Below are 258,781 nucleotides of genomic sequence, written 5' to 3'. Positions count from 1 at the left end.
GTTGGTGCCGGAAAGGGAGGAACGAGTCTCTGGGGGAGGGAGAGGTCGCCTCCGTGAGAGGGTTTCTAGAAGTTTCCTCTGAGAAGTTCCATGTATGCTGAGAGCCCTTGGGGAACCAGGAAGGGCGTGTGCAAAGGCCCTGAGATAGCAGTGTGCAGAGCAGAAGCGAGTGGGGTGAGGGGGCAGAAAGCCAGAGGGTGGGCCCAGGGGTGTGGAAAGCTAGGTTGTGATTCAGGGTTCAGATGCTGAGGGAACCCACTAGAGGGGCAGGGAGCCTTGGTGAGGCAGGCATGGATGGGGAGGGGTCCCAAGGAGACAGGCCTGACCTGAGGAGGGGGTGGTGCCCCGGGCTGGGGTGGGGCAGATCTGGGGCGTATTTGGGGGCCCAGAGCTGGGACATGGAGGTGCTGAGAGGGTCCCTGGGAGGAAGGAGCCCTTCAGCTGGGAGGAAAGCACAGGTCTGGCTCAGGTGTCCCCTCAGAGGACCCAGGGAATGCCCTAGAAGAGGCCGGGACTCCCTGCTGGGCTGCAGAGAGTGAGGCCTGCCCTGCCCTGCTCTCTGGTGCCCTCCTCCCGCCAGGCCTGCCCATGGGAGGCAGAGGGTCAGGCTCAGGGTGCTGGTGGGTGAGCTGGGAAGGGCTCCAACTCAGGGTCCAGTCAGGGCTCTGAGCAGTGTCCCAGCCCTCCCGCCCTCCTGCCCGCTTGCCCAGCTCTCTGCAGGCCACACACGGCACTGGGGCAGGACGGGGGCAGGATGGGGGCAGGTCGGGGGCAGGACTGGGGCCGGGGGCAGGCGGTTCCCCCCACTCTGGCTCTTTCCTCTGCGCCCCGCCTCCCTGCCCGGCCCCGACCTGCCCTTTGCAGCCTGGCCTTGTGTGGGGTTTGTCACTCTCCACCCCGCTCTTTTCCTGCACTCGGGGCTGTGGGGTTCAGGGACGCAGAACTGCCCGTCAGTGTTGGCTGGGGACATGGAGGAGTGGGTGGCCTTGGGGCCGGGGCCTGCCAGCAGCGCAGTGCAGACTCGGCCACCAGGGGGCACTGTGGGCCCAGCCTTGTGGGCCGGTGGGTGCGGGGCAGGGGGCCTGGGCGCAGCCTCTCTGGCAGGCGCAGGGCTGAGCGTGGTGACTTTTAAAAAAATATTTATTTTTTGGTTTTTTTGTTGGACACAACATCTTTTTTTTAATTTTTAATGTGGTGCTGAAGGTTGAACCCAGCACCCCGCGTGTGCCAGGCAGCGCGCTACCCCTGAGCCCCAGCCCCAGCCCCAGCCTGAGCGCGGTGACTTTTGAGGCTCCGGATGAATTAAACATAAAAACTGGGAACCGCCAACCCTCCCGCGGCCGGGGGTCCCCGCTCTGGGCTGTTTCCGCACCAGGATGGCCGCACAGGGACTGGATGCCACCGGGGTCCACGACATTCTGTCGGGGACACTCAGCGTGCCCGTTGGGGAGGGCGGGGCTGGTCACAGGGAGCGAGGTGGCCAGGTGCTGGGACAGGACACATAGGACAGTGAGGCCGGGCCATGTGCAGAGGCCTCGGAGCTGCCCGCCGACCTGCACCTGGGGTGGCTGCCAGTCAGCACTGCCCGCTGCCCCCGCCTGCGTCAGGAGTCTGCTGCTCATCCAGGTGCCACCTTCGTCCTCACTGTACGGTCAGGAGCGGGGACAGCAGGTCACCCTCCGCGGTCTTGCCTGGTGGTGAGCGCAGATGGCAGCTTGTGGCCTGTCCTGGCTGCGTCCGGCTGCTGCCGCACATGGTGGCCCAGCGCCTGGCCACGGGGACCCCTGCGTCCTCTTTGCCTCTCCGAAGTGGCACTGGGGACCCAGCTTCCAGACCAGCACCCCGGCACGGCCAGCAGCTCAGGCAGAGCCCAGCGCCACCCGGGAGGAGGCCGCAGGAGTCCCCGGGGACTCCGGGCTCTTCCCAGGGTCCAGGGGGACAGAAGCAGGGGTCAGCACATCTGAAACAGTGCTGGGTTCCGCAGCCCGGGACGTAGGGGGACCAAGGGAGGAGGGGGACAGGGGACGCGCAGGGAGCCTAGGGGCCGCGGCCGGCTGGCCTCTGGTTCCTCCCAGGCTCAGGGGCAAGACGCTTACCCCTACTGGACACAGCCCTGCAGGTGGCGTGGACACAGGGGGTCCTGGTGGTGGCTCCCTGGTGGCCTGGAGATGTCTCTGCCATTTGGGATCGCCCCTCCGCTCCCATGGCCACTCATCTGCCCGGCCCTGCCCAGCCCTGGATGGTAGGAGGGCCTTCCTCCGGGGACGGGGACTCTGATGTGACACTAGCCTCCCTGGCCCTGCTTGGGGCCTCTGGCCCTGGGGCAGCAGCAGCTGTTTGAGGGCCGGACATGGTTTCCCCGTGACATCAGTGCAGGCCACGGGCAGCGGCAGGGGGGCCAGTGCTGGGACTGAGGCTGCCCAGTGCCCTGTGCCCCTCAGGCAAGTGGCCTTGCCCTGCTGTGCCACCTCTGCCCAGCAGGAAGACCCACTCCTGCCGCCTGCCCCACCACAGGCCCTCACGAGGAGGGACGGTTTCTGCATGTTCACCTGGAAACAGTGGGCAGTGGCCGTCACGCGCGGGCCAGCTGTCCCTGACGCCCAGGGCCACTCATGGTCCTTGTGCCGTCCAGTGGGGCTGAGCTGCCGTGCCAACGGCATGTGGGTGTGTCCTGTGGAGGGAACCATGTGGCTTCGCAGAGGGTCATTGACATGCCCGTGGAGGTGACCAGGAGCTTGCTGGGTGAGTGGCGGCTGCTGGTGTCCAGGCGGAGGGCAGGTCGTGACCCGCCCAAAGCTGGCAGCCCCGCCTCCCAGGACAGCGCTCTGACCCTCTTTTGGTTTGTTTAAGTGCCAGGGATTGAGCCCAGGGGTGCTCGGCCACTGAGCCACGTCCCTAGCCCTTTGTAATGTCTCATTTAGAGATTGGGTCTCCTCGCTGAGCTGCTGAGGCTGGCCTTGACCAGATTCTCCTGCCTCGGCCTCCTGAGTCTCTGGGATCGCAGCCGTGTTCACCGCGCTTGGCAACCTTCACGACCCTTGAGGGGGTGCTGCCGACACCCTTTCCATCAAGACCGTGTGACTGGGTACTGGGTGCGAGAGCCAGGCCCACGGGCCACATGGGCCTTCAGTGGGCGGAGGCGGTTCTGGGCACACAGTCCCTGGCCACTTGGTGAAGGGCAGCCCGGCTTTGCCCCTGCACACCCACCACCGCCTTCTAGAAAGCAGGCCACGGTCACCAGATCCTCCTTTTAGACAATTTATTTCACATGAGGAAATGGATTTTAAAAATGTGACATCCCCTGAGTTCAATTATTGGCACCGAATTCCGGTTAAGAAACTCCTGTGCGGCCGGCAAAACGGACACAGTGCCGACGGCGCTTGCACTCGCTCGGGGGTTGTGGGCCATGTGTACATGGGCTGCACTGCCCTTCGGGCGTCCAGTGGGCGTCCTTCACCAGCCCAGGCCACTGAGCATGCTCACAAGGTAAAATGGATCCAGTGGCCAAAACACTGACCTCAGGTCTCTGAGGTCACCACCACGAGGGTCATGCCAGCTGACTCATGGTCCCCAAGGTGCCCAGTCCCGATTCTGGGGCCTGTGAACGCACTGCTCTCCGTGGCCCGGGGCTCTGCTGACATGGGGAGGTCAAGGTCCTGCGGCGGGAGATGACCCTGGGCCACTTGGGTCCTGGTCAGAGGGAGGCAGGGCCGTGAGGGAAGCATGCCCCTCGGGGACAGTGGCCTCCTCGGGGACAGTGACTGGGAGAGGTGGGCAAGGGCCTCCCAGAGCCACTGCAGGAGCAGCCAGCACCCCCCAGGACGGCAGAGCCCCGAGAGGATGCTCCACTGCTCTCAGCTGCTGGGTTGAGGAGCCTGTCACAGCCATCCCAGGAAGCCGAGGACGATGGCACCGACGGCTAGCACACACAGGGCCTGTCTGCCGAGGCCTCGTTCACGGGACTCTCTGTGTGAGGCCGCGAGCCTCTACAGACGAGGAAACTGAGGCACAGAGAGGGTGGGACACAGTCCCAGGTCACACAGCCAGGGGCTCAGTGTAGACTGGGACGAGAAGCCACCATTCCCATTGTGTCCTGTGACAGGAAGGCAGAGGCCGCCGTCCCCCGGGGGCTTTGTGGGCCCCTCTCTGCCGGGTCCCTGACCCTCCCTGGAGGCTTCGGAACTTGGGGACCCCTCCTCACTCTCGCGGAGCCAGGGACGCTGCCCAGGCCCCTGCAGGACCCCTCCTCACAGGGCTGACTTCCCGGGGTCTGTGCCTATCCCTTGGCGCCACTGTCACAGTGTGTGCAGACCCGGGGTTGGCAGGCTCTTTCCTGCTGGGGGTACCCTGCCCCTGACTGGGGACGTGGGACATCAGAAGTCCACCTGGTGTCTGCCACCCCTGCCACCCCCTGCCGCCGCGCGCAGCTTTGTCATTGAGGAGGCAGGACACACAAGGCCCCCGGTGCCCATTTGTCTCCCTCGTTGGCAGGCGCTGAGTGACCCGGTCAGCGGCAGGACGGGCCTCTCCAGATCAGCTATCTGCGGCCACTTTTGCAGCATTACCTGCAGATTGTAATTAAGAGATAATGTCACTGGGAGGACATCGTCACCGGGTAATGGTCTCCCGCGGCTTCCGAAATGTCAAGGCAAAGTCACGGCATTAACCAGGAATGAACATTGGCGGGAGGCGCCTTGGTTTCCGCAGTGGGGACCTCAGTCCTGCGGCAGCCATGGCGCAGGGTCCTCTAGGGATGACGGAGGTCAGCTGACGAGGTGGCCCGAGGACGAGGGCTCTTGGCGGTGTGGGAGCCCGGCTGCCCGCGGGTGGCGGTGCCTGATGGGCTCGAGGAGGGTCCGGCTGCCCTCCCTGCCCAGGACCACGGCCCTGCTCTGTGTGGCCGAGGTGCCGGTGGCCCGGGTCCCAGGTCCCGATCGGGCAGGGCCTTCTCTGCAGCTGGCTGCTGATGGGCGTGGAGAGGGCCGTTCTCTGATAGGTCCTCTTCCTGCCCCCGTGGGCTCCCGGGGACCGGCTGGTGACGCAGTGGCCACCCCTGGACAACCTCAGTTTCCGCATCGCCACCCAAGAAGCAGGCAACGGGGAGGCGCCGGCCACTGCAGTGGCCGGCGGGGCATGGAGAGGGGCCTCGCTGTCCAGGCGGCACACACAGCTGGCTTGGTGGCTGGCGTGGCCGAGGCCTCTGCTGCCCGCTGCTCGGGGTCTTCCTTGGGTGCAGATCTGCTCTGGCAGCTGCCCAGCTCCGTCCTGCTCTGAGCGAAGGCTCAGGTGCCCAGGGACCGGGCTCCAGCTGCTGCCCAGGGCTCTGTCCTACTGTTGGCCACCATCCAGGGCCTCCAGCCTGCCCCTTCCCCTTGGGACGCCTCCCGGCTCCTGTTTGCCCTCGACCCGGCCGGGCGTCTGCCCCAGGAAGTCCCCGGGGGGCCCTCGCCACAGTCCTCAGCCCCTGGGTCCCCGTCTCCCTGAGCTGCGCGTTTCCACCGGGGCCTGTTGGGTGGCGTCCCCTGCTGTCACCTGCCGGCGGATCACACACACCACCAGCCAGTGACTCCGACAGTGAGCATCCACTGGGCTCCTGTGTCCGCAGGCCAGCGATGGAGGCCAGGCTGCCCCACGGTGGTGCTGGCTGTCGGCTGCTCCCGGGGGGACGTCAGCAGGGACAGTGTGTCAGCCCGTGTCACTGTGACCTGGTATCAGAAAGCCACTTGGCGGACAGAGTATGACTGCGACTCTCAGTCCAGAGGCCCCACTACGCGGGCCTTAGGTGGGGTAACACCGTGGTGGACAGAGCTGTCCGCCCGTGGTGGCCGGGGAGCAGAGAGGGAGAGAGAACGGGACCTGGACAAGGCACAGTCCCCAGGGACACGCTCCTGAGGTTCCACCCGTCCTGCAGGCCGTTAGCCCGAGTCACGGTGGGTTGATCCCTGCTGTCAGGGCCCCGCGGTCCTTGCTTCGCCCCAGCATTGCCACCAGGAGACGCAGCCTTCAGCACACGGGCCCGGGGGATGCGTCCCTCCAAGCCACGGCGGCCAGCAGCTCCCTGTGCCCGGGCGAGCCTGCAGAGGGGGCAGTGGGCACAGGCCGGGGCCACCTCAGCCAGGACTGGCCTGTGCCGCTGCTGTCCCGGACGGCTGAGAACAATGAAAACGGAACACAGCCCCCGGTGCCACTCAGACGTCCCAGGCCTCCGACACCGCTGGGCGCCCGCAGTCGTGTCCTTGTCCAGGTGGCCAGGGGCGCACAGCTCTTCTGCCAAAACCCACCGGAGCTCGTCTCCAACCCCAGGACAGGAGGCTAGTGTCCCCGGCTGACAGGCGCTGACACCGTGTCCTCTCCTGGGGCTGGCCATCTCAGGCGGGGAGGACCCTCGGCTGTGGGCATCTCCCTGGGCAGGCCCTGGTGGGGCCTGGGCTCCTCCCTGTGGGGCAGCCCGTGGGTCTGGACGGGTGGTCCCTGGGGATGGTGGACAGCAGGGTGACTTGCTGTGTCTCAGAGACGAAAGGAAGACACAGACGGGGACACTGTGGGGCAGGCTGAGAACAGGCCATCGTGGTCTGTCCGTCTCTCCTGGGCCCCTGGGCCACCCCGGGGGCCTCTGCAGTCAGCTGTGCCTGCTCCAGGTTGGGGACGCGAGTCCCCAGGTGTGACGACGCCTGCCTACCTGGACCTCAGCTCTGCTGGTTACCAGGGAACAGAGGAGGGACGCTGTCCTACACTGGAGGTGCGAGGGCCAGAGCGCGTCCAGCCATGACAGCAGAAGGGCTGCGGAGGCCCCACCGTGGTGTTGTCACCGTGGCTGGCCACGTCCTCACGACGGCGTGGGAGCTTAGGGACGGCTCCTCATCTGCCGATCAGGGCTGCCCCAGGCCCGCTGCTGGGGATGAGGCCGGGAGATGCAGGTCCAGGCACGAGATCCTGTCCTGGTGCAGACAGCCTTGGGTCGTGTCCTCCTGTGTCACACACCGCGGTGTCACGAGCTGAGGACGCTCCCAGTCTTTGCAGTCAGGAGGCCCCGTGGAGACGTGGCGGGAAGGGCCGGGCTGAGCTGCGAGGCCTGGGTTCACCCCAGCCCCTCTGCCCAGGGGAGGCCGGTCCTTGTCCTGCCTGCCTCTGTCCCCGAAGGGGGACCTGCTTTGACCTAAGGAGCGTGGGTGGGTGGGCCCTGGGCTGCTGCCTACCCCAAGAGCCCTGGCGCCGTCCTGCGGGCTGTCCAGCCCAGCTTTCCCTCGGATCCGAGGGGGACGAGAAATGGCAGGACCACCAAGCCCAGCTCACAGGGAGGCCCCGCTGGGCGGCAGCCATGAAAGTCATGATGGAGGTCAGGGTGCTGGGTCTTCGTCCAGCAGCATGGGGCGGGGGGATGGACGGTAGTTAGCAGACACAGCTCCTGGTGCCTCCTTCCACAGGCAAGAAGCCAAAGTCCAAGTGGACGGGGACCTTCTTGAGCTGCCCTGGGGCTGAGCCCCGTGAGCCCCAGCCCTGCTGGCTGCCCTTGCAGTTTTCCTGAGCACCTACTATGTGCCTGGGCTGGAAGCTGGAGCTGCCCAGTGGACACGACCCTCCGCCTGTGAGCTGCCCCTGTGAAGGCACCTCTGTCCTAGAGGGTCAGTGCAGGTCCACCATGAGGCCAGTGGGCCGTGCGGTCACCTGCCTGCCGAGCCTCATGGCAGTGGTGGCTGGGGGGCGAGCCAAGGGTCCCCCCGGAGCTGAGCAGGGAGCCCCCCCCGAGCACAAGGACGGTGGGGCAGAGAGATGGTTTCTGAAGAGGGAGCGCTGGTGAGGGGGTCGGTGCTGGCCACAGGAGGACCAGCAGTGCCCATGGACCCCTGGCCCAGTGGAGCCCCAGCAGTCCTCAGCCTCTGTGCAGCCCCCGGCCCCCACAGCTTCCCTGCCCCCCCACCTCCCCCAGCCTCCCTCAGCCTGCCCCCCCCCCCGCACCCCTCCACCTCCCCGCCCGTGTCCCTCCGGGAGCTCTGGGCGGCTCTGGGAGACCAGCTGTGATTTATTCCTGGGCTGCGCTGCCACTTGCCGTAAGGTGCTGCATCCCGGACAGTAAGTCACAGGCCATTTGTCTTTTTGGCGGCTCCGACAAGATGGGCAGCCGAGCAGACGGGGCCTCTGGTGGACACGACCAGGGACGCACGGGAAACCAGGGGACCTTGAAATTGGCTTTAATTGAAGGGGGAGCAGCCAGGCCTGGCGGGCTCGCGGGGGAGGGGCTCACCTCCCGAAGGCTGCAGGAGGGCACCACTGTCCCAGGGGGAGGGGTGTCCACTGTGCCCTGGGGGAGGGGTGTCCTCTGTCCCCTGGGGGAGGGCACCACTGTCCCCTGGGGGAGGGGTGTCCACTGTGCCATTGGGGAGGGCACCACTGTCCCCAGGGGAGGGCACCACTGTGCCCTGGGGGAGGGGTGTTCTTTGTCCCATGTGGGAGGGGTGTCCTCTGTCCCCAGGGGGAGGGTGTCCTCTGTCCCCAGTGTCCCCTCTGTGCTTGCCCTGACCGTCTCCCCGCCTGTGCAGTGGAGACGCAGTGGGCTCGGACACAGCCCTGCTGCTGCAACAAACAGCTCCACAACCTCACGGCCTCAGACTGCAGGGTTGGCGTCTCACGTGTGCGGTGTGCGCAAGGGTCAGCCGGGGCTCTGCACCTGCCCCTCATCCTGGGACCTGGACGGATGGAGCGTCAGGGACCTGGAGGCCACCAGGCAGGGCAAGCAGTGTGGAGTGCAGGAGGGGCCTGGCCGGTCTCCTGCCCGCTGTCCCCACGGCCCCAGGTCTGGGTTCTGCTCACATCTCAGGTCCGGCAGATCACGAGGCCACGCCTGACTTTGGCCAGAGGCGCGTGCTAAGCCCGTCCCGCGGCTGCCAGCGGGAGAGCCGGGAGCAGGGTCACCTCTCAGAGCGAGCGGCTCTGCTTGGCATGGGGTGCGGCTCTCCTCTGCCCTGGGGTGCTGACCGTGCCCTGATCCACGCTGTTTCCCCGGCCACAGTGATCGGCCACAGCGATCGTCCCCAGCCCTGGCCACGTCAGTGCATGTGCCGCAGACTCTAGGCTGCTAAGAGAGGGACTGGCCAGCCTGGTGTGCAGAGAACTCTAGGCCAGCACCTCGCAGGAGAGCCAGGCCAGTTCGGAGGGCCTGGGCCAGCGCTTCCTACCCCCACTCTCCCGGCCTCCAGAACAGCGCCCGGCATACAGTAAGTGCCCAATAATTTCATAATTCCTCTGAAATGGCTTGGCATCCTCACACGCCCTGGAGGACCTCAGAGGCAGAGTCTGAGCAGGCCTCACACAAAGCGCTGCCCTGGTCATGGCCTTGACCGCCCACCAGGTGCCCTGCCTCTCAGTCATCTGCTTTGGAGGCATCATCCCTCGTCCTTCGAGCTGCTGCCCCTGGAGACATCCTGGGGACAGGCTGCTGGACTTCTCTTTTTGCAACAGAAATTTAGAAGCTTCTAGAAGACAGCCCATCTGCATCTGCCACTTGGAGACCTGAGTGTCTGTTAGGGTCTGTGCTCCACAGCGGTGACAGGGATGCCCCGATGTGCACGGGTTAAGCAGACGCAGGTGGGTTTGACGGAGGAGCCCGGGCAGGCGGCTGTGCCAGGGACCCCGAGCTCCACGCCACCGTTGTTTGAGGACTGGGTCCTTTCCTCTTGTCCCTGTCACCCGAGGCCCAGCAGAAGTGGAGTCGGAACTTGATCCACACTGGGGGTCTCGGGAAGGGGAGGGGTCCCTGGGGTCCTCCCTGGTGTGCACAGAGGTGGGAGGTGGCGTCCGACCTGCAGGGCCCTGTGTCCAGCTCCAGCTGTGTTCCTGCCCCAGGAGGCCCTCCGGCTGTTGCCTTGCACACCTGGGCTCCGATACCTGCGTCATGAAGTGAGGAGACGGGCTCAGGAAGGTCAGGTCACTGCCCAGGTCACACAGCAAGGCCATTACAGAACCAGGGCCTGGAGCCAGGCTGCCTCTGGGGCCCGGGAGGGCTGCTGCTCTCCGTGCTGCCTGGCCTGCGCTCCCCCCTGGAGCCTGTGCACAGGGCAGCAAGGAGGACCTGGCGGGAGGCTGGGTGTGAGGAGGAGAGGCCGTGCTGTGTGTGTAGGCGTCCAGACAGCCTGGAGCTCAGCTGCCCCGTCACAGGACATTCTGGGGCCATGGGAGGCCTCTCGGAGGCTGGTGCCCAAGGTCAACTCAGAAGCACGGCGTGTCTCCCAGGCAGCTGGGCTGGGGTCTCCCGTGGGCTGGGGTCTCCCATGGGCTGGGGTCTCCCTGTGGGCTGGGGTTTCCCCGTGGGCTGGGGTCTCCTGTGGGCTGGCAGCCCTGGTGGGCTCGTGGCCTCCCCAGCGCCCCTCCTTCCTGCCTGCAGGCCTCCGGGGCCTCTGAGCTTCAGTGTCCTCTCCGCTGAGACGGGCTGAAGGCAACTCCCACGAGGGGTGGGGAGGGGGCTGTGGACGGCCAGCGGCCCTGGGCTGTGTCTGGGTTTCTCCAGGGAGGGGCAGGCAGCTCTGACCCCCGCTCAGCCCAGGCCCAGGAATGTCACCGTGTGGCTCCCGCGGAGGGCAGAGGCTGGGCAGGGAGCCCCTCCTCGCGGCCCTGACAAATAGAGAACAGATTGGGCCTGCACTGCAGGGCGGGCGGCCCAGACCCGGTCAGCCCCCAACAAAGCAGGCTCTCTTGTGGAGTGGACACAGGCCAGGGCCGTAGAGCAGGCAGCCCGGCCGCCTGGGGCACAGTGTCCCTGGCACTGCTCGCCTGGCCGGACCTGACCTGGCTTCCTGCTCTGCCCAAACCCCGCCCCTCCCGGCTGGGCTGGGCCTCAAGCCAACTGACCGCTCCCTGCCCAGGTGTCCCTCAGGACTGCGGTCCTCCTCAGAGGCTCCTCCAGGGAAGTTCTGCCTTCCATCCCTCCATCCCTCCTTCATCCCCCTCCCAACGGCTACCCCTTCAGCTCCTCCATGACCTGCAAGTGTCCCACAGCTGGCCACTCCCCCGGCTGGCCACTCCCCCAGTTGAATTCATCTGTTCATCAGATATTTGTGGAGCAAATTCATTCATTTACCACATATTTGGGGACCCACTGTGGGCCAAGGGACATTCACTGGCTTGCCAAGTGTCTGGGGACCCACTGTGCGCCGAGGGACATTCACTGGTTACCAAGCATCTGGGGGAACCCCTGGGCCTCAGGTGCTGGGGACCCTGCAGGAGCAAGACACCTTCTCTGCCCTCAAGCCCCTCAGGGTCCAGCAGGCGACAGAAGTTTGACAATCCTGTGTTGCGGGCACTCACTGGGTGCCAGCCATGGGCAGGGCTGGGGGCCTGGGGGTGGCCAGGGAGGGCAGTGGAGCCCAGGCCAGGCTGGGAAGGCCCCCCCGCTGGGTGTGGCTGGGGCTGTGTCCTGCAGGGCCGCAGGCCAGCAGCTGTGGACGGCGCGGCGAGGCCTGGCGGGGAGCCCAGACTCCAGTTCCCTTCTGTGGGCAGCTGCTGATCTCGAGGACTCAGGTCCTTCCTGCTGACCCCCCTGGGCTTGCTGGGGGATGGTTCTCTTCTCTCAGCATCTGCAGGTCCCGGGTGGATGGCCCCGCCCACTCCAGGAGCACGTGACAAGGTTGGCCAATCAGACCATCCCATCCCCTGGTCTCAGCCTTTAGTTCAGAGGAAGGTCACATGATCCAGGCAGGGCTCAGTGACGTTCAGTCTGGGACCGACTGAAGGAGACAACTGTTTCTAACGGGGTTGGGGTTGGCCAGCGGATGGGATGCACGCCTAGGTTTCCTGAGAGTAAAACCAACCCAGAAGAAATGGAAAGATTGAGTCCTGGTGGTATCATATTGAGCCTCTGGATCAGGCTCTGCCTGAAGCTCATCCAACTCCTAGACTTTTCAGTGACATGAGCCAATAAATACTTTTGTTGCTTCAGCCACTTTGACTTGGGATTTTTGTCACCTGCAGTCAAGGGCTCTGACTGGTAAATAGACCTTCCCTTCCCTCCATTTCGTAAAACAGAAACCCCACCATCACGGCTGTGGAATAGCAAAATTAATCTCCCTGCTTTCTAAAAGCTGATGCCAGAGGAAGCAAGTCTGGGCCGTGCCCCCCCCCCCCCCCCCAGGGGAGGACGTCTGTCCTCCTGCTGGCCTGACCTGGCCTTAGTTGCAGCAGGACCGCCTGACCCCCAGCCCAGCTCCCAAGGGCTTCTGGTGGCTGGTGCTGGGCGGCCCGGGGCACAGGGGGAGCTGTGTCTGGCCTGGCCGCCTTTCTGGGCTTCACAGCTGGCCCAGGCTGGGGGGTTGGTGACCCAAAGCCAGCAGCACCCAGGACGGCGAGGTTCTGAAAGCAAACAGAGCCGAGCAAGGCCTCGGCACGGGGCATGGGGGCACAGGGGGCTCCATGGGGCATGGGGAGCTCTGGGAGGCAGGGGGCATGGGGGGCTCTGGGGGGCAGGGGGGCAGGGGGGGTTCCGGGACTGAGAGGTCCGTGGTGGGTGCCGCTGTTTCCTGTGCTTGGCTTTTGATTTTTACATCTTTTTAAAAACGTAAGAATCATCCTTAGTTTGCAGGCTGCACAGAAATAGGCCACAAGATGGCCCCGCAGGCTCCATGACCCCCCCTCCTCCCTGTCCCCCCTCCTCCCTGCCTCCCCTCCTTGTCTTCTCCCCTCCTCCCTGTGCCCCTCCCTCCTTCCTGTCCCCCTCCCTCCTCCCTGGCCCCCTCCCTCCTCCCTGGCCCCCTCCCTCCTCCCTGGCGCCCTCCCCTCCTCCCTGTCCCCTCCCCTCCTCCCTGTCCCCTCCTCCCTGTCCCCTCCCTCCTCCCTGGCCCCCTCCCTCCTCCCTGGCCCCTCCTCCCTGTCCCCTCCTCCCTGTCTTCTCCCCTCCTCCCTGTCCCCCTCCCTCCTCCCTGTACCCTCCTCCCTGTACCCTCACTCCTCCCTGTTCCCCTCCCTCCTCCCTGTTCCCCTCCCTCCTCCCTGTCCCCCTCCCTCCTCCCTGGCCCCCTCCCTCCTCCCTGGCCCCCTCCCCTCCTCCCTGTCCCCTCCTCCCTGTCCCCTCCCCTCCTCCCTGTGCCCCTCCCTCCTTCCTGTCCCCCTCCCTCCTCCCTGGCCCCCTCCCTCCTCCCTGGCCCCCTCCCCTCCTCCCTGTCCCCTCCCTCCTCCCTGGCCCCCTCCCTCCTCCCTGGCCCCTCCTCCCTGTCCCCTCCCTCCTCCCTGTCCCCTCCCTCCTCCCTGGCCCCTCCTCCCTGTCCCCTCCCTCCTCCCTGGCCCCTCCCTCCTCCCTGGCCCCTCCTCCCTGGCCCCTCCCTCCTCCCTGGCCCCTCCCCTCCTCCCTGTCCCCCTCCCTCCTCCCTGGCCCCTCCTCCCTGGCCCCTCCCTCCTCCCTGTCCCCTCCCTCCTCCCTGGCCCCCTCCCTCCTCCCTGGCCCCTCCTCCCTGTCCCCTCCCTCCTCCCTGGCCCCTCCCTCCTCCCTGGCCCCTCCTCCCTGTCCCCTCCCTCCTCCCTGGCCCCTCCCTCCTCCCTGGCCCCTCCTCCCTGGCCCCTCCCCTCCTCCCTGGCCCCCTCCCTCCTCCATGGCCCCTCCTCCCTGGCCCCTCCCTCCTCCCTGGCCCCTCCCCTCCTCCCTGGCCCCCTCCTTCTCTTTATTTCCTGGGGCAGGACTGCCCTGGGAAGGTTCTGGGGTCAAGAGTCCCGGCTGGATGTCGCCCACTCGCTGTCCCCGTGGGACTCGTGCTGGGGTCCCTCCTGGGTACCCTCTGGGTGCTGGACGACATCTCCATGGGGGAGGAGGCTGGGGCTTCCCATCTCAGCAGGCGCGGCCGTCCCCCTGGGGCCTGTGACAGTCCCAGCGACCTACGCCACGGTCCCCTTGCCTGGCCCCCTCCTCTCCTGGAGTACAGCCCCTGAGGCGCTACTGACCGCAGGGTCCGCCCTGCCTGGGTGGCAACAGGGACAGCTGTGACCCTCGTTTACCAGCTGCTTCCTGACCAGCAAGAAATGGCTCCAGGACACTTGCTGGTGGAGGGCTGTGGCCGTCACCCTGGGATTGGCTGGGAAGCGCCGGCTGAGGACGCGGAGCCCCTGGCTGCCCAGGAAGGTCAGGCCTCTCCAGGACTCCAGTCCGGGCCTCTCCTGGCCTCTTTCTGAGGAGGCTGCCACCCCAGAGGGCCTGTGATTCCCGCCCCGTCCCACCCCTGGGACTCTGCTGAGGCTCACTCTGCCCTCTTGTTCCAGTGAAGGCACCATATCAATTGTACTGGGTGGGGGGAGACGATCCCCGCCAGACATGGGCCCAGCAGACCTGAGTGGAGCCGTTTCTGGTCCTGAGCTGTGTGACTTTGGGTGGGTGGTGCAACCTCTCTGGCCCTCCATTTCCTCACCTACGAGATGGGGCTGAGAGGCATAGCCTTGAGTCTTGCGGTGGGGCTCCTCCTCAGCATGGCCTGGCCTTGAGCTAGCCAGCTCCTGGCCCCCAGGACCCTGGACGCTGCGCCCTGCGCTCAGCAACCCTGGGGCTCTGTGCCGGGTGGCACGTTGCTTCCTCGGTGCTTGGGAATCTCTGTCTGGTGACTGGACGTTGGAGGAGGCACATAGCCTTCTGGCCAGGCTTCCTCACAGTGTCCAACCAGGTCACCCAACTGGCCTGAGGCCCCCGGAGACCTCTGCTTCGCCTCCCTCCAGCCCGGGCTCCGCTCCCTGGACGCCCAGCCTGCTCCGGGCCTCCGTCCCCTGGTCCCCTGGGTATGTCTTGGTGGTGACGTGCCCTTGGCCAGGCACAGTGCCCGCCCTGGACCAGAGGAAGAAACAGATGCTCCACCAGGGACCCAGCAGAGGCCCCTCGGCGCCGTCCTTCCAAACGAAACGGCTCCGTTTCCACGCGTCCTCCCCGGCTGCCCTGGGCCCGTGCTGACCCGGGCTGGAGCCGCGCATGGCCGGAGCCCAGGGGCCGCATCTTACTGACTCGATGGGGACCGACCTGGACTCGATTAGCAGCCAGGGCAGTGCTGACCGCAGGCGGGATGTCCAGGGAAGGGCCTGAGACTCACCCGGGGCTGCGGCAGGCCCAGGGCAGCTTGTGGCCACCTGCCCTCCTCGTCACCAGGCCCGGCTCCCTGGCCCGAGGGCTCGGCCCGCCCAGTAGAGAAACGTCCACACTGCGCGAGTGGCCGGGGCTCTCTGTCCCCTGGTCTGAGCTGGCGGGAGGCCGGGCTGCGCTCAAGGCCTCTCCTGAGGGGCAGGTGAGGCCTGGAACAGTCTCCAGACACCAGGGGACATCGTGTTGCTGCGGAGATGACGTGGCCGTGGAGAGGGCTCCCAGTGGACCCCAGAAATCCCAACGTGAAAAGGACGTGAGTATCTCAGGGACCGTTTTTAACGTGGATTACAGTGATGACGTTTTGGATCAACTGGGGCCAATGAGAATCGAGAACCAGCTTCACCTGTTTTTTTCTTTAGTTTCTAATGTGGCCGCTAAACCCCGGGTGAGGCCTGCGGATCCTCTGCCCAGACAGGGGCCCAGTGCGGCTCCTGGGGATGGGGATGCAGCCCCTCCTCCCGCGATCTCAGGTCCTCCATGTGTAGAGCATGGCACTGGCCTCACCCGGCGTCCCCGGTGCAGGAGGCTGGCAGCTGCCCGATGACTCAGTTCCTGAGCAGGAAGGGGGAGTGGGCGTCCTCCACTCTGCCTGGCGTCCCTGTGCCCGGCTCCCCGCCCTCCCTGCCCCCAGCCCGGTTACCAGCTGCATCGTCAGCGCCCGAGGCCTGGGGGCATCTGAGGTTTGCCCCGTCCCTGTGCCGTCCTGAGTACTCCTGAGTACACATTGATCTGGGCCAGGGGACCAGACCCAGACCCTGCTGGGACACAGTGCCTTTGAGATTTATGTAAACCCTGAGACACCCTGGTTGGCCCCAGGCCTGACACCAGGAGGTTCACCTCCGTAGCTGGGTTTTTGGTTTTTTATTTATTTTTTTTTTGGAGGGAGGGTTCCAGGGATTGAGCTCAGGGCCACTGGGCCACTGAGCCACGTCCCCAGCCCTATTCTGTATTTTATTTAGAGACAGGGTCTCACCGAGTTGCTTAGGGCCTCACCGTTGCTGAGGCTGGCTTTGAACTCGGGATCCTCCTGCCTCAGCCTCCCCAGCCCCTGGGGTTACAGGCATGGGCCATGGTGCCCGGCTCGCTGTAGGTGCTCTTTAAGCGCGCAGTTCAGGGCCTGGAGGGGCCCACAGGGTCGCGTACTGTGCAGTGGCCCCAGCCTCCCACCTGCGCCAAGGCCAGGAGGGCCGTCCAGCCTGGTAGACCCCTGTAGGGGCGGGGCAGGGTCACCCTGAGAAGCCAGCACCTGCTCCAGGGCCTGGGCAGCTCCTGGCCTCCCGCCCTTGGTCTCCACAGGGCCCACTGCCAAGACCAGAAGGCAGGGCAGCTTGCCACCCAGGGGCGGCCTAGGGACAGAGGGGGGAAGGGGTGGATCTGGGCAGAAGGATGGGCACCAGTGGAGCTGACTCTTGTTGCCCCTCGTGGGCACCAGCCTGGTCCTCACTGGGGACTGGCCTCTGCTCGCGCTCCGCAGACAGGGCCCGACTCCAGGCTGGGAGGGGCGGGCGCAGCTGGCCTTCCGACCCGCTATGGGCCTAGGAGAGCCGATCCAGCCTGCGCTGCGGCCTTTGCCAGGGACGTGGATAGGGGCAGCTCCTTCTGCTGTCTCGGATCACAGGGACGATCGTAGGACTCCTGGCAGCCAGCAGGCCACCTCGGGGAGAATGTGAATGGAGGAGTGGACAGGCCAAGGAGAGAGTGTGACCAAGGTCTGGTGACATGACTCAAGTCCCTGGATCCGGCTGTGCCTGAAGCTGACTCTATTCCTGGAATTCTGCTTCCTGGGGCCAGGACTCTCCCTTTCCGCTTGCACAGGCCTGACTTTCGCTGGCCGGCAGGAAAGGTCCCTCTCGTTGTCAGTTTACTCATTTCTCTTTGTCACTGTGGGCCACAGCCCGGTTATGCCGGTCTCAGGGATTTTCAGCGGCTCAGGATCGCTGAGCAAGCGGCAGACGTGGGGCCTTCTGCCTCCGACTCCGGCAGCGTTTCCTCTGCACCTGCGTCGGCCGGGCCCAGGGGGGAGGAGAGGTTGCGTGGCCGCGATGCCCGGCTGGCATGCGGTGCCCTGGCGCCCCTCCAGGGGTCTTGCTTCCTGCCTTCTTCTTGCCCAGTGTCCCCTGTCACTGAGCCTCATTCCCACATCTGCCACCCGGGCTCCTCCTTCCCCGCCTGCTCCCCGGGTCCCAGGAGAGCCCCTGGCCAGGCTGGGCAGGGTGTGCTCTGGCCCAGCACCTACGGGGCAGTACCCACGCACCGCCGTTGGCCCCAGTTCCCCGGGGAGGCTGGGGGCCACTCTGGGATGGAGCCGGGCAGCGCCTTCCCTGTGCTGGGGTCTCAGGGAGCCAGGTCCCCGCCGCAGACGGAGGGAGAGGGCTGGAATTTTACCCAGGGGACATTTTCAGCTGAAAAACATCACCCCGGCCCTCCCAGCAGTCCCACCATGTTCCAGAAACTTCTCAGCTTAACCAGTCCCTTGAGATGCGCCGGGGCCCCATTCTCTGCCCTGCCTGGCTGCGGGGGGTCACACGAGGCCACCACGGGACGGGCCTTGGTGTTCCCAGCCTGCTCTACCAGCCTGGCACGGCAGCGAGGGCACCTTGGGAAAGCTCTGGGACGTGGGAGCCTCTGTGGTCCCCTCGGGAACGTGGGGACATTTCCACATCCTGGTCAGCGTCATGGCCAGCGTCGGAGCATCGTGCCTCGGAGGGCAGCGTGGCCACTCCTCCCGCCCTGGGGGACAGGGCAGCTCTCCGTGGCCTCCTCCCGTCCCTATGGTTTGGTGACTCCGCTGCAGGGCATCCTGGGTTAGTGACGCTGACTGTGAAGGTGGCCGAGTCCACTGTAATGGTTACATCAGCTCTCTGCCCTCCACGCCCCAGCTGCAGGGGGACAGGAGCCACTACTGCTCAGGCTGCAAAGAAGATGGCAGCTGCCCAGCAGCTGACCAAAGCCCCACGGGCAGGCAGCAGGCTCGGGGACTCTCCTGGGGCAGCACCCTGACACCAGGTCCTCACCCCTAAGGGTCCCGGACCCCAGTAGCAGAGGCCCCGGGGCAGCACAGCCTGCGAGTCTTCCCTGGACACGTGTCTGCCTGGCCCCGGGCGTTCTCTGCTCGGTGTCGGGGGTCGGGGGCTCCCTGGGGCTCCTGGGGGTCTGCTTCCCGCTCACCTGGCCGTGGGCAGGACCCGGGCCTGGCCATGGAGCTGGCTGGCCGCTCTCCCCAGGGTTCCCAAGCTGAGGCCCCGACCCCAGGACCTCAGAATGCGACCGCATGGAGACAGGGTCTTTGAAGGGGTGACTAAGCTACCAGGGGCCCCTGGGGTGGCCCTGACGCAGCCTGACTGGTGTCCACGTGAGGACATTGGGCAAGCTGGCCCCCAGCCAGTCAGGGAGACGTCAGAGGCCGCAGCCTGCCACACCCTGCCCTTGGACGTCAGCCCAGAGCCAGGTGGGAGAAGCGGCCGCGGTGGCCCTGCAGTCCGTCCGTGCCCTGGGCCTCCCAGCACGGCTCCTCACTTCTCCAAGGCCAGCAGAGGACTCTTCCCATGGGACAGACACAGAGTCACTCACAGCATGAGCGACAATGCCGCGGCCTGGCTCACGTTCAGCAGGAGGGAGGAGCTCACGCTGCAGATTCCAGGAGGGGGACTGTGGGGCCTCCTCAGAGTCCATCCACCCCACTCAGCGTCCTGACCTGCTCATCTGCTCTGGGAGGTTGTTCAAGTAAGAGTAAGGCTGACTGTGGCCCCCGCGGCGCGCCTGGACTTCACGTGTTCTCGCGCCCACGGTACACCAGTCAGGGGAGGTTAGGTTTTGCTGCAGTAACGAATGACTCCAAATCCCAGCTAAACAAACAACCGCGGTTTCTCCCTTTTCCTCTGTGGGTCACGCAGACCTCAGTGCTCTTGGTAAACAGAATGGCCACCACGGGACGGCAGCCAGTTGCTCACAGGCTCTTGAAATGAGTCACATACCAGTGTGGTGGCCACGCCTGCAATCCCCGCGACTTGGGAGGCTGAGGGAGGAGGATCACAAGCTCTAGGCCAACCTCAGCAACTTGACAAGGCTCCGAACAATTTAGGGAGGCCTTGTCTCAAAAAAAGAAAAGAAAAAGGAAAAAGTTTAGAGGGGCCAGAGACGCTGCTCGGGGGTAACGTGCCCACGGCGTGTGGCCTCAGGACTCAGAGGTAAGATGCATGTGACCCGCGCTGAAGCTTCATCACCTAGAGAACCCAGTCACTGCCCCCACCCGCTGTGTGACAAGATGGGCACAGTGATACCTGCATTTTCAGAGGAGAAAGCCGAGGCTCAGAGAGGTTAGGAGTCTTGCTCAAGAACCCACAGCTTCAAGCAGCTAAGCAGAGGCATCCCCCATGTGCTCAGGACACCCCCATCCTCCTCCCCAGGGCTGGTTTATGGTCCGACCTGGGTCACATATGCGTGTGAACACACTCACGCTCACATGCGTGCACTGCCCCGAGCGTGGCAGGGGTGGCGTGGAACGTGGGCTGAGCCCCCCCACCCTGGGCTCGTGACACAGTGATGACCAAAGACGGGTCCAGGGAGCCGCGCTGCAGGGACCTCTGTGTCTGAGCCTCGTTCCAGGAGACGTCCTGGAGGCCCTGGGGTCGTCCTGGTGATCTATGGCACCGGGCAGCCTGCCATCAGTTCCCGCGGGAGGGTATGTCTGGCTCGCTGTGTCCCCAGGACCAGGTGGGCGCCGGGCAGGGCCTCGAGGGCTCTGCAGACAGCGGGCTCCCTCTTCTGCTGCTGGGGACAGACGGCTCCCAGCCCACTGGACCTGCCCCATGTGGACGGTGGACTGGACTTCTTCTCTGTCCCCCAGGACAGGGCCACCTGCTGTGGTGGCCCCAGAGCCCCCGGCGTCCCTGCTGCTCTTTGTCCTGTGTGTGTGTCCAGCCCCCTGGTGGCCCCTGCCTCAGCTTCCAGTCACCCCCAGCCTCACCAGGCTCTGGCCATGGTGGCACACCTGGACGCTGCAGCGGTCCAGCCCCCGGGCTCCTGGCGGCCACGTGGCCCCCTAAGTCCCTGGGTCACCGTCAGACAGGGGGATCCTGTCAGAGCACCAGGCCCGCGGCAGGGAGGCTCTGCCCGAGGGTCCCTGCGGCTCCCACCCCAGAAAAAGCCAGAGTGTGACGTGACAAGCCCCCTGCAGCCGGTCCCCTCCCCGTCTGTCCTCATCTCCCACCTGTGGCCCTGTCACTCACCCAGCACCAGCCCCTTGGTGGCCCCTCACAGTTGCCAGCCCCCCACACTGGGTCACGGGTACAGCCTCCCATCCCCTCCCTGACTATGGGCCCCGGGGGTGGGCAGTGGCCTGTCTGGTTCTGTGACCTGGGGCAGGGGTCCCACAGGGCTGGGAGGGGCCCCCGCCTGCTGCAGAGTGTGCCGCGGTTGGCCCTGGTGGTCACAGAGACCAGGGCCCCTGAGCAGCCTCCCCATCGTGGAACCCGCTGCCCCCCAACCCCCGGCTTTGGCTTCGGCCAGGAGCGCGAGGCCATCGTGAGGGAGCGTGTGGGGGGCAGGGGGCTCTCGAGACCCTGGAGTGAGTTCCTCTATGCTCTGGAACAGCCTCGGGCCTGGAGGGAGCGGGAGGCATGTGGAGGGGCCGAGGCTGGACCGGCAGGGCTGAGGCTGGACCAGCTGACCTTTGGCTGCAGGGGCGTGTCCAGGGGCAGCCAGCAGAGCCCAGCAGATGAGTGGCCAGGACAGCCCAGTGCCACCAGCCTGCTGCCCACCATGAGCCAAACAGAGCTGGTGATTTGTGCTCTGGGGCCCTGGGGTCCAGGGGTCATCGCCATGCGGCGTGTAAGTGCTCAGTAAATCTCTCCGCTGTGCACCAAGCATGTGGGCCTGGTGGCTCCTGGGGCGGGGCCAACCAGACACCAGCCAGGTGGCGTGCTGTCACCCTGTGGGAGTGGCACTCACAGCCGGGTTCACTGGGCCGAGCTGGCGGGGGGGCAGATCTGGGGGCAGGGCTTCCTGGGCCTGCGGCTCCGGCCCTGGCCCCCAGCCAGATCTTCCACGGCTGCGGCAGGACTCCTGGCAGGACAGAGCTGGGTCCCAGTCTGTCCACGGCCCCTTGCCTCCGACCGTATGGCCTCAATCCTGGCCCGGCTGCCCGGCACCTGGGCCTCTGGATGGTGATCTCGCCGACCCACAGGGCCACCCACGGTTCCTGCTGGCTCTCCCCTCAGCCGGTCCCCTCCTCCCCGGCACAGACAGTCCCTGGAGCAGAGCCCTGGACAGCAGTTCTCACAGGACAGGCTGGCTGGGAGCAGGGACAGAGCCATCTGGAGGGTCTCTGGACCCTGAACTGTACCAGGGAGGGTTCTGTCTCTGAAAGGCGTCCCTGAGGCCCCTACTTAAGTCAGGGCTCAGCAAGAGGAAGGGCTGGTTAGAAAGTGAAAGGTGGCGGCTGCATCCTCAGAGCAGAGTGCAGGCTGCTCCGTCCTACAGAGGGCTTCTGGGACCTCAGGCTCTTCCTCTAAAGGAAACCTGGTGTGGGGTGGCCACGGGAAGGATGTGGGAACGGCATCAGCTGGGCGCTGGTGGCGCTGGTGGAGGCCTGGCCTCTGGGATCTTCAGGATGTCACTTGTCTCCTTGATCTGATCAACAGGTACGCGCCCGGATCATAGGTTTCTTAAAATATACTGCTGCGTTATCTAATCTGAAAGTCCATGCCAGAGCCGACCAGCTCTCGTAAGCAGGCGAACCGGGTGATTTTCATAGACCAGCGGGGCTTCATAGCACGAGGATTTACAGATTTCTCAGGAAGCTGGGAGTGACCGTCAGGAGGGACAGGCCAGGGGCCGGGGTGGCTGCTCAGGTCTGGGCTCCGTCCTGGTCCCTTTGTCCTTCCTCGGATTCCTTCTGTCCTTTCTTCCTTTTCTGCTCCACCTCATCTTCATCAGGAGCCAGGCCGGCTGGGGGGTGGGGGGGGGGTGTTACAGACACAGCTTTTCTTCATTTTTATTGTGGTAAAATATCTATTGCATAAAAACCACTGCATTAGCCACTGTGAGGTCCAAGGTCTGGTGTTAGTGACACTCGCCACGAGACAGTTCCTGGGGCTCCTGTCACCCTGAACAGTGGCCCTGTCCCTGGCCCTGTGAAGCAGTAACCGCCACTCCCCTGGCCTGGCCATGGCGCCCTAACTTTCCTCTCCTCTAAGCTGGGTCTCCTCATGGGCACCCCTGGCTGCCAGCTTCTTGCCCTTGGCATAACACCCTCAAGGCTTATCCACACAGTGGCCAGGGCCAGAAGTCCCTCGCTTCCTGCCCTTTCCATGATGTAAATGGGCTTCCATTTTGAGCACTGGGCATGCGCAGTAGAGAAGGCACCCTGGCCCGGGAGGCAGGGCTGGCCCAGCAGGAGCTCCAGGGTCCCTGGGGATGCACTGCTGCTGGAGGGGGAAGCAAAGCATTCTGGGCCACCAGCTCAGCAGGTGCAAAGGCCCCGTAGGGGAGGCCGGCTGTGTCTTCCGATGCATGGGTTACAGATTAAATGTTTGTGTCTCCCCCACATTTGCAGGTTGAGGTCCTGACCCTGTGTGTGATGGTGTCGGGAGGCAGAGCCTGTGGGAGGGGACAAGGTCGTGACGTGGGCCCCCAGGGGGGGTGGTAACTTCAAGCAGGGACCCTAGAGAACTCCCTGGCCAGTTTCCGCCCCGTGAGGACATCTGGGGAGCAGCAGCCCTCACCAGAGTGGAACCTCTGGGGCCTCCACCTTGGGCCTCAGCCTCCAGAGCCGTGAGCACCACATTTCCTGCTCCTTGGCCACCAACGGGACCCCTTGGGACAGTGTGGCCTCAGAGCTGCGTTCAGCCCACGGCGGGAGCTCTCTGTGCAGTGACGGAGGGCAGGGCAACGGCCAGGCCTGTCCTGGGCTGCCAGAGGGGCCCGGGCTGCTCTCACAGCAGGTCTGGCCCTGCAGACAGTAAGTGCTTGCTGTTTACCTTCCTTCCTCCAGACCTGGGCGGAGGTGGTGAACTTGGTGCTGTCCGTGCGTTGGGCCAGTAGCCTTAGGATGAGGGCATCGGAGTTAACTGGAGTGACCCTGAGGACAGGGACGAGTGGCTAAGACACCTCTGCAGAGGGCAGGCAGGTGACGTGGGATTCTGGCCACAAGCTCAGGCGGGAAGAAGATGGCGCACGGCAGGTGCAAACTCACAGGCCCAGCCGTGCCCTGACCTCGTCTGGCGCCCCACATGCCCACTCACCATGGCAGCACAGAGCAGAAGTGTCCGGAACCTTCTGTCTTGGCGACCTGCAGAGGAAGGCCAGGGACTGGGCACAACTGGGTCTGCAGCAGGGAGTTGGTGTTGGGCACTGCACAAAGCACCCCTGGAGGGGAGACGGGCCTACTCGCGCCCAGCGCACAGCCTGCAGGCCACCTGGGGTTTCTGGTCTGTCTGGGTCAGGGTGGGGTCAGATGGCAGGAGATGGGCTGCGTGTGAGCCACCACATCCCCACCTTGCAGGGACAGGGTATGACCTGCTCTGGGGTCAGACTGAGCTATCACAGCACTTGAGCAGGTTGGAGGGGGAAGGTCCCTGGCTGGAGAGCACCCCTCCCGGCCACCCACCCCCTCTCTCCAGCTCAGGCCAGTGAGAGCTGCATCTGGCCCATGAGAGGGGCCCTGACCCTAGCCATCCAAGGGACATTTACCTGGGACCTTTACCTGGCAGGTCCTGGGAGGGGAGCGGGCAGAATGAACATGGCCAATGGCCATCCTGCCTCAAGAGTAAAGTCCCTCTACAAGAACATGAATAACCAAAAGCCGGTTCCTGTTGACCTTGAGCGCCTGGATCCAGCTGTACTTGAAGGAGGAATGAATGAGACTTTCAGATATGAGATATGGAGCTCCTGGCTCCCGCCCTGGGGTGGAGCCTGCGGTGCCCAGGCTTTTCCTGGGCCTCCCTCCCTCTCCAGCTCCGGCACTGCCCAGAACCCCAGCGTGGACCCCTCGCGCAGGCCCCGAGGGAGGTCAGGACAGCCTCCCCCGCCCTCCCCCCTGCCCGCTGGGCTCCTGGGCAATACATCCTAATGTATATTTAACAGTGGTTCAAAATCGAATTAATTTAGCTGGTTAATAAACTGTAACATCCGTTTCTAAATCGGGCACATTTTCCCGAGCCTGTGGGTCTAATTTGTTGCTGTTGTGATCCTTCAGCGCTGATGGGATCGCGGAAAGGTTTCCAGTGAAATCATCCAGATTTGATTAGGCTCCAGCATGTTGATATCCTTCTTTCCCGAGTCCTTGGGGAGCCCCGCCGAGGCCCCACAGGCCGTCTCAGAGCCCGGCTCACCCCGGCCCTCTTTAGAGACACCCTTTGTGGGTGTGCATTTATGGAGCGCTGACTGTATGCACAGCCCTGATGTGAACATTCTCAATGGAGAAGAGGGGGGTTCCCAGGTGACAGTCACTGCAGAGAGGTCACGTCCAGTTTTGCCTCCCAAGGGATCCCGGGCCCGGTGCAGAAAGGTGCCCATAGACAAACAGGCTCGACCTTGAACTTGCCCTGACTCCCCAGCGCTGGGTGCTGGGACGGGTGCGGCAAGAGAGGGCAGGAGTGGGACCGGACCGCACGCAGGAGGCTGGAGCAGGCAGGGGTCTCTGGGACCCTCTGCTCTCACCCCACCCCCGACTCCACTTCTTCAGGGATGTGCCAGGCCTCCCCATGTGTTGAGAGTCACAGCGGCCCCAGCAACTTCTAGCTGATTGGCTCCTCTGCGGTGATGCTCATTGGGCTGTTTCCCCACCCTTTCAGACCATGGAGCTGCTCATTGGGGGACTTTTTTTGGCTCCGCCCACGTGACCCAGCCAATCGGCCTCAAGAGCAGGAGGAGTGGGGGAGGTGGAGAGGCTTGTGGGAAGCCCCTGGTGGCAGTTGGGCTCTGAGGGTTTTTCCTGGGGAGCTGTTTTGTTTGGCGTGTGTAGTTCTAAAAATAAAGTTAGTTTCTTTTGACAAGTGGCTCCTGAATTGTGCCCAGCCAGACTGCGGCACCCATGGTCACAGAGGGACGTCCAGTGACCTTCCAGGGACCCTCCTTCAGGGAAGGGTGGGCAGGGCCAGACTGGCAGCAGAGTCCCGGGAGCTCCCCACAGTCGGTCCTCCAGCCAGCACGCCAGTCCGTCCGTGGGGACAGGGTCTTGGTGGCCCGGTGTGCCCCTCTGCCTCTGGTGTGCTGGCTGGTGGCCCCTGAGCTTGGCACCGCCCTTCGCTCCCATCCGAGTGAGCACCAGAGCAGCAGCAGTGTCCATGCCACGCTGGACCTTTCAGACCCGCAGAGGACAGTGCCCCTCCCCCGCCCGCAGCCCCCACCGCCTGGTCATCCTGGGGCACTGCCCCTCCATTCCCCGTCCCTCGTCCTGTGCCTCCCACCTCATGTGTGGATCCCAGCCTGAGCAGCAGTGTCCTCAGGCCCTGGCCCCTGGACAGCAGGAGCCCCCGCCGACCCACGATGGCCCTCAGATATGCCCGCTGGCCCCTGCACGGTGCGTTGCTGCTCCTCAACAACTGACTGGCGTCTGAGGCCAGGAGGTGGCAGGTGTCAACTCTGGCTTCTGTAACTCGGTCCCTGCTGTCACATGTGAGGACACCAGTTGGAGGGAACTGGGCTTCCCGTGGATGGGTCACTCTTGTCCCCTGGCCCCTCCCACGCCCCAGCCCGGGTGCCCCAGGGGCCCACTGGGTTAGGGGCCCATCTGGTGCCCACAGGTGTGGAGGGGTCCCGAGCCCCCCTCTGTTTCTCTGTGGCCTTGCCCTGGCCATGTCCAAGTGACGTCCTCAGGGCTGCGAGGACACCATGCCCGTCCCTACTTCCCAGAGGGGCTGAGCACACGTCAAAGTTGCTGGGCCTGGGGTGGAGCCAGGACTGGAGCCGCGGGTCTTGGTCTCCCAAGCCCGGCTGCCTCCTGCTGCCCGTGCCTGCCCAGCCGGGTGGACAACGGCCCCTTCCCTCACGTACCCCACATCCTTCCCGAGCCTGGCCTGTTCCACTTAAACCAGGGACAGAAGCATGTCCCACAGGGGCCACCTGGCACCTCGTGGAGGGCAGAGCTGAGGGGCAAAGAGGCCCAGGCGGGAACGCTGCCCCTGTCCTGGTGGACGCTGAGTCTCGAGGAAGCCAGCCCCAGCCTGGTGTCCACCCCACTGTCCGCACACCTGTCTGCCTGCATCGGCCTGTTCGCTGCGTGGCCGAGCCGTGCCCTGGACTTCCACACGCCAGTGTCTCTGCTGGCTGCAGGTCAGGCTGCACCGGGAAGCCTGGCCACAGGCTCACTGTTCTCAGGGTGGGCGGTTAGCACCCAGGGGACCGAGGGGCCTTTCTGGGGCCTGTCAGCACTGGTGCCTGGAAGCCTAGGACGTCACCTCTGCTACCCAGGGACTGTCCCTTCCCTGCCCACACTGTCTCTGGGCCTTCCCTCCAGGCGCCAGGTCCTCACTGCCCATTAAAAACAGAAAAGGGCCAGTGGTTTACTGGGCATCAAGCACTGCAGAGCCTGGGCAGCTTCCAGAGTAAGTCAGAAAGGGCTCCCGGAGCCTCGAGGAGGAGCTCGCCTGTCTTCTGGAACATCCGCTGCCTGCATGTCCTTGCCACCTCCTAAGTGCCCAGAACAGATCCTGGCATGCAGTCAGTGCCCAGCCAAGGTTTGTTGAATGACTCACGGACAGTAGAGTACAAATATCTTCCCCCATGGCCGCTAATGGGCATCGCCCAGGCTCCTGTTGTTACTCTGCCTTTAGGGGGAGGGTCTGAGACCCCCAAGAGGTGCAGGAACCAGCCACACTGCCCAGCTGTGCAGGGCGGACCAGGAGCACAATGGGGGCCTCTGTGGCACCCGCCAAGGAGCAAGCACCCCCTCTGCTTGTCCTTCCCAGCCCGCAGCAGGAGCCGCCGTCATGGTGGATGCCCGGTGTGTGGTGGCATCCAGGGACTAAGCAGGTAGGTCTGGGCGTCGGCCCAGCCGTCAGGCCACACAGGGAGACACCCGCTCCCCTCAGTGAGAGCCTCGCTCTACGGCCAGGGCAGCCAGAGGTGCCTGCAGCTGGACAGGTGCTTTGACCTTCACCAGGTGCAATGTTGTCCACAAGCAAAATATTGGGACAGAGCTTCCAGGAATCCAGCAAAAGAAGAGGAGTTTGAGGGAAAACGCTCCCGTTCCTGCCTCCCTGTGTGAGCTAGAGGGCTCTGCCCAGCTCTCCGAGGGAGGCCAGAGGGCCACAGGGATGCTGGGTGGGCTTCGGGCCCTCGGGGGTGGGGATCCTACCCCGGGAGCGAGACAGAGAAGTGCTTCTGGGTGCTGCTGGCTTTGGCTCCAGAGGGACAAACAGTGTTCTTCTGAGGACTCCTGGGCCACGTCTCACCCTGGCAGAGACCAGGTCTGCAACGTCATCTGTCCACCAGGGACTCCCAGGGGACACGGGCAGAGCTGGCCCCAGAGGATCTCACCTGGCTTCGAGTTGCTGGCCCCAGGCGTCCCCGAGCCTTAGCGAGCTGAGAAAGGTGTGGGCATGAGCCGGCGGCACTGGGAGCCCTAGGGTGGCCAGGCCTCTTGGTCAGTGGCAGACAGGGTGTTCAATTTTCCACTGTCAACCCATGGAAGGGGGCCCGAGTGCTGTCCAGAACGCAGCAGCCCTGGCCAGCTGCCCTGGGCTCTCAGTGAGGATCCTATAGGTGGAAAGAGCAAACCGCGGGGCAGATGCTGCGCTCCTCCCTGCTGGGCTGTCTTGGCTCTGCTGCGGTCTCTCTTGGGAAGGTGACTGTTTCTAACAAGAAATGAAACTTCCAGAGCCCAAACTTGGGGCTCAGGGAGAGCAGGTGGGAAGTTTTGTGGTCATTTATTGCAGTAGCCACTGGAAACGCGCATCGCCCAGTGTCCCCGCCCACAGGACCCAGTTGGCACTTTCCAGTGCAACAAAGACGGACAAAGGGAATAGTGGCTTCACATTGGACGGGGCTCAGCGGCACATACCACTGAGAACATGGCGGAGATAGGCCAGCCGCACGTGTCGTGACAGTGACCAGAGATCTACCCAGGAGCTGGGTGTGGCTCAGTGGATGGGAATGACTCCTGGGGCATGGCTCAGTGGGTGTGGCTAACAGGGGCGTGGTTAAGAGGGGCATGGCTAGGGGCGTGGCTAAGAGGGGCGTGGCTTTGTGGTATAAAGTCGTTTGGAGGGGCGTGGCTCAGTGGGTGTGGCTTAATAGCGGGCAGTGCTTCATAGGGGTGTGGCTCTGTGGGTATAGCTCAGTGAGGTGTGGCTCATTGGGGGCGTGGCCCTGATGGGCGTGGCTTGGTGGTAGGAAGTGGCTCAGAGAGGCGTGAGTCAGTGGGCGTGGCTTAGTAGGGGGAGAGCCTCAGAGGGGCGTGGCTTGGTGGAGGTGTCTCCATGGGGCATGGCTCTGTGGGTATGGCTCAGAGGGGTGGGGCTCAGTGGTGGAGCGTCTACCCATCCCGCAGGAGCCCCAAATCTCCACCCCCAGAGCCTCAAAATACATAAACACGAATTCAGGCATGGAGAGTGGATCTAGTACACTAATGAGCATTCATTAAGCACCTACAGTATGCCTGGCCCAGAAATGGGTGCCAGGCTCACATGGCACGGACCCCAGCCTTGGAGAACTCAAGGGCACTGTGTGGTCCTGAGCTCGGTTACCTCATGTGAAAACCAGGGATAAGAGTTCTGACCTCATAGCGGTGAAGTGACTGATCTGTTGAGGGCCACATGCTCAGCTGGGACCAGTTGTGTTAGTGGGGGGGTAAACCAGGTCACAGGAAGCAGCAGGCAGAGAGGCGGGAGGGACACGAGGCCCCAGCGGAGGAGCAGAGCAGGTGACGGGGTGTGACGGAGTGGGGGTGCAGGTGAGGCCTGGCAGGGCTGCCCCTGGGGAGTTGGGGCCCCTGAGGAGCCTGCGGAGCTCTCTCAGCCACTCAGCCTCCTGGGTGCCCTGCCCCAGCCTGATGTCCTGAGCGTTCCTGGGAGGAGCGAGGAAGAGCTCAGGATCCGAGCCACTCCCTGACCACGGGGGGGCTTGGACACGGCCACGCAGCTCACAGTCCTGGGGCAGAAGCCGTGTCAGGGTGCTGGCCAGCCAAGCTTCTCGCGAGACCCTGGAGGACCCCTGTCTCTTCAGTTCCTGGGGCTGCAGGGACACTGTCACTCCTTGGCTTGCAACTACTTTCCTGGCTACCTTCCCGCCATGTGTCACCTCGTCATCCCATAAGGACACCAGTCACTGGACGTGGGGCCTGCACTACTTCAGCATGACCTCATCTTAATTCCATCTGCAAAGACGCAACTTCCAGATGAGATCAGTCCCTGGCTCTGGGTGGACCTGAGCTGGGGGCCTCCTCAGATCCTGTGCCTCCCAAGGGCTGAGGCAGCCCAAATGCCCGCTGCAGGGCGAGAAGGCCAGGCTCACGGTGGCTGACCCCAGGGCCAGCTCCCAGGGACGCACGCTGCTGGCTGCCAAGCATGGTTCGGGTGAGGTGGACGCGGGGCCTGGGCCATCTCCTCTCAGCTCTGCTCTGAAATGGTGACGACTTTGTCACGTGATTCCCCAGGGTTTCCACTTGTGTACCGTGGGCATCCTGTCCTGGGGGACCTCTCTTGGACATCTGTGCCTGCACACAGCAGAACGACACAATGTGGCCAATATCATTCTTTCCACGAACTTTACTTGAAGGTTTTGTGGTGTGTTTGGGTTTTGTCTTGAACCTTTCCTCTCTCAACTCCACTGCTGGAGTCAAGTTCTGGTCGTTAGTGGCCCCAGGGTCACCGCTGTGGTGACAGCCATTGTGAACACAGAAGCTTTTCCCAGAAGGTGGGAATTGATGCTAAGGGACTCCCTCCATCTCTGAGCATGGACGAGGGTACTCGGTGGCCAGCTGCCATCTTAAAAAGCAGAGGAAAGGGGACCCGGGATGGGCCAGTGTTCGCTCACTTCGTCGGGGGAAAGTGAAGTCCACGGGGAGGACAGACATTCAAGTTCATCTGCGTTTCCCGCTTCCCAAGCCCCGGCCAGCCCGCGCCAGGAGGCCCGGGCCGCCATGGCCACCAGCCCCACGCCTGCGCGCTGCGTGTCTGCCAAGGGCCGAGACAGCGGTAGCTCAATTTTATTGATCTTGTCAACAGCAGTCATTCAAGTCAGCCATTTAAATTCTCAGGAGGGAGCCGGAGCCGTGACCACCTCTGCGCCAAACTCCTCCCGCTCATCATTGGCCACCAAGCCCAGGGACAGCCGCTGCTCTGAGGAAGACGTGGCAGGAAGAGGGGCCGGAGGGCTGAGGGTCTGTTGGCCACCTGGAAGAAGAAAGACCATAAGGGACAGTTCCTGTCCAGGTGCAAGTGCAGGAAGGGTCACTGGGGTCACCAGGAGGGCATGAGCACCCAGTGGTGTCAATTCATTTTGTCCCTAATCCCAGCCAAATCCCCTCCGTCCCCCCAGCCCCCCCCTTTTTTTTAAGAGAGAGAGAGGGAGAGAGAGAGAGAGAGAGAGAGAATTTTTTAATATTTATTTTTTAGTTCTCGGGGGACACAACATCTTTGTTGGTATGTGGTGCTGAGGATCGAACCCGGGCCGCACACATGCCAGGCGAGCGCGCTACCGCTTGAGCCACATCCCCAGCCCCCCCAGCCCCCCTTTAGCACCTGTGGTTTGAGGTGGAGCAGAAGACGTCCCCAGCACCCCCCTCCAGAGTGACTTTAATGAAAGCTGAGCTCTCAACCCAGCCCCAGTGACGGCCACACAGCGAGGCGGCTGGGTGGGCTGCGGCCAGAGCACGTGTGTGTGATGCCCTCTCTGGTGTCCTGGTTGCTGACACACATTGTCCTGTCTGCCGGGGTCACAGTGACATCAGCTCTAAATCCCTGCCACCTGGAACCCAGCCAGACCCAGGGACGCGCTGCCTGTTCCCGGTGGCCGGTGGCTCCCTGCCCCAGTAGTGGGGTCCTGGCTTCCCGCTGGGAGGGGGCATCCCGGCTGGCCTTGTCCCCTCTGTAGCCCTCCACTCTGCACGGTCCAGAATGACCTGCAGGGCTGGGCCTCTTGGTGGTGTCCTCTAACAAGGGACGGTCCCTGTGCAGCAGGCTCTCTGCGCTCCTACCTCTTTGCGACTGTCCCCAGGGACCCTCTCCTGCTCCCTGGTGGGGAAGCCCCCATGGACGGTGATTGGCACTTCTCAGGACCCGCCCCTGTGTTCCTGGGGCCCCTGGGGGGTACCACAGGTCAGTGCTGGGCTCCGACTCTTTCAAAGTCAATTCAGCTCCGGCCTTGTCCCAGGCCAGCGCCTCAGAGCCCCGCAGGAGCTGGCTAGGAAAGCAGACCCTCAGCCCCCACCTCCTGCGACAGACCCTCGAGGGTGTCCCTGCCACATGCATCTCCACAGCTCGCCCAGGGACATTGTCTCGAGCATGAGGTCCCCTGGGCCAAGAGATGATGGCCGCCCAGCCTCGGGCCTAGTGTGTGGTCTACACTGCCGGCTGCAGTCCCAGCCTCCGTGCTCCTCCTTCCTTCGGAACAGAGCCTGGATTTACTCAGGACAGGAGCATTCCCAGTACAAGCCCCACCTTTCCCAACTTCCTCTACAGAGGAACAGGGGCCGCCCCCTGACACAGGCTGGCCAGTAAGATAGAAGTGGACGTCACTGCGGAGGACTTCTGTGAAAGCTCTTCAAAAGTGAGGAGGGGGAGAGCAGAAGTTCGTGCAGGCCTCTTGCCCTGTGCTCCTTCCCCTCTTCATGCCGGGAACATAGATGCAATGCTAGAGGTGCAGCAGCCATCTTGTGACCATAGATGACTATGAGATTCGAATGGGCAGATAAACCCTGAGTTTCGATGTCACAGGGCAGCTGCCGTCCCGGACCAGGACAGGCCGTCTCCAGAGAGCGTGTTAGGAAACAGAGGCCTCTCATTGGGTAAGCCATTGCTATTTGGGTTTTCTGACATATGCAGCTAAATGCAATTCCTAGTTGTAATAAGTACACAAGCTGCTGTGGGTGCTCCTCTGAATGGCCTGCCAATCATCTCACGTCCAGGAGGCCCTGCTCTAAGGAGCCTTTCACGGAAGGCCAGGGGCCAAGGAGCTGGAAGAAGGGCTTGCCCGGTTGAGCTGGGCCCAGAGCCTTGTCTCCATCTGCCTCCCTGAGAAAGGTCACTTCAGGAAGACTGTGGGTCACATTAGGCCAGTGGAGAGAAGGATCACGGAGCCCAGGAGGCCCCCAGGGATGTTTCTGCCGTCAGCGTCATCACAGTGGCCACCCAGGGTCCTTAGAATACTGTCTCTGTGCGCAAGGGACGGGGACTCCAGAGACACACGGGGCCTCGCCTGAACTTCCGAGGATCTGGCTGTGCAGGGGGGCGCAGCCCCAGGGGTTGCTGCTTGGAGGGGTGTGACTCCTGCCGGGGACAGGGGTGCCGCTGGCTGCAGACCTGCCTCTCCCCGGAGCTGCCCCAGGCTCCTGCCCGGCTCAAGCCTGCTCTGAGAGGAGACTGAGGCCCAGAAAGGCAGAGTGACTTGCCCAATGTCACACAGCCTGTTGGGGTAGCTTGTGGGCTCGGCTCTGAACTGTGGGCGCCTGACCTGAGCCTGCAGACGGAGTCCCCAAGACTCCTGAAGTTGCCAAGGAAGGGAGACCACAGCTCGGGACTCACTAGTTCCTGTCCAGGTGTCTCGAAGTGGTGATACTTTTCAGAAGAGCAGCTAGCCCCCGGGGGAAGCCATCAGGGCCTGGGAGGGTCGGAGCGCTCCGGGAATCCAGGAGGCTCCAAGAGGAGGAGGCTGGTGAGGCCGAGGAGGCGCAGAGGGGAGGCCAGGCTGAGCAGTGGTAGTGGGGCCACGCGGGGTCTGCGCCAACAGCAGGAACCCACGGTCCGCTGCATCTTTGGCCCGTGCTGGCCTGAGCTGGCACCGCGAGCCACTCCTTCCCCGTCCCGCGTGGGTCCTGCTCCTCCCCAGTCTGCGTGGCTAGTTCACAGAACCGGGACCTGAGGCTCTCATTGGCCTCTCTGCGCCCACTCTGCAGGCAGCTCCAGGGCCGGCCCAGCACAGCCGCTAGGGGGCTCTGAGCTCTGGCCTGCAGCCGCCCAGTCTCATGGTGCGTTCTGTCCCCTCTCCCTCCCCAGCCCCTGCAGTGGACATCTGTGCCCACCTCCTGTGTCCCCTGGAATGCCTTCCTCCCTTGTTCCTCACCCTGTACCTGGTGTGATTGATTCCACCACAGTGATTGGTTCAGGGATGGTCATGTGACCCAGATTGGGCCAATGAGCATCTTCCCTGGGACTTTGGCTGAAAGCACCTGGGACAGCTGCCAGCTGCTGGGACACAGTTGGGTGGCCTGAGAGAGGCCAGCCTGGTGGAGTGGCCCAGGAACTAGGAAAGATCTCAGCGTGCCTGAAGCCCTCTGGACCTCGAGGGTTCATGAAACGCCGTGTCCTGTCTCCTGGGGAAAGGTCACTGTCCTGCCCTGGCCTCACTGAGGAACCAGCCTCGGCCGCTGCTCGCCTGCCTTTGCCCTCCCCTCCACAAGGCCACTTGGTCACCAGAGGTCTGGGCTCAAATTGCAGCTCCTCCTTTGCTGGCTGTGTGACCTTGGGCAGGTCACCCTCTCTGGGCCTCTGTCACCGGGTTTGTAAATGAGGAATGCAGGTGACGCCTTTTCCTTAGGGGTGAAAACAGAAAACAGAACGTGCCCAGGGGCTGCACCCGTCCCGCACCTGCTGTTATTAAGAGGGAGGCAACAGGATTCCTGCACCCGCTGAGGCGGAGCCGCAGCCTCGCTTGGAGGCAGAAGCAGCCCGGCCTGTTGTGAAGTGACCATTCCCTGTGTCCAGCTCGTCTGGAGGACTCGGGGACAACGTCCCTCATGAAATAGAAGAAGCACCAGGAGGAAAGGGGACTTCAGCATGGAGGGGAGGGGCGCCTGCTGAGTCCTGGGGGTGTCCAGGCCTGGCCTCCAGGAGGGCGGGAGTGGTTGCTGCCTGGGATGGTATGCAGTGGGGCCACATTCTTGCTGTTAATTCAGGACTCGCCAAGCCCAGGCCAGCCAGGGACAACCGAGCAGCAGTTCCCGCCTCCAGGGAGCTGGGCCTCCACAGCTGAGGCCCCTCCTGGCTCGCAGCTCCAGCCAGAAGCAGCTGTGGGCCCTGTGGGCAGCAGGCAGGCGGGTCCCCGGGCAGCCCAGAGGCCCAGCCCTTCCCCCATGACGGGCTTCCCATGAGTGCTGGGCTCCCTCGGCCGAGGTATGGATGAGGAGACCCAGGCTCCTGACCAGGAGGGGACTCACCCCGTCCCACATCGGGGAAGTACCCGTGTGACCAGTGTGCCCAACTCCCCGTCCCGCGTGGGTCCTGCTCCTCCCCGTCCCGCGTGGGTCCTGCTCCTCGATGGTGGGAAGATCATGGGCTGGAGTGGGACAGGGAGAAGGCGATGTGGGAAGCGGGGCAGGGGTGGCCAGGATCAGGGCTGGGACAGCGAGGAGACCAGATGCAGGCAGGGTGGGGGGACAAGAGGGTGGGGGGACAAGAGGGGAGCAGGAGAGAGGGAGGAGTGGGGACAGAGAGAGAGGGAGAGACACGGGGGGCAGAACCTAGTCCCCTCCTGGGTCTGCAGTGTCCCCGAGGTACTCGAGCGCCTGCAGGGCTGGACACTCCCCACAGTGCCCGAAGTCCTTCACACAGATGCCTGTTTGACTGAGCGCCCACTGCTCCCGGGGCCTTGCCAACTGTGGGACCCGGCAGAGGACAAGGTGGATGAAAACTGGACTCATGGGGTCTGTGCTCCTGGGGCTGCCGTCCCAACACTGCAAGTGAGAGAGGAAAGGAGGGACAGGCCTGGGGCTCCCGCGGCCAGGGCGGCCATGGCTCTGCAGGATCAGGGCAGTGAGGCCCCGCAAGCCCAGGCAGGGCAGGTACAGGGCCTCCTCCTGCCCTGTGGGACCCCAGCTGGCCCCTGGACGTCCCCAGCCACCAGTGCACCTGGACTCACTGAGTCCCTGAGGACGCTGGGAAGCAGGTTCTGTTTTCCTATTTTTTCCAGTGGGGAATTGGAAGCCCAGAGAGGTCAAGCAAAATGTCTAGGTCACACAGCGCATGGGACCCTCAACCTTGCTCATTACTGTCCCGGATGCTGGACACGCGGTTTTGCCTTTTAGGTCTCCGTCTTTTCTATCAAATGGGTCGTCAGGAGGATTAAGTGACTGACATCTGTGAAGGTGACGTCCTCAAACACCTCTGCTGGTGCTGGCTGCTGGGCGGGCGTCTGGCTGGTCAGCCCTGCTGGGTGGCAGATGAGCTGGGGCACCTGGGGACCCCAGGACGCCTGGCAGAGGGGGCAGCGCGACACAGCCCATTCTGTGCCTGGCAGAGGCAGGATGCGGCCCACGCAGAGGGAGGGCAGCTGGCACCGTTGCCACGGCAACAGCCCGCAGCGGCCGGCTGTCTGTCTGCCCGCCTCCCGGCTAGGCGTCCACAGGGGCCGGGCCTCGGTGCCCCCCACAGCCTCCTGATTGACAGCGGGGGCGGTTTCTGGTTCAGAGCACACACGGGCCTCGTGGGGATCAGGGTGGCCGTGCCCTGGAGGCCGGGCCTCTGCAGGGCCTGGGTCGGGCTCCCCCTCCTACCAGGAGCCGGGTCCTCCTTCCCCAGCCGTTGCTGTCCAGCAGGGCCCTGGGGTGGGCTTGGGTCCAGCTCAGCCCCTCTCTGGCTGTGTGTCCTTGGGCTTGGCCCCTCACCTCTCTGGGCTCAGTTTAGCATCTAAATACAGAACGGCCCCATGGGACCTGCCCCTCAGGTGGCCGAGAACGTCACAGGCCGCAGGGCTCTGCCCAGCACTGGACCTTGGTGGCAGGTGCGGGTGGGTTTCGAGCACTCTGGGGACGAGCCCTGGTGTCCCCACCCATCTCTGTGGCTCTGTGCCTTTGCTCTCAGGTTCCAGGTGGGGAGACCGAGGCAGCCTCTCCCCTTCTCCCATCATCCTGCCTCACTCCACGGAGGCCTTCCGTGACATCCCGGTCCCCTGGGCAGGTACTTATTGTGCACCTGCTGAATGCCTGTGGTCTGGACCCGGGGCTATGGGGGTGGACGGAGGCAGAGGTGGGGCCGGGGCAGGAAGAAGCGGGGAGCCCAGGACTGCGCTGCCCACCTCCGCCCAGCCGGCCAGCTTCTCCCTGGGCAGGACGCTGGGTCCTGGGCTGCTGGCCTCCACTGCCCTCCCAGCAGGATGGGGCTCCCCTGGCAAAGGCTGCGTGGAGGGAGGTGTGTCCCCTGCCCGTGCCCAGCCGTCATGGCCCGCCGTCACCTCCTCTGTCACTCCCTCCCTCCTGCCCCTCCCTGGCCCCCTCCTCTCCTCCACTCCCTCACCCCTGTCCCCACGGCAGTCCTGTCCCCCCACCGTCCCCGCAGGCAGCTGACAGCCCCGTCCCCATGGGCGGCACCAGAGCAGCTCCCCAGGCTGCCGGGTCCTCCCGGCGCTGCGCGTTCACAGTGCTTCCTCGGCGCTAAATAATTAATTCCTGCCACGCTCCCTGTGAGGGAATAAATAAATGTCACTTGTGTGGGGTGACAAAGCCCCGCTGGGAGCAGAGCTAACAGCTCCAGGCGCCAGCAGAGGGGTCGCCTGGGGACACTGGCCTCAGCCCTCGGCCAAGGCAGAGGGGACACGGGGATGGCGCCCTGGGCCCAAGGTGGCTCTGGGGCTCTGCTGGGTCACAGAGGTCAGGACAGCGGCTGGCCAGGCCCCGGGCGGCCCCCAGCCTCGCTCTGCCCATCCACGACCAGTGAGCCGCCTGGACTCAGTCCTGAAGTCCCCGATGGGGACACGCAGGACATGGTCGCACCACGTGCCCTCTGCTCCCCCGCCAGCCCCCCGGGCCTCCCAGGCCCGTGTCCCCAGACCCCTCACCAGGGACGCTCCTGGGGCCCAGACCTGGTCCTGTGCACCCTGCACCTCCCGAGCCTTCCCCCAGGTGGCCCCTCTGCCCAGAGTGTCCTGGCCCGGCCATCCGCAGGGGCTTCCCCTGTCCAGGTCCCCACACCCCCTGGCAGGAAGCCCTCCCTGACGCCCCTCTGAGCCGACGGCGGGACCCCCCACCCAGTTTGCTTCAGGGGACAGCATCCTCTGTCACCGGCCCCCACCCCCTGAAGCCTGTGAGCACACTGTGGGCAAGGACCATGTCTTCCTTGGTCACTGCTCTGTCCCTGCCCCCGGCATACAGTAGGTGCTCAATACTTCTCTGGCTTCAGTTCTATCTCCTGCACCTGGAAAGCCGTGTATGCCGTAGGTGCTCAGCACATGCTTCGTTCCCTGCTCTATTCCCCGAGCCCAGAGCAGCTCTGGCACGCAGTAAGCGCTCTGAGCCCTTGTGGTCACTTGTCACTAGCCTTGGCCAGCAGGCGTGCCACCCAGGTCTGCCCAGCCTGGCTGTCCTCAGCCCCGGGAGGTGCTCGGCAAAACACGTGCCGTGTTCGAGGCTTCGCCCCAACCGGCACTCAGGAGGCACCTGCTGTTTACCAAGGACGATGGGTGGGGAAGGCGGCTCTCACCCCAGAGCCCCAGGTCCCCAGAGCAGGGCTGCCACTCACCAGGACAGTGGGGGACGGCCCGAGACCTGGCTGTGTGCAGATGCCCCCTCAAGATGGCCTCCAGGCAGCCTGCCGGGCATGACCGGCCACCAGCACTCAGCCCCCACATGGCCAGCACCAGGCCTGGCCGTGCAGGAGGCGGCGAGGGAGGGCTGCAGATGGCTGGCCACTTGGCTGCCCGGGAGGCTGGATGAAGCCCCCAGCAGCCCGTGCAGGCCGTCTTCTTCCTCCCTGCTCACTAGGCCAGGCAGGGCTTGGGGTGAACAAGGCCCTGGGACCTATGGTGATGTCCAGGAGTCACTGGGCACCCCAGATGTGTCAGGTCTGCCTCTGGCCTTGGTGCCCAGCATGGCATTCAGGCATCAGGAAGAGTGTGATCAGGGCGTCAAAGGCCTGCTCAGGTGGGGCCCGAGGACAGGCCTGGGACTGGATTCTCCTGCTCTCAGAGGCCCCCTCAGGATGCCCACTCCCTCCTCCCTGCCAGGCGGCTGTCCTGTCCCTCGTCCTCAAGGTCATCCGACCAGAGGACACTGGTGTCCGCCAGGCCTCACGGAGGTGCTGGAGCCCACGGGGTGGGGGTAGGAACAGGTGCATGCTGGGTGCACGAGGCTGTGCGGCTCCACAGGCGTGGCTAGGTGGACTCCCTGGACTCCCCAGATCCACACAGCTGAGCTACGCGGTTTGCGGCCCATGACTGAGCACTCGGGCAGTGTGAGCGTGCGAGTGAGCGTGTGAGTGAGCGTGCGAGTGTGCCTGTGGCCGTGGTGGCCTGCTCCTCAGCCCTCCCGAGGGCTGTGCGCCTCCACAGGGGGCTTCTTCCCCCGCCCTCTTTGGATGAGGAAGCTGATGCTCAGAGAGGCACAGAGGGTTGCCTGAAGTCAACACAGCCAGCTGGGAACAGTGCTGCTGCCCAGGGCCTGCGGCGGGTCCTGCTGGAGGCCGCACAGCAAAATCTCCATTCTGCCAGGTTCAGCCCAGACCTGGAATCTGGGCCCAGCCTGTGACGTTCCACCCACAGAGGCCTCGACTGCCCCCCACACACCCCCCACCCCCGTGCCTGGCCGTGACACCCAGGGGCAGAGGTCGGATCTGTGCTGTGCCTCAGGAGCCACCTACCCCTGGGAGAAGCCACCCCCTGAGCCGCCCCTGTGACCGTGGGGTGTAGGTGGCCACGGGGACTTTATAGATGTGACTCAGTTGAGGAGTGAGACGGGGTGGCCCTGGGCCCTCCAGGGGCCTAGGTGGTCAGAGGACACGCAGGGGCATGGAGGAGTGACGGGCAGCGGGCTGGACTGCGGGGCCTGAGCGGCTGAAGGCAAGAGGCGGAGGCCCTGGAGCGTCCAGGAAGGGGCTCGGCCGGCCCAGCCTCAGCCCCGGAGGCCATGTAGGCTCTGGCCTCGGGGACTGGGAGGCCACGGTGCTGTTTCCAGGACCCCAGCCCTGGTGGCACCGTGGTGCGTCTGTCATCATGGGGAGCCTGTGGCCAGCTCTGCTCCAGGCAGCTGGACCGGGCACATCGTCGGCAAGGGCTTCAGGAGGCAGCCGCAGGAGAGGGGCGCTCCAGGAGCCCCACCTCGGCCCAGATGCCCAGGGTCTGCGGAGCTGCCCCCAGGGACAGAGCCCGAGGGCTCCTTGCTGGCCAAGTTCACAGGACCCAGAGGCACAGAGAGGTGAAGACACCTGCCTCACCTCACACAGGGTGGTCGGGAGGCCAGGGGGAAGCAGGCTTCGCCGTCCCTGGGCGGGAGGGCAGGGGCTCCGCCTGCAGACTCGGGCCCTGCCTGGGCAGCTCCTGCCCTCTGGAGACACGGCCCCACACGCAGGCCAAGGTGACAGTCCCGCTCACCAGGTCACCTCAAAGGGGCTGGACAGCAGGGGTCTGGTCCTTCCTGTTGTGGAGGCTGAAGGTCAGAAGGTGTCAGAGGCCACACACCCGTGGAAGGTTCTAGAAGGGTCCATCCAAGCCTTTTCCGGCTTCTGGTGGTGGCCACAGTCCTCGGCGTCCCTGGCTTGAGGTAGTATCACCCACCCTTCTGCCTCTGTCCTGGGGACCTCCTCGCCTGGGTGCCCACGTCCAGGTCCCCAGGGCACCCTGGTCCACTCCGACCTCATCCTGAGTCCACCACACCTGCAAAGGTGGAGGTAGGTGGCAACCACAGGTACCGGGGGGGACGAGAGCTTTGGGGGACACCACGCACTTGGGGGCTGAGACCCTGGACCCTGGTGTGACCTGTCCTCCCAGACGGCAGCCTGACAGGTGGCAAGGGGCACAGGCTCTGGTGAGGGGCTGGTTCAAATCCAGGCTTCACCGCTCACTGGCTGTGTGACCTTAGGCAAGTTACTTCGCCTCTCTGTGCCTCTGGGAGGGAGACTCCAGCGACCACCTGCAGGGCTGTCGGGGACATTAAATGAGACCCTGCAGGTGAAGCTCTCGGGCCCAGCCCCCAGCAGGCCCTGGGCAGACACTGCTGTCATCTTAACTGGTGACTATCCCCAAAGAGTTGGGAAGACCTGGGGGACCGCAGACCCTGCCGCGGAGGGACCCTCGCCTCCCCCTTTCTCTCCACTCCCGGGGCTTCGAGGACAGAGGCCTGACCGCTGGGCTGCCTCCACTCCGGCCTCCGCCTGCCAAGGCTGGGCAGCCTCTGCAGAGAGGAGCAGGCTCAGGTGACAGCCTTTGTTTCCCTCCACAGTCACCTTCTGTTTACAGCAGGTGACGTCAGCCTCCTGATTAGAGGCTGCCCGGGCCTCCCTCCTCACCTGCTGAAGGTGGTCGGTTGGCGGGGCCCGGAAGGGTCTGTGTCCACAGTGGAAGGGGGTGAGGGGACTTGGGGACATGGGGATTATTTCCCCACCTGTGCAGATGCCACCAGGCGCAATTCACGATGTGACCCTCCTGCCTCAGCCTCCCGCGGCGGGGGGACAACAGGCATAGACCAGGCGCCCCACATCTCCAGAGGCCTGGCTGTCCTCCACGAGGGCCGAGTCCTGCCCTGCTCCGCGGGAGCCCTGCTGGGCCTGCACTTCTGGGAGGACCAGGCCCTAGCTGTCCCACCCCGTGAGCCGCCACGTCCCCTGGAGGGACACACAGGCCCCGGGGCGCAGGGTCGGCTCTGGGCTGCCTGGCGCTGCGGCCACCCAGGGCTGGGGCAGGGCCAGCGGCCACCCTTCCTGTCTTGGCGGTGACGAGGCAGCTCTGCAGACAGACCCTGCTGGCCACGGGCCACTCCAGCCTGCGCCCCTCCTCCCTTCCAGTCCCCGTTGCCACAAAAGCTTGGTCTCCTGCCAGGACCCCATGACAGGGCCAGATGGCAGCTCTCTCGTGGGGCGTAGTCACGTGGCCACCAGGGCCGGTCACCTTGCCTCTCACACCTGACGGTTGATCTGGCCATGGGCTGCACCCGGCTGTGGCCTGAGCCTCCTCAGAGCAGAGCGGAGCCCAAAAGAGTGTGGCCTTGGGAGCTACGGGAAAGCCTGCTGGCAGAAGAGGACACCAGGAGGAGGGACACGCTGGGCAGCGGCTGTGGCCAGCGCACCCTGGGACAGGTAGCAAGGGGCACAGGCTCTGGTGAGGGACTGGTTCAAATCCAGGCTTCACTGCTCACTGGCTGTGTGACCTTAGGCAAGTTACTTTGCCTCTCTGTGCCCCTGTGAGGGGCTCAGAAGATGCAGGACGAGGAGAATGAGGCTGGGGAGGTAGAGGTCTGCCTCCCAGGTAATGGGGAGCCACTGCAGGTGCTTGAGCAGCAGGGTCTCCCCAGAGCAGCTGAACCGCGTGCGGCCTGGGGAGGGGCCTGGAGTGGCCAGAGGCAGGCTAGAGACCCAGAGGGAAGCCAGGTCATGTCAACCAGAGTTAGAGCATCGAGATGCGCCAGGACTGGGCAGGGACGTCCTTGGGGACCTCTGGCCTGACTCAGAGACAGGGTAGCCGGAGGGGGCAGCCTCTACACCTGTGGCCAACAGAGGCCCCTGCTCGGCTGCTCCCTCCCTAGGGACGGCGTCTCTCCTCGGCCCCACACGCGGCTGCGGCCACACGGTGCGGGGCGCGTCTGCCTGCCCATGCCCTGCCGGTGGACGCGCAGCAGGGGTCCCAGTAGCCCTTTGAAGGTCTCAGCAGGTGTGACCTTGATCTGAGGGTGCCCTCTGAGGACTGATGGGCAGGGCTGCGGGTTGCCCAGCAACCTGGGGACAACTCAGTGTCACATCGTGGGTTAGTCCAGGACCTCCCCATGCATGGGGCTCCCAGGCCAGGGCCACGCCACTCTGTCCTCGCCCTCGCAGCCATGGGACTGGGGGGTGGGGCTGGTGATGGGCACTGGCCCTGGACAGGAGGAAGCCTGCCCTGGCCTGGCCCTGCTGGCCCTGGCTGGACACTGAACGTAGGCACTGAGCTGCATTCACTGTCCCCCAGGCAATGGAGAGGCCCCAGGAACCGCCGGCCACACCCTTGCCCAGGACGCACACTAGGCCCTTGTGCAGGCCATGGCCACCTGCCAGAGGACAGCCAGCTGCAGGCAGGACCCCAGCTCTGCCACAGGATGCTTCCAGGGCTGCTCTGCCCCTGCCCAGGCCATGGCCAGACACAGTTGCCCAAGAGGAGGGCCACCCCAGGTCCCCTGTGGAGGCCTGCAGCTGCCACCCTCGCCCTGGGCTGGACTCGCTCCTGTCCACCCCACGGTGCAGCCCCGTTTCCTCTCCGCCTCTTGGACCCGGAGGGGCTCATCCCAGCCAGGCCCTCCCTGCTGGCCGAGAACCCGGGTGCCCTCACTCACAGAGGACCGCCTCATCCTGACGTCACGGGTCCCAGAGAGTCCCCCGCCCCTGCCCAGCGGGTGTGTGAAGCCCTCACCCCAGGACCTGAGTGTGACTGTCTGGAAACGAGGTCCTCGCAGATGTGACTGGTTAAGTTTCCATGAGGCCAGGCTGCAGGGGGCGGGTCCAACCACGGGACGGGCGGCTTCTGAAAATCAGAGCCCAGATACGCACGTGCACACGCACAGTCACACACATGCACGCACACGCCCAGGTGTGCACACAGGTGGGACCACTCCTGGGAACTTGAAGGTGGAGATGAGGGCGGCCCAGCTGAAGCCAAGGGACACCATGATGGCCAGCCACCTCCAGGGGAGACAATGGGGATGGATTTTCCCAGAAAGGACCAGCCCTGTGGACACCCCAACTGCACACTTTGGGCTTCAGACCATGAGAGAGGACGTCGTGCGGTTTCAGCTGGACTGTGGCGCAGTGTTACGGTACCTGCAGGAAACAAGTCCACCCAAATCTCAGGGATAGGGACACCTATGGAAGTGCAGCTGAGACCCCAGCTCTCCACTTCTTCGTCTCCCATCACACCTCATGTCAGCTGGGGAAGCTGGTTGGCTGAGAGTTGCAGAGAGCAGGACAATCCAGGGCTTGGACAGACAGGGTTTGCTTTTCTCCTCCAAAGAGAGAGTTGGCTAAAAACCATATGGGCATATCCACAGCTGCAGAAAAAGCACTTGACAGACTCCACCGTATGCAGGACAGGAGATTCCACAAGGCGGGGAGAGCGGCACTTCCTTGACTCAGTCCTGTGGTTAGCACCTCATTGAACAGGGAGAAACCAGATCCTCTTCCTCAAGATCAGGAGCAAGGCAGGGCCGTGTCCCTCGCTACAGAGTCCTTTCAGCCTCATACTTGAAACACTAGCTAATGCAATAAGACAAGAAAGGGAATAAAAGTTACACAGACTGTCTTTCCTCATAGACGACATGACTGTTCATGGAGAAAACCCCAAGGAGCAAGCAGTTCAAACACCAACAGCAACCTCAAAACCCTCTTAAAGTGAGGTTGCAAGATACAAGGTAAAGGGCTGGGACTGTGGCTCAAGCGGTAGCACGCTTGTCTGGCATGCGTGCGGCCCGGGTTCGATCCTCAGCACCACATACCAACAGAGATGTTGTGTCCGCCGAGAACTAAAAAATAAATATTAAAAAATTCTCTCTCTCTCTCTCCCTCTACCACTCTCTCTTTAAAAAAAAAAAAAAAAAAAAAAGATACAAGGTAAACATACAAATATCCAGGAGGAACGAGCGGCGTGGGATGTTCAGAGAGGCCAGGCAGCGCCAGCAGCTGCTGGTGTATGTTAGCAGCCGTCACCGCCTCTGCTGTTTTCTTAACTGTCTCTTGTGGTGGCTACAGAGTCGGAAAGTTCTGGAACATCTGAGACAGGGATGTGCAGGGGGCAGACGAGTGCCCATTGAGCCTGCTGGGGAGCTTGATCCCCTCACCAGTGACGAGGGGAACTGGGTGGATCGTCCACACTGCCTCTCGGGGTCCCCCAGAAGAGCCGGCTCTGGTTGGCAGCCACAGTGACGTGCTCGATGACTTGCCCTTTCGTGACTTCCTGCCCCTTGCACATGCTCCTTTGGATGAGGGGCTGGATCTTGAGGGACCCCACCCAGGACAACTAGCACCAGCAACATCTGTCCCACTTGTCGGGTCAGCAGAAGCACCTCGCAGCTGACCCTCAGAATCCACGTCCTGGGACCACTGCCATCTGTCCAGGAGGTGGAAGGCATGCGTGCCTGTGTCTCCATCTCTACCTGAGAGGCGGGTGAAGGGACCAGGGCTGGGCTGGAGGCCAGGAGCCAGCTGCGTGAGTCTGCTGTTGTGGCTCCAGCCTTCACCTTGAATCGGTCTGTCCCTCCTGCCTCAGGGCCTTTGCACACGCCGTTCTTTCACCTGAAACTTTCTCATCTACCTCTGGATCCAGCTGCCTCTGGCCAACCATTAGTCCTCCTCTCGCTGTCACTTCCTCTGACCCTGGTGTCCAGTGTCTTCTCTGTGCTCGGTCAGGGTCTTGTGCTTTCTGTACTGCCCTTCAGTCACTTGGTCTCTCAGTTGCCCGGCTCCGTGTCTTTCCCTCCGACTAGCCTCTGAGCTCCGTCCCTGTCTTTGGTACCACTGTGCCCAAGCTCCTGTCACATTGTGTGTGCTCAATAAACAGTGGGTGAGGGAACTGAGCCAGTTGGAGAAGGTCAGAGCCGCCCTGTCCTCGCAGAACTGCAGTATTCGTGGGCCAGGAGCCAAGGTGGCCACACACCTGCCCGGGCATGTTTGCAGGACAGTTTGGTGTGGCGGGGCACAGGGGTGAGCAGGCTGTCGAGTGCCCCCTGGGGGATTCTCCCCCAGGCAGGCCTAGGACAGTGCCCACAGAAGTCACCCTCCTCCACCCCACAGTGCGGCTGCGGTTCAGGTGGGAACGGCTTTGGACGTGGCTTCGAACGTGGCCTCTGAGACAGCAGCGCTGTAGCAGCTGTGTGGTGGGTGGTCCGTCCAGAGGCTCTGGGTTGGGGGCCTGCCCCTGGGAGGTGCTGGCGAGGGTGGGAATGGGCAGTGGGCAGGGGGAGGCCATGGAGCCCTCTGCTTACAGAGCCGCAGGGCCAAGGAGGCCAGAGCGGGGGCTGGAGGGGCAGCGGGGTTGCCCATGGGGGATTGGAATAGGACCCCCACAGGTGTGTGGCCCAGGCCTGGGCGACACCAGGCCTGGTTGTCTGTGAGCCTGTGCGCCCCGTGAGGGCCTGACCAGTGCGGGTGCTCAGAGGCTTTCTTGGGTGACAAAAGACAGGCAGGCACCTGTGACCCCTTAGACACCCCTGCAGTGCCCGAGCCAGATCCGAGCCACCAGCCGGCCGAGCCGCTGCCTAGCCAACCTCGGGCCACGCATCAACTTCTGTCTGGACAGTGTGGTGCAGAGGACATGGATGGAGTCCAACTGTGGGTCTCGGTTCCACCTCCACCTGAGGCTGTGTGGCCTCAGGCAAGTCTCTGCCCTCTCTGTGCCTCCCTGGGTCCTCATCCTCCTGTCCCCACAGGTTTGGTGCGGAAGCTGCTGCACGTGGGCAGTTTGCCAAGTGCCTGGCATACAGTCAGTGCTAAATAGATGCCTCTGATCCTGACAGTTATTTGGCAAAACAAAATTGCCCACAGCTAATGTGTGGGAAGAGGGCAGGGGCGCCCCTGGGGTGCGTAGCTGGTCTCAGGCTAGAGCCAGAGCTCAGGCCTATGGCCCCCAGGACAGGACCCCCCCCCCCCCCCCCGTGTCCTGGGCCTTGGTAGGTGGCAGCGCTGTTCCCAGGGCAGCCGGGTGCATTGACAGGTGAGCGCCTTCACGATGGCTGGGTCCTGGAGCCGAGGCTCCGTGCGGAGGACTGAGGACCGAGGACTGAGGACCGAGGAGACGGCGGCTGGAGCGGGGGACAGGCCCCTGGCTCCCCAGGCCGGGAAATGGCCTGGCCGAGGGGCAGGGAGATGGGGCTCCCTCCTCGTTTCCACCAGGAGGCAGGACAACCTGCTCTGGGGCCTGCGGCTCCGCCCAGCCGGCATCCCCCCTCCCGGCAGGCAGCCGAGGACAAGGACAAGGACGTGTCCTGCCACCGCACCGCACCGCGAGGGCTCGTTAATTAAAGGGCTGAGCAGATGTCACTGTTGGTGAAGCGCAGCCCCCGCTCCTCTGCAGACGTAGCTGACTCAATGACAACGCGTCCAGTCCCCGGGGAGCGCAGTGCGGGGGCTGGTCCTGTCTCCGGGCGCCAGGCGCGAGGTGATGGAGACTTTTAATTTCCACCCTGCTGTCTGGCGGGGCCCGTCCTAAATCACATTAATGGCAGATTAAAAATATATAGGCTGACGCTGCAGGGCCTCCTCGGCCTCCAGGGCTCCAGGGCTCCCCAGCTCAGGCTCGGCCCCGGGGCTGGCCAGGTGGGCCTGGGAGGGGCAGCGCCCAGCGCCTGGAGGGAGTGCGGGGCTCAGACAGCAGGTCCCACCGTGCCCAGTGCTGACCACGCCCATCTGCAGACCCTGTCCTCGGCCCCCCTGAGCCACAGCCTGGTGGGGAAGGGACGGGGCAGCAGCTCCAGGGCTACAGGCCCCACCCAGGCCTGGGCGCATGTGATGTCCTTTGGTCCCCACACGACCCTGGGGGCAGGTCACTGTCATCAGGTCATTTAGGAGGCCGGTCAAGGTGACACCTCTGCTGGGGACCAGGGTTTGACCCAGGCACGTCTCTGCTCTAACCACTGAGAATCCCTGCCTCTCCCCCAAAGGGGGTGTCAAGAAAGGAAGTTTCCAGAGAGGGATTCAGGCCTCAGGGGGGCCTGGTGTCAAAGGGGACACAGAGGGACCATCCCCGGACCCCTCCAGCCAACTCCACCCACCCCACCTGTCACCTGCCAGCCTTCCTGGGGCAGGACCCTGGCACGCAGGCTGCTGGGGCAGGGGTGGCTCACTGTGCAGCCCCCGGCCCTGCAGGGCCACAGGAGGCCAGGCCAGTCCCCTCTCCTGGTGGACGGTGCCTGCTCTGGCCCAGCCTCCCTGCCTCCCTGTCTGGGAGCTATTTGGATTTGGGGGGAGCCACCCACCCAATTGCAGCCCAGGAGAAAAGCAGGGGTTCCACACCCCAAGCTCCAGGGGTGGCCAGTCACCAGGGCCTGTGGCCCTCTCCCTGGCCTGGTCAGTTCTGAACCTCGTCGTCTAAAGGAATGCCCATCTGCTCTCAGACCCAGAGGCCCTCAAGGTCACAGCCGTGTCCCACTGGTCCCCTGCCTTGCGGTGTGTCCCAGCACCAGGCAGAGGCACTCAAGGGATCCCCCTGGACCGGATGAGTGACCGTGGGCTGGCCACAGCCTCTGTCCTCACCTGTGACCTGGAGTCTTGGTCGAGGCTGGGCAGGCTCATGGGGTCTGCCGAACGCCTGCCTTGGACGCCTTCGACTTCCACCATAATCACGTTGAAAAGTGGGGGTGCCGGACTGGGGAGGGTCTCCCCCACCCACAAAACTCTACGTCCCTCCAAAGGCCACCCAAAGGGGTTCAGCGGGGGTCAGTCCTCCCTCCCACACTGCAGCCCCAGAGGCTTCCTGGAGGGGGCGCTGTCCCCGCCACTCAGCCTGGGGTCTCAAGAGTGGGCGTCTTCATTGCAAAGACCCTCCCTTCCCTCCCCAAAGCCCCTTCGTTCCCCTGTGCAAGCCCTCCCCTGCCCCTCCCCTGCCCCTCCCCTGTCCCCTCCCCTGCCCCTCCCCTGTCCCCTCCCCTATCCCCTCCCCTGCCCCTCCCCTGTGCCCTCCCCTGCCCCTCCCCTGTGCCCTCCCCTGTCCCCTCCCCTGCCCCTCCCCTGTCCCCTCCCCTGCCCCTCCCCTGTCCCCTCCCCTGCCCCTCCCCTGTCCCCTCCCCTATCCCCTCCCCTGCCCCTCCCCTGTCCCCTCCCCTGCCCCTCCCCTGCCCCTCCCCTGCCCCTCCCCTGCCCCTCCCCTGTCCCCTCCCCTATCCCCTCCCCTGCCCCTCCCCTGCCCCTCCCCTGTGCCCTCCCCTGCCCCTCCCTGTCCCCTCCCCTGCCCCTCCCCTGTCCCCTCCCCTATCCCCTCCCCTGCCCCTCCCCTGTCCCCTCCCCTGACCCTCCCCTGTGCCCTCCCCTGTCCCCTCCCCTGCCCCTCCCCTGTCCCCTCCCCTGCCCCTCCCCTGTCCCCTCCCCTATCCCCTCCCCTGCCCCTCCCCTGTGCCCTCCCCTGCCCCTCCCCTGTCCCCTCCCCTGCCCCTCCCCTGTCCCCTCCCCTGCCCCTCCCCTGTCCCCTCCCCTATCCCCTCCCCTGCCCCTCCCCTGCCCCTCCCCTGTCCCCTCCCCTGCCCCTCCCCTGTCCCCTCCCCTGCCCCTCCCCTGTCCCCTCCCCTATCCCCTCCCCTGCCCCTCCCCTATCCCCTCCCCTGCCCCTCCCCTGCCCCTCCCCTGCCCCTCCCCTGCCCCTCCCCTGTCCCCTCCCCTATCCCCTCCCCTGCCCCTCCCCTGCCCCTCCCCTGTGCCCTCCCCTGCCCCTCCCTGTCCCCTCCCCTGCCCCTCCCCTGCTCCTCCCTGTCCCCTCCCCTGCCCCTCCCCTGTGCCCTCCCCTGTCCCCTCCCCTGCCCCTCCCCTGCTCCTCCCTGCCCCCTCCCCTGCCCCCTCCCCTGCCCCCTCCCCTGTCCCCTCCCCTGTCCCCTCCCCTATCCCCTCCCCTGCCCCTCCCCTATCCCCTCCCCTGCCCCTCCCCTGTGCCCTCCCCTGTCCCCTCCCCTGCCCCTCCCCTGTCCCCTCCCCTGCCCCTCCCCTGCCCCTCCCCTATCCCCTCCCCTGCCCCTCCCCTGCCCCTCCCCTGCCCCTCCCCTGCCCCTCCCCTGTCCCCTCCCCTATCCCCTCCCCTGCCCCTCCCCTGCCCCTCCCCTGCCCCTCCCCGTCCCCTCCCCTGCCCCTCCCTGTCCCCTCCCCTGCCCCTCCCCTGCTCCTCCCTGTCCCCTCCCCTGCCCCTCCCCTGTGCCCTCCCCTGTCCCCTCCCCTGCCCCTCCCCTGCTCCTCCCTGTCCCCTCCCCTGCCCCTCCCCTGTGCCCTCCCCTGTCCTCTCCCCTGTCCCCTCCCCTGCCCCTCCCCTGCTCCTCCCTGTCCCCTCCCCTGCCCCCTCCCCTGCCCCCTCCCCTGCCCCTCCCCTGTCCCCTCCCCTGCCCCTCCCCTGCTCCTCCCTGTCCCCTCCCCTGCCCCTCCCCTGTGCCCTCCCCTGTCCTCTCCCCTGTCCTCTCCCCTGTGCCCTCCCCTGTCCCCTCCCCTGCCCCCTCCCCTGCCCCTCCCCTGCCCCCTCCCCTGCCCCTCCCCTGCTCCTCCCTGTCCCCTCCCCTGCCCCTCCCCTGTCCCCTCCCCTGCCCCCTCCCCTGCCCCCTCCCCTGCCCCTCCCCTGCCCCCTCCCCTGCCCCTCCCCTGCTCCTCCCTGTCCCCTCCCCTGCCCCTCCCCTGCTCCTCCCTGCCCCCTCCCCTGCCCCTCCCCTGCTCCTCCCTGTCCCCTCCCCTGCCCCTCCCCTGCTCCTCCCTGTCCCCTCCCCTGCCCCTCCCCTGCTCCTCCCTGTCCCCTCCCCTGCCCCTCCCCTGCTCCTCCCTGTCCCCTCCCCTGCCCCTCCCCTGCTCCTCCCTGTCCCCTCCCCTGCCCCTCCCCTGTTCTCACCCCTGTCCTCTCCCCTGCCCCCTCCCCTGCCCCTCCCTTGCCCCTCCCCTGTCTCCACCCCTGCCCCCTGCCTTGCCCCTCCCGGGCCCCCCTCTCCTGCCCCTCCCCTGCCCCCCCCGCCCCTCCCCTGTCCCCTCCCCTGTCCCCTCCCCTGTCCTCTCCCCTGCCCCCTCCCTTACCCCTCCCCTGTCCCCTTCCCTGTCCCCTCCCCTGCCCCCAGCCCCAGCTGAACAATCTCTTCAAGAATGCCAGTGGTCAAGGTCAAGGCCTTCCCGGGGGTCCCCCTGGCCCCTGGCTGGGGGCTGCACTCGGGGCCAGCCATCTGTCTGAAATCAATCAGCAGTAAACGCCATCACGGGGCTCCGTCACCCGGTCACCGGGGGTGGCCCAGGGGGCTATAAACCCAGAAGGTCCCCAGCTGAATCAGCCTTCATGTCCACGCGCCAAGAAAATCCTCGGGCCACCCAAGAGAGCTTCCTGGCCCTGGCAGGCGGGAGAGGGGCCTCGCGCAGGACCGAGCATCACAAAGCTGGCCTCAGCTGGGGGCGGCCAGTACCATCTGGCCGAGGGAGCAGCGGAGCCAGACGGAGGGCAGCGCTCTGTGCCAAGGACACGGCACCCAGGGCTTGGGCTGGGCCCCGATGGTGGGCAGGACGGAGGGGCCGCCCACCCTGGGGCGCAGGCTCAAGCACCACCTGCCAGCCCCACAGGACTCTGTCCCCTCCCCTGCTTGGCCTGGGCCTCCGTCCACTCCCGGTCCTCCCAGCCTGGCTCGATGCCCTTCCCTTGGCCGGGAAGAGGCCACTTTGCCAAACATGACCGAGCTGGGCAGCACGAGGGCTGCGCTTGGAGACGCTTCTCCTCTTTGTTGACTTGGGTAAGTTGCTACGTGTTCAACAAAGAAAGAAAAACCGAGATTTTGGATAAAAATCTGTGTGCTCAGCTTCCTTTGAAAACCCCAGGTCTAGTGAGACTGGGCAGCCGTCCAGCACGGCCAAGGTCAGCCAGGGCTGGGCACAGAGCTGGGTGGCCGCCCTGCAGCCGGCGCGACCGGGTCTGTCCTCTCTGCTCATTCATCACTGAGTCTGTATCCGGGGACTTGTCACTGTGCCCGGGGCCTTTGCGGGTTTAGATTCCCACAGGGGAGACAGGTGTGGAGTCCCTGAGCCTGAGCAGTGTCCCCAGGAGTGCGTGGGGTGGCAGGGCTCTGCTGTCACACCAGCCCCAGAGATGGCCCAACTGAGAGGAAGGGCCCTGAGGGCAGGAACAGCGTCTCAGCTGGGGAACAGCAAGCCCAGGCCCTGAGGGGACACTCTGCTGTGTCCAGGGACACGGGGAAGGCCACAGGCTGTGTAGCTGGAGGTGCGCGTGACAGGTGGCTGTGCAGGGTTTGGGGTGCCCCAGGGAGCCCAGCCAGTGACCACAGGGAGCCCCACAGGACCCCTATGGGGGCTATCTGGGAGGACCCGGCTGGTTTATCCAAGGTCTCAGACTTTGGTCCCTGTGGGAGCTGCCCAATAGGCAGTGCCTCCCAATGAGTGAGGCTGTGGGTGGCTGGGCCCGTCCCCCACCTCTCTGTCCCCTCCCTCACCCTGCCAGGGACTTCCCCTCTGCCAGGTGAGGTCAGCCAGGACCCGGGGCAGGGGATGGAGCTAGCAAGTGAACATCCACCTTAGACTGTGTGGTGCCACGGGAGAGCGCCCAGGGCCTCCGCTGTCCAACCTAAGGAGCAGAGTCGGGCCACAGCCGAGGCAGCCGTCCCGGGGACGCTCTTAAGTGTCGTTTAGGTTTCCGTTGTCCGTATTCATCGGGTGGCACGTTGAAACTGGCAACCTGCCTGCGTGATCCCTCCAAAACCCACAACGTCCCCTTCAGGGTGACGCCGGCCGCCTGTTCTCCTGGAAAGTCTTACTGTCCTCCCACAACCCAAGCCACCAGGGAGCAGAGCGGCCCGGAGCCCCGGGCTGGGGACAGCTGCAGCTCAGGTCAGCCGCGTCTGCCGCGTGGCTTGGGTGGAAGGACCAGAGGAAAGCCAGCCCTGGGGACAGAGGACCGTGTGGAGCCCTCCTGGGCTCAGACCCCGGGTCCTCGGAACATCCTCTGGCCCAGGAGTGGTGAGTCCCAAGTCTGCAGGTCACAGGAGTCCCTGCAGGAGCTGCCCCTGCGGCCTGGGGGGCCCTGGATGGGGTGAGCACAGGGCAGGCCCTGGACACTCGGTCCTTCCTTCCCCGGGGGACGCTGTTGGCACGGGGCACCGTCAGGGGCCTGCCAGCTACTCCAGACTCAGTTCCTGTCTGGAAGACGGTGGCCGTCCCCATCCTGAAGAGTGGAGAGAGTGGCCCTGGGGCTGGCCCTTTGGGGGACACAACCCCCAGCCCTCGGCCGCCTTCCCTCACCCACCTCTGCCCTCTGCTGCCCATGCTCCCCCCGGGATGGGCACCTACTGTGCGCTGAGCCCTTACACCCCCGATTCCTTCGGGCCTCTGGGCATCGTGGCCGGAGGTGACGTCTTCTCTGCCTTCTACAGAGGACGGACGCAGGGCAGGTGGACGGGTCCACAGGCCTCAAGACAAGCTGTCCCCTGGAGAAGGGGCGTCTCCAGGAGGGAGCAGGAACGGGACTCGTCCAAGTGGGAACAGGGAAGCTGAGCTCCGCAGGCCCCACCACCCCCTGTCCACCGCCCCCCTGCCCACCGCCTTCTGCCCACCGACCCCTGCCCACTGCTCCCTGCCCACCGCCCTCTGTCCACCACCCTCTGCCCCACCCCACAGGGTTCCTGGGGAGCAGGGCCAGGCACTGGACAGGCACAGTCCTGGGCAGACCAGGAGTTGGTGGCCCCCGCCCAGTTTCCACTGTATTTAGGACGGGAGGGGAAAGGGGGTCACTGCCCACGCCACCCTCCCTCCCCAGGCCCCAGGGTCCCCCCAAGGTCGGGGCTGGGGACAGGCAGGTGGGAGCAGGCACTGGCTGGCTTGAGCCCACCAGGATGACCTCATCGGCCGTCCCAGGACTCTAATGAGATGATGTCACTGCAGATGGCGGAGGCAGCCGGGGCCACCAGCCAGTGTGGGCCAAGAGGAAGGGGACACGCCTTGTCCAGACCGATCCCTCCCACGGGCTAGAGTGGGCGGAGGCCCCTCAGCCCCCGGCTGGAGAGAAGTCCTTAGGTGACCAGATGGACATGAGGCCCTGGGCCCAAGACCTCCGCCGAGAGTCGAGAAGCACCCACTGATCCCAACCCCCACCCTGAACCTCCAGTCTCTGCGTTCTTGGCCTCTGATGGCAGCTATGCAGCCAGCCCTGCTGCCTCCTGGCTGTGTGCTGCGAGGCAAGGTGCCTAACCTCTCTGAACCTCCACCTTGACCTATAAACGACCCCTGGGTCAGACAGTGGCTGGTGGGGTCAAAGGAGGGCGGACAGCCCAAGCCATGAGGTCACCTGTGCACGGAGCAGGCGGAGCCGGCGGGCTACAGGACACCCGGCTTGGAGCTCGGGGCGCAGCTCCCAAAGGTGGTCCTCTCTGGAACCTTTCACGGCACCAGGAAGTCTCCGCTGCGACTACATCAGGGATCTTGAGGAGGGGAGGCAGGATATGAACCCTGGACCATCTGAATGGGCCCTCCCTGTGGCCAGCGTCCTTCACGAGGGAGGCAGAGGGGGTGACTGAAGAAGGGGAGGCAGGGGATGTGGCCTCCACGGCTGGAGGCTGGAGGGTTTCAAGACAAGGGAGGCAGGAGGGCCCCGGAAGTTAGAAAGGGCAAAGCCGCAGCCTCCAGGGCCTCCCGTGGCCCAGCGAGGTGGCCTGACATGGGCCTCAGGCCACCGGAGCAGGGCGTCCTGTGTGAGCCACCAGGTTGGCGATGGCTTGTCATGACCTGGAGGCTGAACTGGAGGCTGAGCCCGAGCGTGTCACTGAGGAACCTGCCACAGGACACACTGCCGACCATCGGGCACCGTCCTGGGGTGGAGGCTGCCCACTGCGCCTCTCCTGCCTGATTTTTCCCATTAAAGAAAATGCCAGCTGGGCGCCGTGGCCACGCCTGGGATCCCCGCGGCTCAGGAGGCCGAGGCAGGAGGATCGCGAGTTCAAGCCAGCCTCAGCAACAGCGAGGCCCTGAGCAACTCAGTGAGACCCTGTCTCTAAATAAAAGACAAAACAGGGCTGGGGACGTGGCTCGGTGGTGGGGTGCCCCTGAGCTCAGTCCCCAGTGACCCCCCCAAAAAAAGAAAAAGGAAAACGTGTCTCATCTGCACCCCGGAACACAGGCCCCATGGCCTATTTTTAAAGGTGTTAGAACCTGCCCTGTCCCAGGTAGTCCCCAGGCTCAGGCAGACTGGACACTTGGTCCTGCCCACAGTCTGTGGGCCAGGTGTCACTCAGAGGCCAGGCAGGCGGCCGTGCTGCAGGTGAGTCCTGCTCTTCAGAGACTCAGACACAGTGGCCACGCCCTGGGCCGTGGTCCCCTGGGGGCCTTCCTGCCGGGGAACAAGAGTCCTGCAGAGTTCCCCTCGGGGGTCCCCCAGGCCACCTCAGGCCCAGCAGCCGGCTGGAGGGGCACACAGGAGCTAGTGGGCATTGCATGGACTGTGGGAGGGTCACGGCTCACCACAGAGAAGGGGTGGCCCTGGAGTCGGCCAGGCAGAGGGCACAGGCGGGTCCAGGAGAGGCCAGGCACCTGCTCCCAGCTGCCCTCGCCCCGTGGAGCCTGTGGACGGCGCTCAGCTCTCACACCAGGTGTCCTGCAGCCAATGGGCCCACCCGAGCCCTGGTGCCCAGGCTATCACTGGGGGTCAGTCACATAGCCACAGAGTGTCCCTGTGGCTGGCCTTGGTCACTCAGCCCCCCTTGGCCTCCAGCCCCACCCCACTCCAGAGGCCAGACTGCAACATGTGGCCCAGGGCCCAGGCGGACAGCCACAGGCGTCCACCACAAACCCCAGGGTGGCTGGACTCGCTGGCCTGGCCCTGGGCCCAGGTCCACAGACCCTCCCACCAGGCAGGACGTGCTAGGGGCTCAGAGCTCATGTCCGGGAGCCAGCAGGACGCGTCCCTCCTCCGAGCGGGCAGGGTCTGGACAGGCAGGCCAGGAGTGAGGCCTCCGCGGGTTGTCTTGCCAACGCGGCTCGTGCCGGTTGCCGTGGTCACACTGGAGGGCCAGCCGTGGTGCCCGCAGCACCCACAAGGGCTCCCGTGGGACGGCCAAGGGTTAGGGTGCTCTCCCCTGCTCTGCACCCCTAGGACCCTGCAGTGGCCAGCCCCGGGAGGCTGCCTGAGCACCCAGGGGACAGGAGCCTGGCCCCGGCACTGCCTGAGGCCCCCGGGGCTGTGGCCCTCTCCAGGGCCAGCGCCAGCTCTCCTCCCTCTGCCTCCTGGAGTCTCGTCGGGGATCCATAAACGTTTGTTGAATGAATAATTGATCACAAGTTCCATGCTGGCCGCTGGGCTAGGGGCCGTGAGGACGAGATGGAGCATGTCGGTCCCCCCGATGGGGCCGGCCTCCTGCGGAACAAAGAACAGACAGTGTCTGGAATGGCGGCCGGACGTCTCCTGAGGCCGTGGCGGGCACGTGGCCTCCCGGACTCCCAGGCAAATCCAAGAGGCAGGTGACCCTGACCTGCACCGTCCAGTCCCCGGGGGAAGGGCGTAGCCAAGATGAAGGTCACTGTGGAGACGAGGGGAGGTGGTGACTGGGGGCAGCAGGAGGGCTACACGGCTGTGCCCAGGGCTAGCCATGTGGCCCTCCTGCTCCTGGACCTGAGGGGCAGGACAGAGGACAGAGCCTGGAGCCAGAGAGGGCTGGGCAGAAGGTGGACAGCAGCCTTCCAAGATGTCGGTGTCCTGATCCCTGGACTCTGCAGCAGGTTACAGCGGGGACTGGGCTGCCAGTGGGCAGGGGTGGCCAGGCCTGGACCTCGAGAGGGGGACATGGGCGGGTGGACTCCGTGTGGGCACAGCCTCGTCGGAGGAGGAGGGGTTCAGAGCCAAGGCTTTGGCTTGCTGGGAGGCCCGTGTCCACTGTGCCTGGCCTGTGTCCTGCTCGCAGGGCCCCTGGGGCCTCCTCTCCTTCCTCTGTCCCCAGCAGCAAGTTGCCGACGCAGAGGGAGGGGACAGGGAGAGCAATGTGGTGGCAGCTGACCCGCCCGAGTGTCTGTGGCCTGGGCTGGCTGTGGAGGGGCCACCTCCAGAGCAGGCCGCAGGTTGGGGCGGCCACGGGGCTGGAGGCCAAGGCCGGGCTCCCTGGGCCTGGCCGGGCGGCTGCCCCGGGGACTGGGCGGCTCTAGGCCAGCTTCAGGCAGGACCTGTGTGCAGGGGGTTGCGGCCCAGGTGGGTGGCCTCGCAGTGACGCTGTCCTGGCGATGGCCTCGAGGACACTGTCTGCTCCTGGCCACCTTCACCGTGTTGGCCTTCAGCCCTGTGCCCCCGAGGCCCTCCGGCCGGTGTCCTCACAGGCTGTGTCCCTGGCAAGACCCTCCCACCAGGGCTCAGCCGCGGGACCGGACGGCAGACGGGGGTCTTCTCGGGTCCTGCAGGCTGCAAGCCCGAGACTGGTGCCCACGCTGGGTGCCCGTGAGCCCTCGCCTGGCCTGGGGACGTGTGGTCTCCTGGCCTCTCTGGCGGGCTCTGGGAGGGAGGGGGCGCCGGTGTCTGTCTCTTTAAGAGAACCCTCGTCCCTGCCACCAGAGGCTGAGGCAGGAGGGTCGCGAGTGCCAGGCCAGCCTGGGCAGCTTCGGGGGGTCCTTGAAACCCTGAGATGACGGTAACCCTGGCTGGCATGGAAGTGCTACCCTGCCGGGGATGCTGAAGCGCCCCCTCACGTTGGGTGGCATTTCTGGGGAGCAGGAGACGAGGGTCCACCTGCTGGGCACAGAGCTGCCTGGTGCCCAGACCCTGGGCCTGGGCTCCCCCAGGGCTGTGGAGCCCAGTACTGTGTGGTGGACGGATGGCTCCCCAGAGCTCCTGCCACTAGGGCACAGATCACTCGGAAGCCGTGGATCTTGTCCCCAACTGTAGCCCGTGTGAGGCTGTGGCCACCTCGCCTGTGCCTGTCCCTGTCCCTGGCTCTTTCTGCCCTGAGCCTGTCCTGCTGAGCTCCAGGGGAGCCACCCTTGGGTCTGTCTCCAGGCCACCTGGGCTCACACCGGGAGCTGCCCAGCGGGGCCCAGTGTCTGCTGACCAGAGGTGGCCGCAGGGCGAGAGCCCTCTCTTGTGCCAGACTTTGAACCTTGAGAAGAAAGAAAGAGCCGGAGACGATCGGCCAGACGTGGCGCAGGCACCTTCTGCCTTCCGCGGCCGCCATGAGCGCCCGGTCCTGTGTGCGTCCCTCGCGTCCTCCCCAGCCCCCTCCACGCTGCCCTTGGACTTGGTTTCCGATCTCTGTGTGACAGGGGGACACGCATTCGGACAGTTATTTCTGCTTTTTGATCCCACAGCTGACTTCTGTTAGGCATACAGTTGGCGCTCACCAGCGCTGAGTGACTAACGCCCGCGTTGGCAGACGGTGCTTAATCAGGGCTTTTTTTTCCCTCCAGGGATATTTTTAGAATTCGGCAAAGAAAGACGCGGGGACTCTCCCTTAGCAACTCCCCTGGCGTCTGGCACCCTGAGTCGCCATCCCCAGCCCACGGCCCACTCCCCGCCTCCCTCCCTCTGGCTCCTGCTGCCCAGGCACAAGCGTGTGCTGTGCGACTCCTCGGCCAGTCTCCAGTGGGGACAGAAACCGCCCTGTCCCCTGGCCCTGGAGGTCAAGGAGCTCGGGTTCACTCTTCTGTCCTGGGCCTCGGGTTCCCCACTGTGGACGGGCACCCCAGGGAGTGTTCTCACGTGCCAGCTGGTGACAATTGGGTGTGGCCATCCTGGGAGACTTGCGGTCCACATGGAGCGTCCACTTGGAGATGGCAGGTCTCGTCTACGGCCGAGATCATGGAGGGTTCCGGGCAGGATGGTAGCAGGGGCCAGGGGTCCTGTCCAGCGGGTCCGGGTTCAGGGCTGGCTGTGAGGTGGAGGCCGTGGCCCAGAAGGGGCATGTCCTAGGCCTGGAGGGTGGGGCTGTTCCAGGGCCACTCACTCCACTGCTGCCCGCGACCCAGGAGCACGGGGGCGAGTGGTCAGGGGAGGTGACCAGGGGACCCCTCCTTCCCCCGAGGCCCCAAAGCTTCTCTGGCCTGAGGACTGGCCCCCAGATCTGGATGAACGGATGCGGTGGGCATGGTCCCCTCCTGAGGGCCATGACCACCCCCTGCCCAGGGCCCCTCCTGGCAGTGCCCCTGGGGAGTCCAAGTTTTCACAGGGACTTGGGGACGCCAGCCGGCCCAGCGCCACGTCCTGGGCAGCTGGCCTCGATGGTGGCTTCGCTGTGACGATATTCAGCCTCATCATGCCACCCTCGGACCAGGACGCGGGCCAGGGAGGCCGAGTGCCCACAGGCCCCTGCGGCAGAGGGAGCCAGGCAGGGTGCAGAGCTCCCGGCCTCTCCCGGCCTCTCTGGACCTCTTCTGGCCTCTCCTGGCCTCCCTCGCGGCAGCTGACGGCCCCTCACGCCAGGCCAGACTCCCTGAGGCAGCTGGGAGGGCACAGGGGCTCCACATGCTCCCAAAGACGGTCCCCGGCGCTGTGACCAGTTCCAGGGACCCCTGGGTGGACCCCTGTCTGCCGTGGGTGCAGTGGGCAGGCTGCTGACCCCTGAGGTTTGGCCATGAACCATGCTAGTGCTTCCCCTGGGCCTCTCAGGACCCCCAGCTGTGAACCATGATGGGAGAAGTCCACCTCCCCACAGCCACCATGCTGGTGGGACACAGAGGATGGGGACGGTCACCTGGAGGGTCAGCTGGCAGAGTCTGCCAGGTACAGGTGCGAGGCCGTGCAGGGAGTAGGCGCCAGGTGACACAGAGTCAGCCACCAAGGCCTGCAACCCCGAGCCCCGGTCCCCCAAGAGCCACCTGAAACCACGACCCGCAAGCTGGGAGGTCCTCACGATGACCTCATGATGACCTCACGATGACCGCAGGCCCAGGGGGTCACTTGTGGCTGCCTTTGCCAGCATATGCCCCCGGGAGGTCACAGGCTCCTTGGCAACCAGGCTGGGTCACGGCTCTTTTCTGTGCAAGTGACACCAAGTCCAGACACTTTGCTGACCACGGGGTCTCTGTGGTCACTGCCCCTGAGGCAGTGGATGGGGTGGCCACACGCCAAGGAGACCATTCACCAAGCGGGGCCAGCCCTGGGGTCCGTGGCTGGCCCAGCTCTGACGGCCAGTTTCCAGTTGGGTTTTCTGGCACAGAGCCCAGAGTGTCCTCCTGTTGCAGCTGTGGTCAGAGAGCTCGGCCGGCGCCCAGTGTTGGTGCCCGGGCCTAGGGGCGCCCGGGCCTGGGTGTGCAAGGCGGGTGTGGTTGTGGGTGTGTGTGGAGCCCTGGGCCGGCCTCCCTCCCGCCCTCTTTCCTCCCGAGGCCGGGCTGCTGGCCCTTCCTGGAGGCCTCCGACTCATCTTATCGGCAGGTGACCAGCCTGCCTCGGCTCCCCCGGCTCCGGACCGTCCAGGGCCATCTTGCCGGATGCTCCGCAGGCAGGAGTGTGGGCGCCTCCCCTGGGGCAGGGACCTTGCGCTAAAGCTGGGTGTGGACAGGCCATGAGGAGAGGAAGGAAGGACAAGGCTGTGCCGGACGGGAGTCCCCCTGTCCCTCCCCACCTCGCGGGCCCCCTGGGGGCTGGAAGATTTGCTCATTAATGGCAACAATAATCACTTGCTGAGCACGAGCTCTGTGATAAGGGCCGTGCCCGGCGTGTACAACATGCATCATGGGCATTTTAAGAGCTGGGCATCTCATCGGCCACTTCTCATGGATGAGAAGTGGGGAAACAGAGAGGGGAGGTCACTGCCCCGAGGACACACAGCAGGACCAGGATTCACACCCAGGCTGGCTGCTCCGACCTGGGTTTCTGTAGCCCCTGGGGACCCCTCCATGCAGCCTGCTCAGGTCACCCACACCCCCAGCCTGAGCCCACCAGCTCATCTTGTTTGTTCCAGTGGTGTCCAGTGAGCCATTGTCATTCTGCTTGAGATCAACATTAGTAATTAGCCTGGAGCAGCCGGGAGTGGAGGATGGGGTGGGGACACCCAGCTCGGTCCAAGCTGCTGCCCAGGAGAGGGGCGGCTCCACCCTGGGCTGCTGCGAGCTGCCTTGACCCGTGTCCAGGGGCCTCCTCGGTCCCTCCAGGGCCTGGATCTGGCTCACTAAGTGCCCTCCATTGACTGAGTGGACAGAGGTGGCCTGAGGTGGCCGGAGGGGCCAGCAGCAGCCCCACGTGGTGTGGCCTTGGGAGCTGCTGCTGCCCGAGGCCTCGGCCTCCTCGAGTGGGGACTGTGGCCATGCAGGGCCCATGTGCCCAGGTGGTGGCCGTGGGGCATGGGTGTGGCTTTCTGCTGTCCCTGCTGGTGGCTGCCCCAGCCCCGGGTCTGCTGGGCCATCTGGGCTGGGAAAGGCTCCCGCGGCTGAGCCAGGTCCTGGCTACGGGGTGGATAGTGCCCCCTTCCTTGGTCACCCAGGCCTCAGGTTCTTGCCATCTGGTGTCCCCACTGTGTCCCAGGGTGTAGGGCAGCAGGTCAGGCCTGTGGGCAGCAGAGGGGCGAGTCTGGCTGCTGGGGAGGAGGCCGGCCAGGGGTGCCTATTGCTGCTCCCCGCCCTCTGGGCCCAGGCCACCCTGCACTCGCTGCCCACGTCCCTCTCTCCTGCGTGGACCAGCGGAGGCCACGTGGCTGAGGGAAAGGGACCCCGGGATGGACGGGATGCGGCTGGGAGCGGTGTCCTGCAAACAGTCGGTGCCCCCAGGTCCCCCTAACGTCAGGGCCTCCCGTCTAGGAGGTGAACACTGCCACTGCCCAGCCGTCCCTCCCCAGTGAACAGATAACCGGGCAGTGACCGTGCCACCACACACCCATCCCCAGGACAGGTGGACGACCTGCGGGTCCCTGACAGCACCGAGGGCCCTGGGAATCGCGTCGCTGAGTCCAGGGCGGGGGCTCACCTGGCTCAGGACCTGGGCGTCCAGCCCGGGAGGCTCTGCTCTGGCCGGCCCTGGGCCTGCTCTGAGCGGGCAGCTGGGAGTGGACAGACTTCTGAACAGGTCACCGAGACCTACACCTCAGGTCACGTGCGGGTGTAAGGCGGGGTCCTCCTTTTGTCTCGTTTTTGCATTAAAAATGCAGGAGCGGGCTGGGGATGTGGCTCAAGCGGTAGCGCGCTCGCCTGGCATGCGTGCGGCCCGGGTTCGATCCTCAGCACCACATACAAACAAAGATGTTGTGTCCGCCAATAACTAAAAAATAAATATTAAAAAACATTCTCTCTCTCTCTCTCTCTCTCTCTCTCCTTTCTCACTCTCTCTTTAAAAACAAAAATGCAGGAGCCCAGGGACCTCCATTGTTTCGGGGGGCCAGGAGGGGTCAGCTCCGCAGGGGCCCCTCTGTAGGCCCACGTGGGACCCGCCAATCATACTTCCAGGGGTTCCCGAGCCACATGGAGACCACCTGGGTGAGAAGGTGACCCCCCCCCCCCCGTGCAGGTTCCCCCAGGCAGCAGCCTGAGTGAGAGCCCTTGGCCGAGGCTGGGGGGGACGAGCAGCCGCAGAGCTGCCCGGGCGGCGGATACTGCAGGTTCTGTTCTCTCCTCTGGTACCGGATGGAGCCCAGGGCAGTTAACCACCAGCCCCCCCCCCCCCCGTTTATTTATTATTTTGAGACAGGGTCTCACTGAGTTGCTGAGGCTGGCCTCAAACCTGCAGTCCTCCTGCCTCAGCCTCCCCAGCACTAGGACTACAGGTATGGCCACTGCGCCTGGCTTGTCCCATGCATTTCTTTAAACCCAGGGGACTCCACTACACGGAGACCGATCCCCGAGGGGACCTGTGGCCTGTGGTTGACGATGCCGTTCCAATACCGACTCGAACGGTACGGAGGCCAGCGTCGGGCGAGCGACTCGGGGTCTGGGGTACAGGCAACTCTTGGCCCCGTCTGACTAATTTTTCTGGAAAAGTGAAACCGTACTTTAAAAAAGTCCATTGATTCTTTTAAAATGAAGACACGGAAATAAAAACCACTCTCAGCTCACGGGCTTAGGAAAGCAGGCAGGAGGCCCGGGAGGGCAGCCCGCTGACCGGTGCCCGGGAGCAGCCCTGTGTGTCCCTGGACGGGTGGCCCCTGACACAACCTCCGGAAGCCGCTGAGCCACGGAGGGCCACGCGGACCCAGGAGGGGCAGAGGGGCCACGCGGACCCGGGAGCAGTGCCTGGCTCTCCCAGGTGCAGGCGGAGCCCTGGGGGAATCACGAGTGACCAGGCTTCTGTTAAGGGGAAGGGGACACTAGCCCAGTCAGGGCTGGAGTGACCTCTCTTCCTCTGCAGCCTTGGCCACCACAGCGACCCTGACGGAGCCCGGGGTGCTGTTCTCAGGGCTGACGGCTGTCCTGCTGCCCAAGGAGAGCGCTGACTACCGCCCACAGCGCTCTGAGCTGGCCTGCCACCTTGCAGAGCCACAGCCCTCTCGTGCCCACTTGGCAGCCGGCAAACCTGAGGCCGCGGGCGCACCGCTTCCTCCAGTCGCCAGGCCCTCGAGGTAGAGCCGGGCACAGGGCGGACTCACACCCTTTCTCACCAGCTGCAGAGGCTGAGCGGATGCCCCCAGCAGGATGCCTCTTGGCTACAAGTAACAAAACCCTGCACAGTGGCTGAGCCACTGGGCCACTCGAGGTTCACTTAGGAGGTCACCAGGAAGTGGGCCACACCCAGCCGGGTTCACTAGTTCCTCAATATCATGATGCAAGTTGAAATCTGTAAAGTCTCTTGACCTCTCCGCATGGTGGCAAGGTGGCTGCCACAACCCCAGATATCGCTTCTTCACGCGCCCACCTCCAAAGACAGGGAGCAGGGTGGGGGGTGAGGGGACAGTCCTGGAACCCAGTTTCTCTTCATGTTTCCAACTCGGTTTTCCAGTGAGACCCTTTTCCAACAGACTTCCCTTTGTTTTACCAACCAGAAATGGGTCACAGTCCCTTCCCTGCAGGCCCAGGGGACAGAATTCAATTCCTGGCACAGGGGGTAACCTGGGGACATGAGGCCACCGTCCCAGGAGGGATCGAGTTCATTAGAGTGGAAAATGAAGGGTCCTTGGGTTTGTAACCTGAGGCTGTGCACCCTGGGCCACCTGGTGGGTGCAGTAAGAGTGTTGCGCCCACCCCCAGGACGTCCTTCTGACTTAGAGACACGCACCACCACCCACCCTGGACTGTCCACCCCTCCGCCATTGGACAGTGGTCCCGTTTCTCTTGGCAGCCCTGTCCACTTTGCAGCTGGCCCCTCCCGGGACCTCATTCAGGTGGACAGTGTCCACCCTGCCATGTCCACTCAGCTGGCTTCGTGTGTCTTCAGAAGCCTCCGTGTGGCTGCAGGTGTGAGTGCATCCTTCCTCCTTAAGGCTGAGATCAGCCCCGAGTGTGGACGGAGGACACTGTCGGTCCCCTCGGCCAGGGGGCACCGGGCGGACCCAAGGTGGTGCAGGCAGAGCCACTGGGGGGGCCTGTGGGACTCTTGGTGTTGATCACTGGATGCACAGCAGGCCGTGGTGGCTGGAGGAGACACTTAGGAACTTGCAGAGTGACTGTGGAGACTGTCGCCCCACGTGAGGGCTGAGGTGGCCGAGGCCGTCTCCCCAGGCCCTGGCCTCCCACGCCCCACGGGCTCCAGCCTCCACCTCCACCTCCGCCTCCACCTCTAGCCTCCATCTCCAGCCTCCACCTCTGCCTCCACCTCCACCTCTAGCCTCCATCTCCAGCCTCCGCCTCCACCTCCTCTCCTTCTTCCTGCCGGGGCGCAGTGCAGAGGCCTGGGGGTCCGGGAGGCGGCTGGATCCCTGCAGATCCTGGGCCGCCCCAACCACCCCTTGTTCCTTGTCCAGGGCAAGAGAGAGCGGAACCCGGCACCCTGAGGCCTGTGGGCCCCTGGCCTCTGGGGACAGCCAGCTGCCCACCACCTCCCCAGAGTGCTGTCCAGGGGAGAGTGGAGGCCAGGGCTGCAGTGGAGAGGGCCGGCCATGGTGGGCTTTGGGCCTGGTCCCCTGCATAGCATGACCTGGAGCCCCAGTCCCTTTGTTGACGGACGTCCGTCTGAACACCTTCTTCCCCACCTGGTTTAGACGATCACTTATTCACTCAACCAACGCTCACTCAGCCCCCACTAAATGCAGCCCTGGGGTGGGAGCCGGGAGCAGAGGCAAGCCCCCACCCTGGTCAGCACTGAAGTGGACATGGAATGGTGTTTGTGGCAATAGGGAGAGGGGTCGGTCACGTCGGCCTGGGGAAAGGATGTGGCTAGGGAAGACCTCCCTGAGGCGGCTCTGAGAAGCCCGGGAGGGCGGAGGAGCACGTGCAAGGGCCTGGGGCAGCATGGCTCGGTGTGTTCAAGGGGCAAGAAGGCAGAGGAAGAGGAGGCAGGGAGGCAGCGGGTGAGGTCCCGGCCTCCTGAGCGGCTGGTGTTACAGGTGCACCCCAGCCAGCTCTTGATGAAGAGTTCCTTGACCAGAACTTCCACAGCCTTTGAGAGGTGGAACCCCGAGAGGAGCCAGTGGCCCACTGTGTGGTGCCCACCTTGAAAGCACAGGCAGGGCCCGAGGTCTCCTTCTAACAGAACCGGCAACACAGAACAGCGTTCCTCCACCCGCCGGCGGCGTGTTGACCACAGCGAGGTCCCCGTGGTGGGCCTGCCCTCACCAGGCGAGCCCTTTAAAGACGGCCTCCGGCGAGAGACCAGCACCTGCTTCTCTGGCTCTGAGGAGTGAGCGACCACGACTCCTGCTCACTCTTGGTCAAGGAAATGGATGCTGTGGACAGCTGAGGGGGCTCTGAAGGGGACTCTCCTGCAGTCAGGTCTCCATGTGGGCACAGGGTCTGCCCCACTCTGTGGTAGCAGCCTGGCGAGGCCTGAGCAGAGCAGGACTGGTGGGCCCTTCCGGAGGGTGGACACGGTGGGTGCGGGCAGCCTGGGGGAGCTCAATGGGGCCCCTGGCGTCGGTGAGTGAGCAGGACTCGGGGCTTCCCGTCAAGGTCACCTTGAACTTCACAGTGTCCTGGGCTGGCCCCATGGCCTGACTCCAGATGGGCACACAGGGCCAGGCGCTGGGGCGCCATCCACGGGGTGGCCTGTCACTGCCCTGTCCCCCAGAGGCTCTTGGCTCAGAGGTGGCCTGAGGCTGTACCTCCTTCCTCCCCAGGAGGTGGCTTGCCGGGCCCCAGGTGGGCCTCCTCGGCTGTCCTTTGAAGTCCCAGCCAGCCGCCTGCCGACCTGTCCCCTCTCCCCCCACCCCCCGTGGGCCTCTGGGGGCTGCGAGGGGAGGGGGGGCTCGGGAGGCCCAGCCTTGAGCTTCCTCAGCCTCCTTTGTCCAGCCCCGCCATCCGAGCTCGCTGGCCGCTGGCCCCAGGAGCCTCCTTCCCACCCAGAGGCACCCAGCGGCCAGCTGCTGTGTGTCCTTCAGGAACCAGGGGGACGACTGCGCGCGTCGGGGGACAGCCCTGTGGCTCTCTGGCCGGGAAGCCTTCCGGAGCCCAGCGCCCACGTCCACCCGGAAGGTGGAGCAGCCAGCGGACCCAACGGACGCCCTTGTCACACTGTCCCCACCAGGACGACGAGGAAGGGGGCCGGGCCGGGCCGGGCCGTGGTGACATGGCGGGGTCTGTCGGGAGGCTGCTCCAAAACACATGGCTTTGGCTTTTTAAAGGGAGAGAAGTTTCTAGAACCCGCGGAGCTGGGTGCCGAGGAGCGACCCCCTCCTGCCCTCGCCGTGTGCCTATTGTCCCTCTGCAGGGCAGTAGTGACTGGGAACACAGGTTCCCGACAGCAGGACGGCCTCCCCTCACCCCCACTCAGGTGCCCACCAAAGACCAGCAGGGCTCAGCTGTCTGCGGGGACGTCCTGCCCATGTCCTCGCCCATGGCAGAACAGCTCCCCCCGGAAGGGAGCAGGGGCTGGGGGAGGCCGCTGGGGAGGCCGCTGGGGAGGCGTGGGGCTGTGCGTGAGAGGTCTTCTGCAAGGGGACGGACAGGCCATGCGGGATGCCACGTGGGTGGGGCAGCTCTTTAGGGGGCTCAGGGGAGGCTTCTCTGAGCCAAGACGTGGTGAGGAGAGAGTGGGCACATGGTGCTGGAGGGAGTGGGTGCGGCAGAACTCATGGCCAGGTGCTGGAAGAACAGCGGGTTGGAGCAAAGGAAGTTGGGCCCAGGGGACACCGGGAGACCAGTTGTCATCGAAACAGTTCTCCTGAGCCAGGTGCTCCCCATGTGTCCGGAACTCGGGGGACAGCGTTCTTTTGAATCCACGTGTGACATAGACATGGGCATTTTGTCCCCGGCTGCAAATACCCTCCTGCATAAATCGGGACGCGGGTGGCTCCGACTGTCTGGTCATTGATGAGGGGCAGCGAGTCTCCACCGACCTTGTCACTTGTTAAAGTGACCTTGCGAAGGTCTGTGAACAGCAACATGCCATCTGCGTGGGGCAGAGTCCTTCCTCAGGGTCACAGCCACATCTGGTGGCCTTCCTGGGGCCGAGGTCCCTGGTTCCAGATGTGGCTCTGCAGCCTCCCTCCAGGGGTGCGGGGAGGACCACGTGTCCTGCACAGAACACCCAGGTGACTCCCACATGGGGCCAGGCCACGGCCCCCAGGCGGATCTGGACAGTGCTCCCCCAGCTGGTCCCCGGCCACCACCCTCAGGGGCACCTGGGGACCTGCTGGACAGGCCGGCTGGTAGTCCCGTGGCCCTGGGGGCCAACTCCGTGCTGCGGGGTTGGAGGCTCCAAACCAGCCGGGAGGGGCTCTGCCGGGCCTCGGATGCCCGTCACCTGCCTTTCTGAAGGACACATGAGGGGCACTGAGCTCACCTCCTCTCCATCGGTGTCCTAGGTCACCTCTGTCCCTAGCCTGTGCCAGACCCCAGCCTACTCCTCCACCCGTCCTGAGCTCTGGGGTTTTGCGGCCTTGGCCCAGCGTCCTGGGGACGTCCTCTGGCCTCCCAGGCTTGCCGAGCGGGAAGAAGGGCCAGTCCACACCCAGGTGGGGCAGGGAGGCCGGGGCCACCCTGGGCCTCACAGACGGAGTGGCCTTGGAGGCCTTGTGAATCCGGCCGGACCTCAGTTCTCCAGGAAAACGGTGAGAAAGGAGACGCAGCTCCCGAGCAGCCAGCTGAGGACCCCGAGGTCTAAGTGCCGGGGACGCGGGCAGCTGAGGCCCTGGGGCACCGAGCCCTCAGAGCCGTGGGGCAGTTGTTCATGAAGTTGGGTTCCTCTTCAGGGCCCTGAGGGTCGTCCCCACACTGACCACGTGGCCCTGCTCACCCAAGAGATGAAGCCTGCCACCGCGGGAAGGCGTGGGCACGAGAGTCACAGCGGCATTCGTCCTGGTCACCAATGTCCACCAACGAGGGGACGGACAGCCCCCAAACCACGCAATCCAGCGCGGGCGGGTTGGTGACCGTGGGACCCACGACCCAGCGATCCCAGGCCGAGCTGGACACGGCCCAGGTGGCTGCCTCGAGGGCCTGTGGGGTCTGCAGCGTCACACTGCGCCAGTTGCATGTGACCTGTGGCACTCATGTGACCTACTTAGGGGGACCAACATCATGTGCAGAACCGCAGGGTCCCTGTCCGGGGGCCGCGTTCCACGACCCCAGTGGTCACCCACAGGTGGGCAGTACGGAGCCCCATGGGTGCCCCTTCTCCTCACTGGGCAGACCCAGGGGAGGCCAGGCTGTGACCAGGCTCAGGGAAAAGCAATGACAAGGAATGACAACACAGGCCGTGGTCACCCGCGACCGTGGGAGGCCTGGGGCTGCGCTCTCTTCAAGCGTCCAGAGTTTTCAGACTGCGGTTGGCTGGTGACGTGAGGTCCCAGGAAGGGGGGCTCGGGTCAAGGCCACCTTGCAAAGATCCCCTGTGAGGAGGGCACCAGGCCCCGGAGACCTGGCCACACCTGCCCGAGGGACGCAGGGGACTCCCAGAACAGCCTGGTGGTGACTGGGCAAACCCTACAGGTCCTGCGCGTCCATCCAGTGGGTGGGAGAGGTCAAGTGGCTGTTCAGCTGGGGACACGACTGGATGGCGGGAAGGAGGGGACCCTGTCCATGCCTAGGGTGCGGCACAGAAGACGGACAGGCAGTGCTGGCCGCCCATCAGCTCACACGAGCCTCTGCTACAGACCAGGCGAGGCGTGCGGACACCATGTGGGTGCTCACGCCCAGTTCTCCATCCTTTGGGGACATTTGAAGTCTGCATGGTGGCACGCCTGTCCCCTGGGCACATGGGAGGCTGAGGCAGGAGAATGGCAGGTTGGAGGCCAGCCTCAGCAACTCAGGGAGGCCCTGGGTCAACATCAGGACAGGAAGGTGGGGTGGGCTTGAGGTAGAGCAGCCGAGGTCAGCCCCCAGGGCCACACAGGGGGGAGGGCTGTCATTGGTCAATAAAGGAACAAGGTCCCAGCTCACCCCACGTGGTGACGATGACCAGGCAGAAAACATCCTGCGCAGGCCAGGACGGGGACAGGGCCTGGGGCCCGCTGAGGCCATTCAGCCGGGCAGCTGCTCTGGGCAGGAGAACAGCGTTTCCTCAAAGTGACCATATGGACTGACCCTCCGGCCAGCAGGGCACAGCCAGGCGCTCTCCAGCAGACTGGGAAGGGCATCCTCCAGCCAGCCCCTCGCCCCTTGATGGCGGACGTGACATGGCCGTCCCCCATGGGAGCCAGGGCCTGGGGGCGGGAGGGGGCCACCTGCCACGTGGGGAGAGGTCCAGGCTGGCCGTGTGGACAGACGGGTCCCTTGGCCCCACACCAGGACAGACGTGGTGTCCCTGCCTTGGATGAGGCCCTGGTCACCGAGGACACGTCCTCTCGAATCCCAGGGGAAGATTGTCTGCTCTAGGGACAGAACGGAGACGGCCAACAGGGACCCAGGAGATGGCCGGGAAGTGGGCAGAGCCCGGGAGGTAGGCAAGGGGAAAGGGGAGTAGCCCGGACACCCCGAGGGGTGTGTCGGACAGCCATGCTCCTAGCCGGGTTCTGGAACCAAGCAGGACACAATGGCCGTGGCCACTAGGGAGAAAACATGATCATCACCAGAAGGTCACAGGGGTCCCCTGAACCACCTCTTGTCAACAAGCATCTTCCAGTGAGACCACCCGGGTAGACCAGATGGCCACTCCAGGCCCCACCCTCTGGAAGGATCTAGAAAACAGCAGTTCCCTGACCTTTCTAGGGGGTCACTATCAATTCCTTGACCCTCTGCCTGATGTTTTCTGCATCGGCCTCTCTGGCAAGATTACTGCCACCCCACGTGTTTAGGTAACAAACCCTGATGGTTGTCTGTTGGTCAGCTGCTCAGACTCGTCCTAATAGCCTGTCTCAGGAAAGCGTCTTTGTCAAGGGATAGAAATCCAATTTAAATAGCTTTCAGCAGAAATGTCTGGAAATCATGCTTTCAGGCATGGCTGGATCCAGGAGCTTAAATGTAATCGTTGGGAACCTGTGTCCAGCCGGACCTGCTTTCCAGTGTGTTTGGCTTCATTTTAAGGTTGAATTTCCTCAAAGGAGAAGAGATGGTTCCAGACGCTTCTTATCACTTTGGCAACCTGAGCAGAAAGGGGGCTCCTCTAGACTGAGCGCTCTAGTGTCTGGGTCTGCCCTGATTGGCCCACCTGGGTCATATGCCCACCCCCCAGTCAATCACCAGAGTCGGCCTGGTGGGGCCACATCCAAGCCTCATTTCATTTCCTGAGTCGGGAAGGAGCATCTTCTGAAAGGGAAGTGAGATGCTGTTATCAGGATAAGGAGGGGCGATGGGGACCGCCAGGGAACCACCCAGTCCTACCCAGACTGCCCACACTACGGGGCCAAGGCCAAAGGAGCCGGTCCTACCCCGGGCGCCACTTGCCTCCGGCTGTCCTAACCGGGCTGTCCTGCCCGCTGCGGGTCCTACCCGCTGGGCGCCACGCCTCCATCGATTCAGAAAACAACAGCTGTGACCTCGAGACAGAGCCCTGCCCTGAAAACCAGGTGGTGCTCCTTGGGGTGGCCCTGTGGTGTCCCACCTGGGCCACCAGTGAGGCCCTTCTGTCCCAGGGGAGGGCTGTGTTCTCACCACTCCTTGGTGACTGGGAGGAGGGTGGAGGGAGGAGGGAGGCGGCCCTCAGAGAGGGGCCGTGGCTGGGCGGGGTCTCTCTGGAGAGACTGTCCAGGAGGCACAGTCCGGGCTGCAGTCGGGCCTGGAGCCGTGGGCCTCTGTGTAGCCCAGGGGGACTCTCTTGGTGGGCCCCTGGCAGAGGGGGACCCGGCTTGGCATCCTCACAACTGCAGGCCACTTCCAGACCTGGGAGGTCGAGGGAGCCACTCAGGGGCACCGTGGACAGCAACTGCCTTTGACATTGTGGGGCCGGGAGCCACTGGGGACGGGGTGCTGGATCCATGAGCCATGTGGGCCTCTGGAGAAGAGGTGGACCCAGGTTCCTGCTGCCCGGTGCTGAGCAGGCTGGGCCTCCCAGGGCCTCTATCTCTGCCTGCCCAAGGTTCAGGAGACGGCCAGGCCTCAGCCTGTAGCCCGCAGTGCTCCGAAGCAGGCCGTGTGACCCCAGGAGCTGTGGGACCCCTCCATGCCCTGTGCCCTGTGTCCCTCCATCTGGGTCCTCACTGCAGCTGGGTTTTGCCTGCTGGGCCTCAGGACCCGCAGCCTGAGCTCTTGGGTGGGTCTCGTCTGGCTGCTGTCACAGCCGGGGTCTCTGTTGGCAGCTGGTCAGGGTCCCTGGGCCAGGGTAGGGTGCAATGTCCAACCTTGGGTGGCCTTGCTTATCTGTGTGGGCTCCACGGGTGGGAAGGGCTGGGGACGGGCTGGGGACGGGGTGGGCGTGCTCTGGAGCAGGCAGGCCAGGCTTTCCAAGGTGACTGCAATGACAACCGGGGCCTCCACACATGCCAGGCGGCTGCTCCACTGCTGAGCTCTGGCCCTGGCCCCAGCTCAGGGGTTCCCTTTTCTCTTGGCCTCAACTTACTTACCAGTTATAAAGAGTCAGCACCACTTGCCTCAAATAAGAGGTTACAGTAACTGCGATAAAACTAATGCTAATGATAGCCATTAAAGAGAGTCCTCTAAAACCTACATAAAGGTTCACCATGGAGCCGGCGCGGTAGCACACCGTTGTAATCCCAACGAGGCGGAGGCAGGAGGATCGCAAGTTCAAAGCCAGCCTCAGCAACAGCGAGGCCCTAAGCAACTCAGGGAGACCCTATCTCTAAATAAAATATAAAATAGGGCTGGGGGTGGGGCTCAGTGGTTAAACCTCCCCGGGGTTCCATCCCTGGTACAAAAAAAAGAAAAAATCAGCTCAGGGAGCATCAGCAGCGTGGACCTTCCTTGGGGAAAGTCTGGTGGGGTGATGCCACAGGCTCTCATCCAGTGGAACACCCCGATTTTGTGGGGGTTCCCGCTCGCCCCCAGCAGAGAGCATCAGCTGAGCCCACCCCCAGATCCAGGGAAGACTCTGATTGGTCAGAGCAGTTCAGTCCCTGGCCTGGGACAGGCTCTGGCCTGTGCATGTGACTCTGTTCTGGCGTGTGCTGGGCGGGGCCTCCGGAAAGCCCTCCCTGGAGGCCCGTGGATGGAGGCTGGGCCTCTTTCCTGGATGCTAGGTCTGGAACCAGCCCCAGAGCTGGCCTCCCCGTTGTCCCCAACGCACAGGGATGGCAGAAGCAGGAGATGGAAAGACCCCAGGTCCTCGGGACACCCCTAGGCTGCTCGGTCCACAGCAGCTGGTCTTCTCGCAGTGCCTGTGTCTTGCTGAGGATCCCCCGTGATGCCTCCCGTCGTCACCGCACCTTACCGAGCCAAGGGTCTTGGGCTTCAGAGAGGAACATACATGGTCCTAATCCTGCTATAGCTTGTCCGAGCTGTGTGATCCCAGGCCAGGCCCCTTGCCTCTCTGGGCCTCAGTGTCCTTGTTTCTGAAACAACAGATGAGGTCACCCGCTAGAGAGCCATCAGAGAGGAGAACCGGCCTTCAGTGGCGCTGGGGACTGCACCCGGGGCCACCAGGGAAGGGAACCCGACTCGGGCTGGGCTGGGGCTCAGTAGCAGAGCGCGTGCCTGGCCTGTGTGGGGCCCTGGGTTCCATCCTCAGGAAATAAAGGTGCTGCGTCCACCTCCACCTGAAAAGACTGAAAAATAATAAAGGAAGAGAACACGACTCAGGAGAACTCACAGAGGGGACCCGGAAGCCACCAGCGCCCTGGCCTGGTCATCTCTGGCCCCTCTCAGGGCCTCACCACTGGTCCCTAGGCCCCTGGAGTGACCCACAGGATCCCCAGTGTCCTCCCAGGGTCAGAGCTTGAGTGGCAGGAAGGATGGTGTTGCCATCCCCCAGCCAGGGGAGGGGCAGGAGGGCCGGGGACGCTGGCCCATCCTCTGGCCTGGAGGAGGGGGCGCTGCGGTCGGGGCTCCGGGAAGTGTCCATCCCTGCGGCCACCAGACTCAGGCTCAAGCAGAGGCGTCTCAGCAGCCATGTGCCCAGAGAGGAGGCAGGACCGGGGCCTGAGCCCTGAGGCCACTGTCCCTCAGGTGGGAAGTGCCTGAGAAGCAGCCGGAGAGGCCGAAGGAGGCCAGCGAGGCGGGGGTCAGCAAAGTTCCGCCTCCGTCCGGCCTCGGTCCAGCCCGGCCATTCCGAGTCAGCAGGGCCGGGCCCTCAGCAGGAGGAGTCCCCTCCCCGGCACAGAGCCTGCAGACAGATGGCACCAGGTCGGGGCCTGGTACACGGAGAAGGGGAAGGTCACCGAGACAAAGGCCACCCGCTGCGATGGGCTTTCCAGGTGGCCCTCCTGGCCCCGGCCCTTCGTCCAGAGCTGGTCTTGGGCCAGGAGGCGGCCTGTGCAGCCTCGGCCTCCACGGCCTTCCTCGGCAGGACCCCGGGCCCCACAGCCGCCACCCAGGCCCTCGGCCACCTCCCGCGACCCCCAGGGGACCGTCACTGGCTCCTTCTGTCTTCTGTGGCATCTCTGCCTCCTGCAGAATCCTGAAGGGACAGGAAAGAGGCCTGGCCAGCAGCAAGGGGGGCCAAGGGCCCAGTTCCCGGCCCAGTGGACCCTCCCCCACTAGGGCGGCTCCTCCTCCCCTCACTCTCTGAGCCCCTGAGGCCAGGCGGGTCCTTCCTACCCTGAGCTGTTTGGGGACCTGGGGCAGACTGGCCGGAAGGGACGGGGCTGCAAGTGGCCAGTGGACCAGAGGGGCCCCTCCCCCACTTGGACCTTCATTTGAAATCGTGGTCAACAGACATGACACCAGGTTGACCATTTTTACCGTTTGAAAGTATACAGTCGGTGACATGAGAACACTCAGTGCTGGACAGCCGGTTCGAGAACATTCTCATCCCCTGAAAAACCCTCACCCCAGGGATAGTGGGTCCCGCCCCACCCTCAGCCGGCCACGGCCAGCGGACCAGGTGTGCGGACTTCAGGGGAGGGCGGGTAGAGTTAGCTGTCACTTCTCTAGGCTCCGATCGGCGGTGGCACAGGTCCACCCACCCCCTCGTTCCTTTTGATGGCTGATTAATATTCCATTGCAGGCAAGACCATTCCTCTGGGTTCACCCGTTGAACGTGTTGATGGACATTTGGGTTGTTTCTCTCCTTGGTGACGGTGAATCAAGCCACAGTGGATATGGGTGGAGTCCCTGCTTAGTCCCCGCGTGGTTCTCCAGCGCCTGCCTGGCAGTGGATCCCGGGCACGTGGCAATCCCACCTTACAGTTTTTGACGAGCCTCTGATCCGTTTCTGCTAAGGCTGAATCCTCTGTGCTCCACCAGGAACGCGGCGGGCGCCAGTCTCTGCTCTCTGGTGCACGCTGGTTTCCCGGTCCTGTGGGTGGGTGTCAGGGTGGCTCGTCACCGTGTTTCGATTGCAGCTTCCTCGTGTCCAGTGGTGCTGAGCCACTCGTCCATTCTGGTGAGCTGTCCTCCCCACCTCGCTGGGCCCGAGCCACACTGCTCTATTGCTGAGTTCAGTTTCCCCAGTGGTGGCCGACACAGGAGCACAGGGTTCCCAGAGCCACTTAGCTCAGCACCCAACTCTGAGTGAGCACCTCTCAAGTTGTTCTGCACCTCCTTCGTGGCTGCCCTCAGGGACTGCCACTCACCCAGAAGGCGGCGAGTCCCCGCCTGCTTCTAGGAGTGGGTCTGGAGGTGCTGTCGTCCATTAACTGATCCAAGGGCAGGGGTCCCAGTGCTGGCCAGTGGTCATGGGTGAAGGACTGCAGTGAACTTTGGGGAAATCTCTTGTTCTTCGTGCCTGGGCCGTTGTGTCTGGATGTGGGTTGGCGCAGTGGCAGCTATCTTGTGGTCCTGAGGGGACTGGGGATAAGAACCCAGCTGAGGGTGAAAAATCAGAAAGCTGGAAAGAACCCGGGGTCCTTGAGGGGACATCTGAGGACCCTCCTGGCCTCTTGCTGTGTGAATAGTGACCTCATTGGGCTGGAGCCTCTGTTCCTCCCATCATAATGGACGTGGCCGAGGGCAGAACAGATCCCACTGTTGGAAACACTGCCTGGTGCACACAGTAGGTGCTCAATCAATGTTAAGTGAACTCTGAGGCCGAGTGATTAGCACCCAACAGCAGGTTCCCATAACAAGTGCACCAAAGGCCAGCCTCCCGCCAAGAGGTGACGTCCCGGCACTGTTCCGGGTCAGGGGACATGGGCTCCTCCTCGCCTGGTTTTCTTAGTCGGGTCCAGTGATCAGAGATCAGGCCCTGGATCTGAGGTGCCGCCGTCACGCAGGGGCTTTGCGGCGGGATTGGGCTGAGGATTTCCAGCAAGGGGGGGTGTCTCCGGATTATCTCCTGCGTCTGATGCCACCGAAGGGTTCCCTGGACGGGAGGCCGAGGTCAGAGCCAGAGCGTGGCCTCCACGGCTGGGGGAGGCGGTTCTGCCCCAGGGCCTCTGGGCCTCCGGAGCGGCTGGGTGATGAGTGGCTCTCAGGCCACTGCCTTGTAGTATTTTCCCGATTTAGTTTGATTTTTTATTGGTACGCTGGGCCAGGGTCCCTTATCACCCATCTGTACCTACACAGGCTGGTGGCTTGGGGGGAATCAGTGCCGTGGGGGCTTCTGGGGCTCCAGAGCAGAGAGAGCCAGGGTCTGCAGTGGTGCACCTGTGTCTGCACCGTCCAACGGCGGCTCCTTGGGAGAGGCCAGCCGGCCTTGCCTGCTATAACCACCCTGGTACTAGTCACCTGGTCCTAGTCATCTTGCTACTAGTCATCTAGTACTAGTCCACTCCGGAACAAGCCCTGATGTGTGATGTGGAGGCCTTCGCACAGTGTGATGTGGCCACACACTGTGCGAAGGCCTCCACAGTATCTCATTTAATTCTCTGGACAGGACCACCCAGTGGGGAAGGGGCTTAAGACACCTTCTTACAGGGAGGAAACCGAGGCAGGGCAGGTGAGGTGGACATGGGGTGGGCTGCTCATGGCCCCGGCCCTGGGGCAGGAGGGGCCTTAGCTCAACGTCACGTGCCTTTCCACAAATAGCTTCAATGGGTTGATGGGATGCAGCTGCTGCCAAAGCGAATTGTTTCACAGGTACAGTGGGCCCCAACCTGTCTCCTCGCGGGCCTGCAGGCCTGTCCTCTGTGCCGGACGCCTGGGGATGGGTCTCCCTCTGGCCTCTGAACCTCCACAGCACCCACGTGGAGGTTTTCTCCCGGCAGCGACCTCCTTCACCCTGACCTCCACCACCCTGGCCTCCCTGCCTCCCACCTCCTGCTGCTCAAAGGGATGGCCTTCTGAAACACCCGCAGGCCCCTCCCAGACCTGCTAAAAGCCCTTCAGGGAGGTCAGGACCCCCTTCCGGCCCACCCTTGCTCAGGGCCTTTCCAGGGATGTCCTGGTTCTCCCTCAGGGTTGGCTCTGTGCCTCACTGTCACCTCCCCACGAGCCCTCCCTGACCCCGTGTGTCTGCTCCCCTGGTCAGCAAGCTGTGAGGACGCTTGCCCCGCATCCAGTGCTCTGTGAAGGCATGGCCCCGCCAGGGGGAAGGCTGGGTCCTCTGTCCCTGGCCTCCTGGTGAAGAGTGTCCCTCCCTGGCGGGGAGCAGCCTGGCCCCTCTCTGCTGCCCTGCAGGGCCCAGTGGGGTCCTCTCCTCTTTGCTCCAGGGCCCCGGGCCTCCTGTCAGCGCCTGCCTTGTCCCTTGCTTGTGTGTCCCTGCCACGGTGGGGACAACTCGGGGGCAGAGCAGGGGCGCCTGTCCCCTGAGGGCCTGGACCTCAGGACTGGGCAGGTGCTCGGCAAACACCTGGTCTCAGCTCCAGCCGCACCCTGCCCTCCGGAGTCTCTTTCTGTGTCCCTTGCAGGTGTCTTGGGTCCCGCATGATGCCGTGGGGACACAGGCGGGCCCTGTGCTGTGTCCTCTCGTTCTCCTCCCTCGGCCTGGCCCACCCTTTGGCTATCGAAATGTGTCTCTAAAGGCCCTTCCAGAAAAGTCCACTGAGCTGGATGGTAGATGCCACGTTTCAGGGGCTGACGGAAGGAAACCGCGTCTTGATCCCGGGCCAGTCAGTGGTTTTGTGGAGGTGATGCTGCATAACAAAGAGCCCCTGCTTCTCTGGGACCACAGGGCAGGCCCAGCTCCCTCCTGAGGGAGGACTCACCACCCCAGCCCCACGTCCACAGAGCAGGTGGAGTGGACGCTCGTGATTGGCAGCTGGGACTCCTCCCAGCAGAGCTTTGGGAACCGGGTCCCTGTGTCCCTGGCTCTGCCTGTGCTTGGAGAGGGAGGGTGGAGGAGGGGTGCAGGCGGGAGGAACCTCAAGGTCTGGGCCTCACACATGCAGGTCCGTGGCCCTTGCCCGTGGCAGGACCGTGGTCACGTGGCCACGCCTCTGGAAGCAGAGAGGGCAGTCGAGCCCCAACCCAGACGGGGAGACCGCAGCTGCTCCTTCCGTCCTGAGGTGCTGCCTGCCCAGGGGGAGGCGCAGAGCTCAGCTCTCCCCGCCACGGCCCCTGGGGTCCCCACAGTGTCCCACGGCCCCTGGGGTCCAGCAGAGCTGGCTGGGTGCCCTTGGACTCTGGCTCTCGAGGTCAACTTCCCCCTCTGGGAAGGGCTGAGCCCCTGGGGCCGTGTGTGGATCTGCTCTCAGCTGTGGTGGCCAGGCCTCGGTGACCGCTCCTGGGCCACCAGCTGCCGTGACCAGTGTGCAGACCCAGGTCAGAGCGAGGCCTGCGGGCCCCACGTGCGGCCGAGCTGGGAGTCAGAGGGGCCGTCCCGCTGTGTTGGTGTCTGCTGCCGTGTCACAGTCCACCCCGAAGCCACCTGTCACAAGACAACGCGGGTCTTCTCTCACAGCCTCACTAGTAGGATGAATGGATGCGGCAAGTGCTGTGTCCAAAGGTGGGAGAGTCGTGTCACGTGGCCTTCCCACATGCTGTCCCTTCTCCTGGGACGCTGTTCCCTCCGGCTACCTCCATTGTCAAGGTTGCCTCCTTAGAAAGACCCTCCCTATCCGCAGATCTCCAGCCGTCCCCTCCCTTCCCAGTTCTCTGTCCCTAGGGCTGGCTTCAAGGCAAACACGCCATTTTTGAACCCTGTTCTTTTTTCTTTTCCTTTTCGGGCGTGCTGGGGCTTGAACCCCGGGTGCCCGACCACTGAGCTGCATGCCCCCTCCTGCCGTTTGTTTTTTTTATAAACAGGGTCTCGGTCAGTTGCCACACTGGACCTCGCCACCCTCCCGCCTCAGCCTCCCGAGCTGCGGATTACAGTGTGCACCCCTTGCTGGGCTAGAACTGGGGAGGTCCACCCTGGGCCACTGGAGGGACTCGGGGGAGTGGCCTGAGGTGAATGAAGCTCCGGTTCCAGGCCTGGCACCTGGAGACAGGCTGAGGCCTGGCAGCCACCGGGCAGGAATGAGAAGCCACCGTCGGAATGAGACACTGGGCCCACAGAGGCCAGTTCCAAGCCTGTCCCTGCTGGTCTTGCTCTTCCCCGTGGACTCGGATCCGAATTAGACCGTGGGTGGCAGACGCAGAGGGCACTGGGGCGGATCAGGAGAGGTGGCTGGGAGCAGGACCGGCCAGTACCTCCTTGGCCTGCCAGGGACTAGCTCCTGGGGGTCCCTCCCGTGCTGGGTCCCTGGCCACCTGTTCCCTGTTGGCTGAGTGACAGGAGCTGAATGGGGTCTGCCTGGCTGGCCTGGGTCCTCTTTACTGGCTCCCCTCCTGCTGTGACCCTGGGAGCTGTGCAGCTGTGGCTGCTCGGGGGACACTGGGGGCCCTTCTGAGAGGGGGACCTGGGGCACTTACAATCTTAGAATGACCTTTATTAGTGGCTCTGCAGGCTCAGCCGCAGGAGCCCAGGGGGACAACAGTGCGGTTCCAGGCCTGCAGGTCCTCCGCTGTGGACGGCCCTGGGCTCTGGCCTCACCTCCACCTGGGCCTGAGCCCTGGCCCCGGGCAGGCGGCTCAGGGGTGGCGTGGCCTTGTCCACCAGCCGTGTCTGTGGTGGCTGGCCCGGGGCGGGGAGGCGGGGACTGTCCTGGCTTCCCAGGCCCATGGAGGTCAGGCCACCCAGGGGCTCATTCCTGACATTCTCCGGAGGCTGAGAAACAGCAAATGTGGTGCCAAGATGTCAGAGCGGAGGCCTCCCGGCTCTCCAGAGGTGCAGGCAGGGGTGTCCAAAACCAGATGTCCACGCTGGAAACAAGAAGGAATTTCATTATGCGACTTGAAGCCCTCCCCGGGGGACGCCGTCTGGGCAGGACGCCTCCTCCATCCTAGTTCCCAGGCCCCCACCATCCTGCTGCCAGGCCCCCTGCCATTCCTCCTGTGTCCCCAGGAGAGCCTCAGGGCGTGTCCACCTACACCCTTCCCCACTCTCACGCTGAACGTGTTGTTGTCGGCACATGCCCATCGCTGGGCCTGGACACTGGCTGGGGACCTCTCACCCGTGGAGCCCAGCCTCCCGCCCTCTGCTGGCCCAGGCTGCTGGGGGGGCTCCTCTACCCAGCAGGACTAACAGCAGGATCCTCTCGGTGCCCAGTGTCTTCCGGAAGTGTCCCTGCACAGGCAGCAGGTCCAGCAGTCTTTCCTGCCCGGTTTGCACAGGGACACCGCCCTGCACAGGCTCTGTCCTGCCTGTGCACCGAGCACCAAGTCCCCGCAGGGCTCCCAGGGCACACTCCATCACAGGGACGCCAGGATCCCGGAGCCCCCTCTCTGATGGCCACGGGTTGCGGGTGCCACTCCGCTGGTGGAGGTCCCCCTTGGTGTCCCTCTGTGTCCCCCCAGGGGAAAGATGAAGCAGAGACCCTAGACACTGGAAATGCAGCCCTGGGGGAGCAGAGCGCCTCGGGGTCAGGGAGGGACTGCGTTGTCCTTCTTTGCTCTCTCGGAGATGCAAAGGGTGGAGCTGGCCCAGGGAAAGGTGTGGGTGTCCAGGAGGCCCGGTGACGGTGCCCTTTCTTGCAGTGACAGTGGGGAGACTGGGGGCTCTGTGTGAACTCTTTGGCAATAGTTTGAGGACTGGGAGGTCCTATCCCTCGTCAGTCCCCGCTGGCTAGGCCCAGTCTCCTCTGCTCCAGCACAGTGCGTGGCACACAGTAGGTACCCACTGCGTACTGCACTACAGCGTGTGGCCCACTCACAGCCTCCAGGCTTTCTGGGGAGAGGGCCCCTCCCACTGGGAAGGTCACAAACAGGCAGCCCAGTGCCTTGTCCCTCCCTCCAGGAGGCTGGTGCTGGGTTTGCTGAACTTGTGACTTAAAGATGCCCCAGGCCCTGGAAGGTGGGGTGTGGGGAGCCCCTCAGTCTCTCAGGGCTTTGGTTTCAAGTCTGTTGAAAACACGTGGAAAGCAGGAAAAGTGGATGGGACTTCTCTGCACCCCACAGGTCGGGGTGTGACCTCCCTGCACCCCCACAGGTCGGGGTGCGCCAGGCTCAGCCCCCGACGTGCACTTGGGCATCTTTTGGGTTGTCACCGGCACTGTGACACCGGCCTGCCAGGTGGCGGTGGTCAAGGCCTCTTAGGGTACCTGCCCCAGTGTGGGTGCTGACCTGCTGCTGCTGGTCTCTAGGCCCCTCCTGGGGGCAGAGCCCCTCAGGGGGCTGAGGGGTCATCACACATCATGGCTGCCCACAGGAATACCCTGGGCCTGCAGGGGCTCCTCCCAGGCCTCAGGAGGTGAGACTCCCAGACACAGATGGGCCCATGGGCTAGTACAGAGCCCTGGAGGAGGCCCAAAGACTCAGCATCTACTTAGTTGCTATGCTGAGGACAGACCCCAGGCCAGCGCTCACACAGGCCAGGCCAGCGCTCTCCACTGACCACGTCCCTGCAACACGTTTAACTGAATGTCTACTATGTGGGGCAAGTGGAGTGGTCGGCCAGCAGGTCTCTCTGCCCTCACGGGGCAGACATTCTGGAGACAAAGGACAATACATGTGACCAAGATACGCCCAGGGTGGGGCTGGGGCTGAGGGGTAGAGCGCTTGCCTGGCATGTGTGAGGCCCTGGGTTCAATTCTCAGCACCACATATAAATAAAATAAAGGTCCATCAGCAACCATCACACACACACACACACACACACACACACACACACACATTTAAAAAAATGCCCAGGGCCTGGGGCTGCGGCTCAGTGGTAGAGAGCTCGCCTAGCGTGTGCGAGGCCCTGGGTTCGATCCTCAGCACCACAAAAGTAATAAATTAAAAAATATATATAAATGCCCAGTGCCTGAGGAGCTTCCTTAGAGGGTCAGGAGGGACTGTCTAAGGAGGTGGCATTGAGCTGGAAGACTGATGGCTCAGTCAGAGGGAAGGGCAGATGCAAGGGTCCTGAGGCAGGGATGGGCTTGTCTAGGTTGCCAAGTCCTCAGGATGATTGGAAGGGGGATGAAGGGGACACAGTGTCACTCGGGCCACAGCCACCTGGGTGTATGTCCTTGCTCAGTGTCACTCTGACCTGGGCCATTTGGTACATGCTGCCCAGTACCTTTTCGTAGCTTCCTGAACTCAGTCCCAGTCCTCCCACCTGCAAAATGGACACATTGAAAGTCCCTCACAAAGGCTAATTGGGAGTTTGGGGCCCTGTTCTTTCCTGCAACCCAGGGGTTCCAGTGGGCTCCATTCTCGGAGCTGTGAGGACCCTGGGTGCTGCTCCCTCAGTCCAGGGACACACAGGATACCGCCTGCAGGGTCTGTGGGCAGGCAGGGCCCAGTGGAGGCCCCCAGATCATCTTTCCATAGCCATGGCTGGGGGCACCCATGCAGAATCCCTAGCTGGAAAGTCTAGCACATGAGGGTTTTATCTCCACGGGCCTCAGTTTCCCCGAATGTAATGTGGGATCAACATCAGGGCCCCTCTGGGGGCTTGAGGGGGAGCCAGGAGACCCTGGGAGTATACACTAGGTGCTCATTAGGTGTGCCCCTACGGCTCCCTGCAGCCCCACAACTGACAGCCAGGAAGCAGGAAGGGCAAGGAGGTAAGTCCCCTGTGTGACCTGGGGTCTGCAAAGCATCACAGGGGCACCTGGGTACTGGAGGCCCTGCTGGGCTCCCTGCTCCCTGAGGACTCTCCAGGTGACCCTGGGCGTTATGCAGGGACACCCCCTGCCCCTCCCTGCTGGGGGCAGCCGTGCAAGGCAGAAACTGACTGGGAACCAGGAGAGCCCCCCTCCGCTCCCTCTACAGTGACAAATCCCAGAGCTGCCTCTCATTGAAATGCAAATCCCAGGGTGTTCTCAGGTGACTCCAGGGGGTGGCTCAGGAAGGCTGCCCCGCTGGGCTGTCCCCTTCCTTCCTCCAGGCCCCCGCCTGCCTTCTGTAGGTCTGGCCCTGCACGTGGATCTGGTTGGGCTGGTGAGGCTGAGGAGGGAGGGCTCCTGACCTGTGACCCCTCCGGTTCCCAGCTGCAATCTGCTTCCCCACTTCCTTTTTTCCAGATTTTTGCCAAGCTTCAGATGCCCCAACCGCCCCCCTCTCAAAGCCTGGTGGGGGGTGTGAGGGACCCCGGCCACCCCGCCATCCCGGCAGGAGGTGGAGGCGGCGGGCCCTGGAAACCGCACGGCGGCCTCCCCGACGCAGCCCTTCCCCGTCTCCCCGGGGGTTCTCAGATGTTGGCAGATGGCAGAACTGAATCTGCTGAGACGTCACTCCAAAAAAGGAAAGTTGAACTGAAAAAAAAAAAAAAAAAACCACTCAAACTCTCCAACATCTTAGGGGAGAGCGGCGGAGGGGGGCGGGCCGCCGGCGCCCAGTGCCCACTGCTGCTTGGAAAGACCCGGCAGGGGCCGCAGGGTGCGGGGGGAGGTAAACGAGGACGGGGCCGTTGGCCGGCGGGGACTAGTTCCTGCTGGCGCGGGGCGTGTGCAGAGCGTGCCTGGGGGTGTGCACGTGTGCAAGTCTGTGACGCGTGTTTCCCACTTGGGGCCTGTGTGGCTCCCATGAGCACGATCCGGGGTGAGTGTCCCTGTGGGGACCACCGGCTTGCTGCAAGTCTGCATCTGTGTCCCTGAATGTCCTCAAGTGGGTGTCCACTAAAGGACGTATTGTCGAGTCCTCACTGTCATAGGCTGTGCACAAAGTCGGCAATCTGTCCCCGGAAGCTGACCTTCCGGTGGACAAGGCCCCGCTGTGCCGTGAACTGCCTGGGTCGCCGCTCGGCCCACGTCTCCGGGGGCCTGGGCCACGGCAGCGTCCACCTAGCCTGGATCTCAGTCTGGTGAGGCCCAGCGTGCTCACGCCGGCCGCGGAGGCCTCCCGTCTGCGACAGCCCGGGGTGAGCGCCGCCGTGCACGTCCCTGCGCATCTGTGCGTGTCGCCGCCGGCTCCGTGGGTGGCCCTCCCCGCGCCCTCTCCCGCGCTCCGGCCGCTCCTGAGTTATAATTTCATGGCTGAAACGCGACTCCGTCCGGGCGTCTGCGGCGGGGGCGGCGGCGGCGGGCGCCCCCTCCTTCCTGCTTCGGGGCGCTGCCAAAAAGAAACTCGGCGCCGCGCCCGCGCGTGCGTGCGTGGTGGCGGGTGCGCGCGAGGCCGGGGCGGGCGTCGCGGGCCCTTTAAGGCGCCGGAGGGGCCGGGCCGGGTGCGGCGCGGGGGGCGGCGGCGGAGCCTCCTCCCGGCGGAGCCTCCTCCGGCCGAGCCTCCTCCTCCGCCGCGCCCCGCCCTCCGCCGCCGAGCGCCAGCCGCGGGCCGCCAGCCGCTCGACCCCGCGTCCGCCCGCGCCCTGCGCCCGCCATGCGCGCCGAGTCGCGGGCCGGGGCCCCGGCGCCCTAGAGGCCCGCGCAGGACCGCGCAGGATCGCGCGGCCGGGCCTGGCCGCCGCCGCGAGGTGAGTCGGCGCCGCGGGCGGGGGCGGAACTTGGGGAACTCCGCGCGGCCCGCGGGGTCGGGGGCGCCGGCCGCCCCCGCGTGCGCCCGGCCCGGAGGCCCGCACCGCCGCCTGGTTGCCGGGAGGCCGGGAGGTCGGGCGCAGGGCGCCGGAAGGCCCGGGGAGGCCGCGGGCGTGGGGAGGCCCGGGGAGGCCGCGGGGCCCAGGGCGCGGGGCGCAGGGCGGGACCCCTCCCGGCGGCAGCTGCCTCGGGCCCTCCCCTGTCCCCCGCCGCCCCTGTCCCCGGCCGCCCCTGCCCCCGCCGCCTCTGTTCCCGGCCTCCCCTGCCCCCGCCGCCCCCGTCCCTCCCGGGCAGTGCGGAGACTTGGGTGCCACGAGTTTGGGAAGTTGGACTCCGGAGCGGGTCCCCGTGGGTTGGACCGGGCAGCGCCGGGCCCGGTTCCCTAGGGCCCGTGGGAAGTGGCCGCGCCGCGCCGTCCCCGCCCGGCCCCTGCGGCGGGCGCGCGGTACCTGCAGCCGGCGCCCAGCGTCCTCCCCGGCGCGGTCCTCCGCCCGGCGCGGCGCTCGGGGCGGGTGCAGGCCGCGGGGGCGGCCCGAGCCGCGTCGGCCTCTCCCTGCCTCCCGCCTCCCCCCTGTCGGTGAGAACTGGTTTTATTATGATTATTATTTTTTTCCTCTTTGCAGATTTGGAGGAAGGATGTGAGAGCGGGAGGGAGGCGGAGGGGCCGGCGAGGATCCCTGCGGGCTGGGGGGGCTCTGGCCACGCTGGGATGTGTCGTCGTGGCCTTGACTTTGCCCTTTTACCGCAGCTCCAGGTCCCTGCGGCCGCCGCGGTGGATGGGCCCTTGGGGCCCGCAGCGTGCAGGAGGGCATCTTAGGGCACTGCTGTGTTCTTCGTGGGTGGCCTTCGAGGGGGGCCCCGGGGCTAGCCCGAGGAGGGGAGGAGATGTGAGGAGGGGCAGCCGCAGGGGGCCTGGCTCTCTGCAGCTCTGCTGCTCTCCTTCTGTCTTCCTTTGGCTGCTTGGCTGACAGTGTGACCCGGGGCAAATTACTCAACCTCTCTGTACTTCAGGGCTCTCCTCTGCAGAGGGAGGGTGAAAATGGTACCCAGTCTTGGGGTCTGAGGACCTAGTGGAGTAATGCGCAGGGGCACGGTGTTACTGTGACTACTGATGTTGTTTTCCCGGACTCTCAAACTTGACCTTTCCTCCAAGGGCCTGGAATCCGGGAGCACAGGGCTGCCTCACCTCCCCTGGAGGGGAAGTGGGGACCTGCAGAGGGGGGTCCTTCCTCTTCACCCCCCTCTGCTTGCTCCCAGAGGATGGAGAAAGGCCTGGGCCTTCAGCCCATTGGACACATGCAAAAACTGAGTCTGGCCAGGGGGCCCTGGAGCTCCAGGGAGCAGGACATCTGGCTCCCCACACCCGCGCCAGGGCCGGCTTGGGTGCCCAGACATGGGGGTGGGAGCTGAGTGGGCTCAGCCTTGGCCTCTTCCCACTGAGCTATTTACGCTGGCCCAGATCGATAGTATTGATAAATCCATGTAAATGGTAATGTGCTGTCAGGCCCCACTGAGGGATGGAGACCCTCCTGGGGCTGCGGCCCCTCCCCTGGTGGAAGGTTGGGCTGGCAGGAAGGATTTATTTGGCATAATCCGTTCTTTCCCCCAATTAATACTCACACCACCTCCCCAGATCCCAGGAGCTGCACAGCCTTGAATCTGGCTGCTCCAGAGCCCTGGGAGGCCCGATTGTTCTGGGGCCCGGAGGCTGCCGCCCACCCGCTGGCATTTGGAAGGGGCCCCAGGAGGCCTGGCCCAGCTCCTGCTGCACAGGCTGTATCCTGGCCTGTCCCCCAAGTGCGGGGGAGGGGCTGCTCCTGGGAGTCCCCACCCCCACCAGGGCTGGGGGGGGAGTTGGTGCTGGGCTGGGATGGGGCACCCTACCGGAGGGGCACACGACAGATGCTCCCTGAGCCAGTCCCCACATCCGAGCTGAGAGCTGACGTGGGGGTGCGGCTTTTATTTGTGTGTGTGTCTCCCTTGTGTTCCCTCCTGTCTCCAGCCCCAGACAGCAGCCTCCCAGGTGACGCCTCCAGCCTCTCCCTGTAAGAGGAGCAGCCCAGGGAGTAGCTGCAGGAGCGGGATTCCTGCCTGAGGTGGGGGGGGGGCACCCGCCCTGAGCAGCTGCCGCCGCTCAGAGGGCCCTGGGCCTAGAAGCCTGTGTCCCCAGGGAGGAGAGGCCCCAGAAACCTGGAGGCAGGGACGCCTCCCCGTGATACCACCAGGCCCTGTCCTCCCCTGTCCTCTGCTTACTCTTCGGCACTCTCTGAGTCGGTGCCATTATTGTCCCATTTTATAGACGGTGACTTTGAGGTCCAGGGAGGTTGAGTGACCTGGCACAGGCCACACAGCCTGGGAGTGGGACTAAACGTCAAGACCTGGGTCACTCATGGGGCAGCCAAACTGGCCCGTGTTCTGGAGGGGTGCCAACCCAGGTGATGGCTCCTATTGGAGCAGTGGGGAACAGGGTCCCTGCCCTTGTCCTCCCCAGGGTGTGGGGAGTGGGGGCGTCAGTGCAGCTGGCAGGTCTTTGAAGTCGCATTTCATCTTAAACATTCATGCAGATTTGGCCTCGCCTCTGAGACAGGGCTGTGTTTATTTGAAGCGAAAACATGGTTTTGAATTATTTAGCGCCGTGTGTGTGCGCGAAGGGGGCTCCAGGAAGCGGTGAGCAGTTCGCGTTTGGCCTGCAGGCCACAAGGGCCCCGTGCAGGGACGGGCCTGGGGACTTGGCTGAGGCTGGAATGGGTCCTGGGGCCGCGGCAGCCTTGTCCCGTTTACGGGTGGTATGGAGGGCAGAGGGCGAAGTGGCACTCTGCCTGTGGTGGAGGAATGATTGTCATTGGCACCTCCGTGGCCACGCAAAGTGAGTCCAGGCACTCCGTGCTGCCCCTGTCCTTCATTCGGGGTTCAGATACCTGTTAGGAGTCCCCCACCCTATGCACACCTGTTGTCCTAGCAACCGGGATGCTGAGGCAGGAGCATTGATTCAAGGCAACTCAGCAAGACTCTGTCTCAAAAGGCTGGGGACTTGGCTCAGGAGTGAAGTGCCCGGGTCTCACTCCCTAGGACCAAAACCAAAAGTCACCCAGAGCAGACTAGGCAGTCCCCAAGAGAGCAGCCAGGTCAAGGTCTCAAGTTCCAGCCGGTTCCTCTCCAGCTCAGTCCTTACTTCTCTACAATTGCTGCACGGGCTGGTCCCCTCTCCCGTGGGACTTGGGGTCCCTGGCCTGCCTGTGGGATGGGTTGGGGGGTACTGGAGGGGATTCCGGAGGCGGAGCCTGATGGGACTCTGGGCAAGTTACCTGCCCTTTCTGAGCTGCAGTTTGCTTATCTTGAGAGGGCCTGATGCTGCCAGCAACGGACTAAGGACTCTGCTGTCCTGGGGCTGAGCAGGCAGGGCCACGTCCTTTGGCTTGTACCCTGGGGAGCGGAGACCTCCTGAGGTATGGGGGGGGCCCTTGCTGTCAGACTGTTTGGACATGAGGACCTGTCTCCCTGTTGAGGGGCTGCTGGGAAGGGCCATGAGTGGGTGGTCTCTGCCCGAGCCCAGGGGGACAACCCGTGGTGGGCTCCTGTTCTGACCGGTCCTGCTGGTGACTGGATGTGCCCTGTGGGTTCTCTGCCCCGGGAGGCGGGGACTCTCTGGTTCCCCTTTAACCAGTGGTGTCTGTTGGGCATGGGGGACACCTGGCTTGATTGGAGGTGTGGCAGCTTGGGGGACAGCAGGGGAGGAGGCCCACCTGTGACAGGTCCCCTGTGGTCTGGAAGAGCCCAGGTTTCTTTCCTGCAGAAGGAGCCCTCCGAGGCCAGCCGGAGTCCTATGTTCGAGTCCTGCTTCCTTCAGCTCTGCGTCCACCTCGGCTCTGACCTTCTGGCCCCAGTTTATCTTTAAAAGGGAGGGAAAAAAATAAGGCCACCTTGAGAGGGAGGCTGGCGGGGTATGGCCACTGGTGGGAAAGCCCTGTGCCGGCTGATGCTGTGGCCACTGGCTGGGATTTTATTGAATTTTTATTAGCTTAAGTTTAAGTGGCCTTGGTGGTGGTGGCTGGTGACCTGCAGGTCAAGTGGCACTGTGCCTGGCCCCAGCCTCTCCTTTCCCCCTTTGGACTCAGTTCAGGGCTGTCCAGGGGCCGCCCTGCCGGGGCTTTTCCACAGGAGGGCCCCGCCTCCTCTCCCATCCTCTTCCCTGGTCCCTCTGAGGCCACCAGCTCTGGGGCAGCACTTCTGAGATCCTTCTGCAGGAGTGGGCTTGTCCCTGACCTGCCATCACTGTAGCTGTGACCCTGTCATGCAACTCAGGGGAGGACTTTGAATTTCCCTTCATTTTAACACCATCAAATAGCTGCCTGTGGCTCCTGGGCCCTGCCTCATGGGCAGGTGGCTGTAGGGACTCACCTTCGTGTCTCAGGCCTGGGCTGAGTGTCTCCTGTTCCCATTCTTGGCCCTGCCTGGCCCCGTCCCTGAGAGCCGGGTGCCTCTCTTGGTCTCCCACCTCCTGTCCTTCCCCAGCACGGGCAGGCCCGGCCCAGGCCACCGAGGGCCCAGGCTCAGATGGAGGCCCAGGCTCAGATGGAGGCCGTGGTGCGGCCGCTGACCAGCAGGGCCAGAGGACCCTTGCTCTGCGTGGGGTGGGCCGCGCCTTTTCCCCACTGGAGCTTGTCATGTGCGGGCGCAGCTCAGTGGAAGTTTTGGGGGCTGATGTGGCCTTTTGAATTTCATTTGAAAAGCAGAAAGTAACATGTCCCAATCTGCCCATTGTTTGGGGCTTTACCAAAAATTTACTTTTATTAAGCAAAATGCACAGACCTGTAGGAAGCATTGCAGCTTGGTACAGAGAGCAGGGAGCCCGCTCCAACCTCCCCCTTCAGCCTCCCCCTCCTGCCTCCCCCTGCCTCCCCCTCCTGCCTCCTCCTGCCTCCCCCTCCTGCCTCCCCCTCCTGCCTCCTCCTGCCTCCTCCTCCTTCTGCCTCCTCCCTCCTGCCTCCTCCTCCTGCCTCTTGCCTCCTCCTCCTGCCTCCTCCCTCTTGCCTCCTCCTCCTGCCTCCTCCCTCTTGCCTCCTCCTCCTCCTGCCTCCTCCTGCCTTCTGCCTCCTCCTCCTCCTCTCTCTTCCCTCCTCCTCCTCCTGCCTCCTCCTGCTTCCTGCTTCCTCCCTCCTGCCTCCTCCTCCTGCCTCCTGCCTCCTCCTCCTTCTCCTCTCTCTTCCCTCCTCCTCCTCCTCCTCCTCCTGCTTCCTGCCTCCTGCCTCTTCTTCCTGCCTCCTGCCTCCCCCTCTTGCCTTCTGCCTCCCTCTGCCTCCCCCTGCCTCCTGCTTCCCACTCCTGCCTCCTCCTCCTTCTCTTCCTGCTCCTCCTTCTGCTTCTCCTCCTCCTGCCTGCTCTTCCTCCTCCTGCTCCTCCTGCTGTTCTTCCTCCTGCTCCTCCTCCTCCAGTTCCAGCTCCTCCTCCAGCTCCAGCTCTTCCTCCTGCTCCTCCTCCTCCTGCTCCTCCTCCTCCTGCTCCTCCTCCTCCTCCTTCTCCTCCTGCTCCTGCCTCCTCCTCCTGCTGCTGTTCCTCCTCCTGCTCCTCCTCCTGCACCTCCTTCTCCTCCTCCTCCTTGTCCTCGTCCTCCTCCTTGTCCTCTTCCTCCTCCTCCTCCTCCCCCAGGCAGCTGCACCCTGGATGGGGCTCCTCAGACACTCTGGCTGTGCTCCGGCCCATGCACCGGCTGTGCTCCCATGTTGTTCATTCCTCTTAAACCAGACACACACTTCCTTGAGGCTCACCCCTCCCTCCTCGGTAGTCCCCGTCCAGGGCCATCTTGCATCTGGAGCTTATTCTGGGGTACACAGGGCGGGCTCAGCAAGCCACCCCCGGGGTTTGTAGGGTGCCCCAGCTGAGAAGGGTTCCTGTGCTTTCTTAATGGTCGGAAAAGCACCAGGAGAAGAGTTAGTGTTTCATGACGTGGGGCCTCTGTGAGATGCTTCTCAGTGACCGCAGGTGAAGTCTTGCTGGGGTGCAGCCGCGCCTCCCGCTGTCAAGTGCAGGGCTGCCCTGGAAGCAGGGCTGAGTGGCCACGGGGCTGGAAAGCCAGGGCCTGGGCTCTTTCCTCAGTGGCCTGTTGCAGAAGCATGTGTCGACCTCCACGCCACCATGGCTTTGTGGCCTCCGCACAGCCTTATTGGAAACTGGGGACTAGACAGGCCTGTGAGTTTGAAGGCCACGCCAGGTGGCCCCTGGCACCCCACCCCGGGGCCATCCTTTCCGGCCTGGCCAAGGCTCTTCTGTGGTCGAGTGTGGTGGGAGAGGGCGCCATGTAGGCAGCGGCCCTGGCTGACTCGGCCCTCTGCCTCCTGCCTATTGTGGGAGGCTACCACCACCTTCCTTAGAGGGCCACGTAGCTGGTGGGCACCTCCTGGTGAAGCCACAGCTTTTGCACAGTTTTCTTGAAGTTGCTTACCGTTCATTTCCTTCTTCCCCTTGGCTGCTAGGAAGCTCAGAGCTGAGTTTGTAGCCTGCTTGCAGCTACCACTGGTGTGTGGTGTGGTTTTCCTGCTTCGCCTGAGCTCAGATGAATGCATCTCTGGTTTCCCTCTGCCCTGGCTTTGCTCTCTGATGGCATCTTACCGTGGGAATTCCCGAGAGTCGACTTGGCTCCTGAGAGGTCGAGGCAGCAGGGCTGGAGTAGGGGACAGGAGATGCTTTGCGGTGGGTGCTCCTTCCGGGGGTTCCGGAGGAAGACCTGCCCCATGGAGGGCCTCGGCAGGGCCAGACTGGGCAGAGTCTTTGGATGCCCACCTCCAGTCTGGCTGGGAAAATGACAGGGGGTGACTGGGTGGTGAGTGATGTCCCTTAGCGGCCTGTTGGGGTCCTGCTGGCTTGAGGTAGGTGGCGGTTACTCCTGGGTGCCCCGGGACTGGGGAGTTGCTTCTGAGGCCTGGATCCCCTGCAGACCCACTGCTCAGGCTTCAAGCCTGCTTCTTCTGGACCTGGGGTATCTCTGAGCTGGGAAGGAACGGGGGAGGCAGGAGGCCCGAGGTGCCCGTGGGAGGCGGAGAGGAGCCCAGGGACTGGACGCTGTTGCCGCGTGTGTCTGTGCGCGGGGGGGCGGGGGGGGGCACCTGCCCGGTGGCTCTCAGGGAGGCCTCTCTTGGGCCCAGTGGCTAAGTCACTGCCTCCCGTGTTCTTGGCGGGCGGGTCTCCATGGCCAGCGTGGGCACCTTGAGGAGCCACAGATTGAGTGGCAGCACTCTGGGCTCCGGAGCCCTGGTGTGGGTGGTGGCCTCAGGCAGGTCATTTATCCCACAGCTGCGTCCAGGCCCCCTCATCCTGCTCCTGGGCCCTGGAGCAGACCGTGGGCCGGTGGCCTCCCTGCTCATCTCAGCAGGTTCCACAAGGACCTCCGGTCCCCTTGATCCTGACCCGAGCCCCAGAGTGTGGCCCCCCAGTGCCTGCACTGGCCTCTGGAGCTGTGCTGCCTTCAGGCTTTCACTGCTCGCACTGGGGGGCCCTGGCAGGGGACTGGCCCCACCTGCTGCAGGCCCCCAGCAGGACACCAGCGCCTGGTCCTTTGCAGGCCGTGCCCCGTGTGTGGGGCGACCCGTCCTGGTGGCAGGACGCATTCCTGTGGCCTCTTCCTCTGCCAGGGGCTCTCCTCACAAGTCCTAGAAGCCAGGCCCAGAGCTGCCTCGGGCCCTTTGCCCTCAGTCTGAACCCCGCAGTGCCCGCTGAGACCCCGTGGGAGCCGGCTGGGCGGCTGTGCTGTCTCTTGTGGTCATGGTGACCTGTCTGGCACCAGCCGGCTTGTTAGGCTACGGAGGCAGGCCGGTGGCCTGGGGAGGTGGTGGCCGTGGGCACAGGGCCCAAGGGCATCCTCTCTGGAGCCCACAGGGGTAGCCCCAGAAGGTCAGGATTTTGTGTGATGGTGGCCCCCATGGTCAGCTGGTCCAGTGGAGAGGCCGGGGACACCGCTCTGGCCCGCCACACCCCAACTGTGCTGCCTGCACGGCTCCACCTTGTTCCCTGCACTCTGGTCTCAGCCCCGTGGGGATGGGCTAGCGTCCCCGCTCTGACCCAGATCCATGTCCCTTGGAGGTCCTGTGCATGTGGCCTTGGGAGTGGTGGCCAAGATCACTACGCGGAGGAGGGCGGGCTTCAGTTCCACGTGGTGCTGTCCTGCAGGAGGGGGGATGCCGAGGGGAGCCCACCAGGGGACAGAGAGGGGTCAGAGCCCCCAGGCCTGTGGCCCCCAGAGCTGGACAGAGGCCAGGCCAGGTTGTCCTGCAGAAGGAACCAGCCACGCCTGCTCCCTGATTTCCGACTTGTGGCCCCCAGAGCCGAGGAAAGGCCGTGTGTCCTGGGTACCATGTGTCCCGGCCCCGCGTGGGCTTGGGCTTTCCTGTTGGAGCTGCACCCGGGTCAGAGCTGTGCATACAGCACCCTCTGCAGGGCCTGGCGTCGCCCCACGTGGCCGCTGTGGGTCCTCATGCCCAGAGCCCGCCAGGCCCTGCCCGGATCCTCGCGCTGGCCGTGGCGTCTGTGTGGGCAGTTCCGCCCCTGTGCTATGCTGCCATTTCCTCTGGAATCCGCCTGACGCGCCCTCACCCCAGGGCCTTTGCCCAGGCTCTGCCCAGAACTTTATTCCCTGGCATCTGCAGGACACATCCTGTCCCTCTCACTCTGGCCACCCTAGGGGCCATCTGTGGGCCTGCCCTCTGTGCCCTCCTTCCTTCCTCCCTGGGCTGCTGAGCCGGTTCCTCATCTTGAGGCCGTGGCCCTGCTGGAATGGGCATCTGCAGGGGCAGCGCTTCACCTCTGTTCTTGCTGTGTCTAGGGTCTAGGTTAGTGCTGCGCACACAGTCCATGGGATTCAGCTGTCCACTCTCCCCATGGTGGGGTCCAAAAGGAGTGCCCTTGCAGCAGTCTCCTCCCCCCGGCCCGCCCCGGGCTCTGCGGTGGACGCTGGGCTCAGGTTCTGGTCCGCAGGGCGTGGGGGCCTGGGACGGAGGCAGGTGTGGCTCGCGGGTGTGGACGTGCTGGTGGCAGGCCTGGTGTTGATGCTGGCTCTGGGCACACGACCTGTCACCGCCTTCTTTGGTGGACAGCCGGCATGGACAGGGCTGGTTTGTTCTAGCGTCCCTTCCCTGGGACTTTAGGCCCTCCGGCTTCGCTGGGGATAGTCCTGGGTCTCGTGTGTGCCCAGCCCTGGGCTCTGCAGCCCCTGTCTCTGCCCTGACCAGGCAGTTCCCTCGGGGTCGCCCTGCAGGCTGGTGGGCAGGCGTGCCGGTGGGCAGGCGGGCCAGCGGGCGGGTGCTGACCTGTCTGTCTCTCGGCTCAGCTATAAATAGCAGCTGCAGCCGCTGGCAGGAAGCAGTGTCTCCTGGCACCTGGGCTCTGCTGCTGCCTTCACCGCAGCCTTGCATCCCTGGGACGGGAGGCCAGGGCAGACCAGGTGTGGCCGGCAGGCCTGCTGTGTGGCCTTCTGGCCCTCGCAGCCTCTCTGTGCCGAGCCCCCGGCCCGCCTCTGGGCTGTGCAGGGTGCCTCTGGGTGTTTGGTGGCAGGCCTTGACCTGCAGTGGGAGGCCTGGAGGGGTCGGGAGGGCACCAGGGCCCTGTCAGGCTACCAGACTGGGGGCGTGCTGCCTGTAGTCCTGGACTGGCCCGGGAGCCGCTGCGACTCCTGCACCACCTCCCTGGGACTCAGAAGGGTCACCTCCCACATCTGGCAGGAGAGGGACAGAGGGGCTTGGAAGCCGGGAAGGCGTGTCCTCGGGCCCTGGTCATCTCCGGGGCCTTCGTGGTTACTGTTGCAGTTGTGTTCTGTGATTGTGTCTTTGTCCTTGCTGGACTGCTCTGGGGTCTGGGAGTGCATGGCCATTGGTGGCCACTGGGGAGGATACTGACCCACACGAGGGTGTGGAGTGGCCATGGGTGGCCATAAGTCGCGCACCTGTGAGCAGCCCCGTCCCCCTGCAGATGTCCAGATGGCTGGGGTGACTGCTGGCTGGTCTTCTAGGCGTCTTGCTGTCCTGCACCTCGCAGGCCCTGCCAGTCCCCGGGCGCCTTCCGGCTTCGTGGGAGCCAAAGCGCATGGGGCGTTTTACGGTGGTGTTCTTGGCCCTGGAGGTGTGGACGGGGCCAGGCCCAGCAGGTGGGATGTCCTGGGTCGCCATGGGCCGTCCAGGGGGCAGCTGTGCCTGCCAAGCAAGACCACGTTGCCCTGGAGTCGCCCATCGCCACCCCAGAGCGAGGTCTGCGTGGTGGGCCGCAGGCTCCCTGGAAGGCCAGGCTGCGACCTGTGGCCCAGGTGACAGTCCCAGGTATGCTGACGGTGCTGTGGGGTTGGAAAGGGCCGTGTAGACCTGGAAGTCACCCGCTGGAGACCAGGGCCCAGGGGACGGGGCCTGAGGGCTCAGTGGAGTCCCAGAGGTGTTTTTGTGTTGGAGCCTGTGGCTAAGAGCACAGTGATTGTCCCCGAGGGTGTCCCGGATCCCCAGAAGCTGGGCATGTTGTAATGGACATCACAGGGAGGTGCCCACTGCAGACCTGGCTGTCGGGCTGCTGTGGTCTGGGGTTCTCCAGGTGTGGTCTGCAGATGCCACCTGCTGGCTTTGAGGAGGAGGGTCCCTGAGCTCGGGGAGGCGGGTGGCGTGAGGACCAGGTTCCTCCCTGGGGCCAGCTGCAGGTCTGCCAGGCGCGGGAGCAGCTTGTGCCAGGGCACCGTCTGCGCCTGCTTGTGCCAGTAGCCGCAGCACACCATGCAGAGAGAGCGCTGGGACACCGCTGTGGCAGAGCGCGGGATGCCGCCGTGGCAGAGCATGGGACACCTGCAGAGCTGCCTCTGCCCATGACCTTGAGCCCAGGGTGGGCAGGGTTGTTGGAAGGAGGCTGCAGGCCTGCTGCAGGGACCTTGGAGTCCGCTGGCCTTTCCCTTTCTTGGCCCTGCTGACCAGCATTGGCTGTGCTCTGGGAAGGTGAGGTGCGAGAGACACTCCTGTCCGGGAACAGCAGGGAGGGGATGGGGGGGCGCACCTGTGGGCTCTGCCGTGGGGAGAAGGGCCGTGTGAGGCGGGGACATTTGGCTGCTTTTTTCCTTTTCTTATCTTTTGTTTTTTTTAAAGATCCCTTCATATCTAGCGGGGGTGCCTGGCTGCCCGGCTGGCCAGGAAAACAGTGTGTCCCCCACGTCCTCCACGACCAGCTGCATGTGGCTCTTCTGGGGCGTGATCTCCGGTGCCACAGCCCTGTCCCCAGGGGCAGGTGTTCCAGATTCTCAGGGCGGCTGGCCATGCTTGCTTCCTCCCCAGCTGCTCTGAGAGGAGGAAGGCACTGGGCCTCCTGCCCCCAAGGCCTCTGGGCTCTGGGCCTGCGGCCAGGAGCCTGCAGTTAAATGAAGGGCCTGTGCAGGAGGGGAGCTTCTCTGGCGGCTGCTGGAGGAGGCTCCGGAGACCGGACCCCAGCGCCTGTGGCTGCAGTGTGGCCTGTGTGAGGTCTGGGGGCAAGGAGGACGGGCAGCCTGAGGCTGGCTCAGGGACAGTGATTGTCTTTTGTTAAAAAAAGAAATTTCAGGTGACTTTCAGGTCCCCCAGGCTCCGGCTGCCTTCCAGCTGCATGAAGGTGTCTCTGATTGGGCTGCGCGTGCTCCCTGCTGGCCAGGGCCTGTCTCCTCCGTGGGCCGTGGGGTTCACGTGGCCCTGTCCCCTGCAGTTGGCCATCAGGGAGCTCCTGAATCTGTGGGTCAGCAGTGGTCACCTGTCACAGGCTCTTCTATGCTCCCGCCTGGTGGTCTCCTCCTGTGGTCAGGTGGGCGTATACCTGAGTGGTTCCCAGTGGGGCCCAGTGGCCTGGCCCTCCTGTGCTGCCCTCCCCGGCTGCGGGCCCTGGGCCTGTCATTCCGTCGCCCTGGGCCTCGTTTCCCTGTAGGTAACGTACCTTCTCCAGCCCTTTGCAGAATACGAGGGGTGACAGCATCTGGAGCCCACTGGCTCTTCGCCGAGCCGCGTTGGGGCCATGTGGTGTGATTGAGCTGGTCACCGGTGTGAGCCGCGTGGCTGGGGACTTCTGGAGGCGGCTGTGGTCAGAATGGCCCTAGGGCAGTAGCTGGACGCTGGCCGTCTGGTGCCCACATGCTGTTGCTGGTGGGGTTGAGGCAGGTGCCGGGCTGCAGCAGGCTGTCTCCCCTCTTGGAGGTGCCAGTGCCCTGCGAGTCCTTGCCCCCAAGCTGGACGCAGACAGGCTTTGGTTCTGAGAAGCAGGACAAGGGGCGCCCCGAGTTGGAAAGTCGGGAGAAGGCGCAGGAGGAAGGGAGAGTGGCCTCACCCCAGTGCGAGGGTCTGTACCGTGGGGGCCACGCAGGGCTCGGACGGGGTGCAGCGGGACTGGGTTCCCGGGCTGCCTCCCCCTGCCTCACTGGGGGACTCGGGCAGGAGAGGCTGCCTCCGAGCCCTCTGTCTGCTGTCCCTCCTTGCTCACAGGACTGGCAGCTGCGGCCTGAGGTGTTCCCACTGGCCAGGTCCTCGGTGGGGGCTGTCCTGTGCTCACCATTGGGCCTCAGGGCAGGCCTAAGGCTGGACCCTGCCTGTCTCCTGGTGTGAAGTGGGACAGAGGTTTTCTTGAGGTGTGTAGGTGACCCCGGAAGGAGCCGTCTGTCACCTTGGCTAGATGTTGGCCTTGACTTCACCCTCTGGAGAGCGGGGTACCCTGTGCCACTTCCCTCTGTGCTTGCTGTGGGGGCTCAGCGACCTTTCACCTTTGCTAGGTGTGTGGGGGCGGTGCAGGACCCCCTGGCAGAGGGGCGCTGCTGGCGGGCGGGGCGGGGGGGGTTGTCTCCAAGCCCCCCCCCCCCAGGGCGAGGGCGACTCAGCAGAGATCCCCTGGGGATTAAGTGCCTTCACTGATCCTCATGTGAACCTGAGCCGGCTTATCTCCTCTGAGATAAGGGCCAGGCGTGCAGGCCCAGGCGGCCTGGGGACTCTGTCCTCGCCCCACCGGCTCCTCTGCTGCAGTGGCTGCGTGGAACAGCGCGTGTGCTTGTTGTATCTCCTGGCGGCAGGCATGCGTGTGTGGTGCCTGGACCCCTCTGCAGTCCTGGGGGTCAGCGAGGACCCCTTTCCGCAGGCTCGGGCTCCTGCCTTCTTCCACAGGCTCGGGCTCCTGCCTTCTTCCACTGCCGACCAGCCTCCAGCGGCCCAGACGGCCTGTGTGGCGTCTGCTGGGGCAATGCCCTTCCCCAAGCGGCACAGATCCCTCTAGTAAGTCCCCACCGCCCCAGCGCTCACACTCGGACAGCTCTGGGCACAGGGACCGAGGTTGGGAGCCTTGGCCTGACCACTGACGCCGTCAGGAAGGCTGCGGCAGCTGCCTCTCACTGCGGTGGCCGACAGAGCCTTCCATGGCGGGTGGTGGAATGGCTTTTGGAGTGGCCGGGATGGTGGTGGGGGCACTGCCTGGGGACTGTCCTAACGGCTGTCCGAGCACAGTCCTGGGATACCACGCGGTTCCCGGGGAGACTGCAGTAGCAGCAGCAGCTGCAGTAGTGACACGCAGGGGTACCACTGCCACGGGCCTCTGTCCCACCTCGGTAGTAATGACAACAGGAGTGAGTGGCAGACGGTCGGTGACAGCCCCGCCCACTGCCATCTGGCATGGACGTCGTAGTGGCCTCTTGCTGGCCCTGAACTGCGCTGGTCCCTGCTGTCTGCTCACGGAGGTGCAGCCCGAGCAGCCTAGCGGGGGAGAGGCTGCGCTATCCACCCTTCCCTCCGGAGAGGCGCGCCCAGGCCGGCCCCGGCTCCCCACCTCCGGCCCTTGGCCCTTGCACTTGAGTCCGCGCCCGGGATGCCCCCATGGCTGCCTTCCCGCTGCCCCCCGGGGCTCCACCTGGCACCTGCAGAGACCCAGGAGGATGTCGGGGTTGGGGGAGGAGGCCCAGCAGAGGCTCCCTGTTCCCTCCGCCCGCCCCCTCTGCTGTCCAGCCACCTCACCCCACGGCCGTCTGTGGTTCCGTGTGTTTATCTTTTTCTCACCTGAGGAGAGTGGGCAGGGCCTGCGCCCAGCCAGGAGCCCATTGTGGCCACAGGAGGACCAGAGCGCTGCCCTGGGCTGCAGCGGGGCAGGCCTCAACCCGAGGCTGGGAGGAAGGTTGGCCCAGGAGGGACACTGGGCAGGGGCGCCTAGGGACAAACTTTAATGTCAGTGGGGCACCTCTTGGGGAGGCGCAGACATTTTGGACCTGGATGTGGTGATGGTCGGGCCCTGGGATGTGCGGACACAACCGAGTCGCTCACTGTTGGACTTTGTTTTGGGAATCCCCTCAGTAAAGAGATTGGGGAAGAATGCCTGCTGTTCACTGAGCTTTTAGGACATGCCAGGACCTCGTAGGCATTTGTTGAATGTCTGCGTCACCCAGTGAGGTGAGTTTCTGTCTCCTGGACCAGGAGATGGCTCACAGACGTCAGGCAGTGAACCCAGGGTCACACAGCTCAGAAAGTGGAGGAGGAGCAGGAGCCTGGGCTCAGGCGCCCTGAGGGTTGCGGTGTCCTCCCTGTCCCCACCCACACCCCTGTCCCTGGGGTGCGGCCTGGATAGGAGAGAGGTCTGTGTGTGTCTGGTGTGATTAGGGCATTGGAGCTGGTCATGGAGCAGATACCAGGCCCAGAGGTGTACCCCTGGTCCCCACCTCCACCTGGTCACAGAAGCGGAAATGGCCCCTGCAGGGCTGCTCCTTGAATCATCGTGGTTCCTGTGAAATGCGCTGCGGAATGCGTGGGGCACGGAATGTGTGGGGCACCGGCAGTTTTCAGTTTCCGCTCTGACTTGCTGCTCTCTCCCCAGCCTGGTGACCTTGGCTTCTGAGCACCTGCTGGGCTCACGCCAGGTCACAGGGACACGAACAGGGGACATTAGGAAGAATACTTCAGGCTGCGCCTCCCTGAGGTCCTTGCCCTTGTGTCCGGCAGCGAGGGAGCAGGGGGCGCCTTGGTGCTGGTGCCAGGGGCCCGTGGCTGGGGAGGCCATGGCCGTCTCCCCAGATGGAGCCCCTATCAAAGAGGGTCGTGGGGGCCGCTGGGTGCCTGTGCTTCCGTCTCCACAGCCTGGGCCCCTCCTGCCCGCTGCAGAGCCGGCGACCGGCTGTGCTCCCTCTGGTCCTCCGTCTCTGTGCTCCCTGGGCCCTGATTCTGGTGCCCTCAGTAATGGGGATGAAGCTGCTGCCAGGCTCTGGGTGCGAGGCCCTGCGGAGGCAAGTGGGCTGGGCAGAGTTTCTCCTGGAAGCTGTGTCCCTGCCATCCTCCCGTCTCATGATGGGGACCCTGAGGTGCAGAAGTGCCAAGTGACTTCCTCCCTCTGGCTTTGCCAAGGGGCAGCGCGGGCTCCAGCTGGGCTGGTTTCAGCCGCCTTTATCCTTATTTCCATTTTGCCCCAGAAGAGATGCGGAGACAGATGGGCATAGTTCCCCGGGCAGAGCTGTGGCTGGACTTGGGCTGGTGGTGCCATGTGGTGGCCCTGGGCTGGGCTTCACGTCCCCATCTGTCCCTGACCTCCACTGTCGAGTGAGGTGTGGGGTCTTGCTGGTAGAGGGGGCTCCTGGGGTCAGAGGAAGGGCAAGTGGCCAGCTCCTGGCTGCCCCCAGTGCCCCGGCAGTACATGTCACCCCCCAGTGCTGGACGCTGGACTCTGGATGTGCTAGAGTGTCCCCTGGGTCCCCGGTGACCAATCTCTTTCACCGTCTCCTGACCTGACCTGGACCATTAAATGCTTCTGGCGGTTGATGCCACCCTTCCCTCCTGGCTTCCCCCGCGGCTCGTGGGTCCTGATGGCCCAGTCCCAGCCCCTCCTCCTCATGGGCTCGGGCTCCTGGGCAGAGCAGTCCTCTGTGCAGAGCCCGGCAGTGGACGCGCAGGATACTGGCTGGCCATGGCGGGCCCCAGGGAGTTCCTGGGGGAGGTGGCTGCTGTGCAGGTGGCAGCTGGGCCACCAAGGGCAGCTCCTACCACGTATCCCCACAGAACCCACTCTGGTCTCTGTCCTAGGGCCCCAGGCCTGGGCCGCAGCAGAGGTGGCGTGGCCACGTGGAAGCCGTGCCCGTCTCCGCTGAGGCTCCGGCACCTTCTTGCCCCGCCCCGTCTGCAGTGGGGGGTACGGGTGGCATTAGGCTTGATGGTCCCGGCACTGTGTCTGCCCGGGAAACCTCTGTGGGCTGGCAAGGGCTGGGGTGGGCGGCCAGGTGGATGAGCGGCCAGCCAGGTGGACGGGCAGATGGCGCTCTGTGTTGTGGGCCTGCGGGTCCTGGCCCTGCCCTGCGCTGGCTGGGAGCCATGCTGCTGCCTGAGGGCCCTGCCCTCCTCCCAGAACTGCGGCTCCTTTCTGGCGGCTGATGGCCCCGGGCTGCTGCGTCTGGCTGGCTCTGCACCCTTGAGCCAGGAGAGGGCCCGGAGGTTTCTGAGAGCAGGTTCCAGACCCACTGGCATGCGAGGAAGAGGGTGGGGTGGCCTCAGATGGACGGTCCCATGTCCCTGACCCTGGCTGACAGTGTGGTCCCGGGCAAGTGGTTGGACCTCCTGGGCCTCAGTTTCTCCACCTGTGAAGTGGGCCAGATGACGGCAGCTCACAGGCTGTGGAGACGTGTGGGGTCTGGTGGCCGTGGGCCTGCAGGTGTCCTGCAGGGACTGTGTGATGGGCACTGTTTGGGGGCTGGGCCTGCTGGACCCTGTACCGGGAGGTCTCAAGTGGGGCCTGGGCAGGCGGGCATGGGGCGGGGTGCGCATCGTAGCTGGGGCCTGTGCACTGCATGTTTTCCTGGACAGGTCTTCTGTCCCTGTGGTTGGGTCCCCCTCTCCTGGCCCTCCAGCCCTCCAGCCCTGTCTACCATCTGCCCCCCTCTTGGCCTTGGTCTGGAGGCTGCTGCTTCTCTGGGGGGAGAGGCTCCCCCGCTGCCTGCCCGCCCGCCCGCAGTGGTGGCCGAGACCTTGGCAGGCTTTGAAGGCTTCCCTCAGCTTCAAGGAGAGCGGTGACCACCCAGCTGTCACTTTAGAAGGAAAATTAAATGTCCCTGTTGCTTCTGAATGGAAAGGCAGTGGAGGTGCCCTCCCCCACTGTCAGGGCCGCTGGCTCCATGGTGACAGGGCACAGTGACAGGCCTGCGGGACGGGGGCTGCTCCCGCTCTCCTGGGTGGAGAGGTGGGCTCAGGCGCCAGGTCAGTCCCGGGGGTGGAGGACGCCTTCTCACAGCACTGTCCCCGCTTGGATCTGGCTTGTGCTGCCCCTGGCCAGCCTGCAGAGGTGCCTTCTGGGAGGCCATGCTGGGTCCACAGTGGACCTGGCTGGAGGTTGGGCAGTGGAGTGGGGGACGCCAGCCTGTGTCTCGCAGCCAGCGTTTGGCCACCTGCCCTGGGGCACAGGACCCTGGAGGCAAAGGCCTGCGCCTGGGGCCTGGAGGACCACAGCCTTGGGCCTTCTCCTGGTGGCCCAGCAGCCTGGTGGGAAGGGTCGGGGTGGCACCCTGTGGTGGGTCCCCTGTGGGGGGCGGGCCGTGGCCTCCCTGTCGGAGCTGCCCTGCTGGCTGTCCTACCTGGTGAGTCCAGCAGCCCCCCCGGCCCCCAGCTGCTCTGGCCCCACTCAGGCCTCGCTCTTGCCAGCTGCACCCTGACCTCAGTGCTTGGCCCTGCTGGGGAGGACCCCGACCTTCACGGGGGTGGGGGTCACCTGGTTCCTGTCGCTGTGGCTACTGCTCTTAGAAGCCCCTGCTTGCTGCCTGGTGCACCTGTGGGAGTGTGGGGCGCCTCCAGGACCCACCTCGTGACCTCATGCCTGTGGTGGGGCTCCCACCCTGCGCCTGTGGCTGTAGGCTGCTGGTGGCCTTGGGGTGGAAGCAGGAAGAGCCTGTGGCCTTGGGTCTGTGAGTGGGCGGGGACAGGCCAGCTGGCCTCTGTGGTGTGTGCTTGGGTGGCTTCTTGGGGGTCCTGGGAGGACACAGGCCAGGAGGGGTCTGGGGGCTCCTTTGGGGCTGGTGAGGGCGGGCCTGGGGAGGGGCCCTTGGAGGCCCCGCCCTTCCTGCAGCTGTCTGTGGCCAGGCCCGGTGGCTGTCTTCCCGGCCTCTGGACATGCCCCCCCGGACCCCATGTCCCGTGGACCCCACAACCCCTGGTCCCCACAGCCTGTCTGAGCCAAGTGGGGGTGTGGAGAGCGTGGCGGCAGGGCCCGGGCGTGAACGTGTGTGTGGGTGGTGAGTGCCAGCATCTGGCCCGGCCTCCTGCAGGAGGTGGGCTCAGCTGTGCCCAGGGGCCATGTTGCGCTGTCCCTCTGGGTTCCCAGCAGTTCTGGAGGCCGAGGAGGGTCCCTCCTGCCCTGGCTCCCGTGGGTTCTGGCACCTGGGGTCTGGAGAGCTGGCCTGTGTTTGACTTGGCCAGGGTCCCTTCCCTGCACCGTGCCTGCGTGAGGTGCCTCCACCCTGACCCTCAGCTCCTGGTCTAGGCAGGGGAAGGACACACTAGTGCTTGTGAGGACTAAGAGGGTGACAGGGTGAACAGGGATGCAGAGGGCGGAGGAAGTGGGCACTTGGCCCCTAGCTGTCCAGGGCTGGCTCCCCTGGGCTCTGCCTCTGGCCTACTGTGGACTCCGCTGCACTGTGTCTTTCCTCCCCCCTCCCACCTGGACAGCCCCTTGGGCCTGCCTTGTTGGCTGTCTGGACAGGGGCAGGGCCCTCCCAGGGTTGCCTGTTTCCACTGAACCTGCTGGATTCTCAAACTGGAGGGACCTGCCTGCCCCCTTCCCCTGATCCAGCCAGGGCCCCGGGGCATTTGTCTAGCCAGCCTCCTCCTAGGCCCCTCCCTCCCCGCAGTCCTCCCTGCCTCTGGCCAGCTCTTCCTGAGGTCCCTGCTGGGTCAGTTCCCTAAACCAGGGACCCCGCGTGTGTCTCATACTGGGAGTCACGGAGTCCCCTCCTGGACCGCCTGCCCTGGACCCTACGCTGGGTGTCTGGGGTTGCCGCCGCTCTGGTGCCTGGAGTCAGAGTTGGCATGGGATTCCCAGCTGTGCCCAGGGCGGAGGCTGGAGCCTCCCGTTGCCCAGGGAGAGTGCCTTCTGGGCCTGGCCCTGCGGAGCCATCCCAGGCAGGCTGCAGGTGGCTGGCCACCGAGGCTCTGGGAGCCATGCCCAGGCCCTCCCTGCCTCCAGCCTCCCGCAGGGCCTGTCCCTGGAGCTGCCACAGATGGCGAGACCCATTGCCAGGCTGGGCACCAGTGAGAGCGCCTCCTGGAGAATAAAGAGCAGGAAAGACGCTGCCGGGCTGTCCCCCTTGAGGGTCCCCTGGGGTGTGGGAGGGCTGCCGGGCAGGTGGGGTTGGAGAGGGCAGCTCGCCAGCCACTGGACAGGGCACAGCACTGCTGGCCCTGAAGCTTGCCCAGGGCATGGCCTGGCTCTTGCACTCCACGTCCGGCCACTTGGTGGTTCATCATTTTCTTTCTGGGGACAAGGAAACAGGCTCAGAGGTGAGGCTCCCAGGCTCAGGTTGCACAGTCGGGAGGGGCAGGCCGGTTGAACCCAGGGACCTGGTCACACAGCTGCCCCCGGCCTCTGGACAGCAGGTTTGGTCCTTGGGGTTCGACCTCCACTGGAGAAGCAGCCGCCTGGGTCTGCCTAGGACCAAGGGCTCTGCAGGGCGCGTCCTGAGGCAGCTGCAGCCAGCTCTGTCCGGACGGAAGAGCTGTGCTCAGGTGGGCCTTGCCCAGGGCCACAGTGGGCAGCTGGGGCCCGCCTTGTGGGGACCTCTGCAGTGTCTCTCCAGGACGGTGGATTTTTTTTTTTTTTTTTTTATGCAGAAGTTCTCACATGTCCTGACCGGGTGCGGTCAGGGTCAGGGTGGCAGCGGAGGACAGGCAGTGGGCCTCTGCCTGGGTCGCTTTCCCTAATAGACAGTCGCGGGTGAGCCCTGAGGGCCGCATTCGGGCTGCCTGCGAGCCTGGGTCCCCTGCGAGCCTGAGTCCCTTGTGGTGGCCGCGCACCCCTGGTCCTCTCTGCCTTGTTGCAGAAGAGGCGCCCTGGGCAGGGCACCCCGAGGTGCGCTGGTGGCGGCCAGGGGCTGGTCTTGAGGGTGTGGAGGGGGTCGCCCTGGGTTTTCGCACCAGGTCCTCGCGGGTGGCTTGTTTCTCTGAATTCCGGTGTTCGCGGGTCCTGCGGTGGAGCCTGAGCCCCGCCTGGCGGAGGCCTCACCGACCATCCTCCGTGGTGGCTGCGCCCTTCGGTGTGGGGCCAGCCGTGCACACGGTTGGTTGTTCCAAGTCCTTGTCAGCAATGGGCAGTGCCTGTCTGGAGGGGCCCCTCCTGGTTTAGCTTGCGTCCTGCTGCCAGCCGTCACCACGCACCCTCCCCGTGTCCTCTGGAGAAATATATCTGTCTTTGCCTCGTCCCCCCGTACCTGGCCCTCATTTTTATTTTTTAATATTTATTTTTTAGTTTTTGGTGGACACAACATCTTTATTCATCTTTATTTTATTTGTATGTGGTGCTGAGGATCGAACCCAGCGCCCCGCGCATGCCAGGCAAGTGCGCTACCGCTTGAGCCATATCCGCAGCCCGAGGCCCTCATTTTCTTGTCCCTGTTCCGGGTACTGGTTGTCTCTGCCCTGCGTTCACCTTGGTGAGGGGCCGTGGGTTCTCCAGCTCTCGGGCATGGGCTCCTGGGAGCCGAGGACGCCGAGGGGCAGTGCGTGGGCTGCCCGGGCCCGTCTGTGGAAGCCCGGCCTTGGCACCTCCTCGCCACAGGGCCGGCTGCGAGGCTGTTTCTGAGCCTCAGTGTCCCCCTCTCAGAGGGTGGCAGTGCCTCTGTCACCGGGTCACTGTGGAGAAGTCCTTGGGCTGCTGGTACAAGGCACAGGGCTCAGGCCATGATCACCTCCTTGCAGGTGACATGGTCTCAAGGCCCCACCCTGGGAGCCGGGTTCTCAGTAACCAGTGTGTTCTCCCGCAGGTCTCCCTGGCCTCTGAGGACACAGTCTCACTGGACACAGTCTCGCTGGGGCCAGTTTCTGGTAGGTCACCTCTGTCCCCTCTGTCCCTAAGGCTTATGCTGCTGGGACCCCCTGTGGGAAGAGGGCCTGGAGTTCCTGGGGGGACGGTTCTGCCTGGCAGATGTGGCCAGGGCTCCTCAGGTGCCCAGGAGGGGGGAGCGGTGGGTGGGGGTGCTGGTTTCCGGGACGGGGCGAGGTGTGCCAGGGGGCAAGGGGGCGAGGAGGCGCCTGGCTGGCGCGGCCTGGGGAGGTGTCCTCATCAGGCAGAGGGATTTCTTTGTAAAGCGCCTACTCTGTGCCAGGCCCCAGGGTGAGGCAGAGCCTTGAACCCTCAAGATTTGCATCTTGGGGACGAAGGCTGGGTGAGGGACCATCAGGACAGGGACGAGCGCTGGGCGAGGGACTGCAGGAAGGGTCGCCTGCAGTGTCAAGTGGGGACCAGGAGGGCCTCCCTGGGAGGACGGCATTCGAACAAAGACCTGCGGGGGGGTGGGGTCCTGCAGGCGTGGCCTGTGCCCTGCCTGGTGGCTTGTCCTGGCCTCTGGAGGGCAGCTCAGGGTGAGTGGCCTGGGGTCTCCCTGGAGGCCTCCCCTTGGCCCTGAGCCCTCGCCCCCTGATGGCTGGGCACTGACGAGGGCGGCCTAGATGTGCTCCTCTGCTGCCTGCCCTGTGTTGTCCAGTCCTGCCCCTGGGAGCCTTCCTCGGGCTGAGTTATCTCCTTGTCACGCCAGTGGCCGCCTGAGGACAATAAAAGGGCTTTCTGTCTGCGAGCACTTAGCTTCCCTGCTGGGCATCCATCACGGGGTGGGGGGGGCGGGCAGCCTGCTGCTCCCAGGAGCCCTCTTGGCAGGACCCAGGTGGCCGCTCCGCCCACATGAGGCCTGTCTGGGGGCCATGGCAGGGGCAGTGGGAGTGGGGCCATTCCCAGGTCATCCGCACCTGGGGGCAGATGTCAAGCATGGATGGTGACAGTTGCAGACAGGCAGGCCGTGCGCAGGCTGGAGACCTCTCTGGCCCTCTGCACTGGGCTCTTTTGATCCAGAGCCACCCCAGGAAGTGGGCGAGTCTTCACCTGGAGGCCCCTGTGCCCTGGGAGGGAGGAGGGGACCTGGGCCTTGAGGTGTGGCGCCTGAGTCCTGGGGGTGGTGGGCCTGCTGGGCCCTGCAGCTGGGCGTGCTGAGAGCGGGTTTCGGGGTGTCTGGGTGTCTGGGTGTCTGGGTGTGGTTAATCCAGGTGGGGCTGGAAGGTGAGCCCAGGATGGCCGCTCTCTGCTGCCCGAGGAGGCCCATTGGGACAGTCTGCAGGCAGACAGGGGACCAGGTGTGTGTGGCGGGTCCTTGGCCTGTGGGGTCACAGCTCTGAGACTCATCCTTTCTTGGGCAGTGGGACTGGTTTTGTCCTCAGGGCCAGGAGCCCGTGGGATATCCTCATCTCCCCCCAGCTCAGGACGCTCAGCCCTGCCTCTCCTTCCCCTCCCCACAGGGCCACCCTCAAATGACAGCAATTAATGGTGCCCGCGATGGCCCTGCTGACAGCTGAGCTTGTCTGCCTGCGGCCACCCCGCTAATCGGACCCGGGGGACGCCCCTCCTGCTGCGGCTTCCGCTCCACACAGCCCCTCCCTGTCCCTTGGTCTGGAGCTACCCTGGACAGGCCCCGGGAGCGGGCAGAGTCCCTGTCCCTGCATCCTCCTCCTGGCCCTTCGCCATGGTTGCCTTTTTCCTTTCACAAATGGCTGGGCTCTTGCTCGACCCCTGGCCCAGGGGTTCCGGTGTGCCCCTGTCCTGTGCCCTCACTTTACCAGGAGTCCTGCTGAGGCCTTCCTGAGATGACCCTGCAGGGTACCTTGGTGTGGCCCTCAGGGAGACCCCAGGCCAGGGTTGTCCTTCCCTCTTCTCTTCCTGGGGGCCGGGGTAGCTGGAGCCCTGGAGAGCAGGCACCAGTTAAGTGCCCCATCTTGAAGCTGGGCAGGAGCCTTGGGGATGCAGGTGCTGCTGAACTGAGCCCTGTCTGTGGAGGGTCGTGAGGACCCTGGCCAGTCCTGTCCATGCAGGGCCCTATTGCTCCTATGGCAGCAGCAGTGGTGAGCCCCCGAGGCCCCTGGCATGTGCCTGGACCTGCTGCTCTACTGCCCCTCTGCTCCTGCAGCTGGGGAGGCTGAGGTCCAGAGGCCAAGGGCTTTGCAAGGGGAGGCAGGTCTGAGAGTCAACCCCAACTTATTTTGTTGAGGTTCATAAGTCAGGACCTTTGGGAAACTTGAGGGACGGCTCCGGGACCCACAGACCTGACCTAGAAGTTGGGGGCGTTGCTGCCTGCGTGTGGGTTTGTCTGTGTGTCACACTCTGGCCAACCAGCCTGGAGGTCCAGCCAGCCTGTGGGAAGGCGCAGCTCTCGGGGTTCCCTGGATCTCGCTGGATGCTAACACTGGTACCAGCACAAACTAGGGTATGCCCTGCCCCTCCAGAGGAACTGTCTGCCATAGAAGTTCCGGAACCTTCTAGAGGTGCACAGTGAAATCATCACACAGCACACACGTGCGGTTGCGTGTCTGGCCGCTCTGTCGTTCTGACATTCACGCTGTGTCCTCTGTCGTCAGGGCTCCTCCTGTTTTTTAATATTTGTGTTTCAGTCATAGTTGAACGTGAGGCCTCAGTCCTATGTATTTACTTATATGTGGTGCTGTGGGTCGCACCCAGGGCTTTGCGGCGCTGGGCGAGCGCTGTCCCGCTGAGCCCCAGCCCGGAGCTCGTTCTTCGTGCTGGGGACACCGTTGCACGCCCCTCTCCTGTGAGGGTGGGTTGCCAGGCGTGTGGGGGCTGTGTGGGACTTATAGCTGATTTCTCACCCGGCTCTGCGTCCACCCGCAGACCTGGGAACCCCAGTGGCGCACACCCTCATGGGCACTCCTGTCAGCCGTTCTGGTGGACCCCACTCGTGTTCAAGTACACTGCACTGTGGGCTGCATTTTTTTTTTTTTTTAAATGTCTAAGGTGATTTATTTAAGGGGGTACATCAAAGGCAGGGGTAAGGTTTCAAGGGTGGAGTCTTGCTTCCTGATATTATAATGAAGTTGTGGGCTGCATTTTGGGAAAGGCTGTGGCCACCTGGTGTAGCTCCCCTGGCCTGGGGAAGTGGCCCCTCCCCCCGCGACGCTGGCTCTGCCTTTCTTCCTAGTCTTCATGCCACTTCCTGCTTTTCTTGTCTTATTGCGTTGGCCGGGAGCACAGCGTGGCCCTGGGCAGCAGCCCTCGAGGGGGCCCCCTCTGGGTTTTTCACTCTCCTTCTACAGGTTTGAGGAGACGGGGGCCTTCAGAGGTCAAGTGACTTCTCAGCACAATGAAAATTAAAACTTGTGACCACAAGTTGGTGCTTCTTCCCCTCTGTGCCCGGAAGGACCAGCTCCCTTTGTCACAGGGATCGGAGGTGATGCCAAGCACTGGTGCCAGAGCCCCGCTCCCCCGAGGGTCTTCTGTGCTGGGGAGATGACAGTGGGAGCTTTCCGGGTCTAGCACTGAGCCTGGCTCTGCCAGGTCTGCCCTCCCCAGCAGTCACCTTGGGCATCACCAGACCTGGGGGGAGCTGTTCCGAGGCAGAGCAGGAGCAGGACGGGGGTGGGGCCGGTGAGGGGGGGCCCCTTCCTCCTCCTCCTCCTTCCTCGCCTGAGGGGTGCTGGCTGAGATGACTTTTCAGGGAAGGAGGCTCATAAATTAAATAAGCAATCCCGTAAATAAATAAGTAATGAGGTTAGCGGGTGCCTAATGACATCAGATTCGTAATTATGGATGGGGCCTGCCTGATGATTGCACTTGGTTTTGATCTTGGCTCTGACATGGTCTCCTCCACCTGATGGTGATCTCCGCCCCCTCTGGGGGCTGGAGGGCTGCTGCTTTGGGGGCTCTGGAGAGCCTAGGTGGTGGTGGGGTCCCCCGGGGGGGGTGTACCCAGTTCCCAGCCCCAGGGGTTCAGCTGGGCGGGCTTTCTGCTGTAGGCCTTTTTGAAATTTGAAGTTGTTGCGAATCTCTATGATGAAGCTACAGCAGCAATAAAACTACAGCCGTCATAACAGGGTCTGTGATTGTCCCCTGGTGTTGATGCTGCCCGGCTTACAGACTCTCCAGACCCTCCTGGGGAGTCTGCATGCATCTCGACGCCAAGGCACAGAGAGGCTTAGTGTCTTCCTGAAGTCACACAGCCAGTGAGGTTGGAACCTGGGCTATCTGCACTTTCCTCCCGGTGTCCCGGGCTCCTCAGCCTTCAGGCTGTCCCAGGAGGGATGTCACAGTGCTGTTCTTGCACTGGACGCCATTGGTCATGGACTCCTTCGTGCCAGTGAGGAAGATGCTAATTCAAGGTGGCTCCAGGCTCAGAGGCCTGACTGTGGAGAGCGCTTCACTCCCGTGGGACCTCTGGACACAGCCAGGACGACCCGGGGTCGTAGGGTACGCTGTTGTCCCACTTGGTGACAGAGCGAGCCATTCACTGAGATCCAGGCAGTCCCTGCTCCGTCCTGCTCGGTGGCCTCTGCCCGCTGCTCCTGGTGTAGCTGTGGCCCTGCCCTAGGCGCCTGGCAGCGGCCGAGCGGCTCACAGCTGGGCATGGCAACGGGCTCCTCTCCTGGTGGGGACTGGGGTGGGGGTCTTTTCATGTGACTCCTGGCTGGAGCCGCTCGTGGTGTGGCCGTGTCCCTGGGCCCCGGCTGCCTGGTTCGTGTGGACGCCTACCCCCAGGGTGCACTCGTTCTGGGTGGCCCTGGGTTTCTGGAACGGGCGGGGGGCTTGGGGTGGGGGCGTGTTTGCCCGGTGCTGACTGTGGGCTCCTGGGGCGGGGTTTCCCTGCCCTGTGGGCCCTGGGGAGGCGGGAGCTGAGGATTACCACGGGAAGGGTGCTGGGAGCCACTGCCCCTGGAGTCGGGAGCCCAGGGAGGCCCTGGAAGAGGTGGGATAGGCGGGTAGACGGCACCAAGCCTGCCTTGGGGGACCGCACACAGGTGCCACGTCTACCATGGAAGCCACACAACTGACCTGCCCCCTGCCCAGCCCTCCAGCCCCCAGAGGGGGCGGAGATCACCCCTTGGGGAGAGCGTGGTGTGGTCGTGCCATCTCCTGGGCGGTGGCTCCCGAGCCTTTCTTTGGGTCTGCTGCGACCTCGGCGTGTGTTGGGGCTCCTCCTGGAGCCCACAGGCAGCTGCTACTCTCACCAGCTGTTCATTTTTTTTTTTTAATTTTTAAATTGCTTTTATTTTTTAAATACATGGCAGCGGAACGCATCACGGTTCTCACTACACACCCAGAGCACAGCGTCCCTGACCTCTGGTTGTGTAAAGTGTGTTCACACCAATTCCTATCTCCATGCATGCACTTTGGACAGTGATGTCCATCACATTCCTCCATCATGGCTGACCCCTGCCCCCTCCCACCAGCCTGTTTTATAGGCAGAAAAGCTGAGGGCACAGAGAGGTTCAGAGACTCACCCAAGGTCACACAGCTGGCACTTTACCCAGGCAGTAGAATCACTGGCACCTGTTATTTGTGGAGTTGTGGGGTGCCACCTACAGTGCCCGCGTGGGTGCTCTGCTCTAGCCATAGCCAGCTGGGATCTCCTGGCAGGGCCTCCAGCCGCAGGCAGCCTGCATGCACCACGTAAGGGCTCAGGCATGCAGCAGCTGCTCCGGCTGAGCGGGGTCGTCAGGGCAGGGAGTCCTGCTTCCTGTCTCCAGCAGCCAGCCTGCTGGCCTCATGGCCTCCGGGGGATACAAAATGCAGGGCCCTGACACCGGGGAGAGAGGATGCTGTAGCATAGGATGGGAGGAGGGTGACTGCTTTGCGGGGCTCCTTTTGGTACAGGGCTCAAGGGTCAGCTTGATGAGGTGGCATTTGAGCTGGAGTCTGGACAATGAGCAGGAGGTGACCACAGGAAGGGAAGAGGGAGGAACCTTCCAGGGAAGGGGTCAGTAGGTGCCAAGGCCCTGAGGTCACCACCTTTCAGGGATGCTGCCGAGGCCAGGAGCAGGGCCAGGGGACCAGGATGGGCTGCCTGGGTCAGAGGCTGTTCTGTAGCCCTGGGGGGTCGGCCTCGCCGACATTCAGGGCAGAAATCCAGTTTAATGGTTCTCTCCCCGCTTTGTTCTAGGTTTGGGGATTTGGTTATCAGGCATGGCACTGAAAACTTGGCCCTTGCCTCCAGAGCCAGTCCAGTAACAAGGGCTCCGTTCAGATGGGACAAGTGCAGGCATGGCCGGATCCAGGAGAACAAACAGGCCTCAGGGAGCTGCCTTCTGTGTGGCTTTTCCCAGGCAGATTCCTGCCCCAGCCCAGCCCAGCCTCCAGGGGAGGGCAGGCATCTGAGCCCAGGGTGACAGACACTCCCTTCTCTTCTCCTATAGAGAAGAGGGAGGCCTCCAGCACAGCAGGGCAGGTGGCCCAGGGCAGGTGAGAGGGTGTCACACACTCAGGGAGCGCAGAGGGTGACAGGGAGGGGTGGCCACCAGCCACCATCATGTTCCCAGAAAAGCTGGAAATCTCGAGTTTGTAAGCAAGGCCCTGATTTCTTAAAGAAAAAAACTGTGTGGGACAGAAAGCTGCCGTGGCCCAGCCACCTGTCACATGGCTCCGTGGCTCACTGCCACTCTTATCTCCAGAGCGCCACGTCCCCTGCGACCTGGCATAGTGCCCCGTGGAGCGTCCTGGAAGTCAGCCGGCACCTCTGGAAAGCCTTCCCGAGGAGCTGGGGACGAGCCCTGGATGGGTGGTCTAGTGGTCAGCACTCCCTGGAGGCAACTGGGGTCAGCCTGGACGAGGATGGCCGCTAAATCCAAGGACAGATGTCTTTCCAGGGAAGGTGTAGAGCAGGCGGCCCCGTGGGCAGAGGTGTAGGCCGGGCCCCTGCGGGGGAGACGAAGAGCCTTGGCTGTCCAGTAGCTGGTGCCTGGCGCCATTGGAGGACGTGAATCTGGCAAGTGCAAGTGCCCTCACTGGTCGGGCCCCGTGGAGCATTCTCAACACCTCTTCCCGCCCTTGCCACTACCAGGACGAGGCCTCCCGGTCCCCGAGCAGGTGGCCCTGCCCTGCTCCCGCCGATGCTCTATGCCTGCAGCGCTGCCCCGAAGCTGCTGCAGTTGGGGCCAGTCTGGAGAGAGCGTTGGCTCCGCAGCTGCCCGCCACAGCTTCCCGGGAGGGGGCTGGCCCTGCACCCTAGCAGGCCACAGTCTGCCCCCTCACCGTCCTGCCGGGGCGTGGCCTCCTCTGACTGAGAAGCATGTCTGTGGCCTGCTTCCCCCTCCCCATCAGGGAAGCCTATCCCCAGTGCCTGGGCTCCCGGGGGCCTCCTGGGGAAGGGGATTTGGGTTTCTGTGGTCTGTCTTTAGCTGGCTCAGGGAGGAGAGGGCCAGCTTCTGGACTCGGGCTGTGGGCAGCTCCAGAGCTGCTCAGGGCCTGCCCTGGCTCCAGCCTGCAGTGGATGGGACGGTGGCCAGAGTGGCCAGGGCGGCCAGGGCTGCGATGCCTCACTGAGTGTGGGTGGTGGTGTGGTCAGCACGTGGTCCCCGCTGGAACCTGGGAATATGACCTCTTGGATCAATGGCCTTGGCAGAGGTGATGAAGGCCAGGTCCTTGAGACCAGCCTGGAGTAGGGAGGCCCAAGTCCGACAACCAGTGTCCTTTTGAAGAGGCAGGCGGAGGCCTCGTGAAGGCAGAGCTGGCTGGAATGGAGTGGCCACACGCCAGGGACACTGGGAGCCACGAGGTGAAGGGAGGTGGGTCCTGTGTGTCCCGGGAGGCAAGGAGGCCTGCTGACATCTGATGTCGGGTCTGGCCCTCAGAGTTGTGGGCGGGCCGCTGGCCGTTGTTCTCAGCTGCCCAGGCTGTGGTGCCCTGTCCCTGCAGCCCCTGGAAACCAGGGTAGCGTGGATTTTGTTTTAATCACACTTAACTTTTAAAACTCTGTTGTTTGGGCAGTCCCAGTGCCACGAGTGCACAGTAGGGCTGCGAGCGCACAGTAGGGCTGCAAGCACACAGTAGGGCCGCACACCTTGGCCAAGCACCCAACAGCCCCAGGCCTGACTGGAAGCGGCTCCCAGGCGGGCAGCGCTGGTCTGGAATGGTCCACTCTGCAGCGACTCTTTATCACATGAAGTTGACCATCCTGAATAGGCCACCGGCCACCGTGTGGCTTCACCCTGCTTCCTCCTTCCAGAATGTTCCGGGCACCCGGAAAGATAGCTATACCCAGGGGTCGCACCCGCCGTACCCAGCCCTGGCGACCTGGCCTGCTCTCCACCTCTGGATTCACCGCATGGGGGAGGGCTGGGCACCACCTTGCGCCATCCTAGCTGATGTCCATCCGTCCGTCAGTCCTTGTGGCTGAATCGTGTCCCTCTGAGGCCGTGTGGCCCGAGCCTCTCCACGGAGGCCTCTCGGATGAGGAGGCCGAGGCCTGAGCTCAGTGCCTCCCTCCTCCTCGCTGCCCGGTCCCCCACCTCCCTCACCCCGTCCCTTCTGACCTGACCCCTGCCCCTCCCGCCAGGAAGCTGCAGCCTGGGTGGGGGGTGCAGAGCAGGGTCTCTTCCCGGGTGCAGAGTGCGCCACTGTGGCCTGGCTGTGTCTGGGTCTGGTCCTCTCGAGTGTTGTCCACCTGAAGGGTGCATTCCCTTGACCCTGGGAGAGGCAGAGGCAGGCGCCTGCATGGAACCAACCCCGGGAGGCTGGGGACCCTGCCTGGGCCACCTGGCCCGTCCTCTCTGGAGCCGTTGCCCGGTGCTTGCGTGGCTCTGGTCCCTGGCGGGTGGCATCGCTGACCTTGCCCACCCCAAAGTGCTCCATGCAGGTGGGTCCCTGGAGGGCCGCGTTGGCACACCTTGGCCATGTCTAGTCACTGCAGGGGCTTGGGGACGAGGTGTCTGTGAGTGCTGACCACGGGCCAGTGTGCCCTGGACCCCAGCTCGCTCAGGTTTGATGATGGGCTGTTCAGAAGCAGCTACCTGTGGCTCTCATCAGGAAGCCACTCAATAAGCGCCTGCATCTCACAGGGCAGACGCAGGACGAGGCTGTGAGTGACAAGGGACACACCGGTGGTGGACACTGTGAGGTGGCCGTTGTCTTCCAGGTCCCAGGGCATCTTTGGGAAGGGCTGCAGTGGGTCTCTGTCCAGAACAAGCTGACCAACAGGACCGCGCAGCCCGTGCTCTCTGGCCTGGTGGTGTGAGCTCGGCCGCTGGACCCTCCTCTGCCCTGGGTCCCTGTCCCCTGTAGCTGGGTGAGTCCCCGGCTGCAGACACTCGCCTGGAGCTCCGGGCTGAGAACGGCCTCGCTGCCCACCTAGAAGAGAAGCCCTCAGAGGGATGGGCCCGCGTCTGCCCTGGGCACGGGTCTCGGGAGCCTGGAGATCTCCCTGGGGTGGTCTCTGAGGGCCGAGGGGGCCTGACGACGAAGTCTGGGCTTGGTCACCTGCAGGTCTATGAAAGCCTGGGGCCTCCTTGCCAGCTCTGCCGCGGGCAAGGAGGGCACAAACGGGCCTGCCCAGAGGCGGTCCCAGGCCTGGGCAGGCCGCTTGTCCTTTGGGTGCCTCCTGTCCTGGATATCTGGTTCTTGTGGTGGGTGGGCGGGTATGGCCTGCCAGCCCGTGAGGCGCTTAATGTGACCCAGGGGACCTGTGCGAGCTGCTGGGTGCCGCCCTCCTGTCCCCTGAGTCCAGTCCCCTCGGTCTTGTCCCTGATCTCCCTGCCCGCCTGTGTCAGTGTACCACCCTTGGTCCTGCCTCCCTGCACCCCAGGCCGGTGCCCATGTGGTGCCCAGAGATGTGCCCACTGCTCGTGGGAGTGAACCGAGACAGTGGCGTGAGCTTGGGCAGCTTTCCCTGAGCCCCGCTGCCACCTCTCAGCCCCTGTGGACGGCAGGCCCGCCCGCCCTCCAGCAGGGCAGACTGACACCCAGAGGCGCTCAGACTTGTCTGTGAGTCACATGCGGACCGCGGCCAGGGCTCCGTCGTTTCTGGCCTGGAGGCTGTGTGTTTTTCCCTGTGCCAGTCACCTAGATGACTCGGTGTTCTGTGCCGCGTCTTCTTTTCCTGAGATTCAAAGGATAGGAGTACTTCCCTCGGCCGCCTGACCCTGCAGGACAGGAGGGCGGGCAGGGCCTGTCCACCTGGGCTGGTGCTGGGAGCCTGCGCGGCCAGCTGGGAGGAACGGGTTAAAGGAGGGGACGGGCTGGCTCCTGAGCTAGAGTGGAGAGGCTTCCAGCCGAGCTATAAAAAGGCCTCGTGGTGTTTGAGCGAGTTGCTGGCGGCCCGCCAGGTTTCCATGGCGATGAGGAATTATCCCGGGTGCCAGGGCTGGAGGACGCTCCTACCCTGGCTTCCGACCCAGCGGAGATCACTTATGTAATTCTGTGCTGCAGGCCCTGCGGCCGGAGGCGAGGCCAGCGCGAGGCCCGTCGTCTGGGTCCTGGCCGTGGGGTCAGGGTCCCTGCGGCTTGTCCCTGAGGGTCTCTGCTGCTCCGGTGTCGGGGAGCAGCGTGCAGGAGCCTGGGGGTCCGCCTGGCCCCTGGCCCCTGCAGGGCCGCCGGCTGGGGTGGGAGCCCAAGTCTCGCGGGAAGGGAACGGCCGCCCGGGCCTGGCGGCGGCCCTGCAGGAAGGATGGGCCTGCGGCTGGCCGCTGGAAGCCTGCTGGAGGCCTGTGGCCGCCCCTGTGCGCGCACCACGCTGCTCCCCGGCTGGCACGGCCGCCCCCCGCCCGCTGCCCTGTGAGTGGGGCTCCTGCCAGTGGAGCTCCCAGCCACCAGCAAGACCGGTCATGTGGTCGGTAAGAGGAGTGGCTGGGCCCCAGGTCCAGGGAGGGCGGCCACAGGCTGGGGGGCCATAGCCCATGGGCTGTGGGCTAGGGGTGCCACTCAGGGTTTCTGGAGTCAAGTGGATGGAGCCCCAGCCCTGTCGCCAGGCTCAGGGGCCACCTGGGCAGCGTTCAGCCAGCTGGGAAGATGTGGTCAGGCCCCACGCTTGTGGGACGGTGGACCAGGCTGTCTTATTGGACAGAGTTGCTCAAGTCTAGGGAGCGCGTGGCAAGGTCCCCTGGGAGTGGACGCACGGTGGCCTTGCGCCCCCACTGGACCTCGGTGCACCCCCACTGGACCTCGGTGTGCCCCCACTGGACCTCGGTGTGCCCCCACTGGACCTCGGTGCACCCCGGCATTGTCCAGAGTGTGGTGTGCCTGGCCAGGGTGCACTGGGGTCCTGGGGGCCTGGGACAGGCTTGTGCCTGGCGCGGCCTGGTGTGGCCATGCTGCCTGGCCTCGGTGCCCGGCTCCCCACTGAGGTGGCGCTTGGCTTGGTGCCTGTGTCTGGTTTGAAATCAGTGCCACCGGCCCGGGCTTGCCCAGGACCTTGGCAGCGGGGTAAACACTAGAGAGTGGGGCGGGCCCCACACAGGGCGCCCTCAGGGAGGGAGGCCGAGGGAGGCCTGGGCCTGGAGCTGTGGTGGGCAGCAGCACGTCCCCTGGGGACCCTGAGCCTGGCAGGTGGTGGTCTGCACTTCAGGTGTGCAGGCTGCTTCCGCAGGACCCGTGGAGCCCTGTGGTGGCCCGTCCTGTGCTGTGTGGCCTCAGGCCATCCCCTGGCTGCTGCCGACCTCAGTTTCCTTGTCTGTGATGTGGGACAGTAAAGGGGTCCACACAGGCATGGGCACAAGGGCAGAAGACAGTGGGGTCTGCGTCCGGTTGGACATGACCCTGCCCTGTGGCCCTGGACATGCCGCTTCACGGACTGAGTCTCACCTTTCTCATCTGGCAGGTGGATACTCGGCTGGCCCACCCCACAGGCAGTGTGACCAAGGGGCAGTAAGACAGGCCTCTGGCTCATGGGAGGCCCAGAGGCCTGGCCTCTCGGCTGCTGGTGTTAGGGAAGGGCAGGTCAGCGTCTGGTTCAGGTCCAGCTCCCGGCCTCCAGGAGGCTCAGTCTCCCAGGCCCTGGGACCCGGGGCCTGCTTGTGTGTGGACGCAGGGTCCCTGTCCCCTGTCCTTTCCTGTCCCCTGTAGTCTGTGGTCCTCAGACGAGGCAGAGCGTGGCAGACACCCAGCTCTCCTGGGCTGAGCGAGGCCCCGGGCCCCTGCGAGCCGTTCCGCTCCCTCCCTGGACAGCTCCCACCAGCCCCAGGCCAGGTCCCCTCCATGGTGCCCTGTGGCCTGCGGGCCGGGCCAGGCGGGAGTCTGGCTCGCTGAGGTGGCAGCCGTCCCGTGTCTGTAAAGCACACCGGATGCCAGGCCGGTGGCTGGCGCGGGGCTTCCACTCTGCGGCTAGCAGGAGGCAGCGGGGAGTCCCCTGGGTGGGCGGCAGGGCCGTCCCTGCCAGTGGCCTCTTCTGAGTGTCCTTGGCCCCCCTGGGACTTCAGGAACAGCTCCCGAAGTGGGGGCCCTGCGCATGTCCCCTCCCTAGTCCCAAGGCCTTGCTGTCCCTTGAGAGGGCCATGGAGCTGTGCTGAGGCTGCCCCTGCTGTGACCCCACTATGAAGGACAGGCCACAGGACCCGGGCTGAGGTCCACACAGCTGGTGGCCGTCTCCAGAGTCTTGCGGTGCCACGGAGTGCTCGAACCCAGTGCTCAGACTGCGCTCCCTGGGTGAGGGCCAGCCCTGAGCAAGGGGCAGCGGTGGCGGCGGCTCCTACCTTGTGTCTGCCTTGCCCTTGGCCAAGCAGGGACCGTGGGGGGCAGGGTCCTGGGTCCCGGGGCCTCGCTGTGCTGGCCTGCCTCTGGTCTGCCCGCTCACGGTGGCCGGGCCATCCTGGGTTCATGTCCACCATGGCCCCCGGCCCCAGTGCCCCCTGTGGAGTGGGGAGAACCCTGGGCCTTGCCTGTGCCTGCCTGGGAGGCTGATGCCAGGGTTACGGAAGGGAGGTGCCACGAGACCCCTGGGGAGGCCGAGGCTGACCCACGAGAGGCTAGACCCTGGGCAGGAGCCAGCTGGGCAGCTGCCCCGGGTGGCTGGCCCTCTCTGACCCCAGTCTCCTCTTTCTCCCTGCTCCACCTCTGGGCTGGGGCTGGGCCACAGCCCTGAGGGTCTGGCAGCCTCACTCCTGGGCCACCGAGCTCAGCTTCTCAGCTCACTGAAGTGGGGTTCAGGTGACAGCTGGGGCCTGGGCCTCCCAGGAGGTGGGCAGGGCTTGCTTTATGCCTGTGGCTCCAGAGCGGCCCTGAAGGGCCCTGAGGGGCAGGGAGGGACTTGGTTGGGGACGTCCCTGCCTCCTGGCCTGTGGGCTGTCCCTGGGGGACCTGGGCATGGTCCTGCCCGAGAACCCTTGCACTCTTTCTGGAACATGCTTCTCTGGGACCCTGCCCGGCCCCTGCTTACTTGGCTGACGTCCCTGGTCCCCCCATGTTTGAGTGTGACTGTGCCCCAGGTGGGGGCTTCAGAACCTTGGGCTGGGGTTGTGGGGTGGCTGAGGGCCGCCTCCTGGTTCCCCAAGGGGTGTCTTCCCAGGACCCCTCCCGCTGCTGCCCTGGGGACCTCGTCTCCTCCCAGGACCCGCTTTCTGAGCTGGTCCGGGGATGACCGTTTCTACCTGAGACAGGCGGGCAGTGCAGACCCCAGGGATCGCCCACTGTAGTGTAGGTATCTGCCCTGCCTCAGTGCCTGGGCTGCCCTTGCCAGCCAGTGGGCCTCCTGGGCACCCGGTGCCTGTAGGTGGGTCCTTCCCTGGGGACTCCATGGGGCACAGGCCCCTCTGCCTGGCTGGGGCATTCTGGGCAGCCCTGGGAGGTCTGCAAGGTTCTGTACTGCCAAGTGCCATGTGGGACCCCTGCCCTCCTTCTGGATAAAGCAGAGGGACAGGCAGGGGGCATGCGCAGTGCTGGCTTGTTGGGGAAGGGGCTTCCAGCACACCTAACCCTGGGGCTTGGCATGGAATCACTTTCCCCTGTTGAGGCACAGAGAGGGTAGGTGGCTTGTCCAAAGACACACAGCATTAAAAGACAAATGGCATCATGATGTCCGGTGTTTCTGTGCCTAGAGGGCATCGTCCCAGTCGTCTCCAGGAGGCCCTTGGTTTTCCTCCCGGTTCTGTGTGCTGGGCATCTGGCTGTGACCTGGGAGGGCCCTCTGCCAGGTTAGGGAGAGTGCACCCCGCTTGGCCCAGATCTGGGGCTCCCAGATGCCCAGTCTTCTGGAAGCTCAGGGGTGTGATCTGGCAGCTCTGGAGCTGGGAGTGGGGAGGAGCTGCCCCTCCCACGGTCATCTGCATGACAATGAGCCCTTTGTGGCCCTGGCCTCCTTTCTGGCTAACTGCAGTTCCTGGCCTGTAATGTCATAATGGGCCCTTTCTACAGGGGACAGAGGCTGGGGAGACAGAGGTTGGGTGCGCTGCCAGCTTGCTGGATGGGCCAGGGCTCCTCCGGGGTCCTACTTCATCTCCCTGACAACTGGGGAGACGTCTGCTCCTGCTGGCCCCTTCGCACCCTGGGGCTCGGCGTCCTGGGCCCTCAGGAACCTCGCAGCCGTCTCTAGTCACCGCCTGCAGGGCTCTCAGGTGGCCCCTGTGCCAGGCCTGCTGCGAGGGGCCCTGGGGGAGCCCGCGGTGGCCAGGCAGAGGCTACCCCGTGCCGCATTCGAGTGGGGCAGCAGGAGGAGGTCCCAGCTGGTGTGATGGCGTGGGTGGCCCCCAGAGAGACATGCCTGCGTCCCGGCACCAGGCCCTGCGTGAGACCACTCTGGATTCCTAGGGGACCCTCCACCCGGTGGCCAGTGACCTGTGAGAGACAAGGGCAGTAGAATGGGAACCACTGAGGATGGAGCCGCGCAGGCCCTGGGGTCTCGGGGCCACCAGGGCTGGTCGGTGGCACGGGCCCTGCCAGGTGCCCTGCAGGGGGACGGGCGGCCTCCAGGGCTGCTGGACAACAAGCATGCTGTGAAGGCTGCCCCGTGGTCATTCCCCGGTGGCCTACCAGCCCTGGATGGCCTGGGTGGTGCTGGGCCCTGGCCAAGCCTGAGTGTCCAGCACAAGGTCAGGGTCAGTAAGTCCAGCCCTTCCAGGAAGGAAGGCACCCCTGACCCTGCCTCCCTCACTGCAGGCCTGGTCCCTGCTTGCCCTCCACCTTCCGCAGTCCTGGTCAGGGAGCGAGGGACCCAGCAGGCGGGAGGCTCCCTGGGCCCCCGACACCTTGGCCACAGGCTGGACGTGGGCCAGAATCGGGCTGCAGGGTTCCCCCCGCTGGCCAGGGGCCCCGGAGAACGGAGGAACCTAGCCGGAGAGGGCAGGCCACCGGGCAGAGGCCACACAGCTGTAGGAGGCTCGGAGGGTGGCGGAGGGCTAGCCTTTCAGCTCCCAGTGGGCAGCCTGGACGCCGGGCCTCGCGGAGACCTGCGCGGGCCCTCGTCCGTGGGTCTGCTCTGATGTTGGGGACACCTGGCTGCCGTGATAAGTGGGGTAGGTGGGTGGCCCCTGAAGTCTGGTGAGGCGTGGCCTGCCTCCTCCTGGACCCAGTTGGGTGGTTCCTGGCAGGCCTGGGGTCCTGGTGGGGGGACATGGAGATGTCCAGGCCCAGCTGCCACAGCTCGTGGGCGCCCGTGGCAGGCAGGACGTGGCCTGGACCTGTGAGGGGTTTGGGCAGGGCTGGGGCCTGGCTGCAGCCTAGTGGGGAGTCGGGACCCTCAGCCTGGGCAGGGAGGTCAAGGTGCACTGGCCAGAGCTCAGTGGTCGGGGCGGCTGCCGGGTCCCCGCCAGGCTGTGTGGTCACCTGCTGGCTGTTGGCCTCGGGCAAGTCACTCACCTCCGTGTCCACTTGCTGTAGAATGAGTACAGTGACGAGCCTGCGCCACAGAGACCTGGCCTGATGCTGGTGGTGCTGTGGGAGGGGGAGGCCACGTCCATGACTGTGAGGCCCCTGGCGCTGTGCGTGGCGGAGGGGGCCGTGCCGCTGGGCTCTCCACCTAGGCCGGCCCCTTCCTGTGCCAGGAGTCAGGGTGCTGTGGTGGGTGCGGCTCGCCGGGCTCCGCTCGCCAGTGTGTGGTGCGGTGGCCCTCTTTGAGGGAGCGGGGTGTTCCTCCAGAACCCGGCAACCGGGCTCCGGTTACTGCTGGACAGCCCAGGTGGGGTGTCCATGCTGCTGGGGAGTGGCCCAGATCCTGGTCAGGCTGTGCAGGGTGCCACTGCCTGTTTCCCTGTTAGAGCCAGACAGCGCGGGGGCTGGCGCTGGAGAGGCCACTCCTCCCGGGGGTGAGGGTTCTGAGCGGCCCCTTCCTCCTGGGCTGGGCCTGTCTCAGGCTCCTGCACCCAGGAGAGACCCAGAGGGTGGAGAGCTGACCCCAGGGAGATCTGAGACCCTTAAAATTAGGGTTTTAGGCTTCCATCTCTTGGCTGCGAGCAGACTCCCTGTTTCTCCTGTTTAGCACAAAAGACTCACGTAACTACAAAAAGCTTCAGGCACAGTTGGATCCAGGTGCTGTTGTGTTCAGCGCCTCACAGCCCGAGTGGAAGGAGAGCTCGTCTTTCCTGATGTCCAGTGAATCTCCCGGGAGAGGGTTTTGTTGGCTCTGCCTTGGTCACACCCTCCCCAAACCAGCAGCTGTGTCCCAGCAGCTTGATTGGCGCCTGACAGAGGGAGTGGGGTGGCCACCCACGGGAGCTGGGGTGTGGGATGTGCAGAGCGGGTGTCAGTGGGCAGGAGTGGTGTGTGTCCCCATGGGTGGCTCGCCCGACATGCTGAGGCTAGAGGCCACCCACGGTCCTCGTGCCCTTCCTTCAGGCCAGCGTGTCCACTGGGGGGAGGGGACCCTGTGGCTTCTGGACAACTGGGCCCAGGTGGTCAGCTGCTGGTATAGCAGGGCCTTGTCGTCTGGCCCGCTCACGTCTGGGCCCTCCTGCTCCCCCAGCTCTGCCCCCCACACTATGGCTTCCAGTGGCCAGTCTTGACCACAGGTCGCTGCCTGGAGGCCTGGGCTGTGTCTGGGGTCGGTGACTTTCTGGGCTGGGTCTGTAGCAGGGTCATGTCCCGTCTCCTGCCCTGCACTGCGTCCCTGAGCCCTGGCCGGGCCTCGGGCTCCCCTTCCTCCTGCCTGGCCTGTGGGTCCAGTGCTTGCCACTGTCCTGCTTGAGGCCAGGACCCCGTCCCCCAGGTTCGTGTCGACCTGCTCCCCGCCGCGCTGCTGTCCCAGCCCCGTTGACTCTGGACCCAGCCACGGTCTCCGTGGTCACTGGGCGCTTGCTTTCGGTCTAGAGCTCCCGAGCAGGCTTTGGGCTCCGCGTCACTGCCCACCCGACCCTGGTCAGTGATGGCGAGCCTGAGCTTGGGCTTCGGCTGGCTCTGGCTGCCGCAGCCCGAGGGTTTCCTGGCGCAGGGTCCCCTCTGCAGTCTGTGTCACAAGGGCTCCTGGGAGGTAGCGGGTGGGGGTCCAGCTCTGGCGTGCAGTGCCAGAGGGGTGGCCGCTCGGGAGGGCCAGTCGGGAGGGTGGTCCAGCCCCGCTCTGGGCAGCAGGAGGCCTTCGGCTGTTCTCACATGTGCCGTCCCCAGAGACCCCAGCTTCCCAGCGTGCCCTGCCCGCCGTCCACCGACTCTCCTGCTGCTTCCCGTGGCTCCGGCTGTACGTGGCGCCCTTGTCTGTCAAGGCTGTGGGTGAGGACGTCTGGCAGGGTGGGCAGAGCAGGTGTGGGCAGGTGCGGCTGGCGGCTGGGCCCAGCCTGCTCAGGAGGCCTGTGTCTGTGCCACCCTCACATCACCCGCTGTGCAGCCCCAAAGCTGAGGTTCAGAGAAGGGAACCCACTTGCCCTGGGCCACACAGCTTGGGGGTGGCTGGGCAGGGCTTGTTCCCGTGGCCACAGTTAGGGGGCAGCCGTCCTGCGGCCAGGGAGATCCCGGGGCCGGCCTGGCTCTGCGCCGAGTGTCTGGAGAGCCCTCGCTGTCCTAGAGGTGGCCTCCTCTGATTCCTGCTCTCCCTGTGCGAGCAGCCATCTTGTGGCAGGTGACAGGAGCCCCGTGTGGGCGGGCAAGGAAGGATGCACAGGAGGGTGCCTCTGCCTCAGGCCAGCTGTCCCCAGGGTGGCCTCGCTGTCCTTCAGCCCCGTCCTCCCACTGGCTGGCACCTGTCCTGGCAGGCCAAGGTGGCCCTAAGGCTGCTCTCTCCAGCCCAAGGCCAACCCTCACTGGCTGGGGTCAGCCCCATCTGGAAGGTGGCTGGCCATCCTTCTAGTTCTCTCCGGCATGGCCACGGGGCTTCTGCCTGAGAAGGTGCTGTTTGTGACCCTGGAAGTCCCGGTCACCTGCCCAGGGTGCAGCCCCTTTCTTGGCGTGGCCCTGACCCTGCGTGGTCCCTCCCTCCTCATGTCATGATGTCATCCTTCAGGAGGCCGCAGGAGGCCCTAGAGGCCAGCCTTGCCCAGCCCCCGCTGCCACCAGAGGCCTACTCAGCTGGCCCTGGCCACACTTCCCGGGCTGGTGCTAGGCGGGAGCTGCCAGGGGCTTTTGGAGAACCTTGCCCTGGGGACGCGGAGAGTCGTGGCGGCTGTGGCGTGGGGAGCCGTAGCTGTGGGGTGGGTGGGCGAGGGCCTGGGCCTGGGAGGGGCAGCGTCCTCTCTGACCCCAGGCCTGTGCGGTGTCCGCGGGCCTGGCTCTGTCCCCTGCCCCGTGCTGGGAGTGGCCATTGAGCAGGGTGGGGAGCCTCAGCGGGTGATCAGCGGGCGGTTAACGGCCCGTCCTGGTCCTGCAGGGCCTGCCCTCCCCATTCATCTGCTTTTTTGTCTCCACAGGAGCTTGTGACGGTGGCCCGTGATCAGATGGCAGGGACTGGTCTTTAGTCCTCAGTGGTGGTCACCAGAGCATTCTTCAGGGCCTGAGGCCCAGCTCCTGCCACCATGTCGGGATCCACGCAGCCCGTGGCACAGACGTGGAGGGCCACCGAGGCCCGCTACCCGCCCCATGGCATCTCCTACCCGGTTCAGATCGCCCGGCCCCACGCGGTAAGGGGTGGCACCCTTTGGGGCTCTTGCTGCTGCTCCTTTCCTCTCCTGCGAGCCAGGCTGCTGTGGCTTGGGACACCCTCTGCAGCAAGGCACCTTGTCAGAGGCTGCCCTGCCCTAGGGCCCTTCCAGGCCTAGGGTGTTTGGTAAAGTCTTCATTCCCATCTTGAAAGCTGGGAAGCCGAGCCAGGCATGGCGGCTCCCCCCTGCAGTGCCAGCCATCTGGGAGGTTGAGGCAGGATCACAGTGCAAGGCTCAGCCACTTGGCGAGACCCTACCTTAAAATAAAAGAGAAGGCTAGGAAGGTGGAGGTGGGGCCTGGCTGAACAGAGGCTCCACCCCTCTCTTGATTGGCAGTTGAATTTGCCTGACTGAGGTTCCTGCCGCGTAGGCTGACCTCGCAGTGGCCGCCTCTGCTTTCCCGTCTGGGGTTGGGGAGGTCTCCTGGGGGCCATTCACTCCCTTCTCCGCTACTTCACTGTGGTGAGGCCCGTGGCTGAGAGGCTGAGGCTCAGCCCATGCTGTCTCTGGACACCCGGTGTGGGGCCCAGGGCGGCCTCTGTGCCACCCGGAGCTGCCCTGGCTGGGCAGTAGCCTGCCCTGGGGACGGGAGGCCTTGTTGTGCCTGTGTGCCCCCAGCTGCTCCCCTCCGCCTGCAAGCAGGGCCCAGTTTCCCTCTCACTCCTCACTGACTTTCTGGTCCTCTCAGGCATCTGTTGAACACCTGTTGCGTAGTGACCAGCCCCAGACGCTCAGTGGGTGGGTATCGGCCTGGCGGGAGCCATGGTGGGCATGGCCCCACCCATGGGCCCTGGGAAGCCTGGGACCCCCGTTTCCCCCAGCGGTAGCCTCTCAGGGGACCCCCGGGCCCTGTAGAGCCCTTGGACGTGGGCCTGTGGCTGGCCCTGCCCTAGGTGGTGCTCCTCAGCGCCCTAAAAAGAACCATCTAGGCGATTTCCAGTTTGTCACAACAGGTATGAGGTCCCCTGCTGGCAGCAGGTGGGGGCTGGCCCTGGGGGGCAGGGCAGAGCACTGGCCCGTGCTGGGGCCGCTGCATTGCTACCAGCCCTCGGGCTCTGGGGGCTTCTGCCCCTGTATGCACCTTGCCACTGACTGGCACTGGGGACCTTGGCGGAGTGCCAGGCCACAGAGAGGGCCCTGCCTGGGCCGGGTGGGGATGGGCCAGACCCCCAAGTGGGCCCACTTCCTCTGCTGACTTGTAGCCGTGGTGTCCTGGATCCTCCTGGGGTGAGGGCCACTCTCTGGGCTCCCCTCATTTTCTGAGGAGTGGCACTGGAAACGTGGGCACTTCTGTTAGCTGTGTCCCCGCCACTGCAGCTTGCCTAGGGTGCTGGGAGTTGCCCTCAGAGGCAGGCTAGAGAGGAGTCCTTTGGTCCTTGAGGGCCCCTGGGGCTGGGGCAGGACTCCGTGGCCTCTGCCCATTCACACTGTTCCTCAGCGAGTCTCCCCGCCTGTCTGCCGTCGTCCCCAGGCCTGGGGACAGAGCCAGCTGACGTGTGTGGGGCACGGTGAGCAGGCGGGCCCGGGGCTGGGGTCCAGCTGTGCTGGGCTGGAGGAGGGTGGGCTGGCCTGTGCCAAGTGGCAGGGTGGTCCCCGGCTCACCAGGAGGGCCCGTGACCGCGGGGTCCAGGAGTGGGCCCACTTCCTCTGCTCACTTGTAGCCGTGGTGTCCTGGATCCTCCTGGGGTGAGGGCCACTCTCTGGGCTCCCCACTGGGCTCCCTTCGTTTTCTGAGGAGTGGCACTGGAAACGTGGGGAGTAGGCAGGTCTGGGCTTAGGACTGCTGCCGGCCCCACTGGGCAGGGTGAGCCCATGATCCTGCCTGCCCATCCTTGGTGGCACCTGGAGAGGCCCTCATCCCCTGTGAGCCTCGCTGCTTCCTCCGTGGCCCCATATCGCCGCCTCGCAGGCTGCGGAGGGAGGGGTGAACGGCCAGGGCTTCCCTGCCGCAGGGCACAGGGCGGTTCAGTGAACGGGAGCTGCTGTCTGGGGTGTTGGCGTCAACGCCGTGTAGCCCGGCAGGCGGACTGCTCCAAGATGGCGTCAGGTGGCTCCAGCCTGGCCGTGTCCAGCCCAGGTGACCACCGTGGGCCTCCGTGGTTGATTCTTCCCGGTCTTGCTTTCCTGGGCAGCCCTGATGTGGACATCACAGTGGACACCCGTGGAAGGGACCCCGGCTCCCCCCGGGGAAGTTGGGGTCAGAGTCAATGCGGTGGGTTCCCCAGCCCTGTGTCCAGCGCTGTTCCGCCCAGTCATTCTGCTGTGCTCATCTGGCTTTCCCGCGGGAAGGCCTGGTGTCACTGTCCTGTGCCCTGGAGAGGTTTCTGCCTGGCCTCTCGCTCCTGCCCAGGGCACTGGCTGCTTCCTGCCCATGCTGTGGGCACTGGTGCTGGGCACTGTGGGGGGCACCAGGAAGCAGCTGCCCAGCCCTGGTGACCGTGGCGTAGAGGCTTCTCCCCTGGGTGGTGCCCATTTCTGAGTGGAGCCTCCCGAGGTTTGAGGTAGGGACAGTAAGGGACAGGCAGCTGCAGCCTGAAGCTGCGTCGCAGGATCCCCCCTGGCCGCTCTGGGAGGCCCTTCCCAGAGGCTTTATAGCCTGGAGGAGGACAGGGGTCCTCCCAGCCCCACCCCGTGTCCAGGCTCCTGTTCCCTGCAGGGCCCCTGAGGGTCTGAGGGAGAATCCACCCTGCACGTGGTGTCTCCCCGATTCTCTGCAAAACAACCGCTTGAAAGTTAAAAGCCAGACAAGACAGAGTGGCTGGGTATTTCTGCCCACTCCCAAGAAACAGTGTGGAAAACCCAGACAAGATGTCCAGAGGACACTAAGTCACTCTCCACCCTGTGTCTGCTGCCACGTCTGTGCCAGACATCACTAATCAATTGGCACACGGCATGGCCTGGTGTCCCGCAGACAGTGCGAATGGATTGGGATTAGCACAGCCATCTGTCTTCTGGGGAGAGGCTCAAACCAGGCTGCCCTTACCACTCAGAGCCCAGGGGATTTGACAGCGTTCACTTCTCCCCAGGGGGAGAGGAATGTGCTTGGCAAAGGTGGACCTGCCCTTGGGGAAGGTGTGGGTGCCTTTACCCTGGCCCTACCGTCTGGGTAGGGATTGCGGAGGGCGGGCCACGGGAGCTTGGCCCTGGGGTGCTCGCCTTGCATGCTCTAGCCCTGGGCTCTGTACCTGGTGCCCCCCCCCCACACACACACACACAAAGATTGACAAAGAGAGCACACGCCTGTCATCCCAGCAGCTTGGGAGGCTGAGGCAGGCGGATCTTGTTCAAAGCCAGCCTCAGCAACAGCAAGGCCCTAAGCAACTCGGTGAGACCCTATCTCTAAATAAAATACAAAATAGGGCTGGGGGTGTGACGTGGTGGTTAAGCGTCCCTGAGTCCATTACAAAAAAAAGAAAAAATAGTGCAGAGCGAGGGTCCCTGGGTGGCTGGGTATGAGGAGGCTTTGAGGGGAGGGTCCTCCAAACCGTCTCTCTGGGAGCCCCCTGCGCTGGGCTGCGAGGTCCTGTGAGGTCCTGTCTCTGGATGGCCGGGGGAGCCGGGCCGGGTCCTGGAGAGCTTGGGCTGGTGAAGCGCAGCCTTCACTAAAGCTGCGCCTTGCCTTCCCTGGTGGCCTGGTGACCTGCTGGTGTGGCATGTGCTCGGCCTCCAGGGGCTGGCCTCCGCTGAACTGCTGGCCTGGCCTCCATGCAGCACGCTTGGCACTGGGTCCCTGCATACCGCGGGCTGGCCTCCCCTCCTCGGCCACGCCTGGCCGGGCCCTCAGTCCCGCCTATCTGGCTGCCAAGCTCCCTTTCTATCCAGCATCCTGTCCCCGTGGGCTGGACCTGGTCCCCGGGCAGCTTCGTTCATGGGGCCGTGAGGCTCTGCTTCCTGTGCCCGCCCTGCTGGGCAGCCGAGGGAGGCGGGTGGGCCCCGGGGCCCCTCTTGCCCAGCCCTCCTCTGCTCCAGTGGCTGGGTAGCAGGGGCCGTCTGGGCAGCTGGTCTGGCTTTCACCAGCCGGTGGCCTTGGATGGGCGCCCCCCATGAGCCCTGCCTGGCTCCAGTGTGTTGTCTGGAAAGTGGGCGCATTCGGGGCACTGATGGTCCCTGTGAGGAGCAGGTGGACCAGCCTTCGCGTGACTCTTCCTTACTGGCGGGCGGGTGGGGGGGTGCAAGGGCAGGGGGTGGGGCGGGGCGGGGCCGGGCAGCCCCTTCCTGCTCCCTGTGACCACCGGCTCACGTCTCCCCCTCTGCAGGACGTGGGGTTGCTGGACTACCAGCGCACGCCCCGCGACTACACCGCCCACCTGTCGCCTGGCCCCGTCATGCAGCCCCAGAGGAGGAGGCCCTCGCTGCTGTCCGAGTTCCAGCCCGGGAATGAACGGTAAGCAGGGCCGCCCAGGGCTGCCTCGGGAAGAGGGTGGAGGTGGAGTGGGCTGGGGCCCCCACAGGGCCGGGCTAGGTGAGGGGTGTCCGTTGCCCGCCTGCTCTTGACCTGGTGGCCGCATGGGTGTGTGCTCTGGAGGGAGGTGCCAGCCGCTGGTGCAGGGACATGTCCACCTGGGCCGGGAGCCCCTCCTCTCCTCTCGCTGCCTTTCCTTTGCTGCTGCCCTGGGACAGGGCAGCCTGACTCTCCTTCCTCCATGGGCAGGGCCAGCAGGGTGGCTCCCCGGCTCTCCTCTTAGTCTCAGGACATCCACAGAGATCCCGTTCCAAGCCAGGCCATGTCTCTGAGTGATGAGGGGACACTGTGCAGCACTTGGGTTGATGCCATGTGCCTCCTGCCAAGCCCTGGTCCCAGTGCAGTTCTTAGCTGGGAAGGCACAGAGGGCCACCCTGACCGGCTATGGAGGAAGGGGCGGGCAGGCGCCCGGGGACTCCTTGCAGGTGTAGCGAGACACGGCCCAGCCCCCAGGGCTCTGGGTGGCATTCAGTCAGTCCACGTGCACTGACTGAGCACCTGCTGTGTCCCTGTCACTGGGATGCTACAGTGGACAGGAGCAGTGAAGGGGCCTGGGACCAGACCTCCTGGGACGGGGAGGTGTCCAGCAAGCTCCCAGGGACCACGGCTGCCCAGAGGGAGAAGTGTGAGGGGCACACGGCAGGGAGGCCACCTGATCCGCACTGCTATGAGGGGTGGGGATTTTGGAGAGGGCTGGAGTGGGCAGTGGCCCTGGGGCAGTGGGCGAGGTAAGCAGGGACCAGACCTGGCAGGGCCTGTGGGTGAGAGCGAGAGCTTGGCTCCCCCCGTGTGTGGGCAAACAGCTTGAGAATGTTCCAGGCCTTGGCGGGTGGCCAGTCCTGGGAAGTGGAGGTGCAGAGCCACAGCCCTGCTGGGTGTGGGGAGGCAAGGCTGCACCCCCCCCGGGCAAGCCAGGGAGAAGGGTCACAGCGAGCCGGTCAGGAGTCACCAGGCTGGACAGCTCCCATCTCTTCCCAGGGCCACTGGGCAGATCAGGAGCCAGGTCAGGTTTGACAGCAGGAGTCTGTGGCCTGTAGGTGACCTCTGCCCTGGACGGTGTTGGGTGGTGGTGTCCGGTGTGTGGCGCTTGTGGGGTCTGACCGAGCCCCGTGTCACCAGGGGCCTCGGTAACTGCCGAGCAGTTTGTTCAGTGCGTCTGGGGAGCTGGCTCCATGCTAATGGCCAGCTGCTGGCCGAGCTGCCGTGGCGGGTCCCAGACCACACTTAGTGGCCAGGGAGGGGCAGTCGCTGCAGGTGTCCCCGCGCCTCCCTGGTGCTTCCCTCCTGTGGACGTCCTCACGGGCCTCAGTCTGAGGGCAGCTGGGGCTGTGCTTGAGTCCCTGTGACCTTGTCACCAGTGGGTGTGGGCCATGGCCGGTGCCCAGTGGGGAGGGCCTTGGGCCTCGGGTCCCAGCCTCCTGCATGATACTGTGTGCCCGGCCTCTGCAGGTCTCAGGAGCTCCACCTGCGCCCCGAGTCCCACTCGTACCTGCCCGAGCTGGGGAAGTCTGAGATGGAGTTCATGGAGAGCAAGCGCCCGCGCCTGGAGCTGCTGCCCGAACCCCTGCTGCGGCCGTCCGCGCTGCTGGCCACAGGCCAGCCCAGCGGCTCTGAGGACCTCACCAAGGTTAGGCCTGGCCCTGGCTGGGAGCCTGTGCTGACGTGGGTTCTGCTGCTGATTGATGGATGGGAGGGGCCTGTGCCCAGGGAGAGGGCCACTCGGGCAGGGGTGCAGGTGTGGGAGTGAGCACAGGGCGGGCAAAGCCCGGGCAGCAGGGGAGGCACAGGGACGAGGTCTCTGCAGGTGCCAGGGGATGAGAAGAGCTGGAGAGGTGTTGCAGGTGGTACGGGGCCGTGCAAAGGCCCGAGGCAGGGAAAGAAGAGGGATCCTTGGGGCAGGGAGCTGGGTCCTATGCCATCCAGGGCAGCCCCATGTCCACCCTCTGTACCGTCCCTGCTCATGGTGGGCTTGCCCTGGGGCTGTGGCCTGGGCAGCTCCTCCCTCACTACCGTGACGCCTCCCCCGGGCTCCTAGTGCAGGACTTCTGGCCCTGGGTGGGCGCTGGCTAGTCCTCCAGGCTCTGGGCCGCATGGAGGCCAGGTGTGGGGAGCAGCTCCCTCGTCCTCTCCTGGGGGCGACCCATGGACACGTAGCTGGCTTTTGTGACATGCACTACCCATGGATGTTTGCGGCCACACTGGTCCAGGAATGTTCTGGCCACCTGGGAGACCGGGACTGTCAAGGGTCTCTTCCTCCTGCCTGCCTCGGGCGTCCATCTGGCGTCTCTGCTCAGTGGGCCCCTGTGCCAAAGTGCTCTGTCTGCCCCCACTTGGCCTCCCACTCTTGGGTACCGTGCGCAGTGGGTGCCAGCTGACTCAGGGCCAGGTGTGGGTGGACATGCCATGTCCTGCTGTCTCTTGTGGGCTCCCTGTGCCTCAGCCCATCGGTGTACCTGGCCCTGGGAGGAGCCTGCTGAACCTCCTGCCCAGGGTACCAAGGGGACACTGTCCACTTCTCTCCCGGGGGGCTGCTGGCCCCAACTGCTCCTCATAATTCTCAGGGACAGGGACTTCCCGGGGTAGTGCTGCATTTGGGCTGAGGGTCTGAGCTCCCAGTTTTACCAGCTTGCTGTGGCCAGGAAACCTGGAGGACTGTGGAGGCGACATCTGGTCAGCTCCTGTGTCCCCTGGCCTCAGAGGGCAACATCGAGGCCAGGGGACACACCCAGCACTGTCCTAAGCTCTCAGCCCCCAGGGCCTGGCTTTGGCTCAGAGGGAGGACAGGGATGGTGTGGCTCCTGGTTCCGAGGCCCGGGCGCATGTGGGCCTGGGCCTGGTGCCGGGGACAGTGTCCCCTGTGTCCGTGTGCAGCTGTGGGGGGCGGGAGGCGGCCCTCAGACCTCTGCCAGCAGCTGCCAGCTGGAAACCCAGGCTGGGGCCAGCACCTGCTGAGCTCTGACTGTATACAGGGCGCCCGCTTTCCACATGTTAGTGCCCACCAGGCTCAAGGCTGCCTGGGAGCTGGGGACCGTCTATCCCCGAGGTACAGATGAGGAAGCAGGCAGGAGAGCCGGGTGCTCTGCTGGGGGCGCTGGAGCTTGGCTCCCACTGAGCGGGGTGCCGCCCGACCTCAGCCCAGAGGCCCGGCGCAGCCTGGGCGTCCAGCACAGGGGCTGCGGAGTCCTGGGGTGAGCTTCCTTGAAGAGCAGCCTGACTGGGGTCAGCGCGCCCCTGCCCACGGCCTGGAGGGCTCTGTCTACCCCCCACGCCCTGCTGGGGTTTCCAGGTGCCCACCGGGCACTTGCCCTGGGCGCCATGAGGTAGGGTCTACGGAGCCAGGCCTGGGGCCAGGCGGGGTCCTGTTCTTGTTCTCTGGGAGCCTGGTCTGGTGTGTGGCACAGGGAGGCTTCATGCCCGGGGGGAGGGGGCAGGTGTGCCCAGGGTAGGCAGTGACCTCGTGTCGAGGTGGGCAGGATGCTGACGTGGGGGGAGCAGGCCTGGCATGGAGGTCCTGGGGAGGCAACGGCCAGCGCCCTCCTTGGCGGGGACAGCCCTGGTGGCCTGGTGGGAAGCCCTCTCCACGGCCGGAGCAGGGGTGCCGACGCCGTGCCCACCTGCACCCTCCTTCTGCACGCAGGAGCGCAGTCTGACGGGCAAGCTGGAGCCCGTGTCGCCCCCCAGCCCCCCGCACGCCGACCCCGAGTTGGAGTTGGTGCCTCCCCGACTGTCCAAGGAGGAGCTGATCCAGAACATGGACCGCGTGGACCGCGAGATCAGCATGGTGGAGCAGCAGATCTCCAAGCTGAAGAAGAAGCAGGTGTGGGTGGGCCCGGGGGGCCTGGGCGGTCACCAATGTAGTTGGCAGGCTCTCCATGTGGGGACTCTGGAGCTCGGAGCCCCCAGTCAGGAGCTCGGGGTCCCCCGACAGGCGCAGGGGGTCTTTAGGAAGGAGCACGGAGCCCTCAGACAGGAGCTGGGACCTGGTTTGAATAAAGTCCAGTTCAGACTTAGGAGGCTCTGTGCTGTGCTGGGGCTGTGGGCAGGAGGGCAGAGGGAGCAGGTCAGAGGGCAGATGGTAGGAGGGCAGGAGGCAGAGGGCAGGCTTTTGGCGGGTGGGCGGCTCTCCCCGGCCCTGCACCCTGGCCTTGGGGTGGGCCGGGGTCCACTGTGTGGGACTTTTCCTTGCCTGCATCTGGTGGCAGCCAACCTCCATCTCTGGGCCTCCCAGCTGCGCCCCTGCTAGCCGGGGCCTGTGCCCCACCTCTGGGAGCCTCTGTTTTCTCCTCTGTGAAGTGGGCACAGGCGTGACTCCTGTGGGGTGTGGCAGGTCCCCAGGTCGGGGGCCATTATGGGGAGCCACAGGAGAAGCCGGTGTGAGACTCACCTTTTGATTTTATTTTAAATCACATTTACTTCAAAGCGAGCGGCTGGCCGGCCTTTGCGGCTTCCCGTGGTCCTCTCCCCGGGGTCAGCTGGTCTCTGCTCAGGTGCCCCTTGGCAGAGAGGACACTGGCCTCTGAGGAGCCCTTGTCCTCAGCCGCCTGCATCCCAGGGCCCTAAGTGAAGTCTTCCTGGTGCAGGGTGGCCGCTGTCTGCTCTGCTGGTGGTCCCAGGGCCACACGGTCCCCGCCTGGGCCTTCACCATGCCCATGGCCCGTGGCCACCTGTCAGCTGGCTGCAGTTTCCCCAGGGACTGGTGGGGGCCAGGCCCACCCCGTCCTCTCCCCAGCCCCGGGCAGGAGTGGGAGGACAGAGGGCTTCCTGGAAGAGACCCCATGGGCTGGGCACTTGGTGGGGGAGGCAGGGGGACGGGGTTCCAGGGGCCAGTGGTTTTCCTGTCTGGGGGCTCTGCAGGGGAGGGAGGAGGGCAGCGCTGGGTGGGGTCCAGGGCCACGCCAGCCCTGGAAGCCACACCTCTCCTCCCAGGCGTGGTCTGGGGCTGGGGCAGGGCTGAACCACAGCTAATGTGGCAGGAAGCCAGGTGGCTTGGGGACAGCCCCCTGCAGTCGGGTTTTGTGTTTTGATTTTTTCCTAAATTCCACTTGGACTGTTTTTTTTTAAGCTGAAATTTCTAAACAAAATCCATCCCTGTGACGTACACAGTCCAGTGGCATTTGGCACACTTGGCCACCCGCTGCCTCGCTGCCTCATTCCAAGACGTTCCCAGCCTCCTGGCAGGAGACCTGGCCCCAGGGTCCTTCCCCACGCCTCTCCCCCAAGCCGGCCATCTGCTCTGTCTCTGTGGCGTGGCCAACCTCACAGGCCTGTCCTGCCTTTGGTCTCTCTCTCTGGGCATTCCAAGGTCCCTCTGCCTGTGGCATGTGCTGGCCCTCCTTTTCATGGCTGAGTACTACCCCATGCTCGTGCTGTGTTGGCCGCCCACGCAGTGACTCTGGCCCGAGGTGGCCGTCCTGGGCGGGGTTGAGTGTGCTGGAGTGTGTCTGCATGGCTGTGGGTCCCTGCGGGTGTTGCCCTGGAGCGGAGCTGGGTCACCTCCTGCCTCTGGGTGTAACTCGGAGGAATTTCCAGGCCGTGTTCCATGGCAGTTGCGCCATTTTCCGCCCCGGCCGCGTGAGGTTCCAGCCTTTCCACATTCCTGCCCGACGCTGTGGTTTTCTTTTTTAAGAAGGCTTTTATTCCGGCGTCGGGCTGTGCAGGGCTCTTCTGCTCTGGGTCCACTTGCTGGAGGAGGCCAGTCTCTGGCCCCTGCCCCGGAGCTGTGCGCTGCTTTCTTTGATCTCCAAACAGCCTCTGAGGTGGCACTGCTGCCACCAGTTTCCACTGAAGAAGACACTGAGGGTCAGAAGAGGGAGGTGACTTGTATGGGCATGTCACCGAGACCCAGTATGGGCAGCAGGGAGCCCAGCTTGACCCAGGCTTGGTGTCCTTGAGCCGTCTTCTTGGGTCTCCGTGGTGCCTGCGGTGGGCCGCCTTTGCTGGCCGGGACACTGCCCACCCTCCCTGGTGCTGCTCTGGAGTTTCCTGACTCAACTCCAGGGGCCTTTGAGGGACGGGGACAGCACGGCTCCCCTGGTCTTTCGTGCCGGTGAGGTGGGGTGCTGGCTTTCTGGTTCTATCTGCCTCTGCTCTTCTGGGCTCCTGGGTGCATGCGGCCAGTCCCTCGGTCACTGCAGCTGTGTGGCCTCTAGAGCAGAGCAGGGCCATATCCTGATGCTATGACTTGGGCTTCAAGCTCCCTGGCCTCATCTCCCCTGCGGCTCTAAGGGATACCCTGTCCAGGTGCTTGCAGGGGGCTGTGCTAGGCAGACTGGGGCAGAGGACAGGGCCCTGACCGGCCCTTGGCAGCCCTGCAGGCACAGGGTAGAGGCAGAGAAAGCGAAGAGAGGCTCAGAGAAGTCCAGCTGCTCCCCGAGGCTGCACAGCAAGCAGCCTTCAGGCTGGGCCTTGGCTCAGGCTGTGGCCCGCCGACTGCCGCAACCGTGGGACCGTGGGGGACCGAGGCTTGGCCGGCGGGGCCCAGCCTCCGCTCCCCTCCTGGCCCCACTCTGAGGGACAGGTGCCCTGGGGGACCTGGGGTGCGGCTGGGTTCCCGGCCCAGCCCTGTGCTTACCCTCGCTCTCGCCCACAGCAACAGCTGGAGGAGGAGGCCGCCAAGCCGCCCGAGCCCGAGAAGCCCGTGTCACCCCCACCCATGGAGTCCAAGCACCGCAGCCTGGTGCAGATCATCTACGACGAGAACCGGGTACGTGGAGGCCGGGGGTGGGGGTGGCAGCCAGCGGTCACCAGCTTGCACAGCCTCTGGGTGACTAGAGGGGCGCAGTATGGACAGCCAGGCCAGCTGCAGTGGGCAGCACAGTCTATCAACCCTGTGTCAGTGACAACAGCCAGTCCGTGTCACCCAGCTCCACCCGGACGCTCCTTCCCTTGGTGGACCTGGGAGGGTGAGCACAGTTGCTGTTTCCCTTTTACACATGGAGACTGAGGCCCAGAGAGGTTGAGTGACTTGCCCAGAGTCACACAGCCAGGATGTGGAGGGTCTGGTGATTTGGCCTCCACTGTCCCTGCCCCGGGATGAGCCCTTGAGTGATGGAAGCACAGGGTCAGGGACCCTGGGAGGGGCACCTGCCAGTGTCTAAGGAGGCTTGGTGCTGGCAGGAGGCTGGGGGTGCCCAGAGCCGGGGTCCGTGGGGCCGGAGCCCAGGAGCTGCTGCCTGAGGTGTGGCCTCCTCTTTGTGGGCAGTGGGCTCTGGGCTGTCCTAGTCGCCTGCTGGGAGCCAGGCTGGGCTCATCTGCACCTGACCCCAGATGTGCTGGGTTAGGCCAAGCCCAGCCTTCCTTGTGCTACGGATGAGGAGACCGAGGCTCACAGAGGAGCCGTCCCTCCTGAGGCCACACAGCGGTGTGTGGGGGTGGGGACTGCCCTCCCCTGCCTCTCCTCTCAGCCCAGCCCTGGCCTCCCTTGGGTCACCTCCTCCATGGGCCTTGCTTGGGGTGGGGCAGCCCCTGCTGCTCTGTGTCCCCCATTTGGCTCCTCCGTGTATGCAGGGCGAGCCTGACCCTGGGGGCCTGGAAGCTGCCCTGCGCACCCTCCCACCTGGGTCTCTGACCACAAGCAGCACCAACGGAGATCACAGTGATGAAGGCTGTGGCCACGTGTCCTGCCAGCTGTCCTGGTGCAGGCCCACTGTCCTCTCTCCGGCTGCACCTCCCTGGCCCCTCGTCCTTCAGTGGACGCTGGCTGTGGAGTGCTGTGGTCGGGATGTGTCCTCTGCAGCTCTCTGGTCTTGGGGTGACACAACGACAGTTATGTGCTTCACTCACGGAGCCTGAGGCCCAGAGAGAGGGAGGCCCTGCCCGGAGGGCCCATCCTGTCACCTCTGCACGCCCTGCCTGGGTCTGGTGGGACAGCAGGGTGGCTCTGTCCAGCAGCTGCCCGTGGTCAGGGGTGACGGGTGCCCTCAGTCCCCTGCCTGGGCGCCTGTCCAGCGCCTCGTGCTGTCACTCTCTCTGGCTCTCGTGTCAAGCGTGCCCTTTCCCAGGACGTCGCTTTGGCCCTCTGCTTGATCCTGAAAATCCTTCAGCACCATTTCCTCCCCTCACTTCCCCGGGCTCCTCAACCCGGTCCCTGCGGGATGTCACGTGTGTGTGTCTCCTCTTGGGGGGACTGGAGCTCCCTGAGGGCAGGGTCTTCATCTCACTCCAGTGTGCTCAGCTAACACTCGTGGGGTCACTGCAGGGAAGGCGGGAGGGGCCCGGGCCTCCCCCAGAAGAGCCCTCTGGTCTTGAGGTGTGGGGCTGTTGGGGTCCTTCTGTCTGGGCTGAGCCTGGGAAGCTGGTGACCTGGCAGGCAGGAGGCCCTCAGCCACCTTTGGCTGGAGCAGCCAGGGCTTGGTGGCCCTTGGGGATCAACAGGATTAGATTCCACCCCGCCCTCCCCTGCTGGTTCTTCCAAGTGGCGCGGGATCAGGGTCGGCTCTAAACGCCAAGCCAGCGGAGCACGCAGCTGCCCCCGGCCTCTCTGAGCCTGGACGCTGGCTTATCATCCACTCATAGCACGTCTGTGGGCACTGTTGGCCGCCTCTGCCTGCCTCCCGGGAGTGTGTGGGCAGACGGGCGGCAGGTGACAGGAGCAGGGGCCGAGGGGACGGCAGAGCCTGGCTGGCGCAGGCAGCATGGCGTGGGGAGGGAAGCCGGGCAGTGGGTGGGCTAGGAGGAGGGCATCGGGCCCCAGCATGGGCGCAGCCCTGGGTGGGGCCTGGAGGTGGGATGGGGCTGGCGGGTGCAGGCGCAGGGCCAGGCTCTCCACAGCTTGGTGCCCTCAGGGGTCGGGCCGTAGGGAGGCCAAGGGGAGGCCGGGGGCAGCAGCAGAGGCCTCCCTGGAGGGCGTGGGGAAAGGGAGCTGGCCTGATCCAGGCAGGCCACGTGGCTGGGCTATCCCAGGGTGAGGACGAAGGCTGGTGGACAGCCCGCCCGCTCAGCCAGGGGGACTCTGCCTCAGGCCAGGGCCGCACCTGGGGATCCCAAGGGACCGGGCTACGCACTATGGGGTTGGACTCGTGAGCGTGTCCATGTGGCCTGTGGGGGTCTGTGACACCCAGGAGCACCCTGTCCTGACTCACGGGGGACCGGGGGGTGGTCAGCTGACCTGCACATCCTGGCACCCCGCGAGCAGGGCCGGTGTTGAGTGCTGACTATGCCAGGACCAGCATTTGAGAGGCCGGGGGACTGTGCAGGGGCAGGCGGGCTGCAAATGTGAGTCACTGAGCCGCGCAGGGCTGCTCGGGTGAACGGGGGCTGGACCTCTCCTCCCCAGGTGCCCCCGGGCCTTGGTGCCCCCTCCTAAGGTGGCAGCAGCTGCAGCCTGACCTGCTCTGGAGAGGCCTGGTCCAGTCGCAGCAGCCGGTGTGGCCCAGAGAGCAGGCAGAGGGGCTGTGCTGCCCTCCTCCCGGGGCACAGGGGCCGCCATGTCCCTGTCCAGGCCAGAGCCCGGGGCAGCGTGGCTCACAGGACGCAGGCTTCTCGAGTTGCCGGGTTCTGTATGCACCCTAAGGCGCAGGCCTGGCCGTGTGCCCCCTGTGCTGGGCATCCCTTTTGTCCAGAGGGTGAGCACAGACCCCACAGGCCTGGTGGCAATGACCCCTGAGCCTCTGGTGCCTGGGTGCACTGGCCTGCCCTGTCCCTGCTGCCCGCCCGCCCTGGCCAGCCTTTCTTGTCCTGGCCGCGGGTTCTGTGCATCTCGCATCTCCAGGGTGTGTCCAGGGCAGGTGGCCTACAGGGGCCCTCAGGGTGGTCCCTGCCTCCCAGACCCAGGGCCTCCCCAGGACATGGCCGCCCTGCCCAGACAGTGGCGAGGCCTCTTCCTTCCGCCTCCGGCGTGTTTCCCGTTCCGCCGATGGCGCGGTGGCATTTCTGGGCCCGCCTGGGTGTTCTCAGTGGCGGGATTCGACCCACGCCCAGGTGGCCCCTGGGAGGCTCAGCAGGACGTGGTCACCTCCCAGGCCGTCCCTGCCTTCGGGCCTTGGCCTGCGGAGGCTGCTTGCTTCTCTTGGGGCTCGGGCTTCCCGTGGGCCCTGCTGGGCTGGCCTGGGCTCAAGACGTGTCATTCCAGATGCCAGCTTGAGGCCACCTGCAGGCCCACTGCCCCGCTGATGTGCATCTGCCCCAGGCCTAGCCTCCCAGCAGTGTGCCCCGGAGCTCCACATCACCTGTCGTTTTCAGGGACAGTGTGTTGACTGGCTCAGGTGGCCAGTGCTCCTGGCCCATGCTGAACCTGGATGCTCCCAGGGCTGGCCCAGTCACAGGGTGGGACACCCCTGGTCCTCATGTGTGTGACCTGATGTCTGCTACTTGGGGTCTGTCTCGGGGTTGCTGGCTGTCTTCCCAAACCTGTTGTCCAGAGTGCTGGACAAGTGCTGCCCTGGCCGTCCCCCACGGCCTGGAAGGCTGCCTCCCCGGGTCCCCTGCCCACCCTCCTCTAGCCTCCCTGTCCAGGCTGACTGTGCTCTGGGCCTCCTGTGAGCAGGACTGTGGTCCTAGGCTGGGGCAGGTGGCCACAGTGTGGCCTTCATGGCCAGCCTGTTGAATTAGCATCCAGAGCCCTCTCTGCCGCGTGTCCCCATTTTCCCCATAAGTCCTGGGTTGTGACGGAGGGAGGCGGGAGGCCCAGGAGTCACGTGATCAAGGCCCTGGGCTCTTAGAGGGGGGCCTGGCTAGCTCCCCGGGCAGAGGCTGGAAGGATCCGCGCTGGTGCCACCGCCCAGGAGGGGTGGTGGGTGGGCATGCCGCGGGGGCTTCAGGCCCAGGCCAGGTGGGCTTGCGGGCGCTGCTGTCACAGCCTGGGGCTTTGGTCCCGGTCCCTCCCCAGGCTGTGGGCCAGCGTGCTGGGAGGGGCGCTGCCTGCCCCGGAGGCCTCGCTCACAGTTTCTTCTGTCTCCCCCCACCCCTTTCCGTCCCTGCAGAAGAAGGCCGAGGCTGCCCACCGGATCCTCGAAGGCTTGGGACCCCAGGTGGAGCTGGTGAGCGGGCCGGGCGGGTGGCAGGGCTGGGGCAGGAGGAAGTCGGCCCGGGCAGTGGGCAGCGGGCTTTCGTCAGGGAGGCAGGAAGCGCCCTCCTGATAAGAGGCTGGCAGATAGTGCGGACAGTGAGCGAGCTGGGCTTCCTCTGGGCTCAAGTGGCCCCTGCTTCCGGCCGAGCATCGAGATTCCTCTCTGGGCGTGAGGTCTGGGCTCAGCTCCCAGGCTGCCCTCGATGGCTGTGGCTGTGGCCGGCGCCTCACCCTGTCTGTGCTTCAGTCTCTTCACCGACCCCTGGGCACCCTGAGGGTGGCTGCCCACCTGGGCACTGTGGCACGGACCCATCCGGGGTGGCACGCAGGTGGCATGAGGGGCGTTCGCTGCTGCTGCTGCTGTTCCCAGGGTCAGACTCATGTTGCTGCCGGGCAGGTGCAGACTTGGGTCTCCTGGGCTTGGGGTGGCTGAGAGCAGAAGGCTAGCCCTGGGGGAGTCCCGGGAGCCTGCTGCCTCCACCTGTTGGCTCCACCCGTTGGGACCCCTGGGGCCGTTGGTGGGACCCGACGGTGGCGGTGGCAGGGGTGGGGACGCCGTGGACTCCACGTGCAGGGGTAGCTGGGGGGCTCTGTGCCTGGGCGGGAGTGAGCCCGTCGGGGTCTCCTGGGCACAGTGAGGTCTGGCCCCTCCTGGGGCAGGCTCCTCTGCACCACAGGGGTGGGACCCAGGGTCCAGTGCTGAGGCCCGGGAGGGCTCTGGGTACAACCTTGGCCTTCACGAGCCTGCGCCACGGAGGGGGGAGAGACCAGCTGTGCACCTGGTTTCTTACGGGTGGTGCGTGTCATGCCGTGAGGGCTGCCCATCCCCAGAGCTGGGACCCTGCTCCTGCTACTGGGCACACAGCCACAGGCCACTCACAGGTGAGGACAGGACACCTGTGCCCAGGTCTCTGGTGTGCCCCCAGGAGTGTGCACTGCCACCAGTCGGTCCCCATGTGGGCGTCCTCCACGTGGAAGGGTGGCCCTCTGTGCGCGGCTCTGTGTGTCCATGCCCCATTGTACAGCCCTGTGTGGTCTTGGCCCGGCCCTGTCCCTCTTCCCGTGCCTCTGTGCCTTGGGGCTGGGCCACTGCCCTGGGCCCCCATACCTGGATCTCGCCTGGCGTTTGGAGCAGGTCTTGCTCTCTGGCCACTGTGCACGGAGCTGCCCTGGGCAGCTGTCCAGGGTCATGTCTGCCCGTTCTTGGCTTGGGTGCAGCTGACCATCCCCAGGAAGCCCCTGGCCTCGGGCGGCTGCACTGTCTACATCTCGCCTGGGAGCTGCACCTCACCTTGGTGTCCCAGATGGCCACTGTGGTCACTTCTGACACCAGGCTCGCCTTCTCTCCTGCCGAATCTCCAGGGCTCCTGGGCCGTCCCTCTGTGATGTCGGGCACACGGTGAGGACCCAGGGACGGGTCTGCGTGGCTGATGGGGACGTCGCTGGTCCCCGAGCTCTGAGTGGGTAGTACTGGGAGCGCAGCTTCCCCGGGAGCCCGGCTGGCCCTGGCCGAGGCCGGGCATAGGCTCCGAGCTGCTGCACTGCCAGGTTGTTCGCCTGAGTCCCTTTGGGAACAGTGGGTCCTGTGTTGGCCTCTGGGGACGGGGCACCCACTGTGTGCCTGTGGATCATCCCTGATCCCGTTTCCTGGGTTGGCCTTTCCTGGGTGGCACAGCAGGAGGTGAGGCCGGGAGATGCCCGGGGGCCTGCACGGGCTGTGCTCTGCCTGTCCTTGCCTTGCCCGGGGTGTCTCCAGGCAAGGTGGGTGGATGCTCCGCAGTGCACAGTGCCCGCTTTGTGCCGGAAGCCTGGGCGCGCTAGCCTGCCGCCCTCCAGGGGCCATAGCCCTGGGACCCAGCTCTGCCCCCGACCGTGGGGTGCCGCGGGGCCGTGGGCACGTCCCGCCTGTGCCCTGTGGGGCTCTGTGGCTGTGCCTGGTGCCAGGTGGCCTGTGGCCTCTGGAGCAGGTACTGGTTCAGGGAAGAGAGCCAGCCCTGGGGGAAGGAGACCTGGAGGTAGTGCCTGGGGCACTGGGGCCCGGTGCCTGGTGCCTGGTGTGCCCAGTGGGCACTGGGGGCCCTGTGGAGGGCGGGGGGGCCGGGCAGCGAGGGGCAGCATGGCCGGCCTGCTCTCTCTGTGCTCAGAGGTGTCATTGTAAGAACCTGGTGTTGCCAGGCCTGCGGGCGGGGCTGGTCCTTCCTACCTGACCTGAGCGGGGCCAGCTTTCCTCTCAGGACCCTCTGGACGCCTCCTTCTGCCCAGGGCCTCCTCCCTCCTGCCCTCCTCTGCCCCATCTGCAGAGAAGCCGGCGGGCCTCTGGGGACTGTCCCCTTGCCTTCCCTGGGGCTGTGGGGATGTGCTGCCAGTGGCCCTGACAGGACAAGGGCCTTGGCCAGAGGTCATATGCTCTACTGAGGGTGAGGGTGCTGGGGTGTGCACTGGCCCTGCCCTCCCGAGTCCTCGTCCTTTCCTGTCCCTCCTGTCCCTGTTGGTGAGGTGACGAGGCTGCTCCTGAGGTCCCCTGGCCCTTGTTTGACTCAGGGAAGATGGGGTTCTCTGAGTCACAGGGCCCCGAGGGTCAGGCCACCTGTCCCCTCTCCAGGCGAGGCTGCCTGTCACCCTGCTGCCCTCTTGTGGGCCTGCACCTTGGGCCCTGCACCTTGGGCCCTGCTGCCCTCCTGGCCCCTCCAGCCGAGGACCACCACCCCACGGTCAGAACGTCCCTGTCAGGAGTGCCCTGTGCCCCTGTCCGACCTCCCAAGGAGGAGACAGGCCCAGCGTGGAAGGCCCTCGTCTGCGTCACTGTGTGAGCTGGGGACGTGGGAGCGGGATTCAAATCCAAACCCAACTGTTCCCAGCCTGAGCTGCTGGTCCCCTTCAGCTGGCCTGTGCGTCATTCATGTGTGGAGAACAGAAGGACCAACGCAGGGCCACTCAGGTTCCAGCGTGAGCTTCTTTATACGTCCCCTTGCGTTCCTGAGATGAGGATCCTCAGCCTTCTGTAGGAGTATCTCACCCCTTCTCTCTACTAGGAAGTTCTGCACTATGTCTGACCACAGACTCTACTGCCCTGTTCTTTCGCCCTCCCGTTCAAAACTGCAGGGTTGGGCTGTGGGACCTCTTGGTCTTGAGCTGTGTGTCATGGGGAGATGGCCTTGTAGTTGCAGGGTGCCCCCTCTGTCCCCAGGGAGTGGCTAGGCTTGGGACTGCCTGAGTGTTGTGGTGGATCGCCATGGGGACAGGCAGGGGCAGTGGCCACTGCCCAGGGCGCACAGGCCCCTCCCTTGACGCCGTCCTGTCCATCTCTGTCTGTGGGCAACAGGAGGCCTGGCCCTGGGGTGGGGAGGAGGGCACTGTGGTCCTGCTGCCTGGGCTCCGGGGTTGTTGGACAGTTAGTGTCCCAGGGAATGTTCAGCCCCTCCCCAGGGACAGCTCCCCTGGGGACCTGTGTGCCCTGTCCACTGCCCTGAGGCCCCAAGACCCCCCGTCTCCTCCTACCACCTGACCTGCCTGCCCTCTCACACTGTACCTTGTCTCTCTGGTCCACAAGGGCAGGGTCGCCCCTAGGGGAGCGTCATCTGTGGAAGCCGCGGGAGGGACAGACAGGGACAGACTGGAGGGGCTGCGGGTCTGGTCAGGCTCCGTCCCCTCTGGGTGCCCTGAGCCATGCCGCAGGACAGAGCAGCCCAGGTTGGCGTCGCCACGCCGCAGCCACTTGCTGTCCCTCCAGCGCAGAGGCCACCTGGTGCCAACGAGGGTCTGTCTCCCTTCCCGGTTAGCGGGAGACGGCTGGTCTTCGGCTCGGCCCCCGCTGCTCTGCTCGTCCCCCTGCAGCTGACCAGCGACCTGTGCTCTGGATGGGGTGGCAGTGCCTGCTTGGTTTCTCCTGCTGTCCACTCTGTCCCACTGGCCACTGCAGGGCAGGGGCTGGGGACGCACAGGACACTGGTGCGATTCACACAGTCTATCCCGACACGGACGGTGACACTGCTGCTCCTCAGGCCTGGCAGTGGCCACGTGCTAGCCTCAGAGCCCGGGACAGTGCCCTACTTGACCTTCACTGCACCCTGGCCTTGAACCCCATTCTACCTGTGAAGCAGATGGCAGCCATGGGACAAGGGACCCGCCCCCAGGGCTCGCCTCCCTCCTGCCCTCCTCTGCCCCATCTGCAGACCCCTGCTGGGGCCGCAGGGCAGCAGCTCAGCCCTGCCACCTGCCTGGCGCTCTGGCTGGTCTCGCGTCCCGTGTCCTGCCGTCCCCGAGTGTCGGTGCCTGGCTCGTCCAGCTTGGTGCTCTGAGGGGCCGTGGGCCACCCAGCTCCTCGAGGCTCGTGGTGGGAGACTTGGGGAGCCCCGGCAGCAGCAGGGTCCTCGCCTTTCTGGGCAGCGAGCCCATGTGGCCACTGCCCGAGCCTTGCCCTTGGCCCACATCCTGGCTGCCGGGCACTACCCTCGTTGTGGCCCCGCACACCTTGGAAGGGGGGCTCCTGGTGGAGGGGCCTTGGGTCTCTGCGGTGACCGGGGAGCTGGGCGTCCCCCTGCTCGGTGGCCATGGCTGGCCCTGGCCCCTCAGGGTGTGTGGCTTTCCCTGGGGCCCTGGCCCCTCCCGAGCAGCCATCAGCCTGTGGGTGGGGGTCACCGGGCCCTTCCTGGCCGGGCCCAGGCCGGGTCCCCATGTTTCCATTGGGCCTGTGGACAGCTGTTCCTCACCCCGGGGCCCTGGGCCCTGTGGACAGGGCTGCCTGGGGCTGCCCGGGGCTGACTCTGCTCTCTCCTTGCAGCCGCTGTACAACCAGCCCTCGGACACCCGGCAGTACCACGAGAACATCAAGATGTGAGTGTCTGCCGGGGAGGGCCTCGCTCCTGCTGGGGTCACTGCAGGACCATGGGCTGGGGAGGTGGACAGGAGGCAGATGGGGCCAGAGCTCTGGGCCGGGTGGGTCCGGGGGAGGCTCAGCAGATGTGGGTGTGGGAGGTCGGTGGCCTGCAGACCTGGGCGGGTCCGCAGGCGGGGGTGGCCAGGGCATAGGCCTGTTGGGTCCCCAGGACAGGGCCTTCTCCCAGATGTCACAAATTGGACATGGCCAGGGCCAGGACTGTGCGGGAGGCTGATGTCTCCAAGCCAGAGTGCAGCCTGGGAGCCGTGGTGCGGGAGGCTGTCTGGGTCTCGGGTTGCATTAATGGGAGCACGGCCTCCTGGGCCACGGAGGAGCTGTTTCTTCCTTCTGTCACCAGGAACCTGTACAGTACAAGTTTGAGGCGCAGGTGGCCGTGGGAGCGGTGGGGGGGTAGGTTGGCCGCGTCTCTGCGGTTGCAGTGTTTTGGGACTTGCAGAGTTCATCTCTGAGGGGACGCACAATGTTCACATGTGGCCTCAGGAGGCTCGGGTCGGGTGGCCCAGGGAGGTGCCACTCGTCTGCGGGGAGGCGCGGGCACCGAGCTGCCAAGTGCTGAGGTGTACACCTGATGGCTTGGAGCGTCCACCAGTGCTGGGCCTGTTGACGTGGGGCCTCTTGTAGTTCGACTGCCAGTGGGACTGGTGGTGTCACCCGCTGTCCACCCTGCTGCAGCCTGCAGGGACCAGAGCCGCCAGAAGCCTCCCTTTCCCAGTCAGTGGGGCTCCGGCAGCAGCGGACAAGGGAGCCTCTGGCGCCTTGCCCCGTGTCGGGAGGTGGCCAGTGTGGCACCGCACACCACCTCCCTCGGGGGGTGGGGACTGCCTGGCCTCCACAGTGTCCCCCACCACTGTCCAGACTTTGAGCAGCCTCCTGGGCCCTGCCTGCTGGTGCCCTGGAGAGGGAGTGGGGAGGCCGGGGACACGGGGAGGCTAGGGAGGTAGGGGAGGCCGGGGGCACTCACTTTCCCAGCCGGTCCTGGGCCTCAGAGACTCAGTGGACAGCACACAGGCCGTGCCCCTGCAGCCTCTGCCCTGATGCCCTGGTGGGAACCAGCTGTCACCCTTGTTGGGCACGTGCTCTGCCCGAGTCCCGTCCCCGGCCTCGTTTCCCCTTTGACGTGATTTTTGATAGCAATAATGTTAAGGCAAAGCGTTGACGTGATTTTTGTCACTTAAAGTGAGTGACGTTTTAGGTGGAATCACGTGGGTGACCACAGGTTGTGAGAGCAGCTGTGGAATCCAAACCCAAAGGAGCCCAGTACCCCAGGCCATGTCACCAGGCCCACTGGTCTTTGCTCAAGGAGAGTGGACGAGGCTCGGCCTCACAGTGGCTCGGGTCTCCCTGAGGCCGCGGCGTGGGTGCCTGTGAGTAGGTGAGTGACTGACCTTGGCCTCAGGACCTCGGGGTTTTTCATGTTTTCCACCAAGAGTGTCATTGGTGTCCAGTTTCAGTGAGTCGTCATGAGGTCAGTGCGGTCTTCAGTTTAAACAGAATTGTAAGAAGGTAGAAGACGGTGGCAGGAGTGGGCAGGGCCACTTTGCTGGAGAAGTCAGGCAGGACAGTTGGGACCCTGGGGGCTGAGCAGCAGCTGGCTGTGTTGACCACCAGAGACAGAGCCTCTAAGCAGGGGCGGTAGTGCAAAGGCCCTGGGGCCACACAAGCTGGCTGGCAAAGGGCTGAGAGGCCAGCCCCACGTTGTATTCCCTGAAGCGTTTTGCTTGGATTTTTGTCTTCAACTTCATTTTGATGGCCACAGGGAGGAAGGACCTGGGTGTAGGGGAATTTTGGAAAGCCCCTGCAGGAGCCACGGGGGACGTGTGGAGGCCTAGGGGATGCCCAGGTCAGGGCTGGACACTGGCAAGGGCAAAGCCACCTCTCCAGTGAGGGTGGGTGGCACAGGTCTATTGGGGACCAGGAGCACTCGGCTGCCGGAGTCAGGGAGACCTGTGTGTGCGGCCCGAGCGTGGACTATTGCTAGAGCCTGAGGAACAGTGAGGCCCGTCGGGGACAGACGAGGTGTGTCCTTGTCACCAGCTGCACTGGGTGGGGTCTGTCCGCAGTCACGGGTCTTAAGTGCACAGTGGCTCTGCTGAGCTGTGTGCTTCCCGCGTCCCTCTCAGAGCGCACACCGCCCACCTGCCCTGCGCTCCTGGCCAGTGCCCCGCATGCCTGCCGCCTCCACAGACCGTTTCCTGTGGCCCTGGCTGGGCCTCCCCGCAGCATGTGGGCTGGAGGTGGGTGCAGGTGGGTGCTGCTGGGTGGGGCTGCCCAGCTCTGAAGGGGCAGGTGGGGCTGCCCGGCCTGGGCTCTCCCAGAGGCCTGGGATTGGGCCACATGGCCCAGAGGCTCTGGAAGGAAAGACCACATGTGTCCAGGGTGGAGGACAGGACCCCCACCCCACCCTGGCCCGTAGTGGCTGTGGGGCCGTGGCTGAGCTTTGTGATGAGCCCTGGGGCCTGGGCCTCCCAGGCTGCCTGGTGGGAGCTGCAGGCTCCCAGTGTCCAGGCAAGGGCAGGAGTGCGGGGTAGCGGGGCCCTGAGGGCAGGAGGAGCCCTGGGGAGTTGCGGCCTGGTGGGGTGGTGAGCCCTGCGGCTGGCCTGTGGGTCCAGCTTGGCCTGTGGGCCAGCAGCTAGCGCGGGAGCTCCAGGACTGGGCACCTGAGGTCTGCAGCACGTCTCACCAGCCAAATTGTTGTGACAGGAGCATGTGGATTCAGGGACGGTTGCGTGCCGGGTGTGGGCAGCCCTGGGGGCTGCCGGCTGGGCCAGGGTCTCAGGCCCCAGCGGCCCGAGTGCGTCCTGTGGCATGTGGTCACTCTCGGCCTGTGGGACGGGGAGGCGGGTCTGGCTGCTGGTGTCCTGCAGAGGCTGGAGGCACTCCTGGTCCTTCATCCAGCAAATGTCCCTGAGTCCCTCCTGCTGCCAGGCGTCCTCTAGGCCCTGGGGAGACGTCGGTGGCTGAGCCTGACCCTGACCCTCTGTGGGGGACACAGACATGAGCCCACACGCACAGGGCCCGTGATGGGCGTGACAAGGACGGTGAGACTGTCCAGCTGGGGTCCGAGGGAGCCCCGAGCCCCTCCCGGTCTCGCTGCATTGCCCGCCATGCCCCCGCGGCCAGGGTTGCTTCGGGGTGGGTGGTTGTCCCTCCCCAGGGCCTGGCCTCTGTCCCTATAATCTCCCCGTGTCTGTGCGCTGGCCACGGAGTCCAGTCAGTCTCATGCTTGGCTTCCTGCTGCATGGCAGTCGGACGTGGCAAGGCCACCTGAGTGCTGCCTGCCCCTGCACCTGCCCGGAGGTGTCGGGTGGCTCTCCACAGGCCATGGGCACCTGCTACCAGGATGGGCACCAGACCTCTGAGACCTGGGACGCAGGGGAAGGGGCCTTGGTGGTCATCCCATCAGGGTGGGCCTGGCCCTGGGCAGGACGTGCTGGGATGGTCCTGGCCACCTGCACTGGTGTCCTGTGGAGCCAGTGGAGACCCCGTGAGGGGTGCAGGGCTGGCCAGGCACAGGCAGCTGTGGTGCTGGGCGGGCCTGGCCTCGGCCTCTGCCTGGCCTTGGGCAGGGCTCACTTCGCACGCGTCCAGCCTTCCCCGGCAGGCGCCGTTCTTGATCCCTTGGTCCCCGGGTCCCCTGGGTCTCTAGGGCTGCCGGTCCCTTCTCTGCCCTGTCTTACTGTCCTGCAGCCTGGCTGCCCCACTGGGGTGTAGCATAGGGAGAGGTCAGGAGCCGGGGTCCATCCACAGGCCCCCTCCTGCAGCCCAGGGGCTCCTGATGGTTGGGCCCCTTCAAACCCCGACTCTCCCAAGGCCCTGGGCTGCCAGTTGCTTCTGCACCTTCCCGGCTGGCTGTCTAGCCCCGACCTGGCCCGTGGCTCCTCCTCCGTCCCGGCCACCCTCCCCGACGCACTCTGGCCTTGTGGATCTCCCTCCTCCTTTCTGCAGGGGCTGTGTGTGCCCACCGTAGGACCTTTGCATCTGTAGTGCCCGCTCCACAGCCAGGTCCCTCGGGTCAGCACCATCCCTGGGTGGCCTTCCTTGCCCACTCTGGGTGCTCTCCAGCTGCCACTGTTGGGTTCTGGAAGCCCTGGGTGTCCTGACCGTCCTGCCCACTGGGCCCGGCACCTCTCCTGGCACCTCTGCGTGGGCCTGGGGCTGCATCCGCCCTTGCCCACGAGGCCCCTCTTGGAGGGCAGTGCTAGGCACAGAGTCTGTGGAGAGATGGTGGATGGGGATGAGCTCGCGAGGCCGTTGGTCTTGTTTCTCAGATGAGGAATGAGGCTCTGGGAGCCTCTGAGATGTGCTCAGAGGTACTGTCATGGGGCGGGGCTCGGGTCCCCATCCTTGTGCCCAAGGACACCCCAGGACTGGCACTGGCCGTGCTGGGGGTTGGCTTGAGGTGGGCTCAGGGTGACTGGGAGGTGAACCTGTGTGGAGCCCCGCTGGCTGGTCAGTGCCTGGGCCCCTTCCTCTTGTCAGGCGGGGCCTGAGCCACCACGAGGCACCCGCAAGTGGCTGTGGGCATGGGGCCTGGCCACTTGTGTTGAGAAGACAGGGGAAGTGGGGACCCTCCAGGAGGGGCCACCGCCCAGCTCGCCGGCCTGCCCGGGACTCCTGGGGACTCCTGGGGACTTACCTGCATCGCCATCCCCCTGCGCGAGCCGCCCCCACCCTCCGACCCTGGGTCTCCTCTTCAGAGCCTTGGCCGTCTCCTCCTGTCTGCCCCTGTCTGTCTCCCTCTCTCTCTGTCCCATCTCCACAGGTCTGTCCTGGCACCTGCCTGCCCGGTGCCCTTCCTGTCCCCTCTGTCCCTGCTGGCCCTGTCCCCTCTGGGCTGGCCTTTCCGGCCCTCCCTTGCCCTGCTCCTCTTGTCCCTCTCTGCATCGTCCGTGGGGAGACCTGCTTCCCTGTCTGCACGGTGTGTGGCCTGCTGGCCAAGTCCCTGCCCATCTGCCCGCCCTGCTGTGCCATGTTGTGCCCACCCTGGAGCACAGGACAAGAGTCCTGGGGCGCAGGCACCAGGGCTTAGCCTGGGACCTGCCTATGCAGGCGGACCTCCCAGCCTCCCAGCCTCCCAGCCTCCCAGCCTCCCAGCCTTCCAGCCTCCGGGCCTCCCAGCCTCCCTGCCTTGGCTCCTGGTCTGAGGCAGTGGGTGTCTCTCTGGCAGATTTTCTGTGGACAGGTTTGGTGACAGGCCACGGGGACCTGTGTGTGTGTGTGACAGCAGCTCAGGAGGGGGAGAAGGTCACAGGCCTTTTTCCTGCTGGCCGCGCTCAGCTTTATGGTGCAGGCACCTGGTGGGGGACAGGATGGGCTGAGTGTTGGGGTGCGCTGGGCGGGGGTCTCTCCCCTCACTGAGACGCAGCCTGGGGCCCACCTGGGCTGCTGCTCAGACCCAAGCCGCCCCCCCCCCCCCCCCCCCCGGTGCTCACTGGCCCTGACCTCTCCCTGCAGAAACCAGGCGATGCGCAAGAAGCTGATCCTGTACTTCAAGCGGAGGAACCACGCGCGGAAGCAATGGGTGAGCAGGCGGGCCTCAGAGTGCAGGCCCCGCGCCACACCTGCCGGCCCTTCTGGCCCTGCAGCTGCCTCATGACCAGAATCTGGGCCGTGGGAGGACAGCCAGGGGCAGCCCCTGAGGGCAGTCCCTGGGGGCAGCGGGTAGCCTGTACCTCGCTTCCATCCTGCCCATGCAGCGGGTGGCCAGGCCCCATCAGGAGACCTGCTGGGTCTGGAGGCCAGGCTAAGTGACCCTGGAGGGGGGAGAGGGGCCACCAGTGGGCAGAGAAGGGAAGGGACTGGTGTGCGCAGGACGTGCGGAGGGCCTGGCGTCAGCAGTGGCTTGCAGCCCATGGGTCAGGACACCCACAGGCTGGCCACCCTTCTCTCGGCCCACCTCACTCTCACAGGAGCTCGGACCAGGCCAGCTGAGGACTGGCTCCCCTGAGCTCCGGGTCCCCTGAGCACTGACCAATGCTGAGGAGCTGGGTTACGAGGACTGGTACTGGTGGGGAGATGATGTCACCACCTCTACCCAAGCCACAAGCTGCCAGGAGGAGGAGGCTGGCAGGAGAATGAGGCTTAGGGTGGCCCTGAGGACACCCACCCACGGGGACAGGCAGCCTGGGCTTGGTGGGTGGGGCTGCTTTCGCCTGCACCCCAGCCCTCCTGGGCTCTGTTGGATGCCTGTAGGACCCAGGCCCTCTGCCTACCTGCAGGGCTGACTGAGTCACGCCCAGTGTAAGTGGCATACAGCAGGTGACAACTGTGTGCTGCGTGAACTGAAATGGGGTGGAGAGGGGTAGGGCAGTCAGGGGTGTGCTGGTCAGGTGCCTTTGGCTACCATCATTGAGCACCACTGTATGCAAGTCTTCCAGGATGTGGGGACTTGGTGACATGTAGAGACAGCTCAGGACCCCATGGCACCGTCTTCTGTGTTGCCACACTCCCGTGCCCCTGTGTGCACTGTGTTCCGTTCTGTGAGGTGAGCGCTGTCTCGGCCTGAGTTCCAGAGGGGAGACCGAGGCACAGCCAGGCCACCCTGAGCAGCTGGGGCCTGGACGGAGTCCAGCCTGATCCCGCCTGGGGCCTGGGGTTTGGAGCTGGTGCCAGGCGAGGCGTCCAGGGCTTCAAGGGAGAGACACAGGCTGGTGGGCGCGGCCTGGTGGGAGGACACCCCAGGAGGGGTGAGTGGGGTGTGGTGAGGCCTGCCCCCAGGCCGAGGTGCTGACCTGGGGTCACAGCAGCATGCAAAGGCCCTGCGTGGGGACCAGCCCAGTCAGTGCAGGGCAGAGTGCAGCCGGCAAGGGCTGTGCCTGGGGGGCAGCGGCCTGTGTGTCAGCTGAGGTCCCCGGGACCTGGCCTGCAGAGGAGTACTAGGTTCACTCTGTGCACCACGGGCAGCCTCGTGCATTCTTAGGGGATTCAGTGCTCGCTGCAGGGCTTCCCCGTCATGCCAGACAGTTGGCGCAAGAGCGCAGGGGCTCCACTCTTGGGGCGCAGCCGCAGGCCCCGTGTGCCCAGTGTGTGCCGAGTGTGTGCCGGAGCAGGCGGGTCAGAGGGCCTCAGAGTCCAGGACCTGCCCCCCACCGTGCTGAAGGTCACTTGTAGTCTGGCCTGACTTTCTGTCTGGGCCCACCCCCATGTCCCCAGCGTCTCTGTTGGGTGGAGATCCGCTGCTGCAGGGGTGTGGTGTGCCACCCAGAGAGTCTCTGTGGCCCTGTGGCTGTGGGGCGGAGCCCATGGAGGTGGCCTTAGTGGGTTTGGGTCCTTAGACCCCCCGTGGTGGCTCCTTGGGTATTTACAGATGGAGAGAGGCTGGCGGGACTGGGCACCTGGCAAGGACGCGGGGTGCTTTGCAGCCAGGCCGAGTCCATCTTAACAGGAAGCCCTGAGCCTTTAGAGTGGCTCTCGTGTCACCATCCCAGAGCACCTGACTTCAGCCTGATTGGCCCTCTGCGGGCACACCTGCTCCCCCCTCCCCCAGGGGGGGAGGGCTCAGGCCCCAGGGGAGTGTACCCCACAGGCCTGGGCCTTCCTTTCCCCAGGAGCAGGGGCGTTTCTTTCAGGGACGCAGGTGCCCTCGGCTCTCCACGCTTTCAGGAGACCCTGGCCTGGCCCAGCCCTATGCGCATGTTTGTGTGTGGGGGTGGCATGTGCGTGTGTGAGAGCGTGGGTGTGAACACGTGTGAACATGTGTGTGTGAGCGTGCATGCATGACCATGCGTGAGCCTGTGTGAACATGTACATGTGTGTGAGTGCCTTTGTGAACGTGTGTGTGAGTGCGTGGGTGTGAGCATGTGTGCACACACGTGTGATCACGTGCGTGTGTGAGCTTATGTATGTGCGTGTGTGAGTGTATGTGCGAGCTCTGCCTCCTGCCCTGGCTTGCAACCCCGCCCCGGTGCCCCCGAGCCGCTTCCTCAGGCCTGAGCACACCCGTGGCGTGTAAGCTCTGACGGGCAGCTCTGTGGTTAGATGTAGAGGGGCACTTCCCTGTCCTGGGCAGGCAGTGGAGCTTCCTCCTTGCGAGTGGCTTGGGCCTTGGTGCTGGTGTCTGGGGTTGTGGAGTGTGGCTGGTATCTCCTCAGGGACATTCCTGTGGTGTCCACTGAGGTCCACAGCGCCAGAGGTCCTGTTGGAACCCTGTCTGTCCTGGCTGGGGGGCCTGGGGGAGGCCCAGGCCCTGGCTGCTGCCTGGCTGCGGCCCTGTTGTCCCCTGCCGTCCCCCTGTCCTCCTGTCCTGGTTTTCTGGTGAGCTCTGCTCGCCTCCTCCCTCTCTGGCATGCTGCAGCCTTTGGCAAGGGTTGAAGTGGCCTGGGCTGGTCCCTGTCCCTAGTGGGGAGCTGGGAGGCACTGCCACTACCATTGTGGCCCTGGTGTCCCTGAGCCAACGTGGTTTCTGGGGGTTCTCGGAGTGGATCACACTTGTGGGGCCCAGGTCTGCACCCGGATGCCACCCACCACCCTTGGGTCCACTGCTGTTGGGCTGGTTAGGGCTGGGTGTGGCCACAGGCTGCCCTTGGTCAGAAGCTGCAGGGACAGGCAGAGCGACTAGGCGTGAGGACGGGCATCAGGTCCGGCCCTGTGGGTAAGAGGTGGTGGCCGGGGTCTGCCCTGTGGCTGGCTGCTGCCCGCCGTCACCTTGGAGGGGCAGAGGCCAGGCTGATGGAGAGAAGGACTTCCCCGGTGGAGGGCGGAGCCTCTTCCTCAGGAGCTCTTGACACTGGGGAGCTGGGCTGGGCCTGGGGCTTGGGGACAGGGTCCTGCCCAGGTGTGGCCCACTGGCCACACAGACACCCCTGAGCCACGCCGTCCTGCAGAGCTTGGAGCAGGTGCTGTTGAGTGGCCCCAGCCCTGTGTCCGCTGAGCCCTGGAGCAGTGGCCCGGTCGAGGGTCAGAACTTGGAATCTGATTGGTTTGGTGACTTGGCGCAGCCGAGGCTCCGGGCTGCTGGCTTTGGGCGGGTGAGGCCTCCCCAGGAGGCTGAGCTGGGTGGCTATTGCTGCGGGAGGGGCGGTGGTCTCTGCCTGGCGGGCGCCTGGAGGGCTCCATGGGGGAGCCTGAGGCCGGCTGCCCCTCAGCGCCCGCCTTCTGCCCCAGGAGCAGAAGTTCTGCCAGCGCTATGACCAGCTCATGGAGGCCTGGGAGAAGAAGGTGGAGCGCATCGAGAGCAACCCCCGGCGTCGGGCCAAGGAGAGCAAGGTGCGCGAGTACTACGAGAAGCAGTTCCCCGAGATCCGCAAGCAGCGTGAGCTGCAGGAGCGCATGCAGAGGTGAGAGCCGGCCCCCCCGCCCCGGCCCTGCCACCCCGGGCCACCCTGGGCTTCCCCCAGGCCTCCCCTGCCACCCCGGGTCTCCCCCCTGCCACTCCGGGTCTCCCCCAGGCCACCCTGCCACCACGCCCCCCTGGGCCTTCCCCAGGCCACCCCTGGGCCAGCTGTGCATCTGGAGGTCTGTCCCTCCGCTGCCTCCTCCCGACGTGACCTCGCCCTGGAGGGACGTGGTGGGCTCAGGCCTGCCCCTGGGGTGCAGCCTGGTGTCCCGGCTGGCAAGGGGGTGGTCCTGACTTTGTCCCTCTGGCCCCCAGCAGGGTGGGCCAGCGGGGCGGCGGGCTCTCCATGTCGGCGGCCCGCAGTGAGCACGAGGTGTCTGAGATCATCGACGGCCTCTCAGAGCAGGAGGTGAGTCCCAGACCTGGCTCGGCGTCAGCGTCCCTTCCCCTGGGTCCCCTGCTGCAGGGGAGGGTCCCCGTCAGAAGCGGGCTCACCCTGGATGGTGAGGGGCAGAATGATGTGGGGCCTGGAGGCCCTGGACTAGCAGTGCTGGGCAGCCGGGACCTGCTCCAGGCCTGTGGGGTGGGAGGGAGGCTGGGGCTGGGTACTGACCAAATGCCCTGATGCCCAGAGGCAGGCAGCTGGGGTGGGGCCTGCCCCTGGCTTTGCCCGGGCTGAGCCCCAACAGCCAGTGGGCGGAAGCCCCTGAGCAGTAGGCCCTGATCCTGATGGCCTGGAGGGGCCAGGTCAGATAGGACAGTCGGAGAGTGCAGCCGGGCCCCTCCCAGCCCCAGCCTCCGGCTCCAGGTTTCCCCTCGGACTGGACGCCTGGAGGCCAGCCGCAGTGGCCCTGACTATAGTCATTGGGCCCGGGGATGGCCAGCCAGGTGGTGGGGGTGTGTGTCCTATAGTTCCTGGTGTCCCCTCCCGGGTCTGGGGCTTTGGGGTCTAGCCCAGCACTCGTGTCCCTGTGCCCACACTGTGGTGGGATGAGGCCAGGCGCAGAGGGGCACTGGCCCCTGCTGTGGTCTTTTCAGGTGGGCGGCCCTCAGTGTTCCTGTTTGGTCACCGTGGCTCTTTAAGTGACGTTAATTTAAGTGAAATACAGTTGAAGACTGGGTTTCTCGGCCACACCAGGCCCAGCGAGGTGGCCTGCAGCCCTGGAGGGTGTGGCCTGCTGCTGGGCAGCACTGAGACCACACCTCTTCCTGCAGGACGTCCTGGGCAGTGCTGCGCCCTGGTGCCGGTCTCAGGCCCATGGGACCCAGGTGGCCCAGGAGCGGGCCCTGGCCCCGATGCGGATTCGGGGAGTCGGGTAGAGCCCAGGACTTGCCCCCCCCACCAACCTGCCCTGTGCCTGACGGGGTAGCACGAGGTGGCAGGCCGCCTGGCCCGTCAGCTCCAGGCACACGCGGCCTGCAGAAAGCAGAACCAGAAAGCCACTGCCCGTGGCCCGAGGCCTTGCCCTGGCCTGCCAAGGGCCGCGGCTGGCTCCTTCCTTCCTGCCCGCTGTCCTGCCGACCCCATGCCCAGCCCAGAGCCCCAGGTCCCACCGCATGAGGCTGCGGCTGCTGGGCCTGCACAGGCAGGGACGTGGGAAGGGGAAGGTGGGACAGGAGGGCTCCCGGCTGTCCCCAGGTGAAGGAGGGTCTGTGAGAAGCTGGACCCTGACCGTCCCCTTCAGCTCTAGGTGGCCAGAGCACAGTCCCTGCTAGGAACTCTCTGGAAGGCAGCCCAGGAGCAGGAGGGGCCCTTCGGGGAGGGTCCCCTGTCCACTCCTGTGCTGCCCTCGTCTCGGGCAGTGAGGCTGGTTGCAGGCCATGTGCTGACTGCTGGGCCTCTGTGGGCTCTTCTCCAGGCCAGATGGGAGCTGCGTCCCCTGCTTTGCTTCTTGGCCAAAAGCCTTGAGCTTCGAGGGGGAGGTTGGATGTGGGAGGTGGGGCCCTCTGGGCAGCTCATGTCCAGGGCAGGCTGGCCACGGGGCTGCGGGGAAGTGAGATCCCGTGTGCAGCTCAGAGCCCCTTGGTCATCCCCATCCCTTCTGTGCCAATGTCCACGTGCCCTGGGCAGCTGGATCCTAGCCCCACTGCCTGGCTGCCTGCCTAGCCCCTCGGAAGGCGCCTCTTTCCCCACAGAGGAACCCAAGGGCAGAGCTCTCCTGCGGTGTCGGGGGTGCCCGCCTCCCCAGGGCTGGCCGCTGCCGCCTGCTGCCTTGGCCTCCCTGGGGCTGGCCGCTGCCGCCTGCTGCTCACCTTTCCCTTGCTCTCCGGGATCTCACACCCCCACATCTCACCGTCCCCCACCCTGCCCTCTGTGCCCTCTGACCCAACCCTCTGTCCTGTTGCCCCAGAACCTGGAGAAGCAGATGCGGCAGCTGGCTGTGATCCCGCCCATGCTGTACGACGCTGACCAGCAGCGCATCCGGTTCATCAACATGAACGGGCTCATGGATGACCCCATGAAGGTGTACCGGGACCGCCAGGTCATGAACATGTGGAGCGAGCAGGAGAAGGAGACCTTCCGGGAGAAGTGAGTCCACCTGCGGGCCAGCCTGGGCTGTGGCGTGGTGGAGACGGGGCAGAAACAGCGTAGTGCGATCCGGAGGGTCTTGGGTGGAGAGCCTCGTTTAGAAATGTACCCGATTGCCAGGCGCGGTGGCTCAGCGCGGTGTGGGAGGCTGAGGCAGGAGGGTTGCAAACTGGAGGCCGGCCTCAGCAACTTAGCAAGACCCTGTCTCCACCGTGTAAAGGGCTGGAACGGGGCTCAGTAGTAGAGCACTCAGGGTTCAGTCCCTGGCACCAAAAAGAGAACAGCCTTTGATTGTGGAGCTTCTGGAACCCACCCAGGCAGAGGGCAGGGCAGCAGTGTGCAGGGGCCTCGCTGTCAGGGCCCACTCCAGGTCTCAGGTGGCTGGAGCGTCCTCCTATCAGGCCAGACCCCGTGTTGAACGCCTCTTAGGACCTTAGACGGGGAGGTGGCCGGGCACAGCCAGAGGCTGGGTGTCCCTGGCGCTGGTTGTGGGTTCTCGCGGTGGCTTTACTCTCCTTGAGACGTCACCCACCTGTTAGTTCAGAAGCTGGCTGTGTGGGGCTGGGGTCTGCAGCCTGGCTCCTCTGTCAGGGGCAGCGGCCACGGGGTCCTCCGCAGAGTGCGGGTCACTTGGAGGCCTCACTTGCAGAGCTTGTGGCAGCGCTCGGGGCCTTTGAGGATCTGGAAGAGGGCACAGGGTCTGCTGTCCCCGCTGTGTGGCCTGGAGCAGGCTGCCCCCCGCAGAGCCCCCGCTTCCTCGTCTATAAATGGGGTGGCAACGTGGTCGCCCTGGCACCCTGGGAGGGGTTCCACCACCCCTCAGATACCAGTTCCGCGGCTTCAGCCCCCTGGGCCCATAGGAGGGGTGTGAGGGGACCTGTGCATCTCCCGACCCGTCCCAGTGACTCTGAGTGCGTCGTCCTGGGTGCCTGTTGCTCAGAGAGTGAGGGTGAGGATGAGCACGGTCCAGGGCAGATGCGGGGATTCGGGGACCCTCTGGCCCTGTGCCGGTTGTCTGCAGACGGCAGCACCTGTGGGATCAGGCTTGGCTGCCCCCGGGGTCTCTTCAGCACGCTGGGGGGGGGGGGCGGGGACAGGCAGCCTAGGAGGTTTTCCCATGAGTGATTCCTGGAAGGGAGTGGGGCAGGACCATCCCCGCACAGGGGGTGGGCTACAAAGGACTCCATACCCGGAAGAGACGGCTCTGAGACAGCCCCAGCTCTGCCAGTAGCTCAAGGCGGCCAGAGCTCAGGCCAGGGAGGCCCGCCACTTGCCACTTCCTCTAGGAGGACGAGGCGCTTCCAGAGTCTCTAGTGTCTGGCTGGGAACGGGGGAGGCCCGCTGGCTTCCTGCCCAGCCACCTGGCGGCCAGGCACGATGAGTGCCGGCACTTGCCTGGCCTGCCTTGCTGACCGCCATGTCCCCCCTGGCAGGCCGTGGGGTGATGGCAGGTTGTGGGATGCTGGCACTGGGGCTGGTGTCTCCACCCAGTGTCCCTGGGGCCCAGCGGGCCGTGACCCACCTCCCCACCCCCGCCTTCCCTGTTCCCTGCTGTCCCTGTTCCCTGCCCAGCCGCTTCCCAGTAATTCCCGGCTTCACAGGAAGCCAGGGCCCAGAGCCAGCTCCCAGGCCGCCTTCAGTGCATTGTGGCCGCCTCCTTGGCCGCCAGCCCCGTCCCGCCTCCCGCAGGCTCAGGGCCTCCACTGCACCTCCCTCGGGAGCCCGCTGCCTGGCGGCCGTGACCTCTTCCTAGGCAACCGGCTTCCCAGGCCCAGCTGGGGGGGCCCAGGGCAGGTTTTCAAGGGGACCTGGCAGAACCAGTGCACGTCCCGTCTTTCCTGGAAGCCATCTCCCCAGGACAGACACACATCTCAAAGGCACTGCAGCTGTGACTCACTCCGGGTCCCTCCCCACCGCCAGCCCTTCCCACACCCCCAACTTAATTGCTCTGAGTGGGGCGGTGCCCACTGCCAGCCGTGGAGATGGCCGGCGCCTGGGCGCTCACAGGCCGCCCCGCGGGGACGTGCCCCTGGGCCCAGCCTCACGCCCGTTCCCCTCTCCCCACAGGTTCATGCAGCATCCCAAGAATTTTGGCCTGATCGCCTCGTTCCTGGAGAGGAAGGTGAGTTGGCTCCCTCCACACCACTGGCGGCCACTCCAGGCCCAAGGCAGAGGATCCTCCCTGCCCAGAGGCCGCCACCCCCCCTCTCAGGGAGCAGCACTCCAGGCTCCGCCCTGGCCTGGGATGGGGAGGGGCATCCGGCTGCCGCACATGTGGGAATGCAGGAGAGGTGTCCCCTCAGCCCTGCGTGCCCAGTCTCCCCACCCGCTCCTCAAGAGTGCTGTTAATTATCCTTGCAAATTGGGGATGTGACTTGGAAGCCTTGCTTTGCCTGGCGTCCCCAGTAAGACCTGTGGATGGGGCCATGGGCCTCCCAGAGCCCTGGTGGAGTGGCTCTCTAGGCCCCTGTCGTGGTCACTGTGAGCTCTCTGATGCCCAGACGCCAGGCCAGGTGTGTGGCTGACGTGTCCCAGTCCACATGGACAAGCCTGCTGGAGCCCCACTTTGTCCCCTAGTTTGAGCCTGGAGTGCCATGAATCCTGTTCCTTGGGGTGGGCACCCGGCGCCCCCAGCTCTGTACCAGGCTGCTCCCAGGCCCCGGGCTCGTGGGTGTTGGCCAGAGCCCGGCCCTGGGTGTGGGATCCAGGTGGTTATTTTGGAGGACAGCAGTTGTTCCCAGTGTTGGCCCTGATGGCACACGACCATACAAGGAGGAGATGGGCGCTGGGAGGCAGCTCTGCCTGCCGGAAAAACCAGTGTGTGGAGAGCGCCCTATAAATAGCCGCCCTCCCAGGGAGCGCCCGTCCGGGTGCAGAGGCGGGGCAGGGTGTCCAGAGCCGGCCACAGCAGTCCCTCCTGGGAGGGAGGGCTCTGGGGGAAGAGTTGGCCTCATGGCGGCCCCCCATGACAATGACAGCTGCCAGAGGGGTCAGGACAGGAGGTGCCCATTGGGAGGCGGGTGGACAGCCTGGCCTGACACGGGGCAGGCCGCGGGGACCACCAGCCGTGCGGAGCTCTCGTCATCCTGGAGCTCAGGCAGCACCTGGCCTGACATGCAAACGCTGATGTGACACTCCTGCCTAAGGTCACGTTGGTGGGCAGCGTGGGCAGGGGCTGTGGGGGCTACCCTCTGTGTGGCACTTCTGGCCTATGGGGGGGCTCTTGTTTAGGGTGGCTGGGGTCTGGCCTGCTTCACCCTGACAGGCCTGTGGACTGGCTTCCCGGGTGACCCTGGCCTGGCGCTGGCCTGAACCTCGGGAAGGACTTCTGGCTGGGGGGGCTTGGCCATGCCCTCTGAGGGTGTCCGTGGCTCCTGTTGGGGTTCAGACGCAGGCTCACGTGGGAGGGAAGCAGACAGGGTGACATGGACCCCATGTGCATGGCTTGGTGCTCCAGGAAGGGGCAGCTGCGGCGAGAGAAAGGAGCCCTGGCCTCGTCTGGGCAGGTGCTGGAGGCTGTTCTGCTCCAGCGGAGGGGGCGCATCTAATAGCTCTATGGTCAGCACAAGGAACCTGCAGCCCGCTGGCCCCTATTCCTGGCCAGGCGCGGCCCTGTGCACTGCTTCTGCGACAGCTTGGCTGGTCTTCCTGACGGCCCCTTGAAGCGTGCAGACCCCAAGGGGCCAGGCAACCTGCCTGCGGCCACCCACCAGTCTGTGCAAGAGCCATGCTCTCACCTGGCGCCTGGCTCTGGCCCCTGCTCTGAGCGCCCACCTGTGCCCTCGGTCTTGCAGACGGTGGCCGAGTGTGTCCTCTACTACTACCTGACCAAGAAGAACGAGAACTACAAGAGCCTGGTGCGGCGGAGCTACCGGCGCCGAGGCAAGAGCCAGGTGAGAGGAGGTGTGGGCGGCGTCCCTGGGGACCTGGCCACCTGCTGGGCGGTCACCCCTGCCCGAGCTTGTGCCCAGCAGCCTTGCAGCCCGGCTTCCCTCGGTGATGGTGGGTCTGGGGAGAACCCCTCCGGGATGCCTGTCCTGCTGGGAGTGTCCCCAGCAGCAGAGACGAGTGCCCAAGAGAAATGGCCACTTACATTCTCAGCCTGGCCAGTTCCCCGGCTCCTGGCTGGGGGGTCCCTGAGATGAAAGGCCCCATTCCCAAGTGAGCATCCCTGGACATCTAGGGGTGGCCCATAGGCGCTCTAGACGTGAACAGCTTGCTGTGTTTGTTTTAGTGTGTATTTGAGAGAAAAAACAGCTGGTCTTGGGCTGCTGTTCCCCAGGGTCCCTGCCTAGGAGGAGCTGGAGGGTCACGCTGGGACAGGGCTGGCCAGAGGCTGGGCCCAGGCCGCCCGTTTGTGCGAATAAAGTTTTATTGGAACGTGGCTGAGGCCATTGGTGCCATGGCAGCTGTGCGGCAGGAGCCCAGTGGTCTGGGTGGAAGACAAGAGCACTGGTTTGGAAAACATTCAGTGAAAACACGGTCAAGGTTTCGGGGTCGGCGACACGTTTGGAGGGGATTCTGGGTTGTTGGTGTTTGGATGGAGGCAGGGGCGGGTGTCTCTCACCAACCTCCCTTCCCAGGACCGCGTGGGCATCGAGCTGGCCTTCACAAGCGGGGGTCTCTGGTCCACGTGAAGTAGGCACTCACTCTCGTTCTGAGCAGAGCTTCGGGCAGGAAGTGAGTCTTGAGGGAGTTAGCCACCCTGGCTGCATTCTGAACATCCCTCCGAAATGCTCAGGACTGAGCCCTTGTCCTTGTCCCCGGGGTCCTTAAAGGACGGCAGCATGTGGTCTGTGGCTGGGGTTTCCCCGGCTGGTTTTGCAGAGCTGTGCTGGCCAGCCTGCTTGCCCTGCCCAGCAGGGGAAAACCAGGACGTGGTGGCCCCAGTAGTGTGGTGGCTCCCATGCTGGACTCCCCTCCTCTGTGGAAACGTCCTTCACGTTGATTACCCACGCTGTGGACTTGGCTGTGTGCTGGGCCCAGGGGGCTCTGAGCTGGCCGTGCAGAGCAGACACGATGGGGGACCCCAGGGTGAGTTTGATGAGCAGCCCCCACCCGGCCAGAAGGAGCAGAGGGTGGCCCAGGTGGCATGGGGACCTGAGGGAGAGCAGGGGGCTGCAGAAGAGGGCCAGGACCTCTTGGGGTTCAGGTGAATGAGGAGACACGGGACTACCTTTGCCCCGTTGGCGTCAGCTGGTGTCCACGGGACGCAGGCCGGGAGCGTGTGCTCCCGCTCGCCGTGTGTCAGGGAGGTAGCGGGGCTTGGCGAGGTGGGGGCTCCCCAGAGACCTGCACCCTGATCCAGCTCAGCCCATTCTGTGCCCTCTGAGCTGCCGTCTCTGAGTCTTTGATGGTGGGCTAGAAATCTGGGTTTAGGTGAAGCTGGTTTTAAATCTTAGGTCACAGGAAGCCCCGAGACTGCGTGCCAGCCCCCAGGACAGGCCCAAGGATCATGTGGCCTGAGACAGAGGCCAGGCTGGCCTGGGGGTCCTGGGGCTCCTGGATGGTAGGAGAGGGTCATTGTCTCTGCCTGGACTCTCACATAGGGCAGCGCCCCCGCTTGTGTCCCTGTGTGCGGGAGGGTCTCAGGGATGTCCCCTCTAGATCAGCCTGGCTGTGGTAGAGATGCTGGCCCCGCCCCGTCTACACCTGAACCCCAGGACCACTGTTGTGCTAGGCAGATCCGCTGACCTGGCGTTGCCCCGTGCTGGGTCATCCTCCCGGACACCCGAAGGACAAATGCGGCCTAGTGTAGTGGCTGTGAGGGCACAGATTGGGGGGGGGGGTGCGGGAAGTGGTGGTTTCCAGGTGGCTGATGCTGTGAGTGACAGCACCTGCAGCTTCTTAATGTGCGGTGAGGCTGTCCGTCCCTGGTGGCCAGGCCTGTGAATGGGCACGGGCATTCCAGGCAAGCTGGGCTGCGACCCATCTTTCTGACCGACTCTTGGCCATCCTGGCGGTCTGGGCACTGGTTGGTGGGGCACAGGCTGCCTGCCTGCCTCCTGCTGCCTGGTGCTCTCCTCCCTTTGTGGGCTTCTGGGCCAGCAGCGTGTCTGGCACCCTCCAGCCAGGATATAGCCCCCTGCCCTGACCCGCCCGTGAGCCGTGGAGGCCTCGGGCCAGGGCGGGGCCAGGGCGAAGCCGGGGCCCCTCTCCCTGGCACGTAGCTCAGCAGGTGGGTGGATGCGCCACAGGTCAGCTTCCCTCTGTCCAGTGTCCTCTCCCCGTGCAGGAGGCCCGGGTGGTCTTGGCCAGAACTGTGGGCACCCCCATGGGCGCTGGAGTCCAGGGAGACCTGGCAGCCTCACGTGGATTCCAGGGGCCGGCCTGCAGCAGGAGGGGAAGGTGCGCTGTTGGCTGCAGAGGTGACATGGGGACCGGGGCAGCAGAAGGCATGGTGGTCCTGGTCATGTGGTCCTGCGGGAGGAGGTGCTGCGAGGACCCTCTCATACACACACACACACACACACACACACACACACACACACACACACGGGGCCGGGAGTGGAGGGGCTCCCCGGGGGCCTGTGCCCCTGGGTCAGACCCCAGCCCTCGCCCTGCGCCCTGGGAGGTGGCATTCAGCACAGAGTAGCCAGCTCAGGCTGGTGGCTGGTGCCGCTGGAGGGGCAGGGCCGGGCCGTGTCCTGTTGCGAGACACGGGTAGAGCGGGCCGGTGGCACGGCCATAGCCCACACCTGCATCTTCGTGCCTGAGGACAAGCTCGGGCCCTGTGACTGGCAGCGTCTGCCTGCCCGTCTGCTTGTCTACCTGCCTGCCTCCTTCCCTTCCGCTCCCAGGTTCCTCTGTGACCGCTGTGGCTGCCCCTCTGTCTCTCCTTATGTCTCCTTCTCGGACTCCAGAGCCCCGTCCACATGCCTGTCCCCTCTCCTGAGTGGCCACATGAGGTCATGGCCCAGGCCACACCAGTGCTAAGCTGGTCACCAGTGTTCACTCTGCTCAACAGCACGACAGGTGCTTTACCTCCCCGGGGACCTGCCTACCCCGAGAGACGTCTGTCCCATGCACAGGCTGTGTGTGATCACCCGGGGCACCCTGCATGCCAGGGCTGCTAGACGCCCCCTTTAGAGGAGAAGCAGCGTGGTGCTTTAGGACGGCCACCGCAGGTTGGCCCAGCCATGCCCACACACCAGACTGTGCGGACAGGAGCTGAGGAGGCGGATACCAGGTGGGCAGGTGGGACTTCCCAGGTGCTGACAGTAGGCGTGATGTCCTTCCCAGGCTGTGGTCCCTGTGTCATATGGTGGAAGACACACGTCCCTACTTGGCTGGCTCATCACCCAGGCCCAGAGGCTGAGGTCCCTGTCTTGGCCACTCCTGGCTCAGTGGTTGAAGTGGGAGGCTGTGGTTGGCTCTGAGGGGCAGGAGTGACCCCGGGGGCCGTCTGGGCTGTGCCCTTTCCTGGCCTGCGGACCTTCTCTGTCCTTGGAGTCACCTGCAGGGTTGGGGCGATGTGGACTGCCAGCTGACCTCGACCCTGCAGGCCAGGCCTGAGAGCTGCCCTTAGGAGAGCACAGGTGGGCTGTGGAGAGCCCTGGCTGCCTCACCCAGCCTGGCAACCAAGGGGCTCTGGAGCAGCCTTCCTGGATGTCTCCTGGGGCACTGACGGCCAGTGGCTAGCCAGGGAGGCAGCCCCGGGCAGGAGGGACGTTGGTGGGGCCGAAGGCTGCCGATGGGCAGCCCACCCTCCTCTGGGGGCCTGGCCAGTCTGTCCCTCACGGTGCCTGTGTGTCAAGCACAGTCAGGGCCTGCTCTCGGCCACGCCCGGGCGGCAGGACGCCACCACGTCACACAGGCTACTGTCCTGGGCGTCCCCACCAGGCTAGAGCTCGGCAGTCGGCCCACCCCCGCCCCCGGGTGCCCCGCCCCAGAGCTGCTTGGTCACTCCAGGGCCACTTTGCACACCACAAGTGGGGACAGGTTGCGGGGCCCTGAGACGTGAGCAGTGGTGTCTGAGCTCAGCCTTCTGACACTTGCTGCCCGTGGCCACCTGCACTTTGGCCCGTGGAGCAGGCCCGCCATGGTGTCCACTGCCCTGTGGGCGAGGGTTATGGCTAGTCGTGGGCAGTGGCGAGTGTACTATGCAGAAGCCTCTGTCCAGCCCAGGGAGCTGCATGCCCAGGCAGCCCCTCCTGCCAGCCCCAGGAGATCCCCAGCCCACCCGGGAGCCTGGCCCCTGACAGTGGCCAGTGAACTCACAGGCTGGACCGGGGCCAGCAGCCACCCCTGGGCTCGAGGGCCCAGCTGTCTGTGGTGAGTCACAGGCCATGTGGGCCAGCTCTCGGGCTGGCGATGGCAGAGGTTTATAGTTGGTGATTCACAGGCCAGGCCTGGCCAGTCCACCTACTGCAAAGCCAGAGCTCAGGAGGCCCCAGGCTGCCCAGTGAGCCCATGGTCAGGGAGCCAAGCAGGCCTGGCTGCTGCTCACAACAGGAAGGCCCGGGCAGTCACCGAGGCCTTCCCACGGCCATGGGGCCACGTGGTCAGGGTGGCATGTCCCTGAGGGTGAGTGTTCCCGTCCCTCTCTTGTGGCCCTGGAGGAGGGGCCAGCTGGGAGGCCAGGGGGTGGCAGAGCTCCCGGTGACCTTCTCTCCCACAGAGATGGGACATAGGGACAGGAAAGGTCTGTCCTGGCTCCTGCGTCCCGGCTTGCCCTTCCGGGCTGCTGGCCGAGGGAGGAAGCTGGGGCGGAGGCCCACTGCCCAGCTGCCGTCTGGCCGCACACCCTGATCTCCAGCGCCCTGTTCGTGTCTGTCTCCTGTCCACTCCCCACTGCTGACCGCAGAGCAGGGCTGCACTGACCAGCCCGACCCTCAGCCCTGGCCTCTGTTCCTTGTCTCTGTGGTCCTGGTCCTGTGGTGTCACTCTGCAGGAGCCCTGCCCGACGGTCCCCCCACCCAGCCTCCACCTTTCCACGTTCCCTGCCCAGGGACAGGTGACCCTATTCCTGAGGCTGTTCCCTCGCGTAGTCCTGGGCAGCACACAGGGACAGTGTGACCTGGCAGGCTGTTCTGGGGCAGGCGGCCACTGTGGTGATGTTGGTTTCCAGACCCTGGCCACCCTCAGTGCCCTGGATTCTTGGAAGGCTGGTGGCGGGGATTCGTGTGGTGGGCCAGGCCTCAGCTCCCAGGCCGGGGCCAGTGTGCCTGCCGCTGTGGACAGCTCCGGGGACCAGGGTGGGGCCAGGGTGGGCCTCCAGGCTGCAGGCTGGGGGCCCACAGGCTAACTGGACCGACCCTGCAGCCTTAGGGCCGAGGGGGGCAGATGACACTGGCTCCCAGCTGAGCTGAGGGAGGCTTTCTGGGCAGGAGAGCCACGCCTGGGGACAGAGCAAGCAGCTGGGGTGGCCAAGTGAGAGGCTGAGAGGACGTGGCCTTCCTGTGGGCCAGGCTCAGCCCAAGGCCCCACCGGCCCGTCCTTGGTGGACCACGGACGAGAGGGAAGAGGCTGGAGCCCAAGGGTGCTGCCAGGCAGGGCCCCTGTCAAGTTCCAGGGCCCAGAGGTGGGCATTGCCAGCTGGGCTGCCCAGAGCTGGCACTTGCCAGGCCAGCATGCAGGGGCCCATGGGCTCACAGGCAGCAGTCTGGCCCTGGGGCTGGCGGCTTGTCTGGGTGATTCCAGAGTCTTGATAGGGGACTCCCCACAAGCAGGATGAAGGTCCTGGAGCTGACGCCCCCCAGGAGGTGACAGCGCAGGGCAGCAGCTAGGGCAGCGCTTTGAGGTGAGAGCTGCAGAAGAGGCGGAGCCAGGAGGGATGGGGGCAGGGCAGCCCTGAGGAGGTGGTGTTGGGCTCAGACCTGAGTGATAGGCAGAGCCAGGCAGCTGGCACAGGGAGTGCAAAGGCCCTGGGGCAGGAGCACTGTGGGGTCATCAGGAGGCAGGTGAGCCCTGAGAGCAGCACCCCTGAGGAATAGGATAAGGGGCCAGAGCACCCAGTGTTAGGTGAGGACCAGGGATTTCATCCAGGCCTCCAAGAGGATCTGATTTAGAGTTTAAAATGGAGCACGTGCCCAGCCGGAGGCCCTGAGCTTGGCCAGGCACTGCCAAAAAATACATAGGTGGCACCTTGGCACATCGCGTGGGCGGATGCTGAACCTCCCTCACGGGATGCTGGTGTCCGGCCTGCGGCTGCCCCGGCTACTGCAGGTGCCCTTGGCACGGTGTAAATGAACACACTCTCCAGGCCCCTCCAGGCCCCCTATCACTGATGGGCCGGAAGGGGACACCCCAGCCACCTCCACATCTGGTCCCACTGATGGTGGGGCTGGCACAGGGACCTGGGGCAGAGAATAGCCGGGCTCCCTGGGAGGTGGCTGGGAGCAAGCCCAGGCCCCCAGGCGTGGGTGCCTCTGGTCTCCTGTGCTCTCTGTTGCTGTCAGCTCCCGCCTTGTCCCTGATGCCAATCCAGTCACGAGGGCGAGATTTTGAGAGAAGGAAAAAGAAGGCTCGTTGCTTTGCTCCTGTCCCCAAGGCTGAATTCCGTCGCCAGCAGGAACAGGGGCTTTCACAGAGGTGACCCCCAGGCCTGCATTCCAGGACCCCGTCGGGGTTGACATGCACTTGTTGACGTGGGAGAAGGTCATTTCTGAGACCTTCTGGGGGACTTGTTCCTGGGCGGGTGGGTGCTCAGGGACGGGAAGAAAGGTGTGTCGTCCCCCCCCCCTCCCATGAGATTAGGGAGAGCGGAGGAGGAAGAAACGGTCCACCCTGAAGATCAGGCCCGGGCTGTGTCCATGGCCTACGGTGGACATGGTTACCTGTGGGTCCTGAGGTGGTATTCCTGTGAGTGATGGCCTTGTCCTGGCCACACAGCAGCCGGACTCGTGAGCATTTGACCCTAACCCCCTCGGGCTGGTGCCTGCTGGCTCCGTCACACCCCTATTAAAAGACCCCCTAGATGGTATGAGCAGGTCCCGGAGGCTGGGCAGCCACAGGAGCTGCCTCTGCTGGCCCCGACCCTGGCCCTTCCCCCTCTGAGGCCGACCGGGGGACTCGTTGTGTGGGTGGCAGGCCCCGGGGTGCTCAGCAGGGTGTTGCTGGAGGAATGAGGTGTCGCTCTCACGGGCTTGGGGAGCGAGCTCTCTGAGAGCCCCTGTATTTTGGGGGTGCTGTAGCCCAGGGCTGGCGCATGCTTAGCCAGCCCTCTGCCAGGGAGCCCCTACCAGGGCATCTCAAGTTATGCCCTTCTCAGTTTCCTAGAACCCATCCACCCTCCCTCCACCTTCCCCCCAGGGAAGATCAGTCCCTCCCCCACCTTCTGAAAGCCCCCGGGCTCTGCCTGCCCTGAGCCAGGGTGGCACTTGGCAAGCGGGGCGGGCATCTCCCCACCACCATGCCGCTGCATACGCAGGCCCCTCCCCGAGTGAGGCCTGTTCCCCAGTCCCTTCCTGTCCTGCCAGCTGGGAACCTCCGCCTGCCCTGTCCCTGTCCCCCACCTGCTCAGTTTCAGTGCATGCTTTGTAGGATTGGGCCTGGTGTCCCCAGGGGTCACCAAGTGGTGATGTCCTTTGGCTTCAGTGATGTGGGAAGGAGCCCATAGTCCTTCAGCCAGGGGCTGGGCCTCCTTGCTGTGACCTCGGGCAGGTTCCTCAGCCCCTCTGGGTCTTTGTGTTCTCCAAAGGTGGGTGACACCAGGATTCTGGGAGGAGGAGGTGACAGCCTCCCCAGATGCCAAGGGCTGGCTCCTACTAGTCCCTTTTGCGGGAAACGGGGTACCTTGGGGAAATCCCCAAGGTTGTGGGTCGGCTTGGGTTTCCCGCAGAGCTGTGCTGTGGTTGGGGACCTCCCTGACCGGGCCTGGGCACACAGTCCACAGTCGGCCTGGCTGATGATGGGCGTGGCCTCTGCACCTGGAGAGGGTCATGGGCGTGGCACCCTGGGACTGTCTTGGGGTCACTTATGCTGGGGTACAGGCTCCCACGGGTGGCAGGGCTGCCCCGGCAAGGGTCCCTTATGTGCCCTGAGAAGCGCACCCTGAAGTCCTCGACCCTCAGTGTGGTCCGAGGACCAGCAGTGGTCATAGCCCCGTCCTCCTGGGAATCTGCCTCTTCTCGGGGCTCGTAGGGGGCAGGACTGGTGCCCAGCAGTTTGCCCCCCCCCGCCCACTTTTGCTGAGGGGCCAGCTGCCTGAAGGCTGGAGAGCAGAGCTGGGCAGGTGCGGCCAGGTTCCCCCAGCCACAGGCCGAGTTTCTCCCTGCCTGGTCCTTCTAGAGGACATGTGTCCACCCTGGACTTGAGTCGCAGCTCCCAAGTTTGGGTGCCCTTGGGATGGCCTGGGAATTGGAACCAATAAAGGTTGCTACCCAGCCGGGGACCCTGGTGCTCTTGGTGTGGGGTGTGCCCGGGCGGCCGACTCTGCAGCTTGCCCCTGCGTCCAGCAGTGCGCGTCTGTGGTCCCATGGGTAGAGCCTCAGGCCCGGGGGCTAGAGCCAGCAGCGCCCACCTGCACCTGGTGGGGCCTGAGCGGTGCCCACCTGCACCTCGTGGGGACTGTGGTGGGGCCTCCGGGGCTGCCTGGGTCCGCGGGAGCGGGGAGCAGGCCTCCAGGTGACCGCCAGGCCCCAGGCCCATGGTCACGCCCTGGAGGGCATATCCTAAGGCCGGGCCTGCCTGGCCATTCTCCCTGTGAGCAGCTATGGGGACACAGGGTGGGGGCGGCACGTGGACCTACTGTGAGCCCTGGCCCTGCTGGTGGCCAGCTTAGTGCCCACCCTCCTGCTGCCTCAGTTTCCTCTTCTGTGAAATAGACTGAGGTGGAGGAGTCCTGCTGGCCTCCAGTGGTCGGTGACAGCAGGCCTGGCAGGGGCCAGCAGAGCCTCATGTCCCGGCCAGTGTGGTGAGGGGAGACCCAGCCAGGGCTTGGGGACCGTGGGTCACACATCCTGGGCCACCAGGTGAGACTCAGTTGGCTGTGCGGGGAGGACATCCACTGTGTCAGGCCCATGGCTGAAGCCCCGAGGTGTCAGTGAGCCCCATCCGTCTGGCCTAGGGGACAGTGGGCAGATGTATCAGGGCGTGACCTGAGGGCCATGTGGCCCCTGCCCCCACTGGGAGGGTCAGAGGGAAGAGCTTCTAGAGGGGGACACAGCTGAGGATGGCCTTGAGTGGCCAGGCTTCCGTGACGTGCCCCTGGCTCTGGGTGCTGGGTGCAGGTGTTCAGGGAGCCGAGAGCAGAAGTGGCCCTGCGAGGCAGCCCCCCTGGTTCTCCCTCCCTGGGTCCTGCCACCCCCTCTCCACCCTGTTCACCCCCTGCCCACCTCAGGCACCCGTAGCCAGGGCATGCTGTGGAGTTACCAGGGCCACCATCCCGGCCCCTACCTGCAGGGACAGCTGCAGCGGAGGTGCTGCCTGCTGGGCTTTGCCCTGGGAGCCTGTGCTGGCTCAAGGACACCTGGCAGCCTGCGCGTTGACAGGCAGGGGGCAGGCCCAAGACCCTCCCCTGGGTCTCTCCCAGGTTGGGAACCCGGTGTGACGATGTGACTAGCCTGACGTCAGGAGCCTGGGGCACACAGCCCTTCCCACTTGGCTCTCGGAGGGGGAGGGCCTGGCGAGGTGACTACCTGCAGGGAGTCCTCGGGTGACTGAGGAGAGCCAGGGTGGCCCTCAGGAACCAGGCAGGGCGAGGGCAGGGGCAGGGTGCGGGAGGAAGCCCTCAGTTCCTATCTGGAGGGCAGATCAGCAGGCCAGCGCTAGTGATGCGAGTGACACCAAAGTTGAAAGCTGTAGTCCCCAGTGAGGAGGTTGGCCTCCCCAAGCCCCTTGGACCCACCTTGTGAAGCGGCCTGTTCCCTGACCCCACGCAGGAGGGAGCGCCACAGCCCGGGCTTAGTGGCCACCTGCCTCACACAGGCCCAGGGCTTCGGGAGACTCTAGAGAAGGGGGTGTCCCCCACCTTCCTGTGTTACAGACCTGGAGACCGGGGTAGAGGTGGCCTGAGCTCCTTGCGGGCGGGGTTCAGTGTCTGGTGGGTCTCAGGTCTCCCTCAGGTGGGTGCCTCGTGCCCCCCTAACTCTGGATGCCAGAAGCCGTCCTTGGTGCTCCGTAAGGGGCCTCTGGCTCAGGCCTCCAGCCCCTGGTCGAGGCCCTCTTGCATGGTTCTCACCGTTAGGGAGAAACCAGAGCACAGAGAGGTCAATACTCTCACCGAGGGTCACACAGGCCCTGGGCATAGGAGGCAGGGTGCCCCCACCAGTGCTTCCCACACCTCCCCTGCAGGGCCCTGAGCCTGGTCCTCCCTCCCCTGCATGCCAGTGGTGCCCAGCGGCCCCCAGCCACTGCTGGCTATCTCCTTGCCCCTGTCCCTGCCCACTGCATACCCACCGGTGGGGCTCAGGTGTGTAGGAGCACCTGTCTCACCCTGCTCTTCCACCCTCCCTCCCTGGGCCACAGCAGCAGCAGCAACAGCAGCAGCAGCAGCAGCAACAGCAGCAGCAGCAGATGCCCCGCAGCAGCCAGGAGGAGAAGGAGGAGAAGGAGAAGGAGGCGGAGAAGGAGGAGGAGAAGCCGGACGTGGAGACCGACAGGGAGGAGCTGGTCAAGTAAGGCTGCCTGGCCCTGTGCACTCGGGACCCTTGGGGAGGCGGCGGCTCTCCCCTCGCCCTGCTCACCCGCCCACCCTCCTCTCCTCCACCTGCTCCCAGTCTCCTTGGGGGAAGGTCTGGGGAGCCGGGTTTGGGGGTGGCTGGTGCATTCCCCTGGAGACAGCGGTGTCAGGCTGGGCTGCATCCAGGCACAGCCTGCCGGGCCTGACGCCTCCCCACCTGCCAGGGGCGCAGGAAGTCAGCCAGCTGGCAAGGGGGCAGCTGGGCGCCAGGCACCAGGAGCGTGGCTTCAGGGAACATCTGGCTGGCCTCCCCAGCCTCCCACGCCACCCAGCTGGGCCGTCCAGGAAGACGAATGGCAGGCACGGTGGTCAACCTGCACAGTCACCTTCCTGAGCCAGCCCCATGGGCGTCCAGCTCAGGTTGAGGCCCCTGCACCAGGCCAGGCCTGTGTAAAACCTGCAGGACCCCCCTGTCCCCTCAATACAGGAGAGTGGGGTGTCGTGGCTGGACAGTGCTCTCCCAGGTGGGCACCAGGCTGTGTAGCAAGTGCCTAGGTTGACCGCTGGGCAATCCATGAGAGTGGGTGGCTCTAGCCTGTGGCCTGCGCCGGGTTCATGAAAGAAGGTTCAAGTCGTGAGAAGACCCTAGGGAGTTTTAAATTAAAGAGACAAGACTCTAATTACCTTTAAACCAGCTCCAGGACGGCTCCTCCCAGCTCCAGCCTCCAGCCTCCAGCCACCTACTGTGGTAGCCAGGTTTACTGAGGAGACCAGAGAGAGAGAGAGAACATGCCAGGGAGTGGACTTTTATTGGGGAACAAAAAATTCCAGGGAAAATCCCATCCAAAAAAGGTTAAGGGGGGCAGCATCCCAAGGTCAGGGGTGATGATTGGGTCTTCGGGGCAGTGGCCAGACACGCCTCCGTGTGGACAAGCCCTCGGACCTGATGAGAAGGGTGGGGAAAGCTCTGACCCAGCTGTGCCTAATCGCCTCTCGCCCAGCCAGAGAGGTAACTCAAATCACCTGCGAGGCTGGCCTCCCACAGGTGGCGCTGCAGACCCCGCCCCAGACCCCGCCCCAGCCTCCCCCTCTGCTGCCGGCGGAGAGTCCAGCCTGGCTCCGAGGCCAGGCGAGGCCTCCAGCCGTCCTGTGACTCCGTGTTCCCCAAGCCACTCCTGTGTCTCCTCTTGGCCTTTAGGGAGAAGACCGAAGACACCTCTGGGGAGGACAACGATGAGAAGGAGGCCGTGGCCTCCAAAGGCCGCAAAACTGCCAACAGCCAGGGCCGCCGCAAAGGGCGCATCACCCGCTCAATGGCCAACGAGGCCAGCCACGAGGAGGCGGCCACCCCCCAGCAGAGCGCCGAGCTGGGTGAGGGCCGGGTGGGTGGGTTTTGCCCGGGGTTTCTGTGCACTATGAGTTCGTGGCCTGCAGGTGGCCGCGTCCTGGTGGCCAGAGTTCAGGTCCCAGCGTTATCCGCTGGACTTGCTGTGTGACCTGGGGCAAGCTCTTCAGCCCCAGGGCCTCGTGTCCTCTGTGCCGCCTCTCACTCTGGGGCGAGGGTAACTGATGTGTCGCGTGGGCAGAGCGCGGAGGGTGCCGGGGTGCGGGCCTCGGGGTGTCCCCTGTGTGACGCTGGAGGACGGTTCCCTGGGTCAGCTCTGCCATTTGGCCTGGTCCACATCCTGGCAGCAGCTGAAGGGTGACTAGTTGCCGCCCCTTTCGGGTCTTGGGCTTGACCCCTCTGCAGTCCGGCCTCTGCCCTGGCAGGCCCCTGAGCTCCCACCTCCCCTCCTAAGCTAAAGGAAGGGCCCTCACTGCTCAGCAGGCGGCCAGAGACCAGGCCTGAGTGGCAGTTCCCAAGTCCGCCACAGGGGGCAGCAGGTGCGTGTCTGTCCCCTCGGTTCCCCTTTGGTGTTTGGGGCCAGCCCTGTGGGACCAGGTGAAGCCCAGCCTCTGTCCAGGGCTCCTTCCTGGCGTGGGCCAGTGGGGAGAGGCTTGGCCTCCAGGCTGCCTGGAGTCTGCCTATCAGGCTCTTCTGGGGGTTCCGGGAAGCTAGTTTGGACCTGCTTTGTACAGGGGCTGCCCGAGGCTGGGCAGGCTGTGGCCTCTTGAAGTCACAGAGGTAGCTGGGGTCTGAGCTGGGTACAGCAGCCGCAGGTCTACCTGCTTCCTGGATGTTTGCCCACTGCCACCCTGTGTCGGTGTGCCTGGAGGCCCGCAGTGGAGGCTCACCTGCCTGGTCTCTGAGACAGCCTCCACTGCAGCCCAGTCCGGCTCCGGCCTGTCCGCCTGCCTCGGGGACCCTGGGCTCCAGGGAGGCTGCTGGGGTGGCCTCTCTAGATCGAGGTCACTGGCCACATGACCTCTGCTGAGACTGGTCTCCTGCCAGCCTTTGTGGGCCACGCTCTGTTGCTGAGTCCAGGAGTGGACGTCCCTCAGGGCAGCTAGGAGGGACGGCTGGGCTCACGTCTCGGGGAGCCAGGAGGGGCTCAGAAAAAGCCACAACAGATGAGCGGCCACCTCTGCCCCAGCCCAAGGCGAAGTGTGTCCCCTCTCAGTGACACCAGGGGCCGGGCTTGTCCTGGGAGAACATGACCACTCTCCAGGACCAGAGTCCTTGACCCGGGGTGGTCATGCCTGTGGGGACCTTAGGTCCCAGCGGGAGCGGGCTGCGGGCATCCTGAGGCCGGGCCTGGGAACAGCAGAGCCCAGGAGCAGGGCACAGCCCAGCGCGAGTGCAACCCGGGCCCTGGGAGCTGCCACCTAGGCCCACCCTGTTCCCCTGCCTCAGGCCATCCCCAGGGGCCGCCGTGTTCTGGCAGAGGACAGGCAGGGAGGGCTAGCATAGCCAAGGCCGCTCCAGTTTCCCCACCCGTGAAGGGAGTGGTTTCAGTTGTCCCAGTGTGGCACGCTGAGTGGAGGCTGTGAGTGGAGGTCCATGGCTCCACTCAGCCCAGGTCTTGCCCTGTGTGTGATGGCTTGAGAGTCGGGAGCTGCAGCGGGTGCTGGCTGGGAAGGGCCACCTGAAGTGCAGCTTCTCCGTGGGGGTCAGAGAGGGAGGTGACCGTTGAGGCCCCTTCCTAGACTCAGAGAAGAGGGAGTCTAGGCTTCGGGAAGCAGGGCAGGGCCTCCCGGGCACCTGCTGACCGCTTTGCCTTCCTCCACAGCTTCTATGGAGATGAACGAGAGCTCGCGCTGGACCGAGGAGGAGATGGAGACGGCCAAGAAAGGTGGGCTGCAGCCCTGGCACTTGTGTGTGTGTGTGGGGGGGGCTTGGCGCCCGTGGCCTGGCCCAGGGCCGGGGTGGGGGCTGCTGCCCCTCTGAGCCCCTCGCCCTCCTGAGAGAAAGGGTCTGAGTGACCCCATGTGACGTGGAGACCCAGCCAGGAGCACATGGCCAGCCGTGACACGGGCAGCACTGCTTCTGTGCTCTCTGTGGACAGGGCAGCGCAGACCTGGGCGATCCAGGGCGTCAGAGCTCGCTGGAGGCCACCAGGGTCATGGGCCAGTGACATTTATAGGGCTTTTGGTCTCCATGGGCATGGCCAGCTCCAGTGCGGAGTTCGGGAGACCCCTCCTGGGCGCACAGGTGCTCCCATCTGGAAATATGTGCCAGGCCAATGTCCCTGATCCCAAGGGCGAGTCCTGGAGAGGACGGGGCCACCTACATGTCAGGGACAGGTGGGGACGGCCCACACTGAAGAGCTGGAAATGGGACTGAGATCTGGCATTGCCAGGGGTTTGTGGGGCGGATGCCATCCCAGCTTGCTGGTGACCTGTGATGTGCAGGGGATGGATCTAGGTCGTCCACCTCTTGGGCCCAGTGCCCACCTGTGCAGCCCCCAGGGTAGGCTGGGTGGCAGGTGCTCGCATCCCTGGTGCCGGTCCCATGGCCCGAGCCTGGCACTGAGCCCCACTCACAGGCTGTGGCCGGTCTCTGGGCTTTGACTTGCGCGTCTGAGGGGGACTGGTGTCCAGGCTTCCGCCAGGGGGACGGGGGTCTGGGTGTAGGCGTCCAGGTGTGTGTGAATAGGAGAGGCGTGCCGGTGTCTGTGGGTAACGGGGTGTCCTGGTGTCCAGGTATGGGTGGCCTGGTGTCTGTGGGTGACGGGGGTGTCCGGTGTAGGTGTCCTTGTGTCTTGGTATAGGTGTCCTGGTGTAGGTGTCCTGGTGTCCATGTCCTGGTGTCTGGGTGTCTGTGGGTGACGGGTGTCCAGGTGTAGGTGTCTGTGGGTAGGAGGGGTGTCCAGGCTGCTGGGCAGGTCTGTTGCCCTCCTCACTCCCTGCCCTTCCCCCTGCTCACGGGTGCTGAGGTGGCTGGCAGTGCCCTATTCCCCACTTTGCCTGGTGGCTATCATTTACCTGCCCCTGACCTGGAGGTGGCCCTGTCCCCGTCCCACATCATAAACAGGGACAGGAGCAGAGGCTAAGGGCTGCTCCGAGGCTTGGAGCTGGTGCTCGGGGATGGGCAGCCCTGGCCGCCGGCTCTTGTCCACAGGCTCTGCCAGGCTGGGGCTCTCGTCTGCAGGAGGTGCGGGTCTCGGCTCGCGGTGCAGCAGGTGGCCTCCGGGAGGGCTGGTGCCCGGGAGCGGCCTGGGTGCGGCTGTCTGGTCCCGCCCTCACCTAACACTTTGGCACAGAGGCCGAGAGGCCAGTGGGGCCACAGAGCTGAGAGGACCCTCCGGCCCCCACACTCCTGGACCGCTGCCCTTCCCCTCGGGGGCCTTCTGGGCACCAGCCCCTCTTTCCAGAGGTGGGCTCAGAGGAGAAACCCGGGACCCCTGGCTCTGCCCTGCGTCCTCTTGAGGATCGAGGCGCTGTCTGGGCTGCTAGGGCTACCATGTCAGTCTTTATGTCCTCCTTGTGGCTCCCGTTGCACGTCCTGAGCAGGCCAGTCCTTTGCACTGAGTTCTGGTGGGGGACACGTGCTCATGGTAGTGGCTGGAATGAAGTCTGCGGTGGCTTTGAGCAAAGCCCTCCCCCAGTCCCGAGCCTTCTCTCTCCAGAGCAAGTCCCATGCCCATTAGCCGCCCGTACTGGCCACGCCCCCGGGCTAATGGCTCTGGGCCCCTGGGACCCGCTGTTGAGAGCCTTGCTCCAGCCGTGTCAGGGTCTTTGGTGTCCTCAGGTCCACTGCGAGGTGTCCACGGGATGGGCCGCATGTGCTCATTCGTCGCCGCCTCTGTGGGGGTGGGGGGCCGTCCCTGGCGGCTCCTGTGTTCTGGTGAAGGACCCACGGCTACTGACCACAGGTGTGTCTTGGGATCTCGACCTGTTGGCCATGGGACTACCCCAGCTACACGCTTCGGGGTCTCCGCATGGACGGCCCACGGCCTCTTGGGTCCTATATGCGCGTCTCTGTCCTCACCGCAGCCCACCGCCATTGCCTGGACACCAGGAGGTGGCCGCCTTCTGGTTCCCAGGAGGGCAGACCTGGAGGCGGGAGGGTGGCAGGGATGAGTCACCGCGAGGCCTGGGTGCCCCGGCCGTCTCAAGGTTGGGTCTGCAGCCTGGTGAGCTCATCCCGGGTCCTGCCTGCAGAGACGCAGCGAGGGCCCTGGGTCCCTGTGCGTGGGGCCTGCTCAGTGACATTTATGATAATGCTGGAGTGCCAGTGTGCCCAGCTGCCGGGAATCACAGCGATCTGCACAATCACGGCTGGGTGGCTGCTCACGGCCATCTGTTCCAAGTGGGGGTGGGGAGCCAGGTGCTGGCAGGGGTCCCTTCTCTACAGTGGGGTGTGGTGGCTGGGCGTGTCCCGGAGCCCTGGCCTGGCCCTCGGAAACCCAGAGGGAGAAGGACCCAAGAGCCAGCTATACCCAAGGCAGATGGCATCCACGTGGAGCCAGGGCACTGGGGTGGAAGCCAGTCCCCACCCGTCAGGGAGCCCAGGAGCCCAGCAACTGTGTGTCCCCAGGTTTGGGACCACAGAGCTGACCAAAGCATCTGGAAAGATTCCTAGCCTGGCCTCAGGGTGAGCTGCAGGAGAAGAGTCGTCTCAGCCTCCTGACCTCCAGGCTGTGTGACCTCGGCCTAGTCAGCCGACCTTTCTGTGCCTGTTTCTTCATCTTGGCTGGGTGATCTCGAACCTACAGGAGGCCAGAAGTCCAAGATCAAGTGTCAGAGGGCCCATTCCTGCTGGAGCCCCAGAGGGGCCTGCCTTGTCTCTCCACCCTTGGGGTGACCGCTGCCCGTGGCACGTGCCTCTCCCGGTGTCTCCGTGCCCAGGTGCCTCCCTGTAGGGACGACCCTGTCTTGGCCACCTTGGCAGAAGCCCCTTACCTGAATCGGGCTCACAGGTTCTGGGTGGGCAGGATGGTGACGTGCCAGCCCAACATGCCTGCCCCGGGGCTGGAGTGCTAGCTGAGGAGCTGGGGCAGGGGTGCCTTAGGCGCACCGAGGTCCCCGCCACTCGCGTCCTGGCCCGAGCCAAGTGCGCTCAGTCCTCTGTATGCAGCAGGTGCTTGGGTGGCGCCCACGGCCTGGTGTGCAAACCGCAGAGCGTCCTTCTTGGGTCCGAGCTCCAGCTCCGCCCCTCTGGGTCTGGCCCTGACAGGGACCGCACCTTGGGGCAGCTGGGGCGAGCGCCTGCCCAGCAGGTGTACGGGGACCACTGAGGCATCCAAGGCCAGGGAAGGCTCCCCAGGGAAGGCGCCAGGGCGGACCCCACAGCCCCAGGTAGCGCTGCCCGGATGCTGGGTGCTGGGGCTGGGGGAGGCGCCTCTTCCCGCGTGCTTGGAGGCGGCTGCTGAGGAGTTCCTTCACCTGCGTGCGGCAGTGGTGTTCTGAGAGGTGACCTGCTATCACAGCTGTGGAGTCCTGGGGCTGGGATTGGGACCCAGGCCCTCTAAAGCATGGTTGGCCTGAGGACTGAGGACTTAGTCCAGTGCACGGTTACCAGGTAAGGAGAGAGGGAGGGTGGCCCAGCAGAGGGCCTGCCGTGTGCAGGTGAGAGCTGCGGAAGCCCGAGGATGAGGTGCAAGGGTCACTGGTGGAGTTGGGCTGTTGTGAGAGCATGGGAGGCCCTGGGGGCCACGGTCACTGGTGTGTACATGAGGTTAGGGCCACCTGCTCTGGGCCCATTGCCACGCTGGGTGGGAGGAGCTGGACCCTGCTGCTGGGATGCAGGACTCTGGTTTCCCTGGGAAAGCCGGCCTGGCCCGGAGTGGGGCCCTGTCTTGCTAGATGCCCGGCCAGCCCGCTGCTCCCCCTGTTGTGGAGGGTGGGGAGCCTCACAAGTCCCCCAGAGCGGGAGTGGGCCCCACCCTTCCCCTGCCCCTCCCTGGCCTCCAGGCCGTGGGGGGAGAGCCCCCTCCTGGGGGCTCTCATGGTGGACGGAGTTGAGGGGAGACGGGAGCTTGTGGATAGCCCTGGACATGAGTCCTACCCGGCCACCAGCACTGGGTCAGAGGCTCATGCTGTCCCTAAGGACAGGCCCGCCAGGCCGACCTCCTGTGGCCTGGGCAGCTGGGGCTCATGCCGTGGCTCGCACGTGGGGGGCTGATGTGTCCATTCACACACAGGCAGGCCGGCCTGGGGGGCGAGTGACCCAGGCCGATGGGCAGGGCTGGGGACCGAGGCACTGGGAGGGACCGATGCAGGTCAGCTGCTGGGCCGGAGCGTGTCAGCCTGGGCCACACCTGGGGACACTTGTCTGGGCTGGGGAGGAGTCGAGATCCTGCAGCCAGGCACCCTTGCTGTGCTGGGGTGGACGTGTCAGTGTCCAGGTTGGTCCCTGCATGGCAGGGCCAGAGCTGTGCCCCTGTGCAGTGGTGACCGCATGCTGTGTGCCCTGGCCACTATGCTGTGATGCAGCAGAGCCCAAGCTGGGGCCTCGGAGGAGATGCCTGGCTCTGTGGCCTGGGTCCCCTGGGTCCCCTGGGTCCCCATCACTGCCTCCTGTCCTTGGAAGGGCAGCCTGGGGTTCTCTAGGCAGAGCCAGCAAGGTCGGGCCAGGAGGCCTCTTTGCATTTTAATGATTGTGTCCTTCCTGATGTCCTGGAAGGGGTGGCCTTGGGGACCCTGAGGCCATCGAGCAGGGGCCAGGCCAGAGGGGAGGTGGGCGGCAGGGTGGGGTGTGGACCTCAGGACTAGCAGAGGTGGGCCTGGGCCTGTTCTGGGTCCCCGGGGCTCTGTCCCTGCTGGTGCTGCTGCCCCTCCCCCCCCAGGTGGGGGTCTCCTCTAAGGCAGGGCTGCTGGGCCCCGGGTTTTGTTTTTCAGATGAGCTTCTCAGGCGGGCGGGGGTGGGGCCGTGCCCCTTCTGCCCTGCTGCCCCTCGGGGCTGGACTCTGGGGAGAGCCCTGGACTAGGGTCTGCACTGGTTTCCAGAGGAGGCGGCTGGCCCTGGGGACACAGTGGGAGGGCCAGGTGGGGTTCCAGGCAGGACTGTGGAGGCCCCATTGGCCCAGGTTTGGGGAGGACCCAAGTAGGACTGTTGCAGGAGCGTCAAGCCCTGGGGACTGCCTCACTGGGGCGGGCAGCGGTCGAGGTTCTTGGAGGTCAGCTAGTCCCAGGCCCTGGGTGGGCAAGGAAGCTGTCCCTGTGGCCGGCGACACCCCCCGCCTCCCCCCCACCACCACCGCTGTGGACCCCTGCAGAGGGGCGCCCCTCACCCGCACCCCCGCCCCCTCTTCAGGCGGCTGGACTCGGGCCCCTGCTCACTTCCTGTCTGGGTGATTTCACTTCCTAGTTCCCGACTCTTCAAAGTGAAACTCCTTCCTTAGAAATTAGAAGTGGAGCTGGGGAATCCAGACCGCAGGGCCAGCTCGGCGTGCCGCGGGGCGGAGTGGCTTCTGCAGCGGGACCCTCCTCGTGCCCTGCCAGCCTAACTTCCCAGGGGAGGAGCAGAGGGCCCCCGGGGTGCCAGCTGCCCTAGGCTTAGGCTCGGGTGCCTGGCACCTTGTAGTTCTTTGCCTAGTGCCTCCTGCGCGTCCGAAGCCCCCAGGGTAGACGAACAGCCACCGTGAGCATGGAACAGAAGAGCCCATTTCAGGGGGTCGATGCCACCAAGATATTACAACTGAGGGGAGGCCCTGAGGGGGCCGTCCCCTGTGGTTCTGAGAGAATGCCGGTCCCCACCCCCAGCAGGTGTGAATGCCCTGGGACTGCTGGTGGTGCCTTGAGCCAAAACCAAGGCCGGTGCCTGTCCTGCCTGTCCTGGGCCCTGGAGGCCTCTGGCTGCCCTCCCCAAAGTCTCCGGTCCTCATGGGAAGAGTGACATGGTGGTGGCCTCCCAAGCCACATGGTGTGGATGGTGTGGCTCGGCAGGATGGGCCTGGTCCCACTGGGACCTGCTGCTTGCCTCTGCCTGGCGAGGGTGGGTACAGGGCAGCCCCAGGGACCCTCTGCCTTGGCTTCTGTGGCAGGGTGGCACAGCTGAGGCAAGGAAGCAGGGCAGGTCGATGACCGAGGCACAGAGGTGGCGCTGACCTGGATCTCACTCCAAAGTTCAGCTCAGTTGCCGTTCAGCCTCCGGGAGCCGCCTGGGGCTGTTTAGCAGGTGTCCCCGTGCATGGGCTGACCTGGTCCTCCAGGTCTCAGAGGACTGGAGAGGCAGCTGTGGCCCTAGACCCTTGAGCAGCAGGGCCCGTAGGGGACCCCAGACCTGCCCCACCCCAAAAGCTAGAGGCTCCTCAAACCCCGAGCTTCCTCCTGGAACACAGAGCCATCCCCTGCCCACTCGTTGCCCCCTTCGGAGGGCCTGAGTGGCCCAGTAGCAGGGCAGGTGGGGGGCAGACAGCAGGTGGAACTGGCAGGGAGGGGCAGCAGGAGAAGCAAGTGCTCCCAGTCTGCCGGGGAGAGCGCTGCCTCTCTGGAGCCCTGTCTGTTCTCACTGCGGTGACGCCAGGACGGGGAGAGGAGGGGCTGTGCCAAGTGGGCCCGCCCCTCCTGGGCCTGGACCTCTGCCACGCACCCCCGCCCGCCCGCCCGCCCGCCAGCCTTGTCTGGAGGTCACATTCAGTCCTGACGCGGCTCGCTGGGTCGGGCAGCAGGAGGAGCAGAGGGAGCAGGCAGCAGGCTGCCCAGGGTGGAGGGTGTTGGGGACTTCTGACTAGTGTCCCTGGCTGTGTCCTCCCCGGGCATGTGGGAGCCTAGAGGAGCAGTGGACACTGCACCCTGGTGACGCCTGGCACAGGGGCACCCTGCACGCACAAGTGACGGCACCTCGTCCCCCTCCCCCGCGGAGAAGGCTCTCTCAGCTCCTCACTGTCAGAGGTGGCCGCTCCCTGGGAGCCCTGGGCCACCAGGCGCTGGGCGCTGGGCCGAGCTGCTGCTGCCCGCCCTCTGAGCAGCCTCTGCCCGCCCACCCCTCCCCTCCTGGCCGCTGAGGCTGAGCCGCGAGGAGCAGAGCAGCCGCAGCTCCGTGGCCGCCAGCTCCCAGCCCCTGCTCCCAGCCCCGCTCCCTGGAGCATCCTCCCAGCCGGATGTTTCCGGAAAACTTGGCCGAGGGGGAGACGCGGATAAGAGGATGTGAGTGAGTGGCCCCGGGGAGGGGCTGGGGACTGCGGGTGCCCGGGGACAAGGACCTTGATGAGGCTCTCAGGAGAGGGCAGCTGGGGGTGGCAGGAGGACATGGAGCCTCGTCCAGCAGGGACCCCTGGAGGGAAGGGCCCCTGGGTCTGCAGGGAGGGCTGTTGCTGGGCATGCTCTGCGGATGTCCCCAGGTGCTCAGGCTGGCTCTGTGGCGGGAGCCTGAGGCGCTGCCCCCTGTGCTTGGACATCAGCTGGGGCCCCAAGCAAGCCCCGGGAAGTCCATGCCCCAGAGGCCCTGGCCAGCCCTCCCCACAGAGGCACAGGGGCGCAGGCCCGTCCAGGGTCTGGGGCACCAGGTCTCAGGGAGGCAGCCCCCGCCCCTGGTGCCCCCACCCATTGGTGGAGTGCGTGGAGCGGCTCCGGCCACCTCCTTGTTTATCTGTGGAGTTTGGAAATGTCGGCCTCCCTGGGGTCTCCCCGCCCCTGGGTTCCAGGCCCGCGGTCCTCCTTAGCCGGCCTGTTTGCCTGGACTCCGGCTCCGGCTGGGAAATATAAATAAACGCGAGTCCCGTCTGCTGGTTCTGGGGCCGCAGCTGCTGCTGGCGCGGGCAGCAGGAAAGGTCAGGGGCCGAGTTACACTTGATCCCACGCCCTGGCCCCCCCGCCTGTCCTTGAGGAACCCTGAGGAGCTGGTGTGGGGCCACGTGGCTGCTGTGGCCGCTGCAGGCAAGCAGGTGGCCTGTCCAGCGCCACCCCCACCCACAGGCCCAGAGGCCAGCAGAGCAGGAAGCGGGCCCCACACCTCCTCTGCCCTGTGGCCTGTGCCCTGAGCTCGGTGAGGTGGCTGACCCCCTGAGCCCCAGCTCTCCGTCCTAGGGGTGGGAACATGGCCACGGCCTGGACAGGAAGCAGGGGACTCACCAAGTCCCTGGAGGGCTTGGTCACAGAAGGCCCACTCAGCCCCTAGGGGTGGTCGGTTGGGTTTGTGCTGCTGCTGTGTGGGAAGGCGGTGGTTGTGGGCCGGATGGGCTCAGGCCTGAAGGAATGGGCGGGTGGGAGATGGAGGGAACCCTGGCCCCGCCCCTGTAGGGTAGCTTGAATGACTGGAGCCAGGTGGCCTAAAGCCTGCCTGCAGGGTCTCTTGTCATAGTCCTGACCCGTGTGGCCCTGGGGCTCAGAGACCCCCTTCCATCTCGTCAGTCCTGGGAAGGTGGCCAGCCTTAGCTGCAGGGCCGCTTGGGCCAGGGCGGTCACCCTGCTGGCTTCAGAGCAGGAACACAGGTTGGGCAGGTGGGCGGCCAGGCCTCTGAGTGCAGCCTCCGTGTTTCTGCTGAGGTTGAGGTTGGTAGCCTCCAGGGCAGGAGGGGCAGGTGCAGCAGTGGCCCAAACTAGGGAGAGCAGGGACTGCTGTGGCCGGGGTCTGCAGGTTCCTGGGCCTTCCTCCCAGGTGATCTGGGAGGCTGGGGGACGCTCTGGGCAGTAGGCGCCTGTGGGCAGATCCACTCCCGCTGCTGACCAAGCCAGGTGGGCCTCGTGGCCAGTGGGCCTCTGGGTGGCCCCTTAGCCTGGATGCATCCCGGCCCCCGCCCTCCTCTTCCCGCTTGCCCATGGTGTGGCCGGAAGGCAGTCCCGTCTCCCGGGGCCTCGGCAGCTGTGGGGAGTGCCGCTGGGTCACCCAGCCCGCCTGGCCCGCAGGCAGCTGGGGCGGGGGTCAGCCCCCAGATCCTGAAGGGGGCCCCTGGCCCTATGCCCTCCGCCGTCACCCTGTTCCTTGAGCCCAGGCTGTCCCCAGCCTCACCCACGCCTCTGCCTGCAGGTCTCCTGGAACATGGCCGGAACTGGTCGGCCATCGCCCGGATGGTGGGCTCCAAGACAGTGTCGCAGTGTAAGAACTTTTACTTCAACTACAAGAAGCGGCAGAACCTCGACGAGATCCTGCAGCAGCACAAGCTGAAGATGGTGAGTGCGCGGCCAGGGGCAGCCCTCGCCTGCCCAGGGCTGCTCCCAGCCTGGTCCCAACTCGCTCCCATCAAGGGAAGGTGCCGCACGGGTCTACGCTGACTCAGCCAGGAAACCGCAGCCTCAGAGCCTTGAAAGAAGGCCCAGGAGCCCATCAGTGGCCGCTGCCCTCGGTCAGTGCCTCAGTGGGAGGGAGCTGGGCTGGGGGCCTCGAGGGCTGGAGGCCCAGCCCTCCTGTGGGCTCAGGTGGCCCAGCCCTCCTGTGGGCTCAGGTGGCCTCCCAGGGCCCAGACTCCCTGAACAGCTGTTTCTGGGAGTTGAGGACCATTTGGGGAGGCCAGGCGCCTGCCCCTCCTCCTGCCCACTCCCTCCCTCTTTATCTCCCTTGGATACATTTGATGAGCATTTTCACGATTTTAAAGCTGGGAACAAGCTCAGCCAGGATGCTGGCCACTGAGTTGGGGTGTGAGCCCCGGGTGAGAAGCACTCCCCACCCCCACCCCCGCGGATCTGCTGCGGCTCTGAAGGCTGGAAAGGCGCCCCCACCTGGCTGGACTGAGGTTGTGCGGCACATTCTGGGCAGCTGGTGTGCTGAGTGCAACCTGCTGAGGCCCAGAGAGGGTGAGCAGGTCACACAGCACATGGAGGCCGGCCCGGGGTAGCATCACCCATTAGAACTGTCCTCAAGCCCCACTGAGAATTTGAGGGCCCCATTCCAGCTCTCCTGGGGGGGTTCTTTCTGAACCACGTGTGCTGTTGGCTCCAGGCCAAGGGGAAGCCGTCCCATGTCCCTGGCACTCCACTCAGGCAGGGCTCCCTGCCCTTGCCCTCCAGATGGAGTCTTAAGTGGTGCCTCGGGAGTGGGCTTCAGACAGGGCCCCTCATCTCCTGGGTCCGCAGGGACTTCAGGGTCGTCTCCTGGGTCCGCAGGGAGCGGGGTGGGGCGTGACCTGGCCATGTCTGTGTACCAGGTCAGGAGTCAGAGGTGGTCAGCACAGGACAGCCCAGGGGAGAGGGTGGCCTGGAGCCCCTCCTGGAAGCAGCGTCCTCCTGCCCCCGCCCATCCTCCTGTCCCCCCCTCGCTGTCCTCCCGCCTCGGGGCTCAGGAACCCTGCCACTGGGTTGCCCCCGGCCCGGCCTCCCCCTCCAGCCCTCCTCAGCGGCCTCCCCTTCATCCCCGTGGACCTCTGGACCTGGGGACTTGGGGTCCAGGGCCTAAGGCTCCCACGGGTGAGTGGTCTGAGGACAGGGTGAGTGCCCGTCTGCGTCTTGCACTGCGAGTCCTGGGCTGGCCTCGGTCTCCTCCTATGAGGTGCTGCCCTCTGCTCGGGTGGGGAGGACCCAGGTCCGTCCCCGGGAGGCGCTCCGGGTGACTGCCTGCTTCCAGCTCCTCCTGTTCCGTGGGTGTTGTGCAGCAGTGGCCACGAGGGTGTGGGTGGACAGAGGGCAGGAACTCTAGGCCCAGCAGACCCAGGCACGAGGCCTGCTGCTCAGGGTCTCTGTGGCCTCCACCAGGTGACTTGCCCTCTCTGTGCCTCTGCCTCTCCACCTGTGACGGGGACCACGCAGCACCTGCCTCCCGGGCTGTGAAACAACAGCTTTGGGTTAACGCCTGTGGGTACTGGGAGGGGGCCGGCAGGTCACTAGCGCCCTGCCCTAGTGACATCCGCAGGGGTGCTACGTGAAGCCGTGCGCATGCTGTGACAGCCGGCATGTGGTCTGGAGGCCTGTGGCTCAGGCGCGTGGCCTCACTCTGGGCCTCGGTTCCTGTCCGAGAGACGGGAGGAGAGGACCTAGGGCCTGGACGTGAGCACTATTCATGCCATGGACCCCTCCCCAGCGCCTGCTGTATGCCACAGAAGCGACAGCAGGTCTCCTAGGGACAGGTGCTCGGTGGGGTTTTCCTGCTGGGCGTTTCTTCAGTGGACCGTGGGGAGCCATTGATGATTCTTTTTTCTTTTTTTTTTTAGAGAGAGAGAGAGAGAGAGAGAGAGAGAGAGAGAGAGAGAGAGAATTCCAATATTTATTTTTTAGTTTTCCGCGGACACAACATCTTTATTTGTATGTGGCGCTGAGGATCGAACCCAGGCCGCACGCATGCCAGGCGAGCGCGCTACCACCTGAGCCACATCCCCTGCCCCCATTGATGATTCTTGATCTGAGCAGCAGCCCACCCAGGGCTGGACTCAAGGTGGACTGTCCCGGAGCTGGATCATAAAGGGCCCTCTGCGTCCCCCTCTTGGAATGTGCAGGTCGTTGGGCCCATCACCGCCTGCCTATGGAGGAGGCGTGGCCAAGGGGAACCCTGTCCTGACAGGACGGTGACTAGGGAGTGTGGGAGGGTCCTCTCGCTCAGCTGGCCTTGAAGGAGCCTGGTGAACAGGGGAATCAGAGGCACAGAGTTGAGGGAGGCCCAGAGCCCGCAGTTCTGTCCTGACTGGCGGCCCTTGGGCCGGGTGACTGCCCTGTGGCCCCTCAGACGCCGCTGAAATCAGCACCCACCCCTGCCCCTGCACCCTCTAGCCCTGGGGAAGAGGCAGGTCCCCGGGTGGCTCGTCACCCTCGGCCAGCAGGGGGTTGGCGGGCACCCCCACCTTGCCCCAGGCCTGGCCTGGACGTGGCCACCACAGGGTCAGCAGGAAGCAGGGCTGGGAGGGCAGCAGGCATGTGGCTGCCACGTCCCGAGAGGCTGCCCTCCCCTCCCCATGGCTGAAGGTTGCCCTCTTCTCCCCTCTGGGTCCAGGCCCCGGGGCTCAGCTTCCATGACCCCCAGGCCCGTCCAGGCCTCGCCTGTGGTCTGTCGTGGGCTGCACAGACCAGGTCCAGGCAGAGGCGGTATGAACTGACCTCACCTGGGAGCTGTGTGGTGTCAGGCAGGTGTCTTTGCTTCTCTGAGCCGCGTCCTCATCTGTTGGCCGTTGTGGTTGCCTGTTGTGTCCAGGCGCTGTCCTGGTATGGAAGGAAGGGAGCTGAAGACAGGCCGTGCCATGTCCTGGGGGAGAAGTAGCCCTAGAGACCAGAGGACAGGGGTCCTCTCAGGATGTGTGGAGGTGGGGGATGGGTGGACAATGACAGGTTGGGGATGGGGCGGCCACTCAGTGTGACAGGGAGGGCCCCTGAGGCCTGGTAGGGTAGGGAGACGTGAGCCCTGTGGCCGTCTGGGAACGGCCGTGCCAAGGCCCTCGCCCAGGCCCTTCCAGGTGGGCACGTTGTGCATCCAGCAGTGCCCGGGGTGGGAGAGGTGGTGGGGACTGGACACGGTTGGGCTGGAGGGTTGGAAGTCCTCTGCGAGGACTGTGGGTCCAGCGAGTTGGCACCTGGGACGTGCCTGCTGCACACAGTAGGCGCCGCCTGGGGCGCGGAGGTGGTGGCAGGCTGCCTGCCACCCCTGTGCTGTCCCATCTCAGGAAGCTGCAGTGCTGCCGCAGGAGGGCCACCCAGGCCAGCCTCTGGGGCCCTCGGGGCGTCCACCTAACCACCTGTGTCCAGGGCTCAGTGACCTCCCTAGAGAGGGTCTTTCATCTCCAGGACACTGTATCTGCCGGGTGACCCGTTCCTGCCAGGCCACGGCGTGCCCTGTGCCCACGCTGCCCGGGCAGCGGTCGCCCACATCACCCAGCGCAGCGCGTGCCCGAATCCCTGTCGGCTAGAAATAGATTGGGGATGTGGGGGGACCCGGGGCCTCGCCACCACAGAACTGCAGGCCACGACTCTCGTGCCTCCGGGCTCGCGCCAGGAGCTCTCCCAGGAAGGGCTCGGGGAGGGAGGGCTGAGGCCGCACTGGGGGCCTGCGTGGGCAGCAGAGCTGGGCATCCCCGTAATGGGGCTGTGGACGTTGGGCAGGGTGGGGCTGTGGCCCTCTGGCCAAGCGTTGGTGATGGAAACTCTGACTAACCAGCAGGCAAACGCTTCCCCTTCCCTCTGGCCCTCCCAGTGGCCACACTGGGACCTTGTCCACTCAGGAAGGGGACAAGACAGGAAGGGGTCCCACCCCGGCTGCAGCTGCCCCCGGGGACATCTGGAGCGTGACCCCTGCTCCCCTGAGTTCTGCCTCCAGCCTGGCCGGGCATCTGCTCCGGGGGCAGGTGCTGCCTTTCTGTGTAGGGTGGTCTTAGGCATCTCGTAGCTTCTGTCCTCTTTCCCGGAGACCCCGGAGCGCTCAGGCTGTGTCCCTTCTGTCACTGCAGGCTGGGGACACAGGCCACTCCCTGCAGTCCCTGGCCCCTGGCCCCTGGCCCCCAGACCCTCTCCACACACGCCCTGAGCTGATGGCTGTCTGGAAGCCAGTGAGTCACAGGGCAGGTGCCTCCTGGGCTCGGCCTGGCTTGGTGAGGGGAGATGTCCCTCTGGGAGAGGAACAAGGACAGGAGCTGTTTCCAAGCATGCCAGGAGGGTGAGGGCTTGGCTCCGTGTGAGGGAGGAGGCAGGGAGGGGGCATGGAGCGTGGTGCGGCCAGCGGGAGGCTTTGCCACATGTGCTTCTTTCTGTTCCTCGAATGCGCCCATCTGTGGCACCGCAGGGCCTTTGCATGTGCAGTGCCCTCCCCGGGCGGCACTCTCAGAACTGTGCCCGGCCAGTTCTCCACTCAGGTCTTGATTCTGGTGCCAGCTCCCTACAGTTTCCCTCCCTGGCCGTCCTCTCCCAAGCAGCCCTCGGGCCCACACCCTGTGCCCCATTCCTGAGTGGGTGAGGACCTAGAGGACACAGCCCTGACCCTCCCAGGGCCCTGCCGGCACCTGCGTCTTCCCGGGGTTTTGTGGCTCTTCCCGACCAGCCTGGGGGCGGCGGCCTTGCCTGCCTCATGCCCTGTGTCCCGTGGCCCCTCTGCAGGCCTGTAGGCCACAGGGGCTGAGACCAGGCCCTCCCGTGCTGGCCTGGCCTGGGCCAGCTGCCCACCGACCAGCGGGGGCCACAGGGAGCCCGGGGGTGTGGTCTCTGCGCTGCGGGTCCTCCAGGTCCTCACCCACTCGGGAAGGGCAGTGTGGCTGGGGCCGTGCCGGGGTGTGCCCAGGACGTGGTGGACGAAGGAAGCCCTGGTAGAAATAGCCCCTGGCATGTGGCCCTGAGTGGAAGGTGGGGGAGGTGGCCCAGGGCCAGGTGGCCCTGCTCCTGTCCCTTGCAGCTGCAGCCAGGTCCTAGGCCTGGGGAGGCCCCGGGCAGCCAGCCCTGGCGGCGGCCCTGAGCCCTGCTGTCCGGTGCCCCAGGAGAAGGAGAGGAATGCCCGGAGGAAGAAGAAGAAAGCCCCGGCCGCGGCCAGCGAGGAGGCGGCCTTCCCGCCCGTGGTGGAGGACGAGGAGATGGAGGCCTCGGGCGTCAGCGGGAACGAGGAGGAGATGGCTGAGGAGGCTGAAGGTGAGCTGGCGCGGCAGCCCGGGGCAGTGGCTGTGAGTGGCCATGACAGCTCCTCCGTGCCTGTACCTGGTGACGTCCCCCTGGGCCAGCAGAGGACACCCCGCACTCGGGACCGTGCTACCTGCCACCTGTCCCGTGCCACCTCTTGGCAGTGGATTTACTTTCTGAGGTGGTTTCTGGGGGGAGCTGGGTCTAGTCAGCGGCTTTAGTGGACGCGGACCCCGGAGCTGCGCCGCCCGCGCCTCTGTCTATTCCCGCGTCCAGGCTCGGGTGGGCATTCCGGGTGGAACAGGGTCATCAGGTCCTCCGGCTGCTTGGGTCCAAGTCTGGGGCGGGGCGGGGACAGGTCTGGCTGCCTCCCTGCTGTGGGTCGCTCCCCAGGGCAGCCAGGAGCGCTAGGCCCTCGGGCATCCTCCTCCTCTGTCCCCTCCTGCTATCCCTGTGGGCACGCCCAGGCTGGTGGAGGGGAGCCAGGCCCCGCCATGTCGGCCAGGAGCCAGGGTGGCAGGTCTCCAGCTGCAGAGCTCACATGGGGTGGGGGCAGGATCCGTCTGCCAGGGTTGAGGCTCCGATGTCACCTTGGAGCCCCCACAGCTGCAGCCTGGCACCCAGCTGGTCAGGGCTGAGGAGCGCCGGGTGGGGGCCGGGCTGCCCCGCAGAGTCTCCCAGAAGACCCGGCCAGCACCAGCAGCGCTTTGCAGCCCTGGTGGGGTGGGGGCACGTGTGGCCCAGGCCCGCTCCCCCAGGACCTGTGCTGTGCTCCCTGCCAGGCAGTCTTGAGCTGGTCCCCCGTTGTCACACAGCCTGGAGGAGGAGGTGGCTCATCCCGGGTATGGATGAGGAGGCCGAGGCTCTCCCCAGGCAGCAGTGCCCCTGGACGCTTGCTAGAGGTGCTGGTTCTCAGCCCCTCGCTGCACCTGCTGGATCCTCGCTGTGCTGTCCCCTGAGGGCCTCTGGTGAAGGCCTCTTCAGAGCAAACGGGAACAAACTGCGATTCAGAGGGTTAGACACTCGTCTATGGGGCATGGTCAGCTCCTGTGCTCTGTTGTCCCACCGTGAAGGGGAGTCACCACACAGGGAAGGAAGTCCAGTGGTTATGGACACTGGCCGCCAGGTTCAACACCCTGTGTCCTTGCTTTGTGGCCTTGAGCAACTGGCTCAGCCTCTCTGTGCCCCAGTCTCCTCATCTTGATGGAGGGCTCGCTGTCCTTCCTGGCGGCTGTCGAGCTCAGTTGTCACGTGTGACAGGCTTTGCGTGCAGCTTAGTGTGGTCGCGCGTCTGTATCAACTGGTGTCATTTCTGGAAGGGGAGGTGGCCCTTCTCCAGACCCTGGAGGGAGGAGAGAAGCAGGAAGTGCCCAGGGACAGTGGGGGACAGAGGAGGCTGGAGGGAGATTGCTTGTGGGCCGTAGCAGTCCCTGCTGGCCTGTCCCTCCAAACCCCACCCTGGGGTCCTGGGAACCTGGACCCATGGAAGGCCTCTCAGAGGGGCCAGACCTTGCTGCCCATCCTGTGTGGCCCTGTTACTGCCCGGCCATGGACAGGCTTGAACCTGCCTGCCTGGGGTTGCTGCAGGTCCTGTAGCTACTGGTGACTAGCACCGCGGGGGGCATGTTGGTCATGGGTCAGGGCTGTGGGGGACGGTGGGGCGCCATGGGGGCGCGGTGGGCACCTGGCTTCTGACCGTCTTGACTTCCTTCCAGCTGTCCACGCCTCTGGGAACGAGGTGCCCAGAGGGGAAAGCAGTGGCCCAGGTAGGAATGTGGCGGGCTGGCCCCACGGGCAGGGCTCAGGTGGGAGGGAGCCCCGTAATCACCTGTCCTCTGCAGGAGGCCCCCTGGGACCCCACTGTGCCTGGGAGCGCTGCTGTTGTGGGCCGCCACCCCGAGCCCCTGCCTGCCCCTGTTCCCTGCTGTCCCCGGCCTGCTCCTGCGCATCCTGCCTGGGGGGGAAACTTCCCACCTTTCCTGGATTGGCCCTGGGGACCCTCCTGGCCTGCTCCCCTGACCTGCTTGACTACAGAAAATGGGGGATGTTGAGACCCAAAGATGGGGCGGTGGTGTCCAGTCCCCAGCCAGGCCCTCCTCTGCCCTTGTGGTGTCCCCACCACCTCCTCATGCACCTGACCCCTGCACGTTGCCAGGTGTTGGTGGGTGCCTGATGGCTGTGGTTCTCCGCAGGCCGTCCCCTGCACTGCCCCTTGCTGGCTTGTCCACCTGTGGGCCAGGCGCTATTCTCGAGAGGTGCCCCTACCCCTCCCAGGGTGCCAGCCAATGGGAGCAGAGCCGCACTGGGGCTCGGGTGGGGCCTGGAGGCCTTTCAGAACCGGGCCTGACTCCTGGCCCCAGGCCCGGTCCCCCTGCTCATCCCTCTCTATTCCGTGTAGCTGCCGTCAACAACAGCTCCGACACGGAGAGCATCCCCTCCCCCCGCACCGAGGCCACCAAGGATGCGGGGCAGAGTGGGCCCCAGCCCCCGCCGGCCCTGGGTGCTGCTGGGACCCCCGCTGAGCTGCCCACTCCTCCGCCTGAAGACGTCCCGGCCCCTGCCCAGCCCACCCCAGCTGCAGACGCCAGTGGCCCCCCCACGCCCCCACCTGCACCCTCGTCACCCGCGGTGCCCCCTCCTGCGGCCCCCAAGGAGGAGAAAGAGGAGGAGGCCACCGTTTCACCCCCAGCAGAAGAGGGGGAGGAACAGAAGCCCTCTGTGGCCGAGGAGCCTGAGGGGGACGTGGGGAAGATGGAAGAGTCTGGCTCAGTCCCCGAGGAGCCCGAGCAGGGTGACTGCAAGGAGGAGGCCGAGGAGGAAGGCCCGGACAAGGCCAGGGCTGGGGAGGCCAGCACGGAGGCTGCACCCGAGGGGCCGCTCAAGGTGGAGAAGAAGGAGGGCGGGAGCCGCAGAGCCCCTGCCAAGGCCTCGGGCGCCCCCCAGGACAGCGACTCCAGTGCCACCTGCAGTGCCGACGAGGTGGACGAGCCCGAGGGAGGGGACAAGAGCCGGTGAGTAGCCCGGGCGGCCCCCTCAAGGGCCTCCAAGCTCCGTGGGTTCAGGCCAGCCCTGCCTGTCCCCAGCGCCTGTGGCCATGGAGGGAGGGGTGTGGGCTCGAGTGGGACCTGGAAAGCAAGAGCCCTGGGGGCTGCGGGGAGCGCTGGCCCCACACGGCCTCTCAGCTCTGAGGAGCAGGTGGGAGGGAGCCCTGCGGTCACCTGTCTTCTGCAGGAGGTCCCCTGGGACCCTCCTGTGCCTAGGGAGCACTGCTGTGCCCAGGTGTGCACAGGACCTGCTCCTCTGACAGCCCTGCAAGAGGGTCCCCCTGCCCCACCCGCCTTGGTGGCCACCCACAGCCCTCAGCTGGGCAGTAGCTCACAAGGTCACTGGCGCAGGTACCAGGGTGATCACCTGAGCATCTGGGGACCCCCTCCTGTCCTGCTCTTGGTGGCAATGGCAGGTACAGAGGCCCGAAAGCTGCCCGACTCATTTAGGGCAGTGGGAGGACTCCAGGTGCCCGAGAGCCTGGGCCATGGTCTGCCCTCTGCAGCCGGCCAGCTGCCGTGTGTGGAGCTGAGTGGGTCAGGCAGGATGGTCGGGATCTGGTGTCCTGGGGTGTGACGGACCACCACAGTTGGTAGCCACCAGGGTTCAGGAGAGTGGGGCCACTCAGCTCCCCAGCCTGGGCTCTGGGTGCAGCAGGTGGGGGTGTCCCCAAGGGGTGCCCTGCGACTGGGCAACTGGAGGGACCCACGCTGGCCAGGGACGCGCCTTGGCAGTGGGTCTTCCTGTCATGGCGCACTTGCTCCGAGGGCCCCTGCCCTGGCCGACACGGAGGACCTAGCCCTCCAGTACAGGTGCTGACACCGGAGGCCGTCCACCCGCTCAGGGCCATGGGGCACTGGAGGGAGAGCTGGGAGGCCGCGGTGTCTGGATGGCCGGGAGCAGTGTCCAGTGAGGTAGGCGGGTCATTGTGTTTTGACTAAAAACAGTGCGGACTGTTTTCTCTTCTGGAGTCTCGGAAAAGTTCCGGGCAGCGCAAGGGAGGAAACGCTGACCTCAAGGTCCACGCAGGGCCTTTGCACCGCGTGATTCACCCTGGGCGTGGTGGAGGGGCGGGCCCATTGGTACAGAGATCCTTGCAGCGCCTAGGGCCCCTGCGTTCCTCAAAAGGAGGTGTCTCTGTTGTCCCTTTCTCCTGCGCCTAGTCCCTGGGGCCCCGACAGATGGGAACCTCACCGCACACGTGCGCCCATGGCCTGACCGTAGCCCTTGGCTGGGCCAAGACCTGGCTGGCAGGTTTCTGAAGGCACCGAGTTCTTGAGCCTCTCGCCCGACGGGCGTGGCTTGGAAAACAGTGCTCAGGGCAGGGCGGGTCCCCCGGAGGGCGGGTCCCCCGGAGGGCGGAGGCCAGGGCCTGAGCTGGGGAGCAGGCAGGGGGACTGCTGTGCGCCCAGCTCCGCTGGCTGTGAGTTCAGAGCCTTGGAAACGCGTCCTGCTCTCAGGAAGAGCGCTGAGCTGTGGGCAGTCTGCTGATAAGTGGCCTCCTAGAGGCTGTGTTTAGAGTCCACGTGGCCTTCCCAGGCTGGACAGCTGGAGGTTACATCCCAGCAGCCCTTGGGCCTGGTGCCCCTTGGGGTGCTCTCCCACCCCATCCTCGGACAGGCCTGCCAGGGACGTGCCCTTCCCTCCTGTAGTGGGATCTGGAAGCCATCCCCCTTCCTGCCTCATGGCCAGCATTCAGCCCCCAGGGAACAGGAGCCCTGGGCTGAGAGTCAGGACACCTGGCTTGTCACACCCTGTGTGACCGGACTAGTCCCCGCCCTGGGGCCTGTCTTGTCCTCTTGGCGGATGGCTCTGGACTTGGGCCAGCCTGCGGCCTCTTCCTGGCTGGCAGCCCGCCATCCCTTCTCCGCCAGCTGTGACCACGCAGGGCCAGGCGGGCGCCGGAGGACGCAGGCAAGATGCGTCAGAGCAGGCCCTGCAGCCAGGGCCTCCCGGGGAGAGCCCAGGCTGGTGGGCCCCGGGCAAGCCCAGGCCCTGGCCGCCCGCCCGCGGCTGCCCTCATTCCCACCAGCAGGCCCAGCCCAGCGAGCTTTGCGTCCTGGATGGACGCAGTATGCGTCTCGCATGGCCCCAGACCCTGTCTGGTGACTGAGGGAAACCATCCACCTCCCTCCGCGTTCCTGCAGGGTGACCCTGCCTGGGAGTCTCTTAGTGGACACCAGAGGTGGTGGCTTTGCTTGCGGAGCCCAAAGTTGCCTGCCTTGCTGGTCATCTCCCCAGAGAAGGGGCCTGAACAGCTTTGTGGAGAGCTTGGCAAGGTCCCTTTCTTTGGTTTGGCCATCTGTACAGTGGGCAAGGCTGTCCCCGTGTGTTGCCTCGCCGTCAGCCTGAGTTACTGACCAGCAGGGCAGCACAAGAGCACCCTGCAGAGACCGGCCCCGGGACCCCAGAGGGTGCCCCAAGAGGGGGATGCTCGCGGCCACTCCAGCAGGCCCCTGGGGTGAGGATGGGTTGTGGCAGCAGTTCTTCAGGCAGGGACTGGACACCAGCGCGTGCCAGGCACAGCCGTGTGCCCCAGGGTTGCTGGGAAAGGGCCGGGGACTCCCTGACTCCACAGCAGCCACACAAGCAGGAGTGCAAGGAGACGGGGTTGCTATGGGGGACACAGGTGGGGAGAGGAGGGGCCGTTGGAAGGCCTCTCCTAGGAGGGGACCTTCGCAGACAGTCAGAGCCTTAGTGTGGGGAGAGCCAGCCGGACAGGAGGGACAGCCCTGCAAAGGCCCTGTGGCTTCATGAGCTCATGTTCAGTAGGTGGGGAGGAGGAGAGGCCAGTGCAGGGAGGACCCAGGGTAGAGTGGGGAGGAAAGCCAGGGATCCTCCTCAGGGCCCAGAAAGCGGGCAGTTGCAAGAGCTGCCACTGCAGATGCCACTCACAGGCCAGCTGTAGTGCCCTCTCAGTCCCAGGATGACTGGTGGCAAAGGCCATCCAGCCCAGTGATGATGGGATCTGAGCCAGCCCCAGGAGGATAGGGATGCACAGGCCCTATCCAGTGCTCCTCGCCCATGAGCCCTGACCCCTGTTGCCCTGGCCTTCCACAGTGGTCCCCAGCCCTCCTCAGCATCTGGCCTCCCTCCTGCAGGGTGGCCCTGCCACCCCTCCTCTCCTGTGGGCACCCCAAGATGCTGAGGTGTGCTTGGCTCGGAGGAATTTGCAGGGGGAGCCTCCACTGCAGTGGAGGGCTGATGGGCAGCACCCATTGGTCACATGCTCCAAGTCAGCCCCCAGGGAGGAGACTAAAAGCACCATCTTCCAAGAGGAAAAAGAGGAGAGTGGAAGGACCTGGGCCCGAGCGCCAGGAGGGCTGTAAGCCCTGGCCTCTGCCTCCTCCCCTCCTCCCCTGCTCCCCCCTCCCTTCCTCCCCTGCTCCCCCTCCCTTCCTTCCCCCTCCCTTCCTCCCCCTCCTCCCCTCCCCTCCCCCCCCCTTCCTCCCTCCTCCCTCTCCCACCCCCCAGGGGCCTTGTCCCCAGACTCCCCACAGCTTTGAACCCAGACTCTGGGTTGGATTCTGCCCTCTCTGCCCCTGAGAGGTCTGGCTGGGGTCAGGAGGCCTCTGGGAGTCTGTAGTGCTGTCCCCTGAGCCCAGTTCCTTCCAGTCCCCACCTCACTGTGGGGGGGGGGGGCGCTCAGAAAGCGGGCTCTGGGTCTCCCAGTGTCCCTAGGAGGGCCTGCTGACAGGTTAGAGAGGCAGCCCCTCCCGCCCCCGGGAAGCAGAGGCCCTTGGAGGAGACCTGTCTCCCTGCCTGGGGACCGAGAGAGACGGGGTGCGGGGAGTCAGAGTTCCAGCTCTGAGGTTCTCACTGTGGGTTTCCTGCTGTGAGCCACTTTCCCATCTGCAGAGGAAAGAAGCTGCTCCGTGGGGCCCTTGGCTCCTCGTGTGACAGCCTCGCAGAGACGGGCCACAGACTCCGTCCAGTGGTCTCTAGCGCAGCCGCCACCACTGAATGGCGTCATCACCACCCAGTGTTCTCCCAGCCCTGAGCAGCCCCTGGCTGCTCCCTGTGCCAGGGTCGGCCTGCCGGGCACATGGGTGCGCAGTCCCAGCCTGGGGCTCTGCCATCCGGGAGGCTCGCCCACACTGTGGCAGGCACCACCTCCTGGTCCTTCCTAGGCCCCGTAGTGCTCTACATGGCCTGTCTTGTCCTTGTGCTCAGTCTGAGTGGACATTCGGGCTGTCCGGCATTTTGTTCTCTGCTGTTCTTCGTGAGGCTGGTGGGGCTGCGGGGGTGCTGGCGAGGCCCCTGCTGCTGGGCACCCACTGCCTCTGTTCTCTGGCTACCCTGTTGGGAGGGGCAGCTGCGCGGCGGTGGGTGCCTTTGTGTGGACACTGTGCGCATGCCCGGAGCGCACACCTGGAGATGGCATTGCTGGGTCATAGGACACCTAGGGTTAGGCCTTCGAGGAGCCGCCAGACTGCCTTCTGAGCAGCTAGGGAGTTGAGGTGACCAGTGCCAGCCAGTTCCAAGGCAGGATGGTAAATGAGCCACCCGGGAGTGTGGACATTTGGGGGGCGGGGAGTGCACGGCTGGGGGTAGCATCCTGTGTGGACCCAGGGCAGGGCTCACCTCGGGCCCGGGCCGTAGAGCCAGGAAGGGCAGCAACAAGGTTCGGGGATCTGGACAGAGGGGGGGCGGGCGGGCTGCCTGCCGCAGGAGTCAGGGTGACCTTCCTCGGCTGGCCCCACCTGCATGCTGCAGGCAGCTTCAGCAGGCGTCACCCGGTCTGTCTGCTTTCCCTGCTCAGCCAGGCATGTGGCAGATGCGGGCAGGAGGCTAGTATCCACAGGGCCGGCTGGTCACATGCCCATGGTCCTGCCGCAGCGGGGTGGAGAGGGGCCTTCCCCAGACGGGCATCTGCCCACCCCATCTGCTGAAAGGTGGCATTTCTCCTCACTGGGGCAGGATGGGTGGCACGAGCCGTGTCCTGGTCATCACGGTCTCTCCTGGGAGGCAGTGGCTGTGGCTTTCCACCTGTGTGTGGCATCACCAGCACAGCCACAGTGCATGGCTGTCTGCCCACGGGCGGATTCTGGGGACCCCCACCTTGGCTTGGCGTTGCATCCCATGTGTCATCAAACCCTGCAATTCTGAAGTCCTGGGGTGGGGACGAGTCTGCCTGCCCCTGTGCCCAGGCCAGGGCGGGGCTTGCTAGATGCCCGGCCGATGCCCCCTGCTAGAGGAGGCCACTCTGCCTCAGATGTCCCTTGCCAAGGAGGAGCCACACAGCAGTTATGTGCTGGGGCCTCATAGAGCTGAACGAGGTGACAGTCCTGAGCCCCTCGGGATGGCCGCTGTGGCCGCTGGCTGGACGCACTGCCCGCTCCTAAGCAGGAAGCCGGGGCTCATCTGTTTGCTCGTGGGGTGGTGTGCAGGGGTCCAGCCCCCCGCCACCTGTTGACTGGGCTCCGTGCCCAGGGCCCTGACCCGGCACCACATCACTCAGGCTTGGGTGGGTAGTGACCTCCATAAGTCACCATCGCCCTCTGCCTTGGTCTGCCTGGGCCTTTGGCTTCCTGGCGGCTCTGCCCGGTATAGCGGCTCGTCTGGTCCCCTGGCGTGTCCCGGCCTGGGGCTCTCCTGGGGGCCATGTGGTCCTGGCCTGGGCCTCGGTCCATGCCTTGCCTCCTGGCCTCTGGGCTGAGTCAAAGGCAGTCTTGGCCACAGTGAGGGCTGCATGGAGCAGAGAAGTGTTCCCCTCTGTGCGGCCAGATTCCTCAGGAGAAACAGTTGGCCTTGGCTGGGTGATGCTGGTCATTGGTCCCTCTCAGGGCTTCTCTGGCAGGTCCCTCCCTGCCCCAGCACCCAGGGCTGAGACCATGGGATCAGAAGAGCCAGCCCAGAGCGAGAGCCCCAAGTGGCCTGATGCCTGTCTCCCCACAGGCTATTGTCCCCGAGGCCCAGCCTCCTGACCCCAACCAGTGATCCCAGGGCCAACACGTCGCCTCAGAAGCCACTGGACTTGAAGCAGCTGAAGCAGCGGGCGGCTGCCATCCCCCCCATTGTGAGTGGGAGCCCCCCCCCTTGACTTCCTGTTCCCAGCAGCGGGTGGGCTGGAGTCTGCACCTGCGGCCGCTCCTCCTGCCTCCCGTTTCCTGAGGAGGTCCCCGGGGAGGGGCTGTGGACCGGTGGGGGAGGCGGGAGCCTGCAGCCCGTGGGTCTTCCTAGACCCCCGCCCGGGAGCCAGCTGCGACCTACTCCTCCTTGCATGGGTCCCCTGAGGCCCCAGACTAGTCCATGGGAGCAGGGAGCTGCCCCAGTTCACTGAGGGCCCTTGAGGAGCCTCCAGCCCTGGACGGTCTCCTAGCAGGCCAGGCCTGTGGGCCTCAGAGGTGCTCCTTCCAAGAGATGGGCACTGGGGGGCTCCAAGCCCACAGGTGGGGCTATTGGTCAGGCTTCATGAGTGTTGGGCACTGGGCATGCCAGGCCACACTGCCACACCCCAGGGTCAGCACTGCCCTTTTCCCATCCCTGATCTCTGTGGAATTTGGGTTCTAGGGATGGAGGTGGGCGGGGAGTGGAGCTGGGCCCTAGCTGCCCACCCCACCCGGCAGCTGGGACGGGCCCTTCTTCTGAAGCTGGGTGGTGACCCTGTATGCTTTGTGCTAGAGCTCTCCTCTGACCCTGCATATGACCTTGAGTATGTCACTGCCCCTTCTGGGCTCTGACTTCCAGACTGGCCCATGCAGGACACTCACTGATCTGTCACCTCAGACCCTTTACAAGGACGCTCACTTTTCCCTCCCTCCCCAGCAGGTCACCAAGGTCCATGAGCCACCCCGGGAGGAGGCAGCGCCCCCTAAGCCAAGTCCCTCTGCCCCAGCGACCCAGCAGCACCTACAGCCGGAGGGTGGCCCTGCCCAGCCGCCCAGCACCAGTCCTCCAGTCAAAAGCAGGAGCCCCGCGCCTCCCGCCGAGAAGGAGGGTGAGTGTGCCCCCGAGGAGGGCCAGAGGGCATCTCCGGGGACAGTGGGAAAGTCCAGGCCTGCAGCTAGGGATGGTGGCCGCCTGGAGAGCTGGTGCTTGTCCGTGGTGGGCACACGTGGGCCCACCCACATTGCAGGGCAGGTCGGCCCTGGGTGGCCCTCAGGGCCGTCTTTTCATGCGACATCCTCACTCTCCACGGGCACTCCTCCATGTGTCCAGAGCATGGTCCCGTGCAGAACCGCATCCGTAGCCCCCGTTTGGGTGACTTGTCCAAGAACCCCAGGTGAGGCCAGGTCCCCAGCTGGCGGGGCGTGCTGCCCTCTACAGCTCTTGCCTGGACCTTGTTCTGGGGTGAGGTTGCCATGCCCACCAGGGAACCAGGGCAGACCCCTGGCTGCGCTGTCACCATAAGGCCTGGGTCGGCAGACTGAGGCCAGTTTTCCTGCCCTCTGCGTCTTGTTTCTGCCCGTTTCATCTGGACCGAGGACTCCCGAGTCTGTTCCCAAACCATCCCCCTTCCCAAGGCCTGACAGGCAGCAAGAACTAAGGCTCATGTGGGGATTGTCACATGACCGACCCCAGGTTGCACCTGCTGGACGCAGGGGTCCAAAGCAGCAGGCCCAGAGGCTGGTCTCCGTGACCAGCAAGGCTCAGCTGGGACCACTGCCCGCTGCCCCCTCCCCAGCCTCTGTCATAGCATCTCCTGAGGAAGCCCAGCTGGCCCTTGGCCATGGATGGCCTTGGAAGGTGGTAGTGATGGATGCCCACCCTATGCTCCCCGTGGCCATTTTCACGTGCTGTGGAGGCTTCTGGGGAGGGTGGACAAGCACCCCTAACAGCATGCAGGAGCCTCCTGACCCTCCTCCTGGGCAGGGCAGGTGGGATGCCTGTGGTTGTGTTTGGCAGTGGAGATCTGGTGGCCAGAGGCTGAATGTCCTGCTCTGGGAGCTGCTGAGGGGATCCTGAGCAGAACAGGACCGCAGGAGAGTGTTTAGCAGGAGGCGGGCCAGCAACCAGGGCAGGGAAGGCGTCTCTGGGGAGTGTGAGGGGCCAGCTACCAGGCCGTGGGCAGGGCTGTTCAGGCGGAGGCCCTGATGTGGGCCGTGGACGGGAGTTTTGTCTCGCAGCAGCAAAGCCTCCCGTGAGTGGGCGCTGGGGAGGGACGCACAGCTGGGCCCCTGTGTTGGAAACATCTCTCAGGTTGCTGGGGGGCAGGAAGGGCCACAGGGTCGGGCAGAGGCACAAGGCCACAGTGAGGTGACCTGGACTAGGTGTCGGCCTTGGACACAGGAGGAAGCACGGATCTGGAGCTGGTTTCAGAGACAGGCTGGGGACCTGGTGGCCGCCTGGTGTGGCCAAGCTGTCTCCCTGGGCTGGGGTGCCTGTCGGGAGGGGTGGCCGCATGGGACAGGTGAGGGGTGTGATGCGGGGTACTCTCTGGAAAGACATTCCAGGCTCAGGACAAGAGACTGGGGATAGCTGTGTATGTGTGTCAGGGACCTGGACAGCTCGGGCTGGTGTCAGCTGGAGTGGGGCAGGAACCACATGGGGCCAGCCAGAGCCAGCTGGGCTGGGTCACAAGCCCCCGGGGAAGAGCAGCCACCAGCCGTGGTCTCCATGAGCTCGGGCCTGGGCCGGCTCCTAGGCGCGGTTTTCCACGGATGTGGCGCACCTGGTGCAGGCTCTTGGCATCTTTGGTCTGGTCGGCAGCTTGGCTCCCCCAGGACCCTCTCATTTCTCAGGAAGCAGCCCCCCGCTCTGGCCCCGGCCCCTCTGCAAAGCAGCCCCCCCTGGGGCTCCCCTGGGCCCAGCTGGAGGAGCAGGTTGTCTCCCAGCCCTCGGCTGCCCGCCAGCCCGGCCGGGCCCCAAGTCCCTCCCAGACCCAGGCCTCCTCCCCCGCCCTCCAGAGTAGAGAGCAGCTGAGGAGGTGGGTGGGAGCTGGCCAGTGTGGCCAGCCAGGGTGTTCTCAGAGCTTCCTGGCCTGGGCTGGCCCAGCAGAGGCGCCTCCACCAGGGCTAGTGGAAAGTGGAGTCCCCAGCGAGGCCCTCTGTGCCCTTGCCCACGGCAGCTGCCCTCCAGCACACAGTGCAGGGAAGCGCCACGTCTCGTAGGAGGCAAGGTCCACTCTGCAGGCTGCCCTCCCAGGCCATGCCCACAGTGGGCATCACTGATCCATCCCGGCACTCCCCTGCCCTACCCCCGGGCCCCAGACCTCCCTCATTGCCTGCCACTTTGTGTCCCTCTCCACCTCTGAACTAGTTACCCCTGCCCCCTAGCATCTGTCTAGAGCTTAGCACCGACTCAGCAAAGGGCCAGAGGCCAGTGGGGGGACACTGTGAAGGCAGACCTGAGCCCAGGGCCCCTGGCTGTGTCAGTTGAGGGTCATGCATGGCTACTCTTCTGGTGGCCAGGAGGGGAAGAGCCAGGCCTGGTGCCGAGCCTCCTGCCTCGAAGCTCCCACCTGGTATCTAGGGCCTCAGTTTTCCTTTCTATGAAACAGGGACTGTACCCGTGGCCCTGGAGGGTGCTGTGGGGACAGCTGGGCTGACTTGCTCAGCGTCGGTCTAGAGGAGATCCTAGGAGGGCAGCAATTCCTGTCACCATTGACCGCCACACCGGTTCAAATCCTGACCTGGCCGCTTACCAGCTGTGACTGCTGCTGTGTCTGGGTGTCACCCTTGGGCACCTTCAGGGACCTCGAGAAGGCTGGAAGCTGGACCTCAGTGCCAGCTGCCCATCCAAGGGCTGCGGGCACAGAGGGCCTCGCTGGGGACCCCACTTTCCACTAGCCCTGATAGAGGTGCCTCTGCTGGACCAGGCTCAGCATGGTGCTGGCACTTTGCTCAGCAGATGGCTGTCCCTGTGATGACTGGCACCCCGGTCAGCGAGCCGCAGCCCCCTCTGTGGACACCTCGACCCAGCCTCTCAGTCTGTGGGAGATGAGTTCAGAGAGGGGCCCTGCCCTGGTGAGGGTGGCGCCCCAGGCCCTCTCGCTCCCTGGCATTGGTTCTATGCCCTCAGTGCCAACTGCCCATTCCTGTCCCCAGAGGTTCCTGTGGTCTCAAGGGTGGCCCCAACCCCGAGGCACCTCCTGTGCATCCATGCTGAGCAGGTCACAGGGGCACAGCACAGCCTCCAGGATGCAGGCCGGAGGGTGCCCAGGGCTGCAGGGGTCCCAGAGGCAGGCAGCTGGGCACCACCTGACTGCCCACCTCACGCCCTCCACAGAGAAGCCTGCGTTCTTCCCAGCCTTCGCAGCCGAGGGCCAGAAGCTGCCTGCAGAGCCCCCTTGCTGGACCTCGGGCCTGCCCTTCCCTGTGCCCCCTCGGGAGGTGATCAAGGCCTCCCCACATGCCCCGGACCCCTCAGCCTTTGCCTACGCACCACCTGGTGAGTGCTTGGTCCAGTCTTGGCTTCTTGGCTGACACACTTACTCAGCCCAGCCTCAGCCACTGGGCCCAGGCTGTTTGCCCTGGTCCAGAACCTGGAGAGGGTTTGGGGGCCAGCCAGGGATCTCCTGTTGGCACAAGGGAGGTGGAGGGTGTCCAGGGTTGTGGGGTCTTCACAGCAGACATGTGCCCTGCAGGTCACCCGCTGCCCCTGGGCCTCCACGACAGTGCCCGGCCTGTCCTGCCACGCCCACCCACCATCTCCAACCCACCTCCCCTCATCTCCTCCACCAAACACCCCGGCGTCCTCGAGAGGCACATGGGCGCCATCTCCCAGGTGAGGGGCATTGTGGAGCGGCTTTGTGGCCAGGTGCCCAGGCGTGGCCCCTCCCCCTAGGAGCTGGGTCTGCCCACCTATGGGGTGGGGCTCTGGAGCACTGGGTTCCTTAGGGTCCGGGTCCCTGCACTCAGTGCTGGGTCTGTGCCTGCCCTGGACACCTGGGTTCTGGTCCTTGGAGGTCGCTCATGGGGCAGCCAGCGCACCGTGGCCTCATGCGGGCAAGTCAGGGCTTCTGGCCTCAGCTTGCCGTCTGTTCAGTGGTGGATGGATTAATAGAAGTGAAGGGATTCCCAGGGTGAGCGCTTGGTGTGTGGCCAGCTGCCCAGCACCTCTTGGGCTATCCCCCCTGCCCCCAGTGTAGCCAGGTCAGGAATGTGGCGTCCATTCGGCCTGGGCTGCTTCTGCCTACCGTTTTCGTTGAACTGAACCAGGGAGGGGAGGGCTGGATGCTGCCTGAGTGCGGTCACACAGGTGCACAGCAGGGTGGACTGCAGCCCTCTCCAGCCTCAAGCCAGGGTCAACCCAGGGTCAGCTGGGCTACTCTGGCTGAGGGCCACTGTGACCCGACACTCTGGCCCTGCAGGGAATGTCGGTCCAGCTCCACGTCCCATACTCCGAGCACGCTAAGGCCCCCGTGGGCCCCATCAGCATGGGGCTGCCCCTCACCATGGACCCCAAGAAGCTTGGTGAGGACCTGGGCCTGCCCACCTGGTGGCCTTGCATTGGGCGTGAGGGTGGGAGTCTGGGCCTGTGGGACTCTAGGTAGCAGTGGGCAGCCCAGCAGTCCTGGCCGGATGCCTGTGGGGGGTCTCGCGCCCGCAGGCCCGGGCAGCAGCCCTGGGATGAGGGCTGGTGGGCTGCTCCTCACGGCCCACCCTCTCACTGGTCTGCAGCGCCCTTCAGTGGGGTGAAGCAAGAACAGCTGTCGCCACGGGGCCAGGCTGGCCCACCCGAGAGCCTGGGTGCACCCACGGCCCAGGAGATGTCTGTGCTGAGAGGTGAGGGCCATCGCCAGCAGCCCTGGCCCCCTCCCCAGGTCCCCAGCCTCTGCCCCATGTCACCCCCAGCATGGATCCCGACATCTGTCCCCGGACCACTTCCTTAGGTCCCCAGCCTCTGTCCCTGGGTCCCCAGCATCTGCCCCTGGGCCACCCCCCAACCTGGGCCCTGGGGGGCAGCTGCAGACACCCAAAGCGCCCGTGTTTCATGTCTTGCAGGGACATCTCTGGGCTCCGTTGCGGGCGGGAGCATCACCAGGGGCATACCCAGCACGCGGGGGCCCTCCGAGAGCCCCAGTGCCTACCGGGGCTCCATCACCCACGTAGGTGTCCTGGCAGGGTGGGGTGGGCCTCCTGGGGCATGGTCAGGCTGGGACGCCGGGCAGAGCTGCAGCCTTGCTGCCCTCCGAGCCCACGTGTAGCACAGGGAGTGGCTGTGGACAGGAGGCAGCCGGGCACGGTGGCTTCAGAGGATGGAGCACTTCAAAGCCAGTGAAGCCCGTGGCTGTCAGGCTTAGTCCCCAAAAAGTCATTTAGTGGGCAACCGGGGGGCTGTGAGCCAGAGTAGCCGGAATCCAGGGCAGGGGCCGCAGGCAGAGGGCTGAGGTGGTGGCTCGCCTGCTGGAGGAGGGGCCACGTGCTGCCAGCCTTGTGCCATGTGTGCACACTCAGTGGAGTTGTGGCCACCGCGGGGACACGGTGCCCTTCAGTGCTGTGCCTCTGGAAGGGAAGGTTTTGAAATCCCAGCAGCCTTGTGGGGTGTGAGAGCAAGGATTAGGGACAAAGGCCAGCCGAGGGCAGCTGGGTCCCAGCCCTGCCACACTCGGGCAGGGACACACCCTCCCGGAGAGCCAATTGCGAGGTCGTAGGGGTCCACGGGCAGTGTGGAAGCCCCTGACCTGCACCTGCTGTGGGTCCAGGCAGCCAGGACCAAGCTGTCTGGGCCACGCCCACTCCTTGGCTGATCCTGGCAGAGTGGCAGCTGCCAGAGAATCTGAGGCAGGTGAGGGTCACACTGCTCCCAGCCTTGCCGTGAGGGCAGGGTGGACTTGGCTCTTGCCCACCATACGCAGAAGCGTTGCTTGGCCATGGGACGTTGGCCGCTGAGACACCTTGCCCCACGATCAGCTTGGAAGCCCGAGGTCGTCCCCGTCCTGATTGGCACTCCTTTCCACCTGGGGCAAGCTCATGGGGCCGACATTGAGTGGCCACAGGCCTGGGAACAGGCATCTGTATTCCACGGACTTTGTCCAGCGAACCCTCCCAGACAGGGCCAGCAGCCTGGCTGTGTGTCCATCCTCCGCCCTGCCGTGGGGCGCACGTGAGGCCCCTGGGTCCCACCAGTGAACCTTGCTGTGGGGAAGCCCCTGAGCTCCCAGCAGACACTACTCCACCCCAACCACTAGGTGTCACCCAAGATACGGTGACAGGTGCACTAATGCCAGCAACCCCAACCCCGGTACGGCCTTTGCTGCAAGGATGTCGGATCCCCTGCTGAGGACTCTCCCAATGAGCTGAGCTGCCACCTGGTCTGACTGATGCCCGCCTGCGCCTCTACACCCATGTCACAGCAAGGGGTCCTGGCTCGCAGTCTCTGCCAGGCACTGTCCCCACCCCAGGGTGCACTCCTCAGCAGAGTCCCACAGGAGACTCAGTTCCCCAGGGCAGGGCCTGGAACACAGTAGGACTCCACATCACTGAGTCTGTTCCTGAGATCGCAGAAGGGAAGAGGGAGCTGCGGATCTGGGGACACCTTGTCTGTACCAGGTGCCTTTGAGAGTCTCAAACAGAGTCGAGGCTTCATTCTGTAGATGTGCAAACTGGGGTCCACACAGACAGGGACTTGGCAAAGGCCACACGACAGCTGGGTCAGCTTGCTGTTTGATTCCCCAAAGACCTGTCTCCAGAGTGGTGTCCTGACGTGTCCACTGTTCCTGGAAATCGCCCAGCAGGGCCTGCCCTCTGCGTGAGCACACCCCTCAGGGGCTTGCTGCTTCTAAAGGGTAGCTCTCCACTAGGGAACACTGGACAGCATCTGGGGATATTTTGGATCGTCACAGCTTGGGGAGAGGGGCTGGGGAGTGTGCGTGGTGTGTCCAGGCCAGGGTCACTGCCAGCCATTCGCCAGGGCCAGAGTCACCAGCCCCAGGTTGGGAGGCTCAGGAGCTAGTGTCTGACACCCAGCATTGAGCAGAGCCTTTGTCCTGGTTTCGGGAAGCCTGGGCAATGGCACTTGGTCGAGGACCCGAGGCAGGAGCTGAGTCTTGTGGCCAGCAGCTGCCCTGAGACATCTGACCCCTGGGCTCCCCGATGGTGGCGCCCCCACCTGGCACAGGGCGGGACCACTGCAGTCCAGGCCTCGGGTGGAGTCCAGCTCCTACCTCGCTGGCCAGGCAGCTCTGGGCGGAGCACCTCACCCGAGCCTCCACTTTGTCTGAGGCATCACATGGCCCTGTCCACCCTGGGTCAGTCCCAGGACTGAGAGATCAGGACGGTGTTGGCAGGCCATCGCTACGTGGCAGCCCTCTGTAAAGCAGGGCTCCTGGTCCTGGTGCGTCTCGCCTTATGCCCTGTGTCCCCATGGGCTCTGCCCCCATGGAGACGCCACACGTGTGTGCACACATGTGCTCGGGTGGGCCACGTGTGGATCAGGTCACCAAGGGTTCCGTGTTCAGCTCTCCGTCCCCACAGGGTACCCCAGCCGACGTCTTGTACAAGGGCACCATCACCAGGATCATCGGCGAGGACAGCCCCAGTCGTTTGGACCGGGCCCGGGAGGACAGCCTGCCCAAGGGCCACGTCATCTACGAGGGCAAGAAGGGCCATGTGCTGTCCTATGAGGGTGAGTGCAGGGTGGGCAGCCCCTGGCCTCCTCCCCCCATCACAGGGATCTCTGGTGCCCAGAGCACACTGCTGGGAGGAGAAGGGTGCTGGGGAGCTCGTCACTTGGTCACTTGCGTCTCCCTGTGAGTTTGTGCCAGGGCTGGGGACAGAGCAGGCATTGGACCAGGCCATGTCCCACCCTGTTAGCTCCTGCCTCTTCAGCCCCAGTGGAGTCCCCGGGGATGGTAGTCTGGGGGATGACTGGCTGGTGGTCAGGGTGACATCGGAGACACCCTGTAGCCTGGAGCTTGTCATCCTCACAGCAGCTAACAGGACAGCGCTGGGCAGGGGATGGCTACTGACCTCTGCCCCCTCTGCACAGATGCTGCCCTCTCTGGGGATGAGGAGTCACCTCTCCACAGGGACTCCTTCACCCCACGTGCGTTGACCCAGGGCACATGCACATCTGCGCGTGCGCCCACAGACAGGTTGTGTGGGTGTCCCTTGTCAACCCTCTGTTCACATGGCCACAGGCCTCTGCGGCAGGCTCATGACTGTTTGCACATGCATGCCCGTGTCCACGCCTCCTGAGGGCCTTGCGTGGGGCCAGACTCATGTCCACTCGCCAACAGGAGAGACTGGGCCGCGGCAGCAGGCAGCATCTCTGCCTCTCCATCCAGGAGCCCCACAGCGGGCAGAGGCCAGTTCCTCAGGTGCCTCCGTCTGCTCTCCAGGTGGCATGTCTGTGTCCCAGTGCTCCAAGGAGGACGGCAGGAGCAGCTCAGGGGCACCCCATGAGGCGACGGCCCCCAAGCGCACCTACGATGTGATGGAGGGCCGTGTGGGCAGGACCATCTCCTCAGCAGGCATTGAGGGTGGGTTCCACCCGCTGCCCACTGCCCACCCCAGGGACACAAGTGTGGGCCCTCGCTCCTGCCCTGGGCTTCCCAGCTAGTGGGGTGTCAAGGGACAGTGAGTGGTCTCTGGATGCCTTGCAGAGAGGCGGTGGGGTGGCCGGCCCTGATTCACAGACGGCTGAGGCTGGACTCCACCTGGAGGCAGCATGAGGCCCAGAGTACGGGGCACTTGCTGCTAGGTCCTGTGCCCCAGCCTGTGTCGTGGGTGTAGTGGTTAGCAGACCCTGCCCCTTGCCCACGGCCGGCTGGGGACGTGCCGTGACGCCCTGCCTTCCCCAGGTCTCATGGGACGCGCCATGCCCCCCGAGCGGCACAGCCCCCACCCCCTCAAGGAGCAGCACCACATCCGCGGCTCCATCACCCAAGGTGCGGCCCCTGCGCCGGTGGGGCTGGGGCCCAGCCCGGGGCGCAGAGCAGGGTGGGAGCTGGGGGGCAGATGCGCAGGCGCTTGCCCAGGGCGTGTGAGGGTGGACGGGCCTCCGGGGATCGCCTGGCGGGGGTGGCCCAGCAGGGCCTGCAGAGGGTGGTGTGCGCGGCCAGAGGTGCCAGCCTTGTGCCTGTTCCCAGGTCTGGGGTGGAGCCCAGGCTGGCCCAGGTGGGCAGTGCTGCACCCAGCCCTGCTCTGTGCTGTCCTTGGGATGTCACACACTGTCCATGTGTGTTAACGAGGTCACACCAGGAGGACTTGGGCTCCAGGCCTGGCTGGGGAGGACCCAGGGTAGCCCAGCAGGGTGTGCGACGTGTGCTGAGGGTGGTCCCTTCGCCCGGCAGGGATCCCGCGGTCCTACGTGGAGGCCCAGGAGGACTACCTGCGCAGGGAGGCCAAGCTGCTGAAGCGCGAGGGCACGCCACCCCCGCCACCACCGCCCCCGCGGGACCTGGCTGAGGCCTACAAGACCCGGCCCTTGGAGGCCCTGGGCCCCCTCAAGCTGAAGCCAGCCCACGAGGGCCTGGTGGCCACCGTGAAGGAAGCAGGCCGCTCTATCCACGAGATCCCCCGCGAGGAGCTCCGGCGCACCCCTGAGCTGCCCCTGGCCCCACGGCCACTCAAGGAGGGCTCCATCACCCAGGTACGGGCAGGGGGGTGGCCGGCCGTGGGGCATCACGGTGGTCCTCCTGGTTCTCGGTCCCCATTTGTTGGTGAGTCGCTGAGGTTCAGAGAAGTCAAGGACTCACCCAGGGCCCAGCAAACCCCAGCCTGTGTCCTGCAAGTGGCATCCCCTGCGGCCCGAGCCGGGCGGGGAGGACCTGCTGCCGTGGTGACAGTAGGAGTCTGTGGAGCCCCTGCAGGCCACTGTCCCCTCATGGTCGGAGGTGGCCGGGTGTACAGTTGTGAGGAGGGTCAGGAGGGCTCCCCGGGTGGTGAAGGGCACCCCCAGCCACCGTGTCTCTGGGTGAAGATGTCCACACCCCCCAGGGCACAGAGGCTGGGGAAGGATTGGCTCTCGGCTCTGGGCAGTGGTGGAGCCATTGGAAAGGACCCACCTTGTGTCCAAGATGGGGCAAGGCTGATTTTAGAATATCCTCCCAGAAGCTAGAACACTCCCCCTCCTCAGGAAACTGGTTAAACATGGCTGAATAAAGGGACCAGGCCTGGACCCCGTCTCCCCAGCCTGCTGGGACAGAGCAGGCTCTGCTCCTGGGAGACTTGGCTTCTTGTTCACTGTCGGCTCCACAGCTGCCCTTTTGGGCCAGAGAGCAAATGTGAACCTCATCCTCAAGCTCAGCACCCACGGCCTGGCTCAGGACGGTAGGGCGGGGTTCCCAGCCAGGTCTTGGGCGCACCGTGGAGGGTCTCTGCCGACCAGAGGAAGCTTGGCCCGTGTGGGCAGAGCTCCTTCCAGTACGCCCCAGGGCTAGTGGACAGTCCACCACTTGCCTGGGGAGGATTGACTGACAGCTGAGCCTTCTGCCCCTTCCTGCAGCTCCCAGGTAGCTCTGGCCAGGATGAGGCCAGGCCCAGGCAGGCAGGACGCCGACGTCTGGCCTGGGCTGGGCGTGAGAGTTGGCGCCCTCTGTCCCCAGGGCACCCCGCTCAAGTACGACACAGGCTCGTCCTCCACGGGCTCCAAGAAGCACGACGTGCGCTCCATCATTGGCAGCCCTGGCCGGACCTTCCCACCTGTGCACCCGCTTGACGTGATGGCGGACGCACGAGCTCTGGAGCGTGCCTGCTACGAGGAGAGCCTGAAGGGCCGGCCGGGCGCTGTGGGCAGCTCCGGGGGCTCCATCACCCGTGGGGCCCCGGTCATCGTGCCCGAGCTCGGCAAGCCACGGCAGAGTCCCCTGACTTACGAGGACCATGGGGCACCTTTCACCAGCCACCTGCCCCGTGGCTCACCCGTGACCACCCGGGAGCCCACGCCTCGCCTGCAGGAAGGTGAGAGAGGGTGGCGCGGTGGGCTCCTCCAAACCCCCACAGAGCGCGTCTCTGCCTGGTTCTCTCTCAGGGCCTTTGCACGTGCCAACCCCTCTGCCTTCCCCAGCAGCACCTCCCCTGCCCTGCTCAGTCCCCAGCCTCTGTTCAAAGGTCACATCCTGGGGACACTCTTACACCCCTCCTCTCAGTTCTGATCACGTCCTGTGACAGTTTCATTCTGAACGTTTATTGTCCTGGAGTCCTTGTCTGTTCCTGGTCTGTCTCTGTCTTCTGAGTCAAGCGTCAGCTCTGCAGGCCTGGGATATGGGTCTGGGGCCTCGTGCTCTGGGCAGCACTGGGTGCCAGGCGGAGGCCGCACAGATGTTTGGTAGATTGAATGAAGGAACCCGGAGGGAAAGAGTGGACGAGGGGTTTGGTTGAAGGAATTGCAGAGAGAATGAGGGGGGCGGGGAGCGGGCCGAGGCCCGGGGAAGAGCCTGTCCTGGGGGAGCCCCGTGACAGCTCCCCAGAAACCAGCCCCCGCCCTGCCCTGCAGGCAGCCTGTCCTCCAACAAGGCGTCCCCTGTCACTGCAGGCAGCCTGTCCTCCAGCAAGGCGTCCCAGGACCGGAAGCTGACCTCAACACCCCGTGAGATCGCCAAGTCCCCGCACAGCGCGGTGCCCGAGCACCACCCGCACCCCCTCTCCTCCTACGAGCACCTGCTGCGCGGCGTGAGTGGCGTGGACCTGTACCGGGGGCACATCCCGCTGGCCTTCGACCCCACTTCCATACCCCGCGGGATCCCTCTGGACGCAGGTGACTGCGGGTCTGGAACCCCCACCCTGGGAGGCGGGACACGGGTGGGGACCTCAGCAGCACCAGCACAGGAACCCTCAGGGATCAGCAGCCAGACTCCCTGGAGGGGTGCTGAGGCCTAGAGGAGCCAGCGCCGGGTGGGCGCGTTGGGCCTGGAGCGGACCCTGGGCTGGGGGCTGGCTCTGCCCTGGACCTGAGCTGGATTAGGCTGGGCGGGGGCTTCTGCCACATGGCCAGGTTGGGGCCTTTGTCCAAGGACAGACCTGTTGGGGGGTCAGAAGGCCCCTCCTGAGGCCTCCGTGTGGGCACCTCAGCTGAAATGCCACGTGGCCTGGTCGGGCATGTACTGCTCGTTCCTCGGGAGCCCATGTCACCTGGAAGGACGGTAGGGGTCTCCACGCCCTGTGGCCTGGCTGACCTCGGTCCCCTCCCCACAGCCACTGCCTATTACCTGCCGCGACACCTGGCGCCCAACCCCACGTACCCACACCTGTACCCGCCTTACCTCATCCGCGGCTACCCGGACACAGCGGCACTGGAGAACCGCCAGACCATCATCAACGACTACATCACCTCACAGCAGATGCACCACAACGCGGCGGCCAGCGCCATGGCCCAGCGCGCGGACATGCTGAGGGGCCTCTCACCCCGGGAGTCCTCCCTGGCGCTCAACTATGCCGCCGGCCCACGAGGTGGGCGGTGGGCTTCTCCCCGGCTCTGTGGGCTTGCTGGGATGCAGAAGCCACTGCACGCCCACTGGTTGGGGGGTTTGGGGTTATGGCACAGGCGTGTGCGCGTGCACGGTGCTCTCCTGGCACTCAGGCTTGTGGGGGCTGGGGGGGGCAGCCCTGGTGTCCTGGGAGCCGGGCAGCAGTGCTGCAGGCCAAGGCGAGAACCAGTCACGGGCGTTGTAGACAGTGAGGCTGGGTGAGGCTGGTGGTGAGGGGACAGCCGCAAGAACAGAGGCCACCCAGGCGGGGGGGGGGGCAGGGGCTGCCCATCCAACACTCTGGGAAAGAGTCGTGGAGGTTAGTCTGTCTTCCCTGGACGGTGCCGGGCTGCTGGCCGTCACCATACCCCTTTTTCTGTGCCTAAGCCCCGTGTCCCCACCCCAGGCATCATCGACCTGTCCCAAGTGCCACACCTGCCTGTGCTGGTGCCCCCGACGCCAGGCACCCCGGCTGCCGCCATGGACCGCCTGGCCTACCTGCCCACAGCGCCCCCGCCCTTCAGCAGCCGGCACAGCAGCTCCCCACTGTCCCCAGGTACCACGGGTCCCCGAGCACTGGGCGCGAGCAGGGAGAGCCCTCCCTGGATCAGGGCTGAGTCTGGCTTTGGTCCCCAGGAGGTGCCTTGACCAAGCCGACGGGCACAGCCTCGTCAGAGCGGGAGCGAGAGCGAGAGCGGGACAAGTCCATCCTCACGTCCACGGCGACCGTGGAGCACGCGCCCATCTGGAGACCCGGTAGGCGTGGGCTCCACCCCGGGCCCACGGGTCCTCGTGGGGCCTGGGCGGCTCCCTGATGATAGCCTGTGCCCAGGTACGGAGCAGAGCAGCAGCAGCAGCAGCAGCGGTGGCAGCGGGGGTGGGGCCAACAGCAGCCGCCCTGCCCCCCACCCTCATGGCCAGCAGCACTCGCCCATCTCCCCCCGGACCCAGGACGCCCTACAGCAGAGACCCAGCGTGCTGCACAACACGGGCATGAAGGGCACCGCCACCCCTGTGGAGCCTAGCACGCCCACGGTCCTGAGGTGGGCCAGGTTGGCACCAGGGCGGGCAGGGCAGGGTGGGCGAGGGCGGGTGGCAGGTATGCTGGACACTGTGGGTGGTGGCCGGGCCCCGTGGCAGGTGGGCAGGCAGACGGCTGGGTGAGCAGGGTCCTGGGCAGAGGTGATGAGCAGAGCAGTTGGGCGGGCAGCTGATGGGGTCAAGGGGCCGGGCGTGAGGGGAGGGTGGGGGTGGGGTGGTGACAACTGGACACCAAGGCCCCAGGTGTGAGTTGGTGAAGGACAGGGACGTGGGGCTGGTGCCGGACCCCGGAGACCCTCTGGGCTGCCCTGCCCTTCTGGGGAGGAGCAGTCCCTGCCCTCAGCCGCGGTCAGTTGGCCCTTTGCTGGTCTGTAGAAGGCCTCTCGGCAGGAGGCGCTAGCCATAGTGCCCTTGGCCATCTTGTTCCCTGCCCTTTCCAAGGGGCTGGTTCCTAGTAGGTGCTTAGTTAAAACAGCCAGCTCTGGGGCAGGTGGGCCGTGGGACTGGCCCTCCTGCAGGTCGGCCCAGGGCAGGGAGCTCACTTAGGGTGGGGTGAGGTGAGGCAGTGGCCCCAGCCACCTGACCCCCTTCTCTTTACCCCAGGTCCACCTCCACTTCCTCGCCTGTCCGCCCAGCTGCCACATTCCCGCCCGCCACCCACTGCCCGCTGGGAGGCACCCTCGAAGGGGTCTACCCCACCCTCATGGAACCTGTGTTGCTGCCCAAGGAGGCCTCCCGGGTGGCACGGCCCGAGCGGCCCCGTGCGGACACCGGCCATGCCTTCCTCCCCAAGTCCCTGGCCCGTGAGCCTGCCTCCTCCCCTGGCAAGACCTCCGAGCCCCGGCCCCTCGCGCCCCCCAGCTCCAGCCATGCGGCGGCCATCGCCCGCACCCCAGCCAAGAGCCTCGCAGCCCAGCACGCCAGCCCGGACCAGCCGGCGCCGTCCGCCTCGGCCTCGGACCTGCACCGGGAAAAGACTCAAAGTAAACCCTTTTCCATCCAGGAAATGGAGCTCCGCTCTCTGGGTAAGACCACCCTGACAGCGGCCACCTTCATAGACGCGATAATCATGCGTCAAATTGCTCACGATAAAGGGCCGCGAGAAGGAGGTTCGCTGGCCGCCGACTCCCCTCGCGATGGTAAGCTCCCGGCCCCGCCCCCGCCACCTCGGGGGCCCAGAGATGTTTCAGATCTTTGCTTTTTATTTTCCCCCATTATTTTTTTCTTTTTTTGTTGTTGTTGGTTTTGGCATTTTGTTTTTAAGCCCATTCTTGTGGATTTGCACGCTCTGACGATCCTCAAGCTGCTGCCTGTCCCTCTGACCTGGGGACACCTCACCATTCGCACATTGTTTTATCATGATTTTTTATTATTTTTATTTTTATTTGTTTATATATTTTTTTGGATTTTCGCTTTCCCTTTGGTGGATGGACCTGTGGTTTGCACTGGGGCCGTGCCTGCATCTCCCCGCTCACGCCCTCGTCTGGGGAGCAGGGGGGGAGGCCAGGGGCTTCGGCCTGGTGCCGTGGGCCCAGCTGGATTGGGAGGAAGCCCAGGAGGGAGATTCTGGGGAGGGGAGGGGGCCGCACTGTCCAGAAGGGCCAGGAACCGCAGCTCTGCGTCCTGCCGGGTCGTGAAGGGGCCCGGGAAAGCCCGTGCCCAGCCCCGAGTGCCCAGAGGATGGGGCGCCTCCGCAGGCAGCCTCTCTGCTGCCTCTGGGCGCAGGCAGGGTCCTGGGCCGGGCGTTGCTCCAACTGCCTGTTTGTCCCATGCTCTGCCCCTCGCTCCTGCCCCGTCCCCTCTGTCCTGCCCTGAGTCTGACCCTTCCTCTCCTGCCTCTCTGCATCTGCTGTCTGGCTCTTACTTTGGTCTGTCTGCGCGTCCACTGGTCCCTGTAGATCCCCCAAGTGGAGGGTTATCTCCCTCGACCCCAGGTCCCTGGCTCGGGCCTCCACCCTGCCCCACGCCCCCTCCCCTTGACCCCAGGGGCCCAGCCAGCCGGGGGTCAGCTTGTCCCCTTGGACCCCAGTCAGCAGCCTGCACCCTGAGTCCAGCTGCCTCCTGCAGGGTACCACGGTGGGTACAGCCCCGATGGGGTGGAGCCCGTCAGCCCAGTGAGTTCGCCCAGCCTGACCCATGACAAGGGGCTCCCCAAGCATCTGGAGGAGCTAGACAAGAGCCACCTGGAGGCTGAGCTACGGCACAAGCAGCCAGGTGGGTCCCACTCACAAGACAAGAACAGCCCTGGCCTGTCCCTTAGCTGGCCCCAGGTGCCCCCGCCCCTGGCTGACTGGACTCTGCCCACAGGCCCCACGAAGCTCGGCCCTGAGGCTACCCACCTCCCACACCTGCGGCCGCTGCCTGAAAGCCAGCCTGCATCTAGCCCGTTGCTCCAGACTGCCCCTGGGGTCAAAGGTCACCAGCGGGTGGTCACCTTGGCACAGCACATCAGTGTAACTACCTGTACTCTGCCCTCTGCACCTGGGGTGGGAGCCAGGCCCAGGGAGAGGGGAGGTCCCATGGCCCTTCAGTCCTGGTGGGGTGGCCTACGGGGTGAGATCCCAGAGGCAGTGGGGCAGGTCCAGAGCCCCAGGAAGCTGAGCACTGAGCACATCCAGCCCCTGGCACATCTGGAGGGGCTGGTAGAGGGCCTCCTAACCCCTGCCCCGCCTGCAGGAGGTGATCACGCAGGACTACACCAGGCACCACCCGCAGCAGCTCAGTGCACCCCTGCCCGCCCCCCTCTACTCCTTCCCCGGAGCCAGCTGCCCCGTCCTGGACCTGCGCCGCCCACCTAGTGATCTCTACCTCCCACCCCCGGACCACGGCGCCCCGGCCCGCGGCTCTCCCCACAGCGAAGGGGGCAAGAGGTGAGCACAGGGTGGGGGCTGTGGGCATCTGGCCAGTGGTCTACCGCGTGGGGGGACTGGGAGCCTCCCTGTACCCCTGGACGCAGGGACATCGCGCCCCTTGACAGGTGAGGAGATGAGGCCTGGGGAAGTGGTCACTGGCTCCTGGGACCTGCCCCCAGCACACGCATGTGACCACAGGCCCGCACACACTCCCACCGAGGGCTCTGGGGCTCCGTGGTGGCAGGTGGCCCCCAGGGGGCGTGCCTTGCGAGTGAGGCAGACAGCAGGTGTCTCTGGGGAGCAGGGCATGGGTGCCACCAGGGTCAGAGGAGAGGTCAAGACACATTGGCCTGCAGCCAGACCCAGCCCAGGACCTGCTCTGTGTGGCTCAGGAGCAGAGGTTGCTGGTGATGGACTCTGTTGCCTGGGCCACTCGCGGAAAGCGCATCCCGGCTGCTAGAGTGGAGACTGGGGGCAGGGGTGTCACTTTAGGGATGTGCTAACCACAGCTGGGACCCTCCCTTCACCCAGGTCTCCAGAGCCAAGCAAGACATCAGTCCTGAGCACCGAGGATGGCATTGAACCTGTGTCCCCACCAGAGGGCATGTCAGAGTCAGGGCACCCCCGGAGTGCCGTGTACCCCCTGCTGTATCGGGACGGGGAGCCGGCAGAGCCCAGGTACCCTGGCAGCACAGGGCCCCTCCGAGATTATGACTTGGCCCCTCCCCCAGCCTTGTCCTCTGCTGGTCCCTGCCAGTGGGGGTCAGCAGGCTAGGCTGAGTGACCTCAGGCCTGCCAAGCAAATGCCACAAACCTGGGGGGCGGGATGTGTGCCCTCACTGGGGGACTAGGGTGGCAGTTCCTGTGCCCTGAGCTGGGGTCTCAGCTCAGACCAGGCCTGTGTCGCTCGCCCTGTTGAGGACCTGGAAGGCGGGCTAAGTGTGGTGGGCCAGTCAGGGGGCGCCAGACAGAGGTTCAGGCAGCCCCTCTGCAGCGGGGAATACCTGGGCCTGAGCCCAGGGACCCAGGAACAGCCAAGGGGGCGTGGGAAGTGCAGGGTGTGGGCAGGCCGCTGATGGGTATCTGACTCTTGCTGCAGGACGGGCTCCAAGTCCCCAGGCAACACCAGCCAGCCACCGGCCTTCTTCAGCAAGCTGACTGAGAGCAACTCGGCCATGGTCAAGTCCAAGAAGCAGGAGATCAACAAGAAGCTGAGCACGCACAACCGGAACGAGCCGGAATACAGTAAGGGAGCCCGGCCGCCCTATAGTGGGCCCCGGTGAGGCCAAGCCCAGCACTGCTGACCCCTCCTGGGGCCCCCCTTCAAGGACCCTGGGAAGTCCTGTCTGCAGGTCCTTCCGCAGGCGCCCAGCAGCACAGATGCGGTGGCAGGAGCGGTGCAGGGCACCAGGGCCGGTTCCACCCACGGGGGCTGGGTGGCAGTGCCCCCTTGAGTGCTATGGGACTCCCGCACTTAGTGCAGAGGACCTCGAAGCCCCCTCTGCAGATGCCTGGCCGGGGCCTCTCACCTTCTGGGGCTGGAGAGGAAACCGACCCTCACTGAGGCCAGTCCCTCCAGACCTGGCTGGCAATGTGGTGTCCTGGGGCCCCAGCCCAGCCCCAGGGTGCTCACTGGGAGTGCAGGGCGTCACTGCCACCCCAGACCTGCAGACTGTCTGAGGAGCATGGTCCCAGGGTATTGCCAGACCATGCAGCCAGGGGACAGGTGTGAGTGCCCATCTCCAGGACAACAGCCTCACCCACCTTGTTGTCCCACTGCAGACATCGGCCAGCCTGGGACGGAGATCTTCAATATGCCCGCCATCACTGGAGCAGGTAACACACCCTGCGCTGGCCGCTGGCTGCCCACCTCCCCACCCAACCTCCACCCCAGCTGCTGCGTGGGGACCAAGAGCCTTTCCTAGTTCAGGGGTGGCCCTCTTCCCAGTCCCCCCCGCTGCCGTGAGGTCCAGAGTCCCACGGCAGGCACTCGAGCTATGGCTACAATGAGGTGTCTTTGGAGTTCAAGGTCACAGTCCCATGAGCTCAGTGAGTGCTGGTGGGTGGTGCCCGGGGACGGGTTTCTCTGGTGGAGGCTGCAGCGCCCGGACCAGGTGTGGGCCCAGGCAAGGAGCAAAGCCCTGGGGTCTTGGTGGGCACTTTCCATGGCTCGAGCCTCCAGTTTACTCATGAATTAAAGTGGGGGTGGGGTGGGGGACGATGGGTGGACTTTTGCCAAATCAAATACACACGCATGAATTGCTGGGTGTGAAGCTCACATGTGTTTTTACACTGAAATTTAAGACTCCTATGATATTTTGTTGGATAGACTCTTCCCCACCCCCAGCCTGTAGTGGGGCCCTGTCCGAGTCCCACTGGGGGCCATGCCAGCAGGGTGGCTGGGCCGTCCGCAGTTGTCCCTGTGGAAGGCAGAGGGGTGGGGCTTTGGTGAAGTACCTCTGAGCAGTGGCTGAGCCTAGGGCAGACTGGGGTGACCCCCTGCCGGCTGAGGAGCTGGGGTCTGTGGGGTTGGTTCCTGCATTTGCCTGGTATCACCCTCCTGGAGGGCAGGGGAGCTGTGCTGATCTTCTTGGTGGCCTAGAGCCTTACACTGTGGTGAGCAGAGGACAGTGTTGGATGTTACCAGGGGCTCATTGGGGCCTCCAGAGGATGGTCCCCGGGACCGTGTCCATCTGCCCCTGCTAGAGACTCATGCAGCAGCAGGTGGTTAGACATGGCCGTTGGTGGGGTATAGCGGGCGCGTAGGTGTGGAGCATCGGAGCCGACAGTGCAGACTGTACCAGGGTTTTAAAAACATTCTTATGATTATTTTTTTGTTGTTGTTTCTTAAAAGCAGTTTAGTCCATAAAACCAACTTTCCCCAGGCCCTGGTCCCTGGTACCAGGCTTCACCTTGGCAGATGGCCTGACTGGCTGCACTGGGCCCTGGCTCTGACTGGGAGGCCCAGTAGCCTTTTAAGGGCTGCAAGGGGTCCCAGCGGCCAGTGCCCTTGAACCCAGGGAAGGACAGGGAAGTGAACAGCCATCTGCTGCCCCAGGAGCGGGGGCTTTAAAAGTGGCCCCTTGGCTCCGACCTCAGGAAGCCGTGAGGTAGTTTAAGACCAGTGAAGGGCAGCCGAAGCCCCGTCTGTCCTGCGCTGGGGTTCCTCGGAAATTTTTGGAAGCAAAATGCCGAGGACAGGGGTACCTGCAAGGGGCTGCAGAGAGGCTCCAGGTGGACGCAGAGGCCCAGGCGGCCGCGTGGATGAGGGAGGGGGAGGCCTGTGGCTCGAGAGGAGGCCCAGCGGGACCGCACAGAGGGTCTCCATGGCCGGCTCGCCGGGGCCCATGTGTTGGTGGCCATTGTGTCCCATGGGGGGCCGTGCCAGTGGGGTGGCCGGGCCATCCGCAGTTGTCCCCAGCTCCACCCTGTCCCCGCACGCACATAACTGCATGGCTATGACCCCTCACCTCGCGCCCCCTCTCCTCGCGCCCGTCTTTGCCCTTCTTTCTCTGGCTCTGGGTGGGGAGAGGGGAGCGGGCAGAGTTAGGCCCAGCTGGGGGCATCAGCAGGGACAGCGGGCCCCAGGCCTCTCAGGGGAAGGGCACAGGGAGGACAACCAGTCACTTCCCTCCCTAGGTCCCTTCAGTCCCACCACCCAGACCCCAGGCCGGGTCTCCCCGCCCCACCCCGTCCTCTGTCCTCCGGCTCTGGCTCCACCAGTGTCCCCGCGGTCCTGCCCTTCCCAGCCCCACCTTTCCTCTTAGGGCCACTGGGAGTCACAGCAAAGCAGCCCAGCTAGCCGAGGCCGAGGACTGTCTGCCCTGCCAGCCCGGCCTGCCCGGGCGCCGGAGGCACCTCACCCTGCAGGAGGAGCGGGAGGTGGAGGGCGTTGCTTTGCAAAAACATGCTCACGTGTCTCTCCCTGGCCGCCTCGTGTGTGGCCGCCCTCTGTGTGCGTCTGTCTGTCTCCCCCAGGCCTTATGACCTCTAGAAGTCCGGCCGTGCAGGAGCACGCCAGCACCAACATGGGGCTGGAGGCCATTATTAGAAAGGCACTCATGGGTAAATATGATCAGTGGGAAGAGCCCCCGCCACTCGGCGCCAATGCTTTTAACCCTCTGAATGCCAGTGCCAGCCTGCCCGCTGCCGCTATGCCCATAACCGCTGTTGACGGACGGAGCGACCACACGCTCGCCTCGCCAGGTCTGCAGGCCCCCCGCCCCTCTGTCCCGTCCCTGTGTCGTTAATCCTCTGAGCCCCCCCTGGAGCTTTGGAGCTTGTGACTATTTTGTGCGCATTTGATGTCTCTGGAATTTGCTGATCTGCAGCTGGGCTGGCACCTGGGGTTGAGGCACCCAGTGCCCACGAGGCCCGGGCCTGCTGCTTCTCGGACGCTCACTGCTGCCCACGGCTGCCCCCGCCCCCGCTGGGCCTCTGCCCGTGCCCGCGCCCAGCTCACGTCTCCCTGGGGAGACCAGGCTGCAGGGAGGACCTACCTGTGCTGTGTGGACAGTGGGGTCAGCAGCCAGGTCCCCTGCATGTGGCCTGATGGCCCTGGAGCTGAAGGGAAACCCACATTCCTAACGTGCCCAAGAGCCTGAGGGCCAGCTCCCTGCCCTGTTAGGACCTGCTTTACTCAGCAGGGAGCCGAGCAGGGGCCTTGGGCTCAGTGTCCAACCTGGACACTGAGGCAGGCTCCAGAAGGTTCTGGACTCTTAGGGTCAGGCCTGGCCTCAGGGTCCGGCTTCTTGGCAGAGGCCTGCAGCCCACCCAGCCCCAGTGCCATTCTGGGCAATGTTCAGAGTCCAGCAGAGGCTTCCTGCCCAGAGTTCTAGCCCCAGGGTGTGGGGAGGTGCAGGGCAGCCTGAGGGGCCAGCAGCCTGGCCTCAATGGAGACTGATCCCCAAGTTGCAGGCCCATACTGGGTCTGGCCATCTGGTCGACCTTGGCCTCCTGGAGGCAGGGAGTCATTGTGCTCCTGGCCTCTCCTCGGAGGACCCAGAAGCAGGTGGCTTCCCCTGGGCAGGATGTCACCCCCACCCTCTGCAGCATGTGTCATCTCCAGTGTCCAACACAACCCTTCCCACTTTGTCCCCTTGTAGGTGGTGGTGGGAAAGCCAAGGTCTCTGGCAGACCCAGCAGTCGAAAAGCCAAGTCCCCTGCCCCGGGCCTGGCGTCCGGGGACCGGCCACCTTCTGTCTCCTCGGTGCATTCGGAGGGAGATTGCAACCGCCGGACGCCACTCACCAACCGTGTGTGGGAGGACCGGCCCTCATCCGCAGGTGGGCATCGGTCGGCCCCATGGCCAACTGTGTCCTGGCAGCTGACGACACAGGCTAGGACACAGTGTGACTGGGGCTGCCAGGGAAGCCAGACCAGGCTGTGGGAGCGGGTGTGGCACCGGGCTTGGCAAGCCACGATGGAGCTGGACATCCCTCTGTGGTCCCCGGGGAGTGCCGCAGGCCTTGAGTAGGGAATGGGTGGTCTGGGGATGCCGGAGGGGTCCCGGGCTTCAGGGGAGCAGAGCGTGGGGCACAGGTCACTGCTGCCATCCAGGTGAGCGAGGTAGAGGCCTGGGGGTCAGGAGTGTGGAGCCGAGGGCAGACAGTGGAAGGCCTAGTCCAGGGAGTGGCCGGGCCTCCTGAGCAGCTGCCTGTCTTTGCCTCAGGTTCCACGCCTTTCCCCTACAATCCCCTGTTCGTGCGGCTGCAGGCGGGTGCCATGGCTTCCCCGCCCCCGCCCGGCTTCCCTGCGGGCAGTGGGCCCCTCGCCGGCCCCCACCACGCCTGGGAGGAGGAGCCCAAGCCGCTCCTGTGCTCGCAGTACGAGACGCTCTCCGACAGCGAGTGAGCCGGTGGGCACCGTGCAGATCCCTGCCCGCAGCAGGACGGCCCAGGAGGCAGACAGGTGGCTGCGATGCACCCCACCAAGGAAGGAGCCCCGAGTGTGCCCGCGCGTCCGTCCGTCTGTCCACCCAGAGCTGGCATCCTGCCTGTCTAAAGCCTTAACTAAGACCCCCACCCCGGCTGGCCCTGCACAGTGACCGTACTCAGGGCACGTTCACCTGGTGCTCGGGAGGGGAGGAGAGGGCAGCAGGCCGGGGAGGGGACACAGTGAGCGCATGGTGACCACAAGCACGCAGCCGGGGTGACCAGGGACCTGAAAGAGGATGACCAGGCGCCTCCATGCCACTGCCTCCCCTTTCTCCATTTGGAACCAAAGTCTAAACTGAGCTAGCCCCCGCCCCCATCCCGCTTAGCACTCGGGACAAACGGACGGGCACTGTCCAGCCTGCAGCGCTCTGTCAGTCCCCATAGGCTGCCCCACAAGACTGCTAGGAACCACGTCAGACCAGGCGGGGGACGAGAGGGCTGGGCGCGGCCTGGGGCAGCAGAACCACAGGACCTGGACGTGGCCCTCCTGCCCGCGGGGGGGAGGGGGGGGCGGGGCGACGTGTTGGTTTACAGGGTATATTTTTGATACCTTCGATGAATTAATTCAGATGTTTTATGCGAGGAAGGACTCACCCAGTATTATGCTGCTGTGCTTTCGATCTCCGCTTACATTGGGGAGCATGCAGGCCGACCACCGGTGACCCCTCGTCCATGGGACCCGGGGCGGCCGCCGGCTAACAGCCGCCACGCCCTCCATCCCTCCCTTCCTTGGGCAGAAGAGTTTGATGCGTGTTCTGTGGCCACCATCTGCGCATGGTGGTGGCCTTCTGTCATTTACACACGTTGTTCTAATTAAAAAGCGAATCATACTCGATACAGAAGTGTCTTCTCTGCTTTGGACGGGGCAGCCAGGAGGGCGCGCAACTGGGGGCCAAGGGACACTAGGAGTGTCCCCTTTGACTCACCCTTTGCCATGAGAAAGGCAAGGGAAGGGTGTCATCCTCGGGGCATTGAAAAGTCACATCAGGTGCCGTCACGTGGTGAAGGCACGTGGCACTTGCCCACGGCACAGGTGTCGAGTGTTCACACTGGGGTGACCCCTGGAGGAGGTGCCCAGCATCCACACCTTGGTTGGTATGTCCAGACGTCAGCTGTGGTGACAGGTCCCCTATGGCTGTTGGTCCTTAGGTCTTCCTGTCACGCCTGCCCGCTGCATTGGTGCTAAGAAGTGGGCAACCTTCCCCACGCTCACTTCCAACCCCGGGTGGAGGGGGGCAGCCACCAGCTCCTGGTCAGCAGCTGCCCACCTTTGCAGATTCAGCCTGAACCAGCCACAGCGCCGATCTTCCTCGGCCAAGCCTGGCTTCTGCCCACCTCCTGCTCTTTCCTTTGGCCTCCGTGGAGCCCTGCCCAGCCACCCTGCCCCGGGACTGACCAGGCATGTGGGCAGAGGACAGCCAGGGAAGCCCAGGGCGGGCTGAGAGGGTGAGCACCTCGGCAGTGTCTGCCAAGGGGTGGAGTAGAGCTCATCTCTTCCCCTCCTGACCCTGTATTTTGCTCCAAACCTCTTGCAACCTCCAAACAACAGAAAATTAGAAAGTGCTTCATAGAGGACAGCTGTGGGCAAATGTCACCGTATTCTAGGACATTGGGAAGTTGGCAGAAATGAGATTCCTGCCCCACATGGACGGTAGGGAACCCCAGGTCTGGAGCGGAGCTGGGGGGGTTGTCTGGAGCCCCCTCTATGACGGTGGGCGTGGTGCCCAAGATTGGAGCAAGACCCTCACCTGGGACCTGGCCTCTGCCTCCGCATCTGAGCAGGTGACTACAGGAAAGGCACGGGGCTCTGCAGGAGAAGGCCTGGTGTGGGAGTGGACCAGAGGCCCCCAGGCCCCGGGGCTTGCTGGGTGCAGTCAGGATGCCCTCCCAGGGGTGGCAGTCTTGGGGGAGAGAGGGGTTGAGACGAGGCAACCCTGTGTGGGACAGGCTCAGGTGAGGCTCAGCTGGGGACCGTTTGGAGACCAGGTGACCAGATACCGGCCAAGTTGGGGGACCCAGAGTTTCTAAGAAAGGGCCAGCTGTTGCTCAGAGAGGTCATTTTCTGGTTTTCCAAAAATGCCACCTGCGTCTTATGCATTTAACCAACCCAGTGGGAGGGGTGGGGTGAAGCTCCCAGGAACCGTGGACCTGGGACCCCTGGACATGGGACTCCTGGACGTGCAACGGAGGACAGCCTATCCCAGACCCAGCGCGGCTGTGTGCCAGAGCTCTTGCGACTCGAGGCCCAGGGGTCAGCTGCCAGCACTGCAAAATAAAGGACTCCTAGGCTGCCCGCCCAGGGGGGAACTGGCCTCTGCATCTGTTGGGTGACACTGAAGCTGGCCGTCAGCAGGATAGGGGTGAACTTGCTTCCTGTCCCCCAGGAGTAGGGTCCCCGAGAAACTGGGTGGGGCCAGGGGAGAGTTGACCCAGGGACACCTGGCTTCCCCTTCCCTACCCCAGCAGTGCCGGAGGGTCACAGTAGAGGAGACACAGTAGAGGAAGCCCCTTGGGGTTTGCACGTTTTATTCCGTTGATCAATTGACTTCTTAAGTTATCTGTCAATCAGGGAGGTACCTTGGGACATGCTGTCTGCATAGATATATAAAAATACATTGGTCGCTTGGCTTCGCCTCCCGGTGCCCCTCCTGGCTCTTGGGGGCGGCGGGAGGGGGGGGTGCTGCAGCCCCAGAGGCCCTTCCCCTCCACTCCTGGGGGTTCCCAGGGGAGCAGCAGCCAGCCAGCCGCCCAGCCACTGGGTGCCTTCAGGTCTGGGGGAGGAAGGTTCAGGGGGACATCTCAGTGACCACAGCAGGGGCCTCTGGGATGTGGGCTCAGTGGCCCAGGCGTGGCCCCATGCCACCTGAGGCGTCCCAGGGAGCGGGAGCAGAACACGCATGGCTGGGCTCCTGGCTTTCAGAATCACGTGGTCAGCTGGAGCCCCGCCAGGAATGGACAAGGCCGCGGTTTCTCCTTAAGCAGACAGCAACGCTCCAGCCTGGAGTCCAGACTGGCCTCGGGTAGGGCTCAGGACGTTCCCAGGAGCTTGAAGCCTCCCCCTGGCACCTGGCAGATGGCTTTGAGGTCCCAAAGTCCCAGCGCTGAGGGCGTTGGTGGTGCGCCAGGTGCTGGCAGGGGCCTCCCTGCAGTGAGGCTCAGGGTGTGGAGGCTAAAGGCCTCCTTGGCAGGCAGGGCCCTGGACTGTCCACACTGGCGGCCACAGGACCCTGGATGGCAGCGGCTCAAGGCACATTCCAGGGCGCCCCGCCCCACGGAACCAGCACCAGCCTCGGCCTTAGCGCTGGCCTCTGCTACCTCCGGCTCAATGGCCTCCAGAGCTGGTGCTGGGCTGGGCCCAGCCCTCTGGTCTCAGGGCCACTGGCCACGTGGGCTGCACCGCTGAGAGGCCCATGTTGGAAAGCGCCCTCTCCAGGGGCCGGGCGGGCGTGGGTGGCACCGCTGTGCCCTCACACAGCCCCAGAGCGGCGCCTGCGCGGCCGGGGACACCTCTGTGCCCCGCAAGGACAGCCAGGTGGCCCCTCCCTCCCTAGAGGGGCCGCCACGTGCTCCTGCGCGGCTGGAGGCCGGCGTTGCGGGCCGGGCCGGTGCGGTGCGCGGGCTGCCGGCGGCCTAGGGCGCCGGCGGGGTGCAGAGCCGCAGCTGCACGCTGGCCGTGAAGGAGCGGCGTGCGCGGCCCAGGCTGCAGCGCAGGGTGGTGCGGAAGGAGCTGCGCGCGCGCTTGGGGAAGATGATGGTCGTGCTGCGGAAGCGCAGGGCGCGCGGGCGTGGCTCCAGGGTCAGCTGGCTGCGGTAGCTGCGCCACGTGCAGTTGGGCGCCGCCACGATGGTCTCGCTGTAGGCCGTGACCGTGGGCACCGGCGCGTAGAACACCTTGTCGCGGAAGCGCCTCTCGGAGGAGAACTGGACTTCAGAGCTGCAGCTGGGGGCGGGAGGGAGGCGTGAGCCAGGAGGCGGCCCCCGCGTCCCCCACCCAAGGACCCCTGGACCGGCCAGGCCGAGGTCAGGAGAAGGTCACAGGCAGGCCGAGGGGCTGCCCCAGGAGGGGACAACCCAACGCCACACACGAGCCTGCGTGGATCCTGGACTGGCATGAACCTGCGTGATTGGGGCTGAGGATAGAATTCGAGGACACTGGACTTACTGGTTTTGACAACAAAGCTGTTGTCATGGGGGAGTGTCCCTGAATAGGGGAAGTATTCAGGGTTACAGGGCAAGGTGGGACCTACCCTCTCTCATGCCTCTGGAAGAAGGGAGGCAGGAAGACACCCAATCTGGGGCCTGCTGGGCACAGGGCGAGGTGTTCGCACAACTTCCAATGAGTTTATCAAAGATATCCCAGAAGGTCCCCTGGGGCCCCCAGAGGAGTGACAGCCTCAGTGACTGACCCCACTCCCAGTTGTCCTTCTAGACGTCTTGGAATTGAGCCAGAAGCACAGGCTCCAGGAGGGGCCACGGGCAGGGGGCAGCACCCAGAGGGAGGGGCCTGCAAAACCCCAGGCTGGCCTGGACCCACCCCACCCGGGCCAGGGCCAGCACCCCTGCCCCACCAGGCTGTGACCCACTCACCAGATTTCATGTGTGGGCTCTGGGTCCACCTTGATGCTCTCCCCAAAGAACACCGGCAGCATCCGGGGCCTCATCTCGGGGGCGGGGGGGTTCTGCAGGGGGGCAGAGGGCTGCGGGAGGTTCATGGGCAGGGGCCGCACAGCCCTGTGGCTGGACCTCAGCTCCCTGCTGGGCACAGTCTGGCCACCTGACCCCTTGCAGCCTGGCTTGGTCTGGAAGCTGCATTGTGGGCTCTGTCAAGAAGTCACCCCAGTGTCCCTCTGCCCCAGCTCACCCACCTGGACCTACCCTTCAGCCTGCACCCCATTCCTGGACATCTCAGAAAGGGGACACAGTAACGTTCCCACTGCCACTCAGGCCCCAGCAAGCCCCAGTACCAGGCTCAGAGGCCTACAGGACGGGAACAACAACTCTTGGGCGCCCTGTGGGTGACACCCTATGAGGACCCGGAACAGTGTTCCTCGGAGACCAAGTGTCCCTGGTTCCACCTGAGGCTGCAGCAGGCTCCAGAGGGGTAGGGACCCCACTGAATAGGTGTCTGGGCTTCATCTGCCGGGGAGACACAGGGGAGCCCCCAGCACTGAGATAGGCACAGGAGACCAGTGGGAAGTCTTGGGCAGTGACGCTCCCAGAAAGAGCCTGTGTCTTCCCCAGGACCAGGTTAGCTTTAGCCATGGCCTGTGTCCCATGTGTGACCAATGAGAGGGCTACCTAGGTTTTCTGCCAGAGAAGACCCCAAGTGATGAAGCAGACAGAGGGTGAATGACCAACTTGCCCCCATTGGAGAATGAAGCAACACCAAGAAGAACTGAAATCAAAGTCGGTGAAATATTTAGTCTTGCCCACATGTGTGGTTGCCTGGATCAAACCATGCCTGAAGCTGCACATCCTGCCCCAAATTGATTCTTAAAATACAGACCCTGTGCCTGCCGCCCAGCATGAAGCCAAACTGTCTCCTTCCCTGTTCTTTCCACTTGAAGGGGTCTTCACCAGACTCAGACTCAGGGCCTCCTTTCCCCTCCCACACTGTTCCCCAAGAACCCTGTCCATTCATTGCTGGGAGTCCTCCATGACGCTGCCTTGTTCCCACTTTTATGGATCAGTTACACCATGGTCAGCTGTGACTGGCCTCACCTCATCGCATGGGAGCCCGGGAGTGTGGACCCAGCAGAGTTGGTCCTCCTTATGACAGCTGGCCCCTGGGGACTGGCTGTCCCCTGCCCTTGGTGTGGGAAGAACCTTCCGGGGGAGGAAACTCTCTTGCTCCAGGACGGGTCAGCCACAAGCCCACTAGCAAGCAGCCTCTCGGCCCTGGGTGGGGCATGCTACAGACACGGGGGACACTGCCACAGCAGCCACTGCCCGCGCCTGGCCCTGTCACAAGCCAGCCAGGGCCAGGTTTACACGTACTTAGTCCTGGGTTTGCTGCAGTCTGCCCCCCGACACCCCCAGGGCCGCCCCCACGGGCAGGGAGTGGCATCTCTTTCCCACACGGGCAGTGTCCAGCACAGGGTGAAGACAAGACACCATCCCTGCATGAAGAGGGGACACCAGGCCATGGGCACCCTGTTCCTCCAGGCTTCTGCCTTCCTGACCGGTGCCCACCCCGGGGCTGTAGAGGCCAACGGGTCACCACGGCTCCCGTTAAGTCAGGGCCCAGCCACGGCTGTAAGGTGGGAGCCATGGCCTCCCCGCTGCGGGGCATTGCACAAACACGAGGTGCTCGCTGGGCACCTGCTGCGTGCTGGGGCCTGTGTGGTGGCCAAAGGAACAGCACTCTCAGGTGGCCCCGTGTGGCCCCAGGAGAGGGGCAGGGGCCAGGCTGGCGTGGGGCGTGAACGGGGTTCAGAGGCATTGGAGGTGCAGGCGGAGCCGTGGCTCCCTGGGCCTCGCAGCGGATTCCCCCACAGACGGTCACACCATGGTCAGCTGCGACTGGCCGTTCCCGTGCCTCTGGTGCGGCTGCAGCAGGCTGGGTGAGGACAGCCACCTCCCGCCGGCCGGGTCTCCCCCACCGGCTGCCAGGCCGGCAGACAAGGCTCGATTCACAGGCTGGGCCCAGGGCCGAGCTCTGAGCGCCGCCTTCCAAGGGGCCCCGCTGGAAAAACATCTGGGACCTGCCCACACCGGAGGCCGCTAACAAGATACGAGAAGCTGGTGAAAACCGGGCGCAGGCTGGGGGCCCGGCTGGCCAGACGGCTCCCGAAGTCCTCGCTCAGGACTCCAGGGACCGTCCCCAAGAGGAGAAGGGCAGACACAGGGCCTCGGGGGAGTGTGCACTGAGTGGCCCATCAGCTGGGCCCCTGGACCCGCCCGGCCAGCAGGCAGAGTAGACCAGGAAGGCACACTGAGGCCCCAGCAGGATGGGACACTCCTCAGGGATGGTCACGGTCCCCTGGAGCGCGGAGTTGGGCCCACACAGGGTGGGGACGCACCCCCGGGCTGCCTGCTGGGCCCTGCTCCCTGGCTGCGGCACCAAAGCTCCTGGACAGGCCCAGCCCGGCCCCTGCCCAGGCGCCCTGTCCCCAGCCAGGTTATTCTGTCCTGAAGAGAATCTGCTGAGCTCCTTGGCTGTCACCCACCGAGTGGGGCTTGGTCATTCACGACGGGAGGCAGTGCCATCGTGAGGACCCACGGTGGCACTGAGGGGCTGTGTGAGAGGCATTGGGCCCAGACTGGCCAGCTACCTGGTGGGTCTGCATCCCAGGACAGCACCGGGTGCAGGGACAGGGAGGAACAAATGGCCAGCAGCCAGACGCTGGTCGCGCTCCCCTCCCCCAGTGCCACCTTCCTGACTCCACCCCCACTGTCCCCTGAAGGGACCCCTGCAGCTGGCTCAGACCCTGTTCCCAGCTGCCTGCTCCAGGCTGGGCCAGCCAGGCCTGCCCTCCCCCTGGGCACCAGGAGAGTGTGGGGCCCCAGGGAGATCAGAAAGGGAGCGGGCCCCAGGGACATGGCTGAGGGCCAGTGCCCTGGCCTGGTGACTTAGGTGCCCTCCCGCAGCCCAGGACAAGAGTGCAGGTGGCTGGGAGTCCAAGCACACGCAGGGCTGTGGAGCTTTAGCCCGGCCGCTGTGCCCAGGCCGCGGGCCACAGCCAGCAGGGGACATAACCAGGCCACAAAATGATAGCCCTGCCCGGCCAGAGGCCCTGGCCTCACCCAAGCCACATGCAGCCTCGGCAAGGGCGCGAGTGGCCTTGCTCAGGCAGGATGGCTTCGTGGCTACAGGGATCAACTGTGACATGCTTGGCATGCTGTGGAAGGTATTTGTTTTGGGGGGTGGGGTAATCCCTGAGCCGCGTCCCCAGCCCTATTTCTTGAATTTTATTTAGAGACAGGGTCTCACTGAGTTGCTTAGAGCCTCACCTTGGCTGAGGCTGGCTTTGAATTCACGATCCTCCTGCCTCAGCCTCCCGAGCCACTGGGATGACAGGCGTGTGCCCAGCTACAGAAGGTATTTTGGGACCAAGGGCTCACGTGCAGAGCTACGGTGGGCCTTGACCTGTCCCCACAAGGAAAAGGAAGCAAGGGAGGGCTACTGAAGCACCACAAGTCCCTGTCCCCCCTATGCAGGGCTTTGGCTGTGGACAGATCCTGGGCCTGGAGTCGGGTCTTCTCCTCTCCCTCCCATGGCACCTCGGGCAGCCACTGGGGGCCGTGGAAAGAGCCTGTTTCCGAGGAGTCCAGGGGGCCCGGAGGACCGTGCTGCACCCGGAGAGCCTCGAGGCCCCGGGGGACACGGAGCTCAAGTCCCCAGGCTCTGACACCAGGAGGGAGACAGCACACAACCCCTGGGTGGGGAGGAGCACCAGGGTGGGCTCGCTCCCCAGGACAGGCAGGCCAGAGGGACAGCCATGTCCCCAGGGCCCACTCCTTTCTGACCCCCACAAAGGTACATCCGGTCCTGAGCCCCTGCAGAAGTGACCTTTGAAAACAGTCTGAGAAGAGGGGATTGAGGTCTGATGAGGGCATCCTGGGTTAGAGTGGCCCTCAGCCAGTGGCCAGCGTCACCGGTCATTGGCTCAGGGTGAAATTGGCTGAAGGACACACAGAGGGAAGAGGGCCATGTGGAGACAGCAGAGACAGGCTTGGTGCACCTACAGGCCAAGGACGGCCAGCGGCCACCAGGAGCCAGGACATGCGTGGGACACCTGCTCTGTTGCAGCCCTCAGGAGCTTGGCCCTGCCACCCGAGTCAGACCTGGTGGCCTCGGGAGCCATGAGCATGGGGCACTCTGCGGCAGCAGCTGGGGCGGTGGGATGGGCACCCACAGGGTCTGCCGGCCAGAGGTGGGCCACCAGCCCAGGGCCCCAGGGTTACCTTGTGGGTCAAAGGGCTTGGGCAGAGTCTCCCTGAAGACTCAGAGCATGGCCATTTCCAGAGGTAAGGGAGTGGCCGGGCGGCTGCAAGACCACAGCCCGCTTCCCGCACCAAAGAAAGTGCGCGTCACCTGCTGTCACCAAGGGGAACCGCGGCACCTCAGCACCCTGCGGTTCAGATACGGCCCAGACGGTGTCGCTGGTTCAGGGGTCGCCCCCAGCCAGGAGGCCGGGAGGACTGACCACACCTGCCCGGAGAGTCAGGCCAGGCCCTGTGTCAGCGACATCATTCCCATGACAGTGGCTCCTGCCCACGTCCTCGTCCCAGGGTACCCACAGGGTGTGACCTGTCGGTCTTCTTTTCACACTAAAGCCACCGATAAAACCGAGCTTCAGATAGGAGAGCCTGCTGCAAGGAGCTGGACGGTCAGGGACGCGGCTGACCTCCTGAAGGACGCCAGTTCCCCGGGGAAGAAGCTGAAAGGAGGTGTCAGTGTCCATTCTCCTCCGTCTTTACAGTGTCCCTTCCTGCAAACGGCTCCTCCCACCTGGGTCCAATACACCTGGTTCTCTTCCCCCTGAGCAGGCTCCGACACCTGTGCTGGCCAGGGCCCCCCTGTGAGCCTACTGGGGCCATGGGGCAGGCTGATTCCTGTCTTCTTAGTCTTCCCATCCACCGGTCCATCCGTCCACCTACCCACCCATTCATCCACCCACTATCCATCCATCCATCCACCTACCCACCCACCCGTCCATCCACCTGTCCATCCACCCGTCCATCCACCTGTCCATCCACCCGTCCATCCACCCACCCACCCACCCATCCATCCACCCGTCCATCCACCCACCCACCCATCCACCTGTCATCCACCCACCCATCCATCCACCCACCTACCCACCCATTCATCCACCCACTATCCATCCATCCATCCACCTACCCACCCACCCATCCATCCACCTGTCCATCCACCCGTCCATCCACCCACCCACCCATCCACCTGTCCATCCACCCACCCATCCATCCACCCACCTACCCACCCACCCATCCATCCACCTGTCCATCCACCCACCCATCCATCCACCCACCTACCCACCCACCCATCCATCCACCTGTCCATCCACCCGTCCATCCACCCACCCACCCATCCACCTGTCATCCACCCACCCATCCACCTGTCATCCACCCACCCATCCATCCACCCACCTACCCACCCATCTTTCCATTCATCCATTCGCCTGTTAATCTGTCCATTCCATTTGTCCATTCATCTACTCACCCATCTATCCACCCATCCATCCCTTTATCTGTCTTCCCATCTGCGTTCATTTGTCCACTCATGAGCCATCTGTTTTGGTTTAGATGTGAGGTGACCCCCCAAGGCTCGTGTGTGAGACAGGGCAAGAATGTTCAGAGGTGACATGACCGGGGGTGGGAGCCTTAACCTAATCCGTGGGTGTCCCTCTGGTATGGCTACCTGTGGGCAGGCAGGGTGTGGCTGGAGGAAGGGGTGACTGCAGGTGCCTGTGGAACTCATGTTCTGTCCCTGGTGAGCACAGCTCTCCCTGCTTCCTGGTGCCACGTCCTGAGCTGCTCCCCCCACCCCCACCACGATGTCCTGCCTCACCCAGGCCACGGCAGTGGAGCCGGCCACCATGGACAGAGCCTCCGACACCGTGAGCCCGGATCAACGTTTCCTCCTCTGTGCTGTCCTGGTCAGGCCTCTTGGTCACAGGGAGGCAGAGCTCACTGGCACCTCTGTCTTCCCACCTCGGTCCTGACTCCCTGTTCCCTCGGCCTCTCCTGTCACACCTGGCCTGGCCATCGCAGGCCACAAATGGATGGATGAGGGGACCCAGGGGTCCTGAGTGTGACAGTCAGGCCCCAAGTGGTGGCTGAGAGATCTTCAAGGGTGGGGAGGGCGCCAGCCCCATCAGCTTTCCCCCTAGTCTGACCCACAGGTCGCTCGCTCTCTATGGCTGGGATGGGGACAGCCAGCGCCTCGTCCTCTGGGGAACCCTCAGTGCACCCCTGAGGAGAGACGGTTGGGAAAGAACGCCGTGTGCACAGGAGCACTCGGTGACACCAGGCCATCAGCAGCCGGAGGAACCCAAGGTGAAAGGACTCTCACCTCCGAGTCGGAGAGGGGGTCGCAGCTCACCTGTCACCTCCAGGGTGTGTCGGTGCTTGGCTGCCTCGGGAGAGCTGTGCACCCCAGAGAGCTCAAGGCCAGATCCCAAGTGCCACCTGCAGTCTCCCCGAGGATGGTAAGACAGGACGGGCCAATTCCCAAAGTGCTCGCGTGGATGTGGGGAGACGGGCATCGGCCCCAAGGTCCTCCCAGCTCCTCAGCCAGCCTGGCACCCGCAGCTCTGCAGGCAGGTCGCAGCAGGGGGGGAGGACAGGGACGCTCACTCCGTCTGGGATTCCAGCGCCTGTCTGTGGGTGCTGTGCCCCATGCCTGGCCGGCTGGACATCAGTAATCCAAACGCAGCTGGTAGACACCCCGGTCCAGCTCCGTGTCCTGGGCACGCAGAGCTCAGCCCCAGGTGCCCTGCACCAGCACCCCCCGGGGGTGGGGGCTGCTGATACTTTTAAAAGAGAACAGTCACCGCACAAAGTGACCTGCGGGGGTTTTGATTTCAGCCTCAGCTCAACCTGGAGGTCCTGACCTGGCCTCTCCCACCCCCTGGAGCTCAGCTCCAGCCGCCCAGCCTCCTGGCCATTGTCCTGCACCGAGATGCACTCCAGTCCTGTCCCAACCCACTGTGGAGTTTAGTCAAGTGTCCCTGCCCTGGCCACCTGCCAAAACTGTGGCACCTGACCCAGTTTCTGTCACAGAGATGCAAGTCACTCCACCTGACCCCGCGTAGAAGGCCAGTGCCTGAGAGCAGAGACCTCGAATGCCCGTGCACTGCCATGTCCCCGAGCCTTGCAGGGCTCACTGAGGTGCTCAGTGGGTAACTGGTGGGACACAGGACCGGCCCCAGGTCTCTGGTTTGGGAGTCATCAGGAAGGTGCCCATCTGTGCTCCCAGCATGAGCAGGAAAACGTAGTCTATGAGGGAAGGAGCCCCCTTATCCTTAGCCTGGTCCCTAATGTCATCTATGTCCTGGGGACAATCTGGAAGCTCTGGATCAGCAGGGGACTGTCCAGAGGGCAAGTCCAGCTTATCAAAACAAAGTAGGGGCAGGGCAAGGTAGACATGCCTATAATCCCAGGGGCTCAGGAGGCTGAGGCAGGAGGATCCTGAGTTCAAAGCTAGCCTCAAAGCTTATCCAGGCCCTAAGCAACTCAGTAAGACCCTGTCTCTAAATAAAATATATAAAGGTCAGGGGTGTGGCTCGGTGGTCAGGTGCCCCTGGGTCAGTCCCTGGTACCAGAAAACAAACAAAGGAAGAGAGTGGGGAAACTGATGAAGTGAAGCTCGGTCAACTTTAACAGGTGCGTCCAGCACCATGAAGCAGTGGACCAGCTGCTGAGGACCTTAGTGGCCAGGGCTTTAGGACAGGACAGCAGCTCCCCTGGCCAGGGTGTGGGCCACCAGCTTGGATCAGGCAGGCAGTGCCAGTAACCGGATATCAGCCCTGTGTGGGCCGAGGAGATGCAGAGGAACCTGGCCGGCTCACCACCTCCTCCCTGGGCACCTGGGACAGTCAACTGGGACACAGGGCGGTCTCGGTGCCTTCCTCCTCAAGGGGAACCCAGCAGCAGATAGTCTGCCCACATCTGCGCCTGGGAAGGCCTGGGAGCCACCAGCGAGCGGGGTGCTATGGAGCACCGATCAGCAACTCCAGTGACCAGGAGGTGTGGGGCCACATCTGCTGGGGAGCCCCGAGGCTGAGGGGGTTGCCCATGGCAACCACTTCCTCTCTTTTTATTAAATGCAACTTCTCAAACCTGTAGGCGCATTTGTCTTTCTATTGAGAAATTTTAAGAGGTAATTAATTAGCTACACCGTGAAAAGGCAGGGGGACCTCGGGCTCAGGGGTGGACCCTGGAGTCAGGCTCCCGGGTGGCTCCAGCCCAGCACCGCCTTCTGTGAAGTTCTGCAAGTTTCTCACTTTCTCTGTGCCTCAGGGTCCCCTCTGGAAAAATGGGAACAAAAGGAAGGCATCCACTCCCAGGAATGCTGAGAAGGTTCTGGAGATGATGCAGGTCCAGGGTTGGGGACAGTACCTGGCCCGGAGCAAGGGCTGCCCAATTGCTAGGGTTCATTACTGGTACAGAAGGGGCCCCAGGCTTTAATTTGCAGCCAAAAGACCAGGGAAGCGCCACTCCACACCTGGCATCTGGTTTACAAGAAAAGGAAAAAATAGCAAGCCCGGCCATTCTTGTGGTCACCACGGGCTGGGCCTGGAACGCAGAGGGAGCAGGAAGGCCCTGGGGAGAGGGTGCCTGGGTCACACCAGGCATCAAGGAGAAAGCCCACCTCTGTCCCCTCCCCATGGAAGACACCACAGGGACTTACTCCCACACGTGCAGCCCGAGTCCCCGCTGAGTGATGTGCCAAGGCTGAAGTGGGACTGTGGGGCAGTAAGACCGAGCTCCCTGCAAAGAGCCTCATCCCTTCATCAATTCCTGGAGATCCCCAGTGCCCCTTCTACCCCAGCCCCCCAAAGACAGAACAAAGTTCAAGTTCACTGCACGACTCTGGTTCCCAAACGGTGCCGCACATTGAAGTCACTGGAGGGATTTTTAAAATCCCACTGTGGGAGCTGTGCCCTACATCAGTGCAACCAGGATGCCTGGGAGTGGGCAGGGGGCTGAGTCTACTTTAAAGACCCCCCTTGGGGGCCACTCAGCGAAAGAGCAAGAGAGGCCAGTGAAGTGCCCGCTGCCAGGGAGAGGCAGGGAGAGGCCTGGTGGGGTATCAGGTCAGCATCCCGGGCCAACAGAGCGGAGCGGTGCTACTACCCACCCTGCCGAACAGAGGTTGGAGGTGACAGATGGCACCCCTGAGCACTGGACTGGCAGCAACCTCCCCTCCCTTTGGCAGGCCATTTCCTCAAGTTGTGCTGGTGCCCGCTCTGTCCACACTGTCCCAGCAATCCAGTGTGGGTCCAGCGGCCAAGCTGGGTTCCTACCGGTGCGGCAGGAAGCTAAGCTGGGTCTGGCAGGAGCCCGACCTGGCCCTGCCGACCTGGGGCTCCAGCCTTCCCCCGGCGGCCCCAGCTCCACGTCAACACCTCAGCCTCCCGGGAAGGAGGGTTTCTGTCTGGGTTTGGTTAGAAAAAAAAGGTTCGCGCTGGCACTGCCCGGTCCACAGGCAGCCCAGGCAGGGGCAGGGACGTCCTGCATCCTGGGCGTCCGGCTGAGCCCATCCCAGGCAGCCAACTTCGGGACCCTTTCCCCTGACGCTGGAGGGAGGCCCGTGAGGAAGCAGGTCTGGGGTCAGGCTGGATCACCCCACCCGGGCCCCTGTCCCCACCTGTGGCGCTGGGCAGCGGCCGGGCACCGCGCTCGGGAGGGAGGAAGCCGGTCCCGCCCCCTCGCCCACTCGGCGCGAGGGCGCGTCCTTACCGCTCGGGCCTCACTGGCTCCGGGGGGCTCGGAGGAGGTGCCCCCCGCGCGGGCGTCGAGGATGCCGGGCGCCAGCGCGTAGAAAGGCGGGCTGGGGCTGGGGCTGGGGGGCAGCCCGGAGTCGGGGCTGTCCAGCAGGCCCTCGCGGCTCTGCTCCCTCGGGCTGCCCTCCATGCCCCGCAGATGCAGGTGGCCCACCATGTCCGGGGCGCGAGGCGCGGGCCGCGGCTCCTCGGGCTCCTCCAGCGCGCCCGGCTCAGGCCTGGCGCCCCGCGGCCCGCGCTGCCGCGCCCCGGCCTCGCCTGGCCGCGCTCCCGCCGGCCCTGCCCCGCCGCCCGCCGCCCGCCGCCCGCCGCCCGCACCGGCCCGCGCCGCCTTTTCTAGGCGCCGCCTCCGCCCGCCTCGCCCCGCCCCGGCCGCGCTGGTCTCCCCGACCGCGCCTCCGGGCCGCCGGCACCCGCGGCGCCAGCGCCGACCTGGGGTCCCGGGCGTCCCACGGAAGGCGGGGCTGGGGCTGGGGGCCCCTCGAGGTCGCCGGTCTCCCCCAAGTCCCAGTGACAGATCCGCAGGAGCTTCTCCATTTTGGAGGATCTGCAATTCACAGGGGTGGACATGCTTCCTCGGAGGAGAACTGTTCCGAGCTCCTCTCCTCCCCACACCTAGCTGCCCACCGCCCCTAACTGGTGCTTCGGGTCGTCTGGACACGGAGGCAAACCCCTGGGCCTTGGGCTGGAAGCCTCGGGGTGCGGGAGGACCCCGAGGTTGGGCACACCAGCTGGAAGCCTCCGCCCACGGCTGCCCTGGCCGCTCCTGCATCTCTTCTCCAAGCAACGTATCCCTTACTGACAAGGGTGTTGCTGATGTGGCCCCTTCCTTCTGTGCTCAAGAGCATGACTCTTCCCTGTCCTCTTTTTTCCCTAACAGAAGGCTGGCCGGCAGGGTGGGGGGGGTGGGGTGTTCCTGGAAGGCCCCTCCCTTCCCTGCCTCTGCCCAGAGGGTCCAGCCTGTGGGGGGGCAGGAGGCTGCAGATGGCTTTAACAAGTAGAGGTTGGGGAGGAGGTCACTATTGTGGCACAGGGTGTAGAGGAGGGGGACAGAAGTGTGCGCTGTCACACCAGTTCCATTCCCCCGTGTCTCCCCAGGCCTGGCCAAATCTGGGGACAGGTCTCAGTCCACTGGGCCCTCCCCTCATGGAGCGCCCAGTCTGACACACCAGGAATCAGAGGTCAGGGGTTTACCGAAGGCGCTGCTCGCAAGAATAATCAGAGGGACAGTTTCCTGCGGGGGGGTTCAGGGAAGGCTTGTTGGAGGTGACATTTCAATATGGCACTTGAGCAGCCAAGCAGAGAGGACCTTCCAGGGGGAGGAAACTGCTGGTCAGGCCCTGCAGCAGAGAGAGCGGATGCCCTCAGGGGCCAGGGGGGGTGGGAGGGGGGCTGGCTCTGTCAGACAAGTCTTCCCTAGAACTGGTAACTCCCTACTGTGGGACAGTGGACAAGGACCCTTCCAGCAGCAACAGTCCCCAAGGCAGGGTGAGGGTGAGGCCATGGCCAGGTCTTCCCACCTGCAGTTAGCATGTGGACATCTGTCTGTCCCCAAGGGTCCTCGTTCCTTTTGACTTCCAACTCTCTGTGGTGAGGCCCTGTGGTCCCCGCGGTGCTCTCTGGCCCTCGGGCAGTGCCTTTCTTGCTCAGGTATTCACGCCTGGCAGGGTCATCCACCTACCGGGAATGCCCTGGTGACTGTGCCTGCTTGGGGCTCCCCAGGGTCCACACGCCGCTCCCCCTGCCAGGGCTGCCTCGTGGGAGTGCCATGTGTGGGGCACCCCCCCCTGGTGGGAGAGGCAGGACTGCGCCTCAAACGCCAGACACCTGGTTGGTAGCCCACAGGGTGACTTGAGTGACGGTGACCTCTCTGTAGACGCTTCTCTTTCCCGAGTCACTGGACGGTCTGCAAATGTCAAAGGGGGAGAGAAGGCCGAAATTTCCATAAATTCGCTTGAGCCTGGGGCTAGCCGGGGGTGGGAGGCTCTTGGCGGTCTCAGAGGACCATGGTGGGGGCCTGGGGGGACGGAACCTCGGCAGTGTGAGGCCAGAGGGACGGGGGTCTCTCAAGATCTGAGCGCCAAGCTGCACAGGTGCTCGAGGGGGGCTGGAGGAGCAGCCCAGGGGAGGCCTTGGGCTGACGGAGGACTTTGGGCCTCGCCTGCTGGGCGGCACCTGCGGACTCCGGAATGACCTGACCGCTGTGAACGGTGACCACTTCCAACGTGGGACTGAGAGAGGAGTGTTAGGAGACACAAAAATTGACCAAAGAGGGAAGATTGTTATTAAAGAGGGGCGTGGGGTACCCCTGACAGGGTCCTGGAGGGCATGTCTCTTGCTGGAGAGAAAGAGACCCCTGTGCTGCACACCCGCAGGAAGGGAGATGTCACCTGTTGTCACAAGCACCAGGTAGGGAAAAAGAAAAAGGGAGCGAGCCCCAAACCACGCCCAGCACCCCAGCCCTGGGGATTTCATATTTGTAAAAGCAGATGGAGCCCCGACCCTCAGAGAGATTAAGCGCCTTGCCTAAGGTCACACAGCTAGGAGCGCCAGGCTGGGGCGGGAGATGTCAGGGCAGGTCCTGGTCAAAAGGCCTTCCATTTACCTGCAGAGAAACCTCTACAGGGAGGAGGCCCACTTGGGGGGAGGCCAAAGAGCCAAGGCCAGGCTGAGTTGAAAGCAAGGACCCTGCCCACGTGGCCTGGAGACCTCTCTGGGCCTCTCCTCATCCCTGCCCACCGTGCGGGGGCCACTGGGCAGGGCTGGGCTGTGCACACCCTGCTCGGCAGTTACTGGACTGTACAGGATAATCCCTCTCTTGTGGGTGGAGGCTCCGGGCGCTGTCTATACCTAAGGGATTCAGAGGGACATGCAGGGACTTGACTTGGTGTTGGAAAGTGGCCTCCAGTAGGACTTGAAGGTGGAGCAGACAGGGACAGCTGCTTTTCCCACCAGCCCTTACGGCCACCAGAACATCCCACCAAGGTCCCATAACTGCTCAGCCACGATTTGGGGACTGTGTCCCCACGAGGCCTGGCCTTGGTGTCCAGCAGGAGATGTCCTGTCTGCCCCAGGGAATCAGGTGTCCCCTGGTGGCTGCTCCTGCCCAAGGGACCTCTCCACGTGCCCTTGCTCAGCGTCACTGTGAGCCACAGCGCTCCTGGCCGGAGGCGCCTTCAACAGTGACTTGCGGCTCCATTTTTAGTCCTCGGTCCCTGAGACCAGCCCGTCTCTGCCGGGCAGTTGGCAACTGGGACAGGGGGCAGACTGCTTGCCGGCCTCCCGCCCTGGGAGGTCAGCGTTCACCCTGGCCCCTGGGCAAGAAAAGCAAAAGGAGTGAAGAGAACCCAGCGGGTTCTCTGGACCTGAGGTCCCCGCTGCCCCTCCTCCCAGACCTGGCGGCACAGCCGGGCCCCGCCCCTCGCTGCTTCACACTTTGGGGCTTTCAGGACCTTGGAGCTGAAAAGGCCCTTTCTGCAGGTCCCTCCAGCCGCAGAACAAAACCCCATTTATGTCCTCGGTGGGCTTAATTAAGCCAGGGCAGGGACCCAGTCGGTGACCGAGTGTCGTAAAGTCGCAGTTCTTCCCATCAGGAGAAGGCTGCCTGCAGCGGCCGGGCGGGCCTCCAGCCAGCTGGGTGTCCTTGGGGAAGACGGACCCTGAACTTGGGTTGGAGAAGATCGCGAAAACCCAAAGCGCTTCTGCCCCAAGAATCAGTTGTAACGGTGCTGAGGCATCCCGCCCCCCCCCCCCACCCCCGTGTGCATGCGTGGGCACGAGCGTGTGTGCGTGTGTGCGTACAGGCATGTGTGCATACGTGGGCACAGGCGTGTGCGTGCGTGGGCATGGGCGCCCTGTTTTGCCATCTGCCTGCTGTTGCGAACCGTTTAAAGTTAGCTGTGGACATCGAGTCCTTCAGCAGAGCCTCCCAGAACAAGGGCAGTCCCCTGGACCCAGCACCGCCCACTAGACCGAGGGAGCCTGGCGGTCACGTGACCCGGGTCTGTGTCAGATGTCCCCAGCTTTCCCAATAATGTCCTTGACAGCAGCTTTCTTCCTCGCTGAGGCTCAAGCACACAATGCCTCCTTGCCATTGTCCCTCCGTCCATGGGGGAGAGGTCACGTGGGTCTCCTGTGTTTCCGCACACCTTGCAAACAGAGGGGACTCTTTCATGTCAAAGGGAAGGCGTGCACCCTCTCCATGACAATATAGACACGTCGCTCTGGGGGCGGAGGGGCCATGCTTGTGCCCATTATGAGGTTTGGGTGTCCTGGCTGCCAGTGTCCTGCCCTATAGTGCAAGCCAGGGGCCACCTGGCCCTCTTCAAGTGACCCTGTGGAAAGTGGGGGTCAGGAAGTGGCACAAGAAAGTGAGAAGCTCTGGCCACAGCTGCTGCTGTGAGTGCCAGCGTCCCCTGCCTCTGACCCAGGGTCACGTGCCTTCAGCAGCATCCTGCAGGGTGAAGCCTCAGCCCCCTGCAGCTCCACGTGGCCCTGTCCACGCTCCCTGTCCTCTAAGAGATCTGACGGCTGCTTTGTCCTTCCCGAGGGGCTGGGGCTGGAGTTCCAGCCAGGCCTCCCGCAGGGCATCTGATGACCCGGGTTTGTGGCTTCCCAGGTTAGATTTAGGATGAGGCCTTTGGCAGGGTTCCTGGGGGGCCTCACGTCGGGGGTCTGCTATCCTGGCCAAGCTAAGGGTGGTCACGTGGTGGAGGTGGCACTCACCACGGGTGTTCGTGCCTTCTGATTTATCCGTGATCTATGGAAAGGTGTCTTGATGCCAGGGGACTTAATAGCCTGTGGCCTGACAAGTCATGATCTCTGCGAGGGCCGGCTGGTCACGGGGACGATGACCAGCAGCTTCTCCTCTGCAGCAGAGACCACAGAGTCAGCCGACCTGAGGCCTGAGAAGTCTGGTGGTCAGCAGAAGATGGTTGCTGACCACGGCCACAGCGGGTGGCAGGAGGTGGGGGGAGGGGGCATCCTTTGGGGAAGATGATAGTGGTTCTGGGGTGGCCACCCTGCTGTCCCGCGGTTCCTCACGCTCCTTGGCTCTTCAGGGTGGGTCTCCCTGCCAGGTTGGGATTCAGGCTGAGTGCCTGCGTCCTCAGAGCTGTCACAGCCGCGCCTGGCACCCGTGGAGAGGGGCCATCCTCCAAAGAGCTCCCACCAAGAAGGATGGCAGCAGACCCATGAGCTGGGCGGCGGTTCTGCGCTCCCTCTGAGGGAGGGGACAGTGGGACGCGGTGCACACCAGAGACACGGGGGGTGCAGGCGGGCAGGAGCCTGGGGAGGACTGAGAGCACGTGTCCTTCCGACCCACGCCCGACACAGAGCTGTTTCTCAGCACCCCAGGGCCCGAGACCCAGGGAGGAGGCCGTCGTCAGGGCCACTGTCCCCTCACAATCCCCAGGTGTGTCTCCAGACGGTCTGGCCACAAACAAGATCGTCATCCATCCCTCGGGGAAGGCGCAAGCCCAGGCAGGGCCCTGGCACGGGTTCAGCAGGAAGTGAAGACAGCGGGCGCACAAGGGACATCAGGAGGGACACCGGGATCCTGGCACAGGACCTGGGGCCCTGGAAGGGCAGCGCTGGGCGCCAGGCACGGTGTGGGGCGGCCAGGGCCCCGAGAGGCTGCAGGTGGTCAGGCAGCGGGTTTCGTGGGGTGGCTGTGATCTGTCCTCCCTTCAGTCAGTGTGTCAACTGAGCACCTACTGTATGCCACCCACGGGGACGTGGCCTGGGCAAGTCAGACCCGCTCCCATTCCCAGGGGGTTTCCAGTCTGGGTGGGCAGAGAGGAGAAGATGACTAACCAAGATAAGTTTAGAGAGTTCCAAATATTACACAGATAAGGGGGAGCGGGTGGGATAAGCAGGGTGGAGCTGCATTACGGGGCAGGGGAGCCCCTTCAGCTGCCATTTTTGAACCCAGATCTGAATGGTGAAGCGGGACCAGCTCTGAGAAGAACCCAAGGAAGGGCTTTCCTGGCAGAGGAACCAGAAGGTGCAAAGGCCCTGGGGAAGGCACACAGTTGAGGAGCCCTTTATACAGGGAAGCATTGAGGAGAGGCACAGGGAGGAGGGAGAAAGACAGACAGGGTGGTGGGTGGGGAAGACAGCTGTTGCCTACAGCCAAGGAGGGGGTGCGTGGGTGTGTGGAGGGAGGAGGGAGCCCAGGGCAGGTGGTGAGCCCATGTGCCCCTGCCCTCAGGAGGCTTCTGCCTGCCCCCGGCCCTGCCCCCTGGCCTGGCGTTTTCCCCAGGGTCTGTGACTGTAGTGCCTGTTCCCAAGGCCTGCAGCGGGTCTGTGCTATTTGGTTTTGTTTCTCTTCCTCCCCTTCCCCTCTCCTCCCCTCCCCCTCTCCTCCCCTCTCCTCATCCCCCTCTCCCCTCCCCCTCTCCTCATCCCCCTCCTCCCCTCCCTCCTCCTCTCCCTCCTCATCCCCTCCTCCTGTCCCTCCTCCTCTTCTTCCTCCCCCTCCTTTTTCTCTCCCTCCTCCTCCTCTTCCTCTCCCCTCCTTCCTCCCCGTCCTTCCCCCTCCTCCTCCCCTCCCTCCTTCCCCCACTCCCCTCCCTCCTCCCCCACTCCCCTCCCCCCTTCACGTCACTTTTTGTCATGCCTCTGTATATGGCGGACTCATTATTTGGATGGAAGAAGGGATGGATGGATGGAGTGAGTCTCAAATTGGACACCTCTAAAATGAGCCGTGTCCTTTAGATTTCACTCTGGTTAGGTACATGTCTTGTGTGTGCATTCACACACTCACACACTCGCACACACACCCAAGGGGAACGCCATGCTCAGGAGACTGGGCGCCCACTCCTGGCTCTTGGGCTGTTCCCTGTAGAGGGCAGCAGGTCGGCAAGCTGAGCCCAGGACTTGGGAAGAGGCAGGTTTCCTGCCATCTGGGGCAAGGCCGGGTGTCCGCTGCTGACTGACTGACAGAGTCCCTCCTGCAACTCAGGGCTCAGGTCCCAAGGGGCTTGGACGGGGTGTTAGCAGGTGGGGCCTTGGGAGGGACGGGTCACCAGGGTGGAGGCAGGAGCCTGCTCTTGGCCTCTGCTCTCTACCACGCCAGGCAGCGCCTGAGGTCAGCCATCTGCCATCAGAAAGCAAGGACATCCGAGGTACAGAGCGCAGCCTTCGTGCCTACGGGCTAAGGGACAGACACTTGCTGCCACACCACCCCAGGCGCTTCCCACAGCACTCTGAGCTGACCACGGCCAGACACAGGTGAGCAAGGGCAGGCAGCTGAGCGAGGCTGCTCAGGCCCCCAGGCCTCTCTCCCCCATCAGGACCACCCTGCACTGCCCAGGGGGCCCTGGGGCTGGGTTTACCTGCCAGAATGGGTGGACCCATGAGCAGCTCCAGGCCTGGCCACTGCCTCCCTGGGGGCCCTCCCTGTCCACTGGCTGGGTGGAGCCTCCCTCAGGGAGCCCCAGATGAAGGGAGCCTGGGTCCCCAGGACTGCGCTGGGCAGTGCCCCCTGTGCACGTCAAGCCCCGGAGACTCCGGTGGTTCAGCAGCTGGTGGGGGGGCTGGAACTCATCTTGAGAAGTAAACCTGAGGTGATCAGATTCAGAAAGCTGATTTTCTCTCCATTTAGCCGGGCTCAAGAGCTCTGCTGTAATTCAGAGCAGACCCAATGCGAGCATCTTGCATTTTCTTTTCCTTATTTTTTCCCCAACAAACTTTTCTAAGGACAAAACTGACCTTCTTCCTCCACATTTGACTTTTTCTTTATTTTTTGGCAGATCTTTGGTTCAGAATGACCCCTCTCCCTGCACCCCCTCCCTCCCTCCCTCTCTCCCTCTCTCCCTCTCTCCCTCCCTCCCTCCCTGTCTCTCTCTCTCTCTTTCTCTCCCAGAAAGTTCAAGGGCTCAAGATTTCTGTGGGTTTCTTTTAATCTTTTGAAATTCAAGCCATTGTCTTTGCTGGGTTCAGATCCAGGCCAGTTTCACTACCCCTGGTGACTCTGGGTCAGCCCAAACCAAGTGACCGTGGGACACAGACGCTCACAATCAGCTCCACTAAGTGGAGAGGTTCCGTGTGGGTGGCTCCCTCCCATCCCCCAGGCACAGCCAGAGAGACCTCCGGCATTTGCTTTGCCACCCAAGGGGCTCAAAGAGAGGGCTGGCCCCAGGGAGCCTCGGGGGAGCCTGCGGCCAGCCTGACTCAGGAGTGGCTGCTGACAGGAGCTGGGGTCAGCACCGCGGACACTGCTCTCTTCTGGAAGGTTCCCAGGCTGCTGTTTACCCTGAGCCCCGGCCATCCACCCTATTTCCTACTACTGTTTTTCTAGCCTACTTAGTTTGGTGACATTCATGGGGGAAAACATCAGAAGGTTAGGAAGTTTTTACTCCAAACCCAAACAAAGGAAGAAAAACAGGGGCAAAGAGAAAGAAGATTTAAAAAAAAAAAAAAAAACCTGAGAAATACCAAGTGCTCTCATTAAACAAATTTCCCAGGGTCTCTTGACCTGCGAGGAAACCCGAGAGGGACCCACGTGGGCCAAGCAGGGGCTTCAGATTTTCCTTTTGTACGTTGGCTGTGTTCTGAGCCTCCTGGCCTACACAGTGTCCGGGGCCTGGGGAGGCATCTGTTCTGAAGCCACTGGACAGGAGGCCGGGCCCCCCGGAGCGTCTCATTCCTGCCCTCCTGGTGGGGCTGGGAGAGGCGGTGCCTCTTGTGCCTCGGCTTCCAGGAAGACCAGGCTGTTCTTCCCGTCATTCCTGAATGTGCACACCTCCGTAGGTTTGTGGGACGTCACCCAGTGATGTCGAACCAAGTGGGACCAGAACACTTATGAGCAACACCCTGGAAACCTTTGTCCATGAGATGGAAATCCAGATATCATTATAGCCGTGGGATTTCTCTGATCTATTACTTTTGTAGTCCTATCAAATTAGCAAAAAAGACATTTTGCAGCTGTGACTTGTCCTGAGGAACCCCTGTTGGCTTCCAGAGATTAGTCTTTTATTTTTTATTTTCTAAATTCAGAATGGATCCTGCTGTAACAGTATCAGTCAGCTGCAGTGAGGTTAAGCTGCCGTAACGTGCAGCCCCCAGATCTCAGTGGCTTGCTCTCAGTACAAGACCATCACAGACTTGCTAAAGTTTTCTGCCCATCAATCATCATTCTGGAGACCCAGGTGAAGGGACTGCTCCTTTTGGGGACAGTCTTATGGTAGAGAGAAAAGTGGGGGGCCTTGTGGTGGCTCACAGAGTTTCTGCCAGAAGTGGAATGCATATCTTTTGCTTCCATTCTATTGGCCAAAACAAGTCACATGGCCAAGCCTGTGAACTGTGAGCAGGGATACACAGGGGCACGTGTGTGGGGCCCCTGCAGAAGGGCAGTGACTGCTTTGGATGAGAATTCAACCCACCTTTATTCGGACAGGGCAACCCACCTCCCACCCCTTTGGAAAATCGGGGTAATTTCCCAATATACAGTTTCTGGAATTCTCACACCAACGACAGTTCTGATGTCTCAAACATCAGCACTCTGCGGACTCGGGCTTCCCATCACCCTGGCCTGGCCACTGATGGCCAGTGTAGCCCTCAGGTCCCTGCATCTCTCCCAGCCTGGATGTCATCTTGGTCCCTCCTTGCAGACTGCTGTGTGGCCACTCAGGGCAGGGCCTGGCCGTGGCATGTGCTTGGTGAAGGACCATTGAAGCATCACCCGGGAGACCCCGTCTGGCCAGGCCCCTTGGGGCCCTCCACCTGCTGTGCCCAGCCCCACTGAGCTGCTGCGCTTGGCCCTGCTTCCCGGGGCCTTGAAGATGGTCCTCCTCGTCAGCTGCGCTCTGGCCTTACGGCTGAGTGGCTCCTATGTGGGCTTTGGTCTACCACGCGGCCTGCGCAGTGGTTTCATTAATGAGGTTCTAGGCATAAAGTTAGTTAGAAGAGATCGAAATAAAACACACAGACCAGTTACCTTATTTATATTGCTAGGTCCGAGACGGCTCACCTCCCTGGTTCCCACCTCTAGCCGCCCAGCAGGGCAGCGAGGATTACTCAGGGCTAGCAGGAGAGAGAGAGAGCGAACACGCCTGGGAATAGCCTTTTATTTGGGGAACAAGAGATTCAGGGGAGAATTCCATCCAATGAAGGTTGAGGGGGGGCTGCACTCCAAGGTCAGGGTCAGTGATTGGGTCTCCGGGGTCAGTGGTCAGGCACACCCCACACGGATGGGCTCTCTCATCAGGAAAGGGTCGGGAAAGCTTCGACACAGCCAAAGCGCCTCAGGCCCTTAACGGGAGTCACCCAATCACGCGTCAGAATGGCCCCCGACACTTTGGGCCCAGTCACCCGAACCCAGGAGCAGCCAGGGTGCCCCTGGGGACACAGCTGCGGGCCCTCTCCCCGACAGACCACCAGCATTGCCACAGTGCTTCCTCCATGGCCCTGGGAGCCCACTGGGATGCTGGCCTCTGGTTGCTTCTTAGTCCTCCGGGAGAGGGGCCCAGGCTAAAGCCCTAGGACCTGTGGCCGAGGAAGGGCCGGTGCCTGGTGAGTTTTCAGTGTGTCCCTGTAGGGCAGCCACGTCCTCAGGAAAGCCAGGCCCAGGGGAACCCGGGGAGGGAGCTGGAGCTCTGCACCAGGCTGGCCGAGGGATCCTGCCCACAGGTCTGCCCAGCCACGGCTGCAGGGTGGCCTCTCAGGGGTGCCCAGGGCCACCCAGGTCCGGCTCTGCACCTTCCCCTGCAGGGCCTCTGGTGTGGGAGCCAGGGGGTGCCATCCACGTCCACCCTGGCCCAGTAGGCGGGCAGCAGCTGATGGGGAAGGGTACACGCACCCCATGTGCGGCCCCCAGGCTGGTGCTGGCCGGGAGGGTGGGCTGCCGTGAGCGCTGACCTCCATCACCACGCCCCCTCCCCTGGGGGCTGGACGCAGCCTCAGACAGAGGCTGCCCTGCAGCTGCTGGGGCCGTGGGCGGCCTGGGGATTGGAAGGGAGTCTGACAAAGGGCCAGTGTCTTGAGGGGACTTGACAGGAGCCCAGCAGGCCGGGCGCAGTTTGCACAGCTGCGAAGCAAACATGTGCTTCCAGCTGCCCGGCCGCCGCTTTGGGCATTAAACCCGACACTTTCCAGATGCAGCGGCTGTCCCCAGGTACACAGGCTCTCGTGCTCCGCCGCCTGAGAGGCTCTGTGAAAGCAGCATTGTGCCCGAGGCCGCCGCCTCAGCCGATTCCGCTGAGCCCCTTCTGCGGGGCTGGGAATTTATGAGCTGGATTTCAAAACAGTTCAAGTTCAAAGTCGGCTTGGCAGCAGCTGCCCTTCTGACCACCCTCGTGCTCCAGGCCTGGCTCCAGGTGGGGGTGGGGCCTGAGCGTGCCTTATGGGAGTTCTCTCCACCCCACCTCCACCCCACCTCGGAGGGGACTGGATCCCCAGCACCAGTGGGAGGGACACTCAGCAGGACTTCCAGGGCCAGAGAGCAGACCTGGCTGAACACGCCAGGCCCTTCTGAGGGCACAAGCAAAGCCCAAATGGCCCTGAATATAGGGGCAAGGGCAGCCATGTGAGGCCACAGCCACCCTGAGGGACCCCAGGGGTGACAAATCCTGGAGCTGGCTCAGCTCTTGCCAGCTCAGGAGGCTTCTCTGGCTCTGATGCCTGTGGGGGTGGGGGGAGGGCAGATGTGCAGGGCCCTGGGCTGAGGGTGACCTCAGGAGGGCAGGGACAGGCAGGACAGTCTCTTCATTTCCCTTAGGAGGAGGAGGAGATGAGGGAGGAAGGGGAGGGAAAGAGGAGAAGGAGGAGGAGGAAAGGGAGGAGGGGGAGGGGAGGAGGGGAAGGAGGAGGAGGGAGGGGAGGAGGGGGAGGGGAGGAGGAGGAGGGAGGGGAGGAGGGGGAGGGGAGGAGGGGAAGGAGGAGGAGGGAGGGGAGGAGGGGAAGGAGGAGGAGGGAGGGGAGGAGGGGGAGGGGAGGAGGGGGAGGGGAGGAGGAGGAGGAGGGAGGGGAGGAGGGGGAGGGGAGGAGGGGGAGGGGAGGAGGAGGGGGAGGGGAGGAGGGGGAGGGGAGGAGGAGGAGGAGGGAGGGGAGGAGGGGGAGGGGAGGAGGGGGAGGGGAGGAGGGGGAGGGGAGGAGGAGGAGGAGGGAGGGGAGGAGGGAGGGGAGGAGGGGGAGGGGAGGAGGAGGAGGAGGGAGGGGAGGAGGGGGAGGGGAGGAGGGGGAGGGGAGGAGGGGGAGGGGAGGAGGAGGAGGGAGGGGAGGAGGGGAAGGAGGAGGAGGGGAAGGAGGAGGAGGGAGGGGAGGAGGGAGAGGGGAAGAGGGGGAGGGGAGGAGGAGGAGGAGGGAGGGGAGGAGGGAGAGGGGAGGAGGGGGAGGAGGAGGAGGGAGGGGAGGAGGGAGAGGGGAGGAGGGGGAGGAGGAGGAGGGAGGGGAGGAGGGAGAGGGGAGGAGGGGAAGGAGGAGGAGGGAGGGGAGGAGGGGAAGGAGGAGGAGGGAGGGGAGGGAAGAAGGGAGAGGGAGGGGGAAGGAATGGGAGGCAGGGGAGGAGGGGGAGGGGAGGAGGGGAAGCAGGAGGGAGGAAGGAAACCGGGGAGGGGGAGCTGGCAGGCAGATTGGGCAGAGGGTGGCCTGCTTGGCTGGTGACTGCCCGGGGATGACCATTGCTCTCACTGAACTCCTACAGCTGGTGATGCTGGCAGGGGGCTCACTGGGAAGGGCAGCTCCCTGCTGGGCTCAGCCATGGCCAGGGTGGGCCGCGGGAGGTGCTGGCGGGAGGTGCTGGTGGGGCTGGGGGACCCTGCTGACTCCGACTCAGGCTCCTCTTCCCTGGGAAAGCCGGAGGGTGCTGGAGGTACCTGCTCACGGTCCCGAGCCCAGGCCGGGTGACCCCAGGATTCGGGGGTGCCCTCGCCTTCCTCCAGAGGGCTCTTGAGCCCCGGGTGGACTCTGGGTGTGGGGCCACCTGTTCCCATCTATTCTCCTCATGTGGGGCGAGGTTTTCACACGTAGGTGAGAACGTCCAGTTCCGTGCCCTTTTACACCCGCGTGCCCGCCACCCAGGTCAAAGCCCTGAGCCTGTCACCAGAGGGCTCCCTTCCCTTCCTCCCTGTCAGTGACCCCAGGAACCACCACCCAGACCTTTGTCACTGCTGGTTTCTTGGGTCTGCAGGGGAACTGAGACCCACCTTTTCTGTCTAAAGACAAAGACAAAGCCCCTGGGTGAGTCAGCGAGATGTGATGGCCACCCGCTGAGTGTGCCTTTGCCTTCGGCTTCCTGCCCTCAACGGGTAGTTTTGAATCCATCGTGATGTTGGGTCTGTTGGTAGTTCATCTTTTTCTTCTCTGTATAGTACTCTTTTATATGGATGTACCACGATTTGCTTCTCCATTCTTTGCCAGTAGATGTGCCTGCCGTCTGTTCCCAAGCCACCCTGCATCTTGGCGTGCAGCCCACCTGCATTCACTCGGTTCTGTGAGTCCTGGTCCAGGCCAGCCCACTTCCTGGAAGCCCTGGGTAGCTGACCCTGGCTCTCTGCTGCTCTGGGCTACTCTGCACGTCTGGCATAATTTCCACTGGGGCTGGCAGGGCCCCCCCTCCCTCCTTGTGAGAGCCCCCAACGCTCCACCTGCCTGGCTCCCTCCAGAGCTGTCCGCCCCCCTTTGATGGAGCTGGGGGAAAAGGGCAGAGATTCGGAGCCCTCGAAAGACAAGGGCTCAGGGTCCTCTGGGTCTGAGAGGAGAGGAGAGGACCCTGAGCCTGGCCCTCGGCCTCTGGGAGACTCACGTCAGGGTCACCTCCTGGCAGGAGAGCCCTTGGATTCAGGGTTGTGACATTGGGGCAGCTTGTCCACCGTCGGTCAGGGGATCCCTGTGACGGGTGTTTGGGAATCACAGGCCCAGGAGCGCACGACGTCTTGTGAGCCTGCTGCCCAGGTACCAGTGTCCTGACTGCAGGACCTACAGAATGATCTAGAACCTCCCCATCTCCCCGCAGGGACGAGAAACACCCTTCTCTGTGTCGGTGACGTTAGGTCACCTGGTGAAGCCCACGGTGAGGGGCAGGGAATAGTCTGTGGCCAGTCTCAGCCTCTGGGAAGTCCCCAAGCTCTTCCTCATGGGTGTGACGGAAAGTGACCACCCTCCCTTGCCCATGGAAGTCCCAGGGGTCCTCCGTGTCTCTAAATAAAGCCACAGGAAGACGCTGAGGCTGCCCTGACCGAAAGTGCCCGCACCTCGGAGCCTCGACCCCCAAATTAAGCACGATTTCCGTTCTTACCTGTGAGTTACAAGTGACCATGATGTCTCAACAGGAGGAAGGTTGTCCTGTGGGCAGCAGCTGAGGCCCAGGATGGCTGCTCGGGCTGCCCCGGCCTCCGGGGAAGACTTCACCTCTGCCCCCTCCTGTCTTTGGTGGAGGCCAGACCCCACTCTGGCCACAGGGCGGGACCTGCCTGTCCTCCTGGGCCACAGCGCCCCTCCCATCTCCATCTGTGGCTCTTGGAGGGAGGCTGGGGCCTGTCCTGGGGCAGCTGCCCACATGGGCACAGGGCTGGGGACACACTGGCTGTCCTTGGCCGTCCCCTCGGCTCCCAGCACAGAGGCCCCTTTGGGTCTCAGCCTGGTCCTGGGCCCGGGGCTTCTTCTCCTCTCCTGCTTGGGGACAGGGACAGAGACAGGGACGTTTACACTGCAGGGCAGGGGAGGGGTCTGCTGGCCTGGACAGGAGGTCAGGACAGGCCGCTGCCACGCAGCCCCCAGGGTGTCCCCCGATGCCACTCGACTCTCCCACCAGTGCTGCAGGGCACAGGCTGAGCCCAGCTCCTCGAGGGCAGGGAGGCAGTGTCACCTGTGGAGTGAGGCAGCCGTGGGGACAGAACTGCCCATGACTCAGTCCTGACCGTGGCCTTTCCGAGAAGGGCCTCAGCTGGCCGCTCTGGAGCATCGTGGCTCCCCACGTCCCCCGCAGCCCTGATGGCCTGGCCACCTGCCCTGAGCCCTGGGGTCAGAGGACTGGACAGCAGAAGACCAGAGGCCTCTGTGGAGGGAGAATCCCTGTCCAGCCAGGACCAGCCTCTCCACGGGAGCAGGTGACCTGGGAGGAGTTCCCAAGACTCTGGGCCGTGGGGGCTTCTGTGGGGCTGAGATCCGAGGACCCTGACCCCCTGGGAGGGTGGCCGGCGAGCCTGTCCTCTCAGCCCCACCCGCCTGGGCGAGGCCTCCCCTCCCTGGGGTCCCTGGAGGTGGTGCCCCCAGCGCCCAGTGGGAGGCCCCGTCCCCTCCGTCAGGCACCTGGGTGAGCTGGGAGGGGACCCGATGCTCAGGACTTGCGCCCTGGTGGGGAGACAGGAGGGCGGGCCTCCTTCTGCTGCCAACAAGGGGACCTCCGCCCCCCAGGAGCACCGGCCTTGGGCTGCCCACGCCGCCCAGCCTCTGGTCTTCTGCTGCGGCAGCCCGAGCCTTTCCACAGGACAAGGGGAGGGTCATGGTGACAGTGGTAGGTGGCCCAACCTGAAGCGACGCGGCCCCCAGGATCTCCATCCACGTCCAGCCGGCACCCGCCTGAAGAGAAGTGGACCACAGGGAGGGAGAGTGCCACGGGCAGTCGGCTGGACACAGCCCAGTGGTTCTCACGCACTTCAAGGACCCGCAGCTCTGGGGGCCTGGGCTTGGCGGGGGTGCGGCTGCTCAGGCCTGGCCCACCTGGGGTGGACATGGCCAGCAGGAGCCCATGCATCCTCCCGCTCTGGGCTCCCCACCCTTGCCTTAGCCTTCAGCTGGCTAGTCTCCCCAGGGACGTCAGGAAGACGCCCAGGAAGCTTCTAGAAGAAAGGGCTCTCGGCTTCGCCAGTCCCAGGCTCGTCGGCATGAGCGTCGCCGTGGCCTGCGGTGTGGTTCTCACATAGCTGAGGTGGTGAGGAGGGCTCCTGGGCCAGGGGCAGAAGGTTCTAGAAGGGGAAAACTAACGTGGGGGCCACAGAGGGGCCAGGGAGGAGCTGTGGAGGTGAGACGGCGCTCTGAGGTTGTCCTCGGCTTGGCCGTGGGTTCCGGGAAGGCAGGGACCGGGCGGCCAGGCCACCTCTGTAGCTTTATGGCCTGGTGCTGCACCACCTACTGCAGGCTGGGGGAGTGCTCGGCAGATGTTTGTTGAATGAATGATGGACCCACAGAGGAGCAGGAAGAAGGTCACGGAGAGGAAGGTCACAGAAGAGCGAGAAGAGGGTCACAGAGCAGGCAGGACAGAGGCGAGCTCAAGGTGCAAGAGAGGACATCTTCCGAGAGAAACTTCACAACGCAAGGGCCAGGCGTGGGCTACCTCCGTATCCCTGCAGGAAAGAGGTGCGGCTGAACTGGACCTGCTGCCTGGCGTCAGCGTCTTCACTCCTGACCAATGGGTGGGCTGGGGACATCTGAAGCCAGATTCTGAGAAACCCTTAGCTGGGGGAGGGAAGGGAAGAGGGCCAGGCGCTGGCCACTGTCATTCCGGTAGACCAGGGAGCAGCCTTGGTCTCGGAGGGCACTGGGGGTGGCCTCGACCTTCCGGAGGTTCCAGAGAAGAGGCAGCCAGTGCAGGTCAGCTGAGGTGTCTCTTCCCTTCTGCCTTCTGTTTGCTCCCCACATACCTCATTTCTTCCATGAAGAAAACCAACATGAAACTAAGTATGGTCCTCTCCCTTATCCGTGGCTTGGCTTTCTTCAGTTACCTGAGGTCGACCTTGGTCTGAAGATATTAAATGGAAAGTCCCAGAAAGACACAATTCATGGGTTTTGAACAGCACACTGTTCTGAGGAGTGAGCTGAAGGCTTGCACTGCCCCGCTCCATCCAACCTGGGACCTGAGGCTTTTGTTTCGTCCACTGTATCCGTGCTGTATACTCTGCCCTCCTGTTAGTCACTTAGTTGCTGTCTGGGTTATCAAGTCAACAGTCACCATGGCTCAGTTCAGGTAACTCTTGTTTTATTCAACAGTGGCCCCAGAGTGAAAGTCCTCAGTGATGTTGTCAGTTGGGACATGCCAAAGTGACACTGGAAAAGGTTTCCTTCAAGAATTGTGACAGTTGTAGTACGTGGTTGGGTGCTATCCACAGTTCTAGGCATCTGCTGGAGGTCTTGGAGCATCCTCGGGGAAACCATGAACACCCCACAGTGCTTTAAGGTGGGGAGGATCGTCCTTTGGACCCACTGAGACCCCTTGACAGGTGGACGAAGCCCATGGACCTCTCCTCAGAATATTTTTGACACGTAGCACAAAACCCAGGGGCCTGCCGAGCAGCCGAGTGACTGAAGCCGTCCTTGGTCTAGACAGACGCAGGTGGCACGCCTTCCTTACGGAGGTGTGAGGAGCACATGCTGGGGGCAGGCCAGGCCTTCTGTGGCTCTGGGGACAGTTGTGACAGCAGTGACATGACATGCAAGGGTCTAGAGGTGCTCCTGGGGATGGAGTCCAGGGTCCGCTCACTGTGTCACCTCTGTTCCCACCATGGGGAGGTGTCTCAGAGGCAGGAAGAAGGGAGACAGACGGTCCCAGCCCTCCTCCCAGGGTCCCCATCCCTCCTGTGCTGGGGACCGAGCCTCTCTCCTGGGGGTCGGGTGGGGAGCTCCAGCTGTGGATCGAGGGTCCCTCTCCTTCCCTGGGGGCTCAGGCTTCTCTCCTGGAGGACATGCTGCCCACGGGTGCAGGGGGCAAGGGCGGCCCACTGCTAAGTGCCCCTGGACCCAGGGGCATCGGCCTCTCTTCCTGCAGCCTCATCCAGACCTGGGGGGCTTCCAGCCCCCCCGCCCATCCAGGGTGGCCCTGCCTGCCCTGCCCGGCCCTGCCCTGCCCTGCACAGACGTTGCTCTGGTGCCTTTTCAGTGGGCGGGGAGATGGACAGGTCAGGCTCTGCGCCCCGCCTGGCCCTTGATTCTGTGATGGGACCGAGGGGACATAGGGCCCCTGATGTGGCTTCTGTGGACTTTCTGGTGGCAACGGTGCCATCAGAGCCTCCATCTCTCATCATGTGGCCTCCGAGGCTCCAAACTAACGCAGCCATGACAGAGACCCTCCGGTGGCTTGAGCACCGAACAGGCCTCCCCTCCCAGGAGGCCCCTCCCACGTCACACCCCGACCCCGTCCCTCCACGCCCGCCCTGGCTGGGCTCCGCTGTGCAGCCTGGTGTCCCAGGGCTCACGGCAGGGGTGGGGTCCCTGCCATCTGAGCCCCTCTTTCCCTCCCTGTCTTCTGAGGTGGGACACAAGGGTTAGTGTCACAGGGCCACCTTTGTCCCTGTGTGTTATATTGACTGTGTCCCAGGCCCGCCTGACTCGCCCTTTCGCGGCTGTCTGCGGGGGTCCTCAGAGATGATCACCACAGGGCACACAGTCAGATGTGGCCTTCGATTGGAAAGCCACACAGGCCTGGTCTGCAGGTCTCACTCACGCCTCTCCGCAGTTCTCAGTGTGGCACTGGACATCAGCCATTGACTGTTGCTATACCAGAGGGCCACAGCCTGGGCCATTTATAAAGAATGTAGGGTTATTCAGGGGGAGGGGCCACAGTCCAGGGCCCAGGGGTGGCGTCTTGCTGGTGGGGGTACTGCAGAATCCTGGGAGGGCCGGATGTCACAGGGTGGGACAGAGCGTCTGTGTCGCGGCCCAGCCCTGCCCTCTCACACCCTCACCAGTCCTCAACGCTGCAGGTCCCTGAACTGCAGCCACCTTCCCTCTGCCCACCTGTGCCCACCGCCGTCCAGCACATCAGTACCCTGGTGCCCGGTCCTGGGGCTATGGCGGTGCCTGCTCCAGTGCCGGCTACGGGGGGGGGGGGGGCGGAATGGCGCGGAGTCGGGGGAGGCTGAGGAAGGAAGATTCAACATGCCCTTCAGCGAGCCCGGGTGAGGCCCAGTGTGCCACGAGCTGATCTGGGAGGGGAGAGAGCAGCTTGGGACCTGCGTGTGGGTTGTGCATGCTGCAAGCCCAAGGCCCCTGGCCACCCCCCCGGCTCAGGTGTGTGCTCTGCTCTCTGTAGCCACAACAAAGCCAGTGTCCCTGGAGCCTTGGTGGGCAGGTGCCAGGCAAATGCTCTGTGGACGGTCTCGCTTTGTCCTCCTCCAGGGCTGAGGTGGGCACAGGGTGTGTCCTGTGCAGAGGAGGGACGTGGAGCCCCGGGCTAGGCCAGCGCCCAGGTTTATCCTCAGCCAGGCTAAGCTGCCAGGGCTGGCTGTGCAGTCGGGGGCTTGGACTCTGCACTTCTGGGTGGTGCTCTGCCCAGAGGCCAGCCTTGGAGAGCCCAGAACCCTCAGGTCACATGTCACACAAGGCAGGATCACAGATCAGGTTTCTGCTCCCACAAGATGGGCCCCACTTATTCCAGATCTGGGAATAAAGCTGGGCTGGCGCTCAGAGGTAGGGCAGGGTGAGACCAAGCAATCCAGTCACAGGAGGCCAGGTAGGTGAGGCCAGGTAGGTGAGGCCAGGTAGGTAAGGCCAGAGGCCGGGTTGGGGCAGAGCCGACAAGAGGTTCCTGCCTGGATCCGCTCCACGGAGCAACACCGGCCCCTCCTCAGACCCTCTGAGCCTCCCTCCCACCCCACCACCCATTAGTGGGGCCTTATTTTCTATTCCTGGAAACGTTCCAGAATGTTCCTGAGCCGGGTCATTAGGCAAGGAGTCGCTCTGCCTTGATTCACTCCCCGGGGCCAGCTTCTCACCCCCACTCTGCGCCCAGCTGCGGAGGCGTAGCTGGTTCCTGTGGCCTGGCTCTGCTGTGTTCGGGGGCTGCCCGCCCAGGGTCCTGAGTCATTGGTCACCAGGAATCCTTTAAGGACCTGGATCTGCCGGCAGATCACAAGTACACCCAAAGACAGTCGTAGAAGAAAATGTCAGACGCATCCCAAGGACCAAAGAGGGCACCTTCTCCCCACCCTTGTGGTCCTGGGGATCGAACCCGGGCTGCATCCCAGCCCCGACCTCAGCACCCAGAGCAGGGGGGATCACGGTGGGCACGTCACCTGATTAGGGAGTCACCCCTGGAGATCAGTGACGCCTTACTCTGCCCATCTCTTGGGGCTGTTGTGACGAGGACCGTGCGCCGGGTGGTTAGCTCAGAAGGCACGCTGCCCGGCTCTGGGGGCTGTGGGTCCACATTGAACGTGTGGACAGGGCCAGCTCCTCTGAGGTGCGAGGCAGATGCACCCAGGTCCCCCTCCAGGTGCCGCACTTCCTGGGCTCGGGCAGCAGGGCGTCAGGCTCCAGGGGGCCCGCAGTGCACCATGTTGCAGGTTGTCCCCGGCCAGGCGGAGCTGCCCCTGCTGGACCCAGGCGCCCCTGCCCCATATGGCCTGGCCTTAGCTAACCGCGGATGCAACAAGCCTTGCTTCCAAGAAGCCCACAGGGCCTTGAGGTCCTGGGCAGCAGGATCTCAATACCCACAGGCAGAGTCACAGTATCACCCCCCTCCTCATTATAGACAATGCGGGGTCTCTTTGCCCCCACTGGGTCCCTGTGGGTACAGTGGCTGTGGAAATTGAGATGGGTCCATTGCTCATGGTTCTCTGCTCAATGCCTGGCTCCCAGGTCCCTGTTTGCTATGCCACTGCTAAGAAGACCACACGGAGACTTCCCACAGGCACGCACATGCACACACACATGCATACACACATGCACATGCACACATGCACACATACACAATGCACATGCATGCACACATGCACAAATTCACATGCATGCAAACCCACACCCACATATGCACAAACATGCACACGCATATATACGCACACATATGCATATGCAAACATGCACAACCCACCCTCATACACCCATGCACACACATGCACACACCCACACACTCACGCACACACACATGCATGCACATATACACATACACACATGCACACACACGCACACCCACGGTCCTGCTCCCCGAGGGTCACGTTTCCACAGAGCTGCACATAGGGTTAAATTGAGGGAAAAGAGCCCTAAGTTAGAAATCCGAGTTTGGATTTGGACCACTCCCCAGTGTTTGCACAGCAGTCTGAGGGCTGGGGCGCCGCGCCTGGGACCTGCCTTCCGCTTCGCCCCAGGCCTCCTGCGCGAGGGCCCCGCCTGGGTGGAGGCGTCTGGACACAGGGACCATTCTTCAGACCTCCTGCTGCTGGCAGCCTGGCTCCCCTGCCCACCTAGAGCCAGACGGACAGCCAGAGCAGAGGTGGACCCCCTGGGCAGTGAGGTACAGTGGCCTTCCCCACGGCTCTGCGCCTGTTGTGCAGGGAGAGGTCACCAGTTCCCCACCAGGCCGTGAAAGGTCTCAGTGTCCCGTGCACTTGAGCTGGAACATGGCCCCAAGCAAGGGCTGCGGGGCTGCTGGACGATGCCCATGGACTGCAGGACCCGTCCCCACCCAGTGCTAGTGACACCAAGGCCAGCCAAGCACCGTTGTCCTTGCCTAGCTTAAGTGTCGTCTGTCACAGAGCCTGGGGCTGGGGCCAGCTCGTATTCTCTCTGGATTTTGGGACACTCACTGCCCCAGAGCTAGGGACCTGAGTCCAAGTGTCAAAATGGTGTTTTCCTCTCCTGAACCTGGGTCCCCCGTCCTGTGCCCAACACACCTCCCTCTGTCCTGTGCAGCTTGGAACCGAGTGCCCCACAGGATGGTCTCCATCCTTCTCCAGGATCTCTCGGGTCCCTTCCTCTGGCAGCTCCAGCTCCCATGGCTCTCAGTGACCACACATCGGCACATGGAAAATACCTCCCGTCACAGGAGGGCATGGGTGGAGAGGTGGCTTCCTCCTGCAGGAATGGCACTGTGCCATCTGGCCAACCAAGATGGCGCCATGCGGGTGCCCACGTCCACGGCCCTGTGGCGGGGTGGCTTGACGTGCTCCTCCCCCGGGAGGCACCAACCTCTGGTTTCAGAGCAGGGACACGGGGCAGTTAGTCCAGCAGGAGTGAGGCCAGGGCCTAGGCAGCAGGCAGTGCCGGCCATGGTGCCACAGGCTCTGAGTGGGACAGCTGCTTCCAGGGACAGAAACTCAGAGAGGACCTTCTGAGTGAAAGGACATGCAGAGGTAAGGAAAGGTCAGCAGAGTCGGCGCGAGCTGGCGACAGAGGCCAAGACAGCAGCCAAGCCCCCTCCTCGGGGACAGAGGGCCAGCGTTGCTGAGGTGACATGCGGCCTGCACTGGGTCCCACCTCGTCTTCAGGTCCCCAGCTCCATCCAGGCTCTGGGATGCCTGTGTCCCTCTTCCTGAGTCTCACCTGACTCAGCTGCCGCATCCTGAAGTCCAGTACCCGGGGGCTGGCAGGAGGCTGGGGCGGGAGGGTTGTCCTGCCTCGCTCCTGGGGGCTCGGGCCTCGGGTCTGGAGGTGGGATCTGCTGTCAGGCTCTGGGACGGTCCTCTGCTCTCACATGCAAAAACCAACTAGCTGGCTCGTGACTCCACGGCCTGCTGCCCAGGTGTCCCCGGCTTCGCTCCTGGTGGACCAATCCCGGCAGGCCCCTGTCCATCTGTGGCCTGCAGCCTCTGGAACTGGCTCGTTTGTGCCTTTGAGTTGGATCCTGGCATTGGCTGTATTGTCCCCATAACGACCTTCTTCTCTGGGTCCCAGGAGCCACTGGCTGCTTAGCATTTGTGGCCTCAAAAATGGCTTGAGCGGGCTGGGGATGTGGCTCAAGCGGTAGCGCGCTCGCCTGGCATGCGTGCGGCCCGGGTTCGATCCTCAGCACCATATACCAACAAAGATGTTGTGTCTGCCGAGAACTAAAAAATAAATATTAAAAAAAAAATCACAATTAAAAAAAAATTCTCTCTCTCCTCTCTCACTCTCTCTTTAAAAAAAAAATGGCTTGAGGACTTGGCAGCTTTAATGTCCCCCTCTGGGGACCTATGTAGGGGGCGCCAGGATGAGCTCTGCCCCCACAGGGCACCCCTCGACCTCGGGCAGGTGGGAAGGGCTCGGCCCAGGTGAGAACAGACACCTCCAAACAGGAGGGTCCTCAGACCTACAGGCAAGGAGGGGAGAGGCAAGAAATGGAGGTGCCCTCCTCTAGCCCGTCTCAGGGGGACTGGGCCCTAGGGGAGCTGGGGAGCTGTGAGCAAGGACTTAAAAGAGCCTCTCGAGGTTCCTGTTCTCTCTCTAAAGTGCCGGGAAGCCTGAGGCTGCCAAGGGGTTTTGGGCCCAGTGAGACCAAGGGACTGGGGGGGGGGTTCGGCGTGGTTTGGCCCCGGTGAGGGCAGGGGCGGGTGGGCAAGGACCCCGGAGGAGCCTGGGGTGTGAGGGCAGAGCGAGGAGCTGCAGATGGGGGGACTAGAGGTCAGGAGACGGCCTGTGTCGAGAGGTGGGGACCAAGGGTCTTTGGAGGTTTCATGGAGAGGACACTGTAGAGGAAAGAAATGGCGAGACCCCCTCAGAAGGCCAGGGAAGCGACCCAGAGCCGGGGAAGGAGGCCGGGAGGAGGATGACTTCTTATTTATGGACCAAAGGCTTTGGCGGGGCATGGAGCCTTTCACACAGATGCCCAGTTGGACCCTCAAACTCCCCTGGCTGGATGCCACTGTATACCCCCTTTCCAGATGGGGACCTGGCTTGTAGAGGGGAGAGGACCTGTTGGTGGTCACGCTGGAGGATTTGGAAGAGAATCTACTGCAGCCTCCATCACATCAGGGACTCTCTCCTCCACTGAGGATGGAGAGAGGAACCCTGTGGCCGCGGCCAGTGGAAGAGAATCCCAGTCCCAGAGGCCAATTTCCTGGACACGGAAGATTTTGTAGCATCCACGTGAACAAGGCTCTGAAGATAAACAGGAGAACCTGTTTCAATCATTCATTTTATGTAGTCCAATATAGCTAAAATATTGTCACTCAACAGGTAATAGATATATAAATTATTAGTGAGGTGTTTTGCTATAATAATAATATAAATTATTAGTATGTTTTAATGACACACCATTCAACCCGTGTGTCCAAAATACCATCCTTCCAACAAGCCTCCGATGGTCAAAAATGTAATATTTTTTCATATTACGCCTGTGAAACCGGTTTCTCTCGCTCTCGTATGGCACGTCTCAACGAGGACCAACCCATCTCCACTGCCCCACAGCCACATGGAGCTACCATTTTGGTGAGCAGGGGGCTGGAGAGCGGCCTGTTTATTTTTTGGTACCAGGAGTTGAAACAAGGGACATTTAACCACTGAGCCATGTCCCCAGCCCTTTTCATTGTTCATTTTGAGTCAGGGTCTTGCTAAGTCCCTGAGGTCCCGAGTTTCTGAGGCTGGCCTCGAACTCCTTCCTTCCAAGTAGCTGGGAGTACAGGCCTGGGCCAGTGTGCCCAGGAGAATGACCTGTTTCAAAAACTCTAAGTGAGGGCTGGGGTGCGGGTTGGTGGCAGTATGTGCTTAGCATAGGGAAGGACGTGGGTTCCACCCCAACACTAAAAACGGGGTTGTAAAGTGAGGGATCTGGTTGGCTTCAGGCCCAAGACCTGTACCTACTTTTGATCCAATTACTTTGGTGATCTGAGGCAAACCCCCCACCGACCACCCAGGGATGACCTCTTTAATATTTTTAAATATTTTGTTCCAGGCGAGAGTAAACTGCTGGGAGAGGGAACCTGGGATCTGGGCTTCACTCCTGT

General features: G+C 64.6%; 2 protein-coding genes and 2 long non-coding RNA genes across 23 annotated transcripts; 2 read left to right on the top strand and 2 right to left on the bottom strand.

Annotated features, from left to right (window-relative positions):
• The first annotated feature begins 14,401 nt into the window (after nucleotides 1-14,401).
• LOC308644416 lies at nucleotides 14,402-24,239 on the top strand. 2 transcript variants are annotated; one of them, XR_014020993.1, is made up of 2 exons: nucleotides 14,402-15,347; nucleotides 23,806-24,239. It is a non-coding gene; the product is annotated as an uncharacterized lncRNA (long non-coding RNA). The 2 variants fall into 2 exon arrangements; XR_014020994.1 differs by lacking the exon at nucleotides 14,402-15,347 and adding an exon at nucleotides 21,743-23,276.
• A 53,819-nt stretch (nucleotides 24,240-78,058) lies between these two features.
• LOC308644417 lies at nucleotides 78,059-83,697 on the bottom strand. Of its 2 annotated transcripts, XR_014020996.1 has the most exons (3): nucleotides 83,591-83,695; nucleotides 81,641-81,926; nucleotides 78,059-78,447 (listed from the first exon to the last, which is right to left on the bottom strand). It is a non-coding gene; the product is annotated as an uncharacterized lncRNA (long non-coding RNA). The 2 variants fall into 2 exon arrangements; XR_014020995.1 differs by lacking the exon at nucleotides 81,641-81,926 and having other exon boundaries at nucleotides 83,591-83,697.
• On the top strand, nucleotides 82,894-220,576 carry NCOR2 (nuclear receptor corepressor 2). Of its 15 annotated transcripts, none has more exons than XM_081285500.1 (49): nucleotides 82,895-83,080; nucleotides 104,083-104,143; nucleotides 122,837-123,046; nucleotides 127,324-127,451; nucleotides 128,979-129,156; nucleotides 131,167-131,346; nucleotides 134,119-134,232; nucleotides 138,449-138,505; nucleotides 143,315-143,367; nucleotides 148,886-148,952; nucleotides 152,534-152,706; nucleotides 153,021-153,114; nucleotides 155,057-155,235; nucleotides 157,303-157,357; nucleotides 159,030-159,128; nucleotides 169,648-169,793; nucleotides 170,997-171,169; nucleotides 172,969-173,031; nucleotides 182,091-182,233; nucleotides 187,438-187,585; nucleotides 189,289-189,339; nucleotides 189,972-190,584; nucleotides 196,517-196,637; nucleotides 197,387-197,558; nucleotides 200,789-200,950; nucleotides 201,147-201,286; nucleotides 201,873-201,975; nucleotides 202,183-202,287; nucleotides 202,507-202,610; nucleotides 204,979-205,129; nucleotides 205,845-205,985; nucleotides 206,307-206,393; nucleotides 206,799-207,097; nucleotides 208,053-208,407; nucleotides 208,982-209,203; nucleotides 209,641-209,895; nucleotides 210,319-210,468; nucleotides 210,549-210,668; nucleotides 210,745-210,964; nucleotides 211,557-212,092; nucleotides 213,021-213,167; nucleotides 213,261-213,406; nucleotides 213,630-213,823; nucleotides 214,337-214,483; nucleotides 214,905-215,050; nucleotides 215,588-215,641; nucleotides 217,784-218,011; nucleotides 218,911-219,090; nucleotides 219,477-220,576. In XM_081285500.1, exons 3-49 carry the CDS (start codon nucleotides 122,942-122,944, stop codon nucleotides 219,656-219,658), a joined length of 7,686 nt encoding a protein of 2,561 aa, XP_081141626.1. In that variant the 5' UTR covers nucleotides 82,895-83,080; nucleotides 104,083-104,143; nucleotides 122,837-122,941; the 3' UTR covers nucleotides 219,659-220,576. The 15 variants fall into 15 exon arrangements, 14 of the variants coding, with proteins under 14 accessions (XP_081141626.1, XP_081141620.1, XP_081141632.1 ...); XM_081285494.1 differs by having other exon boundaries at nucleotides 169,645-169,793; XM_081285502.1 differs by having other exon boundaries at nucleotides 82,897-83,080; nucleotides 169,645-169,793; nucleotides 211,557-211,978.
• A 1,670-nt stretch (nucleotides 220,577-222,246) lies between these two features.
• Nucleotides 222,247-234,510, bottom strand: LOC308644730 (refilin-A-like). Of its 4 annotated transcripts, none has more exons than XM_081286349.1 (3): nucleotides 234,169-234,510; nucleotides 224,329-224,438; nucleotides 222,247-223,681 (listed from the first exon to the last, which is right to left on the bottom strand). In XM_081286349.1, exons 1-3 carry the CDS (start codon nucleotides 234,367-234,369, stop codon nucleotides 223,372-223,374), a joined length of 621 nt encoding a protein of 206 aa, XP_081142475.1. In that variant the 5' UTR covers nucleotides 234,370-234,510; the 3' UTR covers nucleotides 222,247-223,371. The 4 variants fall into 4 exon arrangements, with proteins under 4 accessions (XP_081142475.1, XP_081142476.1, XP_081142477.1 ...); XM_081286350.1 differs by having other exon boundaries at nucleotides 224,329-224,420; XM_081286351.1 differs by lacking the exon at nucleotides 234,169-234,510 and adding an exon at nucleotides 230,807-231,199 and having other exon boundaries at nucleotides 224,329-224,420.
• Nucleotides 234,511-258,781: the final 24,271 nt, after the last annotated feature.

This window comes from Spermophilus citellus (genome assembly GCF_964194105.1).
Source record: "Spermophilus citellus genome assembly, chromosome: 3".
In the NCBI taxonomy this organism is placed as follows: domain Eukaryota; kingdom Metazoa; phylum Chordata; class Mammalia; order Rodentia; family Sciuridae; genus Spermophilus; species Spermophilus citellus.
This window is presented reverse-complemented; position numbering and strand designations above follow the sequence as displayed.

What these genes read in the sequence shown, in the direction of transcription:
- NCOR2 (XM_081285494.1), top strand. Translation starts at nt 122,942, where the DNA reads ATGTCGGGATCCACGCAGCCCGTGGCACAGACGTGGAGGGCCACCGAG. An exon ending in ACATGGGCGCCATCTCCCAG is followed by an intron (nt 201,287 to 201,872) that starts GTGAGGGGCATT and finishes CTGGCCCTGCAG; the next exon opens with GGAATGTCGGTCCAGCTCCA. An exon ending in CCACACGCTCGCCTCGCCAG is followed by an intron (nt 218,012 to 218,910) that starts GTCTGCAGGCCC and finishes GTCCCCTTGTAG; the next exon opens with GTGGTGGTGGGAAAGCCAAG.
- LOC308644730 (XM_081286349.1), bottom strand. Translation starts at nt 234,369, where the DNA reads ATGGTGGGCCACCTGCATCTGCGGGGCATGGAGGGCAGCCCGAGGGAG. An exon ending in GAGCCAGTGAGGCCCGAGCG is followed by an intron (nt 224,439 to 234,168) that starts GTAAGGACGCGC and finishes AACCTCCCGCAG; the next exon opens with CCCTCTGCCCCCCTGCAGAA. An exon ending in GAGCCCACACATGAAATCTG is followed by an intron (nt 223,682 to 224,328) that starts GTGAGTGGGTCA and finishes TCCCGCCCCCAG; the next exon opens with CTGCAGCTCTGAAGTCCAGT.